Source organism: Plectrocnemia conspersa, unplaced genomic scaffold (genome assembly GCF_051122295.1).
Source record: "Plectrocnemia conspersa isolate PC_06_02 unplaced genomic scaffold, ASM5112229v1 ptg000014l, whole genome shotgun sequence".
NCBI classification, from domain to species: domain Eukaryota; kingdom Metazoa; phylum Arthropoda; class Insecta; order Trichoptera; family Polycentropodidae; genus Plectrocnemia; species Plectrocnemia conspersa.
In genome coordinates, this window is record NW_028277178.1 from 3958873 (window position 1) to 4247230 (window position 288358).

The following is a 288358-nucleotide window of genomic DNA, read 5'->3' on the forward strand; positions in this document are numbered from 1 at the left end:
ATTTATTTGTGTAGTCTTTAAATACATATCTATTTACCGTAAATATACGAACACGTGCTATTCTTGTAATTAATTAATATTAACCTCGCCTATCGCATCACCTTCCAGAAACACGTCACTGATTGCGTCTAAATCAATTATTCGCTTGACGTCATCTTGCGTTAACCACAAATATGACGTCACACCACTCAGATTATATAATTGATTAATAATGTACGTATATTTCGTAAGTGTGTGTCCAATTGAAAACCGATAAACGATCCGCAGCCCTTCCCCGTCGGGTCGCCTCCGGTAATGACAAATTAGTGCCGACCTCCTGCACACCTCTTTCCCACCTACTTACTGCCTACCTGCTGCTCTACCGACCAGACCGACTCAATCCAATTTCCGTTATATCGGAATCGTTTTTCTATAACGATCGGCGTGTGTGAGCAGAAGACTTCTGGAAACGAGAATCAATTTACGAGTATAAGAAATAAATTCGATGCCATTTTGCGGTGACGAAGAGGTGCTTTGTGATTATAAAATGTGTACTGGTTAAATAAATATATGTAGAATTAATTGGGCAACCTATGTACCTTAACAATAAATATTTTCACAATAATTTACCAAATACTTTCGCTTCTAAGGTTCAGTCAGCTTGACAAGTTGATCGAATTTTTATTACATTACTATGATGTAACAGGAAATTAAAGATCAAATGTCTGCCGTTTATTTTATAAGAGTACAATAAAAAAAACTACCTATTGACTCTATCTTACCTTAATTAATCATAACATTTTCTAGTAGTGGACTAAAAAAGTATTATATTTAAAAAAAAGTTCTTTGTAATACATGACTGTCGTATCTATTACAATGGCACTAAAACTGAATTAGCCATATAGGGCCCACCCTTGCAATTAGTTTGTACAAGATCGGTTGTAAAATAACGATTTATTGGACTGAAATAAAGAATCATCTGTATAAATACCATCTTTAAACAATATCAGGTAGTGGAACTAGAATTAATTTGTTACGAACTTACTACAAACATGCTTTTTTACGTGCATGATGAAATAGAATACAAAGTAGTAGTTTCACATTGAAAATCTTTTAGCAATGTTTTTATTTTGTCATTGAAATTATTATATATTATTATATATACATTCCATCTATCGATAATAAAATATATTCAACTATGAATAAACTTGAATTATTCAATACGATTTTATCCATGGATTGTGAAAAGCTAAGAAAGCCTGATCTAAAATGATCAATTAGAATTGCTATTTTTTTTTTTTAATATATGGAAAAATGCTGGGGGTTTAAGTTGAATGCCCGTAGTATTATGAAACATTCTGGAGTACGCTCGGAATAAGGATGCCGGTTTGTTATTGTGTGCGTGTACATGTATATGAGAGGGAGAAGCGATGTAGCGTATACTTCGTTGTTTCGCTTTCTCTTTTAAGGACAGTCGCTGATTCGTCAACGCTGGTATTCGTCATTAAAGTGCAGTGTGGCACAGAAGTTCGATCTTCTCTAGTGATTTATTTTAAATAATTTTGTGTTGATATTGGTTTAACCCAGATATGCCCACTGTCCCATGGGTAGGTCACTAAACTCGTGCCACTGTTTTTTATTTATAAATTAAATTTTAAGAGAACAAAACTTCTTGAGCATATCTGGGTTAATTGATATCAAAGCTTCAAATATACACTGTAAGTTATTCGTTCTCTTACCCGTGGATTAAAATATTTTAATTATTTTTCCATTAATCCGTACGTTGTTGGTTTTTTTACACTATTCTCTGTAAGGCGTAAAAAAGTTATTATTCTTATTGTTGCGCCAATGATATTTTTTTAATTTATTCAATGGATTCTAATGATTTAATAGAGTAGTCGAGCCATTAAACAATCTGTGAATAATTTCTTTCCCCATTTTATATCTTTTTGCTTTTGAAGAATAGCTAAAGACTTCATTATTTTTTTGACTAGTGAAAGATTTTGAATTTTGCAAATATTTAATTAATGACATCAATGACTGGTTTCTTCGATTATATAATATATTTTTAATTATCCGTTAAAATTTCCAACTTAGCTCAGATGTATGTATGTTAAATAAACATATATTTTCTTTTAAAATAAAAAAAATAAATATTCTGAGCGAAATTGTTTTGAGCCACATAGTTCACGCACACAATAACAAACCAGAATCCTTATCCCGAGCGTACTCTACATATATATTTTACGCTAGGGATAGGAATATAAATCACGTTTAACTTAAAAAGTCGATCAAATTAAATATGAATCGTACAATAAAATATTTATGTGTCAAAACGTAATATTTATTATGTTAAATATATATATTAAATTTAATTTTCGTAAAACCATTATATTTTTCCGATTAAATCACCACTAGCTCATTAATCATAATACCGCAGGCACCAAATGACCGCTTTTCCACCACTTTGATATTTTATTCATTGAACAGCGGTTCATTAGTCATACAGAAGCTGTTAAAGTGTTCATCTATCGTTTTCCATTTAAATCTAATAAACTCAAATATTATCATTAAAAATCTATCTAGAACGTTGCAAATCTTTTTATAAAATGATTATGTGAGTTATTTTATATTAATGCTACTTGCGCCTCGTTTGTGATTGATAGGCATCGCCAATTTTGCTTCAAGATAATTTTGATTTTCCTTCGGTTCATTATAATCAAACTAATTACAGCAATTCAGTCCGGTCTTATACGGTAGAATGAAAAATTTACTCGAGCTACGAAAGGATATGATGTCTATATTTGATCTGACCGACAATCAAAATAGCTTTAAAGGTCTAATTCATATAACCGTATTAGATGCGAGTATTTTAATTAGTCACTATAACCTTTTAATCTATCTATCATAATTAATTTTATCTTTCGACATATATTTTATGAACTTTGCCATTAAACCATGTTTGTGAAATGTATTATGTTTATTACACGCGATAATGGGTTTAGTAGCTTAGATTATCGCCAAAGAAGTACAGAAAAAATCTTGATAAATAATATAAAAATATTAAGATAAAGTTTTAAATATCGTCAATTTTATTTTAAAAAAAAAAATATCCAAAAACCTAGAGCTACAGCCGCGTAGACTAGTGTCTCATAAGGCTGGTCTACCCACAGAGAACCTGTGCCACTACCACAGCATCTAGACACTAATATGTATGGTATGTATGTTAAAAACAAATAAATGTTTGCTCTATTTAAAATTTTAATTGCATCTCCTTCGAAACACAACAAAATAATACAACTAAAGTACTATATAATTAAGCGCAAAACTTAGCTTTTAATTAAATAAAAATATAATATAAACCATAACCTATCATTGCCACACATGTGTATATGAGTAATATTTAATTAAAATAAAAGTAATGGTTTTATAATGCGTACATATGTACATACATAGAGTTATTTTATATGTGTATCAAGAAATAGTGCTATTTAAGAACTTATTACTTTTGAGCAACTCATAAATTATTCGAATATATAAAAAAAAGTGAAGAAATAAAAAGATGTCTTAAAATATTTTTAGTTTTTCTTCTGGCTCATTTTGCGCTATTGAAATGGTTCAAAGTACCTAATTTAATTACGCACTGGAGAAAGGATGAGCGATGGTCACCCCGAGTGATGTTCTTGCACCGTTGATGGTTTTAATTATGGACGAGAGCAATCAGCGAAGCAGCCTTATGCAAATTATCAATTGTACGAGGCGCGCAGGTGGGCGCTGGATGATAACCACGAGAACAGGTTAATTATGCTGTCAGGACCGAGTTTACATCACACACATACACACACACATACAAAAAAGAGACTTCTTTCATAAAACAACGATTGACGTCCACGACCCAGAGGCGGGAGATGAACGAGCCCATGACTTTCTTGCCACCTGCGGTCCTCAACTTTCACATTTCACCGAAAGGTTGCTAGTTTTGTTTTTAATTTGCCCTTTGAGTCAATTGACATAAATAGAAAAATAGTGTTAAGAAATGATAAAACTGTGCAAATTAAAGGGTAGGTACTAAATAAATTCATAATTTTGACAATAGCGACAATACTTCAAGATGTACTTGAAACATAATCTGTGAATGAAAAATGGAAGCAATACTAATAAAATATAAATAAATGCTACTGAAACAATAAAATATACTAAAAAGGTTAAGAAACTGCGACCGATTAACATGTTACTCTATATGGAAAAAATAATTAAAAAAGCAATCAATGAACAAGTAAAGTAATATATTATTTTACTAAATATTTAAATTAACAACAATCGGACTTGAAAAAATATTCCAAAATTTAATTTTAGATTGTTATAATAGATTGAATATGTAATGTCTGCACTACACTCCCTGGAAGTTGTCCGAACCGAAGTTACGACTGAAGTCGGCCGAGACTTACGACTTGCCGTAGGTATGCTGTCTGGACGGCGGCTCCAGTCACATACAGCTGGCATATTTGCGCGCGATCGAAAAATGTGCCAAATAATCGCAATTTTTAAATTGTCATATTATTAAAATTATGCTACTGATAATTATAAAAGTTTGTGTGGGCACTCACCAATACAATATCAGTGAAAACTTTTCGGTCGTAAATATTCAATTTACGCAAAATCTTTGTCGGCTTTTGCAAAATTCCATAAGGCATAAAAATAATACTTCAGAATACGAACACCACGTCTGTGACTACCCTAGAATTTGTCGCCATCGATTCTAAATAAGAATTCGTTATGGTGTGACATTTATATAAACCGATCTAGGAAAATACATAAGGATATTCGAAACGATTTTTTTTTTAAATTCAAAACCACTAATTATTTTTTAATTATTTAATTTTATATGAAAAAAAATATAATAATCATATCTGTTAGAAGAATATACTATCAACATTATAATTAATCCCTTTTGGTGCCCTAAAATATTCAAAGATGTCAGTAAAAGTATGTTCAAGTCCCAAATAAGCATGTGTTATTATAACTTGACCACGTGATCTCGATGCAGCGCTCGACATGCGTGTTGACCATAGGACGCCTACGCGCATACCGAAATTGAACCGAGCTTCTAGTTCTATTTCAATTTGCGAAAAACCATATCATTATCTCTCTCACTCTCGTCACTTAGCACGCGAGAAGTATCTCACCGCTCGCGCTCGAAAGAGCAGCTCCGACTTCGGTCCGTTTGCCGACAATGTTCGGAAGCGCTCGAAGCTGGCCAAGTCGACTGAATTACCACCACTTTACCTCCCGTTCTCGGTAACCTCGGACAACTTCCGAGAGATTTTAGAGCGGGCAAAACCGAGCTCGACCGAAGTAACCCACTATATTTTCCGTCCTTGGTCAACCTTGGCCAACTTCCAGAGAGTGTAGAGCAGATATAAAATATTTTAAAATTGCTCTACTAATTATTTAATAATAAACAATAAGAAACGATACATTATGTTCATTCAAAAGAAAGATTAATATCTCACGATGTACCCTGAGGATCAAAATTAGCATAATTATTGTTTATATTATAAAGAAATTGTATTCATACAAAGATTTTTAGCTTAAATAACTATTTCATAGCAATACACAATGCACTGAAGCAGAATTTATTTTATTGATTATTATTAATAAATTCCCTGTTACAAAAAAAATACTTTGCTTAATGGTACATTATAATTGGGGCAATAAAATTTATGTATGTATGATGTGAGCAAATAAATTTATTTATATATGTCAAAAATTCTCTAAATGCATATATAAAACAATAGCAAATTGCCTTTTAATCTGTTCATATTTTACCCAAAAATATCTAAATTACAATGTACAACATAATAAGCTAACCAAATCCAAAAAAGTATATGAATATTTGAGAAAATTCCGCGCGATTTTCAACACAATTTCCAAATGTTACGTCAGCAATAAAACCGTTTTTTTAATGCCCACGTAATACAATTAATTTATTTTTACTTTACTTAATAGAATTCCTTTTTATTTTTTTTATCCCTTTGACGTTTATCCGTGTGTGACAATTTTCTTTTGTAATAATTGTTTACACTCGACTCGCCGAATTTATCCGACAATTATGCCCGCCTTTGTGCGTGCGAATTGACTGTTGACAAATTAGCGTCAGCGCACAGGGTAAAGAGCAAGAAGAAGGTTCTTTGAAAATCACTGCCAAAAAGCGTTCAGCCAATTACTCGACACTGTCTCGGCGAGAAAACGCTTCGTGACAAATTAAAATTAATTACATCCATATTATTTCAGCATCGAATATTGTTTATGCCAAAAAGAGGGGCGAGTTTTGCTCAGCAACACCCCACCAAGCCCTTCGTACGATTCGCTACACACCTTTTACGCAGGGTTCACAAATCTTAAATGCTAAGTATTCTATTAGTCTGTGTTTTTGTTTTTTTACTAAAATTAGTGAATATAAGAGTTGTGTGGTACTCAACACTTACATCAAGAAGATAAGGTTTATATGTTTAGAAATTCATAGCATTCACGTGATATTTTATTATTTATCATGACAACAGGTTTCCACAACACGTCATGATTGCCATGATACAAATAATAGTTACATATTATTTTTTTAATTATATGAGAACATATTTTTTATCTAGTTCCTCATAGCTATCGCCAAAAATATCATTGTGCTTGGCAAGCTCTTTGAGAACGTGGATGACTCGCGCTAGAGAAGCGTTCTTAAGCGCTGATGTCCTCGCTGCGACTTTTATGAACAACGGACGCGATCGCGACTCTCAATATCACCGAGCATTTAGCCAAGAATGTAATAAATTGTATCACAAGGCTTCTAGCAAAAGGCACTAGAATACCAATACGTAGAATATAAAGTAAAACCTAAATATTTATATAATTAAAGTAAAAATAAAATAATGAGAAAATTAAAAAAGAGATTTTTCTAAATAAAGAATAGATAGTTGTTAATATGATATAAAACAATATTTATAATGCTCGCACTACATTCTCTGGAAGTTCTCCGAACCGAAGTTCAACTGAAGTCGCCGACTTCCCAGTAGCGGCCACACTGCTACAAATTTCATATACTGTCCGGACGGCGGTCATGAATGACGTCCGCACGGCGGCTGCTGTCACGTACAGCTGGCATATTTGCGCGCAATCAAAAAATGTGTTAAATAATCACAATTTTTAAATTGTCATATTATAAATATTACGCTACTGATAATTATAAAAGTTTGTGTGGGCACTCACCAATACAATATCAGTGAAAACTTTTTGGTCATAAATATTCACGCAAAATCGCAAAATCTTTGTCGGCTTTGAAAAATGCTATAAGGCATAAAAATAATACTTCAGAATACAAACACCACATCTGTGACTATCCTAGAATTTGTCGCCATCGATTCTAAATAAAAATTCGTTATGGTGTGACATTTATATAAGCCGATCTAGGAAAATACATAAGGATATTCGAAACGATTTTTTTAACAAAATCAAGTACCACTAATTATTTTTAAATTATTCAATTTTATATGAAAAAAAATATAATAACAATATTTTTTAGAAGAATATACAATCAAAAATATAATTAATCCCTTTTGGTGCCCTAAAATATTCAAAGATGTCAGTAAGTCTGTTGAAGTTCCTGATAAGCATGTGGTATTATAACTTGACCACGTGACCACGATGCAACGCTCGACATGCATGTTAACCAGAGGACGCCTACGCGCGTACTGAAATTGAATCGAGTTACTCGTTCTATCTCAGTTCACAAAAAACATATCATTATCTCTCTCACTGTCGTCACTTAACACGCGAGAGAGCGAAAGGGGAAGTATCTCACCACCCGCGCTCGAAAAATCAGCTCCGACTTCGGTACCTTTGACTTCGGTCTTTTTCCCGACAATGTTCGGAAGCGCTCGAAGCTGGCCAAGTCGACTGAATTACCCTCACTTTACCTCTCGTTCTCGGTAATCTCGGACAACCGAACTCGACCGAAGTAACCCCAAATTAACCGACTATACTCTCCGTCTTTGGGCAACCTTGGCCGACTTCTAGAGAGTGTAGTGTAGGCATAAGAATTTTGGGGATAGTAAAATAAAAACAAAATATATATTCAACTCAAAAACGTGATTTACTGACGGTACTAAAAATGCTTTAGAGAAGAGATAAATCATAAAAATGGTATCAAAAGTCGATAAATATAAAAAATGAACCGAATATGATGTGGAAAACAATAAAAAATGATTTAATCCTATTCAGAGAAACGACTTAATTAATACAGAGATTGATGGAAATATATATAAAGATCCTGATATAATAGCAGAAAAAATAATATATACTACATTAAGAGTATAGAAAAAATTGTGAGTTCAATAAATCAGTTTAATAAATTAGCATAATATAATAATAAAATATTTAATGTAAAATTTAGAGACTTTAAATCAGTTTCTTTAGAATATATTAACAAAATTATTCGTAAATTAAAAATGGAACCAGTACTGATGAATAAGACATAAATATAATTGCAGAAACATTATTTATTAAATAAAGCACTCTTCAAAGGAGAAATACCTAATATTTTGCAAATAATAAATAAAAAAAGATTAAGAAATAAGACCAATTAACTTGTTATAATGTATAGAAAATGTAATGGAAAATATAGTAATCTAACAATTAAAGGATTTCATTACTTTTCAAAACATTCATTAGTTAGTAGTAATTAGCAATTAGCAATTTTCTAGTACTTTTTTTCTATATATCAATTAAATTACTATAACTAAATACAAATATTATCACGATTTTAATGTCGATATTAAATTATGTTTTATAGAAAAATGGTGTATATATGTATTTATCAACAAAATTAGACGATAAAAAATTCAGCGAGGTGTGAAAAAATGTTGCGTTCTTTAATATTTATATAGAAAAGATTTTTGATAATAATGAATTTTTTTTAAATTACGGTATTTATAGCATATAATTGAGAAGAATTTCAAACTCTCGTTAATCAAATAACCGAAAAGTAAAAAATACGTCTTAAAATGAATATACAAACACAAACAGAAATTCACTTGCTACGCAGCGTAGCTCTAATAGAAAAACAATTGTTGTGTTTAAATTAGTTGCGAAAGACTCAATAAAAGGGTTATCAAACTAATAAATATGTCTTTATATTTACTAATAATCGTAAATTCATCGCCATAACAAACAAACAATTAAAACCTTTAGATCATATTTACCAAAAAATGTCAGTGTCCAGAAACGTTTATTGAGAAACCCAAGACGCATTTTGATTTTCCGCACTACATTAATATTACTACAAATTATAAATAAATCAATGGTATATTATATGATTTTTGTGAAATTGTGCAAGCCCTTCACTTTTCCACCCTCTTTCGGTTCACTTCGTTTCACCTTTCGCGACTGCCTTCAATTTTGCTCTGGAAGTCGTCGAATGAAAGTCAAATTTTCGACTCGATTGGACGGGCGAAAGTTTTAATTACCTTTCGTACACTTTTCTGGCCGTCGAGAAAGCAATTATGTCTAAATTATACAATTATTTACATTGACAGTCCGGGGGGCGGAAAGTTCGCGACGTAGTATATGAAACGATTTGGCGAATATTTGCCTTCCGGCTTTTGTCCTTGGAAGAGGCTAACTCCGACGGCTAATTATTAATGATAAATCTGAAAACGTTCGCGGGGGTTAATATCGGAATGCAAATTAAAAGTTGAAAACCGACCGACGAGATAACTTTTGCGCCAACTCCGACTCCTATAAGTTAGTTTAGATGTGTATATAATATAAACGCCGCGGTGGACGGAGTTCGTTTGCAATTTCGCGTTTGCAAGTTATTTCTTTTTCAATTTACCGTGGAAATCCCAGGTGATTGTGTTTTAGATTTTGTATTCGAAAATAATATATACATAGTATGACCAGAACTATATGATATTTTTATTTTTCATATAGAGAATATCAATAGTTTTAAGTATATTTTTTACTATCTCTTATATATTAAACATAATAATATTTGCGTTCAAAAAATTACTTTAATAAATATTTTTTTTAATATGTGATATATGAGAAACATCGTCTCTGACTGTTATTTAATATTAAATATTTTTCTGAAAATATCTTAGAAGACTTATTGATATAAAATCGATTTATTTTTCACTAAATTTATTAATGTAATACAAAAGCACCTTTGATCATTCAATGAGAAACAAAAATATATTACTTTCGCTTAAATAACCATTTTTTACGATAAACATCAAGTCGATCAACGTCCAAACGCAATATCAATCGGAGAGCTTTAAATCAATCAAAGAGATATTTTTTTGAAAAAACATTGGAACCGATTGAAATAAAGTCAAACATCTCGGCTTTATTGCTATCCGATGCTGAATCGTAAATAAATAAGACATTAAAGTCCAAAGAAGAATTTAAGTACTTGCTTAATGAAAAAATCTTTGTTTTTTATAGAAATTTTCGTAGCAGTTAACTAAGATTTATAGAATACAGTAAAACAACATCATAAAAGTTTACTTTTTTAGTCAATTTAAAATAAAATATTTATTATAAATTCATTGACGTATTTACTATCACAAAACAGCAACAATATTATAATGTTATATATTATAATATATATTCTACAATAATAACACAAAAAACATAACGCATAGTTAAAAAAAAACACGGATAAAAAAATATAACATGCATTTAAAATTTCGACAACAAAACCTATACAAAGTATACAGCTGCGTTTAACCTAATTAAGATTAAGATTTTATCGTTTTCAATAGGAACGATCTAATTTATTATCATATGTTATTTTTTAAAAAGTAAATAACAAACCTTAACTTTAATAAAAATAATTCTATCAAAATCAATCAAATTATTTCTTATATTACCTATATTATAAATAGGAGAAATAGAATATATCCATTCAAAATTTATTTTACGAGCGATGAATATTGTTTTTCGGCACGCCAAACATACAAAAAATAAACGTTTTTAATATTATGATTTCATTGCATTCATCATATGTATAAAATTAAATCAAAAACGTGTTACATTAATTAGCATTATTACTATTATTTAAAGATATAATAAATTCTAATAAACTAAATAATAATTCCACAAATTAACGTTTAGCAATTTTTTTTTATAAAAAATTTCGAAAAATACAGAAAAATATTTGAAGCTATTTATAAAGTCATTATAATAATTTTATAAATAGATTCGAATAACAAAATATTTTACCATTAAATATTTAATATTCGAATATTTAGAAAATATATTATAGACCATGCAAAAAAATCCAAAATATTTGCTGAACAAAAAAAAATATATTTTGTGGGAGATCCTATTCTTGAAACTCGCGTTAATTCATCAATAAGGATAAACTAGACAATAGTGGGTTTACACAAAAGCCCTCCGGTGTTTTGAATCAATCAAAATATTCTCCGGTGCATTGAATCAATATTTCTTTATTACGAAACGGTCATGGGAAACAATATATTAATGGAAGACAAGAAGCGCCGTTAGACTACATCATTCCCGTTGTACAATTCTACCTCGGAAATGTCCATCAAGCAAATGTCACTATCTAAAGGCGGAAAAAAATGTCGTTGTTTTAAGAAGTGAGTGCAACGATTGGCTGGATGATCGCTGCATGATTGTGATTGGTCAGAAAGCTTCGCAACCCTAAATACATAAAGCTGGCCTGCAATGAGGACCATGCAGACACCGGCAGACACCGGCAGACACCAGCAGACACTCCACTATACAGAGCATCACAGCAGAGAAGAGTCAACCTCCACAATACTGTCGCAGCTACACCAATCAAAACTCTAGGGATCTTTCATGGACATCATCCCTGCGCCAGCTTCTCTACAACTGTTCGTAAAAAAGATCTCGCCCATCACACTCTGTCGCAATATGTAATATAATATAATAAAATTCTAACTAGTTTCCACCTGCGTCTTACTGACTGCGAAGTCACACCCCAAAGGGTTAAAATCCAGATTTTTTCCCCCTTACTTTCTTATGCGATCATATTTTATATTAAATAAATCATAATTGTGGAACAGCTGTTTCAAATACGTGCAAATCAGCGTCCAAATATTTCATTAAGAATTTGGTGGCACATGTGAAGGAATGCAGAGGGAATAGATAGCAAACATCCACGAATCTCATATTCCATAAAACTCTGATGTTGCATTTTACTGATTTTAAATCTACCGTACGCCATTACACCTACCAATAAATTGAATAAGATATGTATTAAGTAATAACAAAAAGTCCTGTTCCACCCCGAATTAATGACATTGGTCAAAAAACCGATGAGAAGTAAAACCGTTGGATTTTCTCATTAAGTATCAATGGTATATAGCTAGAATACTGCCATGCTGAATAACCTCCTTCAGGAACTTACTTTCACCACTTAGCCGAGTTATACCAAATCGAGCATTTTGATTCTGAGAAGGCCAAAAATACAGCTACTTTCCACTCAAAACATGTAAAATAAACGCATGAACCATGTGATTTTTCCATACTTTTCCTAAATGTTGTACAGTATTTATCACTATACAAAATTTTGCATATTTGAGTTTGATTGTACAAACATTAATGCGATAAATTTTTATTATTTGTGAATGAATTTGCATAATAATCAAAAATTAATTTTAGCCTATTAGCAACTATTAATCTGCAAGTACACACAGGGGCTATACTTGACCTCCTACTTGGATTCTCGCGGGAGTATCAGTCGCGCTTATGGACCATTAATGATCCAATGCAATGAAAGATACAGAGATAAAATATAATTACTTATCTCATAAGTAAGAATCACTATTAGGGATAGAATAAAAATGAGACAGTTTAATGGATTTATAATATGCTACATCCTGACCGGCCGTCGTGGTCCACTAAAAAATATTGCCCTCGCCGGCTTCACCAAAGTACCGCTTAGTTTTGTGGCCAAATAAATTAGCCCCAACAATTTAATTTTTAATAAATTATAAATGTTGAAAAAGGAGTCGCGTTTTTTATTTTGTATATACGATATGTTCATTTCATTGCCCCAGTCTGAAATAAACAACAACCCATATATACTCGTATTAATCTTTATTTCATAAATTATATGACACCCATATAGTGTTACATTCACCAGAGCTATAATCCGATCGCGATACACATACGCCGCGCAACAATTTTATCGTAATTTATACGTTCAAGATTTTCGCTGACGAGAAAGTATGGGCGCCAAAACGGTGAGGTCAAAAAGCGCATACAATCTGGAAATGGCCGCAATAAATTCGCTCGTTTACTTTATACTCCCCATAAACCATACGGCATCGTCCAATAACAATTAATTTTGAGAGATATGTGGTTAGAGGAGAAACTCGTCATGGCCTCCAGCCACTCGTGAGTATGGGACATAACTCTTTTGCCTCGGCCGATCCGCACTACCTTTGTTCGAAGAGCGGCTACCGGTTAACTCTAATCGATTCATACTTTTGCTTTATGATATTTTTACTCTCGGGCTGATAATAGGCCTCGTATGGGCGCAGAATCATCCCGAGGGACCACCTAAGATGTTAAACGCGTAGAGGTAACGTGGATCTTAATGCCGTACATTGCAAATAATATTCACATTTTCAATTAATACAGTGATTTAAGAAAATGTTTACATTATAATAGACACATCTGCTCCTCTCGTGTTGACTGATAATCGCCCATCCATATCTCTGCTCGTATTATTTTAGACCCTTATACATGCTGCTTGAATTACAATTAAATGAAAGCATAATTAAAAGGGTTTATGCATCGTTAGCAACAAAATGCATCCGCGTTCCAGGAAATTGAATATGCAATCCTTCCCTTAATTATTATATAATTTACCTTCACCATCGTCTCTAAGGATCGTGATTCAAAATATAACGAAGCAGATCACATTATATTTATTATTCATTTATACGGTGAATCCAACCATAAAATACCGTCTTTATAAATGCTCATTATATATACCACTATTATTTTCAAGTAAATCATTCATCTTTTATGTTTGTTTAATTTTATATAAGAGGTCCATTCCAGGACCATCGGTGCGTTTATCCTTTTCCCATTCGGCAATAAATCTTCTGCTCGAACGTCTTGACAGGTTTCATCGGTAATTGTGGTATGAATGACGAGGTAAGTGAATATGGCTAACAATCCAGGCTTTTGGTCCGGAGTGGACTTCCTCCCATCGTCTGCCTCGAAACGATCCATTACTCGAAAAGTAATGGATTTTTCGAAAAGCGTGATCGATTCTATACGCCCTTTGGATCATGTTCAATGAGTGACTCATTAAAACCGGTGGTTCTGATTGATCGTTTGGAAGGAGAGAGGTGTTTTTCAATTTCTAGCTAGTCGAGTAAATAATTATGATTAGCTTGATTAGATGCATCGCTTAGAGATGATTAACCCTTTCCACGCTATGCGCATCACATGATGGACAACCGATTCGGGTCACATATAATGTGCTTGTAAAACCGCATATCTTTTAACGAAACTAGCGCGAGAAAGTTGTGCATTAAAGCTTTTAAAATGAGTTCAACCTATAAATAAACGATTTTATTATTAATATTTTTAAGTGGAACGTAAACGTAAATTGCAGTAAAATTGTGGAAAATATATTTTGTTTACTAATTCATTAAACACTATAAAATGATAATTGATTCACTATTTTAAATATCTTAGCTAAGATCGACAGCCAGTTTGATCCGCCACATTGCTTCAAAATGACTCTTAATAATATATCTACGATAACAAATAGTTTTAAAATCACGGAAGCTGTCGTGAATTTTTCTCGGTATTCTCAAGTATTCTCGAGAGAAAAGTCTCGGTATTTTAAATAATGAAAATGTATATTTAATTTAAATGAGTATTTTTTGCTGTGAAAATATGGCCTAAATAAATAAGTAGTTAGTACATATCAATATTTTGTGTATAATAATAAAACTTGAAAATTAAAAAAAGTCCTGGAATTTAAGGATTAGATCAGACGTTGATTAAACACCTTTCTGGAATTTGCATTCATTACTTAACAAACATATTTAACGCCTGCCTATCTTTTGGATACTTTCCAACCGTTCGGAAAACCGCTAAAATTCATCCATTAAAAAAGCTACAAATTACGTAAGCTTTGAGATGTTAATGACAATAAAACATAATAAATCATTAAAAATTAAAGTTGGATATCAATATCATTAATATTTATGGCTTATAAAATTACCCTACTGTGCTACGTTTGATCCAGTTACACTGCAGATGTAATTTAATATGGGAGCCAAAGTGGAGAGCTACTGGCCATGTAAGACACCCACCAATGGTGTTTTGCCTCTGATATATGTATCCTTGTGCTCATGTTGTTTGATCCTGCCGATCAATTGGCATTTTGTGTTATGGTACTTTGAAAAATTGCCCCGTCCAAAAGCAAACACAAGTCGGTAATCATTTTTCATCGGTCAAAAGTTTCATTAGCAAAAATCGAGGTCCATGCCGCGGAGGGCGTAACCGTTGTCGTGGATTGCAGACCTTAAGGCTGACGGTCAATTAAGCCAGAAAAATCACGTGAGATATGACCGCCGAGGAGGCCTTGAGCGTCATTCAAATTTCATGCTTCATCAATCGTCGTGACGGGAAAGACACGACCGCGTATGGGGAAGATTGCATTTTTTTTTGTTATAAGAATCGGTAAGTTTGACTTTCAATTTCTTTAACTTTAAACTTAAGAATTTATTTGAAAGTGCGTTCGACATAATACTCTATCAATACATTGATATAATAATAATAATAATAATAAAGTGCAAAATAATGTTATTTATATAATTTTAATTTTATTCACTCCCATATAAAAAATTTTAATTAATCAAGTTAGATGCAAAAGAATACTACTTTTACTGAGAGACAATATTCGTGGCGCCAAAATAATGAATTCAAGTCATTTTTTATTATGTTAATATTTTTGATTCTTACTGAAAATTTTAATTTAGGCTAAAAACCACTTTCACTTTTAAATGACTTATTAATACACAAAGGCAAAATTTCATTTCAAAAATTATGTTTATGATCTAGGAGGTGTATATTATATGCAGAGGTACATTATTTATATATACTTTCATGAGAAGAAAAATTATTTTCAAGGAAGTAATGCATTTAGACACCCCATCATTTCTTACACAAAGAGTAGGGTGTTTAAAAATATGGCGAGATAACGTTGGGATATGAATTTATTTATGAACATAAAAAGGGATGGTTAATGTAACTTTGTAAGGGTGATGCGTTTTTCGTTTGCATTATCTCTATAAAGATAAAATGTATATTTATTTAATTTAATTTAATATAAAATAAAATATACAGAAGCGTGCAAAAAAAAGCATTACTTATCTGTATCGTAAAAAATTATTAAAAAAACTTTTCATCACTCATTTAGAGGTAGTGTCTATATTGTTTTCAAGTGGTTAGATAGCCAATTGCCAATCAGCTTTCGTGGTTAAAATATTTATTATAGTAAAAACATAATGCCAAATCGTTAGCATTTTGGTTTGGGTAGAAAAATAGATATTGTTGTGTTATTAACATGATTTTACAGTCAGATGTAAACAATAATCTGTTCAAAGACTTTTTTAAATGTCAAAATGCTGCATGAGATTAAGAGTGAAAATAGATTGCTTACGTGAAGATTATGTGATTTTAAAAATGATAAATTTGATTGATAAATATAAAATAAATAGTAATGAATTTAATTACTATAAATTTGTTCAAAATATAAATAGGAGTAATGATAAGTATGTATATTGAACGTACATATATCCGTATCGTGTGCTTTAGAGTTAATAATAGGAGCGTAAACCCAAACATGCCATCTCTTTCTCAATTATGAATAATGATGAAATGGATAGCTCCTAGACTGACTGTGCTAACGCAAATAGAGTATAGTTGTTACACGTGATTGAAAGAAAAAAATATATTTAATATAAATCACTTTGCAATCAAGTCCGGTTATTTTTTTATTATTAAAAGTGCAATTTTTGTAAATAAAAATTCAAGTCTGCAACCGTGGCTCGAACCCTTGACCTCTGGTTTACAAGTCTAGATCCTACAGACAATGCTATTCCCACCTGCTATTTTTATATTTGAAGGAAAAGATCTTACGCGTGCAATACAAATGGGATTTTTATTAAAGCAATGTGAAGTTTTCTTGCTGATTACCCTGTAGAAGTTTGCAGAGGTGATCCTTGGGGAGTACACTACATATTCGGACGCTTGATGCGCGGCAACAATATCAATTTGGCGTGCAGTTTTTCTCTCCCCGGCGGCTAATGGTTTCCATTCCCGAGTTAATGACATATTTTATCAGCCGCCCTTTTTTTTCTCGTCGCTCCCTGGAGACCGTATAAATTTCGCTGACGTTTTCATTTACTTAAGAATGTGGCCGACGTCTCGGCGGTGAATTTTCCGCATCTTATTTTCTTGCCGCGACGCCAATTTCCCGCTGCGGCCGACGCGAATTTTCCGGCAGGATTTCACCTTGATGCGAATCGAACAGTAATTGAAAAAATCCACTTTCAAACCAGTTATAAAAAATAGAAAATGATGCAAAAATATATTTAAATAAAGGACTTTTTTATCAATGATTTTAGCAATCAATTACAATGGTGTCTTACTGTAATTATAAATCATTACAATAGCCATCAATAGCATTAAAACCTGAAACTCGTTTATAAAATATCTGCGACCTTACTTTGGATAATCATTGTTTAGACTATGTACTAACAGTTGGAACAGATAATTGAACCCTTAAAAAGTATTTTTAACTATGCAAAAATCAATCGAAACTGCAACAATTACGAAAAAAAAATTCAAAAGCTAACATTATAAATTTTGAGTTTGTACTGTAATTATTTGGCAAGATATATTAAACAACATACACTTTACTAGTAAAGATATACAAGGAGAAAAAATAAATTTAGTTAAAGTAAATTTTTTAATTTCCAGCTCTATATATTATTTTCATGATTAAAGAAGTGATGAAAAGCTTGAAAAGCTAGAGTCAAAAGAAATTGAAAAACAATAAATATTGGAAATAATATTATTTTTTATGAAAACAAAGACGAAGGATTAAGCAATGAAGAATCTGCATTTAACATACCTTTTTTTAATTTTAGACACATCTCGACTTTAAAAGATCATAAATTAAAACAATTTTTAACAAGGATTAGGCAATAAAGAATATTATTTTAAAATACTTTTTTTTAATTTTAGACACCACCATCGCGATTTAAAAAGACCGTTGGTATATTTGCATAACACAATAGCAATTTTCACATGCTTTTAAATGTAAATAAATGTAAACTCATAAATGGCAAGCAACTTTTGAAATAATATATGGACTAACAAATCCTGTTAACTGCACCAAAAGGACATATCAGGAACAGATTTGCTTCATGAAATCAGATACCTCAACCGTTTACATTTGAGTGAAGAAATGTCTGTTTATAAAATTTAAGAACTTTTTATCTAAAATAAATTTACGGCTTTATTATTAGATTTGCTTATTGCAGATTTGTCTGTGGCAACTGCCGAAAAAAGTTTTCTAAATTAAATTTAGTAAAAACTAATTTAAGATATTCTATGAATCAGGAAAAATTAAATGGAATATGTTATCAACTAAAGTATATGTTTATAAGAATTTGCGGAATTAAAAATACTAGTTACAGATTTTTCTATAATAAAAGCCAGAAATGTATTAATTTAATACAAAATACGGGTTTTACGACGATTTTTGTAAATTTACAAAATTTAGAACTAAACCCTATATCTAAAATTGTTTAACATTCATTATCTTACAGAATTAATTCATCTGCGTTCTACAACTTTATTGTGCCTTAACCTTTATATAATAATTGTAACTGAATTTTATTTGCATTGTGGTCATTTACTAATTTTATGTTTTTATTTAATACCCTTTAATTATTCTACTTTACTATTGAAATTATATCATAGTATATCATAATTGTAATTATAAGTCAAAATTTTGATAAAAGATTATATATATATATATTATAAAATAAAAAGTGAAATTCAAGAAATGGAAAGTGCGGAGAACTGAAAATCAAAATGGCCTTAGGGAGTCACAATCCTCGAGCCAGCCCTGATAGTCCGTAAAATATTGTTTAGATGCGATATCTCTCTTCCATTGTTAGGCTTACTTTCAAGACAAGTTATATTTTTTAATTTATATGAAACAATCATTAAAATGACTTTTAAATTAACTGTGTAAGTAATTAAAATCCTTACATATAAAAGGGAGATTTGCTATACAAACGACACACGCAATAAAGTATATAGAAATCGTGCAAGATGCGCAGTATTGCACAATAACCACACACTTTCAAAAGGCATAATGAATCACCCATTACCACAGACATAAAAATTAAATATGAAACGCGTCTGATCTCTCTCGCACATGTGTTTCGAAAGAAAAGATGATTGGATCTCAAATATCTTCATCAGTGATTGTTCAAATCTTCTTTGAACAATCGATATTAAAGATGTGACACTTTGTTAGATCAGGAAAGATTTTTGTAGATAATATGTAGACTGTGTGATTGAGTTGTAACTCAAAGGCGACGGAGCTGTTGTAACCTTATACAGACAATGATACTTTTGGGCATTGCAGTGTGGACGCGAGCTGCCAACTCGCAGCGGTCGACCGCATCGAAAAACTTACTCGCGCGCATAATTGCATTTTAATCGCGCATGCGCATCGAGTGGTTATTTTTTTATTACGCGTCAACAGTTAACACCCTGCAACGCCGCGCCGCTGACGTTTTATTTTAACAAATCATTTTAACAGATTATCGGCGCTTGATTTAAACATCCTTGCAGCTAGGCGATAAACAAGAATTCCTCCCAGTTAATTAATTACGCTCTCGGGCCGGCCATAGATGTTCATTATGCGCAGGTTCTAGATTTTAATGAGAAAGCCAATTGCGAATACCGTTCCGAGGTCGTAAATTCACCATCGGCGCTAATCGTCGATATTGAACATTTCGGCGCGCTGTTGTATTTTCCCCTGGTTATTATTACGGCGCTCGGGGCTGAAGATGATTACTATTCAAATGGCTGCAAGTTTCTTCGTTTGTTTGCGCCCACGCGATGCGTCAAAGAATTGAATGAGCTCGAGAAGGGCCGCAAATAAATACGTCAGGCGTTCGCCTTCGTTGAAGGCAATTAAATTATTAAACGACTCATGAATGTCATTCATTATGATGGATTATATTTTAGTATTTATTTTTTTTTCATACTAATTTTTGAAATAAATATGTTTATATTTAACATTTTATTCTACATATCCTTTTAGTTCATATAATAATATCACTGTTCAATAACTTAATAATATTTAAATGACTCAGGAGCAAGAATGTGTCTTCCGAGTTACCCCTTATAAGCGAAACCGTTGTGGTCGCTTCCCGAATGTCAACAAAAGAGTACTTTAACAAGACAATTTAGTGTATGAAACAGTGCCAATTGTTATGTGGATTAGTGTCATAGATAAATGAAGGCACTAAGTGTGTCTAAATAAATTTGGCTTCTGTAATTAGCGTTAATGATATTTTAAATTTCTGGCGGCCATTGTAACTTTAATTACTATCCAAATTCTTGCTATTTTTTTTGTTTTAAAATGACAATTTTTTACATGTTTTTGTATGGCAAAGTACCTTTGTTTGATTGTCACTTTTACTGGGAAATTATGTAAGCTACATTGCTCAAAATTGTATGTAAATAACAACGAACCAAATTAGTTCAACGTCACGTAACATGATTATTATTAGATTAATTAATTTACGAGAAGAGCTCATAATTATGACTTTTAAAACCAGTGTTTAGAAAAAGAATAACAAAATACACTACTAATAAATTATTTAATACATTTTTATGTAATGCAAAAATATTGTATATTAATACTTTTTATTGAAAAACTTTTATGCTATTTTTCCTTACCATAGATTTTTAAGTTAAGCTGTAACTAATGCTTTTACTAAGTAATAAATAGACATTTTCAGCACTCAAGAATGCAAAAATAAAAACAGCTCTGCAAAACTGTTTAGTGTGAATTTATTTACAGACAATGTGGTGTAATTAGTTTTTTTAAATTAATTTTAAGAAAAGCATCAATCAGGAAGAACAATAATTCACTAACAGAAATGTAGCTGTATATAATATTGCATCATATAGTCTCCAAGACTTTCTAATATCAGGTTAAAATCTAGAGATATGGTTCTTCTAAAGCAGGTGACTGCTTCAGTTGAACACCTATTTTTGGCTTTGATCCTCTGGACAATATCAACGTATAAAAGGAGGAACATAATTAATTGCTTTAAAAACTTACTTTATTTAATATTAAAAACATAATTAAAAATTGTATATATTCAATTGGATAAATATTTATATTTCTATTAATATACATAACATTTAATATAGAACAAATTGCTACCCTTAACATAAACACAAGCACTTATTCAAATCTACAAGCGTTCTCTCACAAACCCTAAGAAACACCCCTAGCAACATTAGGGTGCAATCTAATTGCATTTCAGCCCATCCATCAGATCGAATCAAATACGCAATCTAAACTTGCGAAATTCTAATTGCATTTTTTAAAGTGCAATCCATCAAGCATATCTTAAACACACATTCGAGTCTTTATTGAATTTATATTATTCTGTGATTTAATAAAAGAAAAAGCAATAACAAACACTTGTTTTTAAAATAATCATTTTACATCTGATTTTTAGGTTTAAAGTTTAGTAGTGTGCATCGTTATTTTGTATTAGTCTAACAATTTATTAACACATAGAACCTATGTTTTATTGTGCTTATTAATATATTCTATATGACAACTAATATTTACTATACAGTGAATAAATTGTACTTTTATAAAACAATATAAATTAAAATGTGTCAATGTTTTAACAAATCTATATTAGATGCAAACATTTATATATTGCTTCATGTACATTGACTATCGTTATTTTTTTATTTCAATTGCCATGCAATTGAGTCAAATGATGAAAAATATACGTTTTAATTAATTAATATTATATATAATTAGAGCTATTTGTTTATATTATATGAATATATCAAGCCACATAACAAACAAGGCGATTTTCCGTGGGCTTGGGACTGAATGTACACATACACACGATGCTGAAAAATATAGTACTTTATGTGTATGTAAAGCGAGGCATTTTCGAATGTACTCCTTAGCGTTTTATTCGATTGTCAGGTGAGCCAGGGGGCTTCTCAAGACCTCTCGAGACATGCAGCTCGACAGATGCTCGCAACCTTTTGAACACGCTACAAGGGAAAACAACAATGAGCCAATGAACGTCTTGGGCTCGCCACACACTGGCATCGATTCGCCTCTAACATTTTTACTGTAGGAGATCAGACGAGCTTAGATAGGAAATAAAATAGGAAAAACTAGTAATTGTATATATTGGTAACATCTCTTTCACAAATTGTTAAATTGTAGTATTTGTTTGCATTGGAAGCATATAACATAGGAGTTAATAGAAGTAAAATTTATCATTAAATATTTTATGATGAAAAATATGAGTAAATTTGATAAATGTGTGAAAAAATTGTTGATATTATTAGAATCTATATATGGGTAAGTAAGAAATGGGTATACTTTAGCCCCCACCATGATTCTAAACAAAAAATTCCCAGGTTATCTACCAAATAAATCTATCCCGAAAATATTTTTTTAAATATCATTTCAGTGAAATCATATCGATATATCCATACATAAAATATATATTTACCAGTGAAAATATAATTCGTCTGGCAGGTATTAATAAAATTGTATGATATCATATGCATTTACACAGTTATCATTATTTATTTTCATAATTTTACAGTAAATGTATATTTTTTAGTGAACTTATAGTTTCACTAATGAAATCCAAATACATTTTAATCAGTATATATACATTTCCACTAGCGATAATATATTTTAACTTGGGAAATTTTAAGCTACCCTAAAATGTCTATGATATTAAATTTGACAGTTGCGAAACGTCCATTTGCTGTTCAAACCCAAACCTAACTCAATGAAAGTTCTGAAAATAATTATTGTTTTAAAACTTTTATGAGTTCAAGTCCAAAATACAAGCTAAGCCAACTCATCTCTCAGAGGAAAATAAGCTGAAGAAATATAGACAGACGTAGCATCTCGCATATCGCACGATAGATTGTCTGCACTTCGATATTACACCATGTTTTAAAAATGTAATGTTATCTTTATTGATGAGACTATTGATCAAAATATATTCAAACAAAATTTTGGTCAATAGGAGGGCGCAAAAAACAATTATCACTTCTCAGAAGTCAAAAATTCACGTCAAAAGCAATAAAGTTAAAATATTTCGCGTAAAATATGATTACAGAAAATACATCGCAACGGTGGCTAATTTTTATATTTATTTGTAGCATAGAAAGGGTTAACTCGTACCTATCAGATGCTAGAAAAATGCATGTCATTTAATAAAATACTATGTAAGTTGACGAAATGGAAATAATATAAAATGACCACACATCTTTTTAAATAAGTCCCTGTTAACTCGTATTAACTTATATTACGACGGTATAAATTACATAAAATGCTTTTTTGTCATGGAGTGGCAAGAAAATATATTTAAAGCAGTTTCCTATGAGACGATAGCTGAGCGCTCGGGAGAAACATATTTAGTGTTATGGGGGGTGAGGGAACCGCTCACCCGGCCGTCACAAGCTGGGTGGCCACCCGAAGGGTTGGACTCGTAGGGCCTTATTACTGATAACGGAAATGATGCACGCAATGGATTCCATGTAGTTTTACTTCTGAGACTCTATTTTTTATTATAATTACTATTAACCTTAATGCATTTATTGATTCTAGGCTAAAAATCTGTATTATAATACCAAAATAAATCTAGCGTCTTCTCTTATTTTTGCCACCTAGCGCGCGCAGAATTCCTGATATTCAGTTACTATTTGCTTACACAAAGAACATTTATATAAACTGCTTAACATTGTTTAAATATTGATCCTTTTAACTGTCTTATAACGATCATAGATTTTTTCAATACTCAACGTCAGTGTAATAAACAGAAATAAATTCACTGTGAAGACAGATAGAAAAAAATGGTTCACTAAATAAACCTTGAACTTTTATTAAACTTAAGATCTGAGTACCTTTTGTAAATGTTAATATGACAAATTTGCTTTGTTTCTATATATTTAGCTTAAAATAAAGACTGCTATGGAAAAAGAGATTTTTGTAATGGCTATAAAATATATACATATAATTTAAGCTCGCGCAGTTCCTAATCTTTAAAAAGCCTTTTTTTTGTTGGCGATCCCTGGCCCTGTCAGCAAGCATGTAAAAACAAACATTGTTCAGTTGAAAGCCTCCCTGACTGCAATCATAACAAACAGGACCGCTCGAGGCCCTTGTCCGGTGAAGTTTGACATCGGCCAACGCACGTCTGCCGCGAAATGTGTATCACAAGTAAATTAATCATGGTCACGCTACAATTTCATATTATCTATTCAATAAATTTTAAACCAACGACAAGTGTGCACACTATACAGCGAAAACGCGTACAAGCCAACCAAGCAATGCCTAAACACTTAATAATGTTATTTTAGTGCGAAGAACCATTGAGAATTAATATATTCTTAAGACTCTTTTCAAGTTTAGAATTGACTTGTTGATCACGAACGAAAACATCATAGATTTGAAAGTAGGTTCGACTATGAAAATACACTTAAAATGTCAATATAACAAATATAGTTATCGCTAAGTAAGTAAACATTGTAAAGAATGTCTGCATTAGGTCACCAATATAAAAATCTAGGCAAGCAATTTTTAATTATGAGTATTGGGATAGTCTCTCGTTGTCTTCTACCTTAATTTCACTAAAGCTCTACCTCTTATATCCAAAGAACTGACCCTATTCTCTAAACATATTTTTTAACAGTTTGCCCTTGAACTGGAGCTCTTTAATTATTGACAGATTGCTTCTATGGAGCATTACTCTTAAACACAATATATGTTATTTGATTTTTTCACATTAAAAATATAAAGAAACCCACTTTGTTGTGATTTTAATCTCTTTTAGGTATTCAGAATATTTTTGGCTCATTTTATAATCACAAAAATAGCACATTATCATATAAATGAAGACTCCCAAAACGTTACCCGTCACGTTAAGCCAAATGAAACTCACCCAAGCGAATATCTTAGGGATTGCCCACAAATCATCTTCAGAATGTCCTATTAATTCGTAGTGGGTAATCCACGGGTTGTCCACCTGCTATTTGTCAGCGGTCTCTGTGAGACACTTCCACGTGCTAGTCATCGTCCGATACCATCGGCAAAGCAACACAGGCGTGAAGCAAACCCATTAAGTCCAACACCAAAAATTATTACTTTAATTAATAATTCGAGGTGCCCCAATGGCGTCGTCAATCCAATTTTAATAAATTAAAGATCTTTGCAATCAAAATATTACTTTATAATATAAAAAGAAAAAAAATATTATTTTCTTTCGTAAAATATCCAACTCATTCCAATAATATCCAATTCATTCCTCATTGTTAACGTCAAATCCGATGTATATGATTTCTGCTAAAGGGCGAAGGGTTCAATATAAATGTATGTTTGATAGATTTTCGTAAAAGATTTGAGTAAATATGATTTGCTAATGGTAACGCTGATAGAGAATTCCGTAAAATTACTCGTACACTGTTGATGGGGCCGATTTATTTGCTGTCCTAATGCTACGAGGTACACTGGCAACACGGTCTGACGTAGCTGCAGTAAAACTTTCTACCTTTGAGCAGGTGCTTTCGTATAACAATAGAAATTTCAGATTTATGATAACATTAGTGATTTTTTTATGAAGAGTATTTGCGGATTATAAACTATTGAGAAACTATGACCAACTACAGAAATAAAAATGTATCACGTTTCTTCAATGGTATAAAAAACACCTTTGTGCATTACAAAATAAATAATAATATTATAGTCTTTTCAATATTTTGTTTATATTTATATTATTTTGTATATGTATGTTTTGATTAAATGTGTTTAATGTATCAATAATTAGCTATATTAGCTAAATAATAAATATTAAAAATAAGCAAACGCTTATTTTCAATTATTGCTAATTCACTACTTGTAGAAAAAAAACCACACATACTCTCGTTTTTGGGGGGTTGGTTCTTATTCTTGAAACTCGCGTAATTACTGTGACCAAAAGTGATTATTTAACAATAGTGCAATTACACAAAGGCTCTCGTTACGATCAGAACTAATTGGTTCCCTCATAAATAACAAGCAAGGATTTTCCGGAGCATTGAATGAATATTTCTTTTTTCATGAAACGGTCACGAGAAACAATATATCACCGGAAGAAAAATAGCACAGTAATGCCACAACATTCCGTTACACAATTCTTCAACCTCGAAGATATCCTTCAAGCAAATGTCACTTTCTAAAGGCTTATATACTTATTTTTTTGTTTAAAGAAGCGAGTGCAGCGATTGACTGGATGATCGCTGCATAATCGGATGAGGAGAGGGCAGTCACAAGCAGTCACTTGGCAGACTTCGTCAGATACTCGAGAAGACTAGCAGACGCCCGCCCGCGGACAACATACCGTCATGGATGCTCACATCCTAAGAGGGACTCAGAGAAAGACCAATCTCCGCTATACTGTCGCTGCCACGCTCTACAAGACCTCTGAGGATCTAACCCTGACATCATCTCTCCGCCAGAATCTCTACCACTGCTCGGAGAAAACATCTGGCTATTCATAGTTTGTCGCAATATGTAATATAATCTAATAAAATTCTCACTAGTTGCCACCTGCGTCTTACTGACTGCGAAAAAACACCCCTTAGGGTTATAATCCCGAAACTTTTTTATTAAATGTTTAGGGCAGAGCTGAAAATTTTATCGGATTAATTCACAGGAAAAAATAGTATCGATACTATAAATACAGACACGTAGCAGAAGCAATTATTTCACAACGGAGTGATCAAACAGTTTCATCAGATTATTCTACCCCAAAACATCTGTTACGTTAAAAAAATGAGACTCGGAACTAACGGGACTAATTATATCTCTTATTCTTACTCGAGAAGTGTATTGAAGTCAAAATGCACAACAAACGAAAATATTTTCAAAACGAACCTAAATATAATATGTATTGATATACTGACTTTAATTAATTAATTATTTACCGACGGGAGGTGACGGGTGGTAATTTAGATTGAGCCGCTGCAATAGTATATTTATTGAAATTTGAAGTTGTTTACATGGTGTTTTTTATAAGTTTAACGGGGCGCAGGCCCGCAACCGCGCGTGAACGTTGAAGGTTGCCAGTCGCGAGAAAAATCCGTTACGCCAGTGCTACAAGAGTGCCGCTAAATATTAGCCATAACAAAATCTAAGTGAATATATATAAATATAAATAGGTCGCTACACTTCTAGTATTGAAAACCGGATTACAAAGTATAAAAAAATCGGTTTTCGAATTTTGCAAATTTAGTGAAAAAAAAAACAGTTTTTCAATCCCGATTTTCAGGCCCTCCGCGAAACTTTCACAATCACATAATTCAGCAAAAACACGCAAAATCGGTGAAATTATCAATAAATATCTTGATAAAATACAAATTTCATGTAAATAAATATAACATAACTCAATACAAATATTTTATATACTTTAACATCACTTTTTTTTATTAACTTTCCCATGATTTTAAAGATCTAATCAGAGGGATTTTAATTAAAATAGTTATACAGCTCTCCTCTACGGTGTGTCTTTAATATATTTTCACGTTTCTTCTACCTTACCCGCAGCCACTGCGGTTTGCACTTACACGGGGCAAACATAATTCGGTTTGTGTAGCTAACTGCAGCAAAAGAGATAAGATCTTGGACCTCGTCTCCTCGGACCTAATTGAATCCGTGGCGTTCTTCCTGCTGCATGCACCGCAGGCTCCCTTCCTCGTGGGCGACCCGACATAATTTTTCGATTAATTCATGTCGCATTCGTCGCGTTTTAAACACCGATCCATTGAAACGATAATACGCTTCCCACCGTGCATGGCTCAAGAAAAAATATCTAACCGAATGTGTGAATGTTTTATTTTTTTAACGAAACGCGCAGGACGCGGATAAATTATCCGTTTATGCAAATTGAAAGATCGATTATTATCTAAAACACACAACGGACAAGAAGTGTGAAGGCAAAAAATTGCGTGCGATATATCATTCACGGCTACCGGATACGCGATTAAAACGTTAATAGGATAGCCTCTCACCGCTTCATTCGCTGATGTTATGCTTCTATAAAAATTCTCATTTATTGGTAGATCAAGGATTGGCATACTACGCCCTGCTGCCTATTTTAATACAACCCGCAAGCTGTAAATATATATTACATTTGCAGTCTCTTTAAAATGCTCTATTATCGCGTTAAGAAGTTGCAAGATATGACAGTATGCGGTGCTCCTATTGCTTCCTATTCTGCTTGTGTCTTCAATGCTCCGAGTAATTAGTATTATAATTTATAAGTAAATAATTAAAAATATGCCTTTACAGTAATATCGAACAAATTGAATTACGGACAGAGCCGTAATTCATCTAGGGGCCCAATCTCTAAGGCGTACCGTACCGGAGACATTTCGGATTACGGGACGCAATAGCGGCCGTGAATAGGAAATGTTGTTAGCAACATTTACAGAACTAGTTGTGTCTGGGGATTTATGCGACAGGGTTACGGGTTCACAGCCATAAAGCGTCTTCCCGCTGAAACGGGTAGCGTCTTCATGATAACTTGCCACCGGTTCTAGGTGCGTGCGTCAAGTCCCGAGCATAAATTAAATCCACGTGTGACAATTTTTTATTTGGGATAACATATAGAATGCCGTATATTTTTTGGGACCTGCACAGCATCCGTGGAGATCAGCAGGAAGCCGGCGTCTTATTTACATAAAACATGGGTGACATTGTTATAGCTTATTGCATTTTTTATAAGTAGACGATCGAGGTGTGAGTTTAATGTCTTTGAATTACTACGGTTACCGAATATGCTTGATGAGAAAGGGTACTAAAATAAAAATATAAAAAAAAAGATACTGGCTACAGAATTTTTCATCACGAATGTTACTATCATAATATTTTTTACTGTACCATAGTAAAATTTTACATTTCAAGAACCATACCCAGAGAATATTTAATAAGAAAAATCTAAGTAATTCAAAATAGTGAATCAAGTGAAAATTGTTATTTTTTTACATCTGAATTAGAGTGTTTCAATAGCCGCATTTATTCTGCATATATCTTCGCAAAAACAAGGTGCTTGAAACATCGGATCGATATTTGCGGAGATAGAATGAGAATACTGTGACAAAAAATAAAAATTCTTATTTTATACAGCACTACACAGCAGCTGAAGATGTTTGCCACATTGCGAACGAAAGCTTGTGTAATTAAAAGTAATAATTACCGCAGATAAATAGTGTAAAGCTTTTTTCAAATATACCTGCGAGATTCCGTCCGACAAGGACCGCAAAAATTAGATAGATATATGTGTAAAAATGTTAAAATATTTATATTTTAAAATTTATTATAAAACATTTTTGACCTTATTAATTTTACTCTGGGAACATATTTATTTTCTTAACGGAGTAACATTTTTTTAATTACTATATTTTTACAGATATTTTTTTTCTTTCTTTTGATAAACATTTCAGCTATTGTTTTATGCAATACATTTTTAACAGAACTATTAATTTTAGTTATTTTGAAGCAAAGCAGATCATCTTGGAAAACAAACTCAGTGGAGGTATTTACAAGATATATTGTTAAAATCAGTTTTATATCGATATAATCAAAACTATGATAGTTAATGTTCATTGCCAAAAAAAATACAGTTTCAAAAATACAGTTACACAACGACAGTTTCGAACAAATGAGAAAAGAAACGAACATGTCTCGGAAGTAAGGCCTAACACTGGAAGAGAGAACTAGGGACTAAACAATTGTATTGATAATTATTAATGGGTGCGATTTAATAGGTAATCATTTTAAGCAATAAGCGCATTTAAATAGATACTTTGTTCCATAAAACGAATTGTTTGTGTGTTTATGTATGTTAAATATTTGGATATTTTCTTGAGAAAGAGATTCGTTACAGAGAATTATTCATAAAGTGTTCACTATTCTGACCAATGCTTGCATATAATAAGTCCAACCGTAATGCATAAACAATTTGTTTAATGGAACAATTATTTTTATATTACTCTTTTAAATAATCGTCAGTGTTAATATTTTACATACTACTTATTAACACTATAGATATCGGAAAAACTATTCTTTGTGTGGAAAGGATGCGCGATAGATCTACCCTGAGCAAAAAAACTATTGTTTTTCACCGCCATTTTTAAACAATATGGCGAATCAAGCTGGCTAACTAACTTAGCCGAAATTTTTAAGTGATTATTTTGAGAACAAGCTTCATATCGATATGATAAAAACTACTAAGTTAAATTTTTTAAGCAGAAATTTAAATTAAATAAAACCGGTGGAAAATAGTAATTTTGCTTAAAAAAAATATGTTTTCTCTGAGCGGTGGTGAAGAAGCTGGCGCAGGGATGATGTCCGTGGGAGGTTCTCAAATGTATTGTATTGTATAGCGGAGCGGCATTGCACATTGATATATGTAATGTCGGCTACGAAGAGCTGATCCGGTTCATATTATTTAATTTTAATATTTTATGTTTTTCGTTTATTGTTTTTGTCTTACTATTTTTATCATTTTTTTGTATTGAAATAATACTGAATTATTTTTTGACCACCGTGACGCATTGGAGTAACCTGTCACGGCATAATGACCTAAATTTAATTTTAAAAACATGTATTATGATAGAAATTATATTTGAACAAATTTTGAGGATACAATAACTGCCGTAGTTTTGAATTTATTGCCATGAAACTGATAAGGAAGGTAAAAATGCTCATAATAAAATAAAAAAATTAAAAATACTACTTTTAAATGACTATGAAAAAAATTCATAACTCTATACTATAAAAAAGAGCTCAAAAATATTCATTACTTGATATTGAAATAAAATAAAACTATTTTTCACACATTTTTATATCCAAAAACTGCTTTTTCTGGACGGTTATTTTATTGTATTCTTACGAATTATTTTTGTAAGAAATCACATCATTGAAGTGTAAATAATAATAGAGAAAGACACAGTTTTTCATATCCCATTGAGGCAAATTGACATACTTTGTTTGGGAAGTCTAAGGATCAGTTACTGAGGATTACAACAATGAACATAAATACATGATATACTAGTCAATTAAGAATGGATAATTTTTATTAATTAGAAACCGATTCTTAGGACAAAAAACTAACAAAAATGCTTTGAATGAAGTGAAAGATATTACTACTATTAGCTATACAATCATTGCTAATTTTTTTAAATAATAAAAAAGAAACACATTTATATTTACGAAAAACTGAAGCAGTGCATTGAAACAGCTGTAAATATAACCTTTCAAAAATAAATATTGAGTCAACAGATATCTCTTGACACTACACAATTTTTATGCATTGTTTAAAATCAGAATTAATGTGATTAAATATTTTTATATTTAGATAAAAAATAGTAAACCTTCAATATCAAAATTTATCAGAATTGCAATATATAAGACAACAGCTAAAAGAGATAAACAATCTAGTCTCTCTGCACTTTTACTTAAAAGTTTGAGTAACAACTGTTTTTGAAAATTTATGAGCAAAACAAGTTGACATGAAATTTGTTATAGATGTTGTGGTAAAAAAGGTATTATTATGATATGTAAATTATCATATACCACTGAAATTCATTGACTAAGTAAAAGTTTTACAACTTAAAAATAAGACTATTCGTAAAAATAAAAGGATTTTTATGTTCTTGAATTTAATTACAAATTAAGGATAGATATAATTTCTTAAATGGTGTCATTTGGAATAAAATATATAATATTTAAAAAACAAAAAATACTCTCCTGTATAAAATTGTTATATGTGTGTGAAATCATATAGTAACTGGATTATTGCACAAATAAAAATTGCCCACACGCAAATTTTCAACAGTGAAAATTCTGAACATAGATGATTATTTGATTAGCAAATATATTTTATTTTTAATTCCAACTGCTTTATAATATTTTATATTTGTTGGGGGCCTATTTATATTTACATATACATTTATTTAGATTTCATTATGGCCAAAACTTGGCGGTAACACTAGCGTAACGGATTTCTATCGACTGGCAACCCTCGACGCGTTCGCGCGCATTGCGGGCCCGTGCCCCGTTCATTATATTATTTTTACATATAACTACATAATCGTTCAATAAAAACACTACGCAGCGGCTCAATCTGTGTCTAATTGCCACCCGTCACTATCCCGTCGCCAAACTGAGGGCAATTGGAGTCAGTTGATGATGCAATAAGAATACGAATATAAACATATACATATTTAAATTAGTTAATTTGTAATTTTAGTAAGTAAATTGTATTATTAAATTTCAAAATAGAGGATGATCTCATAAGTACCGAGTGAAACTTCCCCCGCACACAGCGGCGTACAGTAATGAACAAATAACGCAAGCGCGACCTTTGTAAATCGTCCGTGTATATTGTCTCGCCGTGAAATATTGTTTGCACACATTTTATAAACGAGAGCTCGAAGAATGCTATTTATCACTCGGGACAATGCGTCGGCAGAAGCGGCGCACGAGTCTTAACGGATTCTCTGATAACGAGTGTTCGATAACAGGAATTATCGCTGTTTAGCCCTTTGAATGAGAAAAGATGCCAGATATCGGTTAGGTTAGAGATAATGAAAGATTCTACCTATTACAATTACCTAATAGTAATTCATAGATGTCTACATATATGTAAAATATTACACAAAAACCTTTTCCACGTTTAAAAAAACAGTGAAGTATAAAATAGCAGAGGAGACATATGATAGCAATTTAAGCTTTGAGAACCTTTTAGGGGTGTGACTTCATAGCCAGTGAGATGCAGGTGGAATATAGCTAGGGTTTTATGGGATTATATTTACATCTGTTGCGACAGACTGGTGGTGGGATGTGTGCGTCCGACTCCGAGTGGTGGTGAAGAAGCTGGCGGTGGGATGTGTGCGTCGATGATCGTATGAGTAACACTATCACAAAGCAGCTTTACCATAACTATTATTGTACAGATCGATCTTTAATATATTTTTAAGCGTTTTTATAGCCTGGTTTATCAAGGTTTTCTTTACTTCTTAATGATTTTTTTAGAAGAAAAACAAATAATAATCACGAGATATAAATAAATAAGCTTGAGTTGAAGCATCAAAAAAATAAAAAGAGACTATATTTTTCGGTACTTAGAATTCATATATATAATAACGTTATAATTAATCCCCGTCTTACGCGGGGTCTTCTGTAACTAATACGAACGTTAAACGGACTGTTCAAAAAATGTACTTATATTTTATTTGTGATTTTCTCGCTACGCGCCGCGTGTCTAATTGCTAGAAATTATAGTGTAACTAAAATCATATCTCGCTCACCGTGGCTCCATCTCTCCTCGTAAAAAGAGTACTAGCGGGCGCAGGAAGCAATAAAAGTGCGTTAAATGAGCGTGAAAAATAAGCCATTCTCAACGCCCCTCGAGAATCGAGAATTAAAACAAAAGACCGGGGGAATTTCGCTCTCTGATTGGCCATAAACACTGGTACACTTCGACCAATCATCGTATCGCGAATGTACTCTACAAAAAAAATACCCGAGTGTATGACGTATCGAATTACTTACGTCCACGCATTAAAGCAAACGATCGATAAAATCGGTAATCCGAGCCGCAATTATGATATGGTAAATTCTTGTGTTATTGGTGTTATTACCCCCTTCGAACAGAACATTAATAATCAAAATTTTGATGATACATAATCAGTTTTAGTTTGAAAATAATTATACAAGGACCAACAAATATTTATAATTCATTTTATTTTGAAATGAATTATGATTTGTGTTACTGTGAACAACTGAAGTCGGCCGAGACCTACGACTTGCGACCACACTGTCGCAAATTTCATATGCCGTCCAGACGGCATCCATGAATGACGTTTGGACGGCGGCTTCTGTCACGTACAGCCGGTATATTTGCACGCGATCGAAACATGTGCCAAATATTAGCAATTTTTAAATTGTCATATTATTAAAATTACGCTACTGATAATTATAAAAGTTTGTGTAGGCACTCATTAATAAAATATCAGTGAAAACTTTTCGGTCGTAAATATTCAATTTACGCAAAATCTTTGTCGGCTTCTGCAAAATGCCATAAGGCATAAAAATTATACTTCAGAATACGAACACCACATCTGTGACTATCCTAGAATTTGTCGCCATCGATTCTAAATAAGAGTTCGTTATGGTGTGACATTTATATAAACCGACCTATAAAAATTCATAAGGATATTCGAAACGATTTTTTTAACAAAATTAAGTACCACTAATTATTTCTTAATTTTTTAATTTTATATGAAAAAAAATATAATAACGATATCTGTTAGAAGAATATACTATCAAAAATATAGTTAATCCTTTTTAGTACCCTAAAATATTCAAAGATGTCAGTAAGAGTCTGTTGAAGTTTCCGATAAGCATGTGGTATTATAACTTGACCACGTGACCACGATGCAGCGCTCGACATGCGTGTTAACCATAGGAAGCCTACGCGCATACTGAAATTGAACTGAGTTACTCGTTCTATCTCAGTTTGCGAAACATTATCTCTCTCACTCTCGTCACTTAACACGCGAGAAGTATCTCACTGCTCGCGCTCGAAAGAGCAGCGCCGACTTCGGTCCGTTTGCCGATAATGTTCGGAAGCGCTCGAAGCTGGCCAAGTCGACTGAATTACCCCCACTTTACCTCCCGTTCTCGGTAACCTCGGACACCTTCCGAGAGATTTTAGAGCGGGCAGAACCGAACTTGACCGAAGTAGCCCATTGTATTCTCTGTCCTTGGCCAAACTTGGCCAACTTCCAGAGAGTGTAGTGCAGGTATTACACTGTTATTGTAGAATACGTTTAGCTGGCAATTGTATTTCATAAATACCTCAAAAAGTTTTACGAAACAAATTGAATTTAAATTGTGAATAGTGTTTGGGAAGGCATGAAAATATATTATCATTAAGTGCATAAAATCGCATGTTATTTAAAAACAATGACAGGTACTAAAAATGTGCATTGGTAATAAGCACAAAAGCTATCCTGAGTTTATAATAAATTTGATAGCTAAATTTTTCCTTGTCCGCGTAGATAAACGATATTGCGTATCCAAGCGGACGTCCATTAAACTGTACCCATTAACAGTTTCAATATAAAATGACGACAGCGCCAATTTTGCATATTTCAAATCTACCGATACGCAGTTATACACTCTAATAAGATATGTAATAGACAATAATAAATAGTGTAGTTACGCTCCTGAATCATCAGCATGAAATAAACGATCAATAATTAGAAGGAACGTCGATTATTAATATTAATTTGCACCAAACTGAGCTACGTCGAATCGACTGATACAGACTTTCTTTCATCCCTTTTTCCTTCGACCGTCCAACTTAAAACTGTCATCCAAATCCTCAAAAGTTCGACTCAATCTTTGAAATGACTTGAAAATTACTAAAATGCAGCACTTTGCTAAGAACAGACACAGCTTATATAATATGAATGGGTGTGACTTAACAAGATTTTAAGAGAAATGTGCTTATAAATTAATACTTCGTCAATAATATTTGTAATAAATTAACCTCAATATTAATTATTGAATAAATTGTATGGATGTATAAGACCGACAATATAAAACTTTTTTTTAATTATATAAATCATGCATGCAGTTTTGTGACTTATTTAAAACAACGCAACGACTACGGGTCGTCCCGCCATATACATTAATATTGCAAGATAATTTTTGTTATAATGGAATTGATACATTTTATATGTAGTCAAAATATACAAATGGATCTGATATTAGTTGGGTACAAGCAGGGCCGCCGAGAGCGAACCCGGGCCCTGGGAAAACAATGCCTCACAACAAGAAATATATATATATATATATATATATATATATATATATATATATATATATATATATATATCCGTTTTACCTGTTCTAGCAAAAAAATAATCAATTCTAGACATTAATTCTTTGAGCGGTATCGCCGTACATGTACGGCGGTCGATATTTCACTATTTTGAGGTATCCTAGATAGACATATATTTACATATATAACTGAAGAAGTAATAAATCAAAACATTATATTTATATAATATTTTTTTACATAAGTATATTAAAGAGTAAAATGAACATAAAAAAAATATATAGAAAGCCTCTGAATTGATATAAAAAAATCCACAAAAGCTAAGAAATATTAGAAATTATGTAAAATAAATTAACTCAATTTAATATTAGAGAAATATTAAAATAAATTATTAAAACATACTAATACAAAAAAGTAGTAAAATCTATCAAAGCAATTAAACGTTGAGAAATATCGATTTTTTTATAATTTACTATAAAATCGATTATAAAAACTAAATTTAAATTCAGAAAACAGCTACATAATTATGAAATAAGATTTGCCGATGATTTTTACACATCTCTCAAGCATGTGAAGTTTGGCACAATTTCTTTTAAATAAATTGCATTTAGAACCTTTAACAATATACCAAAATCAACTACGAATAATTGCAAAAGAATTTAAAAAAATATTTTTAATTCTTGCAACTTTAATCAAATAAAGTGATGTCATTAAATAATATATATATGTATATCCTATCAAATTGTAACCGCCGAATGGGTTATTTCTTAAATAAAAAAAATTGTGGGGACGCCATTACGAATTTGGTAATAATCCATATACAAACAATATATTTGATTTTCCCAGGATTCACATAACAACATTTGTAAACTGTGATAACAATAGTTTAAATTTACTCACCCAAGCAAGATCCAGTGGTGGTCACTTTTTTCGAAACAGTTGGAAGCACTGACGCATTTTTTCTCGTACTACTATCCACCAGGAAGAATTTAAAAACACTATCACTGATATTAAAACGCAATTTGGAAACACACACTGGAACACAAGAATAGAAACTGTCACTACTATTCATCGAGGACACTTTAGTCGAGCTTTAGAAAATTTGTCTAAAGATCTAGATATGACGTTTGAAACTAGAAGCGATGCAACACAATACACTATTACATATTTAGAATTTTAATTTTATTGTTTTGTTTCATTTCTGAGACGTTATTAACAAAACAAATAAAAAGCGATTTAAAAATTATATTTTGAATTTCACAGAATCAGTAAATATATATTATATGGAAAAATATAAATTGACAATAAAAAATAAGCAATGTATAAGGATGCTATGAGAAATATTAATCCATGCAGAGCTTACAGTAGAGAACAAAATCATACGTGTTATAAAAATATACTTGACCGATTGCACCGAGAAATATCGACACAATCTTCAAGACTAAAAGACCTAAATAAAAGGAATAGATTTCTGCTGGACATCAAAATTTGTATTTTTTATAAATATATGAAAACAATCAAACAATCAAACGTCCATGTTGTACAAATTTAGGAATTTCTACAACATGGACGTCAATGGAAAAAAAATTCACGGAAATCGAAGACTGTAAAATGCTTATACCTTAAAAAAATTGAGATCTTCTTACTTTTAAGGTGTCATATGCAGATGATGTATTTTCAAATCTTCTTATTTCACTGCACATTTTTTAATATGTTACAGTATCGATTGCAAGTTGTGAGTAATCATTCAAAAAGTTAAAGTTTATTTTGCCATATTTACGAGCTTCTATGGAAAAAGATCGTCATAGTAATTTAAAGTATAGTAACCCTAAGGGGTGTGACTTCGCAGCCAGTAAGACGCAGATGGAAACTGGTAATAATTTATTAGATCATACATTATGGCAAGTTACTATGACGGGCGAGTATCGTTATTCTCCGAGCAATGGTGGAGAAGCTGGCGGAGGCATGATATTCGTGGAAGATCCTCAGAGGTCTTGTAGGTGACAGTGACAGTATCTGGAGGTCAGTTCCACTATGCTGGGCGAGTATCGTTATTCTCCGAGCAATGGTGGAGAAGCTGGCGGAGGGATGATATCCGTGGAAGATCCTCAGAGGTCTTGTAGGTGGCAATGACAGTGTTTGGAGGTCAGTTCCACTATGCTGGGTGAGTATCGTTATTCTCCGAGCAATGGTGGAGAAGCTGGCGGAGGGATGATATCCGTGGAAGATCCTCAGAGGTCTTGTAGGTGGCAGTGACAGTGTTTGGAGGTTACTATGCTGCGATGATCGTGTTCGGGAGTCTAAGGCCGTATCTTCGCTTCTCTGCCGGTGGGGGCGCGTCTGCCAGGTGTCCATTAGAGACCAACATTAAATATTAATGGTTGCAAAACTCGCTGACAAATCACAATCATGCAGCGATCATCCAATCAATTGTTGCACTCGTTTCTTCGAACAACGAAAAATGCATACTCCTTTAGAAAGTGACATATGAGAGTTTAGTTGTGTTAGATTATATTTTAGACCTGACTTAATGATAGTTCTAAGACTATAATTAATTTTAGAACTTTAATTAGGTTAGATTTGGGTTTGAACAGAAAATGGACGTTTTGCAACTGTCAAATTGGGTTACATAGACAAATCAGCTTATAATTTCACTAGCGCCCATCAGTTAAATTATATTTTCGCTAGTAGAAATATATATCTTTTGGTGAAAATGTATTTAGACTTCACTAGTAACAGTATACATTCACTGAAAAAAAAATGTTTTTGTCACATTTATACATCACATGTAAATAAATAATGTTAAGTATATAAATGTATATATTACTACATATGGAAAAGTTTAAATTATATAATTTTACTAGCACCTGCCAGTAAAATTATATTTTCACTAGTTAAAATATATATCTACCGGTGAAAATGCAATCTGATATGATTTTCTGAAATTACATATTTTAAAATATATTTTCGGGATAGATTCGAGACTGTTTTGAAGGATAACCCAAAATTCTGATTTTGAATCAAGGATCATTTTAGCTTTTTGCAGCATTTTTAATATTTCGATTTCATTAAGATTCATAGTAATTAATTAAATGACATTTTTCTAGCTTAATTCAAGGGAGGCAATTGTCTGAAATGGCAAAATACACTATTGAACAATTGACGTCTAAGATAGAATAGGATAAATTTATCGGTAAGTGAAAAATATCAATTCTTTTATATTAAGCCTACATCATTTTTCAGGTGGCTGTGTTAAATACCATTTTTAAGTAATTGATAAAATAAGAGGTGTATAACGAACTTATGTATGTATTAAAAATGATGCTACTGTGAACAATGAAGAGTAAGATGCTGTGTATGAATTGTCATGCCATTGACTTACGTATTGGTTTATTTTTCCAGACTTTTAAACTCTATGATATATTTAATTCAAAATACGTTTAAAATACTATTCTACGACAGCGTCGTCACATTATATCACTCAAAAATGCGCATCCCTCCGAGAGAGCGATAAAATATGCCCTATATACAAAACAAAATGTAAACGAGGCATAAAAGTCAATGTTTTCATACTTCGATTGCCACTTTATCGTTTACGACGGTCGTTGGGTCATTGTTGTATTTCATTGTTCATAACAAATAACTGTCAAATATCTCCTGATTTAATTGTGCGCCATCACGACCGGCCGCCGAATGGACAAAGAAGTCGGCAGGGGGCCGACCCTGTCGTATACTAAGTATATACCTGCTCAGATAAATATTGGAAAACATTACGTTCGGAAAATTACATATGTATTAAAACGCTTTTGTGTCATCCTTCAATTTTGTATACCATGGATAAAAAATGAGGTTTTTTCCATCGTTTATGGTGTGAAAGCTTTTTTTGAAGCGTTTAAAAGTCATAAACATTGATTTGATAGTGAAGAATGTAACCTAAATTAATAATAAAATATGATACTAAACCTTTCTTATATTGGGTGTCACATAAATTAATTGCTCTATAAAAATATAATTAACTGTTAGTAGTCCAAAGGTGTGACATTAATGACGTGGTTTTCCTGTTTCAACCCTAAGTACATACATGACAAATAAAAATTTCATATTTAAAAGCACTTATAAGCATAATTTTATGAATTTAGATGGTATATTACTCATGGACATCTTTAGCATTATATTGCAATAAAAAATGTATATCATTACTTGACCCTTTTACACAAAACAGGTAAAAAAATCTAAATGTCAGCATAAAAATCTGGCATTTGCAAGTTTGACAGTCCTTATTTTGTTTGGGACCTAAATGTGTATTTATTTTATTCTGTAAATATAATACTACTTGTTTATGGAATATTAAGATAACAACAAAGTCGTAGCAATATTTTGCTGCCCTTGGCAAATATAAAATATGGTCTCCTTTATGTCTTATTTTATTTATTAGCTTAATGACAAAACATAATTACAGGATTAATTTTATTATGAAAATTATTTATTATAATAAAATTAAGTTGTGCAAAATTAAGCTTTTTTATAAGAACAAAAATATAAGTAATAAAAAATTTAATTAAATCTAAATTATAAAGAATAACCACTGACTAGCCAACTTTCGCCCCCCCCCCCCCCCATTTAGAAAAAAAAAACAGAAATTATCTCGTTGTCATATCTCGAAAAAAAAAATTAAAAATTCATTTTTAAATCAATCCCAAAATAATTTTATAAATGTATTATTTTAATGAAATTATATCGGAATACATTTTCACTGATATATATTTTTACTAGTGAAAATATTTATTTTACTGACATGTGCTAGTAAAACTATATAATTCCATTTTTTCCATACTTAGCCATATATACATTTACATCAGTGGCGTGCCATCCATAGATGCGGTAGATTCAAAACGCCACCAGCATGAACGGTTTACACCACTGATTTACATACTTATAATTATTTATTCACATGAGATGTATAAATGTTACAGTGAGTATGTATTTTTCAGTAAATTTATATTTTCGCTAGTGAAGTCCAAATACATTCTTACCAGTAGATATATATTTCTACTAGCGAAAATATAATTCAATTGATAGGCATTAGTGAAGTTAGATGCTACTTTAAAATGTCTATGTAACTCAATTTGACACTTGCTAAACGTCTATTTGGTGTTCAAACCCAAACACCACATACACGAATTAGCCAAGCCCAACTTGAGCCAATGAAAGTTCTAAAACTAATTATAGTGCAAAATACAAATGAAGCCAACTCATCTTTCAAGGGAAAATAAACGGAACAAAAAGTACAGACAAACGTTGCATCTCGTATATTGCTTCATAGTTTGTCTGCATTTCGATATTACAGTGTATATGTTTTAAAAATATGATAACTATCCTTACAGATATTAATACGGAATTCTGATATAAGATAATTGGTTAAAGTACATTAAAATCAAGTTTTGGTCAATAGAAGCGCGCAAAAACAATTATTACTTCTCAGAAGTCAAAAATTTACGCTGTTGCAGTGGGAACGCTCAGTAACGAGCTTTCCAAATCAAAACAATGGTTCAACAATAAATATTAGAGATCACCAGCACACGCATAATATCACATAGCCACGCAAACTTTCATAGTCCATAAATTACCACAAAAATTCTTTTCTTCATACTCATCTAGAAAAAACACTAGTGACCTTGATCGAATAAGCATTGTTTGAACTAGTATTTGTAATTATTAGTTGGTCAGCCAAGAATGACTGACAATCATTTAAATCATTCGCCGAGCACTCAACTGATCCTTGGCAGCAATCGAATCATTGACGACCACAATGAAGACTCTCAAACCAACGACCACTTGATAGGCATTTACATTTTTCTGTACACATCTATGACAAATTATATACTTCATACAATAAAATGTCATCAGCTTTTCTGGCATCTAACTGGCTGCAAAAGTCACACCACTCGGCAACCAATCCTGAAATATTCTTATAATATAAAATGTACAATTTATGGTGGCCGGACTATTGTGCAAACAAAAATAACGCACACGATAATTCTGGACATAAATGATTGTTTGATTGTCAAATATATTTCACTTTTGATTACAACTGCTTTATATTTTTCTATTTTTTAAGTAAGCATTTGTGTTATTATAGAAAATGTAAGTGTATCATACTAATGTAAATTACTAATATTATTGTAAAATATTTTTAAATTAATTTCATATTGACATCTTTGATAAATACACATTATTTTATATTTATGTATTGAAGTATTCTTAAATTGATTGTACATATATTGAATATCTATGATCGGAATTTTTGCTGTTTGAAATTTTCGTTTGCGCAACAATCATCGAACCACAATAATGGAATTATAATAATAAAATATCTCAATTAATTCATTAAATAATTTATTATATCTTTATCATCTAACAATACTATCAAGTGAATTTTGATATTTATAAAGAACCTGTCTCACATTGACGTTGATCCTTGAACCTGATAAATAATCTTCAAAAGGCTTCCAATAGACTTCATCGTTATATTCATCAGTAATTAAAACATCTCTATCATTAAAATCTTTCATATCTTTAGAACTAAAATTCCAAGGACAGTAATCAGCTTTGACTATCCTCGGCACAGCATGATAACACAATCTTGATTCCTTTGACATAATAATGACATCACCACTGTGAATATACAACGCAGTAGGTTCTATTGATTTTGATTCACCAATTAAAAATATTGCAGATTGACCAAAGCTAAAAACAGATTATTATAAATATATATATATATATATATATATATATATATATATATATATATATATATATATATATATATATATATATATATCAAAAAAAAATATTATTCGGTATACCTAATCGATATTAACGGTGCATCCAAATTCTTTTCTGAATGATCCGTATGAGGTGCTAGAGTCGAATCCATATGATAAAAATTAACGATCGACGCCTGAGCAATATAATCATCAAAGTCAAAACACGACGTTATCATTTTACATAGTTCGGCTAAATCTGATGGAAATGGATGTTGATTTTCATCTGAATAATGCTGAAAAAATATTAAACGTAATAAATAAGTAAGTTTGATTATTATTATTTAAAATATCATACCTTAGAATCCCAATCGTGATGATAACCGAGAGTCGCCCATCGTAAACTCTTCTTTAAATTCAATGTTTTTTCTGATTTATCTAAATTGCACGTTTCCCACCAGTTTTCGGTATCAGAGGCGTCAAAGTGTGGATCTATATTTAGCTTATTCGGTTTTCTAGGAAAGTCTCTCAGACATCTTGCAATCCAATAACGTTGTCCAATATTATTAAAAGGATTCTTGATATAAATGAGTCCTTTATTATTTATTTTGTAAGCTTCCCACTGTTGCGGGTTTTTCAACCCTAATTTAGACCAGTTAAATGATTCATTGTCTATTAATTCCACTTTGGTAACCTAGAATTGTACAAAAATCATAAATGTTTAAGCAAACTTTGACAAAATCAAAAGACTACTATATTTTTTGTGATGGAGAAGTAAAAATAATAATCATAACCTCAAATGATAAAATATGCTTTACATTAGACATATACTTACTGTTGATACATTTTGCGTTTTATAAATGTCAATTGGAAGAGAAAGATTTGGTGAAGGCTTTCGAGATTTATAATATTTGAAGGCGCGCCGAAATGCATCATCTGACATTTTTAGTTTTTACTTTGGCCATAAGAGATAAAAATATAGCTATATATATTACATAGCAAAGCGTAGTGTAATTTAGTTTTTCTTCAAAACACTCATTTCTTAATTCATTAAAAACAGTGCTGTGTACGGCAGTGGTATGGAATGTTTTTGAATGCAGCAAATGATTAAGCGGTAAATATGAGCAAATTGTAAAAGAATATATTAGAAATAAAAAAATAAAATTTAATTGGAATATCAGCTAATGTAAAAAATGACCGAAAAACGACTAGGGTTTATTATTTTATTTTTAATATGAATTCATTATGTTTTAATATTAAATGTTAATATTTGAAACGTATTTAATGAAGTATTTTCTTGTAATTAAAGAAAAAAATGGTTTTTACTTTCTCTCGTATAAAATGATTCTTGGGATAATGGTATTCTTCAAATAAAATTTATGGTCAAATTTAAGCGTGCTTAGACCAGTAATTTTGACAGTAGTAAATTTGACAGGCGAGAAGTTCCTCAGGATAAATAATGTGCACGCGATAAAAACAAAAAGTAGGAACATGAATAACACAGAGCAAGAAATAATTGAAGAGAAAAAAGAAGAAAAATGCAACACTCCCGTAACATAACCTTCAAAATGAAATCAATATGGATTTAAATATAGTCCCATAATAAATTAATTCAAATTTCAGCCTCCAATTTTGTCAGAAGGCAGACAAAAACTTATCAGTTGGATTGATAAACAATTCAGAATCGTAATGACAGACGGTCGCGTTTTGATTGGTTATTTCTTATGCACTGATAGAGATGCCAACATTATTCTTGGTTTGTATTAATTTAAAAAATAATTATTATCAAATGTGATGTATATATATATATATATATATTAATTATATTATATTGCTACTGTTTAGGTACATGTGAAGAATATCTCAAATCTGAAACGGACGGAGAGGAACCCCGGTTTTTAGGATTAGTCATGGTTCCCGGCAGACACATTGTTTCTATACAACTAAATGATAAATTCCAAAGAAAGAATCCCAATAAAAAGATGTAAACTTAATTATTGACTTTATTTCATACAAATACTCGATATAAAAAAAAATAAATAAACAAAATTCTCATGCATATTCATAACAATGAAATCATACGAATCTAATACATTTTTATATTAAGCGAAAATATGAATAATCTAATTTGATCATGGCGTTGGCGTTGTTAATACGACGGTTACAGGACTTCTTGGCTCGTTCGGTTCTGCAATTGGCATCACTTCCCAAATTATATCCTTCATTATCTTTAATTCCCAATATATGTTCTTAGTGTTGTGATCGAATGGATTCTCGAGTGCGTCTTCTTTCATTTTGGTATCATTCACTTTAATTTCTCTTAGGAGCATACGCAGAAATTTGCCTGTGAGTATATCGGATTGTGGAAAAAACTTGTTGAGGAATTCTTTGGTCATTATATTTTTGAGTCTCTTTGTAGGGTGCGCTACGGATCGCTCAGAAAAGAATAATATTTTAGCGCTTTCATATCTAACTTTCGTATCTTCGTCTTGCAAAAGCCAGAATGTTAAAGATAGAATGTTATTCTTGATCAATATCAATTTTTTATCTGAACCGACGACGTTCGCACACAGATGAGATAAAATAATAGCAATGTGTTTTGCGGCTTTTGCGCTATAAAGTCTCACTTCTGATTCGTTTGAATTCACATTCGACAACTTCTTAACTATTTCCGACAAAGAAAACACTAAATCTATTACTTCTAATTGTGGCCATAATATATATCGTTTCATCAATATTTGACAAATAAGCGGTAACAAATGACCAAAATTATAATTAGAACTCTCTTCGCATAAAACTAAAGACATATCCATGAAACTCGGTTCGAAAACATTGACTAGATCGATTGGAGCGTGATTCATTATCGTATATATCAAATCGAATATATCTTTTAATAAATGTTTATTTGATTCGTCGCCTGTATTAATCAATTCTAAAACTATAAATTTCATCGTATAAAACTTTGGAGTGTTAACTTGCACTCTATTGGTTAACGCCGGAAAAAGTCCGTTCTCTAAAACGTATCTATTACTAAAACACTTTGGAATAATATCGACCAGTGAATCATCATCACATTTATCTATGAAATATCTTATGCAAGTATCCATCCAAGTGTAAATTCCGCATCTGACGTTAAAATCATATTCATTATCAGCGTATTTTTCAGCCATTGTAAACGTCGCATCCATAACGTCCGAATAATGTATACAATTCGATTTTAAATCCCTCATTATTTCAAAATGTACTACTCTGCACACAAAAGACGTTTTGCTCGTTATGAATTCTTCAATCGAATACGCTATATCTTCGAATATAACGAGTATGACATTATAATGATTGATCGGCATATACTTCTCCATCTCTAAATGATAGTTTACATAATATTTTAATACGAGCAAATAACCGTGCAGTTTATTTTGTTGCACCAGCGATGGTTTCGAGTGCTTCCAATGGTGATAGAATTTGATCGGACTATAAAAAGATTCGATGATTTTAGCGCATAAATTGCGCACATTATATATCGGGCTACTCAACAGGTTCACTAAGTACACAAAGATCTCGTCTATGTTAGGCATGTTGATCAAAACCGAAGGAGGCAATCCGTTTTGCTGCAGTTTATACCTCGTCGACATATTTGAAAGTAAACTCAAGATCGGAACTAAATTTGAGTGACACAGGAACAACTCTTTCGGATTTTCAATGCTGTAAGTCATTCGTAAATTACTGATTATGTGCTGCCAAGCTCCGGGAATGTGAGAAAATAATTCGTCAGCTGACATCGGCGATTTTGAAGATAACTCTCCCGATCGACTCTTCTGACCGATCAGTTTCGGTACTAGAGCGCCGTATAATTGAAGAGCACCATTTCTATAACAAATAAATAAAATCAGTATTTTAGTTATTTATAAAAATATGCAAACAATATATTGTACAACTATTTTGCCATAAAGATACGACTGATTTATATGTAACATTACACACTGATTATCTCTGTATATAATTTTTCCTAACAATTATATTAATGAAGTAATAGTACGTAGTACATGTTTTCGTGAGCGATAAGTTTATCTGCATGGTGTTATGGCGAAGTGCTGTAAAATTAAATTACAGCCATTTAAACGAATTGCATTGAAACAATAAGGAAAGATTTATTTATCATCTCTCTGATGAAATATTTTGACTTCTTACAAACTATATTTCATAAATTTAATTTAATACAAGCTTTACGGTAAATAAATTAAAAGATGTTTAAATAAACTAGTTTTTAGTGCATCGTGATATGACAAAGAAACTGCTCTAAGCGAATCTACAAAAATTTTATTAATGCTTCAAAACTCGTTAAATTTATATATTATTTTTTATTCATAAGATTCATCGTTGTTTTATGGGAAAAATATCTGAGATAGTAAAATTTTATAATCCTTCAAGTCGTTAATAGTCTTTTGCCAAAATATTAGACTAACTGTAATAAATTATATATTTATGAGAATTCAGTTCACACCTTAATTATTTATAATATTTTTTCTCTTAAATATATTATTGTTGTAAAATTCATGAATAATTTTCGCTCTTGTGACACTAAATTGTTGCATTTTACTTGACGTTATCACACAGTTTATAGAGCAGATTCTGTTGTTTCTGTTCATTGGTATTAAAATATTTACTTAAAAAAAATTGTGCTTTGTGAAATATATTTAACTACAATTAGTTATTGTTTTATTTTAATCGCAAGCAGACTTTTTTCTCAGTTCAAGTTATGTCGAATAATACGGGATTTTATTTTAAATGTTTTTCAAAGTACATTTCTTGGTTTCTCAAACCTAATTATGCATGTGATAGAAATCATGTGATACATCTCAATTATTTTGTTAAAGAAATAAACGAAGAGTATACAAATTTCAGGTATTTTAAATATTAGATATAGGTGCATTAGAGAAATCATATACAATACAATAATATACGAACGGGGTGGAAGATCTCATTCATACAGACAAACAAAAAGATTATTTATAGCCACTAAGTCATTATGGCTGACCACCTATAGGGATACCGACGTATATAGAAAATGCTACCTCAAGATACATATAAGATCTAGGAGCAAACATAAATGAATCTCTGATTCGACATAATTGGTCAAAATTATCTCGCATCTGATTCATCTGAGCTGCTGGAAATCAAACAGGCTATTCACAAAGAACCATGGCACGTCACTTTATACACTATCACCCTACTTCACGATTTTGAGTCGATTAATTTTTAATTAATTTAACTACAGAAATATTTTACTTTAGTCTTATTCTTTTTCATAGAGATGATTAAAAGATCTCATTCATACATACAATAAAAAAAATATGGCCACTGAGTCATTATGGCTGACCCCTGAGATAACCATCGCCAAAGTCAAATAAAATTAACTCGAATTATAAGTTACAACTCTCTTCAAAATAAAAATATTGATCATTTTCAATTGTTTCAAACAAAAATGAGTTCAGTCTCTTTCCAAACAATCATTTAAATTTCATGATATCTAACATATTACTCTAAGGGTGTTTAAATATAATATAACTTAATTAGAGAAGAGTGATAATGTTAAAACAGCAAAGGGGTTTTGGTATTTTAAACATATAAATTATATTATCGTATCTTTGTAGCAAAAAACTTATTATATTAGTATTATTAAAAAATACCTGATTTGCCATTCTTTGCTATTAAAATATTTAAAACAGGTAGAGAGCAATCTTGATGCAAATTGAATGATGTAATGAGTCAACGAGCTATCGGCGACAGTTCTACACATCAGATGCAATGCGGTAGCTTGAGGTATATCTTTTTCATTTGTAATTTTTAAATTATCTGAATTCGATTCTGAAGTGCTGCCTGTTTCGACTGTGTCTTGTTCTTGAGCATCGTAGAAAGTCAATATGTTCAACAATATCTGCATCGCTTTGAAAAAGAGTGGCTGAAAGTATAAAAATAATTAATTATAGTAAAACAAACATTTAAAGCACCAAAATTATACCTTTCCATCTTGCATGTCGTTGGTCACTATTCTATGGACCAATATTGTTAAACCAGCGCTTCTCCGCGTTATCGATCTTCCCATAGAATTTGAACTTGTGACGTTGAGTAAAAATGTCTCTAATATTTTCGATATGAAGCTTATGTGTGTTGTATTTTGCGACGATGTAATATGTCTGACACATTGACCTATAGAAAAATATATACATTAAAAATAAAAACATATTATTTAATAGCACAAAATATGAGAGTCTTAGATTATTTTTTTAGGATCAGAACTATAATTTTATATTAAATAAAAAAAAACATAAGATAACACAAAAAAACGAAATACTTTTTAAATGCTAATATCTCATTAACAATAGCTATATTGTGGATGGTATATGTTCACACAATTCAATGTTTTGTTTTAATTTAACTTATAGTGATGAAGTAAGTCTTAAAAATATAATTTGAGGCAAATGGTAATTAAGATTTTCATGCAATGCTACAGGAATTATGTATTCACTTAATCTTTTACTCTTGATTAACAGCCAAGTCACACAGCTTGTTAACTGTCGTTTAATACGTTAACTAAAAATCCAAATATTCAAGTTTTTACGTATTTATTTATATAATTTTTGTCCAGAATATTCCATCTAGTAATCAGTATTCACAAAAATCTTGTCCGGAAATCTCCTATCCAGAAGAATCACCGAACATGTGTAACCTTGTGACCCACGACCGAAAGTGTATAATATTAATGTAAAAATATATCCAATAATGTAAACCTAAAGCTATTTTTATTTTATATTTCTATCATCATAAGAAATCTAATACTAGCATTAAAAATATAAGCTGGTGATCTTTAAATAGTAGTCTATGACAAATTGAAACATACCCAAGCATACTCCTGCACTTTCAATGGCACCTTTATGTCTGCATCTCGTCAATATCAGTGTATTGATCTCCAAACATTTGCTGACGTATTCCCCATTGAGGGAATCGCAACATTTATTTATGATAGTACTTGTTAATTCACAGCATGCCTAAAAGTATAACGATTCAATCAACATGACACAACACTTCATATTATTACAACCACATACCTTTAAATTACACCATATATGATTCAATACTAATTGCTGAACATTGGTCGTTTGGACAGATTCAGAACTAGTCGAAGCACCCTCGCTTAAAACGTAGTTTGACGTTGCAATGAGATGATCGACGCTTAAGCTCATTTCGGCAAAACTAGGAGGGTATTGTTTATCATCTGATCTCGTTTTAGCTAATAGTACATCGAGGTAAAACATTACGATATCATGAGATAGATTCACAAGACATATGACCGTCACTGGGCTTACAGATAATCTGTATTCTTTTATGTATGCATTGATAGCCGATAATATTCCGTATAATGGTTGCCCATTGCATATAGAGAGCAATACGTCTTCTTTGTGATATGTAAATTGTTGCTGACACTTTCCAATTAAATATTGCATCATGTCCATGAACATATTCTTCGGATCGATTAATACCTGGATATCCGGATCGCCCAACACGTATTGTTTGGTGAGCAATCTGATTATAGAACATCCGCTTTCAACTTCATAAAACAGCTTACTGTTACACATCACCATAGCCGTAATAAATAAATTGTTCTTGAGCTTCTTCAAATGGAGATTCTCCCGATAATACTGAGATAAGATGCTGACGGCCGCGTTGTGTATATCGTTCGTCGGATCGGTTAAAGAATCGGTCAATAATAACACACACTTTTCGTCCTCAAAGAGCCATTTCCTTTTCATTTTTAAATACTCCATAATCTTCCAACCCATATATCTTTGATTGCTCTTACGCCGACTCTTATGAATCTCGCTATCGATGTATCCGTGACACAAATATCTCATTGTTATATCGAGCATTTGAAGCGATGTGTATTTACGTTGATAGTTGGCCGAGTATTTCAGATTTGAGCATATAAATTCGTACAACCAAACGAAGAAATCTTCAAATATAGATACGTATTTAATATGACTTTCGCTTTTAGGTTGTCGCTCTCCAGATTTTGTAATGTGCAGATAAGAATCTCTGAGATGCACTAGAAAATCTGTAAAACAACATAATAAATTTTGCCTAAAGGGTGTCGAATCGTAGTTGACGTTAGTAATGTAAAAGTCTTTGAATAATTCAAACTCTTCTTTGGTAGGAAGCGTTGTAACTTTGTATGTACAGCAGATTATCTGAATGGCTTGCGCTCTAACATCTTCATCGATGTGATTCAAAGCGCTCTTTAAAGAATTTTTCAATACAAGCTCATTATATGCATTATCATTCCAATCTTCTAATAGCTTACCGGATTTTCTAGCTATTTTAAGCACATGCAAGAACGAATATTCAATATTTTGCGTTAAAGAAAACTCTAAGAAATTGTTGATGAGTATCGTTATCACTGTCGGATATTTCTTCACTGTAGCCGGTAGCCAATGATTTAAGATATTCTGCTTCACTTTTTGATCATTACCCATTAGCGCATCGCTAAAAGTTTCAAAGAACAAATCATACCATTGACTCAATTCGGCCAATCCTTCCAGCATCACTTTATAAAACTCAGCTCCGGCTGATACTAAAGAACTATTGAACAAACTATACTCTAATCCTCGAACTAATTGTACGTACAAATAAGTTATATCAGTTCGTTTATTTCGTAAAAAGGGCAGTATTTCGCATAAGCAAAAAAACTTGGCCTTATTCCAAGAGAAATTTAACACATCGTCTAAGAACCGATCTATGGAATCGTCAGTCAGCTCAAGATAACTCTTCAATATGTCTGAATTATAATCTTTAATACCAGCGAAAGGACTCTCCCAATTATATAATATAACGTACGATAAAGCCGTAACGGTTTCATCGGATATTCTTCCGACGATGTTCCTCTCGATCATTTTACTCAGAATGGAACTCAAATTTCTAAAGCTCACAAAAGTAATGTTACTGTATTTCATACAAGACTTGACAATAATCTTGAGCGACTCTTGCAATATCTTCTCGCACAAATCCCTCAATACCAAATTATCAACTCGTTCCATATCAAAGTTGAAGAATCCGTTAATCAACGACATAACCATCACATCGCTCACAAAATAATCGGGCACTCTCGGCGCATTCATTACTTGACCCCAATAAGTTTCATTATCCCCTTTACACCTCGAATATTGGCACAGTAAGATATAAATATTATCCAAGTACTTAGTCTTGAATTCTACTGGTATGATATTAATATATGCGTATAATGTTTTAGCACATAAGAATTGAGGTTCTATTATGACCGATTCCAATCTCAAACGCTGGAAAAGCGACTCGCATATATCTAAGGCCAATCGTAAGATCTTTGCTTCTAATGGGAACTTAATACCCGTAGCATTAGGATTTGTGATGATCAATTGACACGCTCGTATGTGATTCTGAAATTAAATTAATGTTAAATTGAACATTTTTTATACTTAGATAAGATCTAAATTAAATACTCACGCGAAATGATTCTAATGGAATATCCCTTTGTGTTTCATTGCTTAAAGCTTTAATAAACGTCCTGAAGAAGTCCAGCGGAATTTTCATTTTGATCTATTGTAATTATATTAATAAATAGCTTAAAACTGCTCCTTAATTATTTATTTGCGCCGCCATAGTCCATCATCTTAAATTATTTAACTATTATTATTTATTGTATTAGAAATAAATGAATTTTATTATAAAATATTACCGTTTGTTTAAATGGTTTTTGCTTTCTAACACTAACCGTTAAACTCGAGTGCGATTCACTGTAAAAACAACACGAAATTGATATAGAAATATCAAAAAAATACACAATTGTTCTTAACAAAGTTTATTCATTCAATAATATATAACAACATTGTTTCATTGACATTTTCTATGAAAGATACAAACTTAAATACTGCACAGAATTAAAACACAGCATTGAGTCACACAACACTAACCACAACTGAGCAGGATTTTAATTTGCAACAATAATATGCGTTTAGTTACTAATTGCGGCTAATCAATACAATAATAAAAACTATATAATGTTATTACTTAAAAGTGGCCTTTTCCTCCTTTTCTAACTGCCTCTTAAATAAGTCATAATCCCGTTTCCTATTAAAATGTTTGACCCATTGATCAGGACAAGACGATTCGAAAACTTTTTTCAACTCTAAACAAGCCTGTGGAATAGGATCTTCAGTTTTGACTTTCTTATCGTCCAAACAATCCCAGAAACGATCTCTAGCGTTCCAACACACCTCTCTTTTAGCTTTGTTAGGAAACGACATTTTTTATTATATATTTTTTATATTTATATATATATATATATCTACTAAACACTCATTTCGAATGATGCGAATTAACTAAGAATGCGACCGGCCAGAATCAACAATTTTGAAGAACTGACCTCAAATCTTAAAGCTACTAATACGACTGCTTGCCAGAATTCTGTCACGACGCCTTCCAATAAAAATTCAATATAAATATTCTCCTAGTGATTTAATAGCAGTGCCAGGAAAACATCAAAAAGGACTCCTGTAAAAAAGAATAAAAACAAATCATTTTTTATTATTATATCATACATAGTATATGATTTATACAACGATAAAGCCTAATCTAGTTATTATATTATAAATAGAAATACTTTATAGTTATGTATAACATATAGCAAGATGAATGAGCATCGGACGATTCAGAAATATGTGATTATATTTAGATTACCTTGGATAAGTAATGTACACTATGCGTGGAATACATTTATATCTAAGTCTGCATGTTTATATTTAGAGATGAGTTTGAAATAGACACTGTGAAGGAATGTGCAACATCGAAATGCGATATTAATATATCGATCAAGCAGTATGCATGTATAAAATAACCATAATAAACACATTTCGTACTCGTCAAAGATTTAATAATAATAAATAGCTTTACCTACAAATAAGCAAAATATAACCTCCAAAGTTATGTACTAATCAATATTAAAGTTTATTCTAACCGTAATGATACTAAAATCTTATATTTCAATATATTATACATAAATAATATATTTTTATTCATAGCTTTTTTTGTTGAAAAATATGTATAAATATTGATTTGCAGTATAAACATATGCAGTTTTTCATATTCGAGTTAAACTTATGATTAAGAAGAAAAAACACACACACCGTTAGCTTTTATTCATTCATTCATATAAAATTATGCCGAAAAGGTTATGACAAAACTGTCTATTTGACAGCAGATAACCTAAAATGAGTTGCGTAAGGAAATGGTCGTAACACGCTAATTTTTCACCATAAATATTTTTTTATACCTTTAATTTAAACGTCATATACTCGATCTAATACAGCTAAAATATTCAAAATTCATTTTTAACTAAATAAAAATGTAAATAATATGTATTGTATTATTTATTTATTATGGCTAAAACAAGGACGAGGGCAATAGATTTTGCGGACTACAACGAAAGTTTGACAACCGGTGGCGCCCAGTCCGCCAATCTCTTACATCGTCATTTATATCATGCATTAACACATTCAATGCGACCAAATTATTGAGAACATTCATGCGTGACGGACAAATCATATAAATTTTAAAGATAAAAAATGTATAAAGTTACGTCCTTGCAGCACCTTCTTCCGTCTCATTCTAACGCACATATTGATGTGACCGCGCACATGAAATAGCGTATATCAGCGTGACGTCATTTTCTAAGCACAAAAAAATCATTTAAATTAGCAGAAAATTATTAGAAAATAATACAACAACAATTGATAAATGTATAGCATTAATATTTCTCACTAAAGACACTTTCACCATCCATTTCAATGTATTCCACCATATTATTGTCTGGTAGTAAAGTTTCATAAAAAAAAATTATTGGCATGATCTTGCAAATATTTTGTTATGCTTAAACATATGAACTATAAATCAATAATTTAATAAAATAATACTGCAACGGCCCAATCTATATTTAATTGGCACCCGTCATCACCCGTCTGCCAAAACACCTTCTCTTCATTTTAAAAAGCATTTTTAATAAATATTCTCACAAATAAAATTGCTAAGACAGTGCACTATAAAAAATATTCACATAATTAAATTACAAGTGATTCACGGAGAGCGTTGTCAAATTTCCAGCTGTCTGTTAGCGCCTCTCCCCCCTCCCAACAAAATCATTTTATTGATCCGAAACTATGTAATAAGAAATAACCAAGTACCTTTTATGTATAAAAAAGAATTTATGCCCACGATTATAACGAGCTCACATTTCCTTTCAACTTGAAACACGAGAGTTCGCCCAAACTCGCACAACGCGGAGCTACGTCAAGTGCCGTCTTAGTAGACTGAGGAGGCAAAGTTTGACGTTTCATTTCAACCGTTCACCCGATATTCGGATACGACTGCACTATACGAAAAAAGCAGACAAGGATACGAGAAGAAAGCAAATTGTACGTGATTACAGAAATTATTAAGTTTAATAATAATTTATGAATCAATAACTTAGTATTTTATAAAATTAAACAGGCGAACCCTTACAAGCTTGCCGGTAGAGAGAGAAAAACCGCCACGCAATGCCACTCCAGCGCCGACCAGTTTTGGCCATAACAAATCTAAATTCGGCTCCCATAGACCTTTATTATTTTAAATCTGAGAATATCTAACTGACTTTCAGCTCTTAAATTGTAATTTATATTATATTATGCCAAAAATCCGTTTTTTTTTAATTTTAAAAGAATTACTTCCAATTGCTTGTTACAGCGATTGATGTGTGGCTTATGGCGGCCACACACGTTACAATAGAACGGAGAGGCCTGCGCAGGTCGACCGGAGACTGTAAGCCCACAGACGCTCAGTAAAATTTGACATTTTTTCAGCGAACGTGACGTACTTGAATGTCTCGCCTCGACCTGTATAGGTTCTTACATGCTCTCAGTTCTGTCATAAACGTCCACTTGAGACATTCAAGTACGTCACGTTTGCTGAAAAAAGACAATTTTTGCGGAGCGTCTGTGGGCTTGTTAACCGGTCTCCGGTCAACCTGCACAGGTCTACGGTACGGTCTCTCCAGCAGATCTCTTCGGTCTACCATAACGTGTGTGGCCACCTTTAGGATATTAATTTTTTTACGAGGTCATGGTGCGCCCTCAGCTGCAGTGCTAAGATGGTAATTTTTCCATAGTTACGCAGTGCATGTGCTGGTGCCAAGAAGTCATATATACTTTTTCTTTATCCAATAAACTAAGTCGTGGTATATCTAACCCTTAGGCTTTTATAAAGTTAATTGCTTTGCATACTTCAAATAGTTCAAATGTCCAGCCTACCAGATTCATTGTATTCTAACCTATTTGACGATTTCAGGTACTCAATAAATCAATATAATTAATTATGTTTAGATTTCTTCCCTCGAGGAGAAGTTGGCGTTTTTCTTGTTTACTTGCAACCTTGATCCTCTTGAGAAGGCCGTTTTAACATGGCTTTTAAGGACCAGTGAAACTCAACATATACCTTTAAACGTGTTAATTTACCCAAATGACTTACAATACATACCACCGCAGCTCCACAATTAGTCGCTACGAATGTTGAACGACGAAACCGATACACATGACGATTCTGGTTCTATAACAGTTATGCTTGCAATGTTCTATATTATATAAATCATGCAGAATAGCCTGCATGCCTGTATGCAGGCTTTTCTGCAACTGGTTTTAATAGGTTTTAGTTATTCTGGTTATACCAGTGCTTTTAAAGTACCTGTTGGCAGAAACAATTCATTAAAACCTGATAAACAAATCAGCAAGCCTTGTCAATGTTCTCCTTAAACAATGTAGCGTTGTGTAAAAAGGGTTAAATTTCTGTTATTTATTGGCGGATGCAATTTAGCCTATGACAGCCAATGGCTCAGGATTCTTGAGGCCACTTGAATGTAAATTATGTTCGTTTATCGAAACGACTCCTGAAATGCTAGCATATATGACTGTTTGCTAATTCTTATTGTATAAGTAAACAACAATAAGTGAGTCTTTGTCGTGAGTGTTACTTCGTTATATAGTTCTGTGAAGTTCAACAGATCAAATCGGAGAAGCAACGGATATCAGCTGGCTCAAAGGGTCGATTAACGAGGGAGTTGCTGTTCTTGTTATATTTTATTGATTTATCTCAGAATTCCGAATGTATAGATATAACATATTTCTAATACCTTTTGGTTACATAGGAAAAAAATTAAAACACATTGCAGTCAAATAAGTTCATGTATTATTGATTATGTGATGTAACAGATTCTAGCATTTTGGTGTTCTATACATCGATCGATCAATAATAATTATTTAAAAAAAAATTATATCATATTCACAACCAAAAGACATATTATAAAATTTAATCCGATAGTATATTGTTACAAATTTTTAACGTATAAATTATAAAAAACATTTACAAAGATACTAAAGTTTTAAAAGTAAAAAAGCTTCATTGGACAATAATCTGCATTAGATTTGTGTTAACACGTGACTAATTATTGCTCTCCCTAGTACTCTACAAAATATGCCTTTGATAATAATTGATAGATATAAAAGTTTATTACAATACATCTACTTACGTCTACCGTATGATTATTATTGTTCGTTACACATCCTAACATTTACATTTCAAAAAGAAGTGTACCCTGCCTACAAATTTCTACTTATAATGGACAACTAGTTATTAAATCTATCAATTTTATACGACTAAACGTTGACTTTGAATTTCATTCTAATAAGATTCACTGTGTTCGTATGCGTAACGAAAACAACATTTGTGATTTAGATTAGATATACAAGATACAAGCGGATTTATAACTATTGATATTTTTTTATCTACGTAGCCGTAAAACGTTTTAACATACTTATTTAGTCCGTCGGTGACGTTCGTTTGAATCACATACAAAATCACATTAGTCACTACTGTCCCCCTTTGCGATTACTTCACATTGTCGTATTATTGATTATAATTGATTTTTTAGCTTAACGTATTAATTTAGTGATTATTTATTTATATGAATATAAAATTAAGTTATTACACTGTTAACCTGTTCTGTCATCAAAGTTTGAAATTGACTGATCAATACATTTTTTTTATTGAACGGTGCTGTGATTTTTTTCATTGAACTCAACTCACCTTAGATTAAAAGTAACGGCACTTGAAAAAGCATTGTTATTTATTATTAAGAAACCTTTATTTATTGTAATATATGACAATCTGCACTTTTCATGGAAAATATCAATTAGTAATTAATATAAATATAAATTTTGCTCCCAAAAACATATTGTACAGCTTTTGATTTTATAAAATAATTTATTAAAAACGCTCATAAATTATTTATACTCCAATATAAAAGGCCATGTTAAAATAATAATTATTGCTATCATTTATGTTTCATGTGATGCAAATCAATTATCAGAAAATGTTTTTTTTATTATTATGCAATGGTATGAGTTTGTAAAGTGTATTAATTATGTTTGTCTTGAATGTTAATCAAAAGCTTCAGGACATTTTTGTGAAAATCGATCCATTTAGAAACAAAGTAATGTAACTTTTACTACTTTAAATTTTGAGAAATGAAGGCATTAAGTAGGTGTATTATAAAATCATTTCTGTAGTTTTAATAAAAGACGAACCATATTCTGACAGTCTGTTTTTTACCTCAAAACACTAATCTATAATGTAGTACAAAAACGATTAAGACGTGTAAAAGAAATATGTCTATTATGGCTACCTTTATTTTTATTGTATGTTTTACACTATGGCAATCAAAAATAAAATGACTTCAATTAAGATATATATGATTTAGCTTATCAGTGCATCGAAAAAATCCTAGAGACTATTAAACATAATTTATCTATAAAATAAAATATTATTGTATTTTTAAAAATATAAGGGCGGATTCAGAATGAATATAATCCTGGGATTTTTTTGTAAAAATTGAACCATCTATTTAAAATAAATTTTTTCTTACTAGCAAATTTGTCAATTTTTGTTTTTTTTTTGGGTGTTCGTCTGACAATGAAAATAAAAATATAATTACTGAGCACAATTTTTTTTTACTTTATAAAGAAGCTGGCAATAAAATCCTTACATAAACGGTATATCGAAGGATATATTATTTAATAGTTAATTTCACGGAACTGTACTAAAAATTGTAAGGTGTATTAAATTTTTTTATCAAAAATTGATTTATTTGTCTGAATAGCAAGAAATTCTCAGATTTTTGCCCAATAACTGTATATTTATTTCAAGATAGTGACTTTAAATATACATATAATTTTGTTTGGGGGAGCGTTAATCATAATACCTGTATTTAGAGAAATCCAAGACAGAGCAAAAGACAGTACTTATTATCGATTATTTAAAGCCATAATTTGATGTTAAGCGCAACAAATAAAAAAAATTAAATTATTCGACCCATAACGGTCTTTGTCTCAAATCTTTCAGGGCGCAAATTATGAATTCACTTAACTAAACTAAATAAATTGCTAATTAAGTGAATGATTTAGCAGCAACTTTACATGTATTTAAATCAAGAGCAATTAATTAACGATGATCGTTACATACAGGTTAAGACCGTTAACTTAATTTCTGCAATTATTAAATAATTGATATTTTTGCCATCATCATCACCTTCAATGAAAACGTAACGTTTTCTAAAATAATTACGAACTATTATTGTATTGAGTTGGTCTGAATTGACGCAGAATTCAGTCTTATATGCAATGGCAGAGGTAGATTATTTACAAGGATAGCAACTGACACTTACCGTGTCACCTACTGAGACTGAAATTTTACGTATTATTTATAAAAAAATGATGCGATGGCCTTTATCTAAATTTTCATTGGATATTAACAAAAACACAACATACACTAGATTTTATAAATATTTGGACACAGCCAATGATATGAATCTACTACGCTGCTTCGGCTATTCTTGAAACATTTTTTTTATTCAGACGTAGCGTAAATTTAAAGCTACTTTTACATGACAGAATACTCTTTCCTCATTTAAAACACGTAAAAACATTGATGCTTTTATAGTGGATACATACTTTACGTGGAAGCTGTGAATATATATTACGTATATTAAAAATTATCGACAGTCCTTAGATTATATTCATTATACAAAACGGTAGCAACGTGTCGATCGACGTTGTTCAAACAATATTCTTATTTAATTATTTAACAATAAAATTAATTACATGAACTTAACGCTTATATAAACACATATATTTCTAACATTCAAAGTTACAATAATTAAAAGATCCATAAATGATTGCAAATAATCGTTTTAAAGCAATAATTAAATTCGTAGTATTGCACATTTGTCTCCTTCTGTGACATCTCAAATTGTCACGTCACTTTTCAGTCTATCCATCCATAAAAATCCAAACGTCAAAAACTCATAACAATCAACTCACAAATTAATATATTATCACAGAAAATATTTATAAACAAAAAAAGTGATTGTAAAGTAAAATAAAATATACAGCAGACTCTTGATTGTCACTTATCACCGTAAAACAAGATTTTTGCCACAGACTATTTCGTCTTTGTGGTATTATAAAGTGCAAATTGTTGTACAGTGTTATTTATAATATAACATTATAAAAATTATACTTACGCATACATGAGAATCTAGAGATCGAGAGTTTACTGTATACATTTTCATAACAAACAAATAAATACAAACATGGAAATGTATAATCCTTATTCTAAATACACATGTAAAATAAAAGATCAACTAATTAACGTTACATCGATTCCATTTGCTCGGTTAACTCTAAAATTGGACTCTCGCTTAACGGCAGCATACCGGCAGTCGGTGGTAAACTGTGTCCTTGCCAGCCAGACTGAAAATGTATTAAAGAATTTTAATATCTGCTTAATAATATACATATATTATTATATAAATATTAACAAAGATACGTACCTTCTTAAAAACAATAAGTAGCCCATATCTACATTTGATAACATCATGCAAATTAATATTTAAGTGCAGATTTAGGCTACTTTTAAAATGTATCGTCACTACAAGTTGTATTTAATAATAATAAGCAATCTACTTTGTTCCTAAATAAATAATTTATTTTTTATATAAACTTTATAAATTAAGCTCTAATATAAGCGTATAAGCATGTTATTTAAAATTAAAACAGGCAAAAATAAAACTCAAATCAAACCAGATTAAATATAATTTATTTTGTAAATACACATTATATTTAATAAGTATATAATATATATTAAGTATATATACGTAAAACTAAAAAGAATCGTGAAAAAAATACAAATGTTGTTTTAATTCATTGAAAAAATAAAACGAAAATATTTCTAAAATCACACTTTGCGTACACAGACTCGAATCTGTATTTGATCAAGCTTTCGCCAAGCATAGGAACTAAATATGTGATAAAAAAAAATGTAATATGTGATAATGCGTACATCATACAATATATATGAAAGTGAGTCAAATGAAAGGCTTAAAAGTTCAAAATACCGCTTCATTGTCTTGTGAAACCCATTGAAATGAATCGACAAATGAAAGTTTAGTACGGTGACACATGTCTATCACTCTAAAAAATGTACTAGTGGAGTAGAAAGTTTCGAAGCTGTGCGAGTCCTATAGCATATGTTTCGACTATGTCCACAAAAATAACAATATATTATCAAATACTTTTGTAGCGCATTAAAACAGAAAGTAATGACTTTTTAGGAAGATATTTTTAATAACAGGCTCACTAGCGCAAGCGGGAATCAAAAATTGCTCTGCTTGTCTTCGTCAAAACCAAATAAATTTAGCACATCTACAGAATTCTGGTGCACTAAGCCATATTTAAGTTATTCATTTGACCCACCCTCGTACAACAACAACAAAAAACTAAATAAATTTAATATAAGTTGCTCGTACTTGAAGCGTGTGTAAATATACGCCATCATACAACTTTAACGTATTACATAATATATTAATTAAGCACATGACTTTACCAAATATATTGATTATAGAAATTATCATGCAGTTTATAATATTGTTGATATATTTAATACGACATATAATCGGAACTTCATTTCTATTAATACACAAGCAAAAAGTCACATAATACGTATTGAGTAACGGAAAATAAAATCAAAGTCTTCTCATACAATCATACAACAGACAGTTGTATCTAATTAATTTGATGGTATACCTGAAAGCATTGAGGCGTTTGAAATAAGTTATTGTTAGGCCATGGGGTAGGATTGCCCCAAATGACTCCGGGTGTATGTCCGTGTTCGTTGAGACCGAGAGCTACGGCGCTGCTCGTTATGTTTTGATGTGGCAGAGTCATATGGCTCGGTTTCGTGGCCATTTCGCTTATCTGACACGCGTTCTGCAGACTGGTTGGCAAATTAGACCAATTCTCATTTCCCACTTTGTCCTTGTTCAGTATAGTGATCTCCATTGAGCCTTGATACGTGAAACTCGGAAGGGTCTCCTGTGCTTCGTTCGCCATCGCTTTGGCTTGGTTCGGACCTTCCACTATCGCTTGAAAAGCCAGAAGATCTTCGTTCTCGCTCTCCGATAATGGAATCGGAAGAGGTGGTAAAATTTGCTGCTGTTGGGCTATCTTGTAACTCTGCTGCCTTAGCATCTGTCTGCGGCTCAAACCCATCTGAAGAGAATGCAGATTTGCGTCAGTCGTCGTACCGTTCGCATTTGGCTGTGCCATTGCGACTTGCTTCTGTAAAATCTGACGCTTTTGCTGAAGCAATCTATGCTGCATGAGCTGCTGCTGAAGCGGCGGTTTGATATTCTGCAACGACGCATTATTAGAAACGTTCAAAGCCGACTCTCCTATCTCGGAAGATTGGATACACTGAGCCGTCATTTTCGGACTCGCCGGTAACGGCGGCGACGTTGTAGAATAATTAAAATTTTCTGGAAGACTTATTCGCTTAGGCAAACCCGATTTGGTTTCTATAAAATGTGGACTAAATGAAGCCGAAAATTGATTATGTTGTATTTGTCGTTGTGTCATTTCTTCAACAGGCACGTTAGCTTGATATTGCGTTTTTAGCTTTTGAGCTTCTTTCTGCACTAAGTGTAACTCTAAAACGCCTTTGGCTTTACATCCTTCGTTAAGTCTCTGACTGTTAAATGCGACGGTGTTCTTCTGCGCTTCAGTCGCTTGCGAGATTACTTGCTGCGCTACGAGTCCGTCGCTAGCTCTCCTTCCTTCTCTAAAATCCACTGGACTTCTCGTCGCGCTTCTCGGACAACCTTTATTGCCACTTTGATGATACGTCAAAGGGTTGTGCCTACTTAGAAATCCACTACAAGGTGACTTATTGTTACTAGTCGATACATAAACGCACGGATGTAATGGACTAGTGTTAATAATTGAACTATTTTCATAAACTAATTTATCGTCCGTCGATGTGCAACTAGGTAAACTGCTCGTCAAATCGCTGGAACAGTCCGACAACTGATAGTCTAAACTCTCAAAACCGGAAAAATTACTTTGCGACGAATCACAACTTAAGTTCTGACTCAAGCTCTTCGTATTATAAAAGTTGACGACTCCACTACTAGAACTAGAACTTGCGTAAGAGCTGAGCCGCTGCGGCGCATTGGGAATACTTGACAGGTCGTCCATGTCCGTTTCACAACCTTCGTCCGTCGAAGAAGAATATTGCTGCTGAAACTCGACGCTCTTTCCAGGCGGATGAGTAGTGAGTTGAGAGAAATTCTGAGGGTTCATGTATCTATTTGCACTGAGCGTAAACTTATCACTTTTGTAAAACGAATTGTTTGCGTGTAAATCACTATTACCCGGCAACGTGCTTAGTACGTCGGACGCGGTAGAGAGGGGCGGTATCACTATATTTTGCGTAAACTGGTACGGTTGTATGTGATTCGTAAAGTCTTTGAAGGGAGGAGTGCTGTTTTGAAGACGATTCAAATCTTGCGGCGGCGTACTCGTCACTAGGCGGCTCGAATCGTAGTTTATTTTGCTGGCCTCCGTTGTAGGAAGCGGCAGCGGAGACTGTTGAAGGGTGTTCATCAGTTTGGCGGCTTCTGAGCTCATCGTAAACGTGGTGGAATTGTTCAACATTTTCAACGGCTCCGAACTGAAACTGGTAGCCGAGGTAGAATTTTGAAGGACGTTGTTAGTGATGTTGATGCACGCTGGATCGATTCCGGTGAGTTTTCCGTTATCAATCGCACATTTCGAATCAAAGCTAGACGAAGTCAACAGCCTACTGCCGTCTTGATTTGAATGACGGGGATCGGGACCGACCGTCGTCGATTGTTGCAAGAGTCTTCGACAGTCTTCGCTGGATTGTTTCATGATTTTCTGATGATGTTCCAGCGTATTTGTGAGGAGCCTATGAGAAGTGGCGATGCTTTCCATTGTAGATTTACCGACACCTCTCGCGTTCGAATCCGCAGTACCGATGTTTCTCATGGAGAGCAGCCTGTTAGATTCGTCCGCAGCGGACAACCGCGACGTGTTCAGCAGATCGAAAGTTCCTACGAGAAAACTTCTATGGGCATCTCCGAGCTCGAGATTTCTCTGCAATAGTCTCTGCTCCGTCATATTAACGTTAGCGAGAGATAAGAGTCTTTGAGTTTCACTAATAGGATTCTCGGGTGGACCGCGCGGTGGCGAAGGAGGAGCTCTAGACACGTGAGTTTCTGGAGATCTCGATAGTCTGAAAAACAAAAACATAAAACAAATTATAAACACAACAATAAGGATCTTTTATATGCAACTAATAAACAGTTACGCACCTATGCGCATGCTCACTGGACCGCCTAGAAGGTTGATCATGATGGGGCATAGACGAAGTTGTACTATTTTGAATAGGAGTCGCAGAGACTCCTTTTCGGGCGATAGCTTGCTCTGCTACAGAAGAAGGCCGCCTTCTTTGCGTACCTCCACCAGGAGCTCCCGTGCCACCCCCTGCGCTCCCATCCTGAGCGCGATGTTTCAATCTTTCGAGTAGTAGTAAATAAATAGCTGCATGATGATCGTAACTGTTTGAGCGCAAACTCTGAAATAAACCACAGTTGAAATTAAACATTGATCTCTACATAGACTCATCAATCTGATATTTAAATACCTCTTTGGTTTTGGCAGGATCTATCCCCAAACTGTGCATTATTCGCAGGACCTGTTCGTTAGGATCTACGACTCTAGCGGGGCTGCGAGGTATTTCGCCGGAGACTGTCGTCCCCGTCACGGATCCGACTCCAGCTCCGGCCATCCACCGGTGCCTCCTGATTTGTTCAATTGTGTATCGTTTCAAAGGGTCCAAAACAAGCATTTTCCTAATGAGCGATTCGCAATCTGTAACAAATACGAAAACATCTATTATTACACTGACATTTAACGGAGGATCAAATTTGATATTGTAACAATGGATCTATTTCCACTCACGCAAACGTATATGTTACATAAATAATTTTCAAATTAATAATACCTACATAATTCTATTTATATATATAACGAATTATATTATTAAATATACACGCTCAAAGCTTAGACGCGACCTTGCGTCGTGAATTTTCGCAGTGCTTAATTTTCATAATTCAAACATGTTCTACATAAAATAATCTCGTCCGGAAAAGCTCACTTTACTTACGAATAATTAATCAGGCTATACATCATTCATAATATTGCATAGTAGATTCAACATAACAGCGTTTTTCAAATTGTTTGCGTATAGCACAAATGAAATAAAAAAGATTTGTATTATAATCAATACTAGTATGAATCAGTAATTATTAACAATGAAACAACAACCCTGTTTAGTTTTTTAAGCTAAAAACTTTTTACCGAAATTGGCGCACTAAGCGTGAGAAACAAAATGTGTTAAAACCGTCAAAAATCAACCCTTTTTTATGCCGCTCGGTGCAGACCCTGCGTGACAATAGACGGATTAAAACTGAATGTATTACAATATCTGTTTGCGATATTTTTAATTGGCAAGCCTTGTTGTATTATACAATGTGGCGTTGCTAGACTTCACGAATTGTTCAAAATTCACAAAATTTAAAAAATGACCCAAATAAACGACAATGATGGAAATGTATATAAAGATCATCATATGATAGGAAAAAAAGAATACAAACTACATTGTGAGTATAGAACAGTTTGTGAATTCCATACCTCAGTTTAATAAATTAGTACAATCTAATAATTAAACATTTAATGTAAAATTTAGAAAATTTAAATGAAAAGAAATAAAGATGTATAATATATAGATTTAATACTAGAAATAGAGACAATTTAAGGATGGTTAGTTAGGTACAAGAAAACGAGTACGGCCAGGGGAATAATGTACGGAGATGTGAATTTGTAAGGGTGTTGTTTTAGAGGTTTGCTTTTCGAATTTGAATTTCAAATTGACAGCCAATTTGACAGCTGACAGCTGATTTGTGCTCAGTTTGGTTTGCCATTTCATCATGAATAGACTTATTATAAATTATTTTTATGTGTTTTATTTAATTTTAAAGTTTTATGGCTCTAAAAGAAAACCTTTTATAATAATATTCCTAGAACAATTCGCAAAAATAAAAATGTTGTGGGTTTCCTTAATGGAATAAAGAAACATTTGCATGCATTAAGAAATAAATTACAATATTTAAGTATTTTTTATATTATGTTGATTATGCATATTTTGATTAAATTTGTTTAGTGTATAAACAATTAGCTATATTAGCTAAATACATTAATAAAATGAATAATATAAATGTGTATAAAAGCAGAAATCCACAACTTCAGCTTGCAGCACCATTCCGAAAACATCATTAGAACTTCAACCAGAGCTCTCCGACCTGGACTCGCTGAGTTTGCACGAACTTTAAATCAATAGAAGCAACTAATGACAGACAGAAATTTCAAAGGCAAGCACTTCTCTCTTCACGTCAACCCTGATCCTTGGTTTTAGATGATAACTACCCTTACGCGTCACGTCTATGCATACACAAAGAGTCTGATAATATACGTATTATACAAAAACAAAGAGTCTGGTTCCGCCCCGAATCATATGCATTGGTCAAAGGATTTAGGATTGGATGACACTTGGACTTCCCCCCATTACTAAATCTCATGTAAGTTAGAATGCTGTCATACTTCGACACTTCCATAAGAAATTCCACCATAAATGTAATATCACTTTTTGAATCAAGTAAAACTTCCTTAATAATATGGTCCGCTATAAATGAAAAAGAGACATTAGAGAAAAATTATTTTTAGAAAAAAAATACTAAAATTTCTCGCTGCGCGGTAAAATAACTAATAAATTCAGTAGAAAATATTTGTCGTATGGGCTGTGAATATTACGCGGTCTAAAAAACTTTATTAAAAGCTGATGTATATAGTATACCATGGTCGCAAAAGTTTATAGAGCACAACTGTTGGTCGGCTGACGTTAACCAGAACGTGTACGATTTCGGACGGGACCGTCGAGCAATGGGGGGAGGCTCTGGGGTGGTTCACCGCCATTTACGTCATAGGCTACAGTCTATTGCGTCATCGCTCGCGATTGTACGAGTGTGTATATGTGTGTGTAAAGCGTGGTTGTACGCGTGTAAGGCCAGGGTTATGCACGTGGTGAATGAACAGAGATATTTGATGACACGTGTCATACAATCATCGTGCAATAATCATCAAATTTCTCACATATTCATGTTTGGTAGTATAATAGAAATCCGAATGGAACGGACGGTCAGTAGTGCTTTTAAAGCTCTTTGAATGCAGGAAAATCTGATTTCACATTCACCAAATCTTTCCTTTTAGATGGAACGGTTCGTTAAATATGCATTTCATTGATCACGTTCTAAAATTGGAAGTTTTAGTATATACGTAAATAACATACAATGTAAATTTCATGTTTCTAATATATTCATCTAAAAATAAATTACATGTTATATTGTATTGTTTTATCATATTCGCATAAAGTGCAAGGAAAAATATGATATGGGATCGTTCTCAGAATAGTTTCGTATTAAAAAAATATATAACATATTATACATACATATGTAAGTTAAATATGTGTATAGAAACAACTAGTAATGTTTATTTCTAGTGAATTTTATTTTTATACCATTCCATTGAAATTAAACTTTAATTGGATTTTGGATGTATCAGACAAATTTCTCAATCAATCTATCAGTTTATTTATTTTTCTGTTGTTGTTTTTGTTCATTAAATATAATATTGAAACCCTTCTGAATAGATTTTTAGATTGTGAGAAATGTTTGTTAATTTTCCAACTCTCTAAATTAGTAGTGACTTGATTTACTAGCTTTACGAAATACGAGCATTTTTTTATTTGACTCGATATACGAGCAAAAAATCTTATTGCGTTATTAAAAAAGAACTTAATGATTAATTTAAGTAGTATGTACTTACCATTTCAATTGCCATTAATCCATTCAATTTTTTCTCATTGAACTGGATTAATGGCATTGCAATTTAATGGGAAAAATTGATTTGACGTACGAGTAATTTGAGTTAGGCTCGTAAGTCAAAGCACCACTGTATTATGTTTATTTTGGTAAAAATTTGACAAGTCAATTTTTAATATTTCGATTCCTTTAAAATTCATATTATTTTCATTAAACAATATGTATTTTTGTGGCCAAATTTTAGAAGAATGGGGAAGGGGGGGGGCAAAAGTTGTTCAGTCAGTAGTCGTTTTTTAATATTTAGATTTCATTAAAATTTGTAGTATTGCATTAAATAGCGTGCATTTTTTTGTCAAATTCAAAGGGGAGCAAATGCCTCTACCCCCCCTCCCCCCACCTAAATGACGTCCCTTTTAGTATGTTTTGACTTTAATCTTATCCTTCATAATTGGAAAAAAATATAATGTTCTTCCCAGCTCTCAGTCGTTTAGGAAATAGAGATGATTCTAAAGCAGATTATTTATTATCGTTTTTGATCAGGGATGTCATTTCAACTTTTTCAAATCAGCTGCGATTGAGTTAATTCAAAAAAATGTGTAATGTCTTTTTGTACATATAATAGCTAATAGTTATTTGAACGAATTTGATATATCGGTGTTTTTGTGCGAATTTGCATATAAATTAAATACATAGAAATTAATTAAATCTTTGCGCCTTAAAACAACAAATACAAAAACGTAACACGAATTTCACAAAAAATGCGACGCATTCCTATTTTTCAGATAAGCGTTAAACGATAATAAAAAGTAGATCTTACCAACATTTGTTTCGTTCAACGAATGAATTCCGCGAATTTCGGTCATAGTAGATACCCCCGATTAACATTATATTCTTTTCGAAGACGTAAAGGATGTTTTTTTTTAAAAGAAGCGTCTCATTGTTACATAAAGAACCATGCATTTTGGAGCGGCGCTAGGGTACATTGCAAGAAAAACGATTACCTGTGTTGCTCAAGTATACAAAGATTTCACAAATTTCATTCGAGATAGAAAAATGAATATTCGAATATTCATAGATAGTATAATTTAATTTACATGTGAGATGCACCAATATCATTTAAAGTTAAAATAATACACTCTTTAATGTTATAAAAGATCGATCGATGATGTTATAAAAGTTCGATCATGTTTTCTATGCTATTCCATCGCGTTTGGCAGTCGAGAATTATATTTAATTTTTTCCCCTTTTTTTTGGTTTCGCATAGTTCTTAAGAAAGCTGTTTCTTAGGCGAGACTTTTGTTTCTTTTAATTTGAGAACACGATGCTTTGCTATTAAAATGCAATATAAAGAATTTACAGTTTTTATCTAGAAGTGCAAAAGAATTTTAAAAATCTTCGCAATATTTTCACACTCTTTTTATTTGTAATCAATGCGGTTTTTAGTCAAAATATTAAAGTTTTAAATAAAAAACTAAAATAAAAAGATTTATAATATTTAAAATTAGATATGACGTTGAAAAAACCGCCTTTGGAATGTCGCATAATTAGCTAAAAAATCTGGTTTATGAAAACCGCCAAGCTCTAATAGCACCCTTAGTAATTGTAGTTGTTTTATGAAATAATTGTTTAACTTATTTTCTCGAAGATTGACTTTCTTGCGTTTTTTTTACTTTAAGAAACACAATATAGTTAACACTGGCAATTTTAAGGCACGCGTTACTTTTTTTTCATTTTATTATTGTCAAACCAGTTTTCGAAACAATATAAAGAAAAACATTTCAGAAACTTTCGAGTCATATATGTACATCTGAAAGGTTTTAGCTCTGAATTTGATCTTTATCGAGGTAGGACGTAAGTGCGCCATCACAGAAAGGTAATACGCTCTCAGTCCCGACGCCAGGGCTTTGCCCTTGACTTGTCGGACTTCCACAGAAATCGACCTTAAATACTGTAGCCCCTAGAGTTACATCCACGGAGGAAAAGGTCAGCCTTAAAGAGCTAATATATATTTATAATTTAAATTTTTAATCCATTAATGTTTGATTAAAAAGTAAAAACATTATGTAAAAATATTTTAAAGAAAATGTCATTTTTCTTCTACTAACAAGCTTAAAAATTCTAATTTTAATTTAGAAACTTATATTAAACATAAAGTTTAGAGATTATAAAAAAGTTTGACAATTATGTTTTATTACATAACTATAAAGATTTTCGACTCGCGTTACTAGTTACGATTTATATTCACACTCTAAAAATTTAAGATAAGCAAATGGTTTTAATGTAGTGTTTAACTGCTTAGTGATTAATATTCTTGAACCTAATTCGTACATATTATTAGGAATTATATTGATATAATTTAATCTCTCCGAAAGAGTTTTTAAATAGGTTGTAGTCTGAAATCATTTAAAGACTGAGAGAATGGTATTGATTACAATTTAATGTTAAAAACATAACATTGTAAAAGAGATATAGATATTTTAATTGATTCTAGATTTACATTTAAACAAAACTTCAATCAACGTTTGTTATCTAACTTTTTAATATTTGTGTTCCGAAATAAATATTAGAAATATGACTTTTGTGAAAAGTTCATAATATATATAATACAGATTCTATTCACACAGTCCCACTCAAAACTCGTTATTTTATTGCCATTCCTTTATCAAATACGATGTTTTATAATTCAAAATATAAACGAAAAAGCATTTTTCTCAGACAGCGAGAGCGGCAAAAAAATATACACTTATTATAATGGGGTTTTCGCGATACTCTCCAAAGAAAAATATTAGAAAAGCATTCCCCCTCAGCTCTGATGTCACGGGCAGCGCTAGCAGGCTGCCGGGGTCTGCTTTAATGCGAAAGCTCATTACAAAAGCTCAAATACACACACATACTTACACACTATTGAAACCCTCCAACACAAACAAGCGCACAATAAATATTGCAGCCTTCAATTAATTTCGCCTTCTGGCAGGCTTCAAAAACGTAATCAATACATTCATATTGTTTTATACTTTACGTTGTGGTATAATACCGCAGAGTAAAAAGGGCCGCAATGGCGATGATGAAATTTTTAAAAATTAATCTGAAGACCCAAAACAATACGCGTATATACAATATTCATAATTAAATTGTCCCTCGATAATAACCGAGCTTAATATTAATAATGAATTGTTTGCAAAGTATTACATTTTTAATTAACGTTCAAGAATATGATGATAACTTTTTCGTCAAAAATAAGTCATAATATCTATTAGACTTGGTTCGGTGTTTATGTTATGTTAACTACACTAAGGATTACATACATTTATTATTAATTTTATCGCTGCGTGGGTTTTGATATTTAATTTATTTCGAAACGATTGACGTAAGTCAATGGTAATAGAAAGCGATTAAAAAAATAATCGATACAAACTGTTCTGCAAGAATAGCGTGATGATAATCATTTTGGATGAACCGACAGCCGTTTGCATCACTGTCAAATAAATTTTCCCGGACGATTTAATTCGCTAACGGAAATTTTCTGAATGGCATCTAGCCTCCCTCCAACGAATTGTATTTATTTGTAGCATAAATTAAGGCGAAGTAACTCTCGACCTGTTGCTACCATAACTCTTCTTCATAGGAAGAAAACTTTGCTGTAAGCTCGGTGTAAAATTCTTGAGCGAAATATTGAATTACGTTACATCGATCGTCCCACCACTTTGCTATCTCATCCCACTATCTACACTTGCTGGTGTCGCTTTTCTTTGTTCACTGCTTGTTTATTCATCGTTCATCTAATTGGCACTTCAACAACTACACACAAAAGTTATCTGGCGAAACGTGATATTCAGACGAGGAGATATCACATAGGAGCAACGTAAAAATAAAGACTTTCGTTAATTAATCTACAGCAGAACATCATAAGATATAATGTAACCGAAAATGTAGGATTGACGTTAACTTACGTACATATGTATACCAAGCGGTATTTTGACGTCACGAAGCTTAAAAAATAATAAATTTTAATTATTTATTTTTATTTTATTTTTTAGATTAAATTAAGACCATCGTGGCCTAACAGGTTACCCCAGTGCGCCACGATGGTCGAAAACAAATTTTAAATTTATAAAACATAAAAAAACGTATATATACATAAATTTAACAAAAAATTATAAAATATCAAAATTAAATGATACAAACTGGATCAGATCCTCGTAGCTAACATTAAATAAGTCAATATGTAATGCCAGCGTATTAAGGAGCCGGATGGCCACAGCTATAGGCAAGTCGGCAAGTGCGGATGTCCTAGCCCTAACGGCCACCAAAAAAGGTCTCGATCGTGATTCTCGAAAATGTTCCGGAACCCAAAACTGGAATTCCTCGAGAATAGCTGGATTGTCGACAGCACCTTTTAGTAGTTTGAAAAAATGCTTAGCGACATACAGCTTTCTGCAAATCATATCCCAACGCTCCTAAAAGAAAGGCGCTGGGATATAAGTACGGATAATAACAAAATGTCCTTTTGTAAAGGTATCTTAAACACCTTTTTTGAATTTTTTCCACTAAAAGGGAATATTTGGCTATTCGGGGATTCCAAATTATAGATCCCGATTCAAGAATGCTACGAACTAAGGTGTCATAGAGGATGCGAATAACTGACGGATCGTCAAAGTGAAAGGCATTCCTCATAACAAAGCCGAGCATCTTGGAAGATTTATCACAGACGTCGTGTATGTGTAGAGAGAACCTCCATTTGCTCTCGAAAGTGATTCCGATATCTTTAGTGGAAGTTTCTTTAGTCAAAATGTTACCACCGAGATGGTATAAATAAGCTGATGGCGAACGGGATCGAGAAAATGACACAGTATGGCACTTTCCGCAACTAAAGGGCAGACGGTTCACGGAAGCCCATCTCCATAGAGAGTCTAAATCACTTTGTAGAGAGAAGGAGTCCACAACAGATCGAATGCATTTATATAATTTTAAATCATCTGCGTACAGAAGAAAACTTAAATTTTTAATTGCTGTATTTATGTCATTAATAAATAACACAAAAAGCAGAGGTCCCAGATTGGACTCTTGAGGAACCCCCGGAGGGGGTTAATACATCCATAAAAGATAGTTGACTTAATTTTTCCCATCATTATAATATTATTTTGATATATGGTACCTGTGTAAAAAGCAACTATTTCAAAACGCATTGACTGTGAGAATATAACTTGTCGCATATACACTAGATTTACAGGCACCTGTCAAATAGACGGATAAAGACAAGTACTTACCTTTTTTAAATAATTTATTTAACTGAAATATGACTCATATAGACATAATATACAAAATAAATATTCTTACAAGTAAAATGGTAAAGGGAGTGACAATGAAAATAATATACACTGTACCCCAAATAACACGTAAATTGGGGACGTGCTATTTGGGTGCGTGTAATTGGGGAACTAGAAAATACTCATACATTTTTTGCAATACGTACGTATGAATCAGGCGCATGTAGTTAGATATCCTCACACATAACAGGCACCCAAATATCACATCCCTAATTTACCGTGTTATTGAAGGGTCTACTGTACTCAACTATTCAGAATATTTTTTAAACATATTAAATTTTTCACACATCTTTTTACATTTTGTACACGCTTTAAAAATATTAGTTGGACTAATTTTGTGTTTACATAAAGGCGTCGAGGATCGGATTTCATCTTTCTCAAATAAGGAAAACCATTTAACACATATTTCGATTTCGAATCGACTAATTTAATTAATTGGTATCAGTAGAGATAGGTATATAGTGATCAGATTTTAAAAAATAATAAGTTGCAGAAAATAAAAATAGAGTAGATACCCAGAAAAATTCCGTTTTGTAAAATTTATAAGCTGTTTCTGTACAAATGATTCTAGTGTTAAAAGCGCAATAAAAATAAATGCTATTAGTCTTTACAACTTGCCGGCGAGTGCATTTGTAACTGAAGGTGCTTTTACAAACATAAAAAATATTTGCTATTCACAGGTACCGACAGCTGGTTGTGGAAGATTTTAAGTGTTGCTGAATCTCCACCTGTTCAAAATTTAACAGTCAAGCAACGACGGAAATAAACAAATCTATTTTTAAACACAGAAACTCACATTTCGACCAAGCATATATAAGTACATATCATTCACTTTCGACCGAAATCTTTATTAATAACATTTATTCACGTCTAGGGACACACAAACATTCATCCGAATTCACGCCAAGCATCGATTGAGAAAGCAGTTGCTTCCCTCTTCACGTAAAGCCTGATCCAACGTTCGCAATCCATTATTGGATTATACATACACAGACAAGAATACGGGGATATCACGTATCTACTGTACGTGATCTAAAATTCAGCAAATGTTGCTTGTAATCAGACCACATCTTCGCGTAAGTCGGAGCAATCAAATCGTTCCTGACTTACGCGCAAAAGGAAATTTCTCGCATGCGAAACTTGGCGTGCGATCAAAAATGTACAGCGTCTGACGTAAATCAAAAACGTCAACTCCCTAAGATTTTCTCGGCGCCGTTTAACAATCGAAGGGTGTTCACGTTTTTCTTTTAAGCTACTTTTTCCAGGAGAGCGCGGTCGTCACCATAAAAATGACGAAGTGTCGACGTGGGTGGATCCAGCTAATGCGCGATGATAATTCACCCACATGACGCAAAGCTGACACGTATTAAAGCTCGGTTATCTACCTATTGATCAGATTGGATCAGCAAGAGAATGATACATATTACAAATATGATTAGGTTTTAATTTATAGAATGCATATGAATAAGCATTTTTTATCTTTATTGCATATTTTTGATTAGTTAGTAATTCTAAAACCGCAGCTGTAAGGATTAGCTAACGTGATTTTAATAAGCTTTTCCTAACAATGGCCCTCAAGAAAGCCATAACACAAGAATTATATTTTTTATCAAAAACAGCCACAATCGTCAATTAATAAACCCTTTTTTCATAAGCTTCTAGTAATACGCTTAGAAACATATGTTGTTATTCTTGCATTTTATCATTTGTAATTATAATATAAATGCCCACAATGTGACACCTTAAAAGTTACACTTTTATTAAGAGACATATTGGAGGCGAAGCTAAACAATAACGCTATTGGTCATAATATTGATATGTTAGTAAGCAAACAACGACTTACTTTAATTTAAACTTATAATTACTGGCACGCTTAATGAGTATTAAGAGAGAAGAGAGCAAGTGTACCTCTAAATGCAGTGTTGCAAATTGCACCGAAGTTAAGCCGCATTAATTTGTCAGTAACACAGACACAATCTTATAGTATTGCTTACAAAATATTTAAGTATTTGTACGCATGTTTACATATATATATCGCAGCGTGATAAATAAATAAATAAATATAATAAATAAAATCGCCTTGTCGTGTTTAAGGAGAGAAAACTCACTTAAGTATTATAACTTATTAATAATAGTGTAAATGCAGGGAAATTGTGTGGGAGGGTGCGTTCTAAAAAGAGTGAACGTAAATATTACGACAATTCTATATATATATATATATATATATATATATATATATATATATATATATATATATATATATATATATATATATATATATATATATGTACGTATATATTTATATATAAAAATTAACAAGAATTGCGTTCATAAAAAGAGAGCGAAGGAAGTAATGCAAAATGGAATCCATATAGATCGTTCCCGATATAGAATGAATGTATTTTTATACAATAAGAATAAAAAAATATTCACGTACTTACGTAGTCTACCAAAGACGTCATTCTGTCTGAGTATAGTGTAATTAACTCGCTGAATATGTGATTTAAAATTGCACGTGTGTCAGTCATACAAATGAGTAGATTGACGTCAAAAACATACTGTTCGGTACATTGTCCATCGTAATGCGATGCTGGACTGAATACGATCGATTCTCGTAATTGTTGTTCAATTATGAAGTATGGTTATTTTGCTGAAGTGTCGCGTGAAATGGAATATATTCTGTAGTGAAATGTATTATGCGCGTGGTTGTGTGTGAGTGCAGACTAGGGGTTGCTGTAGGTCGATGAAGGGGTGGCAAGTGCATTGACACAGCAGTCTACTGACACACAGACATAAAACGGGTGAATGTCTCTTTCTCTAGCCGTGAGAAGGGATGGTGTGTGTATTTTACACAAAAAATTTTAATAAGAATTTAAATAGACGTTTCGGAGTTTGCACAGCGCAAACATGGTTAACGAGTTAGATGTATTTATAGTCGTAAAACTACATTGTTTTATTAATATTTATAAAATACAATTCCTTTGAGTTGTATGTGTATTTAGGGCCCTTTCTCTATTGTATTTATCAAGGGTCGCCAAGACTTGGACCACAAAGATGTTTTAGCTAGCCCGCGGGAGTATGACTGTAGAATTATTCATGCAAATAACCTGAAATAATCTTAAAAAATATATTTATCATTTTTTTTAATGTAAAAGACACATTATGCATGTGATGCATTTGCTCTTGTGTTTTTGCGGCGTTTTTGTAATATATGCTGCTCAATCTTCTGTGTAAAAAAAGATCGCTAAGGGTCAGTTTTTAGAATTATATATCTCTTACAATGTATTTTTAGTGCAAAACATTGCTCTATATATGTAGTATATAGTGTACAGGCGGCCCTCGACTTTCGCACAATTTGCTATTTCGCACATTAAATAAAAACATTTTTTTTAAATTTAATTTAAAAAAAAAAAAAAAATATAAACACGAGTGAGAAACGCAAAAACGCAAAAAACATTAATGAAATGGAAAATCTTTGTCATCGTGGATCGATGACCAACGTCAAAAAGATGTCCCTCTGAGTATTTCAATTATTCAAGCAAAAGCTCTTAGTTTGCACAAAGATTGGAAGGATAGATTAAAAAAAGATTTTAACACGATTTTTCAAGCAAATAACGGTTGATTTTACAATTTTAAAATGAGGTATTCTTTTCATAATATTAAATTTACTGGAGAATCGGCTGATGCGGATAAAGATGCTGCAAAATAATTTATTTCCTAATTATCCAAAATTATTGAAAATAGAGAATATTCCTCTAGCCAAATATTTAATGTAGATGAAACAGGTTTATTTTGGAAAACTCTTTAACAATGAAAAATATGAATGAAGCCTTCACGCACCTTGACAAATTTTTAAATATTATGGAAGATTGTGATCCCAATGGAGAACGCATATCTCAAGTGCGTAGGGCGATCAATAAAAACATAGCATGTTATAAAATACTATATGAAGAAAAGAAAATGAATAGTGGAAAACAGTTAACTCTTGATAACTTTTCAAAGGAAACACCCGCAAACCCCACTTTAACGACTCTTAAACATCTTATATTTACTTGATTATTAAATATTTTAAAATACACACAATTTTAATTTTTTTTACTTTCCTCGACTTTCGTACATTCAACATTCGCACACATTTTCACGAACCAATTATGTGTGAAAGTCGAGGGCCGCCTGTATTAATAATACATGCTAGATTTACTGAATTAATAGATACTCTAGGGCAGTGTTTCCCACGGTGGGGCGTACGCCCCACCGGTGGGGCACCACGCCTCAGAGGTGGGGCACCACGCTTCAGAGATGGGACACCACACTTCAGAGATGGGACACGTCGGAAATTATCAAATATTCCACATATAAATATAATTTGCTCGTTCACGACTAAATATACCCACGTGCGTAGGATTTCTTAAAATTTGGATTTATACCTGCTAGGCATGACGAATGCCTACCTTTTTGTCTTCTGTGTTAGAAATCCTTTACCAATGAAACAATGAAACGAGGTCGTCTTGAAGCACATTTGAAGGCAAAACATAGTACTCATATTAATTCAGATATTATTTTCTTTCAAAATCTTAAAGAAAAATTTGGAAAACAACCAACATTAACAAATCTATTTTGTGCACAAACTGCAAGTATTGATCGTAGTCTTGAGGCTAGTTACCAAATTTCATTGCTCATCTCTAAATGTGGAAAAACCCATACTATAGGAGAGGATCTAATCAAGCCATCAATATCAGCATTTCTTAAAACAGTTCTACAACTCGTGAAAGCTATGCCCCTCAGCAACACTACTGTTTGCAGAAGAATAGACGAATTGAGTGAAAACGTAAACTAGCTTACGTAAGATATATTTATAAAAGAGAATTTGCAGAAGAAATGTTATTCTGCAAATCATTAGAAAGCACTACTACCTCCAAAGATATATTTAATAAGCTAAAAGAATATTTAGATGTTAAAAATATACCAATGAAAAATATAATATCTTGTGCTGCAGATGGTGCCCCTAATATGATAGGAAAGATAAATGGCTGCTTAAAATTAATGAAAGACGAGAATCCAGATATGACTGTGGTGCATTGTGTTATTCACAGGGAAAACTTGGTGGCTAAATACATTTCACCTGTTCTAAATGAGGTACTAAATTCCGTTATATAGTGTATCAATATGATTAAAACTAGTGCTAAATCTGAGCGTCTCTTCAAGTTATTTTGTGAAGAACACAATGCGGAACACGTAAGACTGTTACTTCACACTGAAGTAAGATGGCTCTCAAAAGGAAATTCCTTAAAAAGATTTATGGAATTATTCGATACCCTTTGGGATTTTTTAAGCAACCGATCTGATATGAAGTTTTTGATGACGGTCGTCGGTAAAGCATTTGTAATCTATTTAACTGATATATTTGAAAAATGAAATATTTTAAATAGCCAACTTCAAGGATCGGAGAAAACACTTGTCGATGCAAAAGCAAAGATATTTGCATTTACCACTTTTATCGAATTATCTAAAAAAAAAATTTTTAACAACAATTTTGCAACAATTTACTGGCTCCAAAAATGTGAAGTGACTCATAATGCTAAACGTGTTATTTTGGACCATCTGCAAACTTTATCAACTGATTTTAAAGAACGATTTGCTGATTTAAAAGAGATACATTTTCCAGCTTGGTTGACACAACCAATGCTGGTAGATATTCCAAATGAAAATTTGTATGAAGAAGAACTTTCGGAAATGCAAAATGATGATTCGATTACAAATTTATTCAATATAAAAGGAATAATGGCATGGATGTGCGAAGAAACTAACACAAAATATCCTAATATTACTTTGCATGCTAGAAATTTATTATTACCCTTTCCATCATCTTATTTAGTGGAATGTGATTTTAGCGCCATAAGCGATTTACTCATTAAAAAAAGAAATCGATTGAATATTACAAATAGAGGGGACTTAAGACTGAAATTACCCAAGTTAGATCCAGACATAAAATTTCTTTGTAGCAAGCGTAAGTGAATTTAATAATTTAATAATGGATTAGGTCAGGGTTTCCCAAACTTTTTCAGCGACGGAACACTTGACAAATCCGAAAACTTTGGCGGAACACTTAGCTTATTTTTTAGGTTGGGTAACTCATAATAGTAATATCATTTATTTCATAAACATAAAAATTCAAATAAATAAAGCTCCTAATGACTCTGATATTTTGGGTTCTTAAATTACAATTTTTTTTATATCAGGCATAATATTGATCAGTTGTATTCTCAGTTTTTGGATTATTTTTTTCTTCGATGATAGATGTATCAGTAGAAGTATTTGGCATTTCTTTCGTCAAATTTCCTGTTTTCAGCCAAAGATCCATGGGTAGTTTTTGAATAATATGTAAATTCTGTAATATTTTTTTTTGTCAAAATGGAAAAAAAAATTGTATTTTAAGCAACCAGACTAAATTAATGTACAAGAAAATCAATTCTTTTTATGCAAATTTTATTTAAATCATTTATATTTCCAAAAGTATACACCCAATCCTGTTTTAACGCAATAAATTACAATAGTTTCAAGCTTTTTTATCAGATTTATGAACAATTTTTATGTATTAGCAAGACTAACAATTTTTTTAATATACTCCAAATATTTGTGAAATATCTATTTAGACTCCGCGGAACACCTATTTTGGATCCGCGGAACACCAGTGTTCCGCGGAACATAGTTTGGGAAACCATGGATTAGGCATTACCATTTTATTTTATTTTACTTATATTTTTAATTTGTATTTTGTAATTATTTCAATTATAATATACGTTTTGAAAATTTACCTACTGTTTTATTAAAAAAGATGCCGGTGGGGCATATGACTTTTGAAAAGACTACGGTGGGGCATGGCATAAAGAAGGCTGGGAAACACTGCTCTAGGGTATTAAATAATATAAATAATAAAGCTAGCGCATATATTATGTTATTTTATACTAAAAATAGCATACATTGCACAATTAAAAAGTTTTCTGAAACGAGTCGACATTACTCGACGAAAATTTTCAGAGGGACGAATCGATCCAGGGACCGTGACTGGCAGACGAACGTCGCGTTTGGACCTTCGTGTCCCCAATGACGAGGAGCGTCCAGTGCAATAAAAATTCGGTCGTGACGCACGCGTGACGTCACGCAGCGCCTTTTGTTTCGGGACAGTTTTCATAAAACTCTGCGACAGTGAAACTCCATTTCCCTGGTGGTATCCTTTGCGTATATCTAATTGAAAGCTTTCGCAAGTCACGGAAGTGAACTTTAAAAGCACCTGAAAGCGTCGCCAAGACTTGACCCTTCGTACTTTAAATGAAAAATAAAACGTATATAAATATACACGCTTATTGTTCGAAACACAAATAGACGCCGAAGTAACGCGGCAGCGAAAATAAAATCTCCAACAATGAAACAGAGACAGAGGCGAATGTATTGTGTTTATATAATTTTGTATTATGTAAAAGATATACTAAAATAAACGGCAATAAAAATATATTTAAGTTGACATTAGATTATTACATTATAGGTCCGAAGGGAGGCATTTGCGTCGGTTTGCCCACGAAAATGTCAAGTCACTTTACAGCCACGTTGACTCGACGCTTGGAAATCTTTAGACTTTGAAGACACAAACTTAAGTTTGTCTCGTTATTTACTCGAAGAACATTTAAACCTACATTAAAATGAATTATACTATAATATGTATATTTAATTATTGATTAATAAAACAAACAGCAGCTACATACAAATATCCATCGCACAATAGGTTAAAATACATGAACATATACATGGTATCCATTATCATTGATTACGATATTATATTTAGAAAGTAATCATTTTATTCAGTCCTTTAAAAACAATATCATATTACAAATGTGACAAAGAAATTCAAATACACACGTCGCTTTTGTTTTTTCATACACTGAAAAAATATATTATATTTCAAATTTAATCATTTTTGCGTCACTGAATTCTAACCTCACGCATGTCACATTGTTTCTCTCTTGTGGATTTGAAATAAATTTAATAGTAAGTATTTATTTTTAGACTACGATATTAACAGAAAAATAAAATCATTAATATAACATACGAAAAATATAAAGCTCTAGGGTTCAACCCTTTGCTTGCCAAAATCCGAGTCATCGACTTTTGCTACCTTTTAAAAATTTATTTGTTACTATTTAAAGCCCATTACGAAATTGACGGATTCAATCACATTAATGAAGAAATAATTAAATACAGTTCAGGGGATTTTTTTATTATGTAATCCATCAATATAAAGGGTTACCAAAGGGTTAAAACTAGATTGCTAAAATATCGGTAATACGGCAATGTTTTTTATTATTAAAATATTTTTCGTGACAAAAATATTTTTTTTGCCTTTCTAGTATGCCTTTTTATTTGTATATATCTTTTATTCAATATTAATATTTAATTTGATCTTAACTAGTGAATTTACTAAACGCAAAATTACATTAGTAAATCAGCTACGCGAAACCCTTAAGTTTAAGTTTATTAGTTTCCTTCGCCTAAATCCCAGTAACTTCGCAGAAAAGTGTTATGCGTTGCTTTCAGATATTAATTAATAAGCGCAATATTTGTACAAATACTGTGATATTAATTTGGACGATTTTTTTTCATACACGTCTAGTATGGTTTCAATTATCCCTCCCCCCCCCCCCCCAATGACGTCCCTGAATTTTGTGTAAATACGCTAAAATAATGATTTTAATACAAATGTGTATGAAAATTGGAAATATATGAAAATCTCACATCTCAAAATCAGTACTAAGAACAACACTGACAAAAACTGAACTTTTTTACATCTAGAATAGTTTCCAAACATTCCTTATTTTAACTTTTTGAATATCAAATAGTAAACGATTATATAAAGTTGTGATGAATCGAAAAATACAGTTTGAATATACACATAATTAATGTTACAGTGTATAGAAATAAAATGTATTAAGACTGTTAATTTTTATTTAAAAAATAATAATAGGGATGTTTCAAAGTTTATACCATGCTCAAGTTTAATTATACCTGCGTCTGATAAGTCTACAACTCGTTATGCTAAAAAAATATTATAATAATAAATTACTTCGGACAGATATATTAATAAATTAAAATATATATCAGCACTGAGAAAGTACACAGCTGTACAACTCGAAAATGTAAGTGATTTATAGAATTTCGGCAATAACAAAGTGTTTTTTTTAATTAATATATTTGTCGGCTATAAGTTATTACAGCCATTGCAATTATAAATACAAGATAAAAATATGAATTTAGCAAAACAAAAAAGGGCATAATTAGACTGTAATGCAACATTGTTTTTTGTTTTTAGAAATTATAAAAAAATAAATATGTAACCACAAATATCATATGAACGATAGTTTGACAAGCGTTCGAATGTTTGAATATTTGGATTGGAGTCTCTAACCCAAAGGTAAGCACACGGTGAGTTTATATTTACACTTAGGTCAGATCGTCGATTTATGATAGAATAAAGAAATAATAAATCAACGTCTATACTAATTCCCAAATAAATATTGAGCATATTCGCTGCGTCTCAATTAGTTGTTAAATAATATTTTATTATTTTAGCCGTGATCAGGATTTAAAGATCATATTATTTTAGCCGTGATCACTTAAACGCTTGGCGCACAGCGCGTGTTCCAGTAAAAACAGGTTGGCGGCGAGAGGGTTAAGCACGGTATTAAAATTAAGATATTTGTGTGCATATAATTAACTAAGAAACGGAATTTTTGTGCGTTTATATATTTTATTTATTTATTAATTAAAATACGACCGTTATGACCTTACACAATGATGAAACAATGTAGCGTGAAACATAAAATATAAAAATACGATTTAAAAAAAATACGAAATTAATCACGGAACAGATTATATTGCCAGCGTAATAAGAAGTTGAAACATTAGATTTTCTAAGCTTTCTTAGAAATCTCATATATTGATAATAGATAAACTAGTTCTAATAACTTAAACAATGAGAGCAAAACTATACACTTTTTTTGCCGTAAAAGTAAATTAAATATCATAAACAAATTACTTATTTTTAAATCCTTAATAAAACCTGCAATTTCGTACGCTTTTCCATTTTGGAGATACACAATTAATATAAATACTCAATAAAACTTCAATCACAACAAAATATTTTGTTAAGAGTTGCGTCAAATTCTCCATGGTTTGTCCGCAACTCTATGTTACACCGTTATTTAAAAATGGAGCACCCTAACTGAACACCGCGAAAGAATTAAAACTATACTAAAAAATATACTAAAATAAACACTAGTTACTATGTATGTGTTCATATGTATACATACGTGTGTGTAAAATAATTAAAAATGATTTTTGTCAATAAACATTCACCAAAAATAGATAAGCAGGTAAAAGACTTGAACTGCAAAACATAATAGATACTATATTTAAGAAGCTGGATGGCTACGTATATACGCAAATATGCATATAAGCGCAGATGTCCCTAAAACAGTAACCATTAATAGTTTATAACAAGTGCACTTAAACCGTTGAACCTTACTTTAACAAATAAACAAGGACCCGTGCCAATTATATTCATCAAAAAGTACCTTACACTCGATTTACACATTCCAGAGAATAGCGTCGTTATTAAATATGCTAAATTTCAAATCTACCGTTATGCAGCTACACACGCTAAAGATCAAATGATGGAGGACTAAAAGGTACGCTGGATTTTACCTTATACTATATCACTACCGTCAAGGCCTATACTAGAACTACCACTTCGCTTTCGATTCGGAATAACAACAGTTCAGACGAATCAGCAACAAGTGGAGTTACGCCGAAACTACCGATAATACCCTTAGCTGCTCTGATCTAATTTATCAGTCCTTCTCAAATCACAAAGGGTTCAAATTGATCATCGATACGATTTGAAGGCTACGACGATGAAAATAGACACGCATATATCATTTATCAGAAAAATGTTAAAGCACGCAATTAATACAAATGCATTGTAACGAGCAATGGTATGCGTATTTTTATTACTGGCATTTTACTAAATATTTAATAGATAAATTCTCGATATGGCATTAATACAGATTATTCTGAAAAATTTCTAAAGCGCCTTATCGGGCATATTTATATTTTTAACAAAGCCAAGCGTCACGCGCCAATGACGTATGTCAGTAATTGTCTTATATTCGTACTAAATACCTTAATTGCGACATTTATTAGCTATAAATAAGGCAATTTCAATTATTTTTGAATGCGTCACAAAGAAATATAATCGCGTGTGCCAAAAATTGTGCTATCATGTCCAAAATAACTTGACGTCATCGGCTAGTCGCGTGACGTAGGCAGACAGGGGCCCATCACAGCCCTGCAAAAAGCGCATTAAGCCCATGGCTATTTTAGATTTGCACACGCAAACGCCAAGGCGCGTACGTCGTCTGATGACCACCGATTTGGATAAGATCAAAAGATCATCGCGCCGAGATGACGCGCTGCTGTGAAGCCATAAATCCAATCATCGCTACCGCGTTTTTATTATAAACTATGAAAGATCCGGGGCGTTATTCCGAATTATGATGACCAAAGATAAATAACAAAATCGCTCATAAATAACTTTCATCCACTAGCTACTCTGTTAAAGTACGATTTTAATCAATCCCACAGGAAAAGTTATCCTAGAAGCTAACTTGCTATTCTACGGGCGACCCTAACATAATTTTCTTTGGCGAATTGGACGTGAAAGCCGGGATTATCTTTCGGATTCGCTCCCCTTCGCACAATACATAGTAATTACTCGGAGAAGTCGATAAAATAGCTTCACGACACGGAAAACTTTCTTTATCACCTGATAGATTTAAGAACATTCTTTGATCACGAATGCAACGCATCCGACAGTATAATTGCGAATTATAAAACGACAGAAGAGAAGCCATTTTTTAATTGGAATAATTTCTCTCAAGAAAAAGTAAGATCTTTGCCAGAGAAATTATTGAAAAATAATAATGACGATGATATGAATAACGTTGATTAACAACAGGTGCGCATCTATTATATACTTCCATAATTTTATTTCCAGTTTAAATTCAACGTGATAAAGCGCGACTATACTCTATTTGCGTTAACACAATCAGTTCGAGAGCTACCATTTCATTATTATTAATAATTGAGAAAGATATGGCAACTTTTAGTTTACGCCTCTACTATTAGCTGTAAAGCACACGATGTACGTTCGATATACTTATAATTACTCTTGTTTATGTTTTCAATGAGGGTTAAAAGTAGTCAGTGGTCATTATTTCATATTTCGATTTCATTGAGATTCATAATATTTCATTAAATGACAAGCAATTTTCTGGCCAAATTTATTTTAGACTTTTTATATAGATGCAAATAAAATAAACAACATCTAAACCGAATTTTGCACTGCAACGGTGCCGACTTAATTTAATAAACAACTGAGGAATGCTTTGTGTACGATAGCACTACCAGATTAGTCGCGCAAGACATGTTAAAATAATTTTGATCTATCAAATACTAAGAATCGGATTTCAATCCAAAACAATTATCATCAACTATTGAAGCGTGTCATTAAAAAAGGCAGTCATATTCATCTCCAACAATTAAGACACAATCATTTGAATTAGTTAAATGATCGGGGAATAGTTTGGGCGCTGGATTCCTCCTCTTTCCTTGATGATATACTAGTCAGATTTTTTACTCGAATGCTTCTGATTTATATATATGAATATACGAGAGTTCAGAGAGCTTGTACTGAATCAACCACAACTTAGAAGTCCAATAAAGCAGCTGCATTCACTTCATTCGTCCTATCTGGTCCATTCATGCTGTCGTCTGAATATTCAAACGACTAGAAGAGTACTTACAGTGAGATTAGATTAATCATAAATATTATAATTTAAATTAAACTGAGCCAAGACTTTATTTTTTTGAGAAATGTTTATACAGAATAGGGATAACTTAAGACGCTTTTAAATGGAAAACGAGTTTTGAATTTTGAAACACAACCCGATGGAATCTTGTCAAAGTCCAAGAGTCTTCTAAAATACATCCAGCATTAAAATATCATTAAACTTTCAAGCTACTCAATATTTGTTACAGCGCAATTTATTAATTTACCCATTTAAAAATATTACGAAGCCTTAAATCCTGAAATCACTTTATAATGACGCGCAGGTACACATACATAACTAAAGCGAAAAACATTATCGTATACATTAACGTTAACGTTTCCGGCGGCTTACGTGTACGTGTATCCTAATGGCGGCGGACATGTATCATCTTTTTTCCAGCGACCCTTATCTAACGAGTGGAATTTTTACGCGAAAATTGTCACATTTTCACCAAATCGAGAGAAAATCTCACAACATCCATCATCACCTGCGCTACTCGTCAAGAAGTAAATATGTATCAATGTTTTCAATATAGATAAATGTATGTACATGGGGTTGTTTGCCTCGTTATAGTAATTATGACACAAAACACTCCCTAACTCGCCCGAGTTGAGACTTGTAATTTAATTATTGGCAACTCTACTTCTTATGGGCTTTTAGTTTGCCGATCGACGTAAAGTTACACTTGGGCGAGTCGATAAATACAATGTTACGGTGCTTAAACGACAGGAATTAATAACCGAGTCGCTTCTCTTGACCTTCTAATTATTTTAAGCGCTCGTTTGAAATACTGTAATTACAGTACATCGAGACCGTCGTAATCTATTAAAAATGACAGTGTGCTTTTTAACGACTCTTTAATTAACCACTGGTGTTGTTTTAACCGTGAAAACGTAACACGATAGTAATACGATTAAAAGGAAATTTATGAATATATACCCATTTAGTGACTTTCAAGACGAACCAAGGCCTTTTAAACATTTTGCATAGTTAGATCATACATAATTATCCGCTTGCCATTCATTCAAATAAGGAAAACATGAATGAAGTGATTCATTAAAAATATCTATTCTAAAAAAATATAAATGTATAAATAATTAAATTTTTGAACAAGTAGATGTTTAATTTACTAGTTAATAAATATGTAATAAATCATTTTATCAAGTTCGTTCAATTATGCACGTATACAATATGTAATAAAATGAAGTGTTTATACTATAATTCACAATATGTTATAGTGTGTTTCACGAATGAAACACCAACGATTAAAAAGTTGTAAGAAAATTCACGTGATGTACACTCAGTGTACATGTAAAATATGTTTAAAAAATGGAATTTTAAATTTGAAAAACAAAAATCATTTTATTAATTGTCAAAATCTAAATGTAAAAATATTGTAAAATACATTTAAAAACGCGATTATTCTGTATACATCAACAAGTGTATCGACCGCATCTTCTCAATGAAAATGCTCTTAAAGGTTCAGATGCAATCCATATATTTATGACGTATCTTCATATATTATATACACAAAAATACAATTAACAAACGAAAGGTTACAAACGTTCATCCAGGGTAATATTTTAACCTGTGGATTATTGAAACTACAGCTATCTAAAAACGTATTAAATATATTATGTATAGCTTTTTTAACCCCTAGAAGCAATAAACCTTTTTTATCTTGTTTCTCTATAATATTACTGAATATATAACAAACCTATCTTTAAACGGTAAAAAAAATTGCTTCGCTTACCTATATTTGATTTCTGACAGATGCGAGCATTACTTTCATTAATACGAGTGGTATAGTCGGTGATTTATACCCGAAAACGTGGGTTCGAATCCCATATGAAAGTTTTTCTATTTTTATAATGTCTGGGAGATCAGAATTAGTGATTTATATATAATTATTATTCAGATCGACCAGCACAAATTAGATTTTCCTAGATTTTCCTAATCTCGCTGATTAATATCGTGATGATTGATTTAAATCGATTTGAATCGTATATATAATAATGAGGTATTTCAGCTTATAGGGAATATTATATATGTATAGACAGGGCCACCGAGAGCCCTGGAAAAACAATGAATCCGGATGTCATTTTATATATTTTTTAACATCATAATATAATTTTTTGAATAAATAATAATAGGTATGAGTTAAACATTTCTATGCTACAAATAAATATAAAATTAGTCACCGTTGCGACATATTTTCTGAAATCATATTTTTCCGAAATATTTTAATTAGGTATTAAAAATTATAAAAAAATATCTACTCATATTATTTACCTGATAATTAGTCGCGTTTCCTTTGCTAATTATATAGTGAATTTCCAGTCCGGATAAAAAGCAATAAACGCTCGATTATAAAGCGTTTGTATTAAGACTTTTATTACAATATTACGAGTGAGAATCGAATAAAGTGCATCTAAACCGAATTTTGCCCAATAGGAGAGCGCAAAAAACAATTATCCCTTCTCAGAAGTCAAAAATCCACGTCAAAAGCAATAAAATCGTGTCGTCGCCGTCGCAGTGAGAACGCTCGTTACCGAGCGTTCTCACTGCGACTGCTCCAACACGATTTTATTGCTTTTGACGTGAATTTTTGCCTTCTGAGAAGTGATAATTATTTTTTGAGCTCTCCTATTGACCAAAATTCGGTTTGAATATACTTTGATCAGCCCTTTTATATTATAAGTCTATATTTTTAAAACATAGTGTAATATCGAAATGCAGACAAACTATGGAGCAATATGTGAGATGCGATGTCTGTCCGTACTTATTCTTTCGCTTATTATTCCCTGAGAGATGAGTTGGAGAGCGGGTTCCCTTCGAGGAGAACGAGCCCCGGGAATTTGTCCCCTCCCCTCCCCCACTTTCTACAGGCCTGTGTATAGAATAATACAAATACTTGAATAAATAACATATGATAGAATATTTATTTTTGTCACGTCTGATAATTACATATATGTTGTAATTTTATAATTTAATAAGTTAGTGTATTATATGTATTATGTACATGTACACACGGTGTACACCACAGGAAGGTAAAGGTAAATTTACTTATTTTTATTAAATCTTTCGCTGTAACCTGACAAGCGTGTAAGCCCAATGCGTTACAACGGGATAAATCTGAACCAACTGAGTAAGTCAATCAAGTGAGTATTAACCACCAGATTGAAAGTCTGAGAATCAGTGACATCTATATTATTAATTATAAATTATTATGTGTAATATAATTTATAACCAATAGATTTTAATGCATCTGGAGCCAGTTTTTTAATAATATTTAGAGAAATAATACAAATAGATATGCATCATAAGTAGTAGGGTATAATATTAAAAACATCAAACATCGACTATAATAAAAACCTGAAATATTATATATTATATGTACAGCATTAGTATAAGAAAAACTACACCTAAAAATCCATAATAATTAAAGTTTTCAAATACAGGGACACAAGTCGCATCAGGGGTAAAAAAAAACATTTTTTCATATTATATCACAAAAAACTAAAATTATTTACATTATGTCCACTCGGATATTTTATAACCTTTATCAAAGATGGATTTTCTTATAAATGTACGCTTTGTAATAATTCTAATAGACATTTTATCTTCAGAAGTCAAATGAGCTACCATTTCCGCGATAAATTTCCTTAGTATAAATTTCGCCTTTGAAGAATAATTGGAGTTGTCTACTACACTTTTCAACTTGGATCTTTTATGATTAACCTTGTCTTTAAAAAAATTCCACAAATGTTTTTTATTCTAATTCTAGTTATATATTACACAAAGAGATTACTAAGCAATAACGACACGGTCTTTCTCTTATTGCAACATTTTTTAAGATGCTACTAGACTAATAAATACAAGAGAGCTATCTCAATGAAAATTTGCAAATAATTGTTTTTAAAATTACTCTCCAGTCAACCAACAAAACTGAGAACGAGTAATAAAAGACACTGAATTTAAACTGTTTCTAGCAGTGCGCTTTTAAATGATGTTGCTGAGGTTCAAAAAAATATTATTTGTCGGTAATCAAGTAAAAGATAAGCTGCTTGTTAGGTGGTCATTTATAGCAAAACAGTTTTTAATACCTGCTTTTGTCAATAATATTAACTAAAAAAAATTTCAATTTATTAATAAATTAAAATATGAAATACCCGGGTATCGATTCATCAAAAAAGTCGGATACATCAATACATCAAAAAAGCAGAAAACCTAATAAATAATATAAATATAATTAAAAATATTTTTTAAGCAAATTGCTACATAAAATTAAAAGAAACGAAAATGAATGTCATAAAAATGTCAGTTGTAACACGTTTATTTTACTCAATTAACAAGATTGTCATATAACAAATTCTTGCTTTCCCCACAAAAACAGCAGTTGCTGAATGTGAAGCAACTAAAACACATTAATGAATAAAAACTTTCAAATTTCTCTAATCAATTTATAAATAAATCACTATACATTAAATTTATGATGTGAATAATTACTTGGTGTAACACATGTTATTATTAAGTTTAAAAATATACACATCATATATTTTTACTTTCAACTTTAATTAATACAATAATTATTAAACAAGCTACACAATCTTCGCTTCGAAGCTCTCATTTTTTTAAATTTCTCATGAAAGAATATGAATATTGGAAGTTTTTTCTTATATGAATAGCAAATGACATTGACAGATGACTGACGCGGGAGCGAATAGTCTCGATCAAAATTGATTAATCGCAGCGATCGCGCCATTAATCTTTTATCTTCGACGTTCATGAATAACTAAGTTGATATGCTTCAACAATAGTAACGTATTGATGAACACATTGCGATACATATTTTCAAAACCTTTTGGCATTAGCTTAAAAATAGATAATTTAAATAAGTGATTATCACATATTGTATATAAAGAAGAACAGCTTCCAGAACGTATTCAAAGATCCTTCGCTAGCGTTGGATACTATCGCTCTTTACGGATGTAAATTACGTGTTTAACATAGTTCCACATTCAACTCAATTGACGCAATTTCTTCTTTTAGAAAAAAATGCAGATTTGTCAGAAAATGACCGACCTTTTCTCACATTGAACCCAATTCCGCTCATTGTCGCTGTTCGAATATTAATTTTCCCGCTACTGATGACGTCAAAGCCTTCTGTATTGTATACAATTGTATTGTATTGTATTGTACGACAGATCGACCGTTTGAATTTGACACTGGCGAGAGAGAGAGAAAGTTTGCTAAGGATCACATTATACACGAGAGCGCTAGCATGTGTGAATCCGCAAAACCGGTTCACCGGTGTATGTGTACATTTATGACGTATTTCGGCGATACACAAACCAGGTGTGGAAGTGACGTTAACGACGCCAGACGAACTCTACCATTGTATGTAAATACAGGTTGATTCGAAACTCGCATCACAATACCATTAATGCAAAAATCAGACATTGACCACGAAGCATTTTATAAATCAGAAAAGCCTAAATATAATATGCAGATAGAGATTCACATAATATGATAAGATGTACACTCGGTGTACATCACAGGAATGTAAAAGTAAATAAATAAATACATGCGCAAAAATAAAACTAACAATATATAAAATTAATTTAAATAGCTACGCATTTCTTCCATTTTTAATAAAATCATTCAAGTAAAAAATCATAAAAACAGTTTAGTTCAAGTCCCGTCACTCACGCCCAAACAAGCTTTTAAATTGTGTTCAATTTAATTTATTTTTTAACACACTGTATTACGTGTACATCACATCAAGAAGCGCATACAGCTCAATTAGCAGGCGCCGGTTGCTTACGTTATACGAAAGTGTTAAATAGCGGATACGATTAAATTCACGGAAGAGTAGCAAACGATAGTGACCTTTGTTTTATTTATTTTTTCGCGTTTAATGTTTGATCGTTACATAAGTCAACTCGTAATAAATAATTAGAACGATTGCGAAAGAAATTAGCTAAATGTTATCTTTGCCTGTTGTATCGGCGATGACGTTTGCGATTGATAAACAATGATATAAAATATAAAATAATATGAAGAATTTAATCGTATTGAAAATATGTCCACATCATTGATAATTGTTAAAAAAAATGATAGTGATTTCATAATATTTTGGTTTTCCCCATCCGGGTTGAAAGTGTACAGAACGCAAATAAACGTTATTTAAATCAATTTTCGATTATTGTGTATACATACAATATTTGCATACGATACTCATGTCTCAACAAATACGTTGATCTCTCTTATTGCAGATTAACTTTTTCCGGTAACGGTGAATGTGAGCTAGTAATAAAATGACAAATCATAATTCCACGAATATTTATTTCATATTATATATTGGATAATATACTTAAATAGATTAGAGCACACAGAAGGCTAACATGTCAAGCATTGAAGATCTTAAAATGAAGATCAAAATTTAGGAGAACTGTAATTTTTCATACACAAAAAAATATTTTGGGCTAGTAACTCATTTTAGGAATAATCGTCTGATATTTTGAAAGATAAAGGTTTAGGCAGTAGAATTTAAATTTACCCAATAAAAATACTGTTTGACACGAACGGTATCAAACGACATGTTATTAATTGATAAAAATAAATATAATAAACATCTATTGAGAATAAGTATATATTCTGATTATATAACATTTTTTATGTATATCAAATGCTATCATGGCGCATTGGGGAAACCTGTCACGATGGTCAAATTTGAAAAAAATAAAATAAAATATTAAAAAAACACTTATTTATCTGTATTATATCATTTTTTTTTTGAAAATAACGGATTGGTAGAGTGCCAGGATTTTAAATTCAAGGGACGGAATGTTAAATACATGCAGTACACACGAACATTAGGTAATAAAATTACTAGTCTGAACTACATATGAATAAATATAAGATGACGCAACTGTAAAATCTGCACAGGACGAGATAATATCTAGTCTAGACTTGATTGCTGGATTGGTGATAGCGATATTGGGGCAAAAATCGACCTTCAAAAACTCAGTCGTCTAATTGATTTTTATTAATACTCGTAGACAACACAATTAAGGATCAGTGTATAAAATATTTTTTAAAGTACCTGAATGTGAGGAAGATTGCACAAAAAAAATCATTATTTGAAACACGAAATATGCATAATCGACAACTAAAGTCGAAATTTGATTTGTTTGTTTAATAATTTCCGTAAATCTCGATCCACTGTCACTAATCTAATGGTTTTGTCTAACTATGTTTCAAAATCATTGGACTCTGGTGTACAAGTGGACGTCGTATATACAGATTTTGAAAAAGCATTTGATAAAGTTAACCATGCTTTACTTGTAAAAAAGTTATCTAATTTCGGGTTTTCTGAAGATCTCATAAATCTATTCTCAAATTACTTGACCAATAGATATCAATTCGTCAAGTATAATAACTCCTTTTCAGAACGATATAAGACCCCTACTGAAGTACCTCAAGGATCCAATTTGGGTCCATTGTTGTTTTTATTGTTCATTAATGACATAGAAACAGCAATAGAGCATTCTGAATTTTTATTATATGCAGATGACTTGAAAATTTACAAGAAAATGCATTCGATTTCTGATTCCCTCGACCTACAGGAGGATCTCAACTCTATATGGAAATGGGCTTGCTATAACCAATTGCCTTTCAGTGTAAAGAAATGTCACACAATTTCATTTTCAAGGTCGTTAACGCCGGCAAAATATTCATACCATCTAGGCGGATATTTTCTGGAAAGGTTTTCTTCAACTAAGGATTTAGGAGTGACTTTCGAAGAACGTTGGAAATTTAGCCAGCACATTGCAGAGACTCATAGCAAATCTTTAAAAATGCTCGGTTTTATCTTGAGAAATGCGCGTTACTTCAGGAATACTTTGGTATTGCGCACTCTTTATGATACTCTAGTCCGCAGCATACTAGAAACTAGCTCCATCATTTGGATCCCAGGCGTAATGAATCAATGTAATGAATTGAAGCTGGAAAAAGTACAACGTAAATTTCTTCGATATTTATACTTGAAGGAATACGGGTATTATCCGTTCTTGTTTCCCAGTGCTTTTATTTTGGGAGCCCTGGGATACGTTTCTTTGTCGACTCGCAGAAGTGTTTATGTAATTAAACACTTCTGGAAATTGCTCAAGGGCATCGTAGACAATCCTTCAGTGCTCGAGCAGCTTCAAATGTGGGCTCCTGAAGGTGGTTATAGTTCTCGGTCGCGTCCACTATTCTTGCCTGTTAAGTCTAGAACTGGAGCACTTGCCAACTCTTCTCTGGCCAAGGCTATTTATCTGCTCAATTCTGTCCATAGTAATATTGACATTTTCTCTTGCACATATGGAGTTTTGGTTCAGTTCGTATGGGACAATGCACACCTGTTGAGGTGATTTGTGTCTGTTGTTTTGTCTTGTTTATATTTGTATGTATTATGATGTATTAGTACTTTTGACTATCGTGACGCATTGGGTTTGCCTGTCAGGTCACGATGGTTATAATTTTAATAAATAAATAAATAAATAAAAATAAATAAATAAATATACTTTTCTCAAAAAATATGTAGACAACAATAGTTACTACATATTCATTCATTATCTTCAAAAAAATGTTCTGAATCTTGAATCCTAGGATATTATTGCAAAATTCGTAAGCATGTATCAACATTCAACGATATATTACAACATAAACTTAGCAATAAAACATTTAGTTCAACTTTGAATAAATAGACATTATTTTTTATCATCAATGATTAAAAAAATATATAATAACGGCAATACCGGTACTACTGGTATTGCCTTTTTTATCTCTCGGTAATACCGGTATTAAAATTCCAGTATTATTGCAATCCTTATCTAGATTACCTTCAAGATGTTGTCGAGAGAAAGAAAATACGCGATAGGTAAGTCCTTTCATCTAGTATTTTTCTCGATGAAAATATGAAATCGAGAATTTTCATTCCTCGATAAATTTTATAAAAAATTTAATTTGTAAGAATATTTAAAAAAAGATTTAGAACGAAAGGAAATTTTCCACGGCCGAAATTTTTTTAACAAAAAAAAGAAAGGATGTTTGATTGTACTTTAGATGGCATGTGTTTTTTAAAGAGCTATTTAAGAATTAATATATCTGCAATACTTTACTGTATTACATACATTTTTTCATTAATAAAAAATTCTCGAAAATTCTTGATCGAGAAATTTGAGAAGTGAAGTCGAGAATCTCATTTTTCGAGAAATGAGAATCATCAAGTAATCAGAATGTCTACTTTCATTTTTAAGTACTGTCACACACGTTAATTTAAAAAAAAAACTATATATAAAACATATTATATACATAATTCTACACTTTTCCTTTAATGTAATTGTATATTATATTAAGCGTGTTATAAATTTGGATAGTTACTCTAGGATCCCGAGAAAAAAAATCACCCACATTTTGATGTAAATATATTTACATATATTTTATTAAGTGTTAAATTCGTAGTAGCAGTGATTTATTTATTTTCCAAATAAACGTTTACCGTTGCATTACTATTGGAATCTATTACTATTCGTCTCTCACGTCTCATACAGCGCGATTTATATAGATTTTTTTGCTAAAGACCACTTGTATTTGCTACGAAATAAGGATAATATCTGTGTATATTTTACTAAAAACAACCTAACGAAAAAAACATTTAAAATCAAAGTGTCGCCATAAGATTCTTTCCACGTAAAATCTTAAACCGCGAACACGGAAAACTCTCCAATCATCAACTCCGACTAATTTACGACCGCTACATCACTCCGAGTAAACACAATCAGACGTTGAAATATCTCGATTATTTCATCGAGACGCACATTAGCCGACGAATCCGCGGAACGGTCTCATGTGTGATTCCACGGAGTGCGGTGATTGATTTCGACAGAGAGACGCGTTAATACGGCCGCAAAAGTGTCATCGTCGCCGTCGAAAATAAAGCGGATTGATATCGGCGGCGCCGAATGGAAAATTCATCGATTTTCCGCGTCGTGATTTGTCAAAATTTGTCGCCGTAGATTCGTTCGAAAGCAGATTTGTGCTCGCGGCTGTTTAAAATATCGCCCTTGACGCGCGATGCCGAACGGCGGCGCCCGTCAGGGCTTCCTAAATATAGTGATTCGGAAAAATGAGAAACGTGTTTAGCTAAGCTTAAAAGTCATGTCCTGTCCGGTTTGAAAATAAAAACAAAATCACATATTTAGAATAAAATTCTCTTCGTGGCTCAAATACGAATGATACCCCAATATATTCACATGAAACTGACATAAATGAATTAGTTAATCATTTATAATATCAATAAAATTAACTACATATAGATCTGAAAATTCAGCGAATCATATCTTAACAAGAATAGATAATAACCAAATAGTCTCATATAAAGGTATCACAGGAATCACTCGGGGACTCCAAATTATAGATCACGATTCAAGAATGTTGCAAAATCAAGATTCATAGAACACACGAATAACTGACGGATCACAAACAAAGCCGAGCGTCTTGGAAGATTTTTCACAGACATCATTCACGCGTAAAGAGAACCTCAACTTGCTCTCAAAAGTTATTCCGAGAACTTTGAAAGTGGTAGTTCTACATTTACAGAGATCAGAAAATAATGACGCCTTGAAAATATTCGAAACGAAAGATTTTGTAACGTTTCAAAATTAAATCAGGAATAAAATCAGTTCCTTCCCGTCTTCAACTTTTTATATAGCCAAAAATATTATTTTAAAACGTTATTATAAAGCTATTTTAAACAAAACTAGTTGTCGGTCTCTCACTATCGTGAAGTACCATAGCTAGTGGGTGGGTGTATATACCGGACGCTCAACATTTTGGGTTTTATATATTATTTTTGATTCGTTATGATTTTTTACAAGATTTGTACATAAAGCGCGCACGGTTAAATACATTCCCTTTCGCTCGCTTGCGTGTTAAGTGACGAGAGTGAGTAAGAGATGAGGGCGTGCATTACCTTCGTTCCGCACGCCCACTTCTTCTCACTCACTCTCGTCACTTAACACGCGAGCGAGCGAAAGGGAACGTATCTCACCGTACGCGCCTGATGTACACTGTTATCTACTATGGCACACGTCTAAAAGTATTTAGAAAACATATGTATTAAACGATTATTAAATAGATATCAAACGGACATAGTACTCCCTTTGAAATTTAATCAAACAGCAATACAATTGCGACACGTAAAACGATACTAGCGATAAAATAATACGTAAAGGAATTCATCAATACTGTATCGAATTATTGATTGCTTAATAAAGATTGTATAAAAAGCTAATTTATTATCTAGCTATATATTGATTTGAAACATAACAACATACATACATATATATAGCACTATAAATAAAGTAAACGATATAATTTAAAATACAATAACGTGACGACTCGAAGAGTTTTAATTGATGTGGCGACCATGCTACTCTAAAACGCTTCTGAGAAACAGATAATTAAAAATAAAACAAATAAATAAAAAAGATTATTACCTTGTCTGCAAAGACAATAACTTTGAACACTTTTAAATCATCGGCATTCAACAAATATATTCTAATGGCCGTGTCAATGTTGTTTATGATTAATATAAACAACGGCGGTGCCCTGTAAATAACTACACTTTAGGAGCTACTGGCCTTAAAAATACTGCTTAGTTGCTGCTGTTTATTCAGAGTCAATGCTCTGTTTAAAGTGATTAGATTTTATAAACGCATGGATCAACTACAGACTAAAATATTTTTGATGAATTAAAGAAAACATTAACAAGGTGTACTCTGAAGTGAAATCTACTAAAATGCGTTATATCTAATGGTGTTAAAAATATATAAAGAACTTAGATAGAAAAATAGGAGGTTTATGAAATGCAAAGTTTTTAAGGCCTCCGATTATTTATTGTATTATTCTCTAGCAGGTACTTTGTGGGATATATTTTAATCGATAATGTGTTATTGAACCAGTTATGTTTACAGTGAATTTAATAGTCTTTAGTTGTTAAAAATAAAAGCTGAATATCCTGACTTGCTCTACTATATAACAGTTCGATTGAGATTTTTTGAACTCGTATATATTGAAACCCATATATACATATATATAACATAACTAGCAAAACCAAATATTTAACCAAAATAATAGAATTTTTTATTAGATAAATCTTACAATAAGTGAGTATGGAACTCGTAACTTAAGCCCAAGCCAATTCCCCAGGTTGAATCAAGCGTATAATCAATTATCCTTAAACAAGTTTCCCCAATTTCCTTCAAGTAAACTTTTGAGATATAATAATAACGCTATTCCTGTGTGAATTAAAAAAAAAACATTCAACTTAATTCCATTCCTTAAGACTAAAAAAAATATGTAACACGTCACTTTTGATGATTTAATGAATGTAGATAGTTTCGTCAGACACATCGACATTGAGGAAAATATCGAGTTTCCTCCCGGACCCTGTCTGGTATTCGGCCAACGGAGCCAATGGCAACGAAATACGCCCAAAAGATGGCAATGAAGACCGAGACCTTGCCATAACGATCGGAATGAATATTATCAAGCCACGGTTGCGTTTTCTTTTTCAAAATCATAAAATATTTGGCACGGATGATGGACCGAAATTAGCGAAAATCTTGCATCAACCACATGGCATATTCACATTATATAATTACGAACTTACGATGAAGGAACCGAGCAAAAGTTTCAGCGTATTATCCAAATAATATGAACTGTTTTTTTTTATTTTTAAAGACGAAGATTAATTGCTGCCGTGGACTGTCGCTTTCGTCGTTAGAAAATTTATAACTCTTGAGGTTAAAGTTGAGAAGAATGGAGAAGCGTTGATGAAAAGAGAGAACCATGTATAAATAGGACGCTTGAGTGTTTCTCTCATCTTGACATATCGTGTCAATTGTCAAATACAACTCTCTCATATGTAGTTGAAAGAAGACTAAAAATACTATAACTGTCTGAATTCAACTTCAAGCTTACATTTAACAAATAACAATGTTTTTTTTAAATGCGTAAAAAAAGTAACATTATGATTTATATGTTGACCTAAATAGTCAAACTATTTTATTAATAATTCATATGAAGTAGAAAGCATTTTGGCCATATAGAGGTTCAACAATCCATTATTGTTTTATTTTTACAATATTTAAAAAGCGAGCTTAAAATCACGTCTATAAAAAATACTCCTTTGTAATTATCGGACGGAAAAATGCCCATTTTGGAGGTTACGCTTTCACTAAATGCATGCATTGGAGGCGGTGCAAAAAATAAAGCGATTGCTTCTTAATCGTCCTTCTCTCCACTACCTCAAAGAACAGTACAATGAATGTGACAAAGAGCCCAAAACGACTTTATTACGAAATAGACACACCTGGTCGGTATGTATTTATAGTTTTAAATCGTCCTATTAGAATATTAACGAATTCTTTACTTTGACAACATAAGCTATTAATCTGAAAACAGTTCGTTACCGATCACCTCGAACGTAAATCTCTCACGGATCGAATAAAAGTCACGCTCCAGCGACCGTGACGTCAAACCAAGACTCACTTAACGCTAAATCCAGTCATCAACTCGCGAATCGCACACTCAATTTAGCGGCGACCCGACGCGAGACGCGACATCGATACAGCGCCAAAGAAATTATCGCTAAGAGTAGGTGTCACGAGCTAGGGCCGGTACTTGAAACTTTTCCACGGGGCGCACTCTCGGGGGTCAGGGGTAAATACGAAAGCCGGTGGCCGGAAAACGAGCTACGAGCTGGGGGGAAAACGAAGAGCACGAGCTCAGCGGGTGGAAACCAGGGGCAAAACAAACGATGCCAAATTGGATTAACCCCTTTGAACGGTAAATATCGACTTGTGTGTACTACGTATATATATATACACTAGTAGTGGAAATCGACTGCTAGTTATATACACGCTAAATACAGGTAGTATACACGAAAATTTAATCAACATACAGAGAGGAAAAATACACATAAAAATAACAGTGAAATATTCCCAGAAAGTGTATTAAAAAATAATAATAAAATGTCATAGATATTTATTAAAAAAATATTTTGTTGAAAAATTCTACAACTTAAAAATTATATACATTTTATTATGGACAATTGATAGACATTTTACACAGTTTTGAATCGGTATTTCTGAAATTTTTAAGAAATCTGATATGTCAGTAATCTAGTTAAAAAGCATAAATGGCGTGTCTCTACCGAAATAAAATCAAATTTTTTGACCGACTACTAACTGTGAAATATTTTCGTGGCAACTGTTCACACCGCCAAAGGAGATAACTCCGCTTCTCCGATCAACATATGAACTGCTCAACAAGAAAATATAGGGATTTTTTAATTTCTTAAATTTAAAAATGACGGAACAATGAGTATATATGTACTCTTATTTTAAAAATAAAAATACAATACAGTTTTTTGCAAGGTGCTATAATTATTAATGGTACAAACGTTTTAAATAGCTACAAATATGTGAAAGATAAATAGAGAGAAAAGCACATAAACAACAATAAAACTTATATAAAACAAGTAATTTTAGAATTACTATTATAGAGATAGTTAAAAAAGGTTTTATCTCTAACGGTAACATAACAGATATTTGCTTAATGCGTTACAACAGGGTAAGTCAATCAGAAAATTAATAATACCAACAAGGTAGCATTAAAAAACAGACTGAAAGCCTGTGAATCGGTGACTTCTATATACTTGATTATTAAAATAACGTATTTTTATAAAAAAAAATTGGGTCCGCTGCGGGGCTCGAACCCGTGGCCTCTAGCTTATTAGTCCAGACTTTATGGATTACTTTTATGCACAGCAATTTGGTTGATATTTTTGGTATGAAACAATTCGCAGTCAATTTTTTTTCTAAAACTGTTAATTTATCAAGCAAAACTAGGGTTTCAGAATTTAAATCGCGTCCTAGAATTAAAAAAAACCGCCAAAAGTCACTTCGGACATTTTTAAAACAAAATTTCAGAGATGATTTTTTTAGCTTCCACCAGACATTTTTGACGGAATTTTTTAGCTTCATAATTAGGGTGGGCCTAAACGTAACTGCATCTTAAAGAACGCAGAGTAGTTGTCGAATGAAATCTGACGGGTTGGTCCAACGCGTCATAGACAAATCATGGTTGTATGATTATGAAATAAACAGAAAGCTATATGCGGGAAACGAGAATCTTCGTTTAACGACATAAATCGGCTAACAGCGGGAGAAAAAGACGATTTTTTATATTTCACAATGTTGGTTTTGATCCTCTATGGAAATCTGTTGTTGTATATATTTTTTTATTATTATTAAATCGCTGTAGCCTGATAGGTGTGAGCGTTATAACGGGGTTAATCTGTATCAACTGAGTAAGTCAATCAGATATAATGAATGCCTACAAGTAAGTGTTAACCACCGGACTGAAAGTCTGAGAATCAGTGACATCTATATTAATAATTATAAATTAGTGTGTGTAATATAATTTATAAACAATTGTTTAAAAACCGATTTTTAATAAAAGCGCATTTTTTATAAATAAAAATTCGAGCGTCGCTACCGGGGCTCGAACCCGCAACCTCAGAGTTTTAGGTCAGAGACTATTCCGTGCGTTTACTATTTATAGCAAAAAAATTTTTTTTTTGTATAGAAAATTTTATGGAAATGTCATGTTTTATGTAGGGGACTAGAAAATATTCATACTTTTTTTTCAATACGTACGTACGAATCAAGCGCGTGTGAGATATCCTCCCGTTGGCTCACTGACACATAAATTAACGGAGATCCAAATAACACGTCCACAATTTATCGTGTTATTGGGATCTACTGTATAGAAAAAATATGTTTTGTTATTTTATCAGCGAATCGCGATCCGCATACACTAAAAGGTGAAAACAAAAAAGCACGTCAAGTTCAATCGAATGTCAAGGTCACTACTGTTTTCTTCAAATATAAATAGCGTTAAAATATCGAAAGAAAAGCGTATCATATTGTACGCAAACAAGTATTGGATTATGCACTATGATAATGCACTGCCACACATTCGTTAATTTTTTTATCAAAGTAGCAAATTGATATATTGATACATCGCCCTTCGATTTTTTCTGTTCCCTAATGAACTTAAGACTAAATAGTGTATTGCACAAATATTATTAAATATACGTGTATTACGTATAAAAACAAAACATATCGTTTTGTTTTCAAGGCCCATTTATTGCATTTGATAAAGAATACGTTAATTATGATTATTTAACTGTAAAGTCAAAGTCGTAAGAATTCGATTGACTCCTACTCCTTTTCATAATTTTCTTTAACACGTTGAGTGCGCTAAAGAGCGTTTATTTTCCGCTCTTAAAATAATCAAGTCTGATTTAAAGCTTCCATAAGCGCTGACTTATTAGAAGCAATTATTTTCTGACAACTAATTCAGTATAAATCACGGATAGAAAAGATTAAATTTAGATTTAGTATTATTAAATATTTAAAATTAAATTTAGTCAACCTGGCAAAATAAAATTAACGAACAAGCTTTTTCGTTTGCGGGCTTAATGATTGAATTTGTTATTTTCTTTCATTTTAATATATAAATATTTTATTTCATTTAACGTATATTTTTTGTATTAGTAAATAAAGGTGGCATTTGTTTGCTTAATGAATTTTTTAAATATTTTTATTTTATTATATAAATTATATTTTGTATTTCTTTGTTCGCTTAATGAATTTTTTAAATACTTTTATTCTATAATATAAATTATATTTTATATAATCAAATATTTAACATTATTTTTATTGCTATCAATTATATGCTGGCAAAAAATAGTCTTATTTAAATTGTACTCCGATTTTAACAATTCGTAGTAACATAAAACAAAATAATTTTAGTTTGGTTACATTTGATATTAATAAAGAGCCGCAAAAAATCAGTGTAAACACAAAGGCCTAGTAAAGTAGGAGTCATTTTATGAAAAGAAATAATATACAATAAAATCCTTTTAACACAGCAATCTAATATGTTTAATGTATCAGTTTGGTTAGCTGTACACGTCCATATTTTTCCTCTGATATTTTATCAAAACTTGTACTGACGACAAAAAATACGCAATTAACGGTACACGTTTATTTTAATTAAAAAATACGACTACAAACGAGGGTATGTATATAATAAAACCGATTCTGTGTTACACGGACGTAACATTTTTGTTACGAATATAGAAAGGAAAATAAAAACTGCGTTTTATTGCCGAGCGATTAGGATCGCAGCGAAAGAGTCAACGTTACATATTTTACAAACAAAACGCAAATACAAACACACCAACTGGTTTAATTTAATATTACATTGCGACCATTCGATTCATTAAACTTATTTTTTAACGATAATAAATTTATTTATTTTAATATTTTATGGCGACGACCGCAACGCTTTCAGGACTTTTTTTAAAAGACCGTAATTCAATAACATCCAGCTGAAAAACACCTCGTTCACGTAAACGCCTCGCGCTGGCTATCAGGCCGACACGTTGTCAGAGAGGTGGCTAGATCGTCAGATGTACGCAGAAACAAACATAAAACATATACTCAACCAAAGTACCACCAGAGTATACGGCAACTCAGCAACTAGTTATAAAAAATATTCGTATAATAAATAATAATAATAAAACAAATTTTAAATAAAAGGAAATATTTCACCGCGGCCTTAACCCCTCCGTTTAGCCCGAGCGTCTATCGGTCACCGGTATTAGGAGAGCAGCAAAACGGAGGGTTGATTCACCGTTTCATCATACATATATATAAGGGTTGAAGAGTTACCAACACAAATAATATTTTAATTAAAAAAAATATTATTAATATTATTTTTATTTTTATTTTAATACATGAATACGATCGATCTGCGATAATCAAAGTCCAAGATCAGATTCAGAGGCGAACTAGGTATACGCTACGGCGTAGCACTCGTAGCGTAAGGGTTGAGGGGCGTTAAAGGTTGTGCCGTATTGACCCCGGTGGCGAATACAACGCGATACCTTCTGACTTTTCAGCGCTCCTAATACAATTCCGAGTCGAGGTCGCTTTCAGCGGTGTGCTGAAGTCGCTCAAGGCTGAAACTGAATTCAGCGGCTTTTCGTGAAACGTGCGTTAAATTTACTATATGCTGCTTTTAGATCAATTACTCGATATATACTAAAATGAGTTTTTTAATCAAACACAAGTTCATAGTTTTACAAATATATAATCACACTATTTAGAGTAGTGACACACAAAAAAATGTTTTGTTTCTTTTAAGGGCCAGTTTAAAAAAATATTTATTACAACAGGTTTCCCAATTGTAACGGATAGTTCCTTTCAACTCGTCGCTATCGCCTAAAACATATTTTTGTCTGCCGTTGAAAAGCGACGGTCAATAAATACGGGACGCAATAGTGACTTTTTATGAGCATTGAAGTATTGCCGACACCACCCCTCAACAAAAGAATCAAAACTATATACTAGGTGCAGTGTTGCATATTATTTAAAGTAACCTACATGTAGCTCTGTCACTCGTTTTTTCTCGTGGCGTCTAAAAAAATTCTTAGGACGATCAAGCATAATAGCCTCTTCGCAAGAACGTTATTTGAGGAAAGGGAATTTGAATTTGGCCATAAATATTTATGTCATTAAATAAAATACCATGAAAGCCCCCCCCCCTACCCTAAACTAGGAATTCTATTAAAAAATCTAAAAAAAAAAACAGTTTCGAATCTATCCCGAAAATATTTTATTAAATATTTAATTTCAGTGAAATCATATTAGAAAACATTTTCACCGGTAGATATATATTTTTACAAGTGAAAATATAATTTATATCGCATGTGCTAATACAATTATACGATTTCAACTTTTCTATACACAGTAGTACATACATTTAAATACTTATCATTATTTATTTACATGCGATGTATAAATGTTACTGTGAAATTACCATATTTTGACTAGTCGAAATACATTTTTACCAGTAGATATGTATTTAAGCAAGCGAAAATATAATTTAGCTGATATGTTACTCTAAAACTGCCATGAAACTTAATTAGACAGTTGCGAAACGTATATTTGCTGTTCAAATACAAAAATTTACCTTAATTCAACTTGACCTAATGAAAGTTCTAAAACTTATAATAGTTTTAGAACATAAAAGTCACGTCTAAAATACAAATAAAGTCACGTTCCCACTGCAACGGCGCCGATAGATTTTGGTTTTGCTTGAAAAATCCCGGCCTTTAATGCACGGCCGTATTAATAGTTCGCGGCGTTTAAAAGGTTAAAAGCTAAAAACTGAACGTCATTGATACAACGTATAAAAACATTGTTCATTTTACTGTTTTATAAATAAAAAATATGTAAAGTTCTATCTAATTATAATTTGTTGTACTTTCATGGTCTCGTATTGATTTTTTAAGAAAATATGACTATTTATATTTAAAAATTAGCGTTTTATTTAGCTGCGCATCGAGAAAGTTTATGGTTTTTTAAAAGCTTATAATTTTAATTTTCTCGTTCATAGCGTCAAGCGAAATATATCGAAAACATGTCACACTTTGACCGCTTATATTTTTAATCTAATAAATAATACAGCATGACATAGCTTATAGAACAGCAACTCATATGCAGTGGTATTATAAATTTAAGCAACATTTTACGCGATTTTCAAAATTGATAACTTGTAATTAGTCCTGAATTATGTAGCTCACAATCAGAGCTTAAACATGTTACACGCGAAATAAATTTTCATTGTATAAACATTCTTTATAAATGCCACGAAAACCCATGAAAAAATATAAAAAGAACTGAAGAAAATGACACAACCTTTCACTTAAGTTACACAAATTTAAACTAAACAACAATAAAAAAAATACTTTAATAAAGTAGATGATAAGCAATAGTTGTATGTTACATTATAATTATTATATTAAAACGCACATTTTTGAAGCTACAAAATATGACTTGCAATCTTTGGCACATCTGAAATATAGTTTAAGTTTAATCTCTGGATTATTATAAAAAGGTCCACGATTAAATGAAATTATAAGCTCGGCTAAGCAGTATATAAAGTTTGTATGCAAAGTAGTGTTATACGTTTGAGCGACTTTGATACAATCGAGAACAATAATCGGTAGTCGTGTACACATTACCACACAAAACAAACAATTTTAATCATGAACAACTTGAATTTTGTTCATTTTATATATTCCGGCTGAATAAACACGTAACTGAATTTAAAATGAAAACCATATAATAATAATATATCCATACTGTATTATTATTGTTAGGTTTCAATATAAATCTTATGACAATCTAATGAATAATGCAAAAAGGCAATGCTAAATTAAATATGATCAATGCCAAATTTTACAATATGGTGTGTTTCTGTACCATTATCATGTTATCTGAACACAAGGTAATGCATAATTAAGATTTTGTCGGTAAATAGCTTATCTATAGCATACTTAATGCTCATATTTTTTCTCGAAAAAATAAATCAATTTAATTATCTAGCTAAATTGCTAAAATACCTAGATTTAAAACTGTGCATCGGAACACATTTGGTTAAAAATATATAATTGATTTATACTTGGTTCTATCTATATTGACAATATTGGATTGTCTTGATTGACGAATGTCCCTTTCATTATCAATTTTATGTCACAATCTGAGGTGAGTAGCCAAAAATTAAATTATTTAAAATTTTATTTTGGTTATTTGTGTATAGACAATTGTGAAAAATACATAAAGCTAGACGATTATACTTATTATTATGACGATACTTGATATTACTTTTTATTATTGTCTAGCATATAAATATTTATTTATTTTTCCTTCTCTATTTTTATTATTTACCAACAGCGACCATAACCGTCCCAATCCCTTTCGCCCACCAGCCATTATAAACAAGCACTGCTTTCGATTCAATAAGCCGGGAGAGACCCGGGTATGTCCACAGAGCGTTTTTTCTCCCTTTATCTAGCGACCGCCCCCTTTTATTGCCTCTTGCGAAACAATAACGAGACGCGTATTCCTGAAATGCTCTGTGAAAAAAGATTTCCACAGAGAAGGCTCGCGGAGCTCTAATTAAATATTATATACATACGTATCCATCCCTCGATCGATCCTCCCGCATACCTATCCCCGTACCCCCAAATCCCTGACGGTCTGACGAGGGCTAATGCCAAAGTTCGAACATCTTTCGCCGACGCGGGGATTATGTTAAAACGCGCGCGTAATGTTATTGTAGTCGACTGATAAAACACGAATTCTAGCAAAATGGTAAACAAGACCACCGGGGGCGGACGCCTCGGGGCCACTTTATTGTTAGAAATTAGCGTTGAAAATTATTAACAAACGTGTTACCTAAGCATTTAGCGAGTTACGATAGTGCAGCGCAAACTGCAAAGGGGAAAGTCGCCGCACTCTTGACTAATTGCAAAGAGCTATGTAAATAAAGAGCAACGAGAATCTTTAAAGTGCATAAAAAAATAACATAGATATATGTATAGAATGGTTATAATATTTTATACTAGTATAAAACCATGTATAATAAAGAATATGTGTCAGTCAATAAAAAAATGCATCGACTGATTGGTATTTGACAGCTAGAACGGCTCTATGTCAATCGATTAAAAAATGATAACGATCAACCGTCAGATATTAGTAATCAGTTGTTGTGAAATGAACATGCAAAAGTGTTAATTAATGTTATAAGAACACCGCACAATATTTTTTTCATGAAGTATACAAATTATGCTATGAATTTTTTCTAAAGATACTGATTTAAATTCACTAAATTTTACATTCAATGTTTCATTATTGTATTGTACTAAATTATTAAACAGGTATTGAATTCTACAAAAACATATTTAGGGGGAAGAGGGCAAGTTCCCTTCCCTTGAATTTGGTCAGAAAAATGCAAGTCATTTAATTAAATACCATGAATCTAAATAAAATCGAAACATTAAAAAAAGCTGAAATGACATTTTCGGTTCTTAACCAGAAATTCTCGGGTTATCGCTTAAAGAGAATCTAAATAAATCAGCATTGAATATCCTAAAAATATTTTTTAGTGAAATCATATCGGAATAAATTTTATCTGGCAGATGTTAGTAGAATTATATGATTTCAACCTTTCCATATATAGTAATACATACATTGACATATTTGTCATTATTTATTTTCATGCGATTTATAAATTTTACAGTGAATTTGTATTTTTCTGTAAAGCTATATTTTCACTAGTGAAGTCCAAGTACATTTTTACCAGTATATATATATTTCAACTAGTAATAATATAATCTAACTGAAATTATATGCTGCGTTAAGATGTTTGAAGCTCAATTTGACAGTTTCGAAACGTCCATTTAATATTTAAACCCAAACCTTAATAAAAGGTCTAAAACTAATACTTTTAGAATTTTTTAGATCAAGTCCAAAATACAAACTGAAGCAATCCATCTCATATTACACTGTGAGAGTATTGGTCAAAGTAGATACAAACCGAAAATTGGTCAATAGGAGGGCGCAAGATTATTCCACAATAACACGACTTATACGCTGATTTCAAAACTATCATTATGTTTTTTTTAAACACGGTTAATAAATGGTACTGTTAATTGATCACACAGAAAATTGATACATTAAATTCGTTAGAGCAAAATAATCTTCTATATTAAAAACAGCCAAAGAGTTGTGTATTTATTATAATATAATATGTATATATTATAATTAATTAAAAAATGTAAAATATTTTTTAATATCGTCAAAACCGTTGTAAAGTGAAATCGTCTGGAGTTTAGTGCATAATCGTCATACGTGCAGCTGATAATCAATCGCGTTGGTCTCGCATCACCGCCATGTTTGCAGACACATTACAGATACGCTCGCTCACTCACCCCGACATCATAAAAGTGTCATCATTGATACATACACAGATAACACTCACACACGTATTTTGCTCATAATTCACAGCTGCGATTACCAGACACGTTGCGATTATGCTCATGACCGTTCCCGGGTATGAAAAGGAGGCTCTCTCTCGTCCTGGAAAATCGATAGAATCCGCCTACGGCGAGGTGCTAACGACCCGAAGAGCTTTTTACTTTTGTTGTTCGCGAGACGTGACTCTGTTGGGAAGGATTTAAATGCGCATTGTTTGGTGTGAGCGTTTTTCAAGACTAACTAACATTGCTGAAGTATTTTATTAAATAGACATGACAACACTTAATCAGTCGGTCGGTGCATGAAATAATTTTCCGCCGGCCGACGTATTCTTTTCAATATTTAAGAGTCGACGGTGGATGTGATAAATATATACCACAGGCTCTGAAGCGTATAATTTGAGCCACCCGCCCATAATAAATATAATATATAAGTGTTATACTTGTGTAGCGCCCCTAGCGGTTCTAATGTATTTTTATAGAAATATAACAACGCCAACGGTTTATTGTTGTAGTGTAGCCGCCGTTTTCGTCACGTTGTTTAAGTTGAAGCGATTTGTTAATTGTCACGTTTTTTGGGTCAGCTTATACGAAGCGGACTTTATGCGTTAAAAAGGGGCATTCTTCTTTTGTTCCTTACGAAATGGGGCAACGTGATAAGCAATCAACTTTTTCATATCGTATATTTTATGATACGGATATTAATAAAGCTAAATCGATACGTTATTGAGCATATTATGAGACAAAGTAGTCGATAAAAGCTTTTAAATTATACAGTTATTTTTATATCTGTATTGTATATAATTTTTTTAGCTAACTTACTGCATTTATGGATAGCAAAATCGTATTGATTTTTGTGACAATTTTAGATTATGAAATAATAATGTATTATATATACATTCATATGAGTCAACAGATTTGATCTCATGTGTATAATAGGCTTTGAGATTGATTGTCTCTGAAGTGTAAAACAATAATTATCTGCTACATCTGTAACAGTTCTTCGTGGCGTGTTTATTTTTTAAATATCGTCATAATGTAATCCCCCATCTCACAGGGTTATAGTTCATCGTAAACAAAAACGGCCTGAATGCGTCATCGGTGCGTCTTTATCGCTCACCTTGATATTGCCCGCCGTATCCCGTTGTACAAATTTCTCGATAAAAATAAGACAATGACGCTACCGGCGGCATGGTGACGTTAATCGGAACGCGATTAGTTAACCGATCGATTGAATAAATACGTTCAGAGTAGGAAGTCGTTAGCGGGAGAAATTTTAGCGAAAACTTGATAATTCGGCGTCTTATCTCTCTCTCTCGGCTTCTTTGGGACGCTCGATTATTTCGCGGTAGGCTTTGATCCATTTTGGGATACTTTGGCGACCGGACGAGTTAAGATTGAGGCATTGTTAGCTCGAGTCGTTGGGCGTGAGTGATTAAATAATAATCGTCGAGCTATTTCCGCAGATAAAGCTTGTTTATATAACGATTGTAAATTTTAACGGCCGTTATAAAGCGATTATGGAAAGTTATCCATTCCCAAGTACGATTACTGTTAACTGGTACAATTACAAGTGAGTCCCTGTACCTACAAAGGTGACGGTACTCGAAGAAGCTTATTATATAATATCGTTTTATTTGATGTTACACTGTTAGCCCGTAAAAAATACAAGTTTTATCTTCGTAAGCAAGTGCGCTGATCAATACAAGCTTGTGTGCTGATCGCATATTTAAGCGGATTAGAAGCACTTGCAAAAAGTATTTTACAAAAGGATACGGTCGGTGCCAATTCAAAGCCAAATAGTCATTAGAATGCGCTTACAAAGATTTAAATCCGAGATTATGCATTAGCTGCTACTTTGAAACAATACAGCGAATAGGCTGACTAACGAATTTAGTCGAGATATTACAAGAACTCTTTTAAAAGCAAGAAATTTGTAAAGCTGAAATTTTAATACAAGATGGCGGATCAAAGATTCACACTTGGACGTTAAAACTAACTTCGCTCGTTAATATTTTTTATTGGGCCATTTATTAAAAATCATTATTATATTTTGATTTCTGTTTTTCAACTATTTTTACCCATTTACTATTTACTCTATTTATTTAAAAAAAAATAATAGCTGCTACTTTGAAACAATATAGCGATTAGGCTAACGAACTTAATCAAGACATTTACAAGAGCTATTTTTTTTTAAATTTTCATGTCAATTTGATTGTCGTATCTCTAAATTTTATTATATCCTATCAATTACAAAATAAAATTTAAGTAAAAATATGTTTTTTAACATTCTAATTTTATTTTAATAACTATTTTGATATGTTTCTTTCTTTCTAGGACTTTTTTTATAACAAAGTTACGATTTTTTGAATAGTCGCGATATTGAAACATGAAGGCCGAGATATTTAAAAGATCTATTTTTAGAACAAGTTTGATTACAACATAGTTAAAACTACCGCAGTTATTGTGGTTTTATAAACCACAGAAATGAAAAAAAATGTAAAAATTTTTTTTTAACATTTAATCATTTTTGACCTCTACTTTTTAACGAGATTATGTTTATTTATTTTTTATAGCCACCATTTTGATACAAGATGGCGAATCAAACATGGACGATAAAACTAAAACTGCTCATTGATATAAAAAAATATTGGGCCATTTAAAAAAATACATTTTTTTTTAATTATTACTGTATTTTGATTTCTGATATTAAACTATTTTTACCCGTTAACTATTTATTCCATTTATTTAAAAAACATACCCGTTTTTAATTTTTTTTAATAGCCGCTACTTTGAAACAATATAGCGATTAGGCTGACTAACGAATATAATCAAGACATTCACAAGAGCTATTTTTTTAAAAGTATTATGTCGATATGATTGTCGTGACCTTCAATTTTATTATATCCTATAAATTACAAAATAAAATTTAAATAAAAATATGTATTTTATATTTTAATAACGATTTTTTTAATAGTCTCTATATTGAAACACGAAGGCCTAAATATTTACAAGATAATTAAAAATAGTAAAAAAAAACTATAGCCGCCATTTTGAAACAAAATGGCAGATCAAAGATTCACACATTGACGTTTAAACGACATTGTACATTTATAATAATATAAATATTTATTTTGCAAGTAAGATGTCTGATTAATCAGGTTTTCAATGCTATTAACAAATCCAGAACTTAAAAGTTGTCTTTTGTGTTGAAAGACACTGTAGAATATAATAAATATTAAAATTTAATTAAACGAGTTCATTTAGTTATATTGAAACAAAGGCACTGAATCGCCTTTACCTAATCGATATATACCTAATAAACTATTTGAAAAGACGCTAAAAATTAAAAAAATCTTTTTTTATTATTATTTCAATATTAGATTTGTACGGTTTTATAAAAATAAAGTGTATTAAATATGCACAACCTTTAAGAAAATTTTAGTTTAAGACAAAAAACACATGTTTTCACAATTTATTTGACCACTCTCAAGCCACGAATATTTCAGCTCAACATAAAATAGAGCAACATTGTCCAAAAACATGTGTCAATTTTGCCCTCTAGAATCATCAAACTAGGTTAGTGAATAAAGTATCATTTGTTTTTGTGTTACGTAACAAATTAGGTTGCATAGCTACAGTGTTTATGATCATTTAAATGCTTCTTTTTAACACGTAACACAATAAGTTTGTAACCATTAGGGTTGAGTATCATCGAGGATCGTATGACACACATGCGGTGGAGAGTAACATTCGTGTCAAAAGTGGCACAAGGTTGTATTACATTTCGAGTGGGTTTTAGCTTTCCGTAGAGCGTGAAAATAAAAACTTTCAAGAGAGCATCTCTTTTACGTTTTATTTAACGACCTTCATAAACACGTGCCATCTTATATTCGATAAAAATATGTTAGCACACAACAATCAGCATCCACGTGAACGCGTTAACGTCATCGTATTTACGCAATTAACGGATCACGAGAGAGTTTTTACGTCGATGATTTTCACGTGGTAACAATGGAAAAAAATATATGTAGGGAAAACAATATTTGACGAGAACACTTTGTTTGGCTTTGCTATCAGTTGATAACATCATTGAAAGATTAACGAATGACGCACACGGCGACTCTTGAGGTCTCCTCGCTTTTTCACATATTCATTATGGACGTGTACACAGCCGCAGAATGTATGTGTATAACTACTGTCTCGTGCACCTAGCCATCTAATAAATTATTCCTAGCGTCCGACCAACGCGAAGCAAACTACACTGCGTGGAAGCGAGTGTCTACATAACCGTAGAAGAAGAAGAAAACGGTTTACTGTTTATCGAACGTTTAACGCAAGGCAAGAAAAAAGTCTTGACACACTTTTGTATACTACATAATTACCCATTTCGTGCGGTTCGAAACCAAAACGACCTTGCCGATGACGAATCAAACAATGGACAACTCGTCTAGAAATTCCGTTTCCGCAAACACGTATCAAACAATCAAACGACAATCAGATTGTGAGACGATCGGTTTCACTACATTAACAATGTATGTACATTATTGCAGTTAGTACGATTCCAATTTTAATTAAAGCGTTATAGTTAAAAAAAAGGCAAACTATTGATATCTACATCAGACGACAATGACTCACAACATGAACAATTTATTAATATGAATTCAGTGTGTTATGCATAAGCAGTATGAATCAATATAATTTTATATATAGATAATCTGAGTGTGAAGGTAAAACTGATTTGCTTTATCATTTTGTCTTATCGAAACACTATATTTGGTAATTAAGCTCATTCAGGTCGAGAACACCACTTTATTTATGAACCAAATTATATTGGTGAACCTGAAAACGAGTTTTTTATTCTAACGTCATATTGATGTTATTTATAAACTTCATTGAATTAATTTTTTTGAATGAGTTCATCAGTGACAACGTATAGCGTTTTATACTCATGGACGTCACTACGTCACATGGTTAAAATTTACACAATTTCCTCGAGAAACGTATTATTTTAAATGCTATCGGTTTTAATTTTTTCTCAGTTCTAGAACCCTAAAAAATATATAGTCACCCCCTCTATCGTCTTTTCTTGGTATCATTTAGAATGAACATACTATATTAACAAATAAATCCAATAATAAAACATCTCCATTCATAAGGAAAAAAATACGTAAGTGTCGTTGACCTACAAATTTATATTTAAAAGGTCACAATTTTGCAACAATGACGCAAATAGTCCACGTAAGTATATATACATGTATACACTCTTCAATGACGATAATGGCAGGTGTTAAGTGTTTTTAAAAATATATGTATTTGTCGAGTGCAATGCAAAAAAAGTGAGCCGTTATACTTTCATGTTCGTCTAACGAATCAATTTTTTAAATTAATATTATAAAAACACTTATGTATTTATATATGAAACAAGTTGAGCTAAAATATGTATGTGTTGTTACAATATATTCATACATACATAAAACTGATCGGTACGAGATTGTGTTGTTATTTATTTATTATCTTTTTCGAGGGCTCCGAGGGCCTAGGTATCAATATTAAAATGGGTTCAAAATATTGCTCACCTGAACTCATAAAGTATGGAATCCTGAAACGACCACTGAGAACCCTATCGCGGAGGCTCTGAAGAGTGGAACCGTCGAACGGTAAAGCACCACAAACTAACACATATAGCACCACCCCTAAGCTCTGCAAGGAAAAGAGAAAAATTCTCATTACGCGCTCGACGTTGATGATACTGAGGTGCTCGCGGGTATACCTACCCAAATGTCAATCTCGGGTCCCGTATACTTTTTGCCCTCGAATACCTCAGGAGCGGCATATGGAGGAGAACCGCACCACGTGGCCAAAAGTTCGCCGGCCGCATAGTAATTGCTGAATCCAAAGTCGGCTATTTTTATGTTCATGTTCGCGTCCAACAGGAGATTTTCTGCCTTCGGGGAAAAGCAAAAGGGGGCTTTAGTAAATTTAGCGATAAATTATAAATACGACTTCTTTTGGGAAGTTATTACCTTCAAGTCTCGGTGGACTATCCGCCGATCGTGGCAGTACTCAACCGCCGACAGTATCTGCCAAAACTTTCTCCTGGCAGGCTGTTCAGCCATTCTTCCGTACCGGGCGATATAATCTGAAAGAAATAACAAAATCAATTAAACATAGCAGTAGTAAGGCATCGTGAATTTAAACATTTACGCACAGGGTTTGTTTATTGCGTCACGTGGGAAATTCGCGGTACATCAACGTTCCATTTGAGCTTTACGACGACCGCGAGCAGAAAAACGCATCTCGGAAAAGTGTCCATAATGTGAAAAGTGGTGGAATGGCATTGGTTAATAAAACATTTGAAGGAGAGATGCGACGTAAAAATGTATAAGGTAATCTCGTGTCATATATTATAAATCAGCGCTACTCAAACTTTATCGCCTAGAAAAAATACGTTTTAAATGCGTGTATTTTTATTATCTTCTATTTGGGTGTGAAACTATTTTTTTCGCAATTATTTGTTAAAAGCATAATGCGACTTGTAAAACAAGTTTATTCGTCACGTCGGCGCTATTTTGGGCGGATTGTAACCAACGGATTTTTTACATATAAAAGGAGTTCTCTATACATAAAGGGCCGGCGCTAGGACAACGACTAAATGTAACACATATTTAACTTTTAAATCAAACGAAATATTTTATTTCTTCATGGTTTGTCCGGATTTTGGTGTTTCACCGTAATTTAAAAATATAATAGATATCTTTACCGATCACTCATATTAGTCATAAGATGTGCGCGTTTTATGTTTTTATTTTAAGTATTGATTGAAGTATATTCAAACTGAATTGTATTCAATAGGAGAGCGCGAAAATAATGTATTTCCGATTTCTTATACCAGATTTTTCGTGCAAAATTGAAACCACTGAGCCATGTGATATGCATGTGGTTTCAACAAGTTCGTCCACTTTGACTCATCGGTCACTCAAGACCATATCGTGGATTTTGTCGATCACTTCTGGCGTAGTCACCTCAAGTGGACGTCTCGAACAATGTTCATTACTTGCGAATGAACGATCACGCTTAAACTCATTTACACAATTGTAAACGCTGGTGCAGATGTGCCATGAATTTCATCCAGCTCGGTTTTAATGTCTTAAAGTGTATTGCCTTTCAAATGAAAATGTTTAATCACTACACGAAACTTGTTTTTTAATGATTTTTTTTATTTTCTGCGTAAAAGTGAAACCGTGTAAAACGAGCACCACGTATATCAAGTGATAGTGTATATATCATTCTATCGTACATATCAAGTCATTTATATCATTCTTTACGACTAAATGTAGTATAATTGCCACCCGTCACCATCCGATTACCAAAAAATATTTTAACCCGTTAATTAAAAATCTTTAATAATAAATTTCGAAATATTTTATTAATTAAATAAAATAAACTAATATTATAATATCCATGTTTTTTGGGTTTAAAAAAAATTATAAATTAAAAAATTGTAGTGAGCCATGTAGATGGCGTAAGCCAAGGAACTGGTGTAAGAAATAATAGACTGTGCCGTTGACAACTGATATTAAAATATTTTATAATATATAACTGCACGTGTCTTCGTGTAAGACGACCTTTTGCAATATCTCATGAAATAGAAATAGATTGCGAATATAATAGACACCCTATTGTATTCAAACGGTTGCCTCTAACGCATACAAGTACTGTCAAAGTCCGTGGAATGTGCTTGTTATATGCTACACGTGGCTAAATAGCGGCCCGCGAGCCGCATGCGGCTCTTTGGTATATTTAATGCGGCTCCTAAGTAGCGAACGCGTGGAATTAAGCTGGGGTAACAATATTTCCCAGTTCTCAAAACGGGACCCATCACTCTCCTCATATATAGAAAAATGTTGTACGTTCAAAAAATATACAACTTTTCCTCCGAAGAACTATTAATATCATCAAGGGTATATAATTTGTTTCAGAAACTACAATTTTTATGTACAAAGAAAAATTAATGAAACATGAAGATGTTTATATGAAAATAAGTATAGCGCCGAAGGCTTATAATTATTTTTAAGCCTTTTCATATAAATGCCCAATTTTTGGTATATTCAACTTTAAAATAACACTTACTCTTTGGCATTTATTATTACAGGTATAAAAATAGTGTTACTTAAAAAAGTAATAATAAAAAGTAAATAAATAAAATTAAAAAAGTAAATAAATAATTGCTCGCTCCCGGTGCGAGCGAGCTTAGGGAAAAACGGGACAAATACAGGACAAATAGTAATACGGGACTTAGTAGTGAAATACGGTGACATTCCCGTATATACGTGAAAAATGTAGTCCTAGATAAAGCAGGCACTCGTTTCTTCAGCAGTAATTATGAAATAAAAAATGCTAAGTTTAGTAGCACTTGACTTGTGGTGTTGATATCAAGAATGCACTTAATATAGAACAACGCTGGTGTACCTGCAATGTTGGGTAAAAAAATTGGTCTCATTGGCTTCTTGAAAAATGATTCTAGATTTCTCCGGTTTATACCTCTTTATTGCATAACATGAACATCTGGCAGATACATATTTTAATTGTGATGATATTGTCAAGACTTTTCGACAAATTATAAACTACATTCGAACAAATGCGAAGAATCATTGCCAGTTCGAGAATTTTCTTGAAGACTTAAACTATTAAGAGTTCCAATATATCAGGTAGTTATCAACATATAATGTACTCAATCAATTTGTTCAACTACTGAAACCTCATGTAAAATTTTCCTAAAGAAAAAACAAATCGTGCCCACAACTTGGTTACGAGATTTTATATTCCTGACTGACACAATGGAACGTTTGCAATTTTTAAACTTTGCGCTACAGAAAAAGGAGAAAAATATTTCAGATCTGGTTTAAACAATATTCAGCTACAGAAAAAGACAAACCTTTTAGAATGATCTCTTGATAAGACAATTTAATATTTTTCCCGTTTAAAAATACGATCTCTTGAGAACAGTAAGTTCTTAAAAGTGTCACGCCTGCTCTATTTTTCGGCACCCAACACGTACAGTTTCCGTATATTTAAATAATAGTTAAAAAACGAGTTAAATATCGTTTTTTCAGTGTCTATACACAAAAACAAACTGCCTGAATTACCATTAACGATATACGATTATATCAAATGAAATTTACATTTAATCTTTTAGTGTAATTAAAATCCAACCTCAATGAATATATTTATAAAGTTGGATGATACTTAATTGTTTCTGGTTATATGCCTGAATTTTTATCAAAGATATAAATTTTGTGAAAATAATTGGTCGCGTGATCAACCATTGTCGCTAACGACGCAGAAAATATCGCCACAATTATGAGTGAAAAAAAAGTGTGACGATGAATTTTTTTTAATGCAATGGTCGCAAATGCTTGCTAGACACGTTTAAAAACACATAACCGCACAAGTACCTATGTATGTACAATACGTCCAGGCGTAAATTGCGTGCCTTTCAGCTTTCTTGGAAACCTTGCCAATTAGGAACACACAAAGTCAGGATTATGCGAGATTGGAGTGATGGGATAATTGGCGAACTTTGACAGTGTCAATAATAATCCCCTTGTCAACTCACCTATACATAAGCATTCTCCGAAGGTATAGATGAATATTCATTCCATGATCGACGCCGTCCTTTTCAATTGAAAGTTAAATTAGCGATGAAAAGATACGGCTTCAAAATTTAAAAAAAAAAACGCTTTGATAGGCGTTTACTAATTTATAAATTTCAAGAGTAATATTTTTTGATAGATAAATGAACGAAGTTTAAAGGTAGGAAATATACAAACATTGTTGTGTCTGGTTAGCATATCAGGAAGATGTAATTCAATTAAGATTCGCAAAATTCTGGAGTACCATTAAAAAAGTGTCTGGTTAAAAATAAATTTGCTCAAATCATGCAATAACACCTAACCGTAATAAACGTTTTATAATATACTATAAACGTTCAAACAGATAAAGACTCACAATTAACAATTTATTAAGAAAAAAATATGAGTTTAAAACAAAGCTTTGAAAATCATATGATTATTCACAAAAAAATCAATATGCTTAAACAAATTTTATTATCGAACTAATATTCATCGCATTTTTTTGTGTAATAAAATTTGACGAGTGTGAGAAATGCGCACTAACAAAATACGCGTTAAAAGCGTAATAAATCAGTTTAACCACTTTAGCGCTCAAGCTGATGAAGTGCATTTGTTACGCTGAAGTGCGCGATTCGGAAATAAGATTTAAATACAACTCAAAATGGACCACAAACAATGACCGTTCGATGCCTTCACAAATATGAAAAAGCTATTCTATTGACAACCGCCAACGAGCCGTTGTAATGCGCTATTGTGTATCTGTGTTGCAGGATCTCCAGCTGTTCACACTATAAAATCTGTTATTTATTTTTGAAGTGCAGTGTGACACAGAACGTTCTTGATTATATTTTCTAGAATTTATTTTAAAAAGAAAGATTGTTTTGAGCCACAATGTACACGCATACAACTACAAACCGGAATCCTTATCCCGAGCGAACATTAACTGTGTATGTAAGAATCGTTCATTTTAAATTCATTTTTTTCAAACAATATTGCTAAGAATTATAGAGAGATTAAAATTAAGATTTAACGAATCTTGTTTGATATGTATCTCTGAATCGTTTTTTTTTATTATTGCAATTAAGGATGGCAAGAAATGGTTAGGACCAGTAATATATTATATATTTTTTTTATGCACCTGATAAATTAATATACCGATCCTTAATATTAGATTAAATTTATGGTATAACATATTAAATTAACCAGTACAATAAACGAGTGGTAAAATACGCTAACTATTTACTTAAAAACTGGGTTTAAATCTTATATGGACTTTAATGATTTTTAATTTCTAATCGTGTTTATTATAATTATTATATAAATTGAGAATTTCCTAATCTCAGGGATGAATATCGTAATGATTAATTAAAATCAAGCTAGGCTGACCATATAAAGTATTAGAAATTGTTCAACTCATAGTGAATATCTTTTATGTATTCAACAAAAAAAAATATATGTAGGTACATACTTAAAATGCATAAAAAAACTGCAAATTATACAGCTCTCAATAAAAAAAATGTTACTCGAGGATTAAAACAAGATCTAATCAACGAGTTTGTATATGGCACTCGGTTAATCAAATACGCTTTTAGTATATTTAAAAATCACAACACGCCACGAAAGCACTCATAAACTTTTTAATTAAATTGATTGAAATGAAATAAAAAATCTGTACGCTTCCATAAAGCGAATAATTCGTTGCGCGTTTTAACATTTTAATTTTAGCATGGCACAGTACGTGTTCCGAAATTGTAACACTTGCGAAGTAAATTTAATAATGCGAATTTTATTCGAATCGGCAAAATTTATTCGAAGCAGTTTTTCAATCCATTATGCATCGATCTGTACATACTTGTAGTGTAGTTAACGAGAAGATCAAAGAAGATACACTGCTGAGAAAGAGGCGAACATTTTGCAAGAGATGAAAGCACTCTGCAGCAGCTCGGCATCTCTTTATTGTGCAGTCGTGGCGTTATTACACGGAATTTCCTCGGCTTCATTGGAGTTTACATATCGCGATTTGCCACCGTGCTTAAACTCCTCCCGGGGAGACGGGACCTTTCATCGTAATAGAAAGTCCGAGAGCAAACATATAATTATGTATAATCTATACATTCGAAATGAAATAAAGCGTATCGTCCTCGGCAGCGGGACTTTGCAAAAGTTTGCTCGTTTAATGGCGTGCTTTAGGAAAATCTCTATATTTTCACTCTTTTCCCAATGCGAGTTCAGACCGATTCGATCGCATTGTGGTTAAAGTTGTATATTGTTCGTTCGTTGCACTCGTCGGGGATACTTTATACTTCAATGAACACCATCGAGTAGTTGATCCCTGTACAAAAAGATAAAAGCTTAAAGCTACGTACTCAATCAATAAAACATACTTAATCTGTTAAATAAGCCTCCTCAAGGGAGGTAGATCAATAGATAGATTCTACATGAAGTGTGAGTTATTACTATTATTACTATACAATTATTCATCCTTACTTATATGATACATAAACTAAGCACAAAATAACTTAAGCTTCAGACTGACAAATTTTCTTTGGCAAAGATTGAAAAACCTTTGTCAAACTAGACAAATATCTCACAAAAGTACCATCAGTGAATTATGTAAAATCGTAAGTAAAGAAAGCTCCATTCCACTTAATTACGTCGGAATCTTGAGAAGCGTGAATCGTAAGATCTTTAAGAATTAACACTTTGAATTAAATCTTATATTATAAATATACTAATTAAATTAAAATGTATCGTACTCTATCGCTACGACGCTACGCCGTTACGCTCTTTCATGTTACAATACAAATTATTTTATTTCTGCATCGTCACGGTTCCAAAAAGGTAAGCAATTTTACGACGCCAATACATCACCGTACATATATTACATAGCTGGATAATAAAAGGTGATTAATTGCGCTATTTAAAATAAAACGAACGGACATTGCGCCCATTTCATATTGTTTTATTTATTTTTCTCTCGAGAGGTCAAGGTTGTCGATCATACGAGACGCAGAACAATATTAATTTAAGTTTAAAAAACGCAAGTGCTGTAATTAACGTTATGTTCAAGGGATGATGTTATTACGCCGCCCGACAACCGTTAAATTGCCAGAGCGCCGCTTATTGCCATGTAATTAAACGCAATTACACATTTCATTAATTAAAGTTAAATATCAATGAGCCCTAATGTTTGTGTTTATTTAGATTACACGTTGAATCGTTTAAAGAGTTTAACTGACATGAGTTTTTAATTGAATAAAAATACATCAAACAAATCACTCTTATATTTTTAGACAGTTGACATTATATAATATTTAACAAAATCCCCTTTAGTAAAAGTAAAGTCTCATTAAAAGATATGATCGATTTAAAACAGTGGCCTTTTAACTTTTCACTGTAACAACTCCCTTAGGAAAGATCGTACGACCCACGTTTTCCATGATTTCAGCAACCTAAGGCAAGTCTGCTTTTTTAGGCACTGAAAAAATGCTGAATTTTACACACGCTTTTTTTATTAAACATAAAACGCTACCTCAGTGAGTGAGGGTAAAAATATGTCGGTGATATTAAATGATAATGTATCTAAAAACAGTTAAATATCATAACTTTTGGGGCCTACGCTTTTACCAAAGCTTCAGCCACATCAAACTAAATCTTGTCACATTCATGACTTTTTTGTCTTTTGGTACCGAGAACAACTTTAACTGTATCAAAAGTACATTGTTGCATTCTTTCTGAATAATTTAGATATCTCGGAAACGACAAATAACTTTTAATCTTGAACATAACAAAAGCGTATTCGTATATAATTGATTTCGCGCGATTGATATTAAATGGCTATAAACAACGAAATAGAGATACGCCACACAGAACGATAGCGCAACAATAAATATAAACATCGTGCAGGACACTAGTATTGCACAATAACCACAAACTTTCAAAAGTCAATAGTCAACAAAGGCAGAACGCTCGGTAATAGCGTTCCCAGTGGGACCGCGACGGCACGATTTTATTGCTTTTGACGTGAATTTTTGAGTTCTAGAAGTGATAATTGTTTTGCGCCCTCCTATTGACCAAAATTCGGTTTGAATACACTTTGACTAATATTTTTATATCAAAAAATAGCTATTACCTATATTTTAAAACAGTGTAATAAGCGCAGACAAACTATGGAGCAATATGCGAGATGCAACGTCTGTTTGTACTTCTTACTTAGATTATATTCCCCTAAGAAAAAATGTATTTGAATTTCATTAGTGAAGATATAACTTCACCGAAAACTACACATTCACTGCAACATTTATACATCGCATGTAAATAAATAATCATAAGAATGTTAATGTACATACATATATATATATATATATATATATATATATATATATATATATATATATATATATATATATATATATATATATATATATATATATATATATATATATATATTTATATTACTACATATGGAAAAGTTGAAATCATATAAGCTTACTAGTACCTGCCAGATAAATTATATTTTCACTAGTAAAAATAAATACTGGTAAAAATATATTTTGATACGATTTCACTAAAATGACATATTTAAAAAATATTTTCGGTATAGATACGACTGTTTTTTATTTTAATTTTCTATAATGTATAACCCGAGAATTTCTAGTTTAGAACCAGGGACGTCATTTCAATTTTTTTACGGTGGGGGCAAAAGTTGGTCATTCGGTGTTTTTTTTTTATATATTTCAAGTTTACTAAGTTACGTAGTATTTCATTAAATGACATGCATTTTTCTAGCGAAATTCAAGGGGGGGAGGCTAATGCCCTCCCCTGCTACAACTCGGTAAATCATATTAAGAGGTATTGGGGAAACTGGGGAGAAATGCAAAAGTAATCATTTAAAATCTGCAGACGACAATGAGGTCAGCGGACACCCAGAATTGCACAATAGCCACACAAAAACAATTAATTACCATGGAAATGTTTTCAACCGTTTTATTTATAAGCTTCAAAACTCGTCTAAAATATAAACCATAATGGCCTCACATAAAATAAGCAATGTTCTAATTAGTCTGTAATTATCGTGCGGCACTTTGAAACCAGTTTTCTCTTAAGGGGTTTTTTTGTAATTGGAGCTAAAAACTTATACGATTTATTCCCAAGTTGCTCGATTTTTATACGTTCGAGCTTTCTCGAAGGACCATCACAAAAATTACAAAATATTTGACACTAAGCACTCGATGAATTTTTAAGACGTACATTTTGTTTATGTTTATTTGACAAGGTTAAATTTTAATGATAGTTAATTTTTAACTATATTTTCATTGGCGATGTCGTTATAGAAATTGAGCTTATTTACACAGAATTTTCGGTAATTAGCTATTCAAAAAACCATAATTTTATTTCACATAAGCTCTCAAATAATGGTTTGAATTCGGAAATGAATGTGAATTTATATTTAGCTCTTTATATATTTTCAAATGAATGGATAATAAAGCCATAATAAAATATTGTATTGAACTGGATGAAAAATTCTAGTCAAATGAAAATAACGCCTTTGAAAGGGATTCAAATGGTATTCAATTATTTAATGAAAAGTTGTAGTACAGGAAAAAAATTCTTACACGTTATTATCGAATACCTTTGAATTATATCCCTTTCACTTTTTACAAAAGATTTCCCTACAAATATATTTAATACTAATTAAATTTGATAAATGAATTCGCGCCTCTAAAATGGGAAACAATTTTTTCCTATAAATTATATAAATAAGACTTGACGCAAATACGTGCTAAAAGCACAAGTGGTCGTGGCGATAAGAGATTCGAATGAATTAAGTAACTGCGTTCATAAATGGACCATAAACAATTTTTAACTCTAGCTGTTCAAACTACAACGGTTAGCGAATTCCCAATATACACGCGTTAGAGCGCCACAGTGACGTCACGATGACGTTTCATGCCGGCACCTAAATCAGTTTCACAAATACTCACAGGCGTCGCTTCATACGCCGCTGCGATCGCGGGATCAGTTGGTCATAGATTGGATGATGCTGGACAATTACAAGATATACCGAAATGGGAACAAATCAATACAATATCATTAAAAAAGGTTAGGTTGTTTGGTTCTATAGTAATAGTCGGCGCGAGCGGCAGCGAGGCGCCTCTAAGACGATGCTAGAAAAAGACGCGAGATGTGTACGTCGATATGGCGCCCTAATGCATGCTTTATGGGAATGCGCCAACGGTTACGCAAAAGAATTAAAATAACAAATATTTTTCCATATCTAGGCATCGAGAGATTCAAACACTACCAGCGTATATAAGCGCCTATGTAACACTCCTATCAAGAACTTACACGCCGAGCATCGACTGAGACTTGGAAAGAGCGAGGAAGCAGCTGCTTCCCACTTCACGTCAATTATACTCCTGCTACATAGTCCAAAATCTACTTTTTAATGTATTATAAGTACTATATTTTATATATTTTTTATCAAAATACCGCAGGATAATATATGTAGGGCAAGTTCATACATCAAGTCCACGTCAACCGAGTTGTTTAATATATCGAAGAGCGTTATTTAAGTCACACTCGAATGGCAAAGGTCGCGTCGGAAAATCGGAAAAGCTCGATGAGAGCTATTCGCGTGATAAAAAAGCTCATAATTTTTTACGATGCAATTTTTCACGTGACGCCAATAAGCCTACCTGATTGCGGGCACGTAGGCGTCGTTATTAATAGATTTTTATTTAATCATACTTGATCATATTTCAAAAAAATATATATATTATTCTGATGAAGTAATAAAATAACTTCCAATGAGTCCATGACCTACGGTATATTCGCTAAATACGCGAATCGCTCACGTAATAAGAAGGCGACACAGAAACGCCGAAATAACTAATTTATGTATGCAAATGAGACGAGCTTTACCTTGAATGACCCTCAGGGCCGGCTATATCGACAAACTTGGAAGTTTATCGTTTGACGTAATACGTATGCACATTACCACAGAATTTGCGTCTACTTGTATTTATACAAATAATGTAGCGTGCGGCGTTTCAAGATCGCTACGAAGAGGATGAGCTGTGGAAGGGAAGGTATGACGTCATAGCCTCGAGCCAGTGGTGTGAAATCGGCGAGGGTGGGCTGACTGTCAAGGTCCCCCGCCGCCTCTCTCTCTCTCGTTGTAATCCACCAGGGTTAACAAACTATATTAGCAGAGGAGCCATTGAGAGGCTGGCTACCCCTAATATGCAAACGCTGAGAGAAATAATGTAAAAATAAGGAAAAAAATCTCACCGAATATCTCTCCCTGGCTCGCGTACTCCGACACTATGTATATCATGTTTTTAGTCTCCATGACCTGCAAAAACAGAAAAAATATATAGTTTCAATGCACAAAACACACAATGCAAGTTAATATTTCCATTTATCGAACTGTATACTAAGCCTACACATACATACGTACATATGCAACTAATAAATCCATGACTTGAGAAAATAAATCTAGAAAATCTTATTTTTTAAAGTCGACAATTGCGAAGTTAATAAATTTACACTTAATGCTATCGTAATGTAGCAATAATAATTCCAAATAAAAAGTTTTAATACTACATATACATTTTATTTCATTACTAATGCAATTAGTGACGTACTTATTCTATTTTTGAACTTTTATTCGAACACTCGAGCGTAGGATAATAATTTAAACTCTAAATATAAATATAGTATATATATATATTTAGAGTATATAAAAGAGTACATAAAAATGTATTCAATATAACTAACCTATCGCAGCAATGTAATAAAATAAAGAATAGAGTTTTACGAAGTATAACATATAAAACCATAATAAAAATAATAATTATGCTGTTATTTACATTCTTAAAAAAATCATATGTATAATTATGCGTTTAAAATTATAATAACCATATTATGTTATATGGTTATGATTCTGTAGTCATCGCGCATCAAAACATATTGCGTCAGAGTCAGCGCGTTCTATAATTTCTCAAACTATGCGTCCGTATTATATTATTTTTAATATGATAATATTTGCATACATACAAACTTGATTATAAAATTTAAGTATTATATTAATTAATTTTGTAATAAGTCAAAAAATACAAATAGTATACGGATCAGATTTATTTATATTCTGCATAATAGAACTTCTCAAATCTCTAATCTTATTGAACAATGATTATATTGTGATAAAATCAGTTCGGCACGGCCAGAACGAAAATAAAACACGCGCGTCCGGAACGAAGCGGCACAGTCGCCCAACAATGGGCTCATGAATGAGATTAAAAATAACCGTTCAGAAACTATATAATAAACAGAAGAAAACATTCGAATTATTCAGACGCAAAAATAGACACGCGACACACGGAAATAGACCATCTTTTTGAGAGAGACGCACGCGCGTCAGGATCATCTCACACAATGGCTGCGAATAATAAAGCAACTACGTACGAGCACATTCTTTCATTCTTACAGATGCAAACTCACTATATTTAGATCGCGCGTGCCTATGTTTGCGATGATAACAACAGATGCTTGCAAATTGTCGAATGCGACACTCGTAACGGCGATATTAAAAGTGCTTCTCGTTCTTCCTTCCGACAGGCTAACACGAAAAGAAAATTATTTCACATTCGAGTCACACTTTTGAATCTGAATACAACCATCCATATTATATATTACAATCTTATCCACAATGAGGCACCTTTTGAACAAACTATTTTTAGAAAGGATTTTTTATTCGTGTTCAATATTAAAACAAAGCATTATCAGTACGACACGCTGTTCAAAATGTGTTAAAACGGCTCAGTTAATACAACGCATACATTTTTAGATTTTATAGCGAGTCACCGCTCGTTCACACTAAGACGGCAAGGCACTATTTAATTGCTTTTTAACTGAGAAGTGAGAATTTTCCCACTCTATTAAAAACAAATCTTGTTTGTGGCGGTTTCAAAAATAATAATTTAGTATCTGTTTGGCTTAACAAAACATTAGAAATCAGCTTTTAAAAACATCCAGAGTTGCACAACACTAAAAAGCCATCAATAACCATTTATTTATAAAATTCGACACATCTAAAAAAATACAAATAAATATGCGTTGTAATTATAGAACGGTCACCCAACGTGGGAGCAGCCTTAAAATTTTTTTACTAAAGGTTTTTTGAGATGAAAATAACGCGACTCGCTTTTTATTTATTAATTTGTCTTATCTTCAATACGTTCGAGAATCCTTTTAGGACCCTTATAAAATATGTGACACTCAGTCACTATACCAATCACTTTAAAATCACCACTCGCTCGATAAAGACCCATAGACCGACCACTAGACCAAAAAACAAAGAAAATCAAAGCCTTTTGGGCATTTAACACTCAAGGACGTCATTTGGGGGGGGGGGGGCAGATATAATCATTTGTTCCGCTTCTTAATTTGGCCAGGAAAATGCATGTCATTCAATGTAATACTATGAATTTTAATGAAGTCGAAATACTAAAAAACGACCACTGCCGAGCAAAATTTTGCCCCCCCTCTCCTGTAAAAAGCTGAAATGACGTCTCTGATTCTAAAGCAGATCGGGTTATCCCTCAAAGAAAATCTAAAAAAAATATGACTTTTCAGTAAAATAATATCGGAATACATTTTCACCGATAGACATATATTTTTACTAGTGAAAATATCATTTATCTGGCATATGCTACTACAATACATACATTAATTTACTTACCTATCATTATTTATTTACATGTGATGGTATAAATGTGTATTTTTCAGTGTAGTTATATTTTCACTAGTAGATTACAAATACATTTTCACCAGTGGATGTATATTTCTACTAGCAAAAATATACGAATAAACGAATTTTAAATAATGCTGCACTAAAATATCTATAACGATGAGAAAAGTACATATGCTGTTTAGGATAAGACAGGGGATGAAATTTGCTCCTCCTTAAAATTTTGCCAGATCATTGCGTGTCATTTAATGAAATCGAAATATTGAAAAAACGACCACTGACTGGCCAACTTTTTTCCCCCCTGCACAAATATATAATCACGTTCTTGTTAACACTGCCGCCCGATACTGACACCTGTATTTTTCTGTACACATTTTGATAAAATATATATTTTGTTGAATAAACTATTTTCAAACACCTCTTTCGGGGTTTCAATTATCGATCCTGTTTCCTTCAAATCTCACTTCTCGGAAGTCGTAAAAACGTGACATCGCCGTTATAATGGAAAAGCCCAATTACCGATTGTTAACACAATCTTGCGAACGGGTCATTTTTATTTTTTGTGATTTGTCTTTTTCTAAGAAGTGCGATATTTTGCGTTTTATTAAACGCGATTTTTTACGCATTAAAAACACACATAGTCCAATAGGATTATATATGTGTTTCTAATGCTTTTTTTCAATGAGAATTTCACTTCAAAGAACTCGTAAAGTCTTTCCGTGGCCGTTGTAATGAGAACGATCGGTTAAAAACCGCTACGTGTTACTAAAAGAGGTTATAAGTCTAAAATTGAGTCGGAAAAACTGAGAAAAACACTTGATCCGACGAAATAAGATCAAACTAATTTTTAACTAAAAAAATTAAAAATGTGTGACCTTTGGTGCTTTGTATTAGCGGTTCAAAATACGGTTCAATATAAAGTCAAGATCTACGGTTGCATGGCAGCATTAAAAGTAGAAATCATATTTATGTGTGCGGGTCACATAAATAGTTCTAATGTTTCTATACAAAACAACGCTCCTTACCGAAATTTAGAGGTTAATTAACAGAAAAATTGTAGTTGTGTTGAAGAAAATTTCTTCGGCTTATATGCAATTATTTAATGATCAGACAGAATGGGATGCATCTGTAATTTAAGCCATAAAAGAGAGCATTACAATTTTTAAGACATTTGTTAAATTTACATACTTGCAGACATACATCTTTACATAGTATACAATAAGACATGAATTTACATTTAAGCTTATCTCGCCGAAAAATACGATGTAAATATTTGAGGTTATATTATGCATGTCCTTAGCTATTTTTAATACATATACATTGAAGATTTTGTTCAAAATATAATACATTACAGTATTATTCAGTTGTAATTTTTTTGTTGATAATCTAAAATATGTACATTAAATTTAAAAATACTTCACCGTTCCTGAACGGGGTGCAACTGTACCCCAAAAATATTATTTTCATTATCGTTTGTTAGATGTTATTATTTTAAAACATAAAAAAAGTTTTTAAAAAACATATTTGAGAAAACATATTTTTTTTACAATTAGTAATTAACTAAGTTTCGTTCTGTTTTTAATTATTTATATTTTATTTTCTACAAAAAAGCACGTTTTGGCCAGTGCTTTAGCTTGCTCATAGTGAAATTAAATTTATTAAAAATGAGAATATACATGTATTTAACAAAAAATATTAATGTGGAAGAGCTTTGCTTTTAACAAGACGGCGCAACATGCCACAGAGCGCGCGCCAGAATCATTCGATTAGCGCATAATTTCGCGTAATGGACCTGTGTATTGGCTTCAAAAATTGTGTGATTTAAGACCTTTGGATTTTTTGTGGGGGATCTGAAGTCACTAGACTACGCCGATAAACCAGAGATGATGGACGACTTGTAAGCCAACATTCGCCGCGTTATTGCTGATATACGGCCTCAGCTATTCAAAGCCAGCCGCAGCGACCATATCATATTTAAACACTATTAGCATAAAAGTATCTTTCCAATAAAGCCAATACCTTGGCCATTACCACGATTTTTGTATGTTTTATTTCATTTTAAAGTTCTATACCTCAAAAAAAACACACTTTATAATAGTTGATAAATGAATCAATTCGTTATTGAGCAACGAGAATAAATATAAAAACAGCTCCAATTTTTGGTGAACTCATATGGTATTAATATGAAGCATTTTAGATTATCACTATTAGATAGATTATGTATAAATATAAATGTTAGAATTACTTTTGTTTCTGTGATGTATTCTATGGCATATCAACTGCTTGCTCATTTTGATAGCATTTCAAACCAATGATTGATATTACGTTAAAGTTACAAAGCCAAAAGATCGTTTACCCCGTTCGCCGAGACGAAGTTAATCCGTTTTATTTTCGACAGTACAATTCGCCCCACGTACCGAATTTGTCTGACGAAAAAGTAAAACAGCCATCGTCGGATTACTCTCGAAAGTTTAGAAGACGTTTCAAAAAACATTCCGAAACACGACTCGGCGCAAACTTTGAGATATTTACAAAATACAAAATAATCCGAAAACAACCATTGTACGGTTCGAAAGAGTTCTCGGCGGATCCAAATAAAAGGCGAAAAATTTTCGAAGACTCGCACCGCATAATATTGCACGCCTGAGAGCCGAAGTTTGAGCACCAACCACCCGCGATTTAAATACACAATTATTGAAATTTCCACCCGAGCTTGCGCCAGACGTAGTCGGCAATATCGCGAATTTTCATATTACACTGGCAGCATTACCATACATACACACACATACATACATACATACAGAATAAATCGCACGTCAAAAACATTCTAATTGCGTTATTTAACGCGCAAATAAATTACTCGAGAGAGAAGACTAACGATCGCGAAAACAGGAAAAAACGTAAGACACGCACGTAATCGCCCGAAGACCTTATATCCCTTTTATTTTTTGCTAAACGAAAGCTCGATCGTGAATCGGTCCCGCGAGACCGGATTTGAGTCGGCTTGGACAAAGGGGATAAGAAAGTTTAACGCCAATCGGGAGCTTTGTTCAATTTCCACTTAAATAATTTACATTCAATGTATCAATTCTTGCGCGCATACATTTATTATTGTCGAACGTAAATCAATAGAGAATAATCAATAAAACCTCCAAGGAAAGCTCCAGTGTTTCTCAAAATATGATTAGTTAAATATATCATTGTCAAAAAAAGAAAATAATAAAAACTCATTACAATTTTTAAATTGTCATTTCGATCCGCCTCTTCGGTCATTCGTTATCGTTCAACACGAGCAATTTGAGCGCCAAGGGCGCATTTTCACATTATTGCGACCCTTTTTGGGTGAGGCAAAAAAAGAAAAGTCCCACCCCACGCATCGAAGACCGTCACGTCTGTTTTAAAAGCCTACCAGTTGAATATATGGACGCACCTTTGACCTTTCCCGAGTACTTACGACCGATTCCAATTTCGTTCCAATCTTATTTTATGCAACGTATTATCATTCAGACGAACGACTCGCGGTCCGAATAGCAAAATTGAAACAGAGAGCAAAATTAATCGAGTTTTAAAGCGTAGAAATGTTCTCTCTGCTATTATATTAGTACAGGAGCAGGGGCGACCTTCAAGGCGAATGTTATAAAAGAGCGAAATAAAGTATTTTCAAATACTTGCGAAATTTAAATAATTTATATTTTATATCTATACACTGCATAAAAAATATGTCTTGTCTTCAAATAAGGTTTTATGGGATACAACTGGGTTTGATCTTGATAGCTTGTGTCAAATAATGGCGAAGTAAAACCGAACAAAACACAAAGCAAGTGTTAATCTTAGTTATTCAGAAATATCGTTTTGCAAATGAAACAATAAAATGCTGTTTTTTTTATTCTTAATAAATTATACAAAAAAATAATTGCTTTAGACTACTTCTCCTTCAAATTGTTTATACCTTCTTTGTAAATATTCTGGTATTGAAATCAAAATAATCACTTACATAAAATAATTTCAGTGTTTAAGATGTCGAATTCATTAATTCAACCACTTTTCTATTCATAATTGGAGAGGTTAAATTTATGTTTTGTGATAAAGGATTTTAAGTCTAATAAAAAAATGGGCTTCTTTGGTAAAATGGCACACCATCGTGAGAAAACTTTTAACAGCTTAAGTCACAAGGTACACGCTATAAATAAAAAATGATCAAATTTATAAAACAATCCTTGAGATTGATTAAAACTTTATTTTTTCGACTTAATATTCAGGAAAATGATTTTAATTGCATTTGAAATATATTCAACTTGCATTAAAAGGTCCACGATAATCCGCATGCACACAAATAATTACAATATTACCAAATGCCACAAGGCCGACGATTACGTACATTCATACATAGGTAATAATTCTGGCGAACATCGCGTGACGAAAGACATCCGCTTTTCTAGATTTTCCCGACCGCGAGCACTGCTGCTCCGGCTGGCAGCGCATCTTTGGTTTTATATGCAAGATAAACAGGTGAACCTGGCAACACACGACGGGTAGCTAACGTCACGGACAAACAAACGGAGCAATTTATTTCCAACGATCGCCGGCTCATGGTTGAATAAATATTTGAGGAAAAACACCACTTACCTTGCGGTAGTAGCCAGCGCCCATTTCACTAACGCGATTGTGTGTTACACATATGTTTATTTATACATATATTATCAACCGTATACAAATCGTTACAGTGCATAATCGATCAATCAATGGTTGAATCGAAGGAGCTTTATTTATTTAACCTTATAAAAAATAATAATTATTAAAAAAATGTTTATGTCTACAAATTTCCAAATAAATGGGTTGTATATTTATTTATTGCGAATCTGACTACCATGACTTAAGAAGTTTTCTCAATGTGGCATGATGACCTATATATGTTACAGTGAATGTGTGCCAATGAAAATATATTTTCACTGCCATTCAAGTGAAATCATATTGAGATACATGTTTACTGGTAGATATATATTTCTACTTGTGAAAATATGATTTATCTGGCAGGTGCTAGTTCAATTATATGCTGCTTTAAAGTGGCATTAGACAGGCGTGAAACTGACAGTTGTGAACGCCATTAGCAATTTTTTTTCAAAAATAGTTGTAGGACGACACATCACATGTTAAGCCTAAAATGAAAATACAACTTCACTGTAACAGTTGCAAAACATGTATTTACTGTTCAAACCCAAACCTATCTCAACTTAAAGAGTGCTGAAATTACCTATATTTTTTGAACTTTAATTAGGTAAGGTTTGGATTTACGCATTGAATGAACGTTTCTCATCTGACAAATTGAGTTTCATAAACATTTTAATGCAACATATAATTTTACTAGTAAAAATTCTTATTTACCGGTGAAAATGTATTCAAATACGATTACACTACAACAGTAAGATAAATTATGTCAAACTAGTAAAAATATACGTTAACTAAAAAATACACATTCACTCTAACGTATATTATGTTATATAGATAAATTTTGAAACGCTTAACATAATATAGCTTACAATAATAATGCAATATTCCGCTTGGTGAACTTTCCTAATGCCCATATTTTTTTGCTAATAATGTATGTTTTTTCTTAATCAGTAAACAAAGAAAAGATAATGAAAGTGTACCAAATTAATATGATCAACGCCGGAAGGATTGACTGATATACTTAAAGTTATTTTATGAAAAACACAATAATAATTGTAAGCTGTAATAATAGTTTATAGTTAATAAGATAGATTCAGTCGCACGCATTAGACTAACGTGTGCCATTTTACATTTTCCTCAATTATAATTGTATTTTTATTTAATATATTAATTATTACTAATCAGTATTTTTTTAAATCGTATGTATAAATAAATATATATTATTAATGTTGATTTTGTATGATCCTGACATAAGTAAATAACAAAAAAAATGTTATGTAGAAACCAAACAAAAAAATCTAGACGCTTCTGAATACACATGTCACAGTTTTTCTTTCGCAAACAAAAATATTTATCAGCCAAGACTCGGTTTTTCATTAAGCGGGCTGGTCTTGAACACAATGAACGCGTTACGCCGCACAGGTATACGTAGGCAGGCACGCCTAATCCCCGAATAGATAGGATCATTTATCAAATCGGAAAATTTTGGCGGCTTCTCTTGTGTACGTAGAAAAAGAGAGAGAGGGAGAGAGAAAAGCTGACTCAGGCTCTAATAATAATGCCCAAAGTCCGACGAATGCAGGTGAAAACCGTCAGACGAAACGGCTCTCTGGCCGATGATATAATTCGCCGACGATGAAAATTTTGCGCACGTGCAAAAAATAAATATGAACGTGTTAAAAAAACTTGTCGGTTTACATTATATTTATAGAACCGCTGGGAGTATTTCCATCGCGCGTTTAATACGCTTCAGGACATGGACTGAATCGAGCGGAGAAATAACGTCATAATAAATCATATGAGAAATATTGCGGTGAACGATGATAATTGGCCAATGACGTCAATGTATGATAATTCTTAATACCTATAAAAGACCTAAATACATCAAAAGCAGTAGAGCTTTCGATTCTGGTCTACTACAAACAAACTATTTAGTACGACAAAATCTTATGTCTAACCTTTATATTACAAGGACGGAGAATGCAAAATCATCTACATCCTATCTACTGGTAAAACATATTAGCTTTGTAGTATGCGAAATAGTAAATAACAAATACTATGATGTCAAAACGTTATCTGGACATCGAATAAGTTATAAACTCAAAACAACAAACTAGCTATTTGAAAAACATGATGGAATCGAATGATTTAAACCTAATTTTTACTAATGATGAGCAATGAAAATCATGTTTGTTAATGTGTATTAGAAATATGTGTAACAGACGAAATAGTCAGAAAATATTTATTTAAACGACGTTAAGAAACTCTCCAATAATAAAACTCTGATGATGTGTAAATAAACGACATGGTGACATACTTGCTCGATGAAATATTAATTTGCGCGCAACTATTTCGGTTAGCCACAATGTTTTGGCCCGACGTCACGTTTTCCGTTTGATCGATACACGTCGCGGAAAATGAGCCGCATATAAAAATTTGTTTCAATAATAATACGCGTAAAATTAAGTCGAGCACAGCGTACATGTTCGTTACGAGCCCCTATCAAACACGCATACAATTTTGAAAGCAGTATGTTAACAACTGCGCAAACCACAAATGTTTTCCATGGTTAACCTCACTTTGTTACCGTAATCGAATTTCAAATTATTAAATCGGCTAAAAGTGAATTCTTCAAATAACGCATAATAATAATGTTACATAATATAATGTGCAATTAACGAATCGGAATATAAACAATAACAATAATGAAACCGATAATTGGCATATTTGTTAATCTTTATATACATACAAGTACATGTGTTGCAGATAATAAACCCGTTAAACAAACGTGGCGCATAATTTATGCGTATACGCGCATATGAAGTATCGAGAGATATTGTTAAGGGTTCGATTTAACAGAAAATTATTTTAAAAAAATGTGCCTTTTAATAAATATTAAATAAACATATCTACATATGTTTAAAAATCATTTTATTTGTAATGTGCAATAAAATAATTTGTGCATTAAAATATTAAAAAATGAGCATTAAATAAATAAATCTTCATTCAATAAAAAATATTATATTAAGTATTTTTTTATGTTCAAACTCAAACCTAACCAAAACGAATTAATTTAATATAAGTTCAACAAATATAACTAGTTCTAGATTACATTAAAACTGTTACATTATAGTTATATTTTCAATAACTAAGCCGGTTTTAAAAAAACAGCTATAAATACAGCTTATTTATTTTAATGCCTATATATTTTTTAAAATACACAAAATAAATTCGCATTTATTTCATATATATATATAAATATAATTTCACTGTTTATTGTTTTTTTCTAAAATAATATCCGAATACATTTTTACCGATAGATATACATTTATATTAACGAAAATATAATTAAACTTGCAGGTACTGGTGCAATTACACGCTGCTATAAAATGTATGAAACTCAATTTGACAGTTGCGAAACGCCTAATTGCTGTTCAAACCCAAACCTAACCTTAACAATTTTACTAGACATTCTGGTTTATGTGTTTTATTATAGTATACAGCATATCATTAAAATAATACAGTACAGTAATTATTGTATTATATATATATTTAAATTATTAATTTCACTAACGCTTATCAGTTAAATTATATTTAATGCTCGTAAAAATGTATTCGGATATGATTTCACTGATTCGTTAATGAAAATGTAAATTCACTGTAACATACGTATTAAAATCAACAAAAAAAATATTGTCATATAGAAGATAATAATAATCGTCGTTCAATAAAAACCTAAGAAGTTAACATCAACAAGGGAACCAAATTTTTATTTGACACGCAGTTTTTCCTAGGTCCCTTATCGTGCGGGATGTTTGGGCAAGATATAGTCAATGAATAGCTTCCATGTAATCCTTATAGGGTTTGGTGCAGCTGGTGGATGACCAAGATTAGTAAACTAAATTCGAAACTGTAAATACCAGCGCGATAGCGCAATGGCGATCAGGGGCGGGGAACTGCGACCTTTTATATTTATTTAAGTTTTGTTGCATATGATTTGTATAACGTTCTAATTGAGTTATAATTGTAAAAGTTAAAGGTAGAGGGTTCAAATCTCATTTTTGTCTGACTATTGTAATTATAATTTTGATTTGTTTTTCATTTTATTACTTTGTCGTTAAGTTCAATGCAACAATAAAATCATTTAATAAAGATTCATCGCATTATCTAGGCATAAAATATTATTTCAATTGAACCAAAAAATCCATGAGTATTTTAATTAGTATTTAATAATAAATAAAGATGTACATAGATTTAATACTACAAATAGAGACAATTTAAGGATAGTTAGGTATAAGAAAAAAGGGGTACGGCCAAGGGAATAATATTCAGAAGTGTGAATTAGTATAAAAATATTCGTAGGACAATTCGCAAAAATAAAAATATAGCGGGTTTCCTCAATGGAATAAAGAAGCACCTGCGTTCATTAAGAAATAAATTGTAAAATAAAGTATTTATTATATTCTCTTTATGTTTTATATGTACAATATGTTTAGTGTATAAACAATTAGCTATATTAGCTAAATAAATTAATAAAATTACAATTGAAAGCATAGTTTTACTTAGAGTGATTGACAAATCGGCATTAGTGAGCTAATTTTAGTTAGCAGATAAATCAATGTCTTTTCCATATATGTTCTGACGAAACTGATTCTATTATTTTTGACGTAAAATAAGAAATTCCAAGAAGTGAATAATTTTGTTTACCCTTTGCAGATGCAATCCGATAATTCCGTGCTCTCGCGACATCCGTTTTCGATCCAGGCGTATCTATTCTAAAATATTTCTCAGAAAGCTCGGTTGCGTAGACTATCCGAGAAATTTCCTACTATATTTTGATTTCTACTGTCATGTCATGGCAATAATATTTTAACTCAAATACTCATCGAGAATTTAAATATAAAATTCATATATCTCTACAAGAGGGAGTATGGATCGTATCCGTATTTTTATCCTAGTGCCATGCTATTAGAAACGTTGCACTTTTATAAGTTTCTAGATGTCGAGAATCTGTCAATGCTCAGCAACGAGCTTTAGAATGTTCTAGAGAGCCGCGATCGCGTCCTCTATTCTTAACCATTGTGGCCAAAACGTCAGCGCTTGAAAACGCTCCTCACGAGATCACAAGCTATCCAGATTCTCAACGAGCTTGATAACCACAAGGATGTTTTCAGCGATAGCTATGAAAAACTAAAAAATATGTAGCTCACATATTTTAGATGTGCACTGTAGCTATTTTTTTATTCCATTGTTTATTTAATGACCATCATGACATATTGATGAAACCTATCAGGCCAGTTTTGTAATATAATCATTTTTTATAAATAAAATTCGTAATTAGTCAATATTTTCTCAAATTAATGCATTTTTGGTAACCATATTAGGTCGACAATATGATAAAACACTATACTACAATTACAAATTTCAAAGAATGACTCTAGAGTTTGATAAAGCTGTATTAGATAAAAACAAAGTCTGGTTTTACCCTGAATCATCGACATTGGTCATAGGATTGAGGAATGGAAAGAACAGTGGTCTTTAAGGGCATATAAGTATTAATACTGTTGTACTGAATCACTTCTAGCACAACTTTCAGATAAATTCGCACAAAACGAATATATACCAAGTTGGCCGAGACGATTCTTAGAAGAAAAGCAGCTGCTTCTCCTTCGACCATCCGACTAGGATGTCGATGTTCGAGTATTACGACGTGAACAAACATGTATAAATATATTATTATAGCACAAATTCAAACTATTGTGAATTTAAAAATAGATACACAGTCAATAGCCAATATTTAACACTTTTTTAATGGAATTTTATGTAAATTTTATTTACGCCACATCAGCTCCAATTAACACGAATGAGCAGAGGCGATTCTCTCTTCTCTGCGGTGGAGATTTTAAAAATAAAATTTGATACGAGCATGCATTTTACTTTGTTAATCGAACAAAATCTTTAGTTGAGAGCCACAAGATCTTCAAAAAATTAGCATTCACAAGAGCAAGAACAAATATTTTTTTTATTATTTTACAATTTTCGTATTATTACCGCTGTCATTTTTTGATTAATTAATAGGAATATTATTTTTGAATAGGAAGTTTTTAGAGCACTTTTATTAACTCAATAAACATCATTTCGGGCGGGTTTGTTTTACCCAGCGAGATATTTTTCCGGAAAGCTAAGGCGACCTTTAATCTCGGATCGGATATAAGTGCGGCCCAGAGAGAGGCATCCCGAAACGAGCCAACAATTGGATTAGGGCCCATCCCTGGGCGGAAGACGAAAATCGCCATTTTGTGGGCCAAGGTCCCGGCGGCTCGGCGCGTGCACTTGACTCTCGCGAGTTATCTAAATTTATATCTACAAACATATGAACATATGTTGTATGAACGTCCAGAGAGAGAGAGAGGGGAGAGTCATAAAAACGTTGTATATTTTCAGATGCATCTCGTTCGGGCAATAAGGTAAGAGAACGACTTTAATAAAAGTGAAATTAAAGAAAGAAAAACGACTAAGACGCTCCTCAGAAATCTTTTCGCTAATTAAACGTCCTGCGTATAATAATCCCGACAGGATAAACGGCGCGGCGTTTCGCCTAAGATCCCGAATTAATTAACTCTTGCTTATCCCTACCTGATTTATAAACAAAAAATGCGCTTTATTAAACGTCGCACAAGGGGTTTAAATTGATTTTTTATTTAATTAAAACTTTAACCTTAACGCGGTTTAAGCTATAAGTAAAATTATCCTAAATAAACGATTATATAACATGAAAAGATAATAAAGAAACAGAAAGCAAATTCAATCGCCGTAAAATGCGATAAGGTAGAAAATTTACGTTTATTTAAAATTATAGTGAATTTACATCTCAAAATCGTTACTTTTGTTAAACATGTTTTATTATTAATAATCGCAAACAGTTGGATAGATAAACAATCTCATAAAAAAGTGAAAACCGAATTTCCGCCGCAGAGTCTAACTCCTGATAACAATGTCTAAACGTTTAAATTGTATACACACACGTATATTAAACGTAATCTATTTATGTGATGAACGTGTTTGTATGTATTATTTTACGTTATAAAAACAAGAGCGTAAATTTATCATAACAACCAGTTTCTTTGCTTATGATTTCAAATTAAAATAATTAATAATAGTAATAAAATTATAATATAGTATTTATTATACGCATCCGACTTGAATACTTTTCCACGTGAAAGCGAGCTTATAATTATGTAACTACATAACGTGACTATTGCAAGACTCCTTAACACTTTCGATCTTTAGTATTATACAAAAAAATGTATAATATGTATGATATATGTACATTGCATTATGAATATCTTCCGTATATGCAAATAAAATAATTCATTGAATGAGAGAGAGTCTTGTATAATATGTTTACATCATTAGAGCACAAAAAATATGATATATTCTCATACATAATTAATAAGAATGTGGATATCTATCACTATTTAACAACTATCTCTAACTAGACAATAGGCGTTGTGCCCCTCGACAATTTGCTGCAATCCTCCAATTGTACACGAGCGGAAAATATGTCATGTTGGAGAGGTTAATGGTAACCGGAAAGGTAGACATGTATAGAAAGAGGAATGTCTCTCCACTCGAAGGCACAGAGGCTCTTCCGATTGTGGAGTGTGCATGAATGCGAAGGTAAATCGTAAAAATGTATAGAAACATGTATGGCACGGAAATAAGCAACCGTTTATTGCTGTAAAATGTTCTAATCAAAATAAATATTGTTATATGAATGCTACGTATGTTACAGTGAATGTGTATTATTAAACAAGTTATACTTTTTGATACAATTTGACTGCTCAGTATCATTAAATAAATTAATCCTAACCAGATGAATAGAATTATGTCAAATTGAGTTTTAGAACTGCATCAGTTAACTTATATTTTCGCTGCTAGATATATATATACCGGTGAATATTTATCGCGGAAACGACTGTGAAAATATACTTTCATTGATAATACACATTCACTGTAACATACACGACCAAATCTATACATTTACCAATTATCTCTGCACGACACCGAAAGCTCAGTAAAGCACCCTGCGGTGGACGGAATTGATTGACGTCTATATATAAAAATATTATTAAAGGTTAAAAAAAATACAAGCAAATTAACAATTGCAGTATGGCTTTAATTATAAAATAAATTATAAAATAACTCAAATTTTTTTATTAAAACTATTACAAAAATCTAAAAAAACTAATCTGATGTGATCAATTATAATTAGTATGATCTTCAGAAGCAATAAAAAAAATTTGGAAACCGATTTAAATATGAATTAATATGTTATAAAACATTAATTTTGATAAGTAAGTACATTGAAGGGATGTATCATATAATACAAACAATTTTTTAGGAGAGATTTATTTATTTCAAAATGTATTGCTTAAGTATTGGTAAAAGTGTATTCAAATCGAATTTTGGTCAATAAGAGGGCGCAAAAACAATTATCACTTCTCAGAAGGCAAAAATTCACGTAAAAAGAAATAAAATCGTGTCGGCGCCGTTGCAGTGGGAACGCTCGGCAACGAGCGTTTTCACTGCGACGGTGATTATCGTCGTTTCAGTTATTGCTGTGGTCTTTTTTAGTGGGACCGGCGATTGAGAAGTAACTGAAAATTTATTTTATTTTTAAACTTAAGGTTAAACTTTTACACTTAATAATAAAGAAAATAAAAATAGTGAATCATATTTACGTAAAAATAAATTTTACGCAGATTGTCAATCGATTTTTAAACATCAAAAGTACTGTAAAAAAAGGTGCCGGAACGCCGTTCTACCGCGTTAGATGAGAAAAAACCCCTGTGTACATACATAGTAAATTTATTGTAAATAAAGTACACAGTTATTAGGAATTTATTAACTTTTCTATTAGTACTAGTGTGTCACTTTGAAAAAAAAACAGTTTCTAAATGCTACAAAACGGTTTTAAATTGCTAGTTATAGCGACAAATAATAGTGCCGCTGTTATGAAAAAGTTTGACCAATTATCACCGATAATCAATCAACTATCATAATCACAAGCTATATAAAAAGAAAGCAAAAGCTAGTTTATACAAATTAGGCATCACCAGACGATGGTGTTTTTAATTCTCTAGGCTAGATAACAACTGTAGAATCAATGTTGTCTGACAATAACAAGCAAATCAATTTTCTAATTTAAGTAAGAAAAAAACACCAATGAGAAAGCATTTTTCAGAACAAGGCAAAATAAAGGAAAAAATTATGTAAGTTTAATAATTAACTAGCAAACGAGATAAAATAGTTTTGAGGCGAAGATTCAAAATATGTATTTTTATGTTGTTAATGTCCAAAAAGTGTATGAAATTAAAAGCATATTCAAATAAATACGAAGTACGAATATGAAAAAGAAGAAAAGTTTGATTAACAACCCTTTTGCTGTATAAATGCTATAAAACGATATTTTTACGTTATTCAGAAAATATTGTTAAAACAATTAATTTAATAATAACCATTCACGTTGCTTTTATCTATATGGGACACTATTAAATTTAGTCGGGACAAAAAATATCAAAATATATAATACAATTGGCAAATTTTATAATCACAAGAAAAAAATTGCTATTGTTGTTTTACATTTATGAATCACAAAAAAATCGAGCTAATATAAAAATGAGAACTTGGAAGTATTCATTAAATAATCATCAAAATTAAAATAAATAGTCTCAATACTTTATATTGTTACCATAAAATATTTAGAAATGCGTCTATATTTATTATTTAAACTGTATGTTTCGTGTTATAAAAGTCTTAATATGAACGCTAGATAATAGACGGCACAATTTTATTGCTTTTGACGTAGATTTTTGACTTCTGAGAAGTGATAATGGTTTTTATTATTATTGTTCCTTGAAAATACTGAAGGCAAAAATTAACTTTTTTTTAGAAATAGTCATTATTTTTATCACGTTTGTTCTGTGATTCAATTGCTTTAAATTGTCCCTAAAAATAATAATAAAAAAATTCGTCTCGTATCATAATAATATCTAACAAATAAAATATATCGATTAAGTAAATAACTATAGCCGAATTCACGTTCAATCTCGACTCGAGGGAGGGCATAGATTCTTTGTTTGTTTCATTTGTACACATTACAAACACTTTTTTCAGGCTGTTATTGCCGTTGCTTTTACCCGCCCCTTTCCATTTTTTTTCGCTACTACCTTCACATTTAATTTCATAAAAATACGCGTGCGTGGAGCACTGTTCTACGTGAAACACAAGCTCTTCAGCTCACTCTCACGATCGACCGTCCTAGCGTGCCAGTTTTCAGCTTTCAGCGGTTTAATTAACCGGCGAGCGGTGCACGCGCGTCCAGGGTCCGTTCCGCAATATCGATTTCCCTCGGTGGTGAGTAGTGGTTAGTAGTGTGTCCATTGATGCAACCGGAGGAGGCAACGAACCCGACGGCCCCTAGTGGCAATGAACGTCTCGTCCACGGCCGCACGCGAACTCCGTGCCAATAGCGCCGCCAATGCCAACAGCCGATCTTATCGTTGCTGATCTGCTCTCCTTGTTGTCGTTGCCCATCTATCAGCCAAAAGAAAGTAGGGTTTTTCTTTTTCGTATTCGCGCGCCGCCCCTGGCGCGCCGTAATTTATCGAACGGGAGGCAGGGTCGCGCCTTGCGCCTTTGAGCCCTGGAGGCGGCGTTGCCTTAGAAATGTGCTTAGATACACACACACACACACACGATAAAGAAAACTTTTGTTTTATAATACCGTAAGTCCGTTATAAGCTTTGTGTAAAATGACAATAGGATAAACAATTAAACGGATGTAAATATCCCCATGTATAATAAATGGGGTGTCAACCAGTTCAAGGGTTAGCAGATTCCGCACGCGTTTTATACATATGTGTGTTATATATCAAATTATTAACAGCCGTACTCGGATTTGCCAAGACACGAGCATTTATACTATTGCATGTCGTATAACTTACAAAAGTGTGAAAAAGCTACACCATTAAAAGTTTTCAAGTTATATAACGTGCACCATCCTAGTTCGTTACTGATACAATTGTGATTTAATGTTGTTGCTTGTTGCTTTAAATGTGTTCAGCCAACATGAGTAAGTCGTTATTTAAATCTGAGTATTATGCAATGTATATACTTGATATAAAATATAAAACTAAAATGAGATATAACAATATTTTTTAAATTGCAGCTTGAGACACTGCAAAACCGCGGTTGACAGTTTTTGTTACATATGTGATACATATATATCTCAAACAGAGAAATAATATAACTCTAAAGATTAAAACTGTATATTTTCACTACTTCGGGTGCCATATTGGCGATCAAGACAAATCATGAGTTTCTCATGTTTGCTGCACATGTAAGGTGAACCTAACTCAATGGTTACATGGAAAAGGAAGAACGATGTCATTTGGTGTTCCAATGGTGTTGGAGGGAACCAAGATAACGTGTAAGATTACTACTTTTGCCTTACTGACGTCACAGGATTATCAAATAAAAATAAATCCGAGCCTTCCATCTGCCATAAGACTAGAGCAAGACCAAACTGAGAACACTATTATTTATGCATCTATAAACGACTTGTGTGCCGATGATTTGAAACAATTTAAAAGCGTCCGAACAATATCTGACTCCCCTTTGTGAAAATTGTATGCTGACAACCGTTTACCTTTCAGCATCATAAAGTGCCATCGTGTCGTTTTCCAGATATTTTTTGGCTAGAGATATTTCTACAAAAAACATTTGAATAATAATAAATACTCCAGCGTCCTTTTATCAAACGCTTTGTGTCCTACAACGCGCTCAATATAAATTTAATGCCAATTTCGGCGAGAAAATCTACACCTAACTCGCCTATGGAAGAAGACATCCATCTTCTTAATACGCTGTCATTGTCTATTAATCGATTCAATGTCAGCTATGAGAAGCTGGCCTGAATCAAATTGTTTAATTTCGGTATTTTATAATCAGTTGTGCTATTTTTGTGTTTGATCATTGTGGCGCATTGGGATAACCTGTTTGGTATTTATAGTATAATTATAATACATTTATAAACATAAAATATATAGATTTGTGGCTATTTTATATAAATGTCGAATCAAAATAAAAGTCATAAAAATACTTTAAGCGACAACGTCACTGGACATCGATTAATGTACGACATGAGAGACAAATAGTAATGGATTTTAATAAACATAAATAATTTTAATTGTATAAATATGTGCGGAAACACAATAAAAAATTAATCCCGATTTTCTGATTGAGCCCCGTGATATGGTAGTTCATTATCTTATCCACAACCACCGGAACACCGAGCTAATGTTTTTAGATTGCAATCTGCCACATATTTCATCCCGTCATCGCACAACATGCACGCGGTAATCACACGTTGAGATTAGTCCGTAACGAACCGAGCTCATCTCGGGCGCTTCCGTCGTCTCGAGTAAGATTAAATTTAACCTCCCTCCATGCGAAGCACTAAATATTTAGGGCGTTCAAAGGTAACCCTGCGGCTCTCTTAAAACTAAATTTAGACAAACTAATGAATATTTCACAAACCAACGTTGTATAATGTGACGTATAAATATGATCTATAATTAGAGGGAATTACGCATGTATGTGTAATATACACAATCTTTAATAATGATTTTTAATTTTTATATCAGAAAAAATAATAAAAAATTATCCTAAAAAAGTAGTCAAAATTATTATAATAATATTTAACGCCATATTAAGGCTGGAATTTTCATCGTCTTGGAATGTGTGATACCAAAACCAGAGAAACGACTCGTATAGTCTGTTAACTGTGCTGTTCAAAAATTCGAAGAACTGTTATTTCAACGAATAAGCCCGACAATTGAAGAGAAAATTATTATTTTATATAACCATTTAGAATTCAGAAATCGCAACGGGACTATAGAGCAAGTCCATAGGATTGTAAAAAAAATCTGTAATGATTTTGAGGGCAAAAAGTACTGCACCACTGCGTTCATAGATATCAGTCAGGCTTTTGACAGTGTCTGGCACAATGGACTGCTCTATAAAATAAAAATAAACTTGCCGAACAAATTTTAATAAATATTATAATTCAACATAAGAGGTAGATACTTTCGCGTTAAAGTCAACGCGGAATGCACGGCGCTGAAAGAAATCATCTTCGGAGTTCTACAGGGATGTGTATTGGGACCGGTACCTAATATATACAGCTGATCTCCTAAAGATAGGTTCAGTAACAATAGCGACATTTGCAGACGATACACATTTATTATAGTCTATTATAAAATTTTGTGATTTATTTAATGTGACATTGCATATAGAACGCTGTTTTGTCATTCATAAATGAATGGATAAATAATTTATTTGTGTGATTCCGTGTGCTGAAAATCACATTGGCATGGAAAGCTCGTCATTGCTGCCTACATTCATATGCAGTACGTACATATTGGTTTATCTATTTTGGAACCGAAGTCGAAATGCATTGCGGAGAGAGCGACGCGTGCGTGAAAATAGAACCGGCTGAAAACGCGAAAGTGCGACGAAGCATTTTCGGCGCTGTGCAAATCGTGCGATACGGTAATATGTCATTTTTGGCATTGCGATCTGTTTTGTTTGTGGAATTTAAAAAGCAGGAAAACTGTGACAACCGCACGTTCCGCAAAGAAAAATATGTTTTGAGAGAGGCGTGGATAGAAAACATATCTCGTGTATAATAAAAGTGACAGAAAAAGCCGATTTTGTAGATTAATATTCATAACACAAGTCAGAATAGCGATTATATTGAGGCAAATATTTCAATTAAGATTTAAGAACGCAAAGATGGGAATGAAACTAAAATATGTTTAAAGAAATTTAGTTAACTAAACGAAGTTTACTAAACGATGACAATATTACTTGCTCAAAAATTTGACACTGACAATGCATGCGAAACGAAAGGCAAACAATGCAATTAAATTAATAATATATAAATAACATTTTTTTAATATTAGTAGAATATATCTAACAACATAATGTGGGAGTTCCAACAATGGCCATCTAAAAATCTACAACAATAAATGTCTGGCTTAACAAATTGAGAGTAATCTAAATTTTGGAACACACAAGAATTCCGCACAATAGCCAGCAAGTACTTCAACATAAAAATATTTATTTATAAGCTTAACGACACACAATTATTTTCGTACAAATCCTTTGTAATTATATGACGTTTATCCAAAAAATGGCCACCTGGGAATTTACGCTTTCACTAAGGCATGCACGGAAGGCGAAGTGAAACAATAACAAGATGGTCTTAAACTAACCTTTTTTCCTACATTTAAGAACCAATATAGGACACAAATTTATCACTCACTAAGATAAAACATGAGCACATAAACAGTGAAATCATTTCAGCTATTCAATGTTTTTTTTTTAATATTGCCATTTCATTAAGATTCATGGTATGTCATTAAATGACATGCATATTTCTGGCCAAATTCAAGTGTGTCCCTGTTTAGAAATAAAGCAATAAATTCGTGCCGTCGCTGAGGAAACGCCTGGTTATCTAACGTTCATATTAGGATTTGTTATAAATAAGTAAGTATTATAAATAAGTAAGAATTTCGACCAATAGGAGAGCGCAAAAAACAAAAATCAAAAATTCACGTCAAAAGCAATAAAATCGTGCCGTCGCAGTGAAAACGTTAAATTATCTAACATTCATACTAAGACTTTTATAACGATATTACGACTTTTGAAATAATATTACAAATTAAATGAGGAACATATAATCTGAATTTTGCCCAATAGGAGAGCAGAAAATCAAATTTTGGTCAATAGAAAAGCGCAAAAACAATTATCCCTTACCAGAAGTCAAAAGCAATAAAATTGTGTCATTACTGTCATGATTTTATTGCTTTTGACGTGAATTTTTGACTTCTGAGAAGTGATAATTGTTTTTATTATTATTTTGTCTCGCTCCTTAAAACTTCGAATGATATTAATCTTGCGTTTACAAAGCCATTACGCTCCAATGATAATTGGAGCGTAAACATATTGGAGATAAAAGAGATTGTTTTGCTTTTATCTTTTTCTGACCCTAGAGCCAATGCGACGACTTGAAGCGGAAACAGACTTATTGTTGTATGTTACTTTTTTCATAAGAATGAGCTTTTGCATAATGACTATAAGATATTTTGCATACAACGTTGATACATATACGTTATTGATATATTTTATTATTATACTTAAATACACCCAACTCAAACAGAATCATATAGCTATAGCTTAAGCATCTCAATATTTATTACCAAAATTACCTATTAATGAATTGTACAGTATTAAGTTGATACAATAATATTTTTGTTTACAAAAAAATGTGATATTAGACTTAGTGATAAACTACAAAATACTTTATTGAATATAAAACGACAAGTAAAAAATAAAATAAACATCACCTACGTTAGTAATTCTTTATTTTTTAATCCCAAAACAATATATAATGTTTATAATTAGATAAAGCTAATATACATATTATAATGAGATTATAGTATTATTTATATTCAAATTTTTACTAAAGAAGAATACTATATTTTTTGTGCTTTTTTAACATCTATTTCATAATATAAACATCACAAAGTGCTTTTCAATTTCGAATTCATCTTTATTGAAATACAAAAAATAATTCGTTGTAAATGTGTATACTGAAAATTGTTCGACTTTTCAATATCTCAAATGTCATTCTGATATGATATATTCTACTAAATCATTTAAACACACATAATATTTTCATAATCTCAAAAGGATCGTGTATACTTTGAAAGCGTATTGCAATGTATTATTCAGTGATAATTCACACAATATGTCCAAATTATTATTTAAGAAATAAAAGGCATAATACTGTATTATATCAACGAGTCAACTCCATTGTTATATTATTTTCTCCAAAGCGATAAGATCGTCCACCAATCCAATATTGAATCCCACAAAATAAATTTGAACTGGAAATTGAATTCGCAATAGATTTATTGCACTGGGTGAATTCGCTAACCGATATAATACTCCTCCTGGCGAAGTACATATACATATACAGAAATGTATATTATAAAACAATCGTTTCAAAGAAGACAAACAACTGTCACGACAGTAAAAAATAACAATTAAAACTAACCGGTGTGAATTAGCACAATGATTCTTTCTAATTTTGCTTCCTTCGTTGTGGGTTCTCGCGCAGGAAGCTAGACACAATCGCAAAGTTGTTTTTAAATGACCGGAAAAAACAGATAGGAAATCGGCTGTATACATCATTCGACGTTTCCTAACCTGATATTGTCTTCCTGGCTTATTCATCACCTTGATGAAGCCAGCATGCACGCTATTATGTGTTGAATAATAATTATGAATTGTGCGATCGTAACGATAACTACCTACCTGGGAAATTGGATAACATCTCTTATGAAATATAATATAAAAAAATATTAAATGCTAACCTAACTTATATATTGCACTTATCGTACGTTGTACTCAAATGTGATTTTCACAGCATATGTATTATATATATTTCTGACCTTTTTCTTATCAGTGTGTCCACATTTGGCCTAGATATTTATATTTACGTCTAACAACCGACTAGACTAAACATCTTGCTTCACTCTATTAAATCTTCTTAATCATATTTGATTTTAGATTATTGCCTAGATACAATCCCGAATTAGATCTGCAACATTAATGAATTTACGGGCCTAATGTTAATTTTCATAAATAATTACATACCCTCGCTTTGCGATACAAAGGGAGCTCATTAATATTAAATTTGGGCGCAATTTGGCCTTTTCTCCTCTTTTTATTATGCTGATTTTATACAATCTCGTTCTGAGTCGAAATTATTCAAAACTTCTTTAGCAATTTCCGTCAGATCATTATGTACGCAAGGGATTTTTACTTAAAATTTTCGCCTCGAACAAAATGCGACCCTGGCACACTATCAATGAATGATTCGGTATTTTTGGCGAGAAAGTGAAAATTTCTCCATCGGTTATTGTGATTGTTCGTCAAGATGGCCATCGTCCAAGAAAATAAAACAAAAGTTTACACGTAAAGCGAACGGAGTGTACGCGTATGACATACGCAAAGTTTCACACTACGTGTACCAGACTACACATGCGCTTATCACGAAAAAGTATCACGAATCAACAGCGTGTAACGAAATTGAATTGTTTTCAATCATATGTGGTATGGTACAAGAGTAGCCTGACTTAATACTTAATACATACAAGTACTCACTGTAAAATAAAAACATAAATAATAAAATCATTATAATTCGATTCATGTGTTATTAAGAATATACAAGAGCGATTTTTATTTTACTCGCAACATTGATATTTTTGCTAGAAGCCGAGTAACGTAGGGAAGTTTATTACGCCTAATTTGCAGCAAGTGTTCCAGAATTCTAATCCCATTAAATGCAAGGTTTAATCAGTGATTTATTTATTCTGTGCTGAAATTCATAATACTCTTAAATATCAAAACAATAAATTTAAGACGGAGCGGAAATTATTACAATTATATTTAAACGTCAAAAACTCTTATTTAGAAACTACGAGCGTTGGGTTTCAGTGTTTTACGATAATAAAATTATGTATTTCTCCAAACAGATTATTATATTATATTGTTAACATAAAGGTGTAAGATTTTATATTCAGAATCATATAGTAGCATTTACTGTGACTTATCAATAAGGAATTTTATTTCTTTTTTAGATTATTTTTTGTCAGGGTGTTTTTACAAATATATATTCAGGAATAAATTAATTTTAGATCACCCCGTTCCCACAGGGCCGGCCCGAGGGGCAGGCAGTACAGGCGATCGCCTGGGGCGCTAGATCCTGTGGGGCGCCGTGATACCAAATAAAGGCGCAATATTCACTTAAAATTATCAAACAATATTGTTAAAGAATATAATCTGATATTTTTTTGTATACACTACTGTGTACTCTTTAGATTATTTCACGCGTAAAAAATCGCGACGAAAATAAAACTACAAATTCTTAAATACTCTCAATCGCAAAAAAGAGTATGGTGTCAAATATATGTAATATCAAATTACTTTAATTTCAATTATATTTTTGCGCTCATGTAATGAGTTATTAAAGTATTATTAGGGTGGGGGGGGGCGCAAATTTAGTTTTTGCCTGGGGCGCAAAATAATCTAGGGCCGGCTCTGCGTTCCCATGATTAGCAAGTGCGCGCGATAATGACGGGTCGATTAGTTTTGGGAGAATGTATTTAAATTTATTACTACTAAAAAACAGCAACTTGTATTTGATTGTAATGTACATATTTTCTGTATGTTAACATTTATATATTAAATAATATTGGCTGCCAATAAATTGATAAAGTGACGCCTTACTGCAAACGCCACTCTCAAGTCATCGACAGAATATTTAAAGGCAATCCCAAATAAAATACTAGAATATTATAAATATTATGTCAACCTTATTTTAGAGTGCATAAGCATTTAAATAAATTCATTTAAAAGGTACATGTGTATTAGAGAAACAATAATAAAACGCAACCCAATAAAAATGTCATCCATAAAATGGTTTGGTATAAGTTGATAGGTCAGACTCGAGAGAAAATGTCACCTTAAATAACATAAAAAGTCTTGAAAAAATAGTATAATAAAATTATTTTAAGAATTTTATACGGAATACGGATAGTAAGTTTTTCACAATAACTTACTACTTGAATTAAGAATAATATTATTCAAGAATATTATAGCACAAATAAATCAGTGGTAGTATAGATAGCTAAGGGTCGATTTTTGTAATTAAAAATATTGTACTTTTTAATGATTCACTACATAACAATTTTTACTGTAATCACACTAGAATAGTAATAACAACATGATATCCTTTTTATATAAAAACGCTAATTTTTAATATTATACATCACTTTAAAGTAAGAACAGTATTTAAATTAAAAAAAAAACATTAATGTTGGCGGAGCTTGCTCGAAAAGCGAAATACGTATTTATATCGACTCAAAACATGCACTTCTAATCAATGTTTGTTTACTTATGTTAATTAATTGACACATCTATCCTATTTTCGTTTTACAAAAACAATATATAAACAAAGACGACACGGGGATCCTCCGACGAAAAGAATTCCCACCACTGGCTCTCGCCCAAGAGCCACCAATCTCTATCAGAAAATCGTCCGTCATCCAGAAGAGACGACTCCCATTTGGCCTCATTTGCAAACATTGCGAATTTTCGTTAATAATTCGCTTCCAAAATAAACACACACATACTCGATTCGTTCGCTTATCGGTCAGACGGCGCGTTCTGCATTCGGTCTTATCTGAGTTTACATTTTTTTGTTCTTAACCCGCGACCTTACGCGTTTACGACATTTCCAATTATATAACTGAGAAAAAAACATAAACAAACACCCGACCGATTAAACCACTTTTGGCTCTGTTTCACGCACAAGTACACACACGACAAAAACGTTCACTGAGCCCCAAAGAGCAAGCGGACTTGGCAGCTCAGCGAAAGGTCGAGCCTCAGGAATCGATAGTATTGAACGCTATTACCGTACATTATTATTGAATCCGTTACATTCGCACGCTGAATGTCAATATTTGCACAGGCCAACGTTCATTTGGCGAAAGTGTAAAGGTTGCGAATGACCAAACAACTATAAATTTATAACGCACGCGTTATTGACCCTATTGGTAAACAGACCGTTCTTAAGATGTAGCGAATTCAAAAAATCTAGGAAAATAGTTTTCCGGGAAACGACCTGATATTTCCAAAACTAGGACATTTAATTGATAGCGGCTGTTAAAAGTGAGACGATGTCCTCAAACGTAAGAACAATGGGCTATTGTTACTCGCCGAGATGTTAGACAATATACATCCGGATGAAAAGGGCACAAAAGTTTGCGAAAAATATTTTCACTGTAACGTACCACCTTTACGTAACGGTACATACACGTGCAACTATGAACATCTATATATGGTAGAACTATCACAAACAATATTATAATTAATTATATAATTACGTAATAGAAAGCCACAATCAAACAAAAACACGAAGGAAATCGTCGATACGGGTCACCCAAGAATTGAAAGAACTACTAAGCCTAAAGCAGTACACAGACCCATTATCTATCACCGTAACAAAAAATACTAATTCACACTATCATTATTTATTAATACTCACTGAGATACGTATCCGTTTATCATAATCGAGATGCGACCACAATGGTTTCACTTAAAAAAAGTCACCCGGAAGACTCATACTTAATAATATATGTATGTGTTACATTAATCACATCTAAAGATTTCGTCCTAATATTTATCAATCCAATTTTTTTTTCATAAATACAAAAATATAAAAAAAAGTATAGCTAATATTCTAATAAGTAGCAGAGATGGTTAAGTTTTTATAAACTTTTACAGAAAATGTACTATCAAAAGAAACCTTTATGTAGCTAGAAACAAAAGTATTTTTTTTTATTATTTACATTCAGCCATTTTTGCACTTTCATTATCAGTTTTAATATGAATTCAATAGCTGATACATTTTTCGATAGAAGTAGAATGTGTGATCCGAAATGACCCAACAGTCACGGGTGTAAGCAACAATTAGCCGAGAGTAATGCGAGCGACGGGACGTTTTGACACAGAGGAATTCCGAAACGTTAACGGACGTAAGAATAAAACCGTGAAATATATCCTCGTCGGCAATCAATTACGTGAAAAATTTTGAACGGACGACGACCATAAATTCGGTTTATTATCGAGTTTAACGCCGCATAAAAGTCAATAACGATTTAAACGTTTATATATGTACATCTACATCGGAAAGACGTGATAAATATATATATAAAATAAAAACGAGACTTACTTGAAAGAGTTTGATGATGTGCGGATGATCCAGCCTCTTCATGATGTCCACTTCGCGGTAAACCTTTTGAAGGTTTCCAGCGTCCAATTGTGATTTGTCTATGATCTTAATTGCTACCTGAAAATTGAAATAAATCTCTTAATAGCCTGCATAAAACATTTTAATAAGGTCCAATTTGACATTTCGCACACAGAAAGGATAAATGATTGTTTAATGTCTGCCAATTCGGTGACGTAGTAATCGCGCCAGGATATTTATTCGTTATCGCGACACTAGAGCGGTCGAGACACCAGCGTCAGTCTTGGCCGAGATCCAAATTTCTCCTCGCTGAACATTCATCAAGCGACAAAAAATCAAAAGGTGAGTCGGAGGAGGAAGAAGCTAATGGAAACAATTTTTCAAAACGGCGCGCGATTCGATTTTCGAGGCGAAAACAACAACTCTGTTTTTTTTTCGGTGGATAAATTAAAATATATGCTACACACATCGCATATTTCAGTTCAAAGAGAAGCATTATTCATCGCAAATTCGACCGTGCCGCTATTTGCTTAAATTAAAATCGATCTTTTGGGCCATTCTTGCAGCTTCTTTCTTCCTCGGCTCGTCTTGACATAGCGAATCGTCCGTAAGGCGTGACAGCTTTGGCTCGCGTCGGCGATGCTGCAGCCAAACTACGCATCTCTGCAAACTCTCCATCTCAATAAATCATCCGCGATTTACTGCTCTCGCCGGCAAAGACAGCGTATTGACAAATCATCGAGAGACGTTTGAAGGAGGAAGTCGGAAACCACTGACTCATATGGTATACTTCGCACATAGCATGGCATATAGATAGAGGACAGACGGCATTGCAGACTATCGACCTCAGAACCCGTTACGCGGAGAGTACCGACATGGACATCCGCATGTCCATATAAACACGTGTGGGTGGCAAATAATATTGAAAAAATCGCACTATCGTTTATCATATCCCTCTAATTAACAAGACCCAAAATTCAAATCGACCCACTCGAAACGAAGCGAGTTGACCTTTTCAAACGAATAAAGTACGTGAGTTCACGTATCTGTTAAACTAAGTATAAGTTAGGGTGACCAGAAGTCAAAAGCCAAACCAGGATGAAATTAACCTGATAAAGAAAATTTAAAATATACATATGTACATCATATTAAGTTTTATAAATAAATACATATGTCACAGTCTCGCAAATTACAGATCAGAGTGAGTGATTTATTCAGTCACTTTAATTAAAACAAATTTTATCATGTTTCAATTAGTCGCATAATGAATTTGTGAATATAGAATTAATCACTGTTATTAAAATAACTAAATATGATGTCAAAAATGTATCACAAGTTCGGTTTATTATGTTTTAAAGAAAAAGCAGTACAGTATGCGCCATTTAAACGATAGTCTGTTTATGTCAATGTGTCAAACCAAATGATTATTTTATCTAGAAACTTTAAGCTAGCCTCAGGAGCAGCACGCACGACCGCGCTCTTCCGCAAATAACTGTATAGAATGATATAATAATATATACGTTTAGTTATCATGTTTTCAAACCCGGAAAACAAATGACGGTGAAATCGCAAGAAGCGCTATTAACAGCTTATTGAAAATCGAGTAATTTGCGTATAAAGAAGCTAATTGAGTATAAAGAAGCTACAAATCCACATAATTTATATTATATTTTAAATCCTATATAAACTGAACATATTTTCAAAAATATTTTTTTTAGAATTTGATGATTTTTATATATATTTTGATAAGTGTTTTACAATTTAAATCGCTAAAATCAATTTCGTAGTTTGTTCTTAAGCGCGCGCAAAACCGGGAATTTCCCTTTCAAATTTGCTTACATATGACAGTTCTTGTCATCTGGCAAGTGCTCGCTGCACCCATTTCTGTTCAATTAAATAAACAGGGAAATATGTTATAATCACGGCGTTTTTCTTACAACGTGGCAATTTAAGATGATTCAAAGTGAAGTAGCATTTAGAATTATAGACAATATAATCAAAACTATAAATTATGAGTGTGCCAGTAAGTGTTTGGTTATATGAATAATATATCACGGTTATTCTAACAAAATTACCATTGACTTTCCAAGATCTAATATTAAAAGACAAGAAAGTTGGTTGGTAATGAATAGTACTTATTTTGAAACTTTGTCCCTTTTTGTTGAAAATATTTTTTCAAGCGAAGTTTTAAAAATTCTCTAAACACTAAAACTTTAAATTGCCAACGTTCGTCAAAATTTAAGTACATATTTTTTCTGTATAGAGAAGCTAATACATATCCACATTATTTATATTATATTTTAAATCTATAAACTAAAAAAATATTTTAAAAAACATTTTTTTTTTATAATTTGATGATTTTTATACATATTTTGATAAATGTTTTACAATTTAAATCGTTAAAATCAATTTCGTTCGTTAAAATCAATTTAGTTCGTTCTCAAGCGCGGGACTTCCCAAATTTGCTTACATGTGACAATTCTTCTGTCACATCTGGCATGCGCTCGCTGTGCCCGCTGCACCCGCTGCGAAATATGTTATAATCACGGCACTTTTCTTACAAAGTGACAATTGAAGATGATTCAAGTAATGCAGCATTTGAAATTATAGACAAAACTGTAAATTATTTGTGTGTCAGTAAGTGTTTGGTTATAAATGAATAATATAACACGGTTATTCTAACAAAATTACTATTGACTTTCCAGGATCTAATATTAAAAGACAAATAGCGGTGCTATGGCAATTAAAGGTATACATACCGAAGTTAATTAAACATATTACAATGCTAGTAATAATGAAAAATCTCGTATTGGTGTAAACAAAAAGTTACATTTTACCCATTATATAGTATCGTTTACAGTTAATTTTCAGAAGCAATGATAGATCTAATAACATTTACGTATGGCAAACAATTAGTATAATACATATTGCGACAATTTTTGTAGAAGATGAAGAGATGCCAATCTACGTGTTTAATCCTCTACAGTAACTTCCGTCAATTTTGTTCTTCGGTTGACGTTTAAATTTAATTTATGGATTATATTAGTAGTAATAATATGATCAATGTTTAACTCTTGATAAAGGTCTTATTGTAATTATTTTTCAGAAGCAATGATGGAACAATTTGACGACCTATATGACGACAACGTAGAATTGGTATATATGAACTAAAAGTGAAACATTTCAGCAAGTATTATCTTTTTATAAAGAACAAACTACACAGGTTTGATGTAACTGAATTGGTTGTTCATGAACATTTATAAGCTGTCCGTTGGCTGATATATAATATATAGTGTTCCCACTGAGACAGCGCCGATTTAATCGACATTAACTTTCAATCCTCATACATACTAAGGATATATTACACGGTCAAATTTAAAACGTACCTGGTTTATTTGCAATTCGTAACGAATATCTGCATTTAATCAGAAGCAATCATAATTTTTATGTATTATTAAAGGAAAAACTCTCTTTTTGGCCTCGGAGCCCATCGCCGGGAATTCAAAATTTGAATATTTCAATACGATGATTGCTTTATGATTGTTTATCTAATCTAATCAATGTATTCTGCATTAAATCGGAAGCAATGATAATGTTTATGTATTATAAAAGGAAAAACTCACTTTTCGAACTCGGAGCCCGTCGCAAGGAATTCAAAATTTTAAGATTTCATTACGAAGACTGTTTTATGATTGTTTATCTAGTTTAATCAATGTATTCTTCTAATCCTCAACACATTATGTATATATTTAATATTTATAGTTATAACACACCTAGTTAATTTGCAATCCAATTATTTATATTCAGTCAAATGACGAATTAATGAAAATTATTGTCACGTAACAAAATTTGTTTATTAAATAATAATTATTTAAAATTGTTGTCATGGTACTGCCGGCCATTTTGTTTTATATTTGAATGCTTATTTTTCATTGGTCGAAACAACAGAATGCATTATCGGTGCCTCGGAAAGCAATGAAGCAAATTCAATTTTTATTATTATAATTAAATATATTCCTTTGTTTACGTGTATTATTATACACCGTTCATACAAAGCGATACGATTTAAAAAGTAGAGAATTGAACGAAGAATGTTTCATTTTAAGTTTCCGGAAGCGGAAGCGACGGCTTAGAACAATTATATTATAGATAGATGATGAAATGGATAGCTCTCGAACTGACTGTGTTAACGCAAATGTAGTATAAGATTATTGTATTAACAGTATTTGCAGACGAACGAATACAACTCATAAAGCGTATGAATGATTTATTAGATTAGTACCTTTAATGAATATTTTCACAATAAAAATGTCTAAAATCAGCTAGAGTTTATTTTTATAGATCAATTATTACTGTTTCTTAAAGGTAATTCATAGAGAATTTTGCTTAATCAACCAAAATCAGTGAGAAAAATCATGGAAAAAATCATGACTAATACTTGTGCTGGGTTTGAATCCCATATCGTGTCTGGAAGATCAAAATTAGTGATTACTATATCATTTTAATTTCGATTGATTTCTACAAATCAAGTTTTCTTAGATTTTCCTAATCTCAAATAAAATAAAATCGAGATTAATCGTGAATAGTAGGTTCAATTCTTAATTAATAAGCTATTTGTTACTAATTAACAGACTTAATTCCGCTGTCTTACTACTTATTAATATATTGTGTTTTGTTGCAGCAAAAAATCTTTATTTTCAGATTATTCCTCGGATATTTATGTTTAAAATAAGCAATCGTATGTTATATTATATAAAAAAATGTTGCAAAAATACAAAAAAGGGCAATGAGAGTAGTTATAGCCTTCTGGATGCTAAACAACGATATATCGTTGTTTGTCATTATATAAAATAAATGCTAACAATTAGCGTACAATTGAAAAAACACGCTCGTTCTTACGCTTCGCAGCGATATTTTTATTTAACAATAGTAATTTTATACATAGAAAGTAACGCGATTTACTTAGCCGCGCACTAAGAAATTTTACGAATTTCTTCAACACTTGCCATTTATTTTTATATAATGTAGCAGCTGATTTATCAGTTTCAATTAGTCGCGCGAAGAATTATTTTAGATTTTTTCCTCGATTCAAAACGATATGGTACCATAGCTATGTTTTCAAATAACTATATTAAGGAAAACGAAGCCTGCAATTGGAATCCAGGACGCCTAGTCATCTTAATAGAAGTATGCGTCTACTAAACTAAATATGAAATAGAATGAATTATGTAATATTTTAAATGCGCAATCATTGCCTAACAGCATGAGAAAATACTTTCAAAATAAACAAACACAGACCGAAAAGTAATCAAATCTCGTTTTGAGATCAGTCAGTCGAGACACGCTCCAATAAGCACGCACGTTTTGGTATTGTTTTGAAATACAACATCCATTGAAACAATAAGACCTTAATTACAAGCGAACAAGTAATTAAATAATATTATCAAAAGCCATCGTATAAAAACCACAAAGTTCCCAAGCTGTAAAGCCATAAACCGTACGTTTACCGACAATTTTATTATAACACCCGACCAAAGCTAATCGAATTTGCAATTAAAATTAATCGATTTCCATCCTTTATGGTTTTGTTACGTCCTCTATTCAAACCGTGCATAATTTTACAGAAGAAATTGCGAATGAAGACACTTCAATTTTTCTACGAGCTATATGTGAGAATTCATTAAAAATGTAAACATTTCAACACCATGCAATTACTACACACAACGTCATTATATCACATGTGCCAGAGATTCGTTGTTATCTTGACACAGTTCGGAGTGAAAACGGTTTAATTAAACTGTGATATGCCGCACATTTTTTTTAATAAAAGCCATTACTCTCAATAGATCGATACAACTCTTCCATGTTTATAATCAGGCAACTAATTATTACACACATTGTTTGATTGCGGAAGTACATGTATTGTATATAATGTAGGTAGAGATATTAATCATAACACGTGATGCATAAATATAAACAGCGTTTTATATTATTTTGTAAAACAGTCACCTTGATTATAAACACCCGACTTATGTATGTATGTATGTACATAGATCCTCCTCTCTTTGGCCCATTTATTTCTGTCTTCGACCAAATGTGTGGGCGATGAAATACTAGTACTTTTTTACATTTTATGCACGAATTATTCGTCTATACATATATTTGTCACATCGCGAATTCATTTACGTTCTCTCGCATATTAGACAATTACATAATTTTATAAGGGATTAATTGATAAAAGGAAACGACAATTAAATATAATTATTTATTATTATTGCAGAAGCATTAAGAGAAAAAACGATAGCATATAAAAATCAATCAATTAATTATTAAAATATGTCATGTCGGGATCATCCGTAACCATTGCATCGCAAAATCATGCTAAAAACTAATAAACCCAATTGATTTATATATGTCCCTCAACCTTTCTAAGAACGAACAAACATATACCAATCCCGATTTTACCATCATCATTATGCAGTTATAATCTAATAAAATATTTAATAGTCTGAATCCGCCCGAATCATCTCATTGTCCAGACGATTACTCGGGGGACGGTCGTACACAAAAAAACGACATTTAAGTATATTGTTATTATTTACCGTCAGTGATTTATGACCGTTAGAGTCTCGTTCGCTCATTATCAATGATTGATGGTTAGTTCTCTAGCAAGAGATGTTAACAATATTTTTAATACTCCATTGCAATTTTTATACCAATTACACAGAATAAATTAAAAAAATTAAAAATGCATGTCTTTTATTGAAATACGGTGCATTTTGATGAAATGAAAATATTAAAAAACCACTACTGACTGGCCAATTTTTGCACCCCACCCCCTCATATTTCCTTAAAAAGGCTGAAATGATTAAATAAAATATTAACCATTATAGATATGCTTTAATTTCCTATTCATTTTTTTATTTTTATAATTAAATACTATTTATGCAAAATACAAAAATCAAGCATCTTAGTTTATAATATAAATTATAACTCTGTATCAGTATATAATAATGGACAAAAATTATCCGGAACTGAACCGGGTACCCGGTTAATTTAAGTAAAAATATCCAAGAACTGGTAATGAATTTTGATGCCCTAGGTATATAAGCCTGAACACGGCCATTGCATGAGAAAAATACTTTCTTAACTCTTTCACCGCGGATAGCTTCTATAGAAGTCAACAAGAAAATCGCCAGTACTCTTTGTGCACCTGAAGGTGCCATAAACCTTTGAGCCTGATAATATGGTTATTTAGTATAATTAAAGTCTATAAATCACTTGAATTTATTGAATCATAATCTTTTTTAAAATATGCCCCCATATATTAACAAATTTCGAAGTGGCGCGCAAAAATATAAGCCGCGGTGAAAGGGTTAATGAACCACAATAAGCAAGGGGATTTTAAGTCACTTCATTCATATACCGACAATATCTGTCTTCAAATTAAAAATATGTGACATTTCTCCGATCTTTGAAACATCGCATCACAAGCTCTCAGTGACGCTATGCCTTTTAAAGTGCAAATAATACAATGTTATTTATTTTAACCCGCGTTCTATATTCAAACAAAATACATAACCAAGACGTAGCAACTCCTCGATATCAACTCTCACTCCCTCACGAAACACGCCGTAAAATAATTAATTTAGTCCCTCGCGAAGAGCTTTCGCGCGGAATGCGTGAGTTACGAACGCCGTTAAAGAAAACGTAGTATCGCGCTGCGGCCGCGCGCGGTCCGACGCGGATGCGGCCCACTATCTAAATTTCATACACCAGGCCCGCCCGTAACTCGTCCCTAAATGTTTCAGCTATCTAGGCGGCCGCCGGAAGAAATTGCGGTTTCCATTTCGGAAAATGAGTTTCAAAGTCTGACACACACGCGCGGTCGAAAAATATTATAATATTTTGCCGGAGAACGGCTGCGACCTTCTGGGCGCCAAAGCAACAACCTCTTTTTGTTATTGGGTTTTTTATGTGGTACGCTAGCAAGTATACATGTGAATAGAGACAAAAACTGACTCGTTAGCTCTTCTTCTTAAGATCGACGAAGTAAGAGCAGTGCGTGTTTTAAATTTTATAGTACCTAGAATATCGCGGTTAAGAGTGAACCACTATTTTTTAATAAACAACTGCTATTTTATAAGGGTATATTTTTTGCATTTTATACCTACATCCATACATTCTTTTTTTTGTTATTAGATAACTGTCTTTCCAATTAAAAAAATGAATCTCTATTGCTTCACTCCTACTCATGTTGTAGTAGTGAACATGAATTTTTGAATTTCGTATTCAGAAAGTTAAGATACGAGGGTGGTAAAAATGGAAGAGACTTTTTAATCAGATCTTATTTGTGGAACAATCATTGTCACAAAAAACATTTTTTACAAAATAGAGTAAAAACTATTTTTTTTCTTTGATTACAAGGAAATACTTTATTTAATATATTTTTAATATAAGCAATATATTATAAATAAAATAATACACAAAAAAAATGATAAAAAATAAAAACCAACTTGGACATTGGTCGTTTTTTGGACATTTTTTTATATTAGCGTTTTTTCCGATAAACTTGATTTTTTTAATAAATTTATTTACAACTTGTTCATATTAACCGCTTACGTTTAACATTATTGAATATATACATGCATGCATATATTAAAAATACTATATGTAAAATAGGAAAAAAAATCTACAAAATCATTAGAAAATAATACAACAATCTTTAACTATCATTTCAATGTATTCGACTGTAATTTGATAGTAAATTTTCATAAAAAAAATAATTAGCAAGATCTTAAAGGTATTTTGTTTTTATTACCCCGTTCAAAAAAAATCATAACTTCAGAAAAAAATTAAAGAAAAAAATTAAAAGATAATAATCGCTTAAAAATACAACTGAAATAAAATTTAAATTTAAAAAAAAATGTTTTTTTTGAACGGTTAATGGAAATCAAAAAATCTTAAATTGTTTAAAAAGTACAAAAAAATTAAAAGGCAAAAAATATAATTTTTTTATTAAAAATTTTATTTACACCCTTTTATGTCCAGAAATCTACCAAATTGCGGCTTTTGCCAGACGGAATTTTTTGATATTTTACAAAACTGTTTTAAACATATTTTGAAAGAATAAAGTTGAGCTTTACAAACAAAATATTATTTCATTCAAATATCTTTTTTATATTTTTGACACAAAATATCGAAAAGAGCTTTAAAACGGTATTATTTCTAAAAAATAAAATTATAGCATATATTTGCATAATTTGCCACTTTAGCAACTAGATAATATGAGCATAAGCTTCTATCAAAATTTTCTCAACTAGCACGCGCATCTAACGATTATATAACGACGAGAGAAAAAAATTAGTTCTTAGAAAATCATAAGAAAAAAATTCAAATTTTATAAGCTTTTAGCAAGTCCTTGCCACCGATTTCTTGACAACAATCTTTAAGAAATATTTTCGAGGTTATACTATCTGAACATCTCTCATAAAATGAAATAATCTTTTTTTCTCATTTTTTGACACGATAAAAAAAACTTCATATGGCACTATTGACATATTTTTTATATCTGACAGAACAAAGTAAAACCTATAATACTATCTTGGGATCAAATACATCTCTACTTGTTTCTGCTTTTAAATGGGATATATAAACTTCTTGTCTTTATTTTCTATATAGATAAGAAAAATCTGCTTATTTAAAGCACTGCATGCTTATTTTTTATATGTGATTCAGTTTTACCTACATGTATATTTTATAATAAAACACAGACAATTAACAATTAAAGCACTGTATAAGCCAATTTTTTTTTACAAAATAAATACAAACTATAAATATACATAAATCCTGATAAGTCACGGAGAATAAATAATCATATCAAATAAGGACGTGCTTGATCTTTAAAGGCGTTATTCTATTGTGATAAGTGTTCGTGCTACATCGTTTCATATATAAGTTTGAAGTGCAGTCTGGCGATTTTCAAGATGTAACAACCAGTGGCGGCTCGTGGCTAAATAGTTGAGAGTGCTGCTATATTATTATTTTATAAATGTACACTGTCGAGCGTAATACTCGTTGGAATATATTTTATATATGTGTACATTAATAAATTTATATTACGGCAGCACCCCTAACCATTTAACCACGAACATCAAATTTGACGGGAAAAAACATTATATAATAAAATTACAAACTTTAAAGAAATCTTTCCATGTTATTCTGTCGTGAAAATGCACCCACCCGCACACATATTGCTGGTGATTTGCAACTTTTGCACCAAAACGGAAATGACTGTTCTTTTCAAACTTCCCTATTCGCTTGATCTGCCCACCCCAGACTCTTTTCTATATTCAAATATAAAATACATGTTGAAAGCACATCGATTCGATACGATAACAAAAACGCTTAAACGCTAAAGGACCTGATTTCGAATCCTATTTAATGTCTAGTATTTTTTAATTTGTACCGCTTTTAGGAAATCGGTATTAGTGATTATTATATAATTATAATTCTGATCGATGATTACAGATTGGGTTTTTTTTTTGAATTTTATAAATATTAATAATATTAAAAAAAAAAGTTGATTTAAAATTAAACTGTTACTGATATACAGACTTTGACTTCAGACTTGTGTCTCAGTAATTACTCAGTGGTTGTTGATTGTGTTTACTTCGTTGTGCTAATACCCGTCATTTTTGAACGTAAGATTTGCAATAAATTAAAAAAAAACATAAATCCATGCAAAACGTATAAAACTTGCTCGCATGTAAAATTATATACATATTGTATATATATATATTAATAAATTTATTTATTATTATAAAATAATTTGATTTTATAAAAATTAAACAATATGGTTGTTAAAATAAAATACAACACATTTTCTTGAACATTTTATGAATATTGTATTTAAAATAAATAATATTTTCAATACAATAAAAATTCAGAGTATTAATACTATGTACTCTCTAATAATCTTTCAGCTGATCGTTGAAATTTCTTATCAGTTACATAGTTGCAAAATCTAGTCCTAGAAAATACTAATTATGCTAAATCCATATTTACACTACGGGCGATTGTATTCAGATTATGAATAGATACGTACATCAACAACAACAATCCATATGCAAATCTCTTAAGAAACTAGTTTCGCCGTTTCGTCGGCAAAACAAGTTTAGATTTTAGGACTTCGCCGCGCGTTAAATATACAACGCTTTATTGTCGGAATTTAACTTTTACGGCGAAATTTGCGCATTGTCTAGAAGGAACATAAAGAACGCAATAAACTTTACAGCGAGTAACTAGGCCTTGTCGTAAATGAGCCTTGTATGTTTTTCAGTGTTCGACTCCCATTTCGAATTTTACGAATTGATCTCAGGGCCAAACATTACATTCCTATGTACATATTAAAATAGAAAAACTCGGCCGAAACCCTTTACGATTTATAAAAAAACTATACTTTTAACTAACCAAAAAAATCGGGATCATCCGTAATCGTTGCAATGAAATTAGTTATTTAATATTCGAAAGGTCATAAAAGTAGTATATTTACTAAGAATCAGAGTGTTCATTAATAGTCCCGTGCATTTAAGTCGTTGGACTTTACTTTAACAAAAACTTTCACATTCCGTAATATAACGACATCGCCAAATGTATCATTTCGAATCGACCCTTATATATGCTAACGGGTCTGATATTGTCTATATTAAACAAAAACAAAGAGTCTAGCTCCGCCCCTAATTATCTGCATTGGGTAAAGGATCGAGGCGATGCAATTTCCCGCATTCAAACATTGCCGTGCTCAATCAGAACTATCACTGTGCATCAGACGAGAGTTACAAAAACCCGAATTACCAAGAGTTTCACCTAATCTTGTGTAAAGTTACAATATACTATTTTGATTTATATTCACAGCAATGGCAACATCACACCTATTCGACCCAGCCATCATTTTATTTTACCCCCTGGCGACGACACAGGCATTAAGGCGATAATTCGCCGATTTCGAACAATAACAATTAACGTCACAAGTGCTACACACACTCGCGCGTGACAAATCAATTACTGTCACAAATTCCCATTTGATAAAACCCAATTTCTCGGACGCTTTCGAACACAAATGCTCGTACCACGTGCCATGAATAATATAATAGAACTCCATTAAACGAGCAATGTTCGAGCACATTTAACACACATACATATTTATATTCTCTGTAGAAATAGGAAGGAAAATGCATTTGCGTCACCGGTAGAACAAACCGATTTCCGCGCTAAGTTTCGGCACAGAATTCGACATCTTACTGGCAATTTCACTAGTTTCAAAACCGACTCAAATCACAACAAAACAATGAATAGCGTCAAATATCTGACAGTTTGCAAATGATAAGATCGCGATTTAGAGAAAATTACCAAAGTAATACATAACTAATGTGTTACATTTATTTTTCGATTCCGATGACGTAAAGAGATTGATCGAAACACGTTAAAAGTAATTTACTAAATTTATATGTAGTATATTAATAATATATGGCGTAGGTTATTTCTATTTTCATCATAAAACAATTATTAGAACAACTCACGAACACTTTTACAAAAAAAAGTAATCGATATGTTCTATAAATTAAATAATCATTATTTTAAGTGAAGTATAATGTAACGCTACGTTTTATATTTTTACTTCTAATATTAAATGTTATTTACAATAAAATTGTATTTTTCTATCGATATTCTATTATAAGATGACTAGATTTATAAAGCCTCAATTCTGAATTTTGTGAAAACATTACGGTTGCACTTTTATTTTAAAAAAATATTACTTTAATGACTATCAATATTTTTGCAATAATATAGATGTGTTTTTCACTCATGGAATTCCTGGATTTCGGACTTCCTAGCTCACGATTGACATGAAGTGGAAAGCGATTGTATCCTTAGTCTTACAAGCCTCGAATCGATTTTTTTAAATTGTATGATTATTTTTATCGAACAACAGCACTACTACATATCCCTATATAATTTGAGTACGTGCTAGCTACATTTCATAGACATGTCAGTATTTGTATTGTTTCCTTTGTATTTGTATATACACCTACTGTCTTTTGTTTAGGTCCATTTAAAAGATTTATTTCTAAATGGTCTTAATACGTCTACATCTCTGATCCTCACGTGTGCTCGTAAAACGCCGAGTATAATAAACTAGTTCTGCAAGTCGCAAATATTTTTAAAAAAAAATTTAACAAGTGGTTACGAAAAACTTTGGTCTCACGCTCAACGTATGCTCCAGGAAATTTATACAGAACATTTTTTTTACATCGAAGTTTGTTTCATAATTTTAAATATATTTTTGTCTCCGTTTTTATGTCAAATTTACAGACATCTTTTATTGTACACTTTTGTTAACCACAAGTGTTCTTACTTGTTTTGAAGTGTGGTTAAATTGAACATACATTTAAACAGTCTTTGTAACGTGTGCATTTATTCTCTAGAAAGTGGAGCTTAACTATGATAAATACATGCATGGAAAAAATCTACTGTCCGGTATTAACCGACGACAGGCGAATCCGTTCGGCATAAATTGGAACGAGCCATCGACTGTTTTATTGCCGAGTGACGCACAAGATCAATAAATTGTTTTCGATCACTGAATGAACGCGTGCGACCGCCAGGATCGTTGAACTGTTTCAGAAAAGCTGACAAAAGAGCGGAAGGACCTTTAAAAATAACGACTCACTTATAAGGTAACGTTACATCGTAACATTTTCCCTAGGATAAAAAAAATAAGTAACCCGATCGGGCGTTACAATGCACTTTAGACCTACTGCGCTGTATATGCCTTTTTCCATTAAATTTATCAAGTTATTCACTATTGTTTATTGTGTGTATAGTAGGTCTTTGAGCGCATTGATTTAATGTGTATCCATTCAATTGAAATACAATGAGTCATATTTTTTCATACTTGCAATATGTCATTATGATCAACTTATTACATGAATCCATGATAAAATTTTTGAGACAACAAAAATCATATTCCTAAAGCGATCGCTTCTTAAAAAACTGCTCCAAAGATCTTTGAACGCTTGAAGCAATCGAGACATAATTTTTAAAAATTTCACGGAAAGCTTAGAACGGACCGGAAAAATCGATTTCACAAATTTCCCGGGAGATTTTTCAACAAGCGTATAATCGCTTTTTCCGCATTTTGCGTTTGCACAATGAATGAACGACATTATGATTTAATAAAAAATATATTATATAACCAATGATTGACAAACTTTATGATTTTAATTTTTATAAGAGCGTTTAAATGACAAGCGGCGCAGTGCAATTTTTTTGCTTGCATAAAATATTCTACTGTATTTAGCAGTAAAGTATTTTTTTTATTCGCCACAAATTACTGAATTCAACATAAATTATCATACATAATTTCCTATTAGAAAGCGTCATCTAAAACAAAGGCGTTTTACGAAAACAACAAAAATAAGTGAAATTGTCGTATTTAGAAAATATGTCAATACTTGTAAATTTATTGTGATCCTTGAAAAAAATACGCAATATCCACAAACAACAAATAGTTATTATTATTCGTTATACTTCGCGTCATTATAAAGCGAGCACAATGGTTTTAATTTGAATGTGTAACACGGGAGACAAACACGTACTCATTCAACACCACCCCCCGATACTGACATCTGAAATACATCTGTATATTGGTTTAAATAATAAATGCTTTCAGCATTTAACTAAATAAGTCATACTACTCAGCATCAAAACCCCAAAGACTCAATGATATTTGAGTGACAGTTTTTTAATTTTCAAATTTTTAAAACACATAGTATACCATAATATATTTAAAACTGCAAATCAATAAAATTAAAAAAAAAGTTATATTTTAGGCCAAATTGTTTGGAATAAAAAGGGTTATGCAGTATTTACATTTTTTTAATTATATATTATTTACATAAACACTTATAACTCAAATAAATAAATAAATATATAAATAAATACATCTTTCCTAAAAAAAATATTATTGTGATATTCTTAAATTAGTATTAAATGTGCAATAATTAAAATAAATTATATGTTAATTATAAAAATTTTACAATTATCAATCATATAAATCTGTTTTTTTTTAATGTGTCGCATTTTGAACAAACAGATTTCATTTCTCATAAAATTCTTTCGGATAATCGTAACTGACAAAAAATTATGAGTAATATATTTTATTGTGATAAATTGAAGAGTAGTGCTCTGGCCTCTAGTATAAAAATTTAGGAGGCATCCAGAAGGGGTTGATCAAAAAATATATTTTGTCAATGACGATATTGTCCTAGATTTATTGATCCAAAAGAAGAAAGATTTGGCGTCCGAATTTTCAAAAATATTTTTTTATTTATATTATAATTAATAAAAATGAAGCAGTACTTTTTGGGTCAATTAATTAAAATAATAATAATAATAATATCAACACCGGTTTTATTTAAATCCCTAAATATTATCTGTAATAATATAATAAAATAGTCACTGAAAAGACGATCGTAGTTAGCATTTATTTGATATTATCACGAACAACAAGCTAAAGGGTTAACATAAACCAGTACGAAAGACATGGGTTTGAATGCTATACGAACCCTTAGTAGATTTATTTCATTTTAAAGTGTCTGAGAGATTAAGATTCGTGATTAAAATTTACAGATTATGTTTTTCAATATTATCCTAATATCACAAATTCAATATAAATAATTAGAATAAAAATCAAGCTATTTCGTACATAGTAACATTTATTAAATGTAAGATGCAATAATATATTGTAAATATGTCACTAATTTACAGATTGATTTCAGTCTGGTGTCACACTGATTTTAGTCACTACTTAGTAATTGTTGATTGTGTTAACCCCACTGTAACGCATTGGGCTAACGCTTAGAAAGTTGCAACTAAAGAGCTACAATAAATAAAACATTCTAATCGATCATCTCCGATCAGTTTTTTTTATCAAATATCGGGATTATTAATTCAATCTGCTATGGCATTAAGAGTAATGCTACAATAAAAACATTATTATAGTAAAAATATTACAATATTTGTATAATAAAAATGCATCGCATTATCGTTAGATGGCTTATAAAACCCAATGAGTATTGTGTTACGAAAAATCCATTATCAAGTTGAAGGCAATAGGGAAACCATTACGTTGTAATTAATTTCCTAATAAACTTAGTGTGTTACAGTTTTACACAACTACCGTTACATAGTAAATCGCCTTCCATCTGAACAAATGGCTATTAATAATTATTAATTAGTATCGTTTATATTTGTTATGTACTACGACAAATAACAGTATTGTGTTTATTGTCACGTAGATACGTGTTCTAAATATAACGCTCTGTATAATTATCTAAACGTACTATATAAGTTTTATTTTACTAATATGATATATGATAGTATATCTTAACTAAATTTAGCAATCTACGTGCTTTGAAATAATATAACAAAAAAAAACATTTATTAAAACCAAACAACGCCACGGTTATGTGCATACAACAAGCACAAAATCCAACTGATTAAACCTGACATTGGACCTAAAATGCGATCGATCAACAGTGAAAATGCCAGTCGTCAAATCGTTAGATTTCTTTAGAATGATTCATTCAAAAATAATTATTATTTTACTAGCAAAAAATGTAACAGACACTAGCGTGGGTATCAGACGAGCGTTTAAAAAATCTAGCATGATATATCATTATATTATATTGTGGACGCATATTAAAAATACGTTACATACAAGTTGAACGATTTATTTGCTGCCTATGACACAAAAATCATGATAGACGTACAAATCGGGATATGGGAATACTGGAGGGGCGAGCGCCTGGAGCACGTTTCAAATGGAATCGCAAAAATGTAATATATGTCGTGGACAAGATAAAATAGGCAATTCCGATCATTCATATGTGTTATAAATTATCATAATAACTATAAAAGCCTATTTTCTACATACATACATACTTACGTACATATAAATATATGCTTTTTATTTATATGATAGCTTTGATATCAAACTAATTCGTGATCACGTCCCTAATACTTGATTAAATAATTCACTCTGATGACACAGATATTTTGCGATACCTAATAAAAACGCATACAATCCGTATGGGATATTTTAAATGTAAATGGATAATAAAAATTGTTATACAACATTATTTATTAATTTTATTAATTTATTTAGCTAATTGTTTATACACTAATGAAATATATACATATAAAACATAATATAAACATAGACAGGATATAAAACTTATATTATAATTTATTTTTTAATGCACGAAGGTGTTTCTTTATTCCATAGAGGAAACCCACTACATTTTTATTTTTTCGATTTGTCCTAAGAATAATATTATACAAATTCATTTATCCGTACAATATTCCCCTGGCCGTACATGTTTTCTCATACCCTATCTATCCTTAAATTATCTCTATTTTTAGTATTAAAACTATGAATGTCTTCATTTATAATTAAATACTCTACTAACATATTATTTTTAAATTATATATAAATACTGAAACCACAATAAATGTAAAAAGGATATTCTGAATTCATATGAGAAGTACATATTATATATAATATTTTAGGATTGAATTGACCAATAGTCAAAATTATGTGTTTTTATGATTAATTTTAGATTAAATTTTCTGAGATTTTCCTTATTTTACAAATTAATATTTAAAATAAATCGAGCTAGGTCATAATCTATTGAATGTAAGCTGTAATAATATTTTATTATAATAATAAAGATGATTTACATCCATTAATGTTAAATTTCTAACAAACGTGCATTATCTTGTGCACCGAATATATTTTCCATAGTCGAAGGCGACGACAATGGTCATCTACAAAAGAGCCACACGGAAGATATATAGTTTCATTAACGATATGGCCATTGGTCTCTCCCATTCGTCCAAACTTTGTCCTAAGAAATATAATGCCTGCATTACACTCTCTGGAAGTTGTCCAAATCGAAGTTACAACTGAAGTCGGCTGAGACCTACGACTTCGAGTAAGCTACCACACTCGCAAATTTCATATACGTCCGGACGGCGGCTTCTGTCACGTACAGCCAGCATATTTGCGCGCGATCGAAAAATGTGCCAAATAATCGCAATTTTTAAATTGTAATTTTATTAAGTTTGTGTGGGCACTCACCAATACAATATCAGTGAAAACTTTTCGGTCGTAAATATTCAATTTACGCAAAATCTTTGTCGGCTTTTGCAATATGCCATAAGGCATAAAAATGATACTTCAGAATACGAACACCACATCTGTGACTATCCTAGAATTTGTCGCCATCGATTCTAAATAAGAATTCGTTATGGTGTGACATTTATATAAACCGATCTAGTAAAATACATAAGGATATTCGAAACGATTTTTTTAACAAAATTAAGTACCACTAATTATTTTTTTATTATTTAATTTTATATGAAAAAAATATAATAACGATATCTGTTAGAAGAATATACTATCAAAAATATAATTAATCTCTTTTGGTGCCCTAAAATATTCAAATATGTCAGTAAGAGTCTGTTGAAGTCCCTGATAAGCATGTGGTATTGTAACTTGACCACGTGACCACGATGCAGCGCTCAACATCCGTGTTAACCATAGGACGCCTACGCGCATACTGAAATTGAACCGAGTTACTCGTTCTATCTCAGTTTGCGAAACAACATATTATTATCTCTCTCACAGTCGACTGAATTACCCCCATTTTACCTCCCGTTTACTTTCGAGAGATTTTAGAGCGGGCAAAACCGAACTCGACCGAAGTAGCCCACTATATTCTCCATCCTTGGCCAACCTTAGCCAACTTCCAAAGAGTGTAGTGCAGGCATATAATACTTCACTCCGACTCACACACCACTCATGACTCCGTCTTAAGAATTAATCTGGACTCCTAATCATGCGATGCGCGGCCCTCAACAGATTCTCAAACTTATCCATATAACTAAATTTGATTAATTATTAATTAATTAATATAAACATATTTTTGTTAACTTGTTTCCCATTGCTGTTTCAATGGGTAATATACAGATAATATAATAACAACAACACTTTGATCAAAACAAGGCCAGTCCCAGACATTTCAGCGCCATAGACAAGAGCTAATATCGCCCACCTTCTCATGCATTGTATAATATATTACAAATTGAATGGTGCCTCTCGTGATAAAAATGAGCATGAGGCACATCAACACATTGTACATAAATCTAACTAAATTTTACTCAAAATATACCACACTATTAAATAACTATGAAATATGAATGTTATTTACATAAATTTAAAAAAATAGTTTCAAGTTCTATATGGCCATATCTCACACGTGTGTGTATTTAGATAATGTTCTCTCATAATTATGACAGTGTTAATATGGCAGATTTTACTATGCATTTTAACAATCGTCGACATCAGTTCGCAATTTTATTATTTATGAACGATCATTCTGTTACTTTTATTACTTTGAATATGTAATGTGCATACGTATTCGATTTACGAGTCGTAATCGTATCTAGATATCGAAATTGACTCGCGGACTGAATCTGAGTATAATTTTATTGATACTGGACCGATAAGATGGTCGATCAGGTTCAATGGAATATTTTTTCCGCCAGTAAATTATCAAATGTCGCGTATCCGCGATAACATTCACGTTTACGTCACGTACGTTCCAAAATCCGCTTTTCAATTTAAATCATCCGTTGCATAAAATATTCCAAATCCGTTTGTCATGGCCACATGTACTATAAGTTTCGCGAAATCGCGATTGCAATTGATGTAATTCGTATTCGAAGTAAATTAGTAATAGTAAAGCGGCGGTTAGTATAATAACACAATGAAATATAAGCTACTAATTACTACTTAAATCACTCGAAAAAATTGGATAATAAATAAAAGTTCATATTCAGAAAGCTAATAAAAATACTTTGTAAAATATGTAAATGAATTTTATTTGTACAAATAAAGTTATTTTATTATAAATTATGATTATTGAGTAAAACTTTTCTAGTCACATGCAGTTTATCTAATTACTATAAATGTTTTTGTAGTCTTGTCTGCGTCCGTAAAATTCAGCCATCTTCAAAAATCATTCTGAATGGGAGTGAATTAAATGCGCTTATATACGCTTGGTCGAAATGGAGCAGGTTATTTCTTCATCTTCAAATAATCGTTGCGTGTTTGATATTTATTACTGTGTTTCGTTGTCACATACGAAACTTATCGGTAAGTCGTAAAGACTAATAACATCTTTGTTTATTTCGCTTTTAACGCATATATGCGACAAATCCTTTTCTTACGGTCAATGCGTCTTTGCAATAAAAATATTATACCTGGCAGGATGGTCCTTATAAATTTGAGTTGTTTTTATCATAAATACATTTTTATTGAGGAGGGCTGAGATTCCTGGGAAAAAAGCTTTGTGACTTGGCTGTTTTACTTATCTTTATTTCGATTTTACGAATTCATAAAGATATTTTAAGCATATAATATGCTATTATATATTTTTATTGTTAATTTAAAGTTGTATTAAATATATGTATATGCTGACATAAAACATATTTTTTTTAAATCCTAAGCTTCACGCTTTCACACAAGTTAAATGGCAGTTCTTAAGTAAAATACACGAAAAAATTTGCGCTAGAGATTTTAATTAAATCAATAAAGTCACATTCCCTCTATTAGTTTTTCAAACTACGTGTATTTCAAATATCATAACTATATGTTAAACTATGTTAGCTCAGCTTTTAAGAGAAGACTCGAAGGCCAGACATTTTAGTCAATATTCACTAGACCAGATGTGATTAAAATTTTAGGTCCGCTGGAAATGGAACCTACAAATATTATTGTCATTTTTTATTATTAAAAAATCGTATTTAGGACTACTACTCAACTAAGAAACGTTACTATTGAATATGAAAAGTCGAGACAAGGTAATACGAGGATTGTGGTTACGACAATGCACACATCTAATATTTAGCAATGAGATTTCCAGAAATTAAGTTATTTTGACCAATATTTTCATAGTAAAAATTAGAACAAAAAAATACAAGTGACGTAACTGTATTTTTTGCAGTTTTAAAACATTCTAAGAACGAAGATTCAGATAGTCTTCAGGGATGCAGTATAATAAAAAAAACCTTTGACGTATTGATGCAATATTTTTGAATTGTTTTTAAAAAAAAAATTTTGACTGAAGAAAATCTAGCTTTTCGATTCAAAGTATATCTCCTCTGAATCTGATATGATTCCTGGCCTAATTTTAAAAGGTTGTGATATCGGATGAAATCTTAGCTGTTTCTCTAAAGCTTATTTTTGGAATCGGCGTTGTTCCCTTATTGGTAAAAATGTATAAAACTCTCCTTGATTTATAGAAAAAATATTATTTCAAACATTGAAAATTATAGAGTAATTTCAGCTGCAAAATTATTGAAATTAATTGAACACATATATCAGTGTTAGCAAATATTAATAAACCAAAAGCATTTGCTTTATTTTGAATGACTTGAAAAAATAATTACTGGTGTTACTTTATCCCTAGCAAGCATATGTATGTTATTACCAATTTATATAGTAAAAAACAACATTTTTACATTGTTTTAATTATGTTTAAGACTTTTGTCGTTATTAAAAAAGTAAGACCCAATGATGCCGCTTGACCACAATGTGCATCAAACACTATTTGACATGAAATGCTCTCTTGTGAATCACATGAAAATTTAACTTGCCCCATATGCGGCGATTTTGCTTTATAATAAGCACAGAGAAGTGGAAATGTGTCTTATCAGAAAATAATACTTTCTTTGAAAAATCGGCATCAACTTCATGCTGCTTTAACACTCAATCTTCGCTATCTCTGGTCTCTGGACTTTAGTTCTTGTGTTATATGAAAATCCATATGCAAAATGCGTTAAAGGGAGCCATAAGAAAAATCCAAAAGCTGCGAACGCCGACGAATCGATAATTCTGGGTCTTTGGCCACACTTTCACCTATATCAGCAATATTTTTGGCTGAACGGGCACTACGATTATGCATAGGCCTTATGCTATCTCTAACATAGAACATAGAAAACTTGAATGGATCACACCGTAGAATGAAGAGGAACGGCTGTGGAAGTTCATAACTTTAGATATAAGCGTAGTATGTGTGTAATATAATCAATTTGTAGGTTAGGCTATCGTGTCAAACAATGTTGAATGCTTTTTATATGTATAGCATAAATAATACTGACTTCTTTTAAATTAGCATAAATGTGTTCATTTCGCCTGTTATGTTTGAGTCGTTAAATGCATCCAGCTTATTAATACTCTGGTATTGTACGTTGATTTGTTCAATGGCAGCTATGAAGAGCTGGTCCAAATTATTTCGAATAGTTGTAGTATTTCATTATTTATTCAATTATTTAATGTTTTTTGTAGTGAAGGTAATTCTTCGTGTCATGATACACTTTCTTAGATTTTTCTGAATTGGACGGTTGGTATTGAATAAACACAGATCTTTGCAGGTCGCTACGAGTCTACAAATCTTGCAAATAATTCCATTTTATAAAATATACACAAAAGTCTGAAAAGGCTTCTCGAGCAATCCATAAAATACGCTATTTGCGGCAGCGAGTTCTCGCGTCACCTGAAACAAATCAAATTCAACGTCGAACCGCACACTTTCCATCAATCGAACTTTCAGCAACTCGCCGAGACTTTTTGAGGCATTCAATCCACTCCGAAACAACGTTTGGAACTTTGAAAGTTTTCCGTTTAAGACATTGCACACGCGCGCGCACCTTGCGGCAGTTTTCCGGCTGCGAAAGACCGCCGATGCTAGTGACCCGCGAGCGAGTACAATTAGCGAAAATTAAAAATAGACATCAAGAGCCCGTCCATTGTTCCCGATGACATGCTATGACATCTCGTTGCGTAATCGATGACCGCTATGGTGGGTTACCAAGCGCCTATTAACTAGCGTGGAATCATGAATAAACTATGAACGGATTTTATGTATCTATCATCGAAGAGTCGATGCGAAATTGCGATAATAAAAATAGACAGCCGATACGTCACCGGGGAAAAAGCGCGACGTCTGACGGAGGCGATTACGCGTTCGGCAAAAAGAGCGTAACGATCCAAGACCGACAATGAAATCGCATGCTGAAGGTTTCGAACCTTTGACGTCAAACGCGACTAACCCTGGTCGTGTGACGCAATCGTGCGAGAAATTAACTCGACCGAGAAGAGGTTAAAGTGGATTAAAAGTCGACTCCAAAAGTCACAGAAACGCAAAAATCTTCCAAAAATAGAATTTTTGTTTAACCACTATATAAAATAAAATACATTACATTATAATAATATAAATGATTTTTAATGCAAATTATATTGAATAACTATTACATCTATATTTTTTAGGCACTTTATGTACTTAAAAGATATTACGTCAAAGCCAGCGCGTTCACTAGTTTCTTTTTTAATTAATAATGACACTTCTAACTTTCAGGTTTATTAACCCTATGTCGTCGAAAGCCAATATATCGGCTTTAGCTACTGTAGCGAAAATTGCCAAATCATTAAAGGAAGAATCCGATACAATTTTTATGGGCGTCAGAGAAAAATATTTTTTTTCCAAATATATTTTTTTATGTAATTTTCATAAAGTAATCTAATGGTTAATGATATTAAGAGACACAACATCAATGACTATCACATAACTTTTAACATTGAAAAGATTTTTAGATATTTATTGTAAGCGGAGTTTTCTTATTGCCTATGTGAAAAGAAGTTAAAAATGCTGTTTTTCTTTGGTCGTCTAAAAAGCATGAGTGTAAATTTCTTCGGGCGACTTTTCTACTTTCAAGTAGTATGAAATTACAATTTTTAATTTTACGCCCGCAAAATACTAGAATACTTTAAAATAACTGTGCCTTTTTAGCGCACTAATGGATAAATTAGCTATTTTTGCCATAATTTTACAATTTGACCATTTATATTTTTGGAAATTTAAAAAATAATAAAAATAGTATTTTATAAGGTTTTTTATTTATTTATAAACTCAAAAGGGATTTTGCATTTTTAGAAAAGTTTTTATTAAGTCTACTTAGTAAAATACTAAAATTATCACAAATAATAATATATTTATTTAAATACAGTTTTACGCCAAAAAAATACATAAAATTTAAACTTATATGCTTACAGAACTACTAACAATAATGACTAAAACACAATAAGTCCACCAACTGTGAGTAACAGGATGAGAACAAATCAATACTATCTGACAGATATTTGAAAATTTTTATAGCTGTGCTTATAAGAAAGTTTTCCAATACTCCTATTCAAGCAATACTTAAGAACGCAAGCAATATTCAATAAGTCAATATTCTCCACTAACAGCTCTAAGAAGTGCTTTTCAAAGTACACTCGTCGAAGTGACTCGAATTTTGTGGGAAATACAAATGGATAATATTTATAGAGTGCGATTTAATATGGAATTATTTTAAAAGATACGTGCATTTGTTCCATAAAACGAATTGTTTGTGCATTTGTTCCATAGATTTGTTCCATAAAACGAATTGTTTGTGCATTTATATAAGGTAAATCTTCTGATTTTTACTTCCGAAAAATATTTGTTGCAGTGTTATTCGTGGGGTGTTCACTATTCTGATCAAAACTGACCCGCACGCACCTAATCTGTCCAACAGTAAAGTATAAATAATTCGTTTTATGAAACAATTATTTTATATATTGCTCGTTTATACTCCTCCATGTGCAAATATCTCTTTTTTTTAATTTTTTTATTAAAAATGAGTCAGTAGCATTATTTGGCAGACCAGAAAAGTACGCCAGAGGTACGGCTCACTAAATGATTATACAAGGCAGACAGTGCCCTCGAGCTTTGATACATGTATCGTAAGACAAATCTAAACATTTTTGAGATTTTACTCATATATTTTTCTATATAGTGATTGATTCTGTAGTCTATTTAAAATAGGACACCAAAATCAGTTACCACTTCTGTGCAATGAAGCACATTATATATTTTATAATCCAATTTAAGTGCTATTTTTGCGCAAAAATATCTCATGGAATGACATTTTTTTTTCTTAAGTAGTACTTTAAGATCATTGGCGTAAAGTAAGAATTTTGAACTACGAAAAACATAATTTATGATTCTTATAAAATATTTTAATTGATATTTTTGATCTATAATGCATCTTGTTATGTATAACTACTTATAAATTAACGATAATTTCACTATTCTTCCGGTGTTTTTTAACAGTAGTCGTATCAATGATGCTATTTAGTAACTGGATATTTTTTATTTTGATATTTTCAACACTAAATCAACAATGGCAGTGGAGATAAAATAATCTCAGTTAAGATATATTATGCTTTATGAGTTTCAATTCGGTCATAATGCTAAAATAACAATTAAAACAATTTATAATATAATTGGCAGGGATGCCATTAAATTAAGAGAGTCCTTAAGTAGTCCTTAGGGGGTTATTAATGAGGATATTAGGGCTGCCATCAAAGCGAGTCTGAGATTAACGTTACAGAAGCTATCACAAAAGCTCAACGTGTCGCCTACATCGGTTCACAGACAATAAAAAAATATTTAATGTGTTAATTTGCAGAATATGGGTATTCAAAATGATCTGAAAAAAATCTCGCACAGCGCATCTCAATATGCCAATAATTAATGATTTATTTTTAAGCCGAATTGTTACTAAAGATGAGAAATGGGTCCTTTACTTTAACATGCGACGGAAAAGGCAATAATTGAACACTAATCAACCCTTAATTCCAATGGTTATTCTATACATTTGGTGGATTATGAATGGCGTATTCATTATGAGTTATTGGATTATATGCAGAAAATTATTTTAAGCTAATTCGTTTAAAAGCGACTCAGACCATAAAAAAGACCTTCCCTTATAAATTAAATAGGGGTAATTTTACACCAAGACAACGCTCGTCATCGTGTATCAAAGACGATAAAAAATCAATGGATATTCTATGAAACTCCTTTCTCATTCACCGTATTTTTCAGACATTGCTCAAATCATATATCCAATAGTTTTTAGGTGAAATAAAAATGTTTACAAAAACGTATATAAAAAACGACATTAAAGAATTTTTTGCTTCCAAAAATAAATTATTTTTCGAATCAGACATAAAAAATTTAATAACATGTGGAGAATATCTATAAAAAATGATAGATAAGTATTACACGTTTTAATTTTTAACTCTAAATCGTAACTTTAAAAGCACAACGACTTATACGTATATGTCAATCGCTTATAGTTGAAGCAAAGATGATGAACGCTGCATAATTGTTTTTATCCGATAAGAGGATGAAATACATATTATTGTTATTCCACAACATACTGTGTAATCAACATAATGTTATAAATATGTGAGTCTTCTTTGTGGGCATTCTCATATAGCTCTCTGTTCCATACAACATAATGTGTAATCAACATAATGTTATAAATATGTGAGTCTTCTTTGTGGGCATTCTCATATAGCTCTCTGTTCCATACGGTCCAGCAGGACATTGATAATATCGATCTGCAGGTAAGTCCTAGCGATAATAATTATTTAAATCATTACATTGAGAGTTTAATTAAAATAAACGAAATCATCCGCGAAGAGCTTTGAGCCTAAAAGCTTAGTAGTTTCATCGAAAACTTCAGACCTCTTCGAAACTTTACAACCACATGATTCATGTGATACGCCCAAAATAACAACATAAAATTGGTGGCATCATTGAGCTGCATCAATATTCAAGATGAACATACATCAAACATATCATATTCATTACAAAACTTGATATATTTTTTCAATATTAAAATGCATGTCAATCTGCAAATGACTAAATATATAACAAAAAATATATATTAGATTTTATTAAATAGATCGCCAGAATCGAGTTATATGAGCGTCTGTTTATAGTGAAGCAATCAGAGCAAACAAGGGATTGATTTTATATCATTCGTTTGAACAAAGCGACTAATCGATAATGTACTCAATACCGAAACAATACTGCACTGTTAACTTGTAGTTGTCCATTGGGACTCGTCACAGATTAAGTGAAGCAATTAGAGTAAACAAGGGATTGATTTTTATATCATTCGTTTGGACGAAGCGATGAATCGATGGTGTACTTGATATTGAAAATGGTACGGTACTTGTTACCTTATGGGATGTGTCACAGGGAAATGCGTCACAGATTGAATATGTATAAATATAGGAAGGAAATAAAGAGACAGCACTTGATCTTGAACTCGGGGGGAGAGAGAGAGTGAGAGTCAGAGCCAATACAAAAGTCTACTCATTTAACAAATCATTCGTCCAAACGATTCCTCCTTCTGGTCCGCAATTTTCATACATGCAAAATAAGCATAACACTAAAACGGTTAACAATATTATGTCATTGTGATTGAAAGGCAATAACCAGTGTCTTTCGAGCCTTTAATAAGACCGATAAAATTCGTAATCAATACAATTACTAATCATTATGAAAACTGCAGTTTTGACACAAACGTGCAATAATCATAAATGAGTAATTAAATCGTTTAAAGGTTAAGGTCAAAATATAGTAGAATAACCTTATCATCAAACGATTGACTAGACGTTGTCAAAAAACTCAAACAAAAAGTAAATAATATTTTTTCGTACATATAAAACGGTTGCATCACATAAGGAATATTAAATTACGTTCGCAACACGTAGTAGAGACGTAAACCATTATTCACACACAGTTTTTTACGCGAGATAAAAAACGTGAGAAACATCATTCATGCGCTACTTAAAATATAATGTCGATTCTTACTATTTTTCAATATTAAATAACGGTTCGTGCTCGCATTACATTGACCGTATTTAAACTCCATAATAATGACTAATTAACTTAAACGTAACGTAAAAAAACTAACCCACCCTAATGACCGTTTCCCATATCGCATCAATATAATTACATACATTTGGGTGAAACGACACGAGATGTTTACTTCGAACGTGAAAATCACGTAATTATTCATAGCGTGACACAAATATTGTGCGTAGGAAATAATATCGTCTATTAAATTAATATGATACGTCGTGTATATATGCTTTTACATATGTATGTATTAGACATATATATATTAACACAACAAACACAAAAACGCTTCATGAACGAACGAAAATATACCAGGAAAATGAATGAAAAGTATTTTTTGTTCTCTAATTATCTGGCAGTATGCTCAGAAAAATTTCTTAGATAGTTTGTGTATTTTTTGCTTGCAAAAAAAATGATAAACGTTGCTTTAATCCAACTACAGTATTACAACATTATTGATTTCTAATATATGTTAATTATTGTTCATCTTAGACGATAGTTAATTTTCATCTTAAATACTGCAGCTTTAAATACCGATTAACTGCTCTTGCCAATCCAATGACACTATCTCAAATTATTTAACTTTTATATCACACGTATTACGGTATATCTTGAACATTTTTTTTTGGAGTAACTACAATCAATTAGATCTTAAGCATTCAACTTTTACAGTGAAAGATCAAAATACATATTGATTACATTAATATTAATGGGTAGTTTAATGTATAAATTTGTTCTATTTATGATCAGTTTTCATTCTGCAAGTATTTAATAAATAAATAAAAACAAATCCATTCGGTTTGGTTGTATTTCACAGATTTCCCAGGTCCAGTCGAAGAATCCCACTTCCAATGACAATACGGATATTTGTGAATAGGATCGCGTCGTGAATGTGGACCAGAGATGAATGAAGACGAGCTCAAGATAACAATCAGGCGCTCGTCAAGTTCAAGATGCAGCGTCTCCGTTAATCTCTTTCATTTGTACATCATCACCGATCGTTTTGTTTTATTTTCTGGACTGACTTTTAACAATGAAAGCGGCGAATGATGCGCGGAAAGTAGAAAATCGAAAGTCGTAAAGAAAAAACAATAAAGAAAAAGAAAGGACAGTGAAGCTCTTTTGAAACGCAAACAGTAAATTTTCGCCGAAAGAAAACCGTGACAAATTTATGAAAAGAGATATTCTCACATTTTTTTTATATTTATGAAACTATCATTGTTTCGGGACAACTAAGGACAGATAAATGCAATTTAGAATGTATGGCAAGAGCTGCTTTCAGATTTATATCTATAGATCAATCGTTCAATACCATTTTGTGACACGAGTCGTGATTATTCACTTGCATTACAAAGATGTATTGTATTATTCGCTTGCTTTAGTAAGTGAACAATATTAAAATCCTTAATAAAATTGCACCTTTTATTTTTCTAAATTGTACATGTACAGACAATATAAGATCTGAATCTTATGTGATAATTTCAGACTTTTTTCTTCATACAGTACATAAATTATGCAGTATGAATCATACTGCATAACTACAATGATAAATTTAGGATAATTATTAAGGAATTTTACTAAAAAATTTAAGGTCAAAATATTATTATTTCTAAATAATCAGATGATGTTTGTGATATTTATTGTTATTCTGATAAAATTATAGGGCAATATTTTGCCACAAAGATAAGATACATAGCTGATTTCAGATGAGCCTTTTTTTTATTTTATTTATATGCGCTTTTATACCTGACACAATTAAGTTTCACTGGTATTAAACTTAATTATTTTTGCCACAAAAATCTGCAAATAATTAAATTATAATTAATTAAACACTAATGATACAGTAATAAATATGTGTAACAAATAACGGTAAAAAATGATAAAACCTAATACATATATCTAAAAACTTATGATAGCAATTGATAATATACAACATCATAAAATTATTGTGGCAATTCTAATACAAAAAATATCACTTGATCTGCATTAAAAATATATACTTTCAATCTATAATCGATTAAAAATCATAAAAATGCAATTAAATTTGATATTTTAGTAATTTGTTAAAGCAAGTAATTAAAAACGATTTTCAATCCTAATCAAACTATTGGAATTAATCAGCGTCTAATTTTAAATATAGATAGTCATTTTATCTTTGTGAATAAAAATTGTTGTACAGTGTTATCAATAAATATTATAGTGTATCTAATCAATTATAAAACAATAAAAAAAAAATATTTTATCAAAGCAAAAGTGTTACAAATAATATTTTCATTAGTTTATAATCTAATATGCAGGTAAAGTTGTGTTTTTTTTAGTAATTTAATAATGCAAAATACTACAAGATTAAAAACTATGTATTTTTCAAAAAAAATACAAAAAATCGACGATATTTAAAGCATGACATTAAAAAAAACTAATTTTACGTTTAAATCGAAATATTTAATGTGTAGTTTAACAATAGTTGATTTTTTAGCATTAAAAAACGAAGGATATTACTAAAATTAAAAAATCGACAATATCTAATTACAGCTAAATTCAGTGTGCAATTTTAAATTAATATCGACTTATCTTATTATTGTGGCAAAATGTGATTGTATTTTAAAACACCCTTAATATCACTAATATTGTTTAACGCATATTATACGATAAAATAAATGGTAATTTAGAGAAATTGTTAAAATACCTGATTTCGCTTAATTTTATTCTGATTGATTTACGTTGTTAGTAGAATAAGTAAAAAATTATAGTACATATTTTAGAACAAAAAACAATATTGGATATTAATGATACGGATTAAATCAATGTATGATTTTACACATAAATCAAGTTATTTTATTTTTATGGAAAAAACGGATTATATATTTCAACCAGAATAAAAATATATTATAATTGATCATAAAATAGGATTAAACTTATTTTTTTGCTATTTTAAATGGACGATATCTAAAAAACTAGAGCATATTAGAGAAAAAAAATATTATTATTTATTATAAGCAATATATGTATGTGGTTATAAACTGTACGTACAGATTAATCAGAACAACAATAAGCAGCATCTTAAATTAAAATCAATTATTAAAAAAAAAAAAATGTTCATAGCAAAAATGTTAAAATGTTCAACTACATCGGTATTAAGTTAATATCCTTGAGGCAAAATACTCATTGTGATTTTTATAATAATAATCATAATAAAAACGCATTTTTATACTTCTTCAATACATCTAAAAAGCGAACAGAACTTTACATATAAAACGATTTACTTTATTTTTTGCAATAAACTATATAATAAATTTAATTAGAATAACAATATGTATCATTATTTATTGATCGTATAAATGCAATTATAGTATTAATTAAAGCAAAGTCTTAAATATCATTACATCTGAAATCAGCATGTAATTTTACATAAGAATAGAGGTCGTTAATATTTGTGGCAAAAACTGCACAGTGTTATCAGAATAATAACAAATGTCTAATATAATCTATCATGAAAATAGGATTATTTTTTTAAGATTTTCTTGTAGAAAAAAATGTAATGTTTTAAGATACTATTACATACATTTCATCAAAGCAAAATCTTATATAAAAAAATAATCTAATTATAGTTGTAAGCAATTATTAAATCTTTGTAGCAATAAATTGAAATAACTTTACCGAAAATTAAGAAATTTACGAATCTAAGTTCAGCCGAAATTAGCGTATAAACTCTGATTTGTCTACTATAATCAAGCATAAAAACGAATTTTCTAATGAGAACACGTATAGGAGAAAAACCATTGATAAATTAAAATCGGGGTATAATTTTACATATAAAACTAGTTATTTTATCTGTATGGCAATAAACGTGTTCTATGTTATCAAAATAACAATATGTATGTACATAGATAATAAATGCAATTATATTTATATATTTTAGCATTTTCAAAACTAATTAAAGCTAAAAGCAAAAGGTTTTATCAAGTTTTATATAGATATATATTATTTTATAAATCGAGTATTTTTTTATCTCTGTGGCAAAAATATTATCATATCGATTCAGTGTATATATAATACAATGGAAACAAATGATCGTTTATTTTGACAGTTAGTATATTTATTGAAACGTCAAATTTTCATTTGTTTATTTACAAGATCGGCGATCATATGTTTCGGTCGGTTAGAAAAAGGAACGATGGTCGATTTTTTCGCGGTTTGGACCAAAGCGATACGTAATTTTCAGCTGAAAATCGAAGTGCGTACGCGATGGCAACACCGATCGAGATTGATTCGAAACGCGATCGATCGAGAGGGCGGAGGTTTCCGGGGTTTGAAGGTTCGCAAACTTCGGAGGCTTCGAGCTCACCTCAGTCTTGGTGATTCGATGTCTGGCGAGCTTGACGACGGCGAAGTTGCCCTTGCCGATCGTTCGCTCGATGTCGTAAAAGCCCACCCGGATGGGCGTCTTTGCCACCCTCTCCCTGTCGGCCATGGCCGGTGGCTGACGGCTGACGACGGAACACGAACGGCGACGGTAGAGCTAGCGGCGGCGCATCGCACGACCGACACCACCGACACAACCGACCGGCCGGAGCGCCGCGAGGCGACTGACGCGCATCGCACGCCATACGCACAGGTGCGACGTACGCGGGCGGCCATACACGTTTCGGATCGGGATTCGCATATTTTTCTTTTTTCAGTTTCAATTATATCGAACGTGTGTTTTTGCTGTCAAGTGCTAAGGCCAAATAATACACTTTTTCCGTTACATGCTTTTTAAATCGTTTCAAATTGCACCATATAACGAATTATTCAGCTGTATCCAAAACTGCGAAGTCTGAAGCCATTTTGGATCAGAATGGTCGGATTTGTAGTTGAAGTATTCAGAATATTCAAAATAATTTCTTTCATTGACATTAACTATTTGCACTTATGAAGTTGTGTTGGAAATTGCCAAAAGAGAGAACCGTCAAACAATGCATTTAAGATGCTTACGTTAATTCTTTCTATCATGGACCAGGACCACCCATTGAGCGTGCAACTCAATCGGTCACAATTCCATGCTAAAAACATAATGAAACTAATTGGTATTGTTATTTATGACTTTCTAAGAATGATTTTACTGTTTTAGTCGGCAGTATGCGAACTCACGTGCGTTTAGGCGGATTAAAAACACTCGCAGATTGCACCTGAACAAGCTGGCGCCACCTGTATAATCTAAGCAATCTCTAGCTGTTTGAATATTGACCGTTACACAACATATTCTAATTAGATAGTTATAATTTTCGCTCCAAATCATCGCTTTTAGGGACGTAATTTGCGTGGGGCAGGTGGGTGCATTTTCCTTCCTTGTATTTGGCTATAAAAATGCATGTCTTTAACCTTTCTAATGCCATAGCCAAAGAAGGAGCTCAGCCGCTTCGTGATCGTATTGCCAAGACCCATATATAGGGCTCTAACAAAAACTCACTTAAGCTACGAAATAATATTACAAAACTATTTAGATATACAGAATCATCTATAAAGAAACGTTTATAATTATTACCATTTAAATAGTTTGTTATAAATGGCTGAAATTAATGTGCTACTTTTTTTAAATGAAACGTACTTTTTAATAACAATTGTTAATAGAATCAGAATTTTTTTCCCAAAGAATATTTGGATAAACCAATAGTTTACATCGTTGCATTTTTAATTTGTATAAAAATTTAAGTTTGATAAAAAGAAAAATTAATTCAATAATGGTTTCTTGTTACAATCCTAGCACTTCTAATTTTAAATGCCTCAAGTGGTGTTCAAATGTACGGAAACGGCACCGAGAGGCTTATTTTAGGTTACAAAAGCAGATGACAGTATTTAGCACTTGACGTATACGTTTTTTTTTAATTAGAAAAATCAGTGCTATTGATGTGACGTATTACGAAAAGTTACTTTGGCATATAAACGGTTAATTAAATACTATAAATTCTAATGAAATAGAAATATTTAAAAAACGATCACTTACTGGCCAACTTTTGTCCCCCAATAATTATCGCTCAATAAAAATTAAAAAAAACAGTCTCAAATCTATCCCGAAAATATTTCGATGAATTAATATCGTAATACATTTTCACCAGTAGATATAATTTATCTGACAGGTGCTAGTGAAATTATATGATTTCAACTTTTCCATATTTTCCATATACATTTGCATAATTATCATTGGAAATATTAAATATACTAATTATTATTTATAAATTTGCTTTTGTGTCACGTAACAAATTAAATAAAATAATAAACTAAATTCACTTTCTTTGATCTAGCCAGAAGATCCCTATATTACCCTTCATTAATAAGTTCGGATATGAAAATAGTTCCCGTAGTTCTTATCTAATATCGATCAAATTTTTCTGAAAAGTTTATCTTGTAAATCTCGGCTAAGTTCCTTAACCAATCTAATCCGACACATTATTTGAATATGAAGATTATTCAAAAATTAAAAACAATAATAAATTTTCGTATTACTCACAAATTAAATCTAATTGATTCTTGTTGTCATTCTTGTTGTCATTCTTGTGATATTTTTGGAAGTTTTGGAAGCTAGTTATATAGTGCAGATTCTATAAGCACTTATTCAAAAATAAAAACAGAGTTAGTGTTGCGATCGCGCTTTTATTTTTATAGAATACAAGCTATTTATAATTTATTATATTTTTCGCAATAGTTTTGTCATCGTGGATGATTTGTGCAAACGATTTGAACGATAAGACTGACGATACAACATTACCGACTAGATTTTACGAAACAGTTGAATCAAGTAACGATTCATTCTCTGTGAAATTATATGATAGTGTCCCAATAATTGATTCAGTTTTAAAATATGTCACTAGTTTAACAATAACGCAACTTTTACACATCGAAATGACAAAATTGGACCATTTGAAGAACCTGACGACAAACAATCATAAGAATGGCTTCGAACACGATGAAGACTATCATTTTCTCATGTCTATTATCTCATATGCGCAGTATACCAAAAAATAGGAAAATGCAAGTTTTAATTAGTGAGGGCTGAGGGGTTATAGTTGATGTTCGCAAACTTTGGTTAAAATATGTTTAATTAATAAATAATATAAAGTGCATATAAGAATAAAATTATTTGTTAATTCAATGTATTAAATAAAAACTATATTTTTTAATTAAAACTGTTTAGATGAAAACTGAGGTATTGTTTACCTCATAGATTTAGCTCATGGAAATAATACTAATTAATCATAATCAATCAATTTTAAATGAGCATCAATAATATTTGTCTTTTAAAAATCAGTAAAATCCAACCTACCCAAAAATATTCCGCTGCATAGTTTTTTTTTTATTTTAAGAAAATTGCATTTTCTTAAGACTTGTAATTAAATGGTCAGAATTTAAATCAAATTTTGGTCAGAATTGAAATCAATTTTCGGTCAGAATTTTATTAGTAAAATGGTCAGAATAAATATTACATGGTCAGAATAAAAATAATAAACGGTCAGAATAAAAATAATAATCGGTCAGAATAAAAATAACACATGGTCATAATAAAGTAACTTGCTGCCATAGTCACATATTTTACGCAGAAAATTTGAAGTTAACCTATTTTATTATCTTATTCCAATTGTGGTACTCACATATGCGTCTTCGCTTTTTGAATAGTTAGTCATAGATTGGATGATGCTGGACAATTACAAGATATACCGAAATAAAAGGTTAGGTTGTTTGGTTCTACAGTGAATGTCGGCGCGAGCGGTAGCGAGACGCCTCCCTTTTCCTATATAAATTTGTAATTATTAATAAATAAAAACCATGTTATAAAATTAATTTTGATTTATTTTAGAATGTTACACTTTGATTATCATTCACCGTAGTGGTAGTCTTAGCGAAGGTCTAATAGCTGGTGTTGACAAGAGCTGTTGATTCAGCGTTGGCGCTTCAGAACTGTCAAGATGTAAACGATAGACGCCGTCGAACAGTTGTACCAATCTTAAACGATAACACTATTGCCAACTGAAAAAATAGAATCTGACCATGTGTCAACACAACTATTACCATTTAATATTAATTCTTACCGTTCTGATTTCAATTCTGACCAGTTGATATAAATTATGACAATCTAATATTTATTCTGACAATTTAATATTTATTCTGACCGCTAGTATTCTGACCAATGTATTCTGACCATTTAATTTAAATTATGGCCCATGCAATATAAATTCTGACCAAAACCATGTCAAATTATTTGGTCAATTAATCCAAATGATTATCACGACTCTGTTTAACTTTTCCCTTCGATGAAAAGTCAGCGGTTTTATAGCAGTCAATGTTGTCTTACTTGTGCTCAAAGGACCATAAATAATACACATAAGATGATTCTACTTGTATTCGTTACTACGTGCCATTATACGTAGGTTCGCCACTAAGGTGACCAGACGTCCTCCTCAAAAAGTATGTCCTTTGTCCTCCTTTTGTCCTTCTTCGTCTTCCTCGAACAAAAATGGCCATTTTTTAGCTCCCGTAGCATGCCTAAATGAATAAAAAAAATCCGAAATAACCTTTTTTTAGCTCCCGTTACAATTTGTCCTCCTCAAATAAAAATTTCCGAGATGGCCTTTGAACAAACATTTACGAAATTACTTCTTTTGCTCCCGATATAATTTATCCACCTTGAACAAAAATTTCCGAGATTGGCTTTTTATTTTTTGTGTCCTCTTTTGATATTTTCAAAATCTGGCCACCTTAGTGCTAAGTACCACCCGGCCGGAATTTCCGATCGACTTGGGCCAAATATCTCTTAACAATAACAATATTTTTAACGGGCATGATTCAAATAAATCAGAACCCCCTTATTAGTAAATACATGGACAGAAAAATTACCACGGGTGCAAGTTTCCGATCTCTTAATAGCAAAAAACTGCAGAAAAGTTCAATGCTATTTCTTACACATCAAGATTCGACTTGTGCACATGCGTGAGTATGAAACAGGGTTGCCAATACAGATAAACTTTTAGTCAAATGGCGTTCGGAATCATTCAATAAAGTAAGTGGTTTTCTTTTTCAACTTGTACTAGTTTGGCGACGGGATGGTGACGGGTGGCAATTAGACACAAATTCAGCGGTTGCAGTAGTATGTTTAATTGACGATAAATAGTTACATGTTTATTAATATACGATTGCCAGTAGAGCGAAATCCGTTACGCCAGTGTTACCAGAGTACCGCCAAGTTTTGGCCATAATAAAAGCTAATATATATATATACATATATGTGTGTGGATTTTTCGAGTTTCGCGAGTATAATTATTTTTGAAATCTCGGGATTCATCGCGATTTTCACTTACTTTTTTTATATTTCGGCTGCGATTTTCCAGCTATGATCACGAAGTATCTGTAACTGCCGCTCTGGTCATTGATCTCATCATATATACTCGTTTCGGTGGGGCATTGTTAATTATAATAATTATTTTGTACAATTAACTCTTGCAGCAACTAACCGGCTCCAAAACTCTCACTACTCGACCACCAATCCTGATTTTCTATTTTTACACCGTCCTCACACAAAAGTAACGATAATGTTTTGTTTCTCACCAAATGTGATGCATCTCAATGTTTTTGATTTAAATTATTCTGACGTTAGAATTGTTGACTGTACCCTAGTTTTAAAATATATAAATATAGTCAAGAGTTTTGATAGTAAAAATACTACAATTTTTTTTACTACTACAGGCGGCCCTCGACTTTCGCACATAATTGGTTCCTGAAAATGTTTGCGAATGTTGAATGTTCGAAAGTAGAGGGAAGTAAAAAAAAATTAAATTGTGTGTATTTTAAAATATTTATTTATCAAGTAAATATAAGATGTTTAAGAGACGTGTTTAAGTGGGGTTTGCGGGTGTTTCCTTTGAAAAGTTATCAAGAGTTCTGTTTTCCACTATTCTTTTTTTCATATAGTATTTTATAACATGCTATGTCTTTATTGATCGCCCTACTCACTTGAGATATGCGTTCTCCATTGGGATAACAATCTTCCATAATATTTAAAAATTTGTCAAGATGCTTGAAGGCTTCATTCATATTTTTCATTGTTGAACATTTTTCCAAAATAAACCTGTCTCATCTACATTAAATATTTGGCTAGAGGAATATTCTCCATCTTCAATAATTTTGGATAATTAGGAAATAAATTCTTTTGCAGCATCTTTACCCGCATCAGCCGATTCTCCAGTAAATTTAATATTAAGAAAAGAATACCTCATTTTAAAATTGTAAAACCAACCATTACTTGCTTGAAAAACCGTGTTAAAATATGTTTTTTACTCTGTCCTACCAATCTTTGTGCAAACTAAGAGCTTTTGCTTGAATAATTGAAATACTCAGAGGGACATCTTTTTGATGTTGGTCATCGATCCATGATGACAAAGATTTTTCCATTTCATCCATGTTTTTTCGTAGACCTGTTTGTATCATACGAACGTCCGATTGAAGCAAAAGATTCACCGCTATTAGAATGTCTAATAATTTCCATCTTTGTCTCAAATCGTGTGAAGTTTATGAGTCTTTGATTTTTTTTTTGTTCGTATCAACACTGAAGTTTTTCCGTTTCTCACTCATGTTTATAATTTTTTTTTTAAAAATTGTGCGAAATAGCGAATTGTACGAAAGTCGAGGGCCGCCTGTATAAGAGAAATTCCTTACTAAAAACATTTTAATTTAAAACCACAGAAAACAGATTATAATACACTGCAACCTAATAGCGCCTATAGTATAGGCGCTATTAGGCCTATACACATTACATAGGCCAACTACTACTAATACATATAGTCGTTAAAGAACTGACTTATAAAATATTGATTTTATTTTATAATAAACTTCTTAACACATTATACAAACAAATACCAAGAAATTTATATACATGTTATTTGAAAACAATTCAATAAAACATGCTATGTATTTCCATATAAGAAACACGTAAAATATTATCAATACTCGCTGCATAAAGCATAATCCAAAATTGTTTTTGATACAGAAAGTGATTTAAACAGACATTTTCCAGAGCAGTTTCCCAATACTTTTAAATCTTGATTCATATTGTTTATTTATCTAGGGCTTAAATGAAATGATACATTTGAATTGTATAATATTTTATTTACCTATTACAGTACAGAAAATTCACATTATTCACATAACAAATATAAATAAACCCAATTTGATACGATTCGCAGTTCGCCTCGCGTTGTGACCATAAATTTTAAGACATATCAAGAGTTATATCGTCGATAAATCAGTATCAAATTGATTCATGCGCCATATCAGTTCGGTGAAGTTGCAAATAAGTTTTATTTCTATATATTAATCAACATTTTTATCAACTAGAAAGCTTCTATAAACAAAAAAGAAAACAACGATTTCAATAAATAATGCTCAGCAACAGACGTTTTGCTTAAATATCTGTACATTACATTATATTTACAATTTTCATCATCAGATTACATGTGCGAATTTCTCTATTTCGATGACTTAATGGAGAAACAACCGAACCGTGAAATATTTAATACGATCAAACTTAAAACACATTTATATAATATACTCAAAAGAGTGTAAAATGATCTTGCGCTAAAATTGTACGAATCGTTGAGAAATTGCACACACAAACTGATTTATATACACACAAATCCAACAATTACAACAATCAGCAAGCTCAAGATAATTTTGTTATTAGATTATCACAAAATTTTGATATAATCCATAGTAGATATCGTGTCACATGTTTGAAAGGCAAAACATTCATTTGTAAAGCAACGTTTACGAACGAGATCAGACTGAAACGATGAATGAAAATCTCGCATGTCCCATCCCAATCTCTATGAATGACTTTTTCATAGAAAAAGTGCATTTCTTATCATTACGATAGTCGATTTTAAAAATTCAGGATGGCAGTGCAATACCAGATAAAACACGCTTAGAATAACTCGTTGCGATAGACTAGATTTTCTTTGCTGACTACAATTTCTATATGACAAACTGACAGAAAAAATACCATCGTTTGTAATATTTATTTTTTAATCATCGCATACATTGCAAGAGCTAAATTAATAAACTAATTTTAATCTTTGTGTGCCCAAATACACTCTTACATCAAATATACAACGATCAAAAATTTGTCTAAAAATTAATAAGTAAAATCATATCGATATAATAGTTATAAAGACACTTAAGTCATGGTCTTGTTTCATAAAGCATTGTGTACTTACAAACATACACATTTGTAAAATAAATCAAGTTCACTACTAGAATTTGCATTAGAAGATAAATTTAAACCAATATGAATAGAATGGATGAATAAACACTTTGATATAAAAATATTCTTCATATAAAATGTTTATCTTTTAGAATAGAAAAATACCATCTCTCCGGAAGCAAATCATATTATTATGTGTTCAATTTTCATTTTTAATTGTCCCGTTCGTGTCGCGAAAGAGAAACGGGAGAGGGTCGATGCAAGATATGAAAACGGCTAAACGTCGATGCGACGGTATTCATGCGCTATGAGATACGTCTCGTCGTCGCAAACATTGCTTTGATGCCGAAACGTTCGTTTTCAATACGATTACTAATCCGCCGACTCTTTTCATCTCAGCCATAGTTTAAGTCTCAAAGCGTCGACACCGTTTAAATAATATCTAAACAACCGTTTGTCTCTCACAAATCCTAAATTTTCATACAGTCTTAAAGCTGGTTTATTAGTTATTTCCGTTTCTAACACCACTTCGTCTGCCTTGTCAGATATCATGACCTGAAACAGAAAAAAACCTTACATTAATAAATTAGTAAAATAAGCAATAATATATAAAAACAATTAGTTATTCTTTAAATACTTCAAGATCAATTCAGGACCTAACCCATTAATTAAAACACATTTTTTCCAAGTTGTTTGTATATAAATCAATATATTAACAATACAATCAATGGAATATCACGTTTTTACATGCATAGAACCGTAAATATCTGACTACAGCAATAATTACTTTTGCTCCACACTTGAAGGAAACAACGAAGAATTTTATCCATCTGCTGTGTGACGAAAAATACTGTAATAAACGCCAAAACTAAAAGGAATATCATATAAACAAAAAAACCTGGATAAATATCACAATGATTTTTCGGGGGTGACAATCGGATAAACCATCTCAAAGGATACACTTTTTTGTGAACCTGTTATGATTATTTTAGCCCATAATTAATAAATGTAAATCAGAAGTTTAGAAGCATTTAAAAAAAAAACAAGAAAATAAGTCAGTCATCCATTGTCCGAAACCGATTTTGAGAAAGGCGTCAAATACAAGTGGATTATTAAACACTTAAAATTTTTCTGAAGTACTCGTTCCCATAAAAGTAGCAGTTGAATCTTTGAGGCGCCGTGATGGCACTTTGACTTCTGAAAGTATTGTTAATTTTCCGTTGAAAAAGTCGTTCGAAAGCAATACAGATTTATCGCAAGAAATGTATTCAACTCTTAAGTTGCGTTTAAATTGCGCGCAACAATTTCGCCCGAGTGCCGACTCGCCCTTTCGATTTCCATTGAGCGAAATGCTGCGCGAAAGTAGGTGAGCCGTCAGTTTGGGTCAAGTCTGTTGAGAATGCTGCATTTGAACAAAAAAAAAAGAAAACGAAACAAAGTCAACACTGGTGAAGTCTGTACGATCCCATCAGAGTAGGAATCCCACAAACACAAATAATTTGTATACGAATCGATAAGGCAGATTATATATGAACACTTCTGATTCATTTCCTCGCGCGTAAAAAGTATTGTCACGTTCACACTGTGCGCAACAGGGACGGCGAGTCTCTTTGATGTGTGCCTAAAAACCGATTGGAAGGTGAATCGCGTGAAACTGACTTGCAAATAAGTTTCGGGGTGGAGGCCACGTCTATCCTATGTGAGTCTTAACTCGCGAAATAGTCTACATAATGCGTTAACCCGATGCGCTACAATGGGGTCAACACATTCAACAACTACTAAGTAGTGAGATACATTTGTGACAGCTATTTTATTAATTATAAACTATTACTACAGATTATAATCGATAGATGTCAAGATATTTATCCGCAAGATTAATCTAGGAAAGGTTCATTTATAATGATGGATCAGAATTATTACATAATAATTACTAATTCAGATCTCCCAAACATAATAGAAATGAAAGAACACCAGTGCTTTCAGGTATTATTGGTCACCGACTTTTACTACTAGTCTATGTGACAAATCATAAATATTAGTGTATTTATTGTTTCTAGAAAATAATTTTGATGATAGTGTACTAATATAATTAATAATAAAATTTCTTTTTAAAATAACAGACCGTTTTGCAGAAACAAACAAGAGCCAGTGAAAATTGTTTCATTGTGCAGGTAGCGCTAGAAGATTTCAGCATTGTACATATTACTCATGATTTAGGCAGGTTACCTCAATGTGTCACAATATGAAGATATTGAATAAATAGAACAAAAAAAAAAACCCAGAAAATTTGCCTCAAACGTATCGCTCGAAGAGGTTCCAAAACATAAAGATGAAAATTGGCGACAGCGCTCTTCAGTAATTTGGATATTTTCCTAGATATTGGGGGGAAATTATTCTAAAAAAATATTTATTCATTTGTTTATGGATATTATATATTTAAATACAATAATAAATGACATGTTTTAAGTAGATTCATTGCAGAGTTATTCATGGGGTATTCACTGTTCTGACCAACGCTCACTCGCTACCGCTCGTTCTCACCTAATCTGTTTAAATGAGAAGCAGCAAGTGAGTGTTGGTCAGAACAGTAATGTTTATTTTCTCTTTTATCTGCACTCTGTCTCTAGTGAAGAGAACAATCAGGCCTTATGTCAAAATTAATTAACTTATGGAAGAAAAAGCTCACTAGCTACACGTAATCAACTAGCTACCAAAGTTAGTGTGCTGCTTTTCAAATCTTGATGCAAGATCCATTTAATAATGTTTTTTGTTGACAGCCGTGATCTGCGACTTTCATGCTTTTTTCTGGCAGTTTCTTTAATAATTTTTCTATAACTAGGGCAAATTTTTGAGTTAAAATCCTCAATTAACACTGCTTTTATTTCTTGAACTCTGAACAATCGTATTTGTGGGCTAAGTTGAGAAGATGTTTCGAGATATCATGTACTTATTTTTTGGTTATTTGGTTTAAAAACAGTTTCCAGATGTTTAGCAAAAGTTAAAGATTTTTCTATATCGCTTTCTGCCCAATTGCCCAGATGTATTTGAGGTTGCTTTGTTTTTTTTTCGCTTTCCAGAAGAAGTAGTCTTGTCGTTTCTGTCGCAAATAAAAAAATATTTTGATTTGTTTAATGGCTCGATTTAGTTTATTTGGCCCCTGGAGGTTTTGTGGTCTGGTATTTTTTACGAAGTTTTCTTTTTTCGATTATCATTTATTTTATTATAATCGGACATTTTTCTTTATATGTATGGATGCTGGGTTCCGAAATTTAATGATATATCAAGTCATTCAATGGTTTCTTAACGTTCAGTTTTTTATAATTTTGCCATATATTTTTGTACTACGTATGTGCATTTATTTAGTGAAGCCATTTTTAATTTTGGACTAGATCCCACAAATCCTGTAAGAAATGAAGGAGATCAATCCGAGATTGGTAGTAGCGGCGAAACCGCATGCAGGAAGACGAGAAGACTGAGAGTTAAATAAAACCAGGAGGAACACTAACCGATCAAGTGAATTTAAGTGAGTCATTCTAGTGTTTTGCAATAAGTTTAAAGTCAGTTTTGATTTTCTAAATCTAAATTTTTAACTTTCAGTTTTTGTGCAATAATTTTTTTTCTAATGTTTAAGTCAATATTTTTTAAATAAAATAAAAGTTTTATATTAATACATCTGATTCATTCTTTAACCGAAAGTATACGTATTTGTCACTAAATGTTAAATGCTGTCCAATTTGTTCTTATTATGATCTAAAGAGTGATATGAAAAGAGTTACCAATATGGCTTGGGTGACGAGCTGCGAGCCAATCTTCCTCTTCCTATACTTCTCGTCGACGGCGAGCATGGCGATGTAGCCACGCTTGACGGTGCGGTGCAGGTCGAGCTTGCAGACGATCGCGCCGACGCACTTGTCGTCGTGCACCGCCAGAAAGCACAGCTTTGGCCAGTTGTGGATGAAGTAGCGGTACGTGTAGATCGAGTACGGCTCCGACAGGTCCTTCTGGATGAGCCTCATGATCTCGGCCATCTGCAGCTCCGACTCGTACGATTCGAAGTGGACGCGGTCGGGCGTGGAGCAGGTGGCGGAACCGCACTCGGAGCACGAGGGTCGCTCCGGCTCCGGCTCCGGTTCTGTCTCTGTCTCAGCCTCCGAGTGTCCGTTCTCCAGGCGCAGCCCCAGCAGACCCTCGGACAGCGCATCCTCGCAGCCCGCGTCGCACTCCTTCTTCTTGTGGCGACGCCTGGGCGCGCGCCCCGCCGCCCGCTCCATGCGGACCGCCGACACCGAGACGTCCGACGGCCTCGGGGTGGACAGCGCTGCGACTTTTTCCCGCACGCCGGAACGCTTTTCCCCACTATTACTTGCTCTCGAGCTTGAGGTAATACCGAACGGCGATATTTATTCAATATCTGACCCTTTTTTCTTTTCATTAGACAAACTAATCAAATAAACGTCACTATTTTACCATTTCAAATAAAACAATTGAAAAAAGTTTGCAAATAATATACAGAGAAATTTTTTAAACATACTGAACCAGATACTTAGTTACAAATTCAAATAACAGCTCCAAATATATAAAAATCTAAAGTTGATAATACAATAAAAAAAACGATAATATAAAATCCTAGACCAAGAAAGCATTTTAAATATTGACAGTTGTTTTTAATCAATTACACAAGACTAGCAAAATTCCACATGAATGCGTACAATTTTTAACAATTTACTTCCTTACAGAAGAAAAACAAACTGATCGATTGTTATGATTATACATTGATCAGACGCCTAAAATATTTCTTGTGCAAAAGCATAATTAGCAATTTGGATTTAGGGATGAATCGGGAATAAAAGAAGCATTGTTATGTATGAATATATTCCTGCACAGACTTAGATAATTCAGAAAGAAAATATGTGTTTGCTTCGCTAATTTGGGAAAAGCATTTAATTAAGTATACCGTGATAATTTGATAGATTCACTAAAACAAGTTGAAATCAGTGCCGGATTTATGCAAAGGCAGAAGAGGCGCTCGACTTAAGGCATTCGGTTGGACAGGAGCCCCGAAGGAGTTCTATCATTTTTTAATAATTATTATTATACTTTTTTTATTGCAATTCAATACGACATCATGAAAGTTAAATCACTTTCCGAAAAAAAAGCATTATTTTACTAAATGCATCACATACGCATTTCTAAGAATACATGCAAATGCACGGCTTTCGTCTTTATTCGGTGACAAAAATTTTTTAGTCCACAAAACGACGGTTGAAAATCGTTTACTTAAATCAGATAAAATTGTGGAGTACACTGAAAATAGAATATAAAGACAGAAATAAGACTTACTTCAGAAACATTTCAATGAACAATTTTTATTGTTTAAAGGTTAGCGGTACTAAAGAATTTCGTGAATGGTTAATTTTTTTAGAAACTAGTAAATGTGTGCATTGTATCGAAATTTGCCGCCTCGCCTTCTACGTGTTATAATGGAGGCAAATATAGAAGGCAAACGGTGGCTAGAAAATAAAAGACTTTCTTGGATCTGAAACATAGCTATATATAGTGCACAACCAGTAAAATGGAATACCCGATTGTCTTATGTTAACGTTTCTCAAGTTAGTATTTACCAAACATATTATCACACAGCGCAAATTTCAGTATGTCTTGTCAATATACTGACATTTCAAATAAATTTAATGCCAATTCCAAGAATGTAGTGGTTCAGCTTTTTTTTTATATAAAGACAATATTAGCTTAAACGCTATTATTTAAATATTTGCCTTAGCGCGTATATTTTATAACTATTCTGACTTGTAATAAAGCGTTTAATGAAGTCGTTAAGCTTCCACTTCACTCTCCGAAAGTAGGCGACAGTTGGCCAAGGACGGGAAATATAATGTGAAAATTCGGGCTTACTTCGGTCGAGCTCGGTTGTCCCCGCGCTAAAATCTCTCGCAAGTTCTCCGAGGTCACCGCGAACGGGAGGTAAAATGGGGGTAATTTGGGTCGAGGCGGCCGACTTCGTCGCCTCCGAAAATTCCCTCGCTTTCCGAAAGTCATACCCGAAAACGCTTCGAGCGCGAGCGGCGAGATACTTTCCCTTTCGCTCTCTCGCGTGACGAGAGAGAGAGATAGAGATGGTTTATCGCAAACTGAGATAGAACGATTCAATTTTAATATAGGCGTCTTCACGATCGCGCCACTGTTTGGTATTTTTGCCCGATCTGGACGGCCAAAATTATTTCTCCACTTTAGTTGATTCCATAAGTGCTCTTAGTCAAATATATAATATTATAAGTGCTAAAAAATACAATTATTTAAAGTATTTCTTTAATTGTAGGCCCGAGGAATAGGAATTCCGTGTTGAACGGTCGTGCGAATTTCGCCGCGTAGCGTAAAAAAAAAATTGTATATCTCACAAATTTGCTGTTTTTTATTAAGAAAAAGTATTTGACTAGCATTTTACCATACTCGGTATCGTTTTTTTAAATATGTATATATTTAGTCATTCCAAACAAATTTTTATTTTATTTCATTAGTACGCGATCCACAATTTGACGTTTACTGATTTTACCACGGTAACCATATTATTAAAAAATTACAATCATTACAAAACTGTATTTTAAATTTGACGTTAACATTTCTTTAATTGTAGGCCCGAGGAAGAGGAATTCCGTGTTTAACGGCCGTGCGTAGCGTAATAAAAAAATTTAGCCGCGTAGCGTAAAAAAAAAAAATTGTATATGTCGCAAATTTGCTGTTTTATATTAAGAAAAAGTATTTGACTAGCATTTTATCATACCCGGTATCGTTTTTTTTTAAATATGTGTATATTTGGTGATTCTGAACAAATTTTTAGGTCGTAACTTTCGCGACTAAGCCCCGTCCCATTTTTAAGAATAATACATTTTTAAGGTATGCAATGTGTTAAAAACCGCAAAAATCCGCAGTCAATTTTGCATGTATCATAAAGAGAAAGACCTAAGCTATATATTGTATATAAAATCTCAATTCAGCAAATTGACTTTCCATACTTTTCCTTAAAAAATAATAGAAATTATTCATTAGTTGCACACTTGAACGTTTCCTGTTTATTATTTATTAGTGACAGTGAAGCCTCGATTCAACATAAAATGTCTTATTTACTAACATTGATCTATTCCGGTGCATTGCAATCATCCACCATCTCCTTTTTCTCCATTTGGCTTTAATTTTTTTTGTGTTTAAAACACGCACGTAGTTATAATACGCGAGGTTGAGAAGCGTGCACGCGTATGAAATTCCCGGCTGTGCGAACGTTATTCGAAAAACTGCGACCTTGACCGACTTCGGTCGAACTTCCACTAGGACAACTTTCGGAGAGTGAAGTGCGGGTATTAGATCAATATAATTGATTTGTAATTTATTTTGAAAAATATCAAAATCACCTATTACTACATCTCTGTAGTTACCTCTTTCAGCCAGTCTTGTACCTCACGGTACCCACCCTGGCAATTCAATATTATGAAGTTTAACCAATACTATAGTTTTTAATCTGTGTGCACAGCAAATCGGTGCAGGACGGAAATGTGATTGTTTGCATAGGTGGTGTGTGGTATGGATACTGTTTACTCAAAAATACTTGCATATTAGCAAATCATATTTTTGATAATTTAATAAAAACACAAAAACCTAACGAAATATAATTTTTATGTATTTGAAAGGATCGTGTCAAAATAAATTATTCATATTGCAGTTCCATTTAGGCAAACACGACTTTAAAATTGTTTAAATAACAATAAGACTTTAAATTAGATAGTCTGAATGAGTTAATAAAATGTAGAATATAATATAGATTTTTTGATTAGTCGTCATGTAAAATAAAATGTTGGTTGAGACTGGCTACAGAACTTATGTAAAAAATCAAAAGGGCAATTTTTCAGAAAAAAAATTTTTACTGAGTGATGTTTTTGGAATATTTCTATCTAAAAAAAATGCAATAACATTTATCAATTATTCTATATTTAATAACCTCGAATATATTATCTCGAAGTACATACATAGACAGAACATACAGACAGTTATAGTTTCCAATATATGATAGTTTAAGAGATATCGAGTAAATGGGCCAGCGTGACCTTTGAGATCTTGTTCACATTCATAATGTTTATTATTCTGTTTTATCGAATCTTGGTTGTTTACTCCACTTACATTCGTTTGGACTGACAAGCGTACCATACAATTGCACGTTAATACAGTCGCTTAATTTAAAATAAATAAAACGTTGACGTTTAAAATGTGAAGGTTGTAGAGTTTCCCGTCATGGCTTCGTGAACGAAGAAATTGTCGACCGGAATGTATTGTTTAGTGATTAGCTTGATGACTTCTTGGGCGACGCAGCCGCCCATAAAGGCGGAGACCGCATGCAGTTCGGCGCCTCCGTATCTGCACATCTCATGCACGTAGTCCTCTTCGGCTAGAGGCGGGCAGGACCATTCGCTCAGCAACTTGGCCACGCAAGCTTTCAGCTTGGGTATGTCCGTCTCCGGATCCCACTCGCCGGGCGCTCTGCACTGTTCGGAGCGGAACTTCTCGCTCGCTCTCAGCATTACGTAGTGCAGCATCATCGGATCGGGCTCTTCCAGTTGTCTGGCGATGTAAGCCGAGACGGATCCGGAATGCGAGTATTCGTCGGCGATGCGCGATCCTCTCGTTACATGTAAAGAGAAAGAGTTCTTACAGATTAATTTGACGTCGGCTTCGCTCACGTTTTCGGCGCCGAGCTCGGCAACCAAGCGTCTGGTTATTTTATAGACGGCTTCGGCGTCCGTCGCCGCTTTGCTTCTGTATATATTTTGCAACGCGACGTAATGACGAGTGGAAGCAGTCATGTCCGGTAGAGTTCCTCTGAGCGGTAGAGCGCCATTTCCTTGTTCCTCGACGAAGGTTTTGATGGCGTTGCACATTATCCAGAAGGGCGAACTCTGCCTGTTGAGGAAGACGCAAGAGTCGTCTTGCAGTATTTTTTTAATGGGTTCGGGCATCGTAATGGGATTGAGGGAGCAGTTGATCGCCCTGGCGGCTTCTCGAAAGTTCTCCTCGTCGAGCGGGACGCCGTTTTCGTCTTTTCGCTTCCACGAATCGATTATGTTGCATATTTCTTCCCTATGTTTGCAGTTGGTGGGTTCTTGTCCCGGATTGGAGTTGAACCAGACGCGTAGCGCTTTGAGCGTGATGATCGGCCAAGGGATATGAGCGTGATCGTCCGAGGAATCGGGACTGAGATCGAACGTGTTGGCGAAATTGGACATGGTCGCGAAGGGCTCCTTCAAACGAAGGTCGCCGGGTTGGTTATCGGGATGCGTCTCGATCACGACGTGCTCTTTCACTTGTATGCGCAGCGAGGAGACGAAACCGACGGAGCGGCATAACACGAGAGGGACTCTGGCTTCCCAGAGGTTTTGGGAGAGCTCGACGATGGCCCTCTCGGACAGGCCGCAAGCGATCACGACCGAAAACGTGCGAAAGAAATCCGGCCTATCGCGCAGCAAGTGTTCGGGCGCTTCCGGGACTGCGTGTCCGCGGACGGCCGGATTCAACTCCAACAGCAGGCGCACAGTCTCGGCGGCTCGGCTTTGCCCTGCGCTGTTCTCCTCCAAGAAGAAGTCTGCGCCCACGTCTTCGGGGCGAACGTCGGATCCGTCTACGATGGTTATCGATCCGATTCCGGGCAAAACCAACGCCTTCAACGCCTCGGAGCCCAGCGCCGAAGCTCCGGCGAGGCACACGTGTGCGCCCTCGAGCGCCTTCTGGCCGCTGCTGCCCCACAGACGCAGCTGGCGGTCGTATTGCACATTTGCGGCGTTCTCCCGAGCTGACATTTTCGCCTCGGCCCGGCTGCTCGCGGCGGGGTTGCCACGCGATAAAAAAAACCAGCTGTCAAAACTACCAATTTATCTTTTTAATATTTTATAAACTATATTATGGTAAATTAACATTATAACAAATATAAATATATTTTATAAATATTTACCATTTATTCTAAAAATCATTTTATACTGCGGAGGTCAATCTATATATGTAGGTACGTATAGATTTTATTATGCTAACACTGATGTACCGGCGGCACATTCCGTTGCTGGACAACTGCGGCGGTGTATCGTCCACCATTTACTTTCATATTCCAATATTCTAAAATGTAAACTTTTTAATAAAATACTATTGCAGCGGTTTAATCTGTGTCTAATTGCCACCCGTCACCACCCATCTGCTAAAATACTATGTAAATAATTTCATATAAGTTTGTCCTCAAAATTCTACACGTTTCATACATTATTAATTAACATATATATTACAACAATACCATAGTAATGCATTGACATCGGGGTAAATGCCAAGAGCACTCACCTCCGTTCTGGAAGTATATCCTATTGCTAATGACCGGTATTTTAATAAAAAACAATTATATGCAAATATTATTGTATGGATTCTAAGATAATAGAAAGAAAACAGTTGTTTAATTTCAAAGAAAATTAATTATGTGTAAGAATATTTGAGTGTGAGTGGACCTTGCGAGCCCGCCAAAATATTCATAAAGTAATAAAATGTCAGGATTGCAAGGCATTTACAATTTTTTAATTTATTATTGTCGTATGTTATATGTTTATAGATGTATGTTTTATTTTAAGTAATTTAGCTTTAATTTTTATAGATATGTTTTATATAATTTATTTTTTTTAAATGTAAAAAATATGTTTTACTGCAAACATTTGAGAAGCCGCGCGTGCTTGATGTCATCGGGTCTGAATAGAAAATGCGTTTGTGTGCGTTCATAAGCAATGACAAAAAGGCATAGCGTGGTCTCGTTCTACGCTCGATTATAAATATTTTGGTTTCTCGACCGTTAATAAGTTGAAAACTGAAGTTGTATCACCCTTTATTATGAATTTGTGGAGGCCCTTTTATTTATGTATTTTTATAGGTTTTATTATTGTCAAAACTTGGCGGCTCTCTGATAACACTGATGTGACAATGGCCGGTGTTGCCTCATACACTGTTCACCGGACATTTATTATAACAACATGTACACCATATACTTCTCAATTAAGTAGTACTGCAGCGGCTCAATCTATATATCATTGTCACCCGTCACTACCGGTTATATTTATTTTTCATTCTAGTGTATATTTTACTAATATTTCCAATAAAGCTAAGCGTACAATATTTTTTGTTTTCATCGTTTAATTAACTATTTTACCATTTTAAATACAGATTATATTTATTGTAATTTTTAAGGCACTGGCTGGAAAGTGGCAAAACACATGGCGAATTAAAAAGGTGCATAAACGTCAAAAGCATGAATTTACAAACATTATTTCAAGACTTTAACCCAAGGTAAACATGCAGAGATATGTCATTTGACGATGTTCGCTTTCGATGCGCGACTATATTTCGCAATCGAAATCGAATTGACGTCATATTTTGTCGTCGACGGTGCTTTACGTAGATAAGTGTCACAGAGTAGCAGAGAACGCGACGTTGATGTTTTTCTTTGTATTATCTCGTCCTGAGTTTCGATTGTTGCCTTTGTTCTACTAGAATCCCATTTGGAATCGTTCGAGGCCGACAATACGATAACATTGTTATGTCATTTACGACATCTCTGCGTTTTGTAAAAGTGTATTTATAAATGTTACTGATGAGCGTTTATGATTCCAGCAAATTTGTCGTGCACACATGTCTTTTGATATTTACGGCCCTGTTAGCGTTAAGGCTCGACAATATCATTAGTTGGTCGTACTGGGCCGTTTTCACACCGATATGGGTATGGAAGCTGCTGGTTATAATGGGCGCGATCGTCGGCACATACGTCTGGTGGAGATATCCACACTTCAGGTATATTTTATTTACTAATACACAAATTTTTAATTTACTTACTAAACAATTATTTCGTTAAAAAAAGTATTTAACACTTTCATTCACTGGAAAAACTTCGAGATAATTTTATTGAAACAATACTCATGACCTTGCACACTGAATAAATAGCATTGTACGCTTTTTTTGTCATTATCGAATGGTCCCCCACAAAGGCCATTTAGTGAAGCTAAACAATAACATTATTAGTCATAAATTAGCTTCACTCAAGGACCAGTACTATAGAGCGTTTATTTCATAAGATACCATGATTTTAAGAAAATAATAAGCGTTTTACATATGTATCTAACTGATTTTTATAGAAAATAATACTAATAAATTACGTAACAAAGCATATTTTATATTAATTTTATTAAAAAATAAAGAGAGCCTCTGAATTGGTATAAAAAAATTCACAGAAGCTAAAGAATATATAGAAAATACAATATGTAAAATAAATTAACAAGATTTAATAATAGAAACGTGTTTAATTACATTTTAAATCATACTAATATAAAGAAATAAAACGTTGAGAATCACTCATTTTTTTCTGTATAGTATTAAAAATGACGATGGTTTATAAATAAAAATTAGAATAAAAACAGATATTCAATGAGTTCAGTATTTTTTTAAAGCAAATTTATTTGCTTTCATTAGTTAAAATCAAAAGTCTTTCAATTTTTGTTTTACTCAGTATTCTGTCCATCACATTAGAAGATCTTTCTATCGACGAACGGCGAGAAGGATTTCACAGAAATTTCGTGTATTTATTCCATCTAGGACAATCCGCAAAATTAAAAATGTAGCGGGTTTCCTCAATAGAATTAAGAAACACCTTCGTGTATAAGTCTTTTTTTATTTTCTGTTTATGTTTATATTATGTATATTAGCTAAATAAATAAATCAGCTAGCAGAAAGTCCAAATGTATTTTTTTTCATCTGCTTTGCATTAAGTATCGGAAAGTTTCCACAAAACTTTCTCACTTCAGTGTCATGTGAATACATTTAAGGTCTCAAATAGCATGACGATTAATTTGTCATTGAACATTTTTTCGATTACACTTTCACAGTATTCTTTCATCCCTTTGAATATTTTCTTTGCCTCATTATCGCACTTCAGATCGGAGCTACGCCATTATTTCGCAACATATTTGGGCAACTCCCATTGTTCGCTTTACAAGATAGAGTTAGGTTAACACCAGAGTTTTTGAGTTAAGCCCCAATTTAGTAAAGATAAATGAGGATATTTATATCAGAAAGAAAAGAATTTCAGATTCCTATTTTAGCGTTCACCTCATCAAGATAGAAATAACTTTTAAATGTTTCCAAGTGTTTGCAAATATCTCTTTTCAAATATACTAACAGAAAATTTTTGTATTTCAATTCCATCTCGGTCAAACACATAGATAACTTTGCTACATTTTGAGGTAGGCCTTGTTTTTTTGAGATGTTGCTCTGTAACAATTTTTATCTATCCACTCTTACCTTTTCTCTGATGTTGTATTCCTTTTTTGATTGTGTCTCGTCAACGTATCCATTTCTGGTTTACCGGGAAGCATTCTAGTGTATTGTTACTATTAGAGCTGACTTGTTTATTTGTAATATCAGTGGTGAAATAATAATGTCTCTTTTGTATTTTCAATCATCATATTTATATTGATAATTTTATTTATATTTCAGGCTCGAAGGCGAAGCTTACGTCCATTACAAGGCCATGTTGATTAGTCTAGCGCTTCATTTCATATTGTTGATGTTTGAACTTCTGGTGTGCGACAAATTAAATTCTGGCCGACACTTATGGATATTAGTATTTATACCGTTGATTTTTATTAGCATAGTTTCAATTGCAATATGTATTTGGGCACTAAAACATGACAGGAGCTTAGAGGTAATTTTTGATGATTCTTGTTATTATCAATAAATTTTTATGATAAAAGTATATAACTTAATATAAACATCTTTTACAGTTGGAGTTATTCTGTGCTGTAAATATTCTTCAATTTATATTTCTCGCTCTTAAATTGGACGGCTTTATCTCGTGGACTTGGGAAGTTGTATTCGTCCCGTTTTGGATATTGATGTGTTTGAGCTTAGTTGGTAAATATTTAAATTTAACTTATAATAATAAGTTACAACTAGCTAGATTTTCTGCGTATGACTTAATTGTATATTCATCTTTCTGTTTTAGGTGTATTATATAGTATAATATTTGCTGGAATTTTATTGCGTAATCCCGGAGTAAATGTGCATCAGCGAAAAACTAGTTTTAACACTGCGTTAGCTTATACGTTCACAGTTGTGCCGATTCTTGTCTTTCAGGTAATATCAGTACAATTTTCTATTTTTTCTATTTTAAAAAGCTTTAGTTATGAACGTGCATTATTAAAATTGCAGGTACTATTAGCGAATAAATTGGACGGTGGCTTACATTTATCATACTTGGTTGTTGTCAGTCCACTTTTCGTCAGCTATGCTACACTTATCTTAATGTCATTTGGTGCTAAAGGCGGAAACAGATGTAATTATAGATATAACACATACTCAAGTAGTAAATATGAATAGTTCTAATGTTTAATTATAAAATGAATTTATTCGGTATAGGGTGGTTCGGTATGCGAAAAGATTTCTGCCAGTTTTTGCTGTCTGTTTTTCCGTTGCTTCAAGAGTACGCAAACATTGCTTATCACAGCGAGCCTAATCAGCAGAGTACAAACGGTGCCAATGCAAATACGGTGGAGAATCAGCAAAACGCCGTCGGTGCCGATCGGGTCAGAAGCTCCCGTCATACGAGATCGAAAGATAAACACTGTAAAAAGTCGGTAAAAAATCAAAAGAAGAACGAACTTCTCAAACCTGTGGTGCCAATTATTAGCATAGATATACCAGATTGAAAGAGTATAAGTAAACAGTTGTACATCTACTTTATGTCTGTAAATACAAATATATAAAGATATACATATATATACATGTACTATGTCATTTTGATTGTTGCATACCTTTGTATGAAATGAGCTGCTGAACGAATAGTCTTACACTTTTGTTTGAATGGTTTGTTCTTTATGTATGTGAGAGTTTATTTTATAAAAGGAGGTTGTAAAACTATGTACTGGATAGGCCAAAAATTATATTTTATTATTTTAAAGTGCCTATGCAAAATTTTATGAACTGGAATGTTCAATTTCTCGATTTATGTGTATAATTACACTCTGACTTTAAGATACCTGCGACTTTTGCTTAGACAAAATATACAATAATTATTTATAATTACATTTTTATGATTGATTATGTAATATGATCGGTAGTGCATTTTAAATTCATTCGCCGCTGAGTTTTTGCTATGAAAATTGCTCAATATTTTTTTTACAAAATGGTAATTTTTTTGTAGTGCTCTATAGATTTTTGTTATCAGGGCATAAATTTATTCATAAAAAAGCTATATATGTACATAGTAAAATAGAGTAACAAAAACCTAAACATGCTAACAAAATTTTGTTGAAAAAACTACTTTTTGTAGCGAAATATGTATACTTATAATCTAGAAATAAATTAAATATTTGATATGTAACCTAATATATCGCAATTGATCAAAAAATGTAATTAAAAATGCTTTTTGAACGATATATAAAAATCAAGTCATTACAGAGAAATACTTGATGAAATCATTAGAAAAAAGAGTAAATTGTTGTACATTCATCTTTTTTAATATTATTTTTTATATTATTGTAAAATTATTTCAGTAAGGTTTATATTTAAAAAATACTTTAAAAGGTAATATTTTCTTAAAGATGTATGTCTTTTACATCCTTCTATTTTTTTTATGATATGTATAAATTTAATTCACTTTGAAAATTGTTTAATGTGAAACTGTGGGACTGAAAATTACATTTAAGGCCTAATTTTATTCAAGAATATGTATATAAAGAATATATTTAACGTCAGATTTATTTTAGTTAAATATTTATCATTTCAATGAATACCTGACTATTATTCTAATAAATATACCCACGGTTTAATAGCGATGTATATATTTATACTTACATTATTGAGCAATTTTCAATGCGTGCCTATATAAATTCTTTTTAAGTAAACCTAAGTTACTATTATTATAATATTTCTAACGATCATGACATATTTAGTTATTTTTTTATTTATCATACATTGCGGTCCTCGATTTATCTATAGATTTCTTATCGCATCATCAAAACCTACACATCAATCTAATTTTAATTGCACTCGTTACAAACAATTCACATATCCATTAGATTATAAGCGGTCGGTATACCAACGAGTATTTCACTCTATCGATTGACAATAAATTAAAAGAAGTCTATATATGTGTGTTAAAAATAATATCTTACTCTTATGCACGCCTATTAATATTTTTTCAATTCATCTTATCGACTGATAAATGCATATATAAGGAACTATTTTATTTTAATGAGATTAATGTACATAAGTTCATTATGTTATCTACAAAACATGTGCTAATCGGTTATCATTTGAATTTCAAAATACGTCACGGCTTGTGCGTATTAAATCAAACTCATATAATTATAGCATAAATAAAATGCCATATTGCATAATATAGGATAATTTATATTTATATATGATATACATATATTTTTTAATCAGCGACTGAAATTTATTTGTTTAAGCTTGGATCTAATACTGAATATAATTTTGTGTGAATGTTTTTTGTTATTTTTTAACACTTCTATATACTTATCCAATAGCTGAATTATATGCGTTTCTTTTGTCATTTTTATTCTTTACCAAACGTTGAGCATAAGTTTGTGTATGTATATATTAAGTTTCAATAAGTGTATAGTCTTTATTTTCATGATTTGACTAGATATATTATAATTAATTGTTATAGACTGTTTTATATTAATTGAAGTTACAGAGAATTGTTTGCCCTTTTCAAATATTATTACGAGGTGTTCACAATAATTTTGTTGACAAAATAAAACTGTTTATAAACTCAATTTGTGTTTCTTTTGATATTTTCCTATTATGTACTTACAAGTTGACATTTTTGTCACGACTTATATAGAACTGTGAATCAATACTAACAGTTCCTTAGATACGAGGTGTTATTTTTCACCACATTCAAAGAAACGAACCTTTCGTGTCCTTGACCACTCCAATGATTGATCGTATTCAACTAGTCCATGTCTATTCAAAAGGGTCAAGGTATTTAAAAACATGATTTGACTTTTGTCGAAACGATATTTTATTTATTAATTTTACTATTGTACTATTTATTTCGAAAAAGTGTATTAAAAAAAAAATTTAGGAGGAATGGACAAAAGGCGTTAATGAAGATGATATGGATATTGATTTAATATTTTTTTTTTTGCTCGAGTGCTAAACTTATCGATGTATAACGATTATGATAGACATAACGCTTTAAAAATCAACTGATTAATAATTTTTCGCTTCATTCATATATAAATCCAATTTGTAGTGATATATATTGCTGATGTTTTACGTATCTTCTTTACCATCCTCACACCAATATTTTTTTGTCACAAACCAATATTTTTCATTGCAAGCTTTGGGATATTCCGTTGTATGATTTTTTTATCTGTACCCCAGATTTAAAAACAGCTTTGTGAAGTAACAGTTTATTTTATCTAGGTATGGATATGTCTTCCATTTAAATTTCACACCAATGTTCATACCTAGATAGGTATATATAGTTATTAGACAGTTTCCTATACTAATAGTGAATATTGTAAAAATTTGGTCTCATTATCTCTAATTCTCCATATTTTCAACTAGTTTTGGATCATACTTAGACTCTTAGACTGAAGGATCGTCATGTGATGTAAGTAAATGTATTAAATACAGTATAGGCTCTTTGGCGAGTGGCAACCACACACATATTGAGCCACTGCACACATGTATATAAAATATGTATTTGTTAACTTTCTGAAAACAGTGTATAGCACACTCACCGAATGTTTTATGTTTGCTGGACCGTTAATTGGTAGATTTAGAGCTCTATTAATATCATCAATGTGAATTACATTCAGGGACGTCATTTCGGGTTTTTCTAGGGGAGGGGGGGGGTCAATAGTTAGCCAGTCAGTGGTAATTTTTTTTAAATATTTCATTAAAATTCATAGTATTTCATTAAATGACATGTATTTTTCTAGTAAAAATCAAAAGCAAATTCCCCTACACAAAAATGGCGTACCTGCTTAGAATTCACGTCAAAAACAATAAAATCGTGAGTTAGTTTTAGAAACGATCCTTATTGGCAAACTGTGAAAATAGTTTTAAATATGTTTTAAAATGTTGTGTTTAAATTATCTTTAAAATTTCAAAATAACTGTTCTACTACATATTGCCATATGGAACGCCAATGGTATATTGCAACACACCCAAGAAATATTTTTTGGAATAACACATAATGGACATCTCCAAGACACGGAAGTGCAGCAATAATAATTAAAAACAATATTCAATATTACGAAAAAGAATACATTCAGGTGACTAGTAACTTTTTCCGGGGAGGGAGTGGTCGATTTTTTAATATTTAGATTTCATTAAGATTCGCAGTGTTTTTATGACCTAATTCATTGAGGGGGGAGAGCAAAACACCCCAGCTGCCCTCCCCAAATGACGCCCCTGATTAAATTTTGAATCAGTGCCTAATTAGATATTTTGGCATTGGCTATAAATAACAAATAAAATAATGGCTACAATTCAATGCTTATAATTGAGGCCAAAAAATATTTTATCTATGACTGAAATATATAGTAATTATACAACTAATACATTTATAAGACAATTATACTAGCCCCATACCAGTCATGACTTGAACATGAACAAATACTCCACAGAGCTAGCTATCTAAGAAACACAAATTACAGAGATTTGTATGGTTCATAGATGAGTCATCCATTATTACACATATTGTCTACAAAGCGTGTATTTCTTGTCAGCTTAACTGCTCGCTTTTTTGTGTTAGACATGCTGAGAAACAATATTTGGCTATTAGTGAATACTCAAATTGATTAACGCAATATTTATAACGATCTTTTAAATAAGTACAAAAGTGGAAAGAATCATAGTTGTATGAAATTCACGAGTACTGTAATAGTTGTCTTAATATTTCTTTGCTTATTGAGTTAATACTGGATTATTGCTATTAAAAAGCAAACAATTCATGTAGACAAATAAGTAAGCTAAATATTATATTCATGTGTCATTGTTATTCTTCTATTGTGTTTATTTTTCAGAGGAGCGCAATGATGCCTCTCTTAACACTATAAATATATTTTACGTTAGGTTAGCTATTCATTGATTTTTTAAGGTATTTTATAATTAAATACATAAATAAACGGATCTGTTACCTAGTTTATCAACGTAGTAAAATATGTAAATTGCGAATTTCTCGCATGGCGTGTCTCGTATCTATAAATACACCAGTGATATAAAATATCGCTTCTGCATTGTAAAATATTATTTTTAACATTTAACGACACACCACAGCTAAGATAATTTTTCGTGCCTAGCACACAGACGTTGACCTGAATAATTTGCGTTTTTACTGGAAGGTCTAGGTCTCGCTATGCAGTTATAGGTCGAGGGGCGTATAAACCTTGATGCTGAAAAGTTGCGAACAAACTTTGCATGGCACCCCTTGTACCGAATATTGATTATGTCCAACGAAACTCGAGTATGATTTTTGCGCGTTTGAACTTCACTTTCGCTTTCGCGATCACAAAGAAAACATCGTGTGTTTTACTTACGTTGTGATTATTATTTAGAATAGTAAAACAGCCATGATGAACACGACCAAATGGTTGCCTATTGAAAACGAAGAACTGTTGAAAATATTTTCTCAGTGCAAGGACTTAGAGAGTGCCACAATGTGTTTAATAATCAAAGTGACTAACGTGGAAAATGTGTCTTCGTTTCAACGCAAAGCACCTGGGAAGAAATACGTAGAAAATATGGACTACATTCAAGTGAGTTTTTTTTTTTAAAATACGCAGCTCTTGACGAGACATTTCTTTGTTTATTTTTGAAAAGAAAATTATTTATTTATGTTAAAATGCAAAAAACACAGTCTTGTGTATTTTTTTTTATTTATTACCGTTTTTTTAAACTTTACAATACACTATCAGTCAATGCAAACAAAGGTTGCTGATACTTATTAAAACCCCCATCTTCGTTACAACTCCCCCGGTATCCGCATTAACGCATTTCTTCAGGGGTCAACTTGACTTCAGCGTAAACCTTCCACCTTTAGAACTGACGCTATAAACCACATATTAATTATAAGGGTTTATAGTGTCTGCTATCTTTACCACTCTTCTAATTTCTTTGTCATCACTACGCATGATGTAAATGCCACTCAAGCCGACATTGATTCCGAGTTATTTAGCCTGGATAAAACCATAAGCTCCTCAATGTGAGTGGTGCTTTCCATTTTCATAAAAGAGAGTATAGAGTTACAGGTGACCGCGTAGCGCATTTCTTAAAATATTTTCTCAAACATAAACTTCCATATTATTTTAAGAAAATTATAAGAAATGTTCAATGTTCAATTGGTCGTCCAATAGAAAAATCTCGTATATATTTATAACATAAAACTATTCAATATAGTGCTTATATTTCTATATTCTTAAAGTGTGTAGCGATTTTTAAACTATTTAATGCAGTCATTAGATCATTATTTTGTAATGATATTGATGCTACATTAATTTGGATTTTCAGTAAGATCAAAATTTAATTTTACTTGACTTGAAATTTTTGAAGAAATTTTTGTTGTAAAATGTTTTAATCTAGCTTAAATCTTATCAAAATAATTCATACAAGTAGGTACATATAAATTATTTTGTTATTATTTTGTAAAAATGTAAAATAAACATATATAAAAAAATTTCTGCAAATAATAATGAATGCAATTGATTATATATTTATGGTAATATACTTAGCATTTTTTGTAACTATTTATATAAGCACAATTACATTTTTTTCAAATCTATAATTAAAATCTTAAGTTCTAAACTAATTATCTTAATGAGTCATACAAACATTTTTTTACTAGTTTATCCAAGCAAAAGTTATAAAAACAATTATAGAAAAACGTTAATTCAACATATAAATCGAGTTAGTAAAGAATAGGAATATTTTAAAATGTAAAAAAACGACTTACATTATTGTGATTTCACAGATGCAAAGATTGATCTGAGATATTTTTTATTTCGCAACTGGACCATTGGAACGCATAATACATAGAAGGTCTCACGGTTAATAACATAAGTACTTCTTCGCTTGAGGAAGGAGCACATTCAGTGTAGATAATGTAGTGCGTGCATTACGAATAAAACAAAAAGGCTAGATAAATGTAGCTCGCGTGGCACTGGACTAATAATCCACATGCTGCGGGTTCGTGTTTCGCAGCAGACTTAAATGTGCTATTAAATAGTTGCAAAGTGACATCTATTGACTGATTATAATGCTGTAATAATAGTTTGTATGTAATAAAATAGAAGCCACTGAATTACATACTTCGTTTTAAGTCTAGTATTTTACCACTTAATTGTAGGCATTGACTGTGTTTATCTCGTTGAAACGCATTGAGTTTACGCACGTCAAGCTACAAATGTCTTCTTCGCGCGCAAAATGTCTTATGCATTTCTGATTAAACTCATATCTGAGTCGTTTTTCTTTGAGTCTACTTTGTCGATTCTTTGTAGCAAATAATCTAAAATCGATAGATTTATATATATTTAATTATTTTTTAATCTTTTATATGATAAATATGTATAATATCTTTAAACCCATAGTTTATAATGATTTTATCAACAATAAAGCAATTAAATTAAATAGTTTAGATGAATAATGGTGAAATATGTTTACTTATATGTATGAATTAAAATTGTGAAGGGTTATAATCATCTGCGGAAAAATAACTAATTGAAAGGTCATGGTAACGACCACTTGAACAACGAGAAGAAAAGAAAGAGTGAAGCGTTAATTTATGTGCGTAAGCAAAAAACCGCTGGTAAACTAATATTTACTAATTAGCGTATTTCGAATATTAATTTTTGTTCCTATATTATAATACTTAATAATCTTAGTCTTAGTTATCTACAAAATCTTTGATTTTCACATTTGTTAACAGGCTCTCGAGGGAATCCACAGATCGCTTTCTAATATAGTCAAGTATTACTTCAACTTAAATCCGAAACTGATGAAAATATCAAATATGGAAAATTTAATATTGAGCAGCAAGAAAAAACTAATGATGGATATTTTGTGCAAAAAGAGGTTTACTCTCTCTTACCTAATCAACAATTTGATCATGTGCGTTTTTAAATCGTGTATGCAGCTGGAAGAACAATCAAAGCTATTAGACATCATTTTCGGGTATAATATGAATAACTAATAAACTTAATAATGATTAAACTTAACTATTATTTATTAGACAATTGATTTTAGCCTAGCTACTCTGTACAATGAAATAACACTATTGAGTAGTAAGAGTTTCATATCCAAGTTCAATATTTGCAGCAACACGTGTCCAATTCTAATTCATCAGTCAAAAAAGATAACTGTATCGAAATTGCTTCAGGTTTGTCTTGATTATGTATAATAGAATGATTTTTTTGTTTATTAATATGTTTAATAGGTTTTAGCACAAGGCAGAGCTGAAATATGTTGTCACAGCTTAATCGATTGTCTTCTTGGTAATTACAAACCATGCAATCCAAATGATAATGACGCATGTTCTGAAAACTCCAGCATGGAAATTTATCAGTACGTATTATATTTTGATATATGAGGTTTAATTCTATTTTGTAATATGTTTTTAATTAGTCAAAGAAATGAAGATGTGAGCAGTGCATTTGTTTTATATTTAATGTCATTTTAGTAGCTATGAAGTTGTGAATTCAATATTTAAACTTTTGATAAATATTAAAGTTTTTTATGTACTGCTGCGCTTCGGATTATATTTAAAATTTCACTACATCGTTGGAATGCTTGGAAATCTCAAGATTTCTCATCGTTGTGCTAAGCGACAAGCAACAGTTCTTATTTTTATTTCAGAGCTCTAACTAAACATTTGACGCCTCCAACGAACCAAATAGAAAAAGATGCAATCAACGAGCAACTGAATAAAACCAATCTATCAGTGCCTGGTACAAAGCTTAAAAGCAATATAGAAGTTAAAAACGAACCAATAATTACAAGCATTGCAGAAGATAATTCGGTAGATGAGAATATTAAAAATGTTCTTCTAGCATCTACACCGGACAGTGAAGCACCAGGATCTTCGTTGAATGATTATTATGATGAAACTGATAGCACGTGTTATTTCAGAGGTTAATATATTATTTTTTTATATATATTTTAAATTAAATATATATTATTTTATTTGTCATGTTTCAGAAGTATCTTCTCTTGAAGGGTTGATTCAAAGAGAAGAAATGTACGTAGATATTATATTGGAATGTGCTTTGAGAGTCTCTCCGTCTACTTTAGGCAATAACGGAATTAAAAAAACTAAATCTGGTAAGCTAATATGCTTGATCCTTTGTTATGTTATTTGTAATCTCTACCTACGATGGTTTATTTATGTGAGGGATAGTTTCTTTACTTGTAAACACTAATCGCGGTGGGTCGATGCTAATGCGCCTCTTGCGTAGTTACGGTTTTCTTTGTTGCTATTGTAGTAACGTATCCTGTTGAAAACCAATAATGTTGATTATGTTATGCTCTGGAGCTCTACAATTTAAGTTATTATTTATTTATATTATATTTCAGGTGAATATCGCGTCAATCATCAACTGGCTGAAAATATAATTGAATATTATCAAATAAATTTGTGGGGTAGCGTCGGTGAATATCTTGAACACATCGTTTTATGGTGGGGCGCTAGCCCACTTGCATGTAGGCGAGTATATTTGTTCTTAGATATTCTATATTACACACAGTCTTGTAAAAGTATTCTATAAACCAGGAATGACCAAGACCGACCGACCGCGAAGACATATAAGGCGTCCAGAATATTAAGGGCGAAAACAAAAAGGTGTCATTTTTATTTATTTCACAATAATACTCATCAAATTCCAAAGAGTAGAATTTCGATTCCAGAATATATCTCTAAAGGCTTATAAAATAATAAATAATTTCCGCATGGATACAAAAATAGACTAAGACTCAAAAGGCAATCTCAACATAAAATGCATGATTTCACTTACTCTAACTACTAAAAAACATTTAAAAATGTTTACTAGATCCATGAGTTGCCTGTTAATATTTTAAACACTAACTTCAAAATAGTTTATTTTGAAACATGCATATGTTGAATTCGCCCTTAATATTCATAACGCCTCATATTAGGTTGCTCGTGGGAGACTGTAGAAAATTATTACCACGGATATTAATCAGTTGTGCATTTTTATAAAATATATAATCATTAACCTCGAATACCTAGATTCGAACGCACAACTTTTAATATATAAGCAATAGCTCTCAATAAATTAATAACCATATATATTTTTATCTCCAACAGACCACCACATTCGAGTCAGCATTTAAGAGAATGGCTAACTTCTCTCAATTCTAATGGTTATATATTTTATAAAAATATAATAACTATCCTAACAACTTAACTGTTTATTTGTTCCGATGCTCTTTAGATGTTCCTCAGATGATGTTAGTGGCATTACAAAGCTTGAGCGATGCGTTAGGATGTCACGTTACGTCGACTTCATGGGATAAATTGTTTCGGTTAGAACTTGCTTAAAATTATTTTAAAAATAGTTTCCATATTAATAAAAAAACATTTTCAGACAATGCTTCGTCGCAGGTTTACAAGCAATACCTGTTAAATCTGATCAATATGTGACTTTGTCTATAACTGAAGTAAGTAGTTAGTGATGTATGCATTATGGAAACATCAAAATTGTAACTTATGGTAATTAAAAATATAAATGTTTAGATATTTAAGTATAAAATTGTGAATTTAGTGTTCACAGGTAGGTGCATGCTTCGCTGATATGTTCCAAGATTTAGTAACATTGAGTAATTTATGTGAAGTGACGAGTGATTTTATCATGGGCGCTCCTGTAGAAGATCTTCCATTGGTGGAGCAAATTCCAAACTTGCACAGATTAGGTATGTAAGCATTTAAATACTCGTCTCGCAGTATTTATTCTGATAACTATCTTCATAATCAGTCGATGAGTTACGGCGTTCCAATACGATTCGGTAAGATTAGCACTATTCCACTAAGAACTGGCACTTAATATTATAGTAAAGCAGTCGGTAGCTCGTTATTGCTGAAGAAGCCTGATGTAAATTTTTATAAAAAAATGAATTTGTAGGATCATGGAGGTATTTTGTTAAGATTAAAAAAGGAATAGGTCCATCATATGCTCGCAAAAAGTTTAATATAGTGGGAAGGTCAATATTTTTAGTAATGTTAAATCGATCCCAAGGCCCAAAAAAATTGTCTGAATTTTTCAGATAATCCTCCAAAATTAACAATAGTTTAATCTAAAATAACATTTTCAACTTTATGGTTTCATATTTCATATTATTAGAATTTCACTGTTTATATATAAATATTACTTAAATAACTGCAATCTCTTCCAATATTTTTGCTAGAATATTCCAACCCACATGATTAGTATGAGAATTTCCTTTCACCAGTACTATTCTAATTAACTCTCGTTTACTTTCATTTAAAATTCGTTTTTTGGTTTATTAGTAATATTAACCAAAGAACTTTTCATTTTTAAAATGTAAAGTGTTAAAAATCACAATTAAACCACTCAAATGACGATCAATGTGTGGCCTCTTTTTGTAGATAAATGACACGGGGTAATTGGGAAATTGAGTTTCTGGCAATTACCGGGGGCTCTATCCTTGCAGTTTACAACGATTTCAAGTGGGCACAGTATGGGGACGTTGTGGAATCCGCCCCTCCCACCGTGCCATTATTAGATTGTATTTGGTATCTATCACCTAAGTGTATTGTGACTGTCAGCATATTAGATTGTATTTGGTAAGCTTATGTCCATGAAACGGTATATATAAAGTGGATGAATAATGTTTTTCATTCGAGTATAAATCGCGCTTTTTTTCTTTCGCGTGACTAACTCTCCCGACAAATTGCTGTCTTATTGGGTTTGAAACGCCTGCGAAAACACTACGATTATTTCAAATTTATTTATTTACGTTTTTTTAAAGTTATTATCCCCCATCCGAACTTTTCAGACGCCAACGGTACAAGAACAAGCAGGAAGCTCCTGCTCGGGTTGGTTTAAGCATCTTGGCCAAAGTAGTTACTTAAGTGAGCATGTCCTAAATAGATAGAAATAGCTGCAGTATGAACCATAATTAACGTCCAACATCTCGAAATCTTTTCTAAAAATCGTTACAAGCAATATACATGTATAAAATAGGAAGTATACTATGCAGTGTTGAATAAAATAAAATATCAGAACGCTGGCTAATTCTATTATTATTTGTACCACTCGTTCTAAATACTCACTTTTAAACCATTCTATAGTTAAATTGGACGATAATAATATATGAAACTAAACTAATTTATCATAAACAAAAAGGGGGGCAAATGTCGTCCTGCTCCCTCTTACAAGTGACTTCCCTGTATTGGTGTGTTTAAAAGTTTGGCGCACCGACCATCTGTTTGAACGGTGAAGACAGACTCTGCAGTCCCGCGTGAGCACTAGTTTCGTCACTTGTAGCAGTGATATGCGAATCTGGCTTCAACGGCGTTGATTACCGTTTACTTTTAGAACCAATGTTTCACATCTGAGTATATAACTTCTCTCTTATTCTTACAGCGAAGGTCTTAATTCGGTAGCACATATTTTCTATTGTTATTGAACAATGGAAATGAGTTTTGCACTCGTATTTCTAACTCATGTGAATGTCATGACTTATAGTTCTTACGGCAATTTATATGATCTTTATACTTAGAAGATCAATTGCTTTTGGAATAGATGGAATATGAAGGTGAAGAACCACTGTATTAGACATTAATTTATATTTTACTTGGTGTTAATTCTATTATTTTTTGTCTTTATAAGAAAATTATTAAGTCATTATGTATTATTTGCAGATCATTCGGTACATACTTACCGATTATGGTGTTTGGCTGAGACAAGGCGGCTTGCAAACTTATGGGACGTGGACTGTTTTTTTAGAATAATACACAACGACGTACAGATGTGCTTGGAACAGCTGTCGAATTTAAGATTCGCAGACCACACACTCGCCATTGATTCGGGTAAAATAATTTTATATCACAATATGAAGAAACCAAGGAAAGAACATATTTACTGATATTTTTATCAAAAATGAGTTACAATATCCACAGAATAAGTTTTAAGTTCCTATATATAAAACTATTAACAAGTGACAGACATGTTTTATTATCTTTTTGTTCAATAAACTTAAGTGATAGAAAAAATGGATGTCACTTTTAGAATAAGAACTAAAAATTGCATAAAAATCAGTTAACAAAACTAAAACAATTTTCAAAAAGGCAGCTAAAATATCTCAAATCTATGTTCAAGTCAGTTAAACATGTTCTTGTCTTGGGGTTTCATTATTTCAAATTTGCACATAAGACAGTAAACTATTCATTGATAGGTAAACTCGGAGTCCACGAATACGTCTGCGCTAAAATGAGAGAAAAGCTAGTTTCAGAGGTTAAAGTAAACATTGGAAAACTCAAGGTAAAATAAAACATTTTTTTAAGACACATCATTTAATAAAATGTAATGTACAAAACTTTTACATCATTCTCAGATAGCACCAGAAGAATGCGTCCAAGTATTAGCCAGCATATGTGCCACGACTAGTCTAGCGCAATTGACTATGATATTTCCTCCGAATCACTCGTGGAAAATGATCAAATATCCGCCTAACACTTCACATTCGAAATACGTCTATTCTTACTTAGGTAATTGATTCTATCATTATCTTTGATAAAAAAATTCATATATCTTCAAAAATTTCAGATAGAATTTTATTACCTGTCTTGAGAGCGACACACGATAAATTGATTGTGAACATGGTTTTGAAAATCATGTGCGAATCATGGCTGCAGCACATATATGTTTATAAAATAAAATTCAGGTACAAATACAATAAATATAAAAATTCATATTGTGTTTTAATCTATATCCATATATAATTAATAGCAATGCAGCTGCTGAGCAACTTCTGGTAGACTTCGATTCAGTTCGCACGTGGTTGAGCGATTGTCAAGTAATCTCAGAGATTACGAGAAGACAAATGTTGAATAACGAAGTTCTAAGGTATGAAATAGATTTAGAAAAGTAATGAAGTTTGTAATTTATATGATTGTATTCCATAGGAGGTGTGAAGGAGTGGGAAAATTATTATTACATTCACCAGGCGATCCTATATCGATGCAAGATGTTCCACAAAATCAACCTGCAGAATCTCAACAAGGTAATGAATTGGGTTGAATAATATAAAGAAAAACACTCAAATATTATTAATATTATAGATGTTGATAACCCTGAAGATTGCGGTGAAATAATGCCTGCCGAGATGTACGTGCCAAATCAGCAGCAATGGTTACAATTGAGGACCAGTAAAACGAAAAGACGTCGAAGATTCTGCTGTATAACGATGACATATTAATGAACAATTGTGTATGTTACAGCTATTTTTATAATACAGGAAAAGTTTTTCATGATGCCTTGTTTGTATTTTATTTCTCCTATTCATCTGTGCTCGCCTGACCGCTTTCGAAATCGTCGTCAGAGTTCTTAGAGCTGAGGCTGATTTTACTCAAGCTGCTTTTGCTCTCCGATGAATTATCGCTATCGTCGTTTAACTCATCTCTGTCCGGCCGATACGCCATCGGCAGTTTATCCTTGTACAACTCGTTCTTGGACGATTTACCTTTTTTAATCGGATCTGGAGATTTGCTCCTAGACAAGCTCCTCTTACTGTGCGAGTATTTTGATCCGGATTCTCTGCTACAACACGGTCCGTCTTCGTGTCCGCTTTTGCCTGAATAAGGCTTTCCGTTCTTTATTTTACGCTTCTGTCGCTTCATACTCTTAGCTATGACTCTTTTCTGCCTGTCTAGCTGAGGGAACAGATCTGCAAATAAAAAATTAACGATGAATCTTTAAATAGATCTTAAGAGAAACAGTCGCACTTACTGTGGGAGTTGGTCAATGCTTGTTTGGCCGCGTTCATCTCGGCTTCTTGGATACAATGACCGCGAGCTGAAGCTAAACGTTCACCTCTAAAATACACGGCTACTGTGTACTCTCTGGTATTGGTCGGCCCCACACACTCTATCACTCTATAATAATATTAATAAAACATAAATTCTATTTGTATCCCTTGATACTGACACTAGTACATAACTTGGGGGCGGATTCTTCAACGTCCCTATGTGTGTTTTTTTCAAATGCCTTGTTGTACAAGATCAAGTTGAGAGAAAATGAATCGACATACAAAAGCAAATCTGAATGATGACATATTTTGTTTTCCGGTTCAGAATTTGATTAAATGAAATGATAATTACTTGATAAGCCACTGGATTTATATTAAAATAAGTAAATTAATAAACAATATAAACATCAATATCTTTACTTATAAATTGGAATATCAGGTTCAGCTCCGTCCATCGTTCTCAGCGTCAGACAGCACTGTTGCAGTTTCGATTTAGGATCGTTCCATTCCTGATTCATGATGAATTCGCGCAATCGTGGAAATAGACAAACGGAGCAAAACACATGGCAAAACTCAATATTCTATGAAATAATACTTATAACATTAATATCAATTCATATAAAATATATATGTATGTACATTATAATAATACTTTATCTATATACAATGCGCCCAAGAACGCTTCTAATAAATCAGCTTTATCTTTAGTTTTCGGTTCAGCTTTAGGATTGTGATAAACTGCATATGAAGACATTGCTAAATCATCGCAAACGACTGCTTGAGTTCTGTTGTTTACTAAAGAACTTCTTAGCAACTGCAAAAAAAATTAATATAAATAAGATTTTAAATATATTTTATTATGAAATAAACATACTGATAAATGTCCTTCATGATGTTCTGGAAAATGTTTATATAAATATTCAGATGAAATTAACTGTAGCACGGTATCGCCAAGGAACTCTAAACGTTGGTTGGATCCCAGAGTTAGATTTGTGAAGCCCATTGAGCGATCAGTGAAAGCTCTAGCTAATAGTCTGATGTGATTGAACGTAACTCCTGAAGGTAATACAACGTATTTTATTATGTTATTCACAATGATAGGGGTGGATTTGTCAACAACCTAATATAATAAAACACACCTATGGATTCTTCAAACTTGGTTAATTTTTGTAGGAAAGGATATTGCTCTAGCCATCGTCTGTCACCATACGGTTCCTGCTCTTGAAGTACGTGCATACGGAGTTTCTCCCATACTGTGAGGAGATCAGGATTGTTTTTCCAAAGAGCAATTCCAAATACGCGATCCGCTACCTGTGTATCAAAATTATTGAATAACTACATAGAAACAAATGGTGTTTAAGTCGTCATTACATCAATTCCTCCATCCAAGAAAAGGGCACCCATCAGAGCCTCAAAGCAGTTGGCCATTGCGTGTCTCAATTCTAAGTCATGACAAAGATCCGATCCGTGAGCATACAGCATGTACTGTTCCAGTCCGAGTTTCTAAAAATAATATATATATTATAATCTTTACTTAAAATTGATTATTAATAAGTGGCAAATATAAACCTTTGCCAATTGTGCGAGATGTTGATTCTGTACGATTGCTGCTCTGTATGTGGCTAAACCACCTTCCTCCAAAGTGGGAAACATTTTAAATAAGTGGATAGAAGATATGAATTCTACTACAGCATCACCGAGAAACTCCAATCGTTCATTATGGCTTATTGCCGATTCCGTTTCTTGTTTTTTGCCAAACCGTGACATTATATTTATTAGCGTGTTTATACCTAAAATAAACATTAAATATTAGAAAAATAAAAAAAATAGTAGCCCATTTATATGCAAATAAAAGTATATATGTATGTATATATATATATTTTTATTATCTCGATATATGTTTGATTTTTAATTAATAATACGATTTCTTTGTGGTCATTGTTATTTTTTTGCATGAACACTTTTAATCGAGATGTGGCGATCATCTTCAGTTGCCGAATGTTTTTTTCTTTTTGTCGCAACAATCCTAGTCCATCCTTGCAAAAATCGATTGGCCCACAATGTTGTAGACACATTGTTTTTGCAAAGATATAAGAAGATTAAATCGCAGTTATTGAAACACTGCGTTAAAAATTGTACATTTTTTTATATAATTGCTGTGACGAACAGAAGAAACATTCCATTCGATTCAGCGCCTGAAGATGATCGCCTTAATCGCTAAAAAAAATATTATGACTGCAGGAAAGTCGTATTATCAATTAAGAAATCAAATTTTGTTAGTAAAACTACTTTATAGGTATAGTATAATAAATTTCCCACTTCGGATACAATAATTTCACAACTCAAAATAAAAATTTAAACGTCCTCTAAATTATATAAATTTGAGAGACAGGCAAGAATCAAATCTGGCATGCAACGTGAAGGCGCAATAATAGCTTAAAATGGCCCCCTCAAAGCAAATCAAATAGTCATTCCATTAAGATTCATTAATAAAAAAAGTTTAGTATGGTGAAGCACGTCTATTACTCCAGCAAGTGTACGAGTGGACTAGAAAGTTCTGAAACAACATGAGTTGTGTAGCGTTTTTTTACATATAAAACTACACGCTGATTTTATTAGTCAATAGTTTTTTTAAATTCTGATAAAATTTAAATATTCAAACATTATCTTCATAGCAATATTGTCCTTTAATTTGGCGTGGTGTTAAATATACTTGGCTGATAGTCGATAATACGAATCAGGCATGTAACACGAAGGCGCATCAATAGCTTGAGCGAAGTAAGACTCGTATTCGTTTTTTGATAAGAAATGGAAACCCATTGAAATAAATGAAAAAAGTAGGTTCAGTATAGTGATGCATGTCTATTACTACAGCAAGTGTATGAGTAGACTAAAATTTGTACCACTATTCAAGACTATGGAATTACCGCAACAATACCTATTTTGAGTTGTGACAATTTTGCATCCGACGAGCATTATAACATAGTTTACTCATACATAATAATATGTATACATACGTCTTTAATATTTTTTAGTTTTTCTGTAAAAAATATTTTTGCATGCTTGCTACTGATAAAAAATCGATAAAATATATGTAATGAGCTAGTCGTGACTTGAACTAGAAACTTTTATATTTATGTAACCGTATAAATAGCTATGAACCGGTAGATAAATATTAAACGACGATACACAATAATGGAGCAAGTCATAACGGCGATAATTAAACCTTTTAATTTATGCATTAAATGTATCAAAGCAGTTGCTTTGTTAATGTATGATTGTGAAGTTGTGAATTAATTTTAAATAACACTATAATGGACAAATCTATGAACATAAAAAATGTGTCATCGAACATTTTTCATGTGCATCGATCTGGAAATTAAATTGCGTGAAATAAATTTATAATTATAACAAATCGCTTATTTAGAATTTAAACTTTAACGTCGTTGAACAAATAATTCGAGCACTGTTAGTTTTAAGGTATTTATAAAAATATAATACTTTATATTCAGTTTAAATAATATATAAAATGGTTTAATAATATCACAATCCGTATTTATCATTTTAGGAGACAGTAAATTATTTAGCTGCAATAATAAATACGGAAAATGAAATTTAATAAAAGTTAGAATGTTAATATAATATTTACATATTTGTAATGATGTTTATTAAGAAATACAGTTATTCATATATGATATTATGAAGCTGCAAAAATGAAAATTAAAATATACCATCAAATTCTTCTTCTTGTGTCTGTTCTTCATCTTTACACATTTTTTTTTAAAAACAACATGAAATTAAAAATAAAACTTGAGAATGATAATGAATGATAGAGTAAGTGAAACACAAATCACCTGAAAATTAAACTTCAACAAAAAAAGAAAACAAGGACAGGAAAATATTAAATTAAAAATAAATAAACATGTTATAACATAAATAAATGTAACCGGCATTATAACAATAAGAAATATTTTTTATTTTATTTATTTGTTTAAAGGTTGTTTATTTTTATTTTATTTGAATTTTAGAGTTTTCTAGTTTTTTATATGCTGTAACAATCACAGATGCCTGTGTTAAATTAAGCATGAAACTACTTTGAACCTTTTGAATCTTGAGACATATTTATTACCATGGCGAAGGCAATGTGAATTGGTTATTAAAGCTGCATAAAATTATAAGGCAAATCGCAATAAATCATTTTTTTGTGTCATTTTAACAATTTTAAATCTTCATAAAAATTAATTTTTACCGTGGCCTTAAAATGGCTTGAAATCACTACCGTTATTTCAGCATCATTCCATTAAATTCAGTTGTCAAATTTTTAGAATCACTGATTTGTGTAAAGGCATGTTTTTCTCAATTTTCAGGGGCATTTTTACGTCATCTTATTTTAGTCGCCATAAAGATTAATACAGTATCTTTATAATTGATGTGCAAATTATCCTCAATATCGCAGAAAATCAAAGTCATGATCTTTTAAACAGTTCAACCTTACTCTTCTTAGTGGTTGACTCTTGACTCTTGCTTGTACTTAGTTTTATAATGATAAGCCAATATTTCATTGACTTAGCTCCAAAACTTCCTTACATACAGTGAATCAGCCTAAGCATTATTAGTATCATATACATTGAACTGACTTTTGTTATGTCAATATATACGTAAAGAATTTTCAAGATAGTAAAATCATATAATCAATCAAGTTGTTTTTTCTCTAATTTAACATCTTCTAGAGGAAATTTCTTTAAATTTTCGATGCTTTGTGTTGTGACTGTTGGTATTAAGGCCATCCAAAAATCCTGGCCCTTTCAAGTGATAAATCATCGTATTCAAAGGAAAAAGTTTTCCATAAACAATTAACAAATCTTTCCCGATAGGACTTTTCTTTGTTTTGTGATGAATTTTATGATAATTCTGCATTACATTTATTAAAAATGCACTCTTGATTACAGATTGATGACTGAACCGTTGCTACAAAAATCACTTATTGGCATATTTTTAAAAGAAAATGTAAAAGATGCCTTATAATAAAAAAAATTGCTTAAAAGGATACAAAAAATAAATAGCATGTCAAATAATCATTCTATTTTAATTGTTAACATGTCAAAACCTCCAATGTTATGTACATTATAGTCGAAAACTTTTTATTTTGTATGTTATTGTATTTTATTATTATATTAGGTAGTGTAATATAAAGCAATGATGTAAATTCAATAACAATATTGAAACCAAAACTCGATTAATTATGCAGGTATTAATAACCAAAATCCATAAAAACATTGACTTTACCTCTTTTCCTGATATTCATATAATGAATCCGTCTATCGCCATACTCCGGCTGTCTTATACCACAGTTTGTCAAACTATTACGAGCATGATCCGGATTCGTGCCGAAGTTATCTCTGTAAGACGGATGCGTCAACGCCAATTGTAAAAGCGCACGGTTCTCAAACTTGTAGCCGATCGTCTCCTCCAAATTATTTAATGAGTTGTGAAAACGCAAGTGGCTGATCAACACCGGAATTAACATAGCATGCTGAAATAAAAATTGATTAACAACACGATCATGATTTATCAATAGAAAAATCTAAAACACTCACCTGAACTACGTCGCACATTATACCGGTTCGATAGAAGCCTTCGGCAGATAACGCAACAGTCACATCTCTCTTCATTTTAGTGCGAGTCCTCATTTCTTGGAGGCGTGACTCCTTCGATTTCAACTTGTGTTTGTCTTCGTATGACGGCTTTGCCATATTAGCGACTAAATGACGAAATTTGACATAATCTCGCCACGCCTTTTTATATCTATACAAAATAATACAATTTTTTTAAATTAAATTGGTAATGAACTGCTTTCAATATTTATATTATAACAAGCAAATCTATTTAAAATAAGTTTGTTTAAGGCTTAAAATTCTTCGGAGAGCTTTTCTGATGAAGCTCGTTTCTATATATCATAATACTTTAAAGGATAATATATTCCAAGTTCTAAAATCGTTATAAAATAATTTTAGGAAAGAAAAAATCTGTTAAAAATAGTCGTTAGTATCAATAACTCTGTTTTTCTATTGTTGAGTAAAGACATATATGATTAAAAAGATACGAGGAATCAAATATATTTATACTAGTATACATACTCAGGATTTCCTGCGTAGCTGAGTTGCGGTGGTCTTATTCCAAAGTGTACAATCTCCGGAAAAATAGAATCAGTTTCTTTTCTATCTTTATCTTTATCTTCTTTGACTTTATATTTTTTCAAGTCATCTTCAGACAGACTCCGATCCAATTGATCCACTCGAACGGAGCAAGGTTTTTTACCCGGATACGTAACAATCATACCTGATTAATTATTAAAAAAATTTAAATATACAGTAGATAAAGTAAGAATAATTTTATACTGTACCGCGAACTCCATCGACGAACGCTTGCCACTCCCTCTCAGAAGCTAATCTTAAAGCAGGAATAGTCGCAGGAGGTAACAATTGACCTCCAGTGCGAATCAAATGTCGGAGTACCTCAGCCATGGCTAAGACCTCTCCGCCACCGCCGTCGAGAGCCCGCTCCCATCGAGGCAGAAGATGGAACTGCGAACAATTCTCCGGTGTCTTCTTTCCCATGTCAAGATCGACCAGCTCTAATATTTCGCGAAACAGGAACTCCTCTAAATCACAACAAAGAGTAAAAATTAATTAAACTATAAAGTTGTAAGGAAAAGGGAAACTGATGTATTTAATAAATCCATAAAGGAAAGATGTATCTATATCAAAAGTAATTCCCTCAAGGAAAGATGTATCAATATAAGTAAATCTATATCAAAAGTAAAGGCAGGGCCAGCGCTAAGAAGCGCGGGACCTGAGGCAAGAATCAGGTGCGGGGTGCGCTCCTCTCAAAAAAAGTTTATAAAAATTAGTACAAGATGATTTATAAATGTGTTTTTTATTTTTATTTTTATTTTATAATAAAATTGCGTTTTTTTAATATTGTATATTTTGCGCAACTATAAACTTGAGATAAAAGACAAAAAAGTTGAAAATTCATAGTAATTTATCATTGGAATGAATCGAGGCAGAATTATTTCGTAATATTATATATTATAGCAAATTTAATTTTTTCGAAAATAGTGTATAAAAAACTGAAACTCTAGACTATGTGTTAGTAATTAAGATTTTTAAACATATTAATCAATTATTAAATATATAATAATGTATTATTCAATTACAACAATCTACAAAAAGTGGCATTTCTATTTAAGAAAATAACGTACGTGAATTTATCAATAATTTATATTTTTTTATAGTATAATCATATGTGCCCAAAACGTAGATGGGCAGTCTTAAATTGTTAGAAAATTTTAAAATGTAACTGAATTTCTGAAAACAGTGGATATTTTACGTCGAAACTAATTCCAATATATATTTACAAATATAATATATTCAGCATTGCTCGATTTGCAGCAAAACACTACGCCAAAAATAATAAAATTTTCTGATATTTTGTAGTTGCAAAATTGGCAAGATGACGACTCAAGAACTCTTAGTGACTTAAGATGATGGCTTGGTTGCGCCAAATCTGATGATCGAAGTGGAAAGGTTGTTTTCACTTCGATCGAAACCAGTCACCATCCGATGACCAAAAGTAAACATTTAGAAATATTTTAATTAAATAAAATAAACTAGTAATATTATAATGTCCACGTTTTTTTTCTCAAAAAAAAAAACTTAACAATAGAAAATAATAGTGAACCAGAACCAGAAGCTAAGATCAGGGATGTCATTTCAGCTTTTTCTAAGAGGAGGGAGGGGGGAAATTGACAAGTGGAAATTTCGATTTCATTAAGCTTCATTGTATGTATTTCATTAAATAGCATGCATTTTTTTGGCCAAATTAAATCCACGTCAAAAGCAATAAAATCGTGCCGTGGCTGTCGCAGTGGACACGCTCGATTATCTAGCATTCATATTAAGACTTTTATAGCAATATAAGGACTTACAAAAGAGAATCTAAAAAATACACATTCACTGTAACATTTTTACATCGCATGTAAATAAATAATGATAAGTATGTAAATGTATATATTACTATACATAGAAAAGTTGAAATTATATAATTTTATTAGCACCTGCTACATAAATTATAGTTTCACTGGTAAAAATATATATCTACCAGTGAAAATGTATTTTGATATGATTTCTAATTTTTACTAGCGACTTTCCCTCCAAGCCATATAAAAAAGTAATTACTGCCCTATTCGCGGTTGATACCGCCATTTTATGCTCTTATAAAAACCCCCATCGTGCAATAATTCATCTTCAAAACAAACTCAACACTATTCAAAAGTGGTTCGATAAGTGGCTAATAACAGCAAATCCCAACAAAAGCGTCGCTGTAATGTTTAATCGCAGGAGAAAACACGCTTATGCTAATAATAATCTCTCTAAATTAAAAATGTACGATAAAAGCCTCGAATGGCAAAATTCAGCCAAATACTTAGGATTAACTCTGGACTCCAAATTAACATGGAAATCCCATATAAATAACATAACTTCAAGAGTCAAAACAACTCGTGCTCGTCTATATCCATTATTAAACAGAAAGAGCAAACTAAATGTAAAAAACAAACTGCTCCTGTACAAATCGATCATCCGACCAGTTATTTCATATGCCTCCCCCGTGTGGGGAGGTATACTTAGTCGTAATTATTCGAAATCACTACAAACGCAACAAAATATTGCGCTAAGAATGGCGACAAATGCCCAATGGGATGTCCGAAACTCAAATATACATAAAGATTTAAAAATAGACACTTTACGCGATTATTTCGATAAACTTAAAGTAAATTACCATGACAGAAATAAAAATCATTTTAACCCATTAGTTAAAAACCTTAATAAGGTAACATGAATATTTGTAAAAAACGTGCTAGCTAACGTAATAAGAAACAAAGTTTTTTTTTTTTTTTACTTTTTTTTTTTTTGCCCTAAAAATAAATAAATAAAAGTGAGAACCAATTAATAGATACCCAGGTAAATGGCTTTGGCCAGGAACTGGAAAAAAATAAATATTAGACACTGTATGATTTCACTGAAATGACATATTTAAAAAAATATGTTTGGGATAGATTCGAGAGTGTTTTCCTTTGATTTTTCAGTCAGTGGTCGTTATTTTCATATTTCGATTTCATTAAGATTCATAGTATTTATTAAATGACGCATTTCTCTGGGCAAATTTAAGGGAGGGTCGAATACCTGACGCTACTGGTCAAGGAACTGGCGTAAGAAATAAGACACTATATAAACATCTGTGCCATTGAAAAATATTTCTACTTGGAAAGCTACAACAATAATTGCACGAGTTGTCGTGCAAAGCGATCTTACTTTTGCAAAATTCCAAGAAATAGAAATGGATTGGGAATATTATAGGTATCCTATTATATCTAAGCAGAGTGGTGCGCTTAGGCGGGCGTTATGATTTTTTTGTCGAGAAAGTCACTTGACACGTTTTATTTTAAGAATACAATTCATAAAAATATTTGTAATAGTAAAAAAAATTGCACGGAGCCCAAGGCAATTAGTTGCCTTGCTGGCCTTGCCCTAATGTCGGGTCTAAGTCTTGGTGTAAAATTACCCTTCTTTAATTTATAAGGGAAGGTATTTTTTAGTCGCTTTTAAACGAATTAGCTGAGCACACTATGTGTCTGTCGTAATTGTCTATCTATAATCCAATAACTCATAATAATTTATGCCCTTCATATCCCACCAAATGCATAACATTATCTTATTGGAGTGTAATCCTGTTCTCAGGGTTGAAATTGGGGGGTTGATTGGCATTCAACCACTGCCTTTTACGTTGCGTGTAAAAGTCAATGATCCACTTCTTATCTTCAGTAACAATTTGACTCAAAAATAAATCTTTTCGTTCTAGAATCATTAATTGTTGGCATATTTAGATTTGCTGTGCGAGGTTTTCCTCGGACAATTTATGAGATTCCTATATTCTGAAAATGAACGCCTTTCCTAACTTTTTAAATATCTGTAAGCTGATGTAGACGATACGTTGAGCTTTTGTGCTAGCTTCTGTATCGTTAATCTGAGATCTGCTTTGACAGCAGCTCTAATATCCTCACTAACAACCCGCCCTTATGTAGATATTCAATGTCAAAATACCCAGAATGAACTTTTTAAAACTACATTTACCACTTTCTAAATTTAAAGGCATCCCCCCCACCCATTGCATTACAGATGTATTTAATGACTATTGTCACATTATGACAGAGTTGAAACTCATATAGGATAATACAGCTTAACTGAGATTATTTTATCTCCACTGCCATTGCTGACTTAGGGTTGAAAGTATCGAAACAAAAAAAAAAACACTATTAAATAGCATCGTCGATACGACTACTATCAACAAACACTGAAAGAATAGTGAAATTATCACTATATTATAAAAACTTAAACAAATCAGACACATTTATGGACAGGAAAAATGAGAAAGGAAATATACTGTAAAATAATAAATTTTCTAACGAAATAAAATATATAAATCATTAAAAATCAATGGGGTATTATCACAAAATAATAAACAATATACAACTAAGTCTCAAGTATCACTCACCAAAGAGATCTAATTCTTCAATTGTATAATTCACAGGTGCTTGTTCTTCAACGTACAATATCGTATACTCGATATTGAACCTAATGACTTTGCAAGTCGGCAGTTTCGTGAGCGGATAATGAGACAGAAGTGAAAATCCAGAGAAAAGAAATTCATGTTCATCGTGAGTGATGACTGTCAAAGTTTTGATCAGAAAGTTTGTCGGTGGTGAAATAGTAATTCTAAAAACACGTATTAATTCATATAAATACGTCACAGTTTATACAATGAAAACTATACCTGTAATGATGTAATTTATCTGCGTTATTAGAAAAAAAATTGCATAGTTCTGGAAGAATCTCGCCAGCGTATACACCGTGGCGGATTCCTTGTCTTTTGGTACGCGCCGAGCATCTGCATAGAGGGCCATCGTTCATTTCACCCGGATCGTTATACCACATTTCTGAATGTAAGCGTCTCGGATGCTGCTGCTTTCGCTCCAGTTCTTGCATTGCGTGGTCCGCTTCATCGTTTTCACTTCCACTAGAACTCTCACTAGAACTGAAGTGTTCACCTAAAAGCAATAATAATTTGGTAAATACACTGTACAATAAGATAAATTACTTCAACATTTCTTTGGTATTAGTGATCGAGTGTTGTGATGACTTATACAGCCAGTTAGACGCTGGAGGAGTTTATTGAATACAAATATATAATTTAAATAAATGGTGTCTAACCTTATGGATCTTCTGGTACATTAAAAAATTGTTATGAGCTGTATATAGAATTTAATATTTATTTTCTACGGTGTAATCTATATTACTAATGAGTCGATTACAACTTGACTTTTTACACAAAAAAATAATAACATTATTCTTAATGAGAACGTCGTCGTTAACGATATACAAAATTTTTGGGTGTTAAAAAATTTTGATTTTACCAATGTTTTGTTTAGCTAAACCTTTGTTCTTTTAACTTTAAAGAATTGTTGAAACCAACACAATAATTAATATGCAAAATAAGTATACTAACTTTTGTGTTTGCACAATTTGGGGCGATGCGAACGAGGAGGCTGTAACGGCTCCATTCCTGGCGGAGGTCTAGCTCTTTTTCCGCGCTCTATCAACTTCTCCCTGAAGTTTTCAGATAATTTTTTTCCTTTGGCAGTCGATTCTACTACTCCTCGTTTGCCTTCGACAGGAGCATAATATAACTCGGCTGGCGAACTGCGATACCAACGCTTCAAGAGAGACTACAACACAAAATCATATTTTTATAATTTATGACATATATCATATTTATGTTGCTCAGATTTTTAGGGACAGGAACTTTATGGACACTACAGGATTTTTACAAACACTGATTATTTCGGACTAAAAAATATTCAAAACATATTAAAAAAAATTAGATAAACATTTGGATTGTTGAATTTTAAACTATACTTATTATATTATACTTAATTACTTTGTGAAAAAACGTTTTACCAGTTTTTCAAAATATCCATTGTTGGTATTTTGATTATTTTTATAACATTTTTTACTAGTTGACGTCTATTAAAATCAGGGCTGTGAGCGTAGCATTTTAACCGAAGTCGAAGACTCCGACTTCTTTTTAACCCTTTCCACCCTGACCAATATGCGTTTTACGTCGGTAATATGAAGTGAACAAAAGTTATTATGCACTTAATAAAATACCAGCACGTATAATACAATCTTAAGAAATATTATTATAATTATTTTTTGATCTTTCTTGTTATTTACATAAAATAAATAAATAAAATAATTTAAAATAAATTTAATATTTTAAAATTATCTTATCGAAATTTTTAAATTTGGTGTCGGCGTTGCACCTTGCGAAAAAGTCGCAGTCGGAGTTAGGAAAAATTTCCAAAGACTCCACAGCCTGATTAAAACGGGCAATTAAATGTTAAATAAAAATTGATTAGAATTTTTTGGGGGCGGTCTTTATGAAAATTAATGGAAAATTTCGGATTTGTTCAACAAATAAAAATGACTGTGTACACTGATTCAATGCGTGCTAAATTTTTAAGCTCTCATTTGTGCATTCTTATTCACTGACAAAGTCATTCTCAAATATACGCCAAAGTTTGTTTTTATTAAATTGTATTGAAGAATCATGATCGCGTCCTCTTTTGATGACCGTTGGAGCTTCCTAACTGGCAAGTGTGGACGTCCTCGTCGGCACTTGCCGACTCTTGAAAAAAGTATAATAATTAAGACAAGCTCGAAATTATGTTTTAGTGATTTTCTTTGCGTTTTTTCACAAAGTAAAAATATTAATTCATTGGATCTATTTCAAGTTGACTGCTATATTGAATTTAGTAGTTAAAAATTCAAAAATCCAAATGTTAATAAAATAATTTGTTTTTAATAAAATATTAAAAATATTTTTTTGTCCGGAATAATAATGTCCGGAAAAATCACCGAGTCCATATTTATTTATAAGATAATAAATATGAACCTCATCTTCGTCTTCAGAACAGTCTTCTAAGGTATCTTCAGCGTTTTCGTACGCTTTCTCTAATGTACTTGTGAGATCCTTTCTGAAATTCAATAATCGAAAACAAAGCAGTATAAATACATGTATATTTAAATAAAATATACAAAGACCCCAAGAAAAGAACATGTAGTAACGTAAAACATAATATTTCATGTAGTAGAATTAGGCAAGACAACTATATTTACAAAAAATATTTGAGTTTATGTCATGCATGCCTTTTTAAAATATGGTTTTGACCAAAAACAGAAACATAAAGAAAATCTGTTTTTTTGAAAGAAAAAAAAACGCTTTTTTATAAATATAATTTTGTGAAAATTTAATTTACGCCTCATTAGCTCTAGATGTTTGGAGAAAAACACAGATAAGGGAAGGAATTTTCCTTTACCCCTTCCTACTCTGATGGCAGATATTTCAGGAATAATACGTAATAATTTAATCTTCAGAATTAGTTGAGAGCAATGCAGTACAACAATACTAGTATAATTCTAAAAATAACAAATTAAATATTCTCAATTTATTTATGGTTGATAAAAATAATTGTAGCCCGATTAGATCAAATCAGAAAACCTATATATGTATATTTAAACAAAAATAAAATAATCCCAAGATTCCGGTAAAAACATTAAGATGCATAACAAGAAGAGAAACAAGAGAAATAAAATAAAATTTTGGTTACATCCGAATGATGCGGAAAGGGCTATGTCTATTAGTTCACATGTTCTTACCTCAGGTTCTTCATATAAAAACATACCTTTCAATATCATTGCTTTTATCTTCTTTGCTGCTTTTTTTCAAATACTCTATATTTTTTTCATATTTATAACTGTCTGATTTATGCGATTTTTTGTCATCATATTTTTTTCTATGCGAGTCAGGAGACCGCGTTTTTCTTCTGTCGCTCGAATGTCTCGATTTCGATTTACTCGATCTATCGCGTGAGTTGTATCTCTTACTATCGTGCGATCCACTGTGGTGGTCCTTGTATTTAGACGCTCCTCTATCGTACGAATGTCGCCTTTTGTATGTATCGTCAGATTGTCTTGCTTGATTTGAAGAATCGCCATAGTGCGACAGCTTCGAGTTGTTGTAATATGAGCTCTCATTTGACTGATCGTATCCTGGAGGTGGCGGAGGCGGTTTAGTGAAGTCTACGGAATCTTGATAGGAACCGTAATTGTTGGGATATATCGGTGGCGGGACGGTGAAGTCGTAAGATTGGCTCCCCGATGGGTACGAAGTGCCGGCGTATGCGTATGGCGAGTCGTAATATTGATTCTGGTATGATGAAGAGTAATCGCCGTGTTGATGCGTCTGTGGAGCGTTATTGTAGCCGTAGTAAGAATTTTGGTAGTTATAATAAGCCGCGTATTGAAAGTCCGAATCGGAGCAAGCGGGCGGAGGCGGTTGATCGCCGTAAGGGTTGTTTTCTGTCATGTCTACGATGAACGACCTCTCGGCCGGTAACCTATGACAGAAACGTCAAATTTCCGACAGAATCTTAATAACAAATTATTTGGCCATAAACATGTTTTTACTTTACAAAATAAAAGAAACTAAAGTAATTTAAACTCAATTGATAAAACATTTTTTATTACACTTAAATAGTAACATTATTTTATTTTATTAAATTAAGGAAAATTTGTCAGCAAATACTGTGAAGCAGTCAGCTTCAGCTATCAAACGATTTTCTAGAGACTTAATTAAAATTTAAGCTTGATTAAGTTAGAGAAAATTTTGGTAAAATGTGTTTTTATTATATATTTCAGTTTAATATTTATTTGCAATTTAATTTTGTAATTATTGTGTAATTGTCATTTATTTATCATATTTTCGCTACTCGCGAATTGTATTATGGCAGCACTGATAGCTGTCACAAATATAACCTACGAAACATAGATTTTCAAAAGACATGAAACGTAACAGTTTTACTGTTAATTCAAAAGTGCTTTCAATATGAGGCATTGGAAAGTAGCAGTTGCTGTATCTGGCGGAGTTGACAGCGCAGTTGCGGCTCTTATGCTGAAACAAAAAGGTAGTGAGTTCGAAACAAAAGCTCATAACGTCGGTAAGAAAAAACCTTCACAACTCTAAAATTGTCAAGTAAATATATAATAACTGGAAATAGTTAATATTTTGATAGTGAAGAGATTTTTTCAAACTGACGATGTACTAGTAATAATTTCGTATATTATTTAAACAAATAAATACAATTTATCTTTATATTTTTATTAAAAGGCTTCAATGTTCAAGGAGTCTTTATGAAAAATTGGGACCAAATTGACGAAACTGGCGTATGCTCCGCCGATGAAGAGTATCTAGACGCAAAGGAAATTTGTGATAAGATCAAAATTCCCTTAACACGCGTCAACTTTGTGAAAGAATACTGGAACGAAGTATTCAGCGAAATGTTGGAGCAGTACCAAATGGGATTCACACCCAATCCCGACGTACTGTGCAATCAAAACATCAAATTTAAATCTCTTTTTGAATATTGTCAAGCTAGCTTAGGCGTTGATGCAATCGCTACCGGACATTACGCAAAAACATCCTATGGATCATTTCTAGAAAAGTACAGCGACGATACTAGTAAATATTAGTTTGATTTTATTATTTCCATCTTATACAAATACATATATTTTTATATTTTTTACAGAAGTAAAATTATTAATCCCATTAGACCAAACTAAAGATCAGACGTTATTTCTTTCTCAAGTGGAACAAATGGCGCTACGGAAAACGATGTTTCCATTAGCGGACATAAAAAAGACAGACGTTAGGAAGATTGCCAAACAACACGATTTAAAAGTTGCAAATAAAAGAGACAGTGTTGGAATATGTTTCATTGGAAAGAGAAATTTTAAGGATTTTATGTCAGAGGTAGATACTATTTTTTTTAATACAACACAAATACATCTTATTAAATTTAAATGTTTACACACAGTATGTTAAAAATCAACCTGGTGATATTATCAGCTTAGATAGTGGACAAAAAATCGGTGCGCATAATGGAATACATCAATGGACATTGGGACAAAGATGTTTGATCGGCGGATGTAAAATGCCGCATTATGTAGCTGTTAAAAATCCACAAAAAAATATCTTATACGCTGTGAGTGATTTGTATGTTGATAAAATCTGTCGTATATTTGAGTAAAACTAATTTGATTTCAGGTACCTGGGTCTGATCACCTCGGATTGAGAAAAGAAATTTTAATTACTAAAAAACCGCACTGGATTTGCCAAGAACCTGCACCGTTAAAAGAACGCGGTGTTTTGAATTGTTATTTCAGATTTCAACATATATATCCATTAGAAAAATGTCAAGTTGTTAAAACTAAATCAGGTCTTATCGTCAAGTTAAAAAATTTTACAAAAAATATTTCTCCTGGACAATATGCGGTGTTTTATGATGAGCATGAGTGCTTTGGAAGTGCACAAATTTGCTATTCAGGGCCTAGTTTATTGTTTTATTAAAAATAAATCATATTGATTGTGTTTATTCATGGGACATTCAAGCTTCTAAAAGCGCGTACTATTTATAATAATAAATAAAAGTCCATCTGGCTAGTCATAATAATAATTTCTGTATAAAAAATGTGTAAAAATAGTTTATTTCAATTTCTTTTTGACTTCTTGACTTTTCTCTCTAAGAATTTTTTAATAGCTACCGTTTTAAAGTTCGTTAAGCTAGCTAACGAACCTAGCTAAATATTTACTAGGTATATTTTTTTTAAATTGGAAAAAATGAATATTTTATTAAAACTGCGACAGATACTGTGCCCTCAAAAACCATAATATGCCATATATAATATATCATATACATGCATGACTATTCAAAAAACGTTTATTTTAATTTAAAATATTAGGATTTTTTGACAGAATTATGTTAATTTTTGTTTGTTTAATAGCTGTCGTTTAGATATAAGATGGCGTATCAGGGTAGTTAACAAACTTAGATACCATAAATATTAATATTTATTTATTAAAAAGTTCAATGGCGATCTGATTAAAACTACGACAGTTTTCATGTCCTCAAAGACCGTTATATTACACATAAGTGACAAAAAAAGTTAATAAAACATTTTTTAAATTCTTATTTAATTTCAATTTATATTAACCCATACATCACGGTGCCTCGAAATGAAAAATAACATCCGACGGGGTCGCTAAACTCCCCCAAGCATTTCAAGTCAATCAGTAATATCTGACGGGAAATAATATTTACTCACAAAAATTATGTTGGAATTTCCTTATAACAGAATAAAAAAAATACAATAGAATCTTACTAATCTGACAATCTTGAGATTCTCAGTAATCCAATACTATCTGATGGTTAATGGTAAGATAAATTTTTAGTGTCTTATACCTTTTATGTATGTATGTACATCGTATTTTTTATTTTATGTAATTTGACTTCATTTCTAAATAAACCCTTTTACCTTGGCATGCGTTTCTTTGCCAACAGTTAGAGGGCGAAATATTTCCCTGATTGCGGCTATAAAAATTGAAGGAATTTGCTGGCGGATCCATAAAATCGATTAAATTTGGTGGACGTTATGTATGTAGCTACTGTTACTTCGGCAAATTGTAATAAATATTATATGAATACATATAAGAAATAACCTGCAGCTGCTTGGAAAAATAAACTATAAACTGTGATTATGTACACGTGGGTATAATAAAATGCATTTATTAAAAAATATCTAATTGTTTAATTTAATTTTTTAAAGGTTTAATTTGAAATAAAAAAAGTTTGATTTGTAATAAAAAAGGTTTAATTTTGAATTTAAAATCTGTACCCACACAAAAATACAAAGATAAATATATAAAAAATACTAGATAAACATATAAAAAATATTCATTGTTGTAAATGTAAATGAAATAACACTTCGCAAAAATAACACTTCGCACGTTTTCGATTATTTGGCTCTTGAAATGTTACCTGGTGTTCACATGTCTCATTAGTTTTTGTAAACATTTCAAAAGCAACTCTCTCCATTTTTTTTAAATTATTCCGCTGGTTTTTTCGTATATTTACGTTATCCAGTACCAACTGAAAAGCCAGCTCTTGGATAAAAATCTTGCGACGGCTTTGTTCAGATTTTTTTAGCCATTAAATATATGCATTTAAGGCGGCTATGTCAATTATCTCCATAAATAAACAAAATGGCCATCTTCGAGTCGGTCTGACACATGAATACTGTCGCGTCATTTTGTCTGTTGTCAACTGCTCCTTTTGTTTGATTGTACTGCATAATCATTTCTGGCTACTTTTTTATTCCTTCCGCTAATTTTCTGTCAGCAAATTCAGTGCTCAGAAGTACTACAGACCTTCTGACTTTAGACACATAAGACACCAGTGTCATGTTTTCGGTGAAACCAAAAATTAGAAATTCTTCCCTATTTTTGGATTTAAGGAACTCCCGAGGAATTTCTCTCTTATTTGCTCTGAGGGTTCGCTAATGGCACTGACGTGAAAAAAATTGTCAGTGGTTACGCGTCGTCCTGAACCATAATAAGGCTGTGGCAAGTCCATTACAACGCATTCTCCTTGATGAATTTCTCGTCTGTTGTTTATTTGACCCGTGTATAACTGTAAATTTAAATTAAATTAAAAACAAATTCAGAAACTACATCAATAAAACAAGTGTAAACACCATATATTACCTGTAAATTTAAAGTGTATGCTGTTTCCGAATCAGCTGCCGCCTATATTTTCATCCCATAATGGCCTGGTTTAGTCTTCATATAAACTCTAAATTTACATTTTCCACGGTATACTGCTAACCTAAATGATAAAGTGAATAACATGTAAATATACTGAAGATGTTAAAATATCATGGAAAATAAAAAATAAATAAGCAAACCTTTCGTCAATTGTGATGTGTGTGCCAGGAGTATAATTCTCTGCGCGAGTATACAAACATATCAAAAATAGTTTTCCATTTTATTTTCGCTTGCTTTTTCTCTGTCTTCTCTGGTCAAACGATCATCAAATCTAAGCACCAAAAATATTTCTGAAAATCTATCTCTAGACATAGATAAAATATTGTTTGAACAGTTCGTTTATTGTCCATAATTCTTTGAACTGGATTTTACGTCCATTCAATCTTCCAGAAGATAATAGGATGCCTATAAACGCTTCAACTTCGATACGATTTTCGGGAGAAATGTGTTTTTTTAGAATTTTATTGACGTCCCGTACGCACTATCTGTTTGTTTCGTTGCATACATAATTTATCATATTCTCGGAAACAAACAAATGGAAGGCTTCCTTCATTGTGATAACATTATTACTTGAATCGGTCAAGCCAGAAACAGAATATACAATATTGGCAAACCTATAAAAAATGAATAGTATTAATTCAATATTTTATTGAATATTTATTCAATTCTATTGAATAAACATTCTAAAAAGTAAAAAAAAGTATTTGCTAACCTAGTTCTTGAGTGTCTCGGGGGATTGGATTTCCACGTAAGTCCGGCTTTTGAATTATATGTTAATTCTTCCGTTTGTCCACCATTTACGTTTTCTATTTCTTCTTCTGAATCGTCTTCTATTTCACTGTTATCACGTTCAATTAAATCTTCTTCATCAGACGCAACGTTATTATCAATATCGATATCGCTATCGTATTCGCTACCACTCTCGTCAGAATCTTGCAAAATTCTTAGCAACTCTTCGTCAGTTACAAGTCGATCAGCCATTTTACAATTGAAAAAGTAACGTGAGAAATAAATTAACAACAACGATCGAGTTTGGCAGTTCAATTCGTACCGTATGATTTTTCGGGTAATGGTAAAGTTTGCGATGAAGCGTTGAAGGAACCGCGTAGAGGGAGCGCCGCGCGAAATTCTTAGAAGGCGAATTTCTCTAAAAACTGACAGGTATACAAATCACACGGCGACAGTAGCGATTAGAGTTGATTTTTTTTGCGATTGGAGATAGTAAAGATCAATGATTATTTTTAATATATATTCTTTAGATTTTTTTTGACAAATACAAAAAGTTTGTGACAAATAAGATTTATATTAAATAAGTTATTTGAGACAAATCAAAAAGTTGGGGGAGTCAATAGACCCCACAGGCACGGATGGGTTAAAAATCTTTGACCTATTTACTTTTTTCTTTAGGATAAAAACAAACTTAGATATCTTTGCAAGGTCTATTGTTTACTTAATTTTTCCAATATTTAATACCAATAAATGTATCCTAATACATAAATAATACATAAAAAGTAACTAATGGCAAAATAAACAATAAAAAAATGTTTTCACAATAAATAAATATTAAGCTAAAACAGTTTTTCCTTACAATAAATATTAATTTATAATTTGAAATAAATTTAATAAGAATGTGCTTAGCTTTTCCCCTCGAAATGTGGGGCTCATGCAACATTGATCATCGCGAAAGCCGTTATCGGTGGATCGAAGGACCAACGAAATGCATTTTAAATTCTTTAAATTTCGTCTTTCTAATTATTTGAGAAAAAACATGCTTACTTCATCTTCCGTACCTCACGGAAGTCAACGGTATAAGATTAACTTTTTAATGTGTTTATAATACTTAATTCGTTACTATGTAAATTTATTTTTAATAAAATAATGTGAGATTCACTGTTCCCTACCATTAATTAACGGTAGCCAATTTTTGGGTCCCAACATTACTTATTTTTCCATTCATAGAAAAAAATCAGTGATTCTCAACGCTTTAATTTATTTCACTATTTTTTTGTATTATTTCGTTTTAATAATATATTTTAACATATATACATATATATATATATATATATATATATATATATATATATATATATATATATATATATATATATATATATATATATATATATATATATATATATATATATATATATATATATATATATATATATATATATATATATATATATATATATATATATATATATATATATATATATATATATATATATATATATATATATATATATATATATATATATATATATATATATATATATATATATATATATATATATATATATATATATATATATATATATATATATATATATATATATATATATATATATATATATATATATATATATATATATATATATATATATATATATATATATATATATATATATATATATATATATATATATATATATATATATATATATATATATATATATATATATATATAACTATCTGGGGTTTCATAAGACAGTGAAAGATCGTACGCTGATATCGTTCAAAGGGTAAATAATACTTTCGGTTTGTAAAGCTAATTTATATATATTAGAACTAAGCATCAATATAAATATTTTATATATAAACAATTTAACAGAGTAGTTTTTTATAACGTCATTAAAAATAGTTGATTCTGAACAGGCAGTTAAATTTGTCAAATTAAAATTAGAAGCTAAATTCATTCGTCATTATTATGACGAGAAAATTTACCTTTTGATTTTAAACAGAATATATCACTATAAAATTCATTACACAACGGCTACGCACGTGATGATAAAATATATAATACGATAAAATTTGTCCCTCCCGTTGAAAACATTTTAAAATTCAATGTCAATTTTTTGTATCACGCTTGTTATATATGAAAAATTATGCGATCAGTTAAGAAAATAACCGAAATTTTATGTAAAGAAAAAGCCGATATACTTTGCAGTACCAAAAGTTGGAATATTATACAATAAATTAATTTTTATTCACGTTTTTATGAGAAAAATTATCTTTATAAATTATTTATTAAAATAAATTCTATTTTCACACAAGAGTATATAAGCATTTTACATAATTTATCTAAAATATTTTTATAGTTAAATTTTGTGGTATGGCAGCACTACATCCGAACGACTGTCAGATAGCTGTCAACCGTCAAACATGGATGACGCCGAAAGCGCTTGGGGCGAAGGATGCAACGGAAGGCGCCGTTTATTGACTGCAACTGTAGCTACGGTGCTCCAAGAAGTCGGATTTCATGGCGTAGACTTATTAGTAGTCGATACGCTCACCGAATTGTTTCAATGTTGTGAGTCCGCCATCTTACATTCGTTTTTATTTATTCATTCAAATAAGTATACAAAAATAATCTCTTTTTAACAGTTATATGTGAAGTCGGTAATTCTTCGAGGAATTACTGCGAATTGTCCGGAAGGACAGAGCCAGTTATAGGCGATATTATAATGGCGTTGGTTAACATGGGTAAATTATTCATAACACAAAATATGTTTGAGAAATTATTTTTTATTCGTTACCATTTATGTATGACAGGTATGAGCTTGGAAGGTTTAGAAAGATATGCAGCGCGGCCAAATAGACACGTAATTGCAGCGCCTCCGGCAGCAGTAGCACCTCGTACGCCTGCCATGTTGTCTGCGGGACAAAGAGCCAGACCTCCCGCGCATATTCCACACCACTTACCTTCGTTGCCTGATCCACACGCTTATGTCCGAACTCCGGTATGCTCCACTTTAATTTTATATAAATTATTTATTCATTTTTTAAATACGAGAACATAGAATTTTCTATCTAGTCTCCATGACGTTCAGAACTCAGAATACAGTTTTTTTTTTTATAAACAATGCATAATTGTGTTAGCAGCCTATAATGGATTAATATTTATTATATTACTCATGAAAATACATTTAATAGCAATGCGTCATTGCAAAATTAAAACAATCCTTCACAAAAGATACCTGTTTTGTCCGCCTGTCACTATTATTTCATTAAATACATCAGCCTAATACAAGTAACAATACAACATTGTTGATCGCTGATTCTTTTTCTCGAATCGCGGATGCTTTTTGGTGCTGACATTAAATAGACCCACTTTAAATATTTGTTTACTTCGTTACAAGTATATGCGCTTTGTGAAAAAGAGTTCATAATCCAACCCTTAGTGATTGGATAACTAATAAACACACAGCTCTATAAAATGTTATATTTTTAACATTAATATAGGTTTGCAACCAATTACTTTGATTATTCATTTAACAAAATATTATTTTTTATTTGTATAATTTTTGTCCCAAAACGCAATAACATAAACATTAAATTATTTAAAAATAATTCACCAAGAAAATATTGACAATAAGTAAAATTCCTAAGATATAAAAATATTTGTTTGAAAGGGGTTTTTTAAAAAAAATTATATGTTTATTTTATAAATTATTTTTAATTGCTTTAGCATTAATTTATTAACTAGAATAAGTCTATAATATTATTTCTCTACAAAATATTTTACGAAAATGTTTTATTATTAATGGTTTTTATGAATAAGGATAAACAAGGGTGTTTTTGGCATATCAAAGGGTTAACTTTTAGAAGTCTAACGGCATCTAGGTCATGCCCAATATATTTTCTATTTTCTGAAGCTATTTTAAATGATTTGAGATAAAATTTCCAGTATTTTATTTCATTAATTACTCAGAGATACTTCTATCAATATATTACAGTAAAAATACTATTTATAAGGATAGAGCGAAACATTCTCTCTTTAGACATTGCATTCTTGGGTGGTATTTTTTAGTAGTAGTCCCAACATCTGGAATGGGTACAGGGTTTACCCTAAATAAATTATATATAAATAATATGTAAAAAGCTTAATTTTTGTGTTTAAATAAATTAGACCTCAGTGGATTCAACAAGAAAATGTTTAAGATAACCAGTTCAAACTTAACTTTGGACCAGTAAAAAACTAAGTCAAAAATGTTTTTGTCACTTAGTTTTTATCTTCATAAATGAAACACTATTCTTATATATATTATACACTTAATATTAGTTTTTATTTATCTATACGAAAGTAATATATTTTTTACATTTAAATTTTTCAGACCCACAAACAACCTGTTACTGAATATGAAGCAATTCGAGAAAAAGCAGCAACTCAAAAGCGAGATATAGAGCGTGCTCTAACAAGATTTTTAGCCAAGACTGGAGAAACGCATAGCTTATTTAACACTGAAGATAATCAAGTTTTTCCATGTATGTTTAATTCCAAAACTAATACCTACTATTATTTTCATTTTTTTTAAATTAATAATCTGTTGAATTTCATTTTAGTAATAGCTTGTAAGCCTACGTTTCCTTCATATTTGCCTTGCCTATTACCGACCGATCAAGTATTTGATTTTGAGGAATTAGAGTATCATTTCCAAGTAGCTAATCGTACAGAAGATCTTCCTACACCAAATAAAAAAGGTACTTATTAAATATATCATTTGTGTTGTACGGTAAATTAATTTATCTGATTTATTTATTACAGAAGGCTCGGATGGCGAGCAAGAAGCCGGCGAAGGAGAAGGAGGTGATAATAATCAAGATCAAAACGACAGTCAAAGTCCAGCAAATATAGACAATCCATACCTCAAACAAGCGCAAAAATCATCATGATTATCATAATTATGATCCTTGTATTCTTGATTTAACGGAATAAATTTAACTATGTCTATTTTTTATGTTTTAATTTAGATTGCAAAGTATTAAAATTATATTTATTGATTAATCAAAGATGGCTGTTAATTGGTTTACATGTATGATTTTACTTGCTATAATTTTGGTTTGATTGTCTATTATATTAGGCATAATATGTACGGCATTATTTTAATGTTATGTTGACACATTTCTTACCCTTATTCCAAATTAACAATCCGTTAAATCTAGTAAAATTACTCTTTGTACATGAAATTTTGTAATTTATTATTTTTAAAATAAATAAAATAATATGTAAAACTAAAACAATTTTATTATTTAGCATGTGGTGAAAAAAACAGCGAAGAATTTACGCAAATTGAGTGTTAGAGCGGAAAGAAGTAGATGCTGATTTTTCAAATAAAATCTTATTCTATAATGAGGCACATTTCCACCTCTTTGGGTATGTTAATAAGCAAAATTGTCACATATGGGGGAGGTAAATCCTCGTGTAATTCACGAGACACCATTACATTCCCTAAAAGTGACTGTTTGGTGCGCATTTTGGTCAGGCAGCGTCATGAGTCTTACTTTTTTTAAAGCGATGTAAATCGAAGATATCAATTAAGGGTGCGCAACTTGCCACATATCGTTAAACGTTTTGCGTGAAAAGATTGCAAGTCGCACTATTTTACGTTTTGGTGACCTCTACTGGCCGCCAAGATCATGTGATTTAATGTCGTTGAATATTTCTTTTGTGGGGTTACGCTAAGAATTGTATCTACGCTGACAAGTCCAAAATGTTGGATCACCTAAAAACCAACATCCGCAAAGTTATAGCCGAAATGTACGAAAAAGTCATCAAAAATTAAATCGGATAATTAATAAAATACACCAAATGTTCGTTTAATGAAAAAATTTGAATATATCTTTAAATTTATGTATTTAAAAAGAAATTGGAAACTGAAGTTGGGTTACTCTTTATTTTATCTAATGTAGTGTTTACTATGTTTCTATATATATTTAATATTATTATTTTTTAATATGTATATATTTTAATTGTTATTTTTCTACTAAAATGTTAATAAGCATTTAATATTTGTGAACTTATAAAAAAATTTTTTTTACCTTTTGAATATTGGTAGATCGCGATTATTTTTTATAGAAAAAAGTAGATCACCACTACTAAAAGGTTTGAATTTGAAGAAAATCTAAAAAAACAGAATTTATAGTAATCTCGTTCCTCAAAAAATATTCGGAGATGGAGTTTTAAACAAAATTTTCTAAATTACCTTTTTTAGCTTTTGTGGCAATCTGTTAAAAATTTACGGGATGGATTTTAGACAAAAAATTCTGTGATGACCTTTTTTTTGGTCTCTCAAGAAAAGTTTTCCAAATGAACTTTGTTTTTTAAGAGCCCGGAGAGCTGAACATTCTTGGGCTGGTCTTGAACAGAAGTATTTGACAACTCCCCAATAAGTACAGCTATCCGAATTTTTACCATCTGTTGTATAGTATTGATTTATTTTTATTCGCAATTTAGCTATAATTGTTAAAATAAATGTAAAACACCGTATATTAGTATGAAAACGCTTAATCGTATCTAGAATTACTGCAATAAAATGATGAAATTGTATGCAAATGGGCCCGTGTTTTGGTATCAGTAACTATAAATTATTATGTGAAATATAATTTATAACCAATAGATGTCACTGCCGGTATTTTATTAATGCTGGGGCTCGAACCCACAACTTCAGAGTTACTAATCTGAGATGTTACGGACTACGCTATTCCGTCCTTATATCCTAATATGCCCCACCCCCCTATTTTTTCATTAATTCTTGGGTTTATGACCTACTTTTGTGTTTCATTTTAAATAATATTGTTAATTTGAAGCTCAAATGTAGATTAAAATAAATCGATTTTATAATGCTTTAAAATATTAATTTAACTGTTGCCATGTTTCTTACGTGTTATGGCCAAATATCGGTTAAAAACTAGTGGCTCTTGTGTCAGGTGTCATTAGCTGCGCTCGTCATTTAATCGCTGCACTTTGCTTTACTTTAACCCGGGTAAGAATGAATTATATATATTGATTATATGTTATCATTAACATATCTGATAATATACCCTCGTATACTTGAAGTAACTCGAAGCAAAGGGCTGGTTGACAGATCTAATTGATTTATTGCGATCGATATCGATCACACGGAACATCCTAAAAATTATTGCTTATTTATTATAATTTAGTAGCTTATCTTATAAATTGAATATCTATGTTATCGATGCACTAGTTTTAACCAATATCAAACCATATGTTACATGTGCAGTAATATATTTTTTTTTTACAGGCTGTGTGTCTATGTAGATTTTTTTATTACAAGACAACTAGTTGAAAATGGTGAAGTTGTACGCTTTCGTCATCCTTTATAAAGGCCCCACGACTGCCACTCGTTTAAAATCCACTTTCAACCTGCAAAGCTTCGGATTTTTCCAGAGGAGTTCCGTGCAAGAGTTCATGTCGTTCGTGAGTGTCACTATAGTGGAAAGAACGCAAGCTGCCTCTAGACAGTCGGTCAAAGAAGGCGATTACATGTGCCAAGTGTACGTCAGGGGGGATAATTTAGCCGGCGTTCTGATCACCGATCACGAGTATCCGAGCCGAGTCGCTCACACGCTGATCACCAAGGTTCTGGGAGAGTTTGAAGAGAAAGTTCCAGCGAGCCTTTGGTCCAATAGCGACGAAGACACAGTGGAATTTACTGCACTACCGGCCTTCTTGGCTAAGTATCAAAATCCCAAAGAAGCGGACGCTATGACTAAAATGCAAGACGATCTGGACGAGACAAAGATTATCCTGCACAGCACAATAAAGGCCGTTTTAGACCGCGGCGAGAAGCTGGATGAGCTCGTCGCCAAATCAGATAGCTTATCGACGAATAGCAAGGCGTTTTACAAGACTGCGCGAAAGACCAACAGCTGCTGTAATTTCGGATGATGAATGGAAAAATGGACGGCCGTTCTTAATGTTTCATAATATTTTAATCGTGCTAAAAGTATATTTATTGTTCTTATACGAGAATTGTGTAAGCGTTGGTCAATGTCGCATTTTTTTAAATATTTACTATTAAATTCTATTTTAGTTTGTAACGGAGGTCAATTTTTATTTTATTCTTTCAATCGTTTCTGAATCCTCTTATAAAAAGGCCGGAAATTGATCATGATTAATTTTGTAGAATGAGATTTTTTTATATTAAATACGAATATATACAGGACGAACTATTAACGAACGTTTAACAAGACTTGTACTTCTGTCTATATTATAAAGTATTCTTTTTGGAGACATTTTATTGATATACCATAAAATCAGGGACGCCAAGAAAAATATCGGGCCCCTGTGCATGTTTCTGTGGCAACACTTAAAAACGTCTAAAATACAATATTTAAAGACTCGCAGTTTGCACAATTATGATTTTTCTTGTATAAACAAATATGAAAACCACTTTATATTTTTTCTCTGACCCATGGAGAATTTTAAAAAGTCATAAACTAATAGATAAAGGAACGGAAATCCCATACTCAGAAACCAGACTTCAATAAAACAATTTATTTATTTTATTCATATAAAAATCAAAAATATATCGATCGATCGCCAAGATTTTGAATGAAATTTTCTCAATTTTTTAATACTTTATAAAGAATTATCCGGGTCCTAGTTATTTACACCGGCTGGTCCTCCCTCTTGTCGGGTTTGCATAAACTACATTCTGACGGCCTGTCTTTAATACACAATCAGACATGCTGCGAAAGGTAATCTTTGTTATTTTGACGGTAAATAGACTTAAGTCAGTGCCAAATCCGAAGGGGAAGCTTTCATTGTTTGATTTATATTCAGCCAATTTGGTCTTTATGAGGTTTTTAATTACGAAAAAATCATAGCAGCATAGCATACCTACTTAGGAATACCTCAGTTGTACCAGATGGGTTACTTTCGTAAAATGAGTTTAAATTGCATCCATTAAATCATAAAATATTATGATGTTTGCTCCTAAATAAAAATGTTCATACAAAATTCTGATTCGAGTCGATCTTCGCTCAAAGTTTTTATTGTTAATTAAGTCATAAGTTGGATTTTTTCTTAATTCCTAAATATGTTTATGATTAGGCTGATCTGCTGTTTTACGCACTTCCTGACAATAAATGAACTTGTAAATTCCATCCGATCGTAATTTCTGAAAGGGATGTAAAGAAAGGTACAGGTTCTAGAGTTCTTCTCAGATTTACTCTGAATGAGAAATGTCCAGCATTCAGTAGAGATTGATTTTTGTCAAACTTTAATTATGTTTCCTGATCTTCGATAATTCCATTATGTAATTACAGTTGAACATTTTTAGTAATTATCAAAATTACACTCCTTCAAATGGACAGATCTGGATTTGTGGAAAAACTGTGACTGTCTTTCGCCATGAAAATGTGCAACCAAGTTATCGTGTATCCACCTTATTTTCCAGATCATGCTCACTCCGACTTTCACTTAAAAACGTATAATTCTGTAATAAAAGTCATCACTTGATTTTTTGCATCGAAACATTAAAAATAGAACAATATGTTCAGTTTTATTATTGTCCCATTTTTGATGTTTCGATGTAAAAAATTAAATGATGACTTTCATTATTGAATTATACATTTTAAAGAGAAAGTCGGAGTGAATACGGTCTGGAAAATAAGGTGGGTCCTTGGTAATTTGGTTGAACACTTTCATGGTGAGAGACAGTCCTCTTTTTTCCACTAATTAAGATCTGACCTTTGAAGGAGAGTGTATAATTTAGATAGTTACTAGTAATGCTTAGCTGTAATTGTATAATTGGAACCCAGAAGTTCATAAAACACAATAATTTTAATCTAAAAGGCATTCGATTAAGTTACTCCAGGTATAAAATATCTCATTGAATTATACTTACTTATATTAATGTATTGCCTCACAATATATAGTTTGTCGCAAAGTTCTGTTTTAAAAACATGGATTTTGTTGATCATTCTCATTTTATTTTCAATAAACTGTACATATGTTTTTAAAGGTTTGACATATTCTGTAACTTAGAAGTTAAATATATCAGTTCTCAAGACAATATATTCGTCTATTAAAATGTTTTTTGAACTTCATATACATTGAGTATTCGTTTAGATCAGTGGTCGTCAACTTGGTCCGTACAGCCCACTAGTGGGCGATTCAAGCTTCCACGGTGGTCAATGGGTGTTTTTATCCGGTGATATAAATTTTGGTTATCCTCCAGAAATTAAAATATTGCTACAGATAAATTTATATAAATTTATTTCCTGCGACGTTGGTGGGCGGATTAAAAATATACAAAAGTGGGCGATAGGTATAAAAAATTTGACGACCCCTAATGTTTAAAAAGTTTGATCATTAACGCAAATAATGATAAACAGTTTAAGATCATAATTTAACTAAAATAATTTTGTATGTTTTTCAAATATTTAATTATACTTTATTATTATGAATATTTGTTGATCTATGTATGTATAAGTTGTAAGGTATGCTCCATTTATATAATCACAAAGTAGATATGACTTTATAAAAAAAGCTTTTAAATAATTAAATAAAAAAAAATATCAGCATAATGATTGTTGTTGATACAAAAAATATTTTGTATGTATCAACTACAGGGTAATAACAACTAATAGACGTTACCCTTAAATTTGTAACTGTTATACATTTGTGACATCAAAACGCTTAATGATTGACAAAATAATTTATTTTGTATCATTCATAAAGTCCAGGATGATGCAAATAAAATCGTTTATGTAATAAATACGGCTAATTTTAAATGCATCATCCTTTACTTAAAAATATATTATTACAATAATTATTAAATAATACTTATAGGACTATGTCTGACGACTAATGTATAATCTCTTAAACCGGCCTGCCATGTGACAAATTCACAGTTTTATAAATGCAAAAAATATGTTAATCAGGCATTTATGTGTGTAACCGTTGATGTTGTAAATTAATGTAATATGCATACATGAATACATATATATCTAAAATACACGCACACATTTTAAACAATTTTCCCTCTACCTTCACCCCCAGCACCGAATCCCCGTTATCTGACGATATCACATTTTTACAACATTCATACATAATTTAAAATAAATATTTTTTTTATATGAGGGTGAGTCAAATAAGAAACACTCAAATACAGTAGTTGACAAGTTACAGTAAAAAGCATGCCTGCGACATGAAGCTTTTTTATGGTATTTATGCACTTGAGAACTTGTTTTGATTGATACAGAAACTCATGTGACTCACTCTCTTATAAATATCACAATTCAGTCTATAGTATAACTTAAAAATTATAAAACTCGGCCATACGGCCAGTTGCTGTTCATCGATTGGTGTTCTAAATATGGACTGTCCGTCAAGAGCAATTTGCTGCCACTGTAGCCGGAATTTGAACTTCCTGATCCCGAGAATATACTCTTACTTCCAGTGTAGAAGCTGAGAGGTCCGTCTGTTCCGTACTTTCTTCTGGCACGTAGTAACGATATGAAGGCTACGACTAAAGCTGATAGAAAGATCAAACCGAGGACGCAGAAAGCCAGAGCCATCTTGCTCGGAGACATGCATACGGTTTTATCGCTCGGAGCTAATGGATCAACATCGCTCCCCCGTAGTCCATTATATTGTCTTGAACCTGAAACCATAAGTATTATTAACATCCATTGAATTCAATAATTTATATTAGGTGTACAAATGCGTTTATTTTTTCTCCTCAATTTTCTTCAAGGCACTTAGGCTGTGATAGTTAAATTACAAAGGGATAAAGACATATAGCAGAAGTAGCAAATGCTACGGGCCCCATGCCCAGACAGAATAAAAATCAGAATTTAAATATCAAAATCAAAAAGCAACACGAAAGTAAAATGTCCTCAAACGATATTGACGAAGAACCAAACAACTTCAATCTAGATTATTGGATTGGAAAGTATGTAGTAATATTGAAAATATAATTTATTTGGCATGTGCTAGTGAAATTATATGATTTTAACTTTTCCATACGTATAAATATATACATTTACATACTTATCATTATTTATTTACATGTGATGTATAAATGTTACAGTAAATGTGTAATTTTCACTAGTAGATATATATTTATACTAAAAAATATAATTTAACTCATAGGCGCTAGTGAAATTATGTGATACTATGAAACTCAAATTGACAGTTGCGAAACGACCATTTGCTGTTCTAACCCAAATCTAACCTAATTTAAGATCTAAAATTAATTATGGCATTAAAATTCTCATTAGGTCAAATCTTAAATATGAACTAAGTACTCGTCTTCAACTACAGATAGACCTCACATCTCGCATATTGCTCCATAGCTAGTCTGCACTTTGATATCACACTATGTTTTAAAAATATGATAGCTATCCTTACCGATATTACTACATACTTCTAATATAAGAGTATATTCAAACCTAATTTTGGTCAATAGGAGGGTGCAAAAACAATTATCACTCCTCAGAAGTCAAAAATCCACGTCAAAAGCAATAAAATCGTGTCGGTGACGTTGCAGTGAGAATGCTCGGTAACGAGCGTTTTCACTGCGACGGCGACGGAATGATTTTATTGCTTTTGTCGTGGATTTTTAACTTCTGAGAAGTGATAATGGTTTTGCGCTTTCCTATTGGTCAAAATTCGGTTTAGATATGCTTCAATAGATTCTCACTTATTGTAAGTCGTAATATTGTTATAAAAAGTCTTAATATGAACACTAGAACGACGGAACGATTATATTGCTTTTGACGTGGATTCTAAACAAAAACGTCATTGGTGAGGGAAGGGGGCATTGCATTTTGTGTCATTTTTAAAATCTTTTTTGTGTAATAACCTTATGTGATAGAAAAAAACTGGATGTCATTTTTAGAATCAACACTAAAAATTGCATAAAAACAGTTAACAAAACTAAAACAATTTTTAAAAAGTAGTTTTTCGCAGGCTTATATAATCAAGGTCCTCCTGCAGATCAAGGAAAACCGAAATCGACATTTGTGGAGATATATTAATATAATATATGAAATTGTTCCTTTACAATCAATAAAAAAATAAAAGTGAAACATCTAAAAATTGTATTGTGCATGGTAATTACATCCGTACTTGATCTATAATTAACATTAATTTAAATATCTGACTATATGAAGAGGGATTCATATTAGGTAATATCCACAGCGTTCTTCAAGGCATATCTAAAAACTCTTGACGTATTTATTGTCTTCAAACACAATTTGTTTTGAAAACTAGAGAAAATATAATAAATCTCATTTGTGCGTCTAATAAAACATAGCAAACCTCCGACAGACACATCGTTCTCGAGCTCTATATTTGGTGCCAAAACTTCAATGCTGTTGTAGACTTGAAGTCTATCAATGATTAAACCATCCGCTTCTCTATCCAGCCGCACCTTTCTCAAAAGTGAATCTTTAGGTTTAGGTGAAATATGATTTAATTTGCAGTCAATTTCCAAGCATTCCCCTTTGCATAGTTCCAATCCGCACGTCAAATGTAACCTCGCTCTATCTGGAAACTTAAACGCTGAAAATATCGTACTGGCATGTTTGTACGACATTATGTTCTTAAACATGTCTTGCGTTTTGTTTTCATTTAAATATTTTTCAGCAGATTTCATGTTCGATTTGTGGTTGTAAACTTTCATTTTTGGGAATATGAGCTCGTCGACCGGACAACCAGAGTCGTCGAGCAGTTTTTGAGAAGATTCGCCCAATCCATCATGTGCCATGCAGTCTGCTATTCTAAATCCGATTCCGACTGAAAATACAAACATAATCAGTGTATCTTGGTTTTTGAATTTCACTAGTATATTAACATTATTAAATCTATTGCTCTAGCCAAAATATTTACTTCCAGGTATCTCTCTAAATATATTACATACTTCTTATATTGATTTAGAAACTTAGATATTTTATACCCCTTATATTAATTTAGGAATCAATACCTGGTAAAGTTGATTTGATCAGTATCATAGTTGGTTCGCCGACTTCAACGGTTGTAGCATCCATGTTACCATTCGATGGAACAATTTCCATCCATGCTCTAGCTTGTTCCATTATAGAAGCTTGATCATCTTCTGACATGTCTTTCCATTCACTTCCCATTCTACCTGATCTGAAAAAATATTAAAAACAATTTAATTACAAACAAATATAAATAATAAGAAATACGCATCGAGAAATATACACAATACACAAAGAATCTTCGAACTTCAATTTGGATCTTCAAAGGACTCAATACTTTTGTGAGAAATTGGTACAATATATGTCCTAATGATCAAATTATTTAACAGATTAGTTTTTATATATTATCGTATCTATATCGTGGCGGAATGAGCATTATTACACAAAAAGATAGAGGTTCTTAACTTTAAATCAAATACAGTTGGAAATATTAATATTATCTAATGGCATCTCGCATTGTCGCATTATATAAAATAAATAATTAAGAACTAACCTTTGATTGGGTCTATCGTTAGGTGTCACGTTAGAGATTTCTTTTAGTTTCTTCTCAACCATTTCTTCTATAATATAACTTTTAATTTGCATCGCTCTCGGTTTGAGCCAACATTTGACAATTCTCTCTTGATCTGATGACTGTTGCAAAAACTTATCCATCTGCACCACAATTGTCACCAGATAGAACAAGTCTTCGTCTTGATAATCTCCGTTAATATCATTTATGGTAGAATTTATACTTTGTGATCCGACTCTCACTCCGCAAGCGTTTGGTGGCAAACGCAATGTAACAGAATTTTCCAAGTTCCCTGAAATAAAATTGAAATGTCGATCAATATCTATTAATATATATCATCACTCACTATCTCAAAAGTAAAACAGTTTTAGTACTTCATTTAATGAAAGTAAACATTCTTTTAAGGTTTTTATTTTTTTTATTTTACAATTTACCTTGAGATCTGCATTCTCTGGCAAAGTCTTTAGAAAATATGATTCCTTTAAATGGCCTTTCCATCTTGACTCTCACGTCCATGGAGTCTTTGGAACAAGACGTTTCTACGTCTGTAACTTTATTTTCGTTCATTCTTGGTTTTCTTGATACATTGTGCGATGATACGAGATGTGTTTGATAACTAACGAGGTTCAGAATTGTGATGATGATGAGTCCTCTTGGTATCATTGTGAAGAAAGTCTGCAACACCGTAAAATAAAAACATTATTTTTGTAATTATATGATCTTCCAGAAGTGTATAAAAATAAGGTATGGTTTAAAGTGTCATTTAAATTAAAAAGTTTATCTGGAAAATGTCACACCAATAGTTCTTTCATCAATTGTATATCTATCTTTATAAATAAGTTACTACAATTTCATTACCAAACCCAACTTGACCTAATAGAAGTTCTAAAACTAACTACAGTTTTTGAACTTTTATTAAGTCAAGTTAAGTTTGCTTAATTCGATCAGGTTAGGTTTGAGTTTAAATAGCAAATTAATATTGCATACATTTTAAAACAGCATATAATTTCAGCGCTTAATAATTTACTTATATTTTCACTAATAAAAATATATATTTACCGGTGAAAAAATATTAGGATATGATTTCACTGAAATGCCAGTGAAAATATAACTTCACTGGTAATACACATTCACTGTAACATACATATCCCTTCCGGTTGGCCAAATAAAAACAAAAAGCTTAAAGGAATTGCGGCTATATGTCAACACTCCGTTCCAGCCCACGGGCGAATTACGTCGAATAAACGTAAAACAATATTTCATACAAAAATTATATTTCGTAATATGTATACTGTGAAATCGAATGATTGTATTGACTTTATAGACCTAGTATCGGCAATAATCATGAAAATAATATTTTTTTTGTGTATCTATGAAATAAATACTACTTTTTGGCATTTAATAGAGATATGAGTTATCAACACTGTTGTCATTTTTCGTGTGTGAAAGCGTGTATACTGTGCCAGTAATGTTGAATGGCTTGTTTTCCTTTTATTTCCCAACGACGCCATTGTTCGCTCATAACAAATAAATAATTTTCCTATACGAGTATTTTTTCGACACCACTTTCGAATCATAATTAAAATTGTCGGATTTTTGTCTATATGGAATATAAATGTCTAATTTTAAATTAACCATAAAGCTCGTTTCCCATCGTTCGATACGTTTTTAACAGCACAATCGAATCTTATAAGGCAATCAACTTTAAATGCATAATTTTCTCTCGATGATTCAATATAAAACACACATGAAACGCGGAACCATTTTTAAACACAAGAATATTACTTTATACCGTTTAAATAAAAATTCGAACTCTGGATTTAATTTAATTACTTTAAATTTCTTTTCCTTGATAATAACCTTTTCAAATCCTTCACTTCTGTATATTTAAAAAATCATTAAATATATTATGGGAGACAAACTTTTACCCCCATCCCCTGGAAAAAGCTGAAATGATGTTGCTATTGATAAAAGGCGAATATATATTTATAAGATCATGCAATTAATATATAAAATACTATGATATCTCTTATATATAATACTTAAACATTCGTATCAATTAAATTTTTAATAAAAATTACACGAATTTTATGATTTTCAACAACTGGTTTCAGGAAACCCATGGGTGACACCACTGCGTTTAGATTAGGTTTGGGCTTAAACAACAAATGAACGTTTCGCAATTGGTCAATTTGAGCGTGGCGCCGTGATAATTAACAAGTATCGTTAAACCTTTGAAGACTGTCTAATATACTTATATATGGATATTTCATTATGTGATAATTTTAAATATGTAAATATTGATAGATTCTAAGAAGGTTTTCGATCGCTAGCTCGTTGAGTAACATTACGCGAGTGCACGCAATGTATGCGAACAGGTTTTACGAATATTACCGTTGTGTGTTGTCAGTATGGCTTCGGGCAATCGGTCAGCGAGAAGATCGGGTCAGTGTGGTTTGGGCCCGTGAACTTGACCAAAAGACCCGTATATTATCATGTATTGTCTGTCATATAATTAACTTATTTCAATACGAATATGAATATAAATAATTTACTTGGCAGGTTAGTTTGACGGGCTAAAATTGTACTTTTTATTTTATAATTTATGTAGGTGTTGAAATATTTTTAAAATTTGAAGAAGACCGAAAAAATAATATCCATTTATTGAATGTTGATACAGGATTCAAGAGTCGGAACATTTTCCTTGAATATATTGAATGAATATGTTCTATATATTTTATTGATTTGTGCTACAAGTGTTTCATTTTATAATACCGGTAGTACTATCAAAGGTAGATTTTTGCTCCAATACCGGTATTGCAGTCCCTAGTCGTATGCTGTAGCTAAGTTTTGGTAGAAGTCATAACTAAATTAACCGAGTACGTCAGTGATCTGGCTTAGATACCATCAAGGAATGAGGGCAAGTTAAATTCCTTACAGTATTTGGTCCTTTGATTAATGCAGATGATTCGGGGCGGAACCAGACTCTATTTGCTTTTTAGATTATTTGTTATGTGTAACGGCGTAACGGTAGATTTGATATGTGTTCAATTAGCAATTGGTTATCCTCTGGAATGTATATTTGGGTTCATGTATAATTTAAATCCAAGTCTCTAGGTGCTATTCGTAAAATCATACCACCAATATATACTATTAAATTCAGAAATAAGTTTTTTTATATATAAACCAAAATTGATAAGCACTATGCTTCTTTTTGTGAAGAGGGAAGGCCAGAGGATACTTCGTAAAATATTCAAATTAATATTCAGCAATCTGTTTTAATTTTCAAGGATTTCGATTAATTGTTTTTAAAGTCATGTTTTCCCTGATTTCGTTCGAAAACTCGAACGTACATATCGATGTTCACAATGCGCATCTTTGCGGATACGAATGCGAAATATCCGTGCAGACCTTCGACACTTCCTCACTGAACAATGCACATGGTCGATGTGGATTCAGGTCAGAGTAGCGGTTTTATAAATTGCTGCCTCGTAGAGATGTTTATTCCGTTTTTTAATAAAACCTCATTAAAGTTCACTAACGATAACTGTAACGCAATCAATAAATGATCAGTGCAATTTACATCCATTATACTAATAGCTGATTCCTAAATTGGTGATACCAATATAAGTGACAAGCAATTTTATTTGATGAAAGGAATTATATTAACTACGGTTTATATAATAAGTACACATGTAAAAATTTCTTCAGCTTTCATTTGTAGAGTGGTCATTATAATTTGCGAAATTGAAATCTTTATCCATAAGTGAGGATTTGTGTAGAATTATTATATTTAGTGCAAAATATTTATTCATGATGATTAGAATATATATTTTAAAAAATACACGAAAAAAATTAGGGGGGGGGGGTGAGTAAAGGAGGTTCAGCGCTCCGGCACTTATTTTTATTATTACTACACCACTGAATATAGAATAAAAAAATACGTAAATACTGCATTACCCTTTTAGTCTCAGACAATTTAGCCTAACATATGTAAGTATTTTTTTCTTAAAAATCCCTGATTTACATTTTTTAAATGTGTTTTAAAAATTTGCTCACCTCACATCATTAAGAGTATACAAAACAACTTTTTTTGTATACTCTTAATGATGTGAGGTAATAAAAAGCAATAATATTTACTTGTTACAACAGTAAAAAAATCCATAAAAAAAAATTATATTTACATAAAAAATGAAATATAAATTAGGTTTGCTATAAAAAAATCACATTTTAATTTTTTTTTTAAAACATATTGCGCAAATTTTTCAAATACTTTTTATTTTTTATTTAAATATAATTATTGAGACTACCTTATTTCTAATATTTAACGCCAATACTTAGTGTAGCATATTCTGCGTTTGAATGGAGATAAAAATATACACATAGAAAAAATGTAATGTATGCAATACAAGCTTTTGGTTTCACTTCGCCAGTCATCCCTATCATAAAAAAAGACGCGATCATTTCTTTGTTACATAATATAATTACTGGGAACTGCTAGATACTGTTAGACCTGCCTGAGATAAATCAGATGTACTCATTTTATGTTGACACGTCGCGTATATCGTACAAAAATATCGAACATATTGAATTAATTTTTTTTAATTTGCGCTGAAATATCGCATAGACTAGATAGGGCGATATTTAGGCCCTCTGTGAATGGATAATATTATTCTACTTTGATATCCTACCCCGATAAACTACTTAAGTTAATCCCTTAAAATGAGAATTATTTTATTCTCCACTTCTACTTTCGAGCAATATGGGCATCATTGTTTTCGTATTTTTAAGCCATGAAGATATCGTTTTTAACAAAAAAATATGTACGAATTTCAAATAAAAATTTCGAATAAAAATAACAGTGCTTTCCTTTGTTTAAAATGTGTATTTGCGAATGCTCCAAATCTGCTCAAATTGACGAATGGCACGTGTACTTTATATAATACCGGCGTGACGAATTCACTTGTTATGCAAGTTGCAAATAACTAACGCAAATGAATATAATACTATCGTAGATTTTTTTGTATTTATAGTCAATAGGAGGTATTTACCAACTTTTCTTCTACCCAAACATAGATAGCATACTCAAAATCGTAACTATAACATATATCTTAGCAATAGTGTCTTTAAAAAAATATAATTATTAAGGAAGGTAGCAGAATATTAATTTGAATAAAAATACTTCCGGATTCTAGTTATCGTATGTGTTTTATAAAACAAACAAACAATGATATGATCAATCCACAGAAGGTTGAATGTATGGGTAATTTTGTTACAGAGATGAGATAGATTTTGAGAGAATGAAGGTCGTGTGTCACAGAGTGTGACTGCGGTTTTATTTTGCAATAATTGCTTCTTAATAATAGTGGATGTTCTGAAAAGTACTCGCGAATGAGTGCTCATCGTCATAGTATTCCATCATAACTGGATGTTATATTCCGTTGGTTGCAGCTTGCGGTTGAGGTAACGTTATGATTCTTAGGATTATGAAATACTCTCGGGTCAGTGGCTCACAACTGTTTGGCATCTGTCATATATGATATTTTACTGTTAAGCTAGTTTGTGAGTAAAGATACACAGTACAAATAATAGTTTACAAGTATTTTATTTTGGGATTTATTTGACTTGGATTGGAAAATATCGCGCCTGTTCTCTTTTTCTGCACCCAACGCTCCCAGTTTCCGATCTTTCGATAACCATTTCATATAGAAAAGTTCTGTACATTTCTTGACATTGCTCATAAAGTTAATCGACCGCTGATCTTTATATATAGTTAGTTAGACATAATAGTTTATTCGAGTATTATATTAAATGTATTAGGTAAGTATTATATGTACTACATATAGTCGAAGAAGATTACGGGGAATCGTATCACTAATTGATGCTTCAGCTAGGTTATCTTGTCGTGAGGTCAGACATGCCACCGAATCAGTCACATATAATTTAATATGTTCTAGTTTGCGAATCCGTTATGGTTTCGCTGTTGATACGTGTCTTAGATGAAAACAAAGCACGAAGAGGCTTAATGAGCTATAAAAATATGAGACTAGGACAAAGGTTTTGTTGTACTTGTACGTGACTGAATGTACCGCCAATTATGGTCAGTTGAACATTTTTTTGTGTATCTATAGAATCAATCAGCAAAAATGGTAAGTAGATGTTCCTAAAATTCATAATTATATACATAAATATGTATATATTTTTTTAGGACAATTCTTGGGAATCTGCAGCTACTCTTTAGCATTCAATCGTATCTTACTGTGCTATCATGAGCGTGTTTTATTTTAAAAGGTGTGCAACGGTATATGTCATATACACATGAATAAGAATAAGATTTTTTCTTATAAAATTTAATAAAAATCCGACTAACATGGTTTCATTAAAGAAAATATTCATAAGCTAGAGTGGCATAAATAAATAAGCATTTTATGCCATTTAAAAAATGACTGAGTCATCAAATAATATAAACATTAAAAATTCAGTTGAAAGTGGTCTTAGTAAGTTAACTAATAAGTAAATGCTAAACAAACCAATCATTTTATTGTTTAAGTATTTTTGATATGACAATAAATTAAATTTACTATGTGAATTATTTCTCTGTTTACTGCGTTAACTATGTATTGTTTTTTGTGATTTTTTCATTATTAAACACTCCTTTTATAATTTTTACTTTTTACTTTTTCTTTTCTCATCGTTAACATTACGAGTAATCAAAAATGTTGTGGTCGTTTTTAATTTACATTAGTAATTTATATTTTATGAAAAAACCGACCTTTTATGACAATTTCTATTGTCGGTTAGTAATACCTAAAATAACTAGCTTCGATCTGAAAATTCAGATCGAATACACAAACTAAGCCAACTCATCTCTCAGGGGAAAACTAGCGAAAGAATAAGTACAGACAGACATCGCATCTCACAGTTTGTCTACGTTTCGATTTTACACTAAGTTTTAAAAATATGATAGCTATCCTTAATGATATTACTATGGACTTCTAATATAAGAGGGCTGATCAGAGTATTTTAAAACCAAATTTTGGTCAACAGGAGAGCGCTAAAACAATTATCCCACATTCAGACCACTTACCACTTACAAAAGCGAAAAATATTTTTTTGCGCAGTATGTGTAATTTTAAGCTTAAATTCTTATTTTCTTTAATAAAATATCAAAAGCGCAACTCAAACTTTTTCGCAAACTGAGATAGAACGAGTAACTCGGTTCAATTTCAGTATGCGCGTAGGCGTCCTATGGTCAACACGTATGTCGAGCGCTGCATCGTAGTCACGGGGTCAAGTTATAATACCACATGCTTATCGGAGACTTCAACAGACTCTTACTGACATCTTTGAATATTTTAGGGCACCAAAAGGTTTAATTATATTTTTGATAGTATATTATTCTAACAGATATCGTTGCTATATTTTTTTTCATATAAAATTAAATAATTAAAAAATAATTAGTGGTACTTGATTTTGTTAAAAAAAATCGTTTCGAATATCCTTATGTATTTTCCTAGATCGGTTTATATAAATGTCACACCATAACGAATTCTTATTTAGAATCGATGGCGACAAATTCTAGGATAGTCACAGATGTGGTGTTCATATTCTGAAGTATCGTTTTTATGCCTTATGGCATTTTGCAAAAGCCGACAAAGATTTTGCGTAAATTAAATATTTACGACCGAAAAGTTTTCACTGATATTGTATTGGTGAGTGGCCACACAAACTTAATAAAATGACAATTTAAAAATTTTTCGATCGCGCGTAAATATGCCAGCTGTACGTAAGTAGCCGCCGTCCGGACGTCGTTTACCGACGACATATGAAATTTGTGGCAGTGTGGTCGCTTACTCGAAGTCGAAGTTTTCGGCCGACTTCAGTTGTAACTTCGGTTCGGACAACTTCCAGTAACTTAATGAGCATCTTTGTTAAAAAAATGCCAAGATTGAAATAGAGCGATATTTTATTAATAAATTGTTTTCTAAAAATAATCTTATTTTATAAACTTTTAATATTTAATTGTTACGAATAAGCCATTATGTTGGTTCATCGCGAATATTTTAATATATTTTAAATAATTTCTTTATATACGAGCTTATGTGTATTGGTATTTGTTAGTATTTTGTACCATTCGGCGTGTAAGGTCACTGATAATATTGATTCAACAGAGCCACAGCTAGCTCGTAGCGATTCAAGGTATTTTATGTCGTGTCAATAAAGTTTATTAGTATATTTGGAAGCTGGAGTTACCGAAAGACTTTATAAAGAAGCCTTCAAACCCACTTCGAAACTTTGAACCTGGAAGCTGAATTCAAATGAAATTTCATCGAAACCTTCACAATCTCAAAATATTGTAGCAATATAAAATTTATTGCATCGGTGAGATTAATCGAGATACGCTAATTTATAATACTAATTAGGTTAGCTTTTCGCTGATTTATCAAAGGATTACGATACTTATTTCGCTTGCTACTTATGTACGATTATAGCTGTGTGATATACATTATTTCAGCCGCTCAAACGAGATAGCGCCTGTTAAACCACAATTAGTCCAATCCAAAAAGCACAAAAAATGTAATTTGGCTAATATGCTATAATATCACATCCGTCGATCTAGCCTAGACACCTATCAGCCAAGGACAAGAAATTTCGCGTAACAATTACCGAATTGTTCGGGTCAGCGCTTCCATCATCCGGCATGTTGTAACGTCTTTATCAACGTTAACCGGCGATTCTTATCCGGTTTTAACTGTATCCGTTTTCTGTGCACAAGTGAGCGGCAAAAGCGTAGAAGAAAAAGAAAAAATAGAATGAATATAAACGCGGCGCTGGGAAGGCGAAGAAGGGAACTTCCCGTTATGCAATCCATTCATACAAGTTTGCCATAATAAATACGAGACGCTATAAAACAGCTTTTTTCGCGGTTCACACGCAGACGGCTTTATGAGTTTTTTTATGGATGAGAGTACATTAACGTATGCGAAAATGTGTGCGAAATTTGTATGAATAATCTCATTCGAATTCTGCGGTATTTCGAAGCAGCAAAACAAACAGCAGGTTTTATTTACTATTTAACGGATATTCGGAGAGTAAAGATGCTAGTTAAAATAAATAAATTAGCAAAATTTATGTTTGGCTAAGATCTGCGTGACTTAAGCAGTTTTACAAGCATCAATTGTAGTAACGATATGTGTTCAAAATTAGCCTTTTTATTGATGAAAATTAGATAGATAAAATTGTGGGAATAAGTTACGTTCATGGTAAAGAAAATAATATAAGAGCATTCGATATCACTGAAGAAAATAAATATGTTGATAAGCGTTATGTAGTGTGTTTATAGAAACAAGTCGGAATTAAAAAAAAAGTTATAAGCCTCGCAATATTGGGTTTTTGAAAAATAAATAAATTGTGTTATAAGTATATGAAAAAATAAAATGTTTTAAAATATTTTCTGTATTTTCGAAATACCCTAGCTAACAGTAAATAATCTAAAAATATCAATGTAATAATGAATTAAAAATATTTAATTTAATTCCTGATCTATCATTTAACTACAAAGTCTACTTATTTTATATATGGTCTATATTGTTAATACATATTAATCATATTTTAAGTAATTTTTATGATAAATAATATACACATATAAATTAAATTCATTTAAATTTGAAACCCAATGTTCAGTGGCGTAGCTATGGGTGGGCGGGCCGCCCCGGGCGGCACTTGCTTGGGGGCGGCATATTCGCGATGGGATCGTCTAGTGTGGTTCTTAACCCTGAATGCACTAAAACATATATAAATCCACGAATAACAAGAGCTTAATAATAACCAATTTATTATTTTAAGAAATGCAGATTTTATGACCCTGCAAAAAATGTATTGGGGGGGGGGGGTCTTGGGTGGCACATACCCTAGCTACGCCACTGCAATGATTTTTGTGTCAAAATCTCTACGTAAAATGTTTTTACGAAATAATATTATACAACTTTTTAATAAACTGTTACCGGCCTTTTCTAATGTCTATTTTGTCACATCCCTTCATCTTAAAAATCTTATTACAATACTATTAAACAAATATTCAGCAACCATTTTTAACCATCTACTTTAACCAATAACCAATAAATGAAAGCGCTGAATAAAATTAAAAACGGAGAAATATGTTTATTATATAGTATTAGGAATAGAATTAGGAATATACGTAAAAATCGACAATTTTTGAAAAAGCAAATTATTTTTAAAAATAATTATATTTATAATATAATGATTTAATTATTGGCATTAAATATTAAAACAATAAATTCTTATTTAAAATAATCTTAATCCTAAAGATAATATTTTAACGGTTTTCTAAAATGTAATTGAAACTCTTATTAATTTAAATCGTTAAGATAATTTTACTTTAATTTAACTAAATTTTACAAATAAATGTAAATTGTATAACTCTGTAATTACGGGTAGAACAAAAACTATAATTTACTTTAATCCACAGTAAGCTCTTCTAGGCTTATCTTGTTATTTTTTTATCTCCTGTTACTTTCACAGTCAAAAGTAATAACAGATCATCTGCTTAAGTATTATATCATTGAATTTATTTTCAGATATTTTTCAGAGTTGCTTTTAGTGACTTTTTCCTGTGAAGTTTTTTAACGATTATGTACTTGCTTTGTGTATATATATATATAATAGAATGGTGAGAGAAAAGTAGCATTATAAAATAACATTCGCTGAAGAGTTGTTTGTCAATTCATACTTAGGGTTATCGATATAAATATATATTATATTTTATTGTTAATTTTTTTTTTTTTAAATATCAAGATAAAATTTAAAAAAATCTTTAAAAGTCTTACATATATAATACATTTGTTTTATTGCCAGCATAAATTAATTGAAAATTAATAATATTTATTATTTTGATTGGCATTTTTAATTTTTATGTATATTTTTTTGTTATGATATTCTTATCTGAGCGATCACTTTCAAGTCATGCTTAGAGACTCCATCACGAATTTGTACTCGATTTTTTTAGGTGTGCCACAAGGAATTGTTTTGGGACCAGTACTGTTTCTGTTATTCACAGTGGACTTACCAACTGCGAAGGACAGAAGAATAGCAACTTTTGCAGATAATACAACAATCATGGTATCATATGGGGAGCCGAAAGTAGAAGCAAAGAGATTTCAAGAACATTTAACCAACATACAAAAATGGCTCTGTAAATGTAGGAGCAAAGATCAACCAGTGCAAAATATCTAGGGATTCTATTTGACATATGTTTGACTTTAAGAACTCATATTTAGAACAAGAGGAAGCAACTGGAACTCTGGCTTCGTAACTTGTATTGGTTAACAGGCTGTAAATCAAAATTATCATTAGAAAATAAAATACTTTGTATGATGCAAGTCTGCAGATTTATGTTTGGTGTGCATTCTCCTGGTCAAATATTATATAAAAGTTCCAAAACAAAATGGTACATATACCAGATAACGCTCCTTGGTATATTCCATACGAGTACATTGCCACTGACTGCAAGTACAAAAGTGTGATAAAAAATATGTGAGAAAACTATATAAAATTACTAAAAGTATACCCTAATAGACTAGTTAAGGAGCTAATAAGTGGCAGTACACGTAAATAACGTAGACTAAAGCATCTAAATATATTGTAACAATCTCTACTAATTAATTAACCTAATAACATATATTTAAGATATATCATGTAAGCTAACATTAATAACAAAACTAAATCACTATTAAAAATTATTAAGACAAGTAAAGGAAGATTCCACTGGGTATTTCTCTTCTTCTTATTAACCAAAGAATAAAAAATAATTACAAAAATCACTCATTGTCAAAAAACAGATTGTGAAATAAAAGAAAAAATATATGATAATACGTATTTAATTATTATTAAATAAAAAATAATAATTAGGAATATTTTCAGAGGAAAAAGAACTTTTAAGTCACGTCAGTCATTTAATAATTTATTGCCTAAAAAGGAAAGATTCAACGTAATTATACAGAGTACCATAAATCTGTTCTATGCTCCTGTGTATACTATATCATTCCGGATTAGTATGAGCTGATCCACGATTAGCATTTTAATCTAGTGGATGATGTGAAAAACCTGTTGTATAAATCAAGCACAATGTATATGACGTGTTACGGGCCGATTCTTCACAGTAAAATCCACAGGCTCCCATATATCCGTACATGTAATATAATTCCACTATGTATTATGATAATAAAGCTGGTTATCTTGAGACTAGTATGACCTCCCATAAAGAGGAGGAAACGGAAACCGATGGAAAATAATTTCATTCCGAACGCCTGCATGTGAACCAATATATAGATATATGTATATGTAATATCATCGACCGAGATGTTGGTATTTAACCAGGGGTTATTTTTTAACGGTAGCTCTTATCTAAATTGTATCTGAAAATTAAATAACGATCCGATAAATTCAACGTTATCCACATCACAATTTGTTACCATCGCCGGGTTATCAAACGGTGCCGTCAATTTTGGAGTTGAACCTTTTTGATAAAAAAGTAACCATATAAATTAACCGCCATGACAAGCTTTTAACCGCTCAATCGATAAACTCTCATAGTTTCTTTCCACCGTTATGTGTAGCACATTGTAACCATACTTTATAGTTACAGCTACAATACTGAATAATAATAGTATTTATGACATATGCACACATATTAAAAATTGTCATGAAATTTGGTGCAGAAGGCACGATAAATTAAGTAACCCAATAATAATAAATAATATTCCATTTATCGCAAAACTTAGCTATAAATGTATCAAATATATAAGTAAATTCATATGTATCATAATTTATTAGAATTATTATAAAAGGTGCTAATAAAATATTTTGTGTTAAATAATGCAAAATTATGCAGAAAATTAAAAAAAATTATACTAGAAGAAAAATCGGCGAATAATTTTATATAGTATACATAATATTATCCTCTTTATAGAAAAAAATTCAGGACCATCCATAATCATTGTGACGGATTTAATTGCAAAATACTTGCTAAAAGGGTCTTTAAAAACTATATGCTTCCCCATATATTTTTTCTCGTCGGTGTAAACAAAAAATGTTTCGAATATTATCGGACGGATACATTAAACGGTATCATTAAGTTTAATAATCAAATCGTAAATAAAAATCGAATTATTGAACCCCCTTCGCGCATATACTGCCTAAAAAAATCTTCACTAGACATTAACAAATAATCTGTTTCCGCCCTCAAATTATTGAGATAAGCCAGATTGGGGCAGTTCAACTGCCCCAAATCTGAAGAGTATATAAGAGCACTAATATCGATGTTAAATGCGATGGATAAAAACTAAACAAGACTTACATAATTGTAACTTATAAATCAAACGTGAAGTGTCATTAATGATCATTAATATTTATCTACACATTTATCATTATATAATTATCAATTATATCTAGTAATACGATCGTAGAGATAGAGCAACATAAAATCAATTTAAAACCGCATTCATGTATAACATTAAATTGTGGTCACCCTACACGAAGATGACAATTTTCCTTACGCATAATCTGACCGCTCTTCGTAATACGTATTACCTGTTGGAATGCGAGTTACATTAAATTACATTAATCTTATGGATGCTCTTCTCCATCTCTCCGTCTCCCTTTCCCTCGCTTTTAGAATAAAAATGTGGGATAATCACCAAGACCAAGGAATTTCATGGACCCATTCTTACCTCTTGTAACACATCAATCTAAACTCACAACCAATTTTTTAATACTGTTTATGTCGGAGGTCAATGAATCTCTTTTTTTAATCTCAATATTTTAACCGTTAGGTGATATATTAATGTAGGTACATATTGGTAATTCAAAGATCTATTATCAAATATTAATGCATATATAATATGCATAAACAAATTATGATGCATACTTCGCATTAATAATAGCTTCAAGTATTTAACCGTTAGTTCTCGGTACTGTTCGTGTTATTACTGCGATGTTTATAATTAATTACGGTTAATGAATATATTGATGTTTATTGTTTTGTTAATATATAATACAACGTGAACTGAATATGTTTTATTAAGCGAATAAATTGGATAATTAATGAAAGTTGGTTGTTTATAATAATAGTGTATGTATACTTAATGCTTAATTATAATTTTGTATTGCTAGCAATGTGAAATTTTAATTAATATATTAAAAGCTCTTTATGTGAGAAAATGTTTTTGTATGTGTTTAGAAAAGTAGTAATTAAGGTAATCTACAAAATAATCAACTGTGATCGATGGATTATATTAGTGGATCACAATATGTTTTCAATCCCTAGGATTAAAATCAAAGCTTATATTTTATTTTATTTATTTTTTATTACAAGTCTGACTATTATGACTTGCCAGGCTTCCCCAATGCTTCTTACTTAAACAATACATCAATTCAAACATACGCTTATATAAACTTATCCCTCGATTTACGCGGTTAAGAAAAAAGCATTTTATTAATGCCTGCACTACACTATCTGGAAGTTGTCCGAACCGAAGTTACAACTGAGTCGGCCGAGTAAGCGACCACACTGCCACAAATTTCATATGCCGTCCGTCCGGACGGCGGCTTTTGTCACGTACAGCTGGCATATTTGCGCGCGATCGACAAATGTGCCAAATAATCGCAAATTTTAAATTGTCATTTTATTAAGTTTGTGTGGGCACTCACCAATACAATAGCAGTGAAAACTTTTCGGTCGTAAATATTCAATTTACGCAAAATCTTTGTCGGCTTTTGCAAAATGCCATATGCCATAAAAATGATACTTCAGAATACGAACACCACATCTGTGACTATACTAGAATTTGTCGCCATCGATTCTAAATAAGAATTCGTTACGGTGTGACATTCATATAAACCAATCTAGGAAAATACATAAGGATATTCGAAACGATTTTTTTCTTAATAAAATCAAGTACCACTAATTATTTTTTAATTATTTAATTTTATATGAAAAAAAATATAGCAACGATATCTGTTAGAATAATATACTATCAAAAATATAATTAAACCTTTTGGTGCCCTAAAATATTCAAAGATGTCAGTAAGAGTCTGTTGAAGTCCCCGATAAGCATGTGGTATTATAACTTGACCACGTGACCACGATGCAACGCTTGACATGCGTGTTGACCATAGGACGCCTACGCGCATACTGAAATTGAACCGAGTTACTCGTTCTATTTCAGTTTGCGAAAAACCATATCATTATCTCTCACTCTCATCACTTAACACGCGAGAGAGCGAAAGGGGAAGTATCTCATCGCTCGCGCTCGAAAGAGCAGCTCCGACTTCGGTTCCTTTGACTTCAGTCCGTTTGCCGACAATGTTCGGAAGCGCTCGAAGCTGGCCAAGTCGACTGAATTACTCCCACTTTGCCTCTCGTTCTCGGTAACCTCGGACAACTTCCGAGAGATTTTAAAGCGTGCAGAACCGAACTCGACCGAAGTAACCCACTATATTCTCCGTCCTTTGCAGGCATTAAAATTAGTAAAAAATACTTTTTTATAACTATATTTGCAAAAATGCAAATGAACAAAAATTAAATAAATTTCAGATTTCATTCTTAAAAATTATTATAGTTATAGTGAATAAAATAATATTATATAAATTAACCACATCTTAATCATACTGTAACGGATTTCCTACATGTTTGTATATATCGAAACAATAATTGCCAGGGTATTCGAATGTTTGGGTTTTGCTAATCACTAAGCATGGACACATAGGGTCTTATTACCAATTAATTAAAATAATAATAATCATTTTAATATCGCGCAATACCGGTATTGACAGTGTCAATCTTGGTAATACCGATATTGAAAATTCCTGTATTATTGCAATTCCTAATTCAATAATGAATATTGTTTTTATCTATTGTATTTAAAATATGTTAATTGAAGTTAGATTGACTATCATTCATACATAAGCATACATATATTTATAACTAATGAAGATTTTTGCCCTATGATTTTGATAAGATGAAATAGCTAAAATTCCAAAGAAGCAATTTAGGTGTACGGTAGATAATTATAATAAAAAATGAATAAACTATTAGTATATTTTATAAAAAGTAACAAAGACAATAAACCGTAACTTTCCAACGCTCATCCGGCTCGTTGGTTATTATTATTTATTATTTGATGGATAAAAAACTACCATCACTTGAGTGGCAAAAAGTTCACCGACTCTGGGGGCATATATTCGCTTTTAATTCGCGTGCGCCAGCGTAATTATATGCGAAGACAATGGCTACGTTGGGAACTTTCTTTTATTGCGTTCACGACGTCTACTTTTACTCGTTTTTTCTCATGTGTGAAGGCGAATCTATTTTCACCGCGTACGACTGTCATTTTTAGTCAAAAAATAAATAGACGTTAATCCATGATAAATGAATTTTTAAAGTTTAATGTACATATATATTCACTTTCTTTAATATGACGCTACAACCGAGCATCCATTATTCGGTTTAATATAAATATTTATTATATCAAGTCTCAGGTTATGTTCTGCAGAAACGCGAGTACTGCAAGGCAGTTTGCAAGGGCCGTTCTTATTTATAATAAACATTAATAATATTCCTACTCAAAAAATCGATAAACTTTTTAAAATCAGATATTTTTTAATATTCTATTATATAATTTATTAACAACCAACACAGCACATGCAGAACTACGAATTTGTTACCACTTAAAAAAAGTCATTTTAATGACTTAAAAAGTTTTGGATTAAAATGACATATTTATGTATTTAACTTCACAAAGTAATTTTATATTATTTTTTAATTTGTTTTGCTCAGCCATAAAAGTTTAATTGCCTTACAATCACACGCAGAAAACATATCAATTAATAACAGAAATATTTCTGAAAATGTAAGCAAAGAAAGAGGAAGATATGGAAAGTATAACTTAGCCGATTTATTATTTAGATCGCTAAAAAAGCTCGTTTAGCTTGAAACATATGATGTGATGCTTCTTTACAATAAAACAGTTTCTTTTTGTCTTTCAAGATCCATAGCTTTTATACTACAATATATTATATTTCTTCTTGTAGCCTTCCTTGAAACATATACTGGTCAATCAATTTACTTCCCATGTCTTTCTTTGATTTAATTTCTTTGACTATAAGTTTGTGGGGACCACACAGAGCACTCGTTTATGAGGATCTTATTCTTAAAACTCAATCAAATTACTTTGACCAAAAGTGATTATTTATCAATAAGGATAAACTAGACAATCACACAAAGGCTCTAGCTACGACTAGGACTGAAGGGTTCCACATAAATAACACGCAAGGATTCTCCGGTGCATTAAATGAACATTTTTTTATTGAGAAACGGTCACCGAAAACAATATATCACCGGAAGAGCACAACATACCCGTTGCGCAATTCGACCTAGGAGATATCCAGCAAGCAAATGTCACTCTCTAAAGGCGTATACAGGTGGCCCTCGAGCGTTCGACTTTCGCACAATTCGCTATTTCGCACATTAAAAAAAAGATAAATTTAATATTTTTTTAAAAAAACGTTCTGATAGCGGTGAATTTTTTGCTTCAATCGGACGTTCGTATGATACAAACAGGTCTACAATACGTTCAATTTTGAAAAATAAAAATACAATTAAAGAATACGTTCAAAATTGTGGAAAATAAAGATATATTTCCACAATCTTTAATGATATGTTTCCAAAAAAACATGGATGAAATGGAAAATCTTCGTCATCGTAGATCGATGATCAAGATCAAAAAGAGAACCCTCTGAGTATTTCAATTATTCAAGCAAAAGCTCTTAGTTTGCACAAAGATTGGAAGGATAGATAAAAAAAATATTTTAGCACGGTTTTTCAAGCAAGTAATGGTTGGTTTTACAATTTTAAAATGAGGTATTCTTTTCATAATATTAAATTTACTGGAGAATCGGCTGATGCGGATAAAGATGCTGCAAAAAACTTTATTTCCTAATTATCCAAAATTATTGAAGATGGAGAATATTCCTCTAGCCAAATATGTAATGTAGATGAGACAGTTTTATTTTGGAAGACTCTTTAGCAATGATAAATATGAACGAAGCCTTCACGCACCTTGACAAATTTTTAAATATTATGGAAGATTGTGATCCCAATGGAGAACGCATATCTCAAGTGCGTGGGGCGATCAATAAAAACATAGCATGTTATAAAATACTATATGAAGAAAAGAAAAAGAATAGTGGAAAACAGTTAACTCTTGATAACTTTTCAAAGGAAACACTCGCAAACCCCACTTAAACGTATCTCTTAAACGCCTCTTAAACATATTATATTTACTTGATAAATAAATATTTTAAAATACACACAATTTCAATTTTTTTTACTTCCCTCTACTTTCGTACATTCAACATTCGCACACATTTTCAGGAACCAATTATGTGCGAAAGTCGAGGGCCGCCTGTACTTATTTCATTGTTCTAAAAAGCGAGTGCAACAATTGACTGGATGATCGCTCCATGATTGGTCAGCAAGCTTTGCAGCCCTGATTACTTAAGCCTGGACTCCAATGAGGAGAGGGCAGACTCCGGAAGAGACTATAAGACACCAGCAGTCACCTGGCAGACTCCGACAGATGCCCACATCCACACGAGCACCGCAGCAGAGAGGGATAAACCTATGCACACATCAGTCGCTGCAAGATCTTAAGATCTTACACGGACATGCGCCAGCTTCTCCACCACTACTCGGAGGATCATAGTCTGCCGCAATATGTAATATAATCTAATAAAATTCTCACTAGTTTTCATCTGCGTCTTACTGGCTACAAAGTCACACCCCAAAGTTGAAAACAGATTGAATTTTACTATTGATTATTTGCAACTAAAACATCTGATTTATTTATTGTAAAAATCTTACGTTGCAACATGACAGACGTTAGCCCAATTCGTTACAATGGGGTACATAATCAATAACTACCATGCAAGTAGGGCGACACCAGACTGAAATTAAAGACTGTAAATCAGTTACATCTACTAAATTATTTATAAACTATTATAAAGGCTTATTATCATGACTCGAATTAGCTATAGTTTTTTATCCGCGAGATTAGGAAAATCTAGTAAATCTTAATTAGAATTACAAAATCCTCAATAATTTGGATCTTTCAGACACAAATTAAACTTTAAAGGAATGCAAGTTAATTTTAATAATAGTATTAAACTATAATATTAAAAAGATCACTATGAAAAATCAGCAAAACCAAAATTAGTAGCTTCTTATTCCGTATATCGGGTTTGTATTTCCTAATATTCAGTTTAAAATGATTTAAAGCTTTTTAACTAAAGTTTAAAAATATACAAGGTGTACGTTAATTTACAGTAAGGTCATATTTGCGATGAATACATGAATGGAAGGTCATCCATTGTCATTAAAAAAATTAAACCAAATTATAAGTTTTGATAGCTTTTGCTAAAATTTATGATCAATGTCTAGAACTGTTATTTATTAAGCAGTTACCGAAAAATTAAACTATTGGAAAATAAGGTAAATAAATAAAGAATATATTTTATAAACGTATCTATTTTTTTTACATTTTAAGTGAAACGCAACTATCGAATTAAAATTAGTTTTAATACGCCTTGTCTCATGTTTTTTTATAAAATTTAATTTATTGTATATTATAATATAATAAACGGGGATTATTTTGCATAAGTATTGTTAAATAAATTACAGGTACTTTAATTGGATCAAACTGGTACACAAATTGCTACACTTAGTTGTTAATAATGTATTCTAAAAAATCGCTCACATAATGGAAAATGTAGATGGTCCGTTAATATTATTGCAATCCACCATAACGAGTTAACGATTTGAATGAACTTGCGGTAAAAGAACTAATGGTTCGTGAAGATTATTATGCTACAACGAGTAAACTTATTGGATCTTCAAGAAGTTCTCACACCGTGAACGTTTGTCGTGCTAGCAATTTGAAACTTTAGATACAATTTTAAACTACATTCTTATTACATTGAAGGATTGCATCTTTAATTTTATTTTTATTTATGAGACTATTTTTCGGTATAGATAGACCTAACGTTGATTCGCTTCTGAAAATTAATATATACATATTACATGCATTTCATGAGAAATAAGAATAGGTGAAATTTACACACATCTGTAGCTTAATACAAGCTATATCAGAAACAGCTGTATTATTTTTTTATAACACACGTTAAAAATAGCAAAATATATCTTTGCAAAAAACTGTTTTACAAATTCTATCTGAGGAATGAGAATAAAATAAAATCTGCAAATAAAGCCACTGTTTTAAAGACATTTATTCATATACCAAATCTCTTTTGAATTGTATCACAGTTGTATTATTTATCAATTATACAGGGTACTACCTTTGATATGATTCTATTCGACACCATTGAACTTCTTACTTAATGAGAAAACTGAGAGCAATTCCCAGCATGTTTGAAGCTTTACTGCCTATATTATATAAATTTTATTGAAATATGCAATTAGTAATACCTCAAATGGTTACTATTAATCAATAGATTGGTTTCTGATTCTCAAACCGCCAGTTGGCAGTCGCTAAGCCTAATATTGTTCGGTTCATTCGTGATCTCTTAGCGCAACGGAACCGTTTGCCAAACGAACCGAGTTTGTTTCATTTTAACGGCTTCCTCGTTTACAGCTACTTCCCTGCCAGTGAATCATTCATAATTCACTGAAAAATTGCCTCAAATCAACGCATCGATGCGTTATTATTAACTAATAAAAAGGCGAACGAACGTTTGCCTGTTTGAGCGTAAAGATTGATGTACTCGGAGTAAGAGGTAATTAAAAGATCGATTCAAATGCCCAGATATGAGTTTTCTGTGGAAAATATGTAAAAATATTTATAAAAATAGATATTGTTTTGATACACTAGATTTATTGATAGGATATGTACAAAATATGATGCATATGTAACGCTTCTTTGTAAAGAAAATGCAGATCTATAAAACTAGTATTTTAACATCAGTGTCAAAAGAGTTATTTAGATAAAAATAAAATAATCAATAACATAGATTGTTTTCTATTGTAATATTCTCAAATTAGGTTAAGTTTAGTAAAATTGGTTTAATTCTTATACATAGATTAGTATAAAATGAAAACAAGAAAATTTTGTAATAGTATTGTATATTTTTTCAATAAATTTGTTCTATTGTATTAACAATGACTCTATATTTTTTTTTTAAATTACTTAATAACTTCTATCACGGACCCACCCTTTTATATGCAGCCATTTTAAAATATTAAATAATATTCGTACAAACTTATTTTTTAACAAAAAAGGCTTCTCGAGATATTTATTGATTTTTTAAATGAAAATTCACAAAATACAAGTTTCCAAATTAACTCGGACATGACTGTCGAATAATGTAAGATATTTTATACATTTTATTTATTTTATGTCCGATTTAATATTTGGGAGATATTACGTCAATCTTTTTACAACAATTGTAAAATGTCATTTGATAAAAATTGTACAATTTTAAATTGTATGAAATATGAATTGCTCTGTAAAGATTAACTTTGTAATAAAATTATATTTTAGAATAACATTTATTAAATGTAGAATATTTAAAAAATACTTTATTTATAAATATAATATTTTAGTATTAATTCAAGAATAAAAGTTAAAATAGTTTTGCATATATTTTTTATTTTTACTACCTTTAACTATTAAAATTCGTTTTAATATGATTATTTATGACGATATAACAATCAAAGGTATTACTATTACTAAAAACTAAGTTCTAAACTGATATTTCTTTTGACAAACTTTACCACACCAAAGGGCTTCTCGGAACCAAATAATATTCAAATAAATCTTCTTTACAATGCACTTAGTTTTGTGTACAATTTTACTATTATTGATATTATCGCTCTGCTGAATAACGAATTATGTGAAGTCGTTAAAATGTTATTAGCAACAAAAACATATAGTGTTTATGCATAAGTTATAACCTATCCTAGTCCTAAAACTCAAATTAAAAATTAGCAATGGACAAAAATATTATTATTACACTGATTTTTGAACCATGTTATATGGTTTAAAAAAGGAAGTATTGCAACTACAGTGACTAAAAATATGTTTAATTTACGCTGAATGTGTCTATTCACTCAAATGCGTTATTAATGGATTAACACGTTTATTATGATAATAAAAATTGAGTTTTAATTAATAAAACGATTAAAAAAATTATTTTAATAATTATTTACAGAATGATTTAATTAATATGCCTAATCGGTAATCGCAAAAAAATCTATAATCATTAATAGATCACATTATAGCCCATTGTTATTAATTTATAGCAAGAGAAAAATTTTCAGCATTATACAAATGCGATTAATAAATGCTAATATATCATAGTTTTGTGTCTGTAGATAAATGTATATAAAATCTACATTTTTTATTTATTTTTTAGATTCATACAACATAATTGTTTAAACAAACGTTTTAGTGCAAGATACGACGTATCTCATCAGTGGCGTAGCGAAGGGGGGGTCTGGATCCCCCTCTCCCTTTGCGGCATTTTTAATTAAATAGAGTTAAATAAATATAAATAACAAAAATTATCTTGCCTTTTTTTCTTGACAAAATCCTGGCTACGCCACTGTATCTCATACCAAAACGCGGGCGACTACAAACAGATTCGCGGTCGACTGATCAATCGAAATTGCCGCATATAATATAATATCTACATATATACAAAAACAGGTCAATAATTAAAAAAGCGATAGTTTAAACCCCCAAAAAAATATATTGTGAGAAAAATATCAAGGCAATGTAGTAAAGACTTTGAAAATCAAACTATAAAATATATTTCGAAAAATATTATCAATATAATAGATAATTAAACCCTAGTATTTCCTGTAAAATGGCCATATTTAATAAAATGGAAAGAGCAATGTTTTCCACCACGATAATCTCAGACAAAAATACTAAATACATAAAATATAGGCACATAACAATTCCGACGCCTTTGCTCTTTAGGAAAATGCGCATACATTACCCCCCCCCCCCAATTACTTCCCTGTTTAGAATTTATGTCAGAAGCTATAACATTTTATATTAAGATTTTTGTAACAATATTACGACTAATGAAGCTTGACCAATTGGAGAGCGCAAAATACAATTATCCCTTCTCAGAAGTCAAAAATCCACGTCAAACGCAATAAAATCGTGCCGTCGCCGTCAAGCTCGGTAACGAGCGTTCCCACGATTTTATTGCTTTTGCCATAAATTTTTAACTTCTGAGAAGTGATAATTATTTTTGCGCCCTCCTATTGACCAAAATTCGGTTTGAATATACTTTGATCAGCTCTTTTATATTAGAAGTCCATAACAATGTCGGTAAGGATAGCTATCATATTTTTAAAACATAGTATAATATCGAAATGCAGACAAACTATGGAGCAATGTGAGATGCGATGTCTGTCTGTACATATTCACCTGAGAGATGAGTTATTAGTTTTAGAACCTTCATCAGGTTAGGTTTGGGTTTGAACAGCAAATAGACGTTTCGCAACTATCAAATTGAGCTTCATAGACATTTAGAGAAGCATATAATTTCACTAGCGCCTATCAGTTAAATATATTTTTGCTAGTAAAAATACATATCTACTGGTAAAAATGTATTGAGACTTCACTAATGAAAATAGAACTTCACGGAAAAATACACATTCACTGTAACATTTATACATCACATATAAATAAATAGTGATAAATATGTAAATGTATATATTACTACTTATAAAAATATTTAAATAATATACTTTTACTAGCACCAGCCAGATTAATTATATTTTTACTGGTAAAAATATATATCTATCGGTAAAAATGTATCCCGATATAATTTCACTGAAATGACTTCTTTAAAAAAAATTTTCGGAACAGATTTTTTTGAGGGATAACCTGAGAATTTTTGGTTTTGAATCAGGGATTTTTCAGGGGGACGGAAGTTAAAGCTTTACCAGTCAATGGTATTTCAATTTCATTAAAATTCCCACCAACTCCCCATTAAATAACATTCTGGTGATTTTATCAATGAAAGGCTGAACTTGAATGGCAAATCCATTTTATATTTACCGTCTCAAATCTTTATACATATTTATATCCCTAATAAATCTTAACGGATCGAATCTACAATCTTTCAGTAAGGTCAACATACGATTTTAAGGTCCAATCACCCATCAACAAAAATGCTGTTGGTCGGAAATCATATTGTAACGAGACGATCCATGTTTATCGCCGCCGAGCGTTTTGGCAATTTAAATAGTAATTTGCGTCTCGGCTTAATTACAAAGTTCCCAGCCGGTGGAGACGGATACGAGGAGTCGATCCGTGACGGGAGGCCGGTCATCAGCCATTTGGCTGATCATCTTGAAAACGTATCAAACGTCCCAGCTGTAATGGATTAACGACACCTAGGAACATATAATGCCGCAAAAAACAGCTTAACTTTGAAAAATAACAAATAGTAATAAGATTATTTTAAACTATATTCCTGAAGGTATTTTAGAGATAATTTTTCATTGTGATTACACTATGTTGTATATTGGGAACAGTAGTGGCAAAGTAAACACGCTACTTCCATAACTTATCTACTTTGTGTAAAATGTCACCAAGAGTTATATTATTCATCTTTAAAAATTAGGAGAGGTGACCATGATTGCAGATACTAAAAAAAAAAGAAATGTGCATACGTGCGTGTTTCAAGACCTAGGTGGCAGTTAGAAAAAAGCCAGCGGCGGGATGGTGGACATTTGGATGACCTTATTTTTAATACACATTTTTATCAGTTGTGTTCTTTCAGTGAAATAAACATTTATTATCATATGACCTGTAGTTTTTTTATTGATTTAAAAAAATTTAAAAACCTAATGGTCCACCTTGTATGATAAATTGTTCATAATGAAATTATTTTAATTAAAAATTTTGGCATTAGTATATACTTAATATTATTTTTAATGTATAAAAATCGCTTTAAAAAAAAATTATACGAAAATACAGTTTTTACCAATAGTAAAAGAGTACAATGTATAGTGAAAACAGCTTCAAGAATTACTGATCATCTTATTGAATGTATTTATATAGAAAAACATAATGAAATTAAGGTAAAAAAAATATTGATATGATTAAAAATTTTTTTTACCTAATTAAGATTCGAATTACAAAAATGTAACTTGAATTTAGATATCACGGATGTTAACATAATATGGAACAATATTCATAAGACTATTGTAGATAGTAAAATAAAAAGTAAAATATAATTTTAAAACAGAATATTGATACAACCCAAAACTGTAGTATAATGATAATATTATAAATGCTTTAAAGAAGAGTCAAATATTCGAGCGACGGCACGATTTCATTGCTTTTCACGTGAATTTTTTTTCGTGGAATTTGACAATTGTTTTTTTGTGCTCTCTCATATTAGGAAAACAACGGTTTAGATGTACTTTAAAAGTGTTAATATAAACCTTTGATAATCAAGCGTTTTCACTGCGATAGAATGGTTGAATGTTCAAGAAATATTGAAGATGTTAAGTACTCTAAAAGGAACTATATTAGCGTAGCAGAGTACTATTACTCACAAGTAAAGATACAAAGCCTATTAAAATGGATTTTTAATTTAATTTTAATTATAATCAAATACAATATTTATGTGTGAAAGAAAAAACTGCTGCTGAAATTAATGGCACGAAAGAGATCATCCAAAACTGTTGTTTTTGAAACAGTTACTGAAATATTCGGCTATGAGAAATTGTTTAGTTGCCAAAAATGAGCAGGCGTGAGAAGTGTATGACGTTCACAGGCTCATATGTTTAAAAATAAATAAAGAGTGCTCTAAAGATATTAAATCAACAATAAATTAGGGATATGTTTGAATATATAATAACCTTATTCTATCTGTATGTGCCAAGAACTCTCGTTCTGGCCAGCCAGCATCAAAGCGTTGATCGTTGAGAAGATAACGGTAGCAGATAATGACCATTCGGATGGTAGTAAGAAGACGGTAAAAAAGAAGACAATACATACAGCAATTACGATTGCCGAGTACATGCTTCGTAACTCTTCCTGCTCGGGCATGAGAAAACATACGGGGCGATTATTTGTCTTTGCCCCGACATGCGATAATGTACGTATCAGCAAATTGCGCATGAAAAAAGAAATAGGAAGCGATTGAAAAAATATTATAATATTCATATGGGAAAGAGGAAGAATCCGACTTCAATCTGATCATCGCCGAAGGAATGTTGTATAAACAAGCAACGCGATTAAATAACAATTATTATTATTTTTTATGTGGAAAACGATTACCAATTATGTATACGCAGTGTTGAGAGTACGTAATAATCGCGCCGAGAGGTTTACGGTTAAATTATATTTTTTAACTATGAAAAACAATAATAATTTAACGCTCGCAAAACTTTGCGTAGCATGACGTAATAAACGCTTATTTAAATTTGCTCACATATGTAGCGTATTACAAATTTGTAACGCTGAAAAATACTAATTCTACTCTGGTTTTTAAAATAATAAACTTACAAATTCCGATGTGTGTACGTGCAATTAAATATACATATATTGCTTACCAACGTATTCTAAATACTAGTTAACGCAAAACTTTTACTATTTTGTAATCAATTAATCGATAAACGAATTTTGATAGTATTAACGTAATATAATAAAAAAAATTTAACTTCTAGAATTATTATCAGATGTCAATTTTTACCATATAAAAATAATTTATTTGGTTTAATTCAGCCCCTTTTATACATACAAGAAATAAAAGGAACGGAACGTTGCCTTCAAAATCACCCACAAAAGTACCAGAAATTCACTATATGGCAACACTGAACAGCAAAGAAAACACGACTAATTATCAAATAAATATGATGAATATTTTAATGCCTAATAAAAATATTTCGCATAAAATATGATTTCAAAAAATATGTCTCTTTTTAATATTTAGCAATGTATACGTAACTTTAAATGACTTACATATACATATACACAGAAACCATACTCCATAAAGTAATGTTTGACTTCCAATCAAAAGTTTACTTATGATTGATTTTTTTATACAAACTATTATAAACTAAACTAAGCATTAATTTAGCTCAGATGTTAGATAAATTCTTTGATCAGATTATTGAACATTTTCAAGGTTTAATAAAATTTCACGAAGTGATGATATAACGTCTGTTACATTTTAAAATTATTCAGTCTCTAATATTGCGTAATCAAACATATAAATAATTGGGCTCATAAATTATTTATAGCTTCATTAGGCGTGTTTTTGAAGGCCTTCGAAGTCGGACATCCGATTTTAATATCTGAGCTTCTTCGAGCATACATCCGGCGCTATAATTGTTAGCAAATCGTTCCTTTTTTAATTTCTCTCAATTGTGAAAGAGATACGGTATAACAATGAGTTCCATAAGCTACAAACAGTTTGCCAATAAATGCAAAACACTTGCATTGTTGGACAGAACACTCGCAAAGGCAACAACTGAACTAGAAAAAATATCCAATCCGGTTAAAAGACATACTATTTAACCTGTTGAGTATTTTAGTAAGCTTCATTAATAGCTAAAAACTAAATTGTCCTATTGTCCTATGTCCTATAAAAATAGCCCTAATATATAAATAAATAATAGTCTAATTATATTTAGTATATCTAACTATAAAAAAAAACATGGTTATGTTTTATTCAATTTAATTTTACATATATTGCTATGTCTTAAAAGATCATTTTGCACATTTATGCTATACATAAATATAATATAAAGTCATACGCTTATATTCTCCTGATAAGTTAATTTTTTTGTATCGATTCTATTTGAAACTAATCTATGATATAAAACTAATGGCTTTAACAATTAACCAAAATTCATTTATAATTACATTTTTACGATTGATTATTATAACTATGATACATAGTACATATTTCATAATTTTAAAGCTAAGTTATGGGATTTAGATTATAATTACGGATTCTTAAAGTATAAAAAGTATTAAATTGCCATAAAGTTTTTTCTTGCTTTTTTGTTATACTCGATTTATCGATCATTTTTTATGAATGCTTGTAACGCGTATTTTTTTATATTATTACGCTAATATTACACTTTATAAAATTTTGCCACAAATCTGATTTACTAATACTGAGTTATTTTTTATATGATAAAATGTATAGTACCACACATAGCAATACATTTGATAAAATCAATTTATTTGCTTTGAAAAAAACTTATTACATTCATTAGTTTTAATATAATTAATAAATAATTCAACTTATTAATTTATATAATATTACAAAATAGTAATAAACTAATGATTAATATAAAAATAAATATTATATGAAAATACTTACAGAGGTAAACTATACGTAATTAAAATTGAGGATAATTTAAATGAGCAATATATAAAATAACTGTCCCATAAAACGAATTGATTGTGCATTACTGTTGCACAGATTATATGCGAGCAAGCATTAATCAGAACATTAAACATCTTATGAATAACTCTCTGCAACAAATCCTTTTCCGAAGAAAACTTCAAAGATTTACCTTACATGGATGCACAAACAATTCGTTTTATGGAACAAAGTAATTATTTTATTGCACATATCTCTCAAAATATTTCTCTGTTAAATAACAATAATATTTTGTAAGAAAGTATTTTTACTTGAATCCTAATTATAGTCCTTTACCTATTTTTATTTATTTATGGTTAAAACCTCGTGTCAAAAACACAACTTTAACTGAATTAAAAATGTACTATGAATCATAAATTATGTTGCTAAAGCAACATTATGAAAAAAAATATAATATATTTACAAATATTGGTTAATAAACGAAGAAATATTCGAGTATTCGAATATATTCGTAAAATACAGTTATGTTATAAATTTAAAAAAAAAACATAAAAATATCAGGAACGTTTATTTTTATTTTAAATATAATAGAGCATTAAGTGTTTCTAATTTTAAATCAATACTAAGGCTTTTTTAATTATCCTTGCTGCTTTGGACATATTTAGAATAAACATTATTTGTATTTAAAAGTTATTTTTTAACAGCCATTGAGACTTTAAGTCCACAGCTGCAAAATTAGAAATATAAGCAATTTTTTAAATTTCTGTAATTACAAAATATTTTTTTTTATTCATTATTTTTAGTGTAAACAAATAGTTGTTATGACTATGGCTGTTATAAATAATATAAACATAAGAATAATAATTAAAAAAAATACAAAATATAATGGAATTGGTTCATTATAAATTTCTGATAATTTGAAATAACTACTGGAATAATATTAAGATTCAATCACCCAATACAATTGTATTATACTACTAATTTAAGCTACACTGTGTTCTTAGACTAGGTGTTTAATTATGTGTAAAACTGTTTTTCATATAAGCATGAAAATGCTCTGAAAATATTTTTTATTGTTTATGAGTTATCCTGATTCAACTCTATTTCAATAAATTAAAATGCAAACTTTATTATATATACCTACATAAATAGTTATAACTTTCATTTTTATTTGCAAAATAGTTTCACTGACGTTCTCAACCATAAACCAGTGGAAAAAATCACTGCTAATTCGATTGTTCGAACGCATTCGCAGGGCAATTAAACTTGACGAAAAAGAAATCGCTCGTTTGTGACGAAAAACAAACGAATTAGAATATTTTCACTTACCGATAGAAAATTGGCGATGAGTAAAATTGTTGCAGATTGGAAAAACGTCTCTGTGTATCACTCTTCACTCAGATCACAATATTTGTAAGCACAAAAAATCTAAATAAAAGCACTCTTATTACATAACTGATTAAAATTCTTAACTTTAATAATAAAAAAAAATATTTAAAATATCAGTTGGTAAAAAATATATGTGTTACACAAAAAAAAAACTATCGTATCACAAAACCCGACATGAAATAGGTGTTCGCTTCGCGAAGCGTCGAGTGCGACTGACTGCTGGAACTCCAGTTATTCGGTACGGTTAACGTTAACTGTATTATGGAATTAACTCTAAACTATACCGACTCGTTTCTTTATCACATATATAAAAAACATAAATATTTATGCACTCTTATATTACAATATAAAC

At 31.7% G+C, this 288358-nt stretch overlaps 14 protein-coding genes and 1 long non-coding RNA gene across 19 annotated transcripts; 7 read left to right on the forward strand and 8 right to left on the reverse strand.

The window, feature by feature from the left end:
- Window positions 1-42648: 42648 nt before the first annotated feature.
- Window positions 42649-44016, reverse strand: AlkB (alpha-ketoglutarate-dependent dioxygenase AlkB). The gene is made up of 4 exons (XM_088203588.1): window positions 43866-44016; window positions 43389-43724; window positions 43133-43326; window positions 42649-43013 (listed from the first exon to the last, which is right to left on the reverse strand). The coding sequence occupies exons 1-4, from the start codon at window positions 43971-43973 to the stop codon at window positions 42677-42679; spliced, it is 975 nt and encodes a 324-aa protein (XP_088059714.1). The 5' UTR covers window positions 43974-44016; the 3' UTR covers window positions 42649-42676.
- A 411-nt stretch (window positions 44017-44427) lies between these two features.
- Window positions 44428-45024, forward strand: Sbat (LSMD1 domain-containing protein Sbat). Its single transcript, XM_088204252.1, has 3 exons — window positions 44428-44581; window positions 44654-44786; window positions 44876-45024. Exons 1-3 carry the CDS (start codon window positions 44522-44524, stop codon window positions 45016-45018), a joined length of 336 nt encoding a protein of 111 aa, XP_088060378.1. The 5' UTR covers window positions 44428-44521; the 3' UTR covers window positions 45019-45024.
- Window positions 45020-55000, reverse strand: LOC148225993 (uncharacterized). 2 transcript variants are annotated; one of them, XM_088204250.1, is made up of 10 exons: window positions 54875-55000; window positions 54241-54783; window positions 53481-53608; window positions 52794-52851; window positions 52562-52727; window positions 50137-52494; window positions 49929-50076; window positions 49050-49237; window positions 48718-48989; window positions 45020-46897 (listed from the first exon to the last, which is right to left on the reverse strand). In XM_088204250.1, the coding sequence occupies exons 5-10, from the start codon at window positions 52646-52648 to the stop codon at window positions 45163-45165; spliced, it is 4788 nt and encodes a 1595-aa protein (XP_088060376.1). In that variant the 5' UTR covers window positions 52649-52727; window positions 52794-52851; window positions 53481-53608; window positions 54241-54783; window positions 54875-55000; the 3' UTR covers window positions 45020-45162. The 2 variants fall into 2 exon arrangements, with proteins under 2 accessions (XP_088060376.1, XP_088060377.1); XM_088204251.1 differs by having other exon boundaries at window positions 52562-52741.
- A 5737-nt stretch (window positions 55001-60737) lies between these two features.
- On the reverse strand, window positions 60738-187298 carry Sik2 (Salt-inducible kinase 2). Of its 2 annotated transcripts, XM_088203531.1 has the most exons (10): window positions 187056-187298; window positions 154764-154880; window positions 126700-126763; window positions 115798-115913; window positions 115549-115719; window positions 115351-115474; window positions 65201-65427; window positions 64869-65131; window positions 62281-64789; window positions 60738-60948 (listed from the first exon to the last, which is right to left on the reverse strand). In XM_088203531.1, the coding sequence occupies exons 1-10, from the start codon at window positions 187179-187181 to the stop codon at window positions 60850-60852; spliced, it is 3816 nt and encodes a 1271-aa protein (XP_088059657.1). In that variant the 5' UTR covers window positions 187182-187298; the 3' UTR covers window positions 60738-60849. The 2 variants fall into 2 exon arrangements, with proteins under 2 accessions (XP_088059657.1, XP_088059656.1); XM_088203530.1 differs by lacking the exon at window positions 60738-60948 and having other exon boundaries at window positions 61275-64789; window positions 115549-115715.
- LOC148225995 (uncharacterized) lies at window positions 164287-167038 on the forward strand. The gene is made up of 2 exons (XR_015812329.1): window positions 164287-165245; window positions 165818-167038. It is a non-coding gene; the product is annotated as an uncharacterized LOC148225995 (long non-coding RNA).
- Window positions 187299-193822: 6524 nt separating the features above from the next.
- Window positions 193823-199263, reverse strand: LOC148225996 (N-alpha-acetyltransferase 30-like). Its single transcript, XM_088203675.1, has 2 exons — window positions 198713-199263; window positions 193823-195491 (listed from the first exon to the last, which is right to left on the reverse strand). Exons 1-2 carry the CDS (start codon window positions 199205-199207, stop codon window positions 195327-195329), a joined length of 660 nt encoding a protein of 219 aa, XP_088059801.1. The 5' UTR covers window positions 199208-199263; the 3' UTR covers window positions 193823-195326.
- A 3651-nt stretch (window positions 199264-202914) lies between these two features.
- Window positions 202915-204848, reverse strand: APP-BP1 (Nedd8-activating enzyme E1 regulatory subunit APP-BP1). The gene has a single exon (XM_088203336.1). It carries the CDS (start codon window positions 204788-204790, stop codon window positions 203201-203203), a length of 1590 nt encoding a protein of 529 aa, XP_088059462.1. The 5' UTR covers window positions 204791-204848; the 3' UTR covers window positions 202915-203200.
- Window positions 204849-206169: 1321 nt separating this feature from the next.
- On the forward strand, window positions 206170-211807 carry LOC148225998 (transmembrane protein 185A). Of its 2 annotated transcripts, none has more exons than XM_088204128.1 (7): window positions 206170-206303; window positions 206628-206804; window positions 208503-208710; window positions 208790-208919; window positions 209011-209141; window positions 209217-209340; window positions 209424-211807. In XM_088204128.1, exons 1-7 carry the CDS (start codon window positions 206266-206268, stop codon window positions 209711-209713), a joined length of 1098 nt encoding a protein of 365 aa, XP_088060254.1. In that variant the 5' UTR covers window positions 206170-206265; the 3' UTR covers window positions 209714-211807. The 2 variants fall into 2 exon arrangements, with proteins under 2 accessions (XP_088060254.1, XP_088060255.1); XM_088204129.1 differs by lacking the exon at window positions 206170-206303 and adding an exon at window positions 206352-206550.
- Window positions 211808-214543: 2736 nt separating this feature from the next.
- On the forward strand, window positions 214544-223576 carry LOC148225999 (uncharacterized). The gene is made up of 18 exons (XM_088203213.1): window positions 214544-214804; window positions 216970-217214; window positions 217287-217419; window positions 217477-217604; window positions 217896-218170; window positions 218238-218360; window positions 218613-218742; window positions 219364-219419; window positions 219491-219581; window positions 219644-219716; window positions 219821-219968; window positions 221941-222108; window positions 222474-222559; window positions 222633-222786; window positions 222845-222962; window positions 223028-223144; window positions 223204-223301; window positions 223360-223576. Exons 1-18 carry the CDS (start codon window positions 214619-214621, stop codon window positions 223494-223496), a joined length of 2466 nt encoding a protein of 821 aa, XP_088059339.1. The 5' UTR covers window positions 214544-214618; the 3' UTR covers window positions 223497-223576.
- On the reverse strand, window positions 222573-238636 carry drosha (ribonuclease 3 drosha). The gene is made up of 17 exons (XM_088203212.1): window positions 237910-238636; window positions 237120-237201; window positions 235671-235890; window positions 234939-235212; window positions 234660-234880; window positions 230449-230706; window positions 230183-230384; window positions 229643-229850; window positions 229332-229578; window positions 225615-225835; window positions 225417-225548; window positions 225185-225356; window positions 224920-225101; window positions 224698-224859; window positions 224466-224626; window positions 224027-224172; window positions 222573-223964 (listed from the first exon to the last, which is right to left on the reverse strand). The coding sequence occupies exons 1-17, from the start codon at window positions 238590-238592 to the stop codon at window positions 223576-223578; spliced, it is 3960 nt and encodes a 1319-aa protein (XP_088059338.1). The 5' UTR covers window positions 238593-238636; the 3' UTR covers window positions 222573-223575.
- A 354-nt stretch (window positions 238637-238990) lies between these two features.
- LOC148226001 (mitochondrial tRNA-specific 2-thiouridylase 1) lies at window positions 238991-241251 on the forward strand. 2 transcript variants are annotated; one of them, XR_015812184.1, is made up of 5 exons: window positions 238991-239190; window positions 239394-239744; window positions 239812-240035; window positions 240132-240267; window positions 240330-241251. XR_015812184.1 is itself a non-coding variant. In XM_088203214.1 (5 exons), the coding sequence occupies exons 1-5, from the start codon at window positions 239112-239114 to the stop codon at window positions 240630-240632; spliced, it is 1125 nt and encodes a 374-aa protein (XP_088059340.1). In that variant the 5' UTR covers window positions 238991-239111; the 3' UTR covers window positions 240633-241251. The 2 variants fall into 2 exon arrangements, 1 of the variants encoding a protein (XP_088059340.1); XM_088203214.1 differs by having other exon boundaries at window positions 240100-240267.
- Window positions 241252-241910: 659 nt separating this feature from the next.
- On the reverse strand, window positions 241911-244083 carry LOC148226002 (uncharacterized). The gene is made up of 4 exons (XM_088203215.1): window positions 243598-244083; window positions 243026-243499; window positions 242826-242946; window positions 241911-242751 (listed from the first exon to the last, which is right to left on the reverse strand). The coding sequence occupies exons 1-2, from the start codon at window positions 243864-243866 to the stop codon at window positions 243367-243369; spliced, it is 402 nt and encodes a 133-aa protein (XP_088059341.1). The 5' UTR covers window positions 243867-244083; the 3' UTR covers window positions 241911-242751; window positions 242826-242946; window positions 243026-243366.
- Window positions 244084-246009: 1926 nt separating this feature from the next.
- Window positions 246010-248903, forward strand: Taf8 (TBP-associated factor 8). The gene is made up of 6 exons (XM_088204047.1): window positions 246010-246195; window positions 246270-246368; window positions 246438-246625; window positions 248000-248150; window positions 248229-248366; window positions 248431-248903. Exons 1-6 carry the CDS (start codon window positions 246048-246050, stop codon window positions 248556-248558), a joined length of 852 nt encoding a protein of 283 aa, XP_088060173.1. The 5' UTR covers window positions 246010-246047; the 3' UTR covers window positions 248559-248903.
- Window positions 248904-250578: 1675 nt separating this feature from the next.
- Ykt6 (YKT6 v-SNARE homolog) lies at window positions 250579-251726 on the forward strand. Its single transcript, XM_088204048.1, has 2 exons — window positions 250579-250648; window positions 250928-251726. Exon 2 carries the CDS (start codon window positions 250975-250977, stop codon window positions 251572-251574), a length of 600 nt encoding a protein of 199 aa, XP_088060174.1. The 5' UTR covers window positions 250579-250648; window positions 250928-250974; the 3' UTR covers window positions 251575-251726.
- A 2603-nt stretch (window positions 251727-254329) lies between these two features.
- Window positions 254330-288221, reverse strand: cyr (cypher). The gene is made up of 6 exons (XM_088204046.1): window positions 287947-288221; window positions 258588-258828; window positions 258136-258445; window positions 257624-257793; window positions 256960-257436; window positions 254330-255298 (listed from the first exon to the last, which is right to left on the reverse strand). The coding sequence occupies exons 2-6, from the start codon at window positions 258814-258816 to the stop codon at window positions 254958-254960; spliced, it is 1527 nt and encodes a 508-aa protein (XP_088060172.1). The 5' UTR covers window positions 258817-258828; window positions 287947-288221; the 3' UTR covers window positions 254330-254957.
- Between the last annotated feature and the right edge of the window lie 137 nt (window positions 288222-288358).

What these genes read in the sequence shown, in the direction of transcription:
- cyr (XM_088204046.1), bottom strand. Translation starts at nt 258,816, where the DNA reads ATGATACCAAGAGGACTCATCATCATCACAATTCTGAACCTCGTTAGT. An exon ending in CAGAGAATGCAGATCTCAAG is followed by an intron (nt 258,446 to 258,587) that starts GTAAATTGTAAA and finishes ATTTTATTTCAG; the next exon opens with GGAACTTGGAAAATTCTGTT. An exon ending in GATCAAATCAACTTTACCAG is followed by an intron (nt 257,437 to 257,623) that starts GTATTGATTCCT and finishes TTGTATTTTCAG; the next exon opens with TCGGAATCGGATTTAGAATA.
- Ykt6 (XM_088204048.1), top strand. Translation starts at nt 250,975, where the DNA reads ATGGTGAAGTTGTACGCTTTCGTCATCCTTTATAAAGGCCCCACGACT.
- Sik2 (XM_088203531.1), bottom strand. Translation starts at nt 187,181, where the DNA reads ATGGCCGACAGGGAGAGGGTGGCAAAGACGCCCATCCGGGTGGGCTTT. An exon ending in ATCGAATCACCAAGACTGAG is followed by an intron (nt 154,881 to 187,055) that starts GTGAGCTCGAAG and finishes TTCAATTTTCAG; the next exon opens with GTAGCAATTAAGATCATAGA. An exon ending in TAGTCCACCGAGACTTGAAG is followed by an intron (nt 115,720 to 115,797) that starts GTAATAACTTCC and finishes TTTTCCCCGAAG; the next exon opens with GCAGAAAATCTCCTGTTGGA.
- LOC148225996 (XM_088203675.1), bottom strand. Translation starts at nt 199,207, where the DNA reads ATGGAGCGGGCGGCGGGGCGCGCGCCCAGGCGTCGCCACAAGAAGAAG. An exon ending in TCGTCACCCAAGCCATATTG is followed by an intron (nt 195,492 to 198,712) that starts GTAACTCTTTTC and finishes TTTCTGTTTCAG; the next exon opens with GTCATGATATCTGACAAGGC.
- Taf8 (XM_088204047.1), top strand. Translation starts at nt 246,048, where the DNA reads ATGGATGACGCCGAAAGCGCTTGGGGCGAAGGATGCAACGGAAGGCGC. An exon ending in CACCGAATTGTTTCAATGTT is followed by an intron (nt 246,196 to 246,269) that starts GTGAGTCCGCCA and finishes TCTTTTTAACAG; the next exon opens with TTATATGTGAAGTCGGTAAT. An exon ending in AGATAATCAAGTTTTTCCAT is followed by an intron (nt 248,151 to 248,228) that starts GTATGTTTAATT and finishes ATTTCATTTTAG; the next exon opens with TAATAGCTTGTAAGCCTACG.
- LOC148226002 (XM_088203215.1), bottom strand. Translation starts at nt 243,866, where the DNA reads ATGGCTGATCGACTTGTAACTGACGAAGAGTTGCTAAGAATTTTGCAA. An exon ending in CCGAGACACTCAAGAACTAG is followed by an intron (nt 243,500 to 243,597) that starts GTTAGCAAATAC and finishes CATTTTTTATAG; the next exon opens with GTTTGCCAATATTGTATATT.
- LOC148225999 (XM_088203213.1), top strand. Translation starts at nt 214,619, where the DNA reads ATGATGAACACGACCAAATGGTTGCCTATTGAAAACGAAGAACTGTTG. An exon ending in TGACTTTGTCTATAACTGAA is followed by an intron (nt 219,717 to 219,820) that starts GTAAGTAGTTAG and finishes TTGTGAATTTAG; the next exon opens with TGTTCACAGGTAGGTGCATG. An exon ending in ATACGTCTATTCTTACTTAG is followed by an intron (nt 222,787 to 222,844) that starts GTAATTGATTCT and finishes CAAAAATTTCAG; the next exon opens with ATAGAATTTTATTACCTGTC.
- LOC148225993 (XM_088204250.1), bottom strand. Translation starts at nt 52,648, where the DNA reads ATGAAAATTCCGCTGGACTTCTTCAGGACGTTTATTAAAGCTTTAAGC. An exon ending in TTCCATTAGAATCATTTCGC is followed by an intron (nt 52,495 to 52,561) that starts GTGAGTATTTAA and finishes ATTTAATTTCAG; the next exon opens with AATCACATACGAGCGTGTCA. An exon ending in ACGACATGCAAGATGGAAAG is followed by an intron (nt 48,990 to 49,049) that starts GTATAATTTTGG and finishes TTATACTTTCAG; the next exon opens with CCACTCTTTTTCAAAGCGAT.
- drosha (XM_088203212.1), bottom strand. Translation starts at nt 238,592, where the DNA reads ATGACAGAAAACAACCCTTACGGCGATCAACCGCCTCCGCCCGCTTGC. An exon ending in GATAAATTACATCATTACAG is followed by an intron (nt 234,881 to 234,938) that starts GTATAGTTTTCA and finishes ACGTGTTTTTAG; the next exon opens with AATTACTATTTCACCACCGA. An exon ending in TCTTGGATGGAGGAATTGAT is followed by an intron (nt 225,357 to 225,416) that starts GTAATGACGACT and finishes TTTGATACACAG; the next exon opens with GTAGCGGATCGCGTATTTGG.
- LOC148225998 (XM_088204128.1), top strand. Translation starts at nt 206,266, where the DNA reads ATGAATTTACAAACATTATTTCAAGACTTTAACCCAAG. An exon ending in AACATGACAGGAGCTTAGAG is followed by an intron (nt 208,711 to 208,789) that starts GTAATTTTTGAT and finishes CATCTTTTACAG; the next exon opens with TTGGAGTTATTCTGTGCTGT. An exon ending in TGCTAAAGGCGGAAACAGAT is followed by an intron (nt 209,341 to 209,423) that starts GTAATTATAGAT and finishes TATTCGGTATAG; the next exon opens with GGTGGTTCGGTATGCGAAAA.
- AlkB (XM_088203588.1), bottom strand. Translation starts at nt 43,973, where the DNA reads ATGTCAGATGATGCATTTCGGCGCGCCTTCAAATATTATAAATCTCGA. An exon ending in AAACGCAAAATGTATCAACA is followed by an intron (nt 43,725 to 43,865) that starts GTAAGTATATGT and finishes GTACAATTCTAG; the next exon opens with GTTACCAAAGTGGAATTAAT. An exon ending in ATCACGATTGGGATTCTAAG is followed by an intron (nt 43,327 to 43,388) that starts GTATGATATTTT and finishes ATATTTTTTCAG; the next exon opens with CATTATTCAGATGAAAATCA.
- LOC148226001 (XM_088203214.1), top strand. Translation starts at nt 239,112, where the DNA reads ATGAGGCATTGGAAAGTAGCAGTTGCTGTATCTGGCGGAGTTGACAGC. An exon ending in AAAGTACAGCGACGATACTA is followed by an intron (nt 239,745 to 239,811) that starts GTAAATATTAGT and finishes TATTTTTTACAG; the next exon opens with AAGTAAAATTATTAATCCCA. An exon ending in AAAAAAATATCTTATACGCT is followed by an intron (nt 240,268 to 240,329) that starts GTGAGTGATTTG and finishes ATTTGATTTCAG; the next exon opens with GTACCTGGGTCTGATCACCT.
- Sbat (XM_088204252.1), top strand. Translation starts at nt 44,522, where the DNA reads ATGAATAACACAGAGCAAGAAATAATTGAAGAGAAAAAAGAAGAAAAA. An exon ending in AAGAAAAATGCAACACTCCC is followed by an intron (nt 44,582 to 44,653) that starts GTAACATAACCT and finishes TTCAAATTTCAG; the next exon opens with CCTCCAATTTTGTCAGAAGG. An exon ending in AGATGCCAACATTATTCTTG is followed by an intron (nt 44,787 to 44,875) that starts GTTTGTATTAAT and finishes GCTACTGTTTAG; the next exon opens with GTACATGTGAAGAATATCTC.
- APP-BP1 (XM_088203336.1), bottom strand. Translation starts at nt 204,790, where the DNA reads ATGTCAGCTCGGGAGAACGCCGCAAATGTGCAATACGACCGCCAGCTG.